Genomic DNA, 288,358 nt, shown 5'->3' on the forward strand with positions numbered 1-288,358 from the left:
TGGCCAGTACAAAGAGGAGTGGATGTCCCTTGACCTTCTATTAGTATTTCACTGGTACACTGCAGCAGACTGTGAACTGAAATGTCAGTGTGGGAGTAAGGTGGAGAATTAAAATGGCAGATGGCTGGAAGTTCAGACTCATGCTTGCTGACAGAGATGTTCTGCCAAGTGGTCACCCAGTCTGTTTTAGCCCATGTGGTGATTGGTGAATACTAAACTTGTGTGAGCAGATCAATTACTGACAGTGGGTGATGGGGGTATCTGAGTGAAAGGTTTAAGTAAACGACTGAATCAGTGAACGCGTATGAATCAATGAGCAAATGGAATTAAAGACAATTATTCTTTCGAAATTGTTCTGCACTCTACTTTGCTGAGTATCCTACAAACAAAGCAATAACTACGGTACACAGATTTAACCCTTTCAGTGCTACTGCTGATGAAAGTGTGCAGGCACCAGCGATTCTAAACGTGTGGAGAGTATGTGTGGGAGCAACCATCAGGAACTCTTGCCCGACCAGGGCACAGCCCCGCCCCTGGGCCGGAATGATGGCAAGCTCGCCGGCAGACTCACCGATTGGCCGGGGCTGCCTGTCACTCGAAGGAGCTGATGTATGTCAGTGAGGAGGACGAGAGATTTATTCACAAAAAGCCACATGTACGTGTGAGCGCAGGCAGCGTTAGGGCTGCTCAGTCATTGCAAAAACACTTGCAGACAGATACACTCAACACAAGGGAAGGGCGATAGCAGCAGCTTCAATATTCCTGCAACTAGAGGGAGAGAGCCGGCTTCCTGCAGCATCGTGAAAGCAGTGGATTCCCTTTCAGCACTGGAAATCGACTGGCAACACAGCGACTAAAAGCGGCTCCAGGAGCCCAGCACAGAGTCTGTGGAAAGCAGCTGGAAGTCCAGCTTTCAGCCGGGGCTTTCGCTACCAATGTACCTGTTAACACCAGCCGAGCCCCTGGCCAGTCGCAGCGCGCCCCCGAAACTCGCTGTATTGTGAACCCAGTCTTTTATTTATTATTGAATTATTCGCACCCACACTCCATCGAAAACTTTTCATCAGGTGCTCCAACTAAAAGGGACAGTTTCTTCCGTTAATATTGAAAAAGCAACAAGGGGAAAAAAGCAAAATGCAGGTTTTGGAGGATGCAATGGACCCTTTACTATCTGGGGGGTCCTTTTGCAGAAAAGTGCTTGCAGTTTTTCAACTTCTCATATTGATGGGACTTCGCCACAAGGCACGTTAGACTTGTCCTTTTATGTCATCCTGAGTGTATAAATTGGAATGTGAATATGTGAAACAGGTCGTATTGCAATTTTGCAATTCTGGTACAAATTCATTGCAGTATTTCTGTGCATATTTATTGTTCCTTGCTTCTGTCTTTTAGAATGACTTTGCTGGTGAAGCCATTCACGTTGCAACTGCTGCTGCACGAGCTGGAGGTGAGAAGCCAGTCCATCATCATCTGTCAGCGCTTGGGTGGCTGGACCTGGGTGATAACAGCGGTGAGTGTTATGAGTTTGAGCGTGATAAAGGATGTCACTGCTGCCGCCACCATGCCAATTTTCGAGCATATTGCGTACAGGTTTACGTGGCGAAACAAAATCATAGCTTGTCATTATAATCAAGCTCCACGTTTAAAAATACAGCGAGAAACGCCAGAGGGTGCTCCAACACACAACTTGAGCAGTAAGGAGCTGTAGTCACTGAGCATTGAATTGAGAAAGGTATTTCGGGTACTCAGCTGGAACTCCTCGGCCCTGGCATTAGGCATTATGGCTGAACCACTATAATTACTTGTAAATATTGAACCAGTACTAATTGTGATTTTTGCAGAAAGTTCTGTGCAATGAAATCAATTGTTTAAGAGTCAACTCAGATAAGAAAAAGCAACATGCAAGAGATGGTAGCTCTCCGAGATAAAAACTGACTCAGATTGTTTGCAACTTAGTGCCTGATTTCACCCCAATGTGAGTTTTCATCACATTGTGGTGTCAAGTAGATCTCTTGGCCTTGCCTCAGACCTTCTGTTAAAAATCCTCATCCATACCTTTGTTACCTCTAAACTTACTTATTCTGACTAAAAACCAAAAGAAGTGCGGATGCTGTGAATCAGGAATAAAAACAAAGTTGCTGGAAAAGCTCAGCAGGTCTGGCAGCATCTGTGAAGGAGAAAACAGAGTTAATGTTTCGGTTCTGGTGACTCTTCCTCAGAACCGATGGTGGCTGGGAAAACATCAGTTTATATGCAAAAAATAGGGAGGTGGGTAGGGTAGGGAGTAAACGATAAGATAGAGCCCAAAGAGAGAAAAAGACAGTTGGACAGAAAAAGGAGCTGCTCACAATCAGGCTGGGAGGGTGAATAGTTATTAATGGGCGCTGTTAGTGACTAATGGGGGAGTTGGGAGAAAGGGGGGCGTTGTGAGTCCCCCTTAGCAGTCTTAGGCAGCAGTTTATTCCACGCATGAAAGAAGTACTATTCACTAAATCTGACTGTATAGTTGATATTAAACTCATACTGTAGAGTGTGATCTATTTTAGCTGAACACCTCTGGTTTCAATGCATCCTCAAACTGTGAACATCAGTTGATTGAACCAATTCATGCTGCATATAAAGGGCATTGAAAATGCTAATAATGCCATGGAAATTTCTTTTGCATTAAAATATGCCAACACATATTTCCCGTGTAAAAACAACGTGGTCTTTTACATGGCTGAATGCCTTAGGGGAATATTGAGTTTATTTTTAAACTTCCATGTCTCCCCATACTCTTGTGGACGTGCTTTAAATAGAATGTCATGTGTTGTTTTTAAAGGTACTGGTAATGATTTCTCGAAAGTCCCAGATAAGTTTATGTTTTTAAGTAGAATGTATGATGCAGCACTTAAAATGTGAAACAACTGTGTAGCATGGTGGCTGATTAACTTGTAGCCATTGTAATGTTAAAGTGAAGAAGGGTTGGAATGCTAAACCCTCAGGTTTGAAATGCTGTACAAATGCTCTGGAAATGAACTCACTTTGTTAGGTTTCAAGAATTTGGTTGTTCAAGTGTCATGTACATCACTAAATGCATGCTTAATTCATGAAGTAATCCTTCATAGTGTGTATGTTCAGCATCATTACATAGAATAATGAATGGGATTATTTTCCTCCATAATTATTCATTAAGTAGATTATGTATCCTTGGAAACATGAGTTTTGATTTACATGTGAGCTAAATTACACAATAAAAGCACAATCACAAATCAAACATGTTATGGCACTAGCCCTGGTTTTTGAACTGATTGTCCAACTCATAATGAGAACAGTAGGCACTACGTTCCTGTTGAAAAATCACCAAAGAACACCTACACTCTTGTTCATGCAACCCAACATCTGCTTTCTTTCTCAAATATTTACACGTTTTAGCATGGCTGATACTAATCAGTCGGTCATTTTTAATGTTTTGCTTACATAATTTAGAGGAGACTCATATGAATACCGTCGTTGCTGAAAATACTTTCTTGATTAAGCTATAACCTCAATTTTCCCATTTTATATAAAATAATCTGATAGCTGGATGCCATTGCCTTACCTGCTGTATTTATGAAGAAACAATTAATCATTAATAAAAAGACATGAAATTGCTAGTTCATATCATTTGATGTAATAAATCCTGCTTTCTGTATCTTGTTTCGGCTATAAATTTACTGATCACCTGGAGAGGCAAGGAATTTGGATAACTTTCTGCAAATGCTCACTATTCCATCATTTCAATATATGTTCTGTCAAGATTAAAACTTAAATTCTGCTCATGCCTACAACATTTATGTTGTAACTTTAGTAGAGTAAAGGCACTTATAGGGGTGTGGTCAGATGAACTGCGATCTAAGCTATTTCAGCTGTTTCAGACCTAGGCACGAAACACTTATGTATTAGTACATTTAGAATTCCAGAATTTGGCACTTGGTATTGTGTTGAGCTGAACAGATTGAAACCTCCAGGTTTAATTATCTTATTTGTACTAAGCGACCTGATATGTTTTGAAGCAACAAATTGAAGTGTTATTGGTACACTGAGGTGTGAAAGGATGAAACTTGCAATTTATATGCTCCTGCCTGTTGTCCAGTGAACCTGTTAAGAATTGCATTTCTGAGGACTGGAATGTGCTTGGCTGTGATACCACTCTTAGTTAGTAATACTTCATGTCTGTACTTCCAAAAGAAGAGTGACCACTTGGTTAGGAACTGATGTTTCAAGTAGAGTAAGTAGTTCCAAGATTTTGGGAAGAAGACAATAACAAGTTATACCAAAATGACTGTTACACAATTATAGAGTCATAGGGTCATACAGCATGGAAAAGGACCCTTCGGTCCAACCAGTCCATGCCGACCATTATCCCAAACTAAACTAGGTCCACCTGCCTGCACTTAGCCCATATCCCTCTAAATGTTCCTTTTTCATGTATTTATCCAAACGTGTTTTAAACATTCTAACTATACCTGCAGGCACCTCTTCCTCCAGAGTTTATTCCACCCATGAACCACTGTCTATGTTTAAAAAAAAGCTTCCCCTCACCTTTAAAACGTGTCCCCTCGTCTTGAAATCTCCATCTTATGGATAAGACACCTGCCATTTACCTTGCCTATGCCTCTCATGATTTTGTAAACTTCTACAAGGTCACCCTTCAACCCCCTACACTCCAATGAAAAAGTCCCAGCCTGTCCAGCCTTTCCTTAGAACAAGATAATCAAATGTGAGGCTGGATGAACACAGCAGGCCCAGCAGCATCTCAGGAGCACAAAAGCTGATGTTTCGGGCCTAGACCCTACAACAGAGAGGGGGATACGGTGAGGGTTCTGGAATAAATAGGGAGAGAGGGGGAGGCGGACCGAAGATGGAGAGAAAAGAAGATAGGTGGAGAGGAGAGTATAGGTGGGGAGGTAGGGAGGGGATAGGTCAGTCCAGGGAAGACGGACAGGTCAAGGAGGTGGGATGAGGTTAGTAGGTAGGAGATGGAGGTGCGGCTTGGGGTGGGAGGAAGGGATGGGTGAGAGGAAGAACAGGTTAGGGAAGCAGAGACAGGTTGGACTGGTTTTGGAATGCAGTGGGTGGAGGTGAAGAGCTGGGCTGGTTGTGTGGTGCAGTGGGGGGAGGGGATGAACTGGGCTGGTTTTGGGATGCGGTGGGGGAAGGGGAGATTTTGAAGCTGGTGAAATCCACATTGATACCATTGGGCTGCAGGGTTCCCAAGCGGAATATGAGTTGCTGTTCCTGCAACCTTCGGGTGGCATCATTGTGGCAGTGCAGGAGGCCCATGATGGGCATGTCATCTAAAGAATGGGAGGGGGAGTGGAAATGGTTTGCGACTGGGAGGTGCAGTTGTTTATTGCGAACCGAGCGGAGGTGTTCTGCAAAGCGGTCCCCAAGCCTCTGCTTGGTTTCCCCAGTGTAGAGAAGCCACACCGGGCACAATGGATGCAGTATACCACATTGGCAGATGTGCAGGTGAACCTTTGCTTAATATGGAAAGTCGTCTTGGGGCCTGGGATAAGGGTGAGGGAGGAGGTGTGGGGGCAAGTGTAGCATTTCCTGCGGTTGCAGGGGAAGGTGCCGGATGGCGGAAGTGTCGGAGGATGATGCGTTGTATCTGGAGGTTGGTGGGGTGGTGTGTGAGAACGAGGGGGATCCTGTTTGGGTGGTTGTGGCGGGGGCGGGGTGTGAGGGATGTGTTGCGGCAAATGCGGGAGATGCGGTCAAGGGCGTTCTCAACCACTGTGGGGGGAAAGTTGCGGTCCTTGAAGAGCCTGGACCTCTCAGTCTCCATCTCAGGCAACCAGCTTGTAACTGATGTCCATTTCAAGCCCACCGACTCCCACAGCTACCTAGAATACGCCTCCTCCCACCCACCCTCCTGCAAAACTTCCATCCCCTATTCCCAATTCCTCCGCCTCCGCCACATCTGCTCCCACGATGAGGCATTCCACTCCCACACATCCCAGATGTCCAAGTTCTTCAAGGACTGCAAATTTCCCCCCACAGTAGTCGAGAACGCCCTTGACCGCGTCTCCCACATTTCCCGCAACACATCCCTCACACCCCGCCCCCGCCACAACCGCCCAAAGAGGATCCCCCTTGTTCTCACACACAACCCCACCAACCTACGGATACAATGCATCATCCTCCGACACTTCCGCCATCTACAATCCAACCCCACCACCCAAGACATTTTTCCATCCCCAGCCTGGTCTGCCTTCCGGAGAGACCACTCTCTCCGTGACTCCCTTGTTCGCTCCACACTGCCCTCCAACCCCACCACACCCGGCACCTTCCCCTGCAACCGCAGGAAATGCTACACTTGCCCCCACACCTCCTCCCTCACCCCTATCCCAGGCCCCAAGATGACTTTCCACATTAAGCAAAGGTTCACCTGCACATCTGCCAATGTGGTATACTGCATCCATTGTACCCGGTGTGGCCTCCTCTACATTGGGGAAACCAAGCAGAAGCTTGGGGACCGCTTTGCAGAACACCTCCGTTCGGTTCGCAATAAACAACTGCACCTCCCAGTCGCAAACCATTTCCACTCCCCCTCCCATTCTTTAGATGACATGCCCATCATGGGCCTCCTGCACTGCCACAATGATGCCACCCGAAGGTTGCAGGAACAGCAACTCATATTCCGCTTGGGAACCCTGCAGCCCAATGGTATCAATGTGGACTTCACCAGCTTCAAAATCTCCCCTTCCCCCACCGCATCCCAAAACCAGCCCAGTTCATCCCCTCCCCCCACTGCACCACACAACCAGCCCAGCTCTTCCCCTCCACCCACTGCATCCTAAAACCAGTCCAACCTGTCTCTGCTTCCCTAACCTGTTCTTCCTCTCACCCATCCCTTCCTCCCACCCCAAGCCGCATCTCCATCTCCTCCCTACTAACCTCATCCCACCTCCTTGACCTGTCCGTCTTCCCTGGACTGACCTATCCCCTCCCTACCTCCCCACCTATACTCTCCTCTCCACCTATCTTCTTTTCTCTCCATCTTTGGTCCGCCTCCCCCTCTCTCCCTATTTATTCCAGAACCCTCACCCCATCCCCCTCTCTGGTGAAGGGTCTAGGCCCGAAACGTCAGCTTTTGTGCTCCTGAGATGCTGCTGGGCCTGCTGTGTTCATCCAGCCACACATTTTATTATCTTGGATTCTCCAGCATCTGCAGTTCCCATTATCACTTTCCTTATAACTCTCCATTTCTGATGATGTATTAGTTAATCTCTTCTGCTTCTGTATAGGATGAAACATTGATTGAAATGAATCATAAAAGATTAGTAAGCTATGGATCAGAAAGGTAAAACACATGCACCTTACAGAAGTATTAGTTTCAATTATTTTTAATGATTTGTGCTACAATGTTTACTTGAATGGTTTTTGTGTTTCTTGACAGTTCGCTTTGTATGAGAGTTATTTTTCCATGAGTGACTTAAACTAAAGAGTTGCATTAAAGGAAAGCCAATGACCTTTCATTGTTCATTCCACACCAAAAGCATTGTCTGACTCTGTTGTAACTCGTTTTAAATAACTGAGCCATGGAAATTCAGGATACAGCTTCATGGTTTTGATTTTCTCAAATGGAAAGTTTGCATTTCAGTTGACCCCAGAAGCACTTGCTAAGCAGCATTGACAGATGCACCCTTCAGGAAAGAAAAACTGAAATTAAGGTTCCCTACCCCCACCATGCCTTTCACTCCACATACAAAGCTCTTAGAATTAGAAAGCCTAAGACAGGTTGTCAGCAGTCATGATTTTGGAATATTGTGTGAACAGGATGAGAAAGGGCAATAGGTCAAGTAGGTGAGAAATTCTGCCTAATTTCTCAGTTACTAATTGGTTTCCTGAAATACCAAAACGTGTGAGTTCTATGTTCATGGTCCCTTAAGGGCTTCACGTGACCTTCAACTTACAATTTGGCTTGCATGTTTCAGTAGGTGCATGAACCCTTCTGCACCAGGTACCAGTAGCTATGGTGCATATTGACTTTTGAATAATTCACTATCAATTTTTGATAGGTACCTGTCCCAATAAGCATACAGCCATACATTTAGCTTTATTATGGAATTTATTTTGGTCCTTGGTCTCATTTCACCATGTCAGATTCTTTTTGTAATTCGTCTGGACTGGTGTGGCAGAAGATGTCTGCTCATGCTGCATGCATTTCTTTGTTTATAATGTTTTGATTATAACTATTTTCAAAGTTTTGACTCTTTTTATTGCAAATGTGCATTGGTTTTCATATTTTTCAATTTGTGATATTTAAAAATGTGTTTAGTTCTGGGAATGATCAAATATGGACAGTTACTTATAACATTATTAATAAAAATTAATGAAGTATTCAGTAACATCAAGCTTGAAGGGATTTTAGGGAGTGTATTAAAGCCCAAATCTTACAAGAAGTATTAAAAAATGATTTTGACTGATTACAAAGAAAAGAATTGAATCATAGAGAACATTTTTGTTAGGTGCTGTTGGGTTAGCTTTCAGACCAACACATTAACAGATATGGTTTTATTTTTGCAGAATATGAAATTGTGACTCCATATGAAGCTGACAGCAGTGGTGATTATGTCTCTCTCTCAGTAATCCATCAACAGAGAAAGAAGCGATCCGTTCATAATGTTGATGATGAATCCCTCTACTTCAAACTCAATGGGTTTGGTCAGGACTTTCATTTGGAGCTAAGAACTTCTGAGGGCTTCATGCCCCCTGGATTTACAGTTCAGACTTTAGGAAAACAAGGCTTAAAATCTGTAGAGCATTATCGTCCAGAGGAGCTGTGCTTCTATCAAGGTGCTTTAATATCACATAACAAATCTTCAGTGGCACTTTCTACATGCAAAGGCTTGGTGAGTGAAACAAGCTACTGTAAAGCTACTAAGTAATCGTTTTAGCCAGGGATTTTAGGAAGGCAAGAAGTTAAGCTTTCTTCCAAAGGGAGACTGTTTTGCAAACTGCTGTTTTTTCAAATATAGGACAAGTTGTGTGACAGCAGGAACAAAAACAGAAGTTGCTGGAAAAGCTCAGGTCTGGCAGGATCTGTGAAGTAAAATCTGTTAACGTTTCAGGTCTGGTGACCCTGCCTCGGAATGCAGGAACAAGAACGGAAGACCCTTCTAAGGAAGTGTCACTGGACCCGAAACATTAACTGATACTTTTCTTCACAGATGCTGCCAGACCTGCTAAGCTTTTACAGCAACTTCTGTTTTTTTGTTTCTGATTTACAACATCTACAGTTCTTTTTGTTTTTATTTTGTATGACAGCAGGCCCATTATTTATTATAGCACAGTATTTATCAAAATGCTTTTAAAAACCTTACAGATAGAAAATTTATTCTGGCAAAATCTATTCAATAATTCCGAATGTTGAATTGCTGAAGTCAATGAAATCTTTGACTGAATTGGCAAATTATTTACTAAATTGAGTGATTTAGTGATGTGATAGACTTCTTAATATTTTGGTACTACCCTTTGCCCAAACGGATAGCACATATTGTTAGTCAGTTTTACTCTATGCTTTGAAATAATGGCTGATGAAATGAATTGGTTATGTTTAATAACAATTACAAGTTTCACTTGAAAATTCAAGATTCCTAACCTGCTGTATTCACTATTTTCTCTCTGCGGACATTCATTCTCTGTATCAGTGTGGAGCTCACTCCAAAAAAGATGATTTTCTGACAGTTACCTTCAGTGTTCAAGGACAAATGACAGTCATGATGATAATTGCACAAATAGATCTATTTATTTTTTCAAAATGAGTGGAAACCATCTTATCCTGTTACTTAGGACCAAATATAATTTCTAGTAGGATACCAGCAGGAATAGGCTGTGTTCCTACTGGGGAGCCAAAGTCATTTTTTGTTTAGATTTGGTGTCCTGACAAATTTTATTATATTTGACAACTTTTTCAACATTACCATATGCACTTATTCCTCATCTGCTGATTTATAAACCAGACTCCATCATTTTATTTCCCATTGTCCTCAGTAAACTGATTGCTTGGCCCTTCATAGAACGTAGGAGAGGTATTTGAGATTTTTTCATTACTTGCTTGAAGTCTGTGCCCCGACCCTTGTGGATAATGAGGACAGAGTGAAATACTTCAGAATGTAAACATTCCAGTGCATTTCACAGAAGTGTCATAACACAAAATTTGGCACTAAATTACAAAGGAGACTTTCGGACATGTGACCAAGAGATTAGTCAGAGGAACAAAAACAGAAATTGCTGGAAAAGCTCAGCAACTCTGGCAACATCAGATCAGGAAGGGTCACTCAGCCTGAGCCATTAACTGTCATTTCTTCGCATGATGCTGCCAGACCTGCTGAGCTTTTCCAGCAATTTCTGTTTTTGTTTCCGATTTACACCATCCACAGTTCTTTTAATTTTTAATTAGTCAACGAGATAGGTTTTATGGGATGACTTGAAAGGAGAGAAAGACAGAAGGGTTTCAGGAGGCAATTTTGTAGCTTAGGAACAATATAACTGAACACGGAAATCAGTGGTGGAACAGTGAAAATTGAGATGTGCCAGAGGTGTGAATTAAAGGAGCAGAGATATTTAAGAGCATTTTAGGACTCGTAGATGTTACAGAGATTTGGATGAAATAGGACAAAGAATTATTTCAAAACAAGAATGAGAATTTTATAAATTGAGTATTTGCAGGACTGAAAATTAACACAGGTCAGCAAACAGAAGGTCGATAGGTAATCTGGACTTGGTATAATGTAAGATACAGATGTAAGAGTTGTGAATTGTTTGTCCTTCTGAAGCTTATGTGACCAGTGCTTATCACCAGAAGAATAAAGTTATGACATGGTGAGCTATAATTACTATTTCCCTGCAGAGAGTTTCAATTGAAATACTCATTAGTCTTGTTTCTGTTTTTCCAGTACTCTTCCTGAGTACTGCTCAGGAGAACCTTCCCCAGACAAACTATTGAGAAGCATTATCCAATCAAGCCATAAAAATGACATGAAACCAATAGCATAAATGATTTGGTTGTGGTAGCCTTGAAATGAATCATAAATGTGTATGCAGCCTTATTCATATCGGCAGCATGTAAGAATACAGCCAAAGCTTTACTTTGTGATCTCTTGGATGTTGTTCTGTTCGTAAGTGGAAATCATATGATCCCAGCTGATTATACTTTAGAAGAAGTCAGATCCCTAGGTGAAAACTGGCTTGTTTGATTTTTGTTAAAATTTAGTTAGTGTATGTGGTACAGAGACATGTTCACATGTGGAAATGGCTTTTCTTTTACAATGAAATAATAGTTTATTGCACAAAGTTTTTTTTTAAATTGAACTATAGAATATAGTGAACATAAAACATAACAAAACAAAGTTTCAACTTGTTTTGTGAAATTAACTATTCCAGTAATGCAAGTTCAGAGAAATTGCACATCAATCTCTGCTCTTAATTTTTGACATAATTCACACCTTGCTGTTTCTTTGCTGTGAACATTGAACAAAAAACTGAAAGAACTGAGGTTATTGGAAATCAGAAACAAACCTGGAAATTGGTAAAAAAAAAACTCGGTGGGTCTGGCTGCACCTGTGGAAAGAAAGCTGAGTTAATGTTTCGGGTTCAGTTCTGAAGAAGTGTCACTGGACCTGAAACTTTAATTCTGCTTTCTCTACACAGATGCTGCTCGACCTGCTGAGCTTTCCCAGCAATTTTTGTCTTTTGTTGCCAATGAAAATTGGAATTCATAAATTACTGTTTGAAGAAGACTGGCAAAGTTTTCCCAGTGTCCTGTTGTCTGTTGCTAAATGCCCTTAAGAAGTTGGTTTAGCTGTTTTTTGGATCTGCTGCTGTCCATTTGCACAGATGTGCTGAGCTCCCCCTTCATTGAGGATGGACCCTCCTACTCCAATGAGTATTCATTGCCATTGATAATTGGATGTGGTAAGTCTGCAAAGCTTAGATCTGATCTGTTTGTTGTGGAATTGCTCAGTCCTCACTATTTGCGATAGTGTTGGGGTTAGGGTTAGGGCCAGGGTAAATTGCTACTTATGCTGCTTGCAGTGCATGTAGTCCTACTGTGTAGCTTCACCACAATAATGCCTTATTTTTAGCCTGCTGATACTCTGGTTTTGCTCCCCTGCATTCTTCATTAAACCCTGACTTGATGGTAATGTTAGAGTAGGGCGTATGCAGAGCCATGAGGCGAGAGACTATGTTGAATTACAGTTCTGCTACTGCTGATGGCCCACAACATCTCATGAATACTTGTTAATGAGTTGATAGATCTATTCAAAGTTACCTTATCTTTTACGTGGTATTGCCACAGAATGTAGAGAGTTTCTCATAACTCCATTACCACAAGGACTATGCAGTGTGCACTCTTGCCGATACTATCATGGAGAGATGCATCTGTCATTGGCAGTTTGCCGAAGATGAGGAGAAGAACGTTTTTCCCTATTGTCTGTTCTTTCATCACCTGCCACAGACCCAGTCTTGCAGCTCTGTCATTTAGGACTCAAGCAGTTCAGTATGTAGTGGTTCAGCTGAGCTACTCTTAGTGAGGACATTAATGGTCCCCACCCAGAGTACATTCTGCGACCATGTCACTCTCAGTGTTTCCTCCAAGATGTTCAATGTAAAGGAGCACTGATTAATCAGCCAAAGGAGGATGGTATATGATAGCCCACAGGAGGTTTCCTTGTCCATGTTTGACCTATATTGCACTTCTTGGAGTTTTGCTATATATAGAATAAGTTCCACATTCATTGCTGCAGTAACTATAATTCAAAGGAAGTACTTTGGGATGTCCTGAAGCCTAGAAGATACGCCTATGCAAGTCTGTCTTTCTTTAACATGCTATGGTGTTAATTCTATATGATTGTATTCTGTCCTTGCCTGTAAATTACAATCTAGTGAAAAGGGTGACAACAACATACCAAATTCTACTCTTCACATTAATTCTCCCATTTCCATACAGCATATCCCCCAACTTGGGACATCTGTGTTACTTCGTTGCCCTGAACTCTGCTGGAAGATGTAGTGAAATCTACTTTCATACAGCCCTGGTAATAGTCTAACTAAGTCTCAGCAGTACTGAAAATATTGGAAAAGAAAACCTCCAGAAGTATGTTAGATAACAAGGTGTAGAACTGGATGAACACAGAAGGCCAAGCAGCATCATAGGAGCAGGAGAGCTGACGTTTCGGGCCTAGACCCTTCTTCAAAACACCTGAACACAACAGTAACTACAGATTTAGAGATAATGGGAACTGCAGATGCTGGAGAATTCCAAGATAATAAAATGTGAGGCTGGATGAACACAGCAGGCCAAGCAGCATCTCAGGAGCACAAAAGCTAGGTTCTGTTAATCTAAGAATTGTTGAGATCTCACCCAGAAAAAATTAGCATCAGTTTGCTGTTTGATGGTGCTCCAAAATGTTCAGTACAACAATTGAAATCGAATGGGCGGAGGGAACAAGGCATATGTCACCTGAGGAATGCAGTGGAAGAAATGTTAAAAAATGGGATATAAAGTAAATGAGACTGGGTGAAATGTGACTGCAGTAAAATTAGATTTATAAGTAAGTAATGAAGCATGAAAGCTGGTAATCATGAGTCCACTGAAGTTAATTTTGCCAGCACCATCCATACCTTTCAGCTACCTTGAAGGATGAAGGCATTAGATACACCGGCACACTACTGCTTGCAACTTTCCCTCCAAGGCTCATATCATTCTGACTTGGAAATATATCTCTGCTCCTTCACCCTTGGAGGATCAAAAACCTAGAACTCCCTTCCTAATGCCTTGTGTCTACTTGGCTGCAGTTCTTAAATACCTGACTGCTGAGTTTCTGAGCTCATCGAGAACCAACAAGAAGACTAGCATCACCCCCACCACCTACACTTCACCAATGACAACAACAAGGAGCTCAATTAGCTGCTGGCAGGAACCATCATAGCCTTGGATTGGTTCTTTTTACCATTCATTCATGGGGTGAGGGTGATGCCAGCTAAACCAGTATTTATTTCCTATCCCTAATTGCCCAGAAGGCATTTAAGAGTCAATCACATTGCTTTGAGTTTGAGTTTGAGTGAACCAAAGTAGGTAAGGACAGCAGTATTTTCCCTGAAGAGCATTAATGAGCCAGATTTTTTTTGTTTCTGACAGTCGGCAATGGATTCATGGTCATCATTAGATTCGTAATTTCAGATTTTTTTTATTGTGGCTTCAGCTTACACCATTTGCCATGGCAGGATTTGAACCTGGATCCGCAGAATATTACCTGGGTCTCTGGATTAACAGCCCATTGATAATACCACTAGGTTATTGCCTCCTGTTCAACATCTTGGCTGTGCTGCTGCTCAAGACAACAAACAAAGTTTACACCTAAGGGAAAAAGTGGGAAAAATTTAAAGATGCATTGTCAAAAAATTTTTTAAAGAAAACCCTACCATCCAATAAATGCCTCAGAGCACAATTTCATCATTCACCCACTCTTCGATTTCTCGACTGAGTCCTCTTGTTGTATGGAGTGTTGGAACTGCCTAATTCTCCATGTAATCCCTTGAGGCTTGCTAGAAAGGTGGTAACATGGGCCTCTTTACCTGACGGCATAACTGCCCCCTCCCCATCTTGCTAAAACACCCCCATCATTGCATCCCTGGGTCTCAGGACAACACTGTCCTGCTTTATCCAATTTCTCCCTCAACCTCGATTCTGAACCCCTCCCTGATTCTAGGTAGTACATCCTCTCCGTACCTTTGTACTCACAGGCACTGGGCAGTGCTGGGACTCATCTAATCAATATGGTGGCTGGTGGTTAACACTGCTGCTTCATGGGACTGGGGACTCATGTTCAATTCCAGCCTCAGATGACAGTCGGTGTGGAGTTTGCACATTCTTTCTTTGTCTGTGTGGGTTTTCTCTGGGTGTTCTGGTTCTATCCCATCGGGCAAAAGGTGGTTTGGCCATGTTAAATTGCCCATAGCATCCAGAGATATGCAGTCTAGGTGGATTAGCCATGAGAAATGCAGGGTTACAGGGTATGGGGGGGTGGGGGATGAGCTTTGGCGAGATGCTCTTCAGAGGGAGTTGATGGGCCAGAAACCCTACTTCCACACTGTTTGGATTCCATGATCTGCAACAGGACTGGGACACTCTTTTCGTTTCCCCCTACATCGTTTTGGACTTCCTAAACCCACTTATCTGCTGTCAAATGGGAACCTCAACAGGTCACAGGTCATGGAGAAGGCAGGAAAAAACTTTCATAGTAACTTCCATATTTTGCTGTCCCTTAACCGTAACTAAAATATGAAGAAAGTGAGAGAAGGGACGGGGCTGAGGGGGGAGTCAGGCAAGAAAGAAAGGGAGCATCTGGGAGTAATGAGTGGGCAGAGGTGGAAAGAGAGGAGTTATAATAATATAGAACATAGTAATATTATAATATTTTAGCAAATAACTAATTATAATAATTATAATAACTTGTACAACTACACTGTAATGATGTTAATATGGTATGGAGTTAGAGGAACACAGCAGGCCAGGCAGCCTCAGAGGAGCAGGAAAGCTGATGTTTCGGGTCTGGGCCCTTCTTCAGGAATGGCGGGGGAGAAGGGGTCTCTGAAGTAAATGGAGGGGGGTCGCGGTGATAGAAAGTGGATATTGGAGCAGTTGGGTGGAAGAGAAGACGGACACGTCAAGGAGGTGGGGATGAAACCAGTAAAGTTGAGTGTAGGTAGCAAGTTAGGATGGGGATTGGTCAGTGAGGAGGGAGGGGTGGATAGGTGGGAGGGAAGACGGACAGGTCAAGGAGGCGGGGATGAAGCTAGTAAAGACCTCCTCCTCAATGAGAACGAATGGTCAGTTCTCATTAAAGGACTCACCTTTATCCCTTTCCACCCAAACATCAATGAATACTGTTCACATCGAACAGTTTTTCCACTGTTTCTTTAATTGTGAACACTCTTCTACAGACTCCTTCTCCCGCCTCCAACAGACACCATCCTCCTGGACAACACCCCAAGGCCTCCTACCCTCCCTCAACCTCATCATCTCTAATTGCTGTTGTGACATCGATCCCCTCACCCTCTCACCCCTAAACTCACTCCACCCTCTTCCCCACAGAACGTGCAGCCCTCTGCTCCAACCCTAACCTCACCCTTGACCACCAAAACATCATCTCCCAGACCATCTATAACCTCATCACCTCAGGTGACCTCCCACCCACAGCCTTCAATTCCACCTCTTTAACCTGTCTGTCTTCCCTCCCACCGCCGACCCTTCTCACTGACCAACCCCCATCCCAACTTCCTACCTACACTCTGCTTGACTTGCTTCATCCCCACCTCTTTGACCTGTCCGTCTTCTCTCCCACCTATCTGCTCCACTATCCACCTTGTATCACTGCCCCCACCATTTATTTCAGAGCCCCCTTCCCGTCCCCATTTCTGAAGAAGGGTCCAGACCCAAAACATCAGCTTTCCTGGTCTCCTGATGCTGCCTGGTCTGCTGTGTTTCTCCAGTTCCACACCTTGTTATCTCAGACTCCAGCATTGTCAGTTCCTACTACCTCTAAACTATAACGATCACTGTAATGAAATGTACCATCACATACTTCATGCACTGCAACGGGGACTGGGTTAAATTCCCAATACTTTGTGATCTCCAGGTTATACTTTGATCACTTATCATTTCAGGATTATTGATTTCAGTGGATCCTCTTCGATGTCAAATAATGCCTGAATGAAAACTTTGGAGCACAGCTTATTGCAGTTGAGTGCAAACAGATGCTGATGAGCGCAGAATGAGTTCAGTTTTCTCTGGTTAGGGATATGTCACTCGGCTATTGCTGGTTAATTGGAGGTTTTGGTCTTAGAGTCTGAAATGGTGAGTTCATATAGCATTGGATTTGTCTGTGAAATGATCTATATTTGAATTACTTAAACAGTTCAACATATGGTTATTATTGAAAACTGTTCAGGATTTGAATTTGGTTGTTATACAATGCAGCCTTCTTTGAGTCAGTTAAATTCTGCTCCCTATTTATAGCATTTTATAGTTCGGCACCCTGTATTGTAGTAGTCTTTATTGTTCAGTCTAGTGTACCCTTTATTACTGGACTTCTGCATAATTAAAAAAAGCCCTGAAACTATGCTGATCTCTCTTTTTCATCATATTGTTTGACAAATGCTTTGATTACTCTGAGATTCAAGAATAACCTATTCCATAATGGATCGCATGAGAAATGGAGCAATTATAGTTAAAGTGAAGTAAGAAGGTTAAATAACTGTTGTAAATGTGAATTTTGCAACTCATGTATTTTAAACAAAAATTACATCACTTTCATTGGGGTATTACAGATGTGCATATTCTTTTTATACTTGAATTAAATCATCTTATCATCAGTTCACAAGGATATCAACTATATAATCCCTGTTGATCACAATATTCGATGTCAGACCTCAGAAGGGAACTTAGCTTGAGAGTGCATTTGTTTTATTTTTCTTTCTGTTTACCATTAATCCCATCACTGGGTAAAATTATGACACTACCAATGTACTTCTGATGAAAATGTGTGAAAGTTTATTACACAAAAACTTTTTACTTTATATTATTGGAACAGTTTTAATGCAAACATCAGAAAGAAGATTTCGACCTTTTTACTGAGCATGAACCTGCTTTTGCCTCAATCGAGATAACAAGGTTTGGACTTCCTACAGTGTGGAAACAGGCCATTCGGCCCAACAAGTCCACATTGCCCCTTGAAACATCCCACCCAGACCCATTCCCCCTATAACCCACACACCCCTGTACACTACGGGGCAATTTAGCATGGCCGATCCACCTAACCTGCACATCTTTGGACTGTGGGAGGAAACCGGAGCACCCGGAGGAAACCCACGCGGACACAGGGAGAATGTGCAATCTCCACACAGACAGTCGCCCAAGGCGGGAATTGAACCCGGGTCCCTGGCGCTGTGAGGCTGCTGTGCTAACCACTGAGCCACCGTGCCGCCCTTGTGGAGCTGAATGAACTCAGCAGGCCAGGCGGCATCAGAGGATCAGAAAAGCTGATGTTTTGGGTCTGGACCCTTCCTCTGATGCTGCCTGGCCTGCCGTGTTCATCCAGCGCTACACCTTAATATCTCAACAAACACTTTAGTAGTTAACTTCCTGGTTATTTAACAAAAATCCCATGACTTCTTGGAAATGCTGTTTTGAACTTTCAGCTCAAAATTATTTTCAAACCTTCACAGAACTGAAAGCTAAAACTATTTTTTTTCTCTTTTGGAACCCATGTTCTCAAAAATATGATATTATCAATATTAATTATACAATATTTAACAGCATGTTAAAATTTCTTTCTTATTTTCTCCTCCCTGCAGTGCATTTCTCGCCACCAAAGCTATTGACTTCACTTTTAGGTGTGGGCTCATTATTGCCAGTTGGCATTTAGTATCATTAGTGGAATATTTTACCTTGGAGAGTTTTGAGCTGAGTTACTGCGTTGATCTTGGGATTTCTAATGTTTTTGCTTCTTGCTATTTATATGATTTGAACATATGTGCAAAATGTATTACATTAATGTTTTGTGACAGCACAGATATAGAATGTATTGCAAGCTCCGAGGAAAACTGGAAGATACCATATCTGGCCTTAGCCATATTCATATGTACAGATGCAGTTTCGTGTCAGGAAAGATGGAATAGTATGTAGGCAGAAATAATGACTGTCATAATAATTAAAAGTCATTGACACATAGGATTGTAGGTATTGCATAAGGTTGGATATTAAAACTTGAAATAAGCATAAAAAGCAACCGTAATTCTGGTTCTTGTTTTTATATTAAACATCAAAAATGTAAGAAAGACGTCATATTATACGGAAAATACCTTTATATGGCTGTTGACTGTATTTGGGAAATGGATGTTTGAAGTGTTTGTTTTTTGGGTCCCTCGATGAATGGCAGCAGTTTCAAATTATGATTTCCACAAGGGTAGAGTATTATTTGGTTGGAGGACAGTTTGTGCTGGCTAATTAATGGCTGTAGCGCCAGGACTGCCATGGCAACCGTCGCTATGATTAGCATTCCAGAGGATGGATTAAACATGGAGCAACAGAGAAAGGAGCCTGGAACCTGTTGATGTTGACCTGCAGGTGATCCTCAGGGCAGTGAGAGAGATGAGGAAAGTCCTTTTCCTGGAGGGTAGCGGCAAGATGCCACTCTCGCAGATCCACTTGGTTTGGGTTGAAGCCACCGAGACAGCGAGCCTCTTGACCAGCGCAGTGCTGGAGGTCATTGATTATTTGCTTTCGAAAGGTGAATGCAACGCTGAATTCTTATGACAAGCTTTAGAGCATAGCACCTTCAGCAGATCTTTCAACAGAGGTGCTGGGGGAACATGATGCCCTGAATATGGGAGTAACATGTGCCCAGGGCGCTTACTGACACCCTGTCCTCAGAGCTGTTGTGTGGCTGAGGGCCTGCTACTGCTCCTACATGCAGCTTCTTAATCCAATAAACCAGTTGTATTATTCAGCTGCACAGTTGATTTACAATGCTGAGTGGCAGCAACAGTGCAGGTTCAATTCCAGTACTGACAAAGGTCACCATGAAGGCCCTGTCTTTCCAACCTTGCCTGTCACTTGAGGCATGATGATTCTCAGGTTAAACCACTTTCAGTTATCTGTCTGTCTCACTCTGTCTTTTAATGAGAGAGCAGCCCACTGGCCCTCTAGCACTATGGTGACTCTACATTTACAGGCCAGTAGAGCCTTTTATCTCTGTTTTTAATTTTGTTCAATTGGGAGAAATGAGAACATAATGCCTGCCAGATGCCTCAGAGAGGCAGAGGAAGGAGGCAGATCACAATGTAAGGGAGGCGTCACAGAGATTGCACTGTCACTGATGGAGTGCGACTTTGGGAAAGCAAACACAGGAACAAAAACAAAGTTGTTGGAAAAGCCCAGCAGGTCTGGCAGCATCTGTGAAGGAAAAATCAGAGTTAACATTCCTGCCCGGTGACCCTTCCTCAGAACTGTCCCAGGATCTACTAAGCTATGGCCTGCTTGCCTCCTTGTTGCTGCTGCCTATTAGCAAGTCTTTCCCGCTTTGTATATATTGACATTTATCAATTAAAAAGAGAAGCTTGGCCTTGACTCCTGCCAACTTCTTACAAAGATACAAAGAAACCTACAGCACAGGAACAGGCCCTTCGGCCCTCCAAGCCTGCGCCAATCAAGATCCTCTGCCTAACCTGTCATCTATTTTCTAATGGTTTGTGTCCATTTGCTCCCTGCCCATCCATGTACCTGTCCAAATATATCTTAAACGACGCTGACATGTCTGCGTCTACCACCTCCGCTGGCAACGCGTTCCAGGCGCCCACCACCCTCTGTGTAAAGAACTTTCCACGCATATCTCCCATAAACCTTCCTCCTGTCACTTTGAATTCATGACCCCTAGTAATTGAGTCCCCCACTCTGGGAAAAAGCTTTTTGCTATCCACCCTGTCTATACCCCTCATGATTTTGTAGACCTCAATCAGGCCCCCCCTCAATCTCCATCTTTCTAATGAAAATAATCCTAATCTACTCAACCTCTCTTCATAGCTAGCACCCTCCATACCAGGCAACATCCTGGTGAACCTCCTCTGCACCCTCTCCAAAGCATCCACATGCTTTTGATAATGTGGCGATCAGAACTGTACATAGTACTCCAAGTGTGGCCGAACCAAAGTCCTATACAACTGCAACATGACCTAACACCTCTTGTACTCAATACCCCACCCAATGAAGGAAAGCATGCCATATGCCTTCTTGACCACCCTATTGACCTTCAAAATGGTCCCTGGTGCACATTACTCTTCCCTTTTCCGGCTTTGTCTGCTTCTGGCCTTCTTCATATGTTTAAAAAAAATCTGTACTGAGATCTGCCCATCGAGTCAAGTGCAATCTCTGGCCCGTTGAAAGGTTCAAAGGAATGCAAATTTGATAAAATGGTTAAACTCAGGCAGAAATTTTAAAAAAAGATATTTGAATTAAGTAACTAAAAATCATTGAAATATATTGCGCAAATGGTTTCAAGAAAAGATTAGATGCCTTGTTAGAGAGCAGTAATTTTGGATCTGGTGAAAAGATGTAAAGGCACAGCTAATCTAAACAAAATGAACCATCTGTTTGGGCCAGGTGTCTTTGCTATATCAAAAAATTCTTATCCCTAGCTTGGCACTTAGTAGTTCATGATCGTCTGCTGTTTTCCTATTGGATGTTGACAGCCTCAGGAAGATTAATGCAGCAGCATGGGTGTCAGGGGTAATGGGAGAGGTTTAAATTTCATTTGTTTTTTTCAGTATGGATGTCATTTTTAAGGTGAAAATCTGTGGGTGGAGACTGCCTGCTACAGTGCTACAATAAATCAACAAGACTGTGTATAGGAAAATCCAAATAATTATATTTCACATTTATCTTAGCTAGTGCACTTCAGCATGGATTGAATTATCATTGAAGTGTTATCTAAATGAGGTAACATTTAGGACAATGGGGCATTTAGCTTATGACTGTAAATCGTTTCAATTATGATTAAGAAAGTTCATAAAAAGCCAAACTGGAATGTTTACCCTTTAGTAAGAGGTACCGTATTGATATTTCAATACTTGTGCTCTTGGCAGTCATTAGTACCATTGAATGTTCAGAGGGTTAACTTAATGGGGTCACTCACCATGTTGCTGAAATGCCAGTTTCCAGATGGAACATTTGTTCTTTGAAGTGCTGTAATTGAACTTCAACTTCCTCCTGCTTTTTAGGATCAGTCTTGAAACGCCTGGCGTGTTTTCAAGTGTACTTGAACCTAATCCAGCTGCTTCCAGCTTCACACAATATGTGGACAGTGGTCATGCTTTGTGCTACCGAGGGTTTTATAGCTGTTGGTTGTATTTTATGGTATGTTGTTTGTATTTTAGTAACGCTTTTCCAACATCTTGAGAAGATATCGTTTTCACTCTCGGTTAAGCCAAGATCTCCCCGATAAATCACTGACATCAGAATTGTAAATTACATTAGATTTAGTAATGCAGTTGTTTTGTGTAAGATTATGCTTCAGTTGGTTGGATAGTAACAAGAGGTGTTTCAATGAACACTTTATGCCAACTTTGATCAGAAATGCAGGTTCTCAGTTCATGACTATAAATCTGGGCTTTGTTCTTCTGTATTATATCGTATTACAGGAACTAAAAACTTCAAAATATTTTCCTGTCTTTCTCCATATAAAAACAGTGGTATTTTCTTACTAATCATTTATATTTGCCAATAAACAACTTTCAACACAAACTATCAATTACATTGCTCCTAGAAGTTAATCCTAATTGTGAACATCAGGCAGTGACAAAATTCTAACATCACAACCCTGACTTGGATCCTGAATGGCAAAATGTTCCTTCAGAATCATGCTGTTAGTATTCAAGATGCATATGGTTAGAATCGTGGGATAACTTGGCATTTCCTAAGGGTTTTTCTCTAAAGCATTTGCACGGCATTGCAATATACACAGAAAATATTTTCTTTTTGCTTGTCTGTCCCCCTACCCCATCACCAAACCAAATAAAATTGAATACTCCAACATCATGTCAATAAGCCAAAGTTCTTGGTAATTCAGAGTTCTACCCAAATTTCACTCTGCCACGACCTGTACAGCTAAAGTTCCATGTGAGAGGTGTGGGAATTCATGAATTTATTTTTTCCTTTCCTGCTAATTTCTTCATCTACTGTTTATTATAATATAGAATTGTGCATTGATATGTCTTTACCACCTCACTGATGAGTTAAGATAGTGAAAACCTCTGATCACATTGCTGAAGGCATCATGATTGATATCCTGCTCTTGCCCAGTCTGTGAGCAGAAGCAGGACCTTTTGTCAGTTCTATTTGTCCAGCTCACATCCAGCCAATTGAAGCAGAATCTCGTACACTCCATGGCAGTTCTCCTGCAGTTGATACCCACAGAGCCTGCACAGATGAATCTGTGGTTAGAGAGAACGCACTTGATCAGCTCCACTCTGGCATAACCATTAGCTCTTTGGGAAAGCAGAATGTCTTTTTTTCTGTTGCTGTATCTGGTTCCAATATCTGTTGCCAAATCTATTATCAGTGGCATTTTCTGCCCAATTCTTAGAGTTACCACAGACTGTAATACGTGATCTGACTTTCATTTTCTGAAAAATTCATGTTGCTAGGAATGCTTTTTTGTTTCATTATGTAGTTGCCTTTCATCAGAGTTGGACTCTACAAAGTGTATTGTTAATCATGGTTCCAGTGCTGTGCTTGAATTGTCTAGATGACACTACTGGCACTACTTCCTGGCAGTGAGTAGCGTTGTTTATGTAGGCAAGTGCAGTTACTTTAACAGTCTGATTTGAACTCATTTTGGAACTATTCCAGCCACCTGTAAGCGCGGCAACATTTTTTCAGGGCTGGAACTGCTCCAGAGTAAACTTTGTTCTTCATGCAGTGCATATGCTGGTAATGAGACACTGTAAATGTGTGAGTATTGCAATGTGATGCCCGTACAGGTGTCTCTTCTGGTTTGAATAGTTGATATAGACTTAACAAGATACTCTAGCACATATCTTTTATTTGTGGTGCTTTGATTCTGAAAATGATTCATATTAACTCTGCACCATAACATTTGGATGAAACAATTTAACATTGTCGCATTTTGGAAATGGAGACAGATTTGAGGAAGAGGGATAATAGGAACTGCAAATGCTGGAGAATCCAAGATAACTAGGTGTAGAGCTGGATGAACACAGCAGGCGAAGCTGACATTCCCTGCTCCTATGATGCTGCTTGGCCTGCTGTGTTCGTCCAGCTCTACACCTTGTTATCTCAGATTTGAAGAACGTTCTTTTATTATTTATGCTTGAATAGCTCTGTATTTCAAGAGATTAGGTTTTTTTTTGAAGAGTATATTTTCAGTTTTCTGACAGTTGATAACCAAATTAAAGGTCAGATCTGTGCTGAGTGGCAGGATTAGAGCAGCCATCATCTTGATCGTGACACAATACCTAGCATAAATACCTAACATATAACGTATACCTAACGTAAATGCTGTACTGTTTTTTGGGTGTTTTAGTTTCTGTATCATAGCTTCCAGTGTGAAGGATGCTTGACACGGAACCACGTGATTTTCAGTAGTATATCTTGGCTTTCTAATTAGTGTCAAATCCAGAAATCAGATATGGCAAGTCTGTCATATCTCAACCAGTGTTCCTTTTGAGTGCCATTCTACTCCAGGAGCTAATGGAATCAGAGAAACTTAGAAACACGAGTAGATCATTTAGACACTCAAGTCCATTCTGTAATGCATTGAGATCATTTGCTGATGTATGAGTAAACGCGATACACCTGCCTAATTCTGTATTCCTTGATATTGCTGGAAAAAAGCATACATTTGGTCTGAACTTGTCACCATGTACTTATCAGGACAATTTTTAAGAATACCAGTTCAGGTTCTCTACTATCAAAATACTAGCTTTTAATATCTTTAGTTAATATAAATTTCACATTTAAAATTTACAATTAATCCTGCATCAGAGTGATTTCCAGAAGACCTGTCTGCTAGAATTAGAGTTCTCAGGCAGTGGAACTGCTCTTGATAAACCCGGTCTCTTAATTTCCTGAAAACTTTAATCAAGGAATCCCTTCATATTATTTAAAATTCCCAAGAATTCAACTTTAATTGTAGAAATCCCACTTCACAACTTAACCCTTTAAGACAGTTATGATTCTGGTGAACTGACCGCTGTATTACTCCAAAGCCAATATATCCTTGCTAAGGTGTGATGCTCCAGCTGTAATCTAAGCTGAACTTGACTTTTTCTTTAATCCTTAGTAGGATGTGGGTATCACTGACAACTTTAGAATTTGTTATCCATCCTTGATTACCTTTGAACTAAATGGCTTGCTAGTCCACTAGGGGTGGGGAACACAGTAAAGAGCCAACTATACTGCAGTTGGACGTGTTATCACATGTAGACCAGACTATTTAAGGATAGTAAAGTAGTGAATCAGATGGGCTTTTACAACACTTGATGGTAACTGTAGTGGTCTCCAATCCTGAGGCTAGCTTCATATTCATGATTTCTATAACTGCAACATAGCTTTTACCCTCTCATCCTCTTGGCTAGTATTCCATTAGCTTTTCACTATTTTCTGTATCAGGTTCCAACATTCCATGGATATGTATACATATGGACCTCCATTGATTTTAAGTTTTTCGGCCCTTAGAATGTACTCTGTTCTATCCTTTTAAGGTCTAAAGTGGATGCCTGTCACATTTTCCTACATTGGAATCCATTTACTACCATTTTGCATATTCATGTGATTTGTTTTATGCTTGTATCTTTACTGTTTATCCTTATATAGGATCAATCATCTGACCTGCAAGTGATCTTTGAGCAATTGTACACTTTTAAGTTTAATACTTCCCTGGACTTCTTTAGTTAACCACAGATGGTGAGGTCCTCTATTTATAATTTTTCTTCAGGGATAAGTATAAACATTACAAAATATTCCCGTAAACGTCTGCCGTTGCTTCTCTGTTCATCTAACTCCTACTGTAGTATCCCAGTTCACTTCAGCTAGCTCAGCTATCAAGTCCACATTGCTGCACATTTTTATGTTTAAAATACTATTCTTAGATCCACTATTCTCACGTTCAAACTAGATATAAAATTTAATCATATTATTGTTACTGATCCCTAGGGTGACCTTTGCTCTGAGGTCTAGAATTAATCCTGTCACGTTACACAATACCAAGCCAAGTATAACATGTTCTCTGGTCATATCTGGAATGTGCTCCTCTAAGAACTATCTCGAAACCAGTCTATGAACTCCCAAATCAAGCAATACTACCATCTTGATATATTTGTACCTAAAATATTTGAAGTCACTAATGCTTATTGCCTTTATTGCCACCACACAGCATTTTGTCTTGTATGCTTTGTCCAGCATTGTGGTTACTCTTAGAAGGCCTGTGGGCCACACCTACTGTCAACTTGTTTCCCCTTCTATATCTTAACTTCTACCCATACCAATTTTGCATCTGATCTCCTGAAACAAGTTCATTCTAACTAATAATACTGCTGTTGATGAACAGGACTGCCCCTGCACCTTTACTGAATTTTCTATTCTTGTTAAGCATACACAATCCTTGACATCCTGCAGTCATATCTTATATATAATGATCGAATTATTTTTATTTACTTCAATGTGTGTTATCATTTTGTGTATTTCTTATATGAATGTTATTTGCATTCAAACAGACTTTAGTTTTAATTTTGTTTGTTTGATATCTTAACAATAATTAGTCTTGTGTGTTGGTGGATTCCTTTGTTTATCTCTCTGTTCCTTACTGCCATTCTCTGCTCTTTAATTTATGATTCTTCACTTCTCTTACTTCATCTCAACTCTTTCATGTGCCAAGTTGTTCCATATTTGATTGCTTGCCCTCACTATAGAGTTTAAAACCATCTCTACTTGTCTAATTTTGCAAGAATCTGGTCCTAGCATAGTTCCAAGTATAAACTCCCCGAACGGTTGAGTCCTCACTTCCCCTAATGCTGGTGTCAGTGTCATATAAACTCCGTCAGAGAAAACAAATGCTGAACAATTAGCCCGATCTTCTCAAAAAAGTTAAGACCTTTTGCCAGACATTTCCTCCTCCTTTGCCTGTGGAATTGAATCCAAAAATAAATGACCTGTATTTATGGAGTGGCTTTTCCAATTTCAGGGCATCTCTTTAAAGGTAATGAGGTAGTTTTGAAGGTTAGTCAGTATCACAGTATATGAAGATATTGTAACATGTAGTCAAACCTGCATTGCAGAGGTTCCAAACAGTTTCTATCTAAAATGACATTGAAGCTTTTCATGGTGTTTGGATTTCTATGTTAAAAGAGACCAAATTGCTTCAAACGAATACTCAAAAAAGAGATCCTTTGAAGTAGAGGGGAAATGGAGTGGCCGTGATGCCTGTGTTAATGAGGCAATAAAGGTATTGACCCCGTCTTAAGACCATTATTACCCTGTTAACACAAGGTGAAGGGAGTGTAAATTGACCCAGTGCGTGACATATAAACTGAAAACCTAACATTTTTGTAAACACTCAGGCTTCATATTTACATTAATATCTTATCTTGCAGAGTTAAGTTTCAAAATAAGCTACTTCAGCTGTATGAGGAACAAATCTAGGTTGAACAATGGGAATTTAATGCATAAGTAGCATAATTATTGAAGAACACGTGAATGAAATTTAGTGAGTTAGTAGATAGTCCAAAATAATGCACATAAATTGGAAACAGTTAAAGGAAGCTTGAATTCCCTTTCCACAGAAGAACAGTGAATGTGTGCAACATTTCTTGACTGTATGAACAGAGTATGTTGGCAATACAGATCAAAGTACATATTGGTCAGGTTAAGTATGGGTGATAAGTAAAGTCTGCTTGAATAGATCTTGTTTTAGTTGCAAAGTGTGCTAACATGCTACAAGTGGAAAAACAACATACTCAGGGATCATTCCTGTGAAGTTGTCAGCAACAGTGATTGGGATATATAGGAAGGATATTATTACACTGGGGAGGTTTCAGAAAAGATTTACTAGGGTGTGTCTGGGAATGGAGAATTTGAGATATAAAAGTAGACTGGGACTTCTTTGACTGGAGCGCAGGAGGTTGAGGGGTGACCTTACTGAGGTTCATAAAATCATGAGAGGCATAGATAAGGTAAATGACAAGAGTCTTTTCTTTTATGATGAGGGAGTTCAAAACTAGGGGCATATTTTTAAGCTGAGAGGTGAACGATTTAAAAAGTACATGGGCAACTTTTTTATACAGAGAAAGGATCACGTGGAATGAACTGCTGGAGAAAGTGGCCGATGTGGGTACAGTTACATGGGGGGCAAACTTTTCAGTTGCCTAAGAGTGGAATAGCACCCACGTCCTAGCACTGTGAAACAGTAGTGCGAACTACTGAGCCAACAAGCTGCTCCATTTGCCCTAAAGAAAGCTGTCTTCTTGAACTGCTGCATTCTTGAAGTTTTGGGGAAATCTCAGGGCGGTTGGGAAGAGATTTCCAGAACTTTGCAAAGCTACAACAATAATCCCTTTCAATAATAGCTGCTAGTTCCATACTTTGCCTTTGCCTAGCTTATTTGCTTTTATCACCTCCCTACTGAGTTTTCCAGGTTGTACCCGGCTCTCACTTGTGTTATCAACCTGGCATGTGCAGTCTTCTCTGCTTTATCTTACTCTCTATCTTTTTTGTCGTCTGGGAAGTTCTGGCTCTGTGATCCAAGAAGTCATATTGGAATTGAAATCTTAACTTTATTTCTCTCTTCACAGTTTGCTCGACTGTTTCTGCCCTCATTCAAGGAAGTGTAACTGACTGTAACTAAACTGCCTCCACTTTAGACACCTGCTGCATTTCCTTTTTTGAGACTGGTTTTGTGACTGAACACTTTTTGCTAACAGAGGAGCAAAGATATTCTGTTACAACAATCCGTTGAAGATTTATCTTAGTTTTGATCAAATGTGTTTGATAATTTCATCTGGTTATGATATTCTGATATATGGATTCACAATACAATATCAAGCATCATTGTCATTATGGTCCGCTAATGATTTAAGCCCAATGCTATGGCTGGGGTCCAAAAAACTACAAAAATAACTGTAAAACTGCACCTTAAGAATGCTGGAATGATTTATAGGATAATGATTTCACTGAAGTTGCAATTATAAAACAAGGTAGTGACGCATATACTGGATTTTATGATGTAAATGTAATTTAAAATTTCTTTCTGATAGGTTTATAACATAAAACCTTATTGAGTGTGGCCAAACATTTCTAACTGTTATGGCCATGACTGTGTTCTCAAGTAGACCTGGCTTCAATGATTTTATTATGTGCAAAGCACAAGATTGTATGAGATCCTAATAAAAATGGAAGTGAAACACGATTTTAATAATGAGAACATTATTAGTTCCTACTTTTGGGTTCAGTAGCTGCCCCTTTTGAACTATATTTTCCCTTGTTTGCTAATTTTAACTAGAAAGTAGATATTAATATTCAAGAGACAATTTATTTCTTGTTCCTAGTCACATTCCTTAGTCCTTTTTTAGGTGAAAGTTTCATAAAAGGCAAGTCATCAGAAACAAAGTTTGCAGTTTTTTTTCTCTTAAATAATATGATCAACAGTATTAAGTAATTATTTGTACCAAAGTTGTTTTTTCCACTTTTGCTATCTTCCTTTCACTATCACAGACCAAAGCTGGGTTAACTGATCAGTTGTTATATGGTTCAGGATGCTCCATTACTTCATATAAGTAAATGGGAAGACATTATTACATAAAAAATAGGACAGTATAGCACAGGAACAAGCCCTTCAGTGCTAACCATGATGCTAATCCCATCTGCATGCTCATGACCGAATCCCTCTAGTTTCTGCCCGTTCTTGTGCTTGTTTAAATGCCTCTTGTACTTTGCTATCATATCTTCCTCTGCCACCTTGCCCTGGTAGAAGGTCTTACAGGGTCTTGCAGAGATATAAAAGTAGACTGGGACTTCTTTGACTGGAGCGCAGGAGGTTGAGGGGTGACCTTACTGAGGTTCATAAAATCATGAGAGGCATAGATAAGGTAAATGACAAGAGTCTTTTCTTTTATGATGAGGGAGTTCAAAACTAGGGGCATATTTTTAAGCTGAGAGGTGAACGATTTAAAAAGTACATGGGCAACTTTCTGCAAATGTGTTGGTGCCCATCCAGTTTTGGTACAATCTGTCCTTCTTGTACAGGTCCCACCTGCATGGGAAGAGATCCCAATGATCCATATATATGTAGTCTTGAATGTGCAAAATGAATATACTATCATCATGTTTAATATTGATGATGCAAAATTAAGTAGAAACAGAAATAGTCAGGCTGTGACCAAGGGTCTATTCTATAGAATAGTTTTGGTCTCTTTATTTGAGGAAAACTGTATTGGCTTTGGAGGTAGTCCAAATAAGATTCTTTAGGCTGATCGTGAGTGTAGAGGGAATGTCTTATAAGGAGAGGTTAGACTGTAATCATTCAAGGTTAGAACCATGAGAGGTGACCTTGTTGAAATATATAAAATACTTAACAGACTTGGCAAGGTAGATACTGGAGTTTGCTTCTCCTTGTGGGAGATTGAGCGAGAGTGATAATCTCAAATAAAGGGGTCACCCATTTGAGATGGTGATGAGGATAATGTATTCTCTGAGAGTAATGAAAGCATGGAAGCCTTTTGAGGCTGAGTCATTAATTGAATTCAATGCTGGGATGGGCAGATTTTTAATCAGGGGAATCCAGGATTATGGGAAAAAGAGAAGAGAAGGGCAGTGAGTAAATTGTCAAGTGAGACATCACCTCATTGAATGGCAGGGTATAATTAATGGGCTGAATGGTCATCTTCTTATATCATACAGTACATTTTGTGGTAAACCTGGAATTCATTCAAGTTTTCTGCTGAATATTTATGTACAACAATCTGAAAAATGCTAAAAGTGGGAAGTAGAACACACCTTTTATCTTTGAAAAGGAAGGAGACATTTTTAACTCCAGCAGGAAGATGGAAATGGAAGTGATCTTTACCTTCTATTCAATTTGTGACTTTTACATTTTAGCAGAGAATGACATTTGGTACAGATCTGACGTTAAAACTGCATATGAGAGATAATGGGAACTGCACGTGCTGGAGAATCCAAGATACCAAAGTGTGAAGCTGGATGAACGCAGCAGGCCAAGCAGCATCTTAGGAGCACAAAAGCTGATGTTTCGGGGCCCAGACCCTTCACCAGAAGCTTTTCATGAAGGGTCTGGGCCTGAAACATCAGCTTTTGTGCCCCTAAGATGCTGCTTAACCTGCTGTGTTCATCCAGCTCCACACTTTGGTATCTTTAAAACTGCATATGTTCGGTTGTGGAAAGCCACCTTTTCAGTAGGCACTACAAATATAATCAGCAAATGAGCAATGGTAGATAACATTCATGGAAGTAATTTTATGTAAGTTCTGAAAAGAACAATGTTATTTCAGTTTTAGAACTCTTGACAACTCTCAAGTTCGGATTTTGTATCTTAGCTTTAATAGAATTCTTTATTATCTGAGCATAACAATATGCTACAGTTCGTGAGCTGAATTTCACCATCTATTCCCTCAGAACTGACTACAGAAGGGTAAGCAGGATAGACGAGTGTTGAAGTCAGGGCCTGCTAGCTGTTTTATGTAACTTGGATTGGAATATATTTACATATATAGAAGAGCTGAAAATTCACTGTTCTTCTTGTGTAAGTCTTCTGTAAGTAACATGTCCTTGTAATTTAATCATTAGATTTGAGGAAGATATCTTTAAACTGAAGGACAACTAACATAACTCCTTTAGTTAAGAGGGAAGAATACAGAAAACCGGAAACTACAGGCCAGTTAGCTTAACATTCATCATAGGGAAAATGTTGGCAACTATTATTAAAGATGTTAAAGCACAGCACTTTGATATGTTCAAGGTAATCAGGCAGATTGAGCATGGTCTTTTCAAAATGGAAGTCATGTTTAACTAATTCATTAGAGTACTTTAAAGAAATAACTTGTGATGTGGATGAATGAGAACCAGGAGTGTGTCAAGTACTTAGATTTCCAGAAGACATTTGATAAGTTGCCTCATTAAAGAAATGCAGGTATTAAAAGCTTATGGTGTCGGAGTATTATATTTGTGTGGGTAGAAAATTAGTCTGTTAACAGGAGGCAGGGAATAGGAATAAATGGGTCTTTTGCCGATTGACATGATGTCATGAAGTGTGCTAAGGTCTCAACTTTTTATAGTTCACTTATATGATTTGCTTGAAGAGACCAAAAGTATGGTAACTGAATTTGCTGATGACACAACGATGGATAGCAAGCGATTTGTAAGGAGGACTTGAGGACCCTGCAAAGGGACATAGATCAGTTAAGTCAGTAAACAAAGACCTAGCAAATGAAGTATAATGTGGGAAAATGTGGAATTGTCCATTTTGGCAGAAAGAATAAATAGAGGAGAAATTGACCAGGTTGGGATTGTTTTTGCTGGAGTTCAAATGAATGAGAGGTGGAATGCCATAAAGACTTGTAAAATTCTAACAGGGCTGCCCAGGGTAGGTATAGGTGGGTGTGCCCAGAACCAGGGGTTATAGTATGAGGATTCAAAATAGATGATTTAGCATGGAAATGAGGAGACATTTCTTCACACAGAGTGGTGAGCCTGCAGAATTCATTATACTTGGAAGTGGTTGATGCCAAAACATTAAATGTATTCAAGAGGCAACTAGATATAGCACTTGGGGGTGAATTGGTTCAAAGGTTTTGGGGAGAAAGCAGGATTAGGCTATTGAGTTAGATGATCAGCCACGATCATGATGCATGGCAGAGCAGGCTCGCAGGGCCAAATGACCTCCTCCTGCTCTTATCTTCTGTGTTTCTGTGTTTAAGGAGCAAGTTATTTAAATGGTGAGAGGATGCATAGAGATCTAAGAGTCTTAGTGCATGAATTACAGAAGGTTAATATGAAGTTAATGAGGAAAGCCAGTAGAAAATTACATTTTAATGTCCAGGGAATTAAGTACAAGAGTTGGGAGGTTATGCTTTTGTTATAAAGAGCGTTGGTGAGACCATATCTGGAGCACATTGCACTGTACTGGTCATCATACTTATGAAAGGATTTTATTGTGTTTGAAGCAGTTATGGGAACATTTACTAGACTAGTGCCTGGAATGAATGGTTGCCTAATGAGGAAGAGCTAGACAGGCTAGGGCTGTAATCCACTGGAGTTCAGAAGAGTCAGCATTGACCTAACTGAAACAACAGATCCTAAGGGGCCTTGATTGGGTAGGTGTGAAGCAATGATTCCTGTTGTGGCAACTTGGGCTCATAGTTAAAAAGAAGAATTTGGCATTTAAGGTGAGAATGAGGAAAATTAGTTTGAGGGTTGACAGTCCTTAGAATTTCCTTCCTCAAAAGGTAGTGGATGCAAAATTTTAGAATATTTTTAAGACAGAGGCAGATAGATAGATTCTTAATTACCAAAGGGATGAATTATTCTTGGGAGCATGGAGGATCATAAGAGTTAAGTTTAAAGTCAGATCAACCATGATCTTATTGAATGACATAGAAGGCTTGAAGGGCCGAATGGCCAACTCTTGTTCCTTGTTCATTTGTTTGTAAACTTGTAATCATCAGTGTATACATGTCTGCCTTAACTTTTAGAGGTTATCTAATTGTGTTTGAGAGAATGCAGTAACTGTTCAGGGATTAGCTGATGCTATAAGTGCCATTTTTTCTTGGTCTGCTTTGAAGCCTATTCGGTTGCCCTAGTTGTCCAATTGTATCACCATTCCAGGCCAGGGGATAGGGATGCTTTAATGGGAGGTTCTAGCTGTTTTATATCCAAGCTTTAATTCCGATTTGATGATCCGTGCTGATTTTCCAGAAATTGTTGTAAACTTACAGCTTCTGATAGGTCAACTTGGCAAGAGCTTCTCAATTCTCAAAGCACCTATCCTGATGGTCTTTCCAGCTATTTTTTTGTCAATTTGTACAAAGTTGTACGTAGCTTTAAAGCATCAGGTTGGAATAAATTCCCGGAGTTCTTAAAACCCATTTTGTAAACAGCTGTTATAAATGTAGCCTCTAAATACTCAAACGTAGTCATAGAGCTCCGCAGCACAGAAGCAGACCCTTCGGACTAACTTGTCCGCGCAGACCAGATATCATAAATTAATCTAGTCCCATTTGCCAGCATTTGGCCCATATCCCACCAAACCTCTCCCATTCATATACCCATCCAGATGCCTTTTAAATGCTGCAATTGTACTAGCATCCACCACTTCCTCTGGCAGCTCATTTCATACATGCACCACCATCTGTGTGAAAATGTTGCTCCTTAGGCCCCTTTTAAATCTTTCCCCTCTTGTCTTAAACCTATGCCTTGTAGTTTTTGACATCCCCCATTCTGGGAAAAAGACCTTGTCTATCTACCCTATTCATGCTTCAGCCCATTCAGCCTCTCCCTTGTAGCTCAAACCCTCCAGCCCTTGCACTATCATTGTGAGTCTTTTCTGAACCCTTTCAAGTTTCACAACATCCTTCCTATAGCAGGGAGACCAGAACTGCACACAGTATTGCAAAAGTGACCTCACTAGTATCCTGCAGAGCCGCAACATTACCTCCCAACCCCTATAATCAATGCAGTGACTAATAAAGGCAAGCATAGCAAATGCCTTCTTCACTGTCTATGACTCCACTTTCGAGGAACAATGAACCTGCACTCCAAGGTCTCTTTGTTCCGCAACACTCCCCAGGACCTTAGCATTAAGTGTCTAAGTCCTTCTGTGATTTTGCCTTTCCAAAATGCGGCACCTCATATTTATCTAAATTAAACTCTATCTGCCACTCCTCGGCCCATTGGCCCATCTGGTCAAGATCCAAATGTACTCTGCAGGTGATGTTCTTCAATGTCTACTGCACCTCCAATTTTGGTGTCATCTGTAAACTTACTAATCAACCCACCTATGTTTACATTCAAATCATTTATATAAATGAGGAAAAGCAATGGACCCAGCAGTGTGCCTTGTGGCACACCATTGGCTACAGGCCTCCAGTCTGAAAAACAACCCTCCACCACCATCTACGTCTTCTACCTTCAAGCCAGTTCTGTATCCAAATGGCTAATTCTTCCTATATTCCATGTGATCTAACCTTGCTAACCAGTCTGTCAGGAGGAACCTTGTCAAACGCTTGACTGAAGTCCATTAGGATCACATCCACCGCTCTGTTTGTTACTTCTTCAAAAAACTCAGTCGAGGGTTGTCTGAGGTGTGTGGGCATGCTTCCTACATCAAGTTAGCTGAATGCCACCTTGTTAAGAGTGCTTGCAGGTGTGCACCTAACAATTCCAGGCAGCAGACTGAGCTTGCAGATTACGACATTGATCATTGTGCTGTGCCAGCATGGCCAATTTTGAAACGTATGCTCCAGCCTGTCCACTGTCTTGGTAGTTTGCAGGGAATGATCTGGCTAGTACTTCAGTAATTTTTGGTTGTTTTTAAAATTTTGTGAAGGCACTGGTAGTCTGATGAAACTTATACTTGGAATGGAGGATGAGACGGAAAATCAGGGAGGCTATAGAGAGCAGGCCAAACTGCTGAAAAAGTGAGGAGATGGGGGAATGGTGCTGGTGTCAACTGGATGCAATATCCATCAAGGATCTGTAGGGAGCAATTGCCTTGGAAATATAAAAGCATAAGAATTAAGAGGAGGCCATTTAGCCCCTTGAGACCATTCCTATATTCATTAAGGTTGTTGCTGATTTTTGACCTAACTCTATATGCTGAACATATTCCCCATGACCAGTCATGTGTTAAAATAAAATTCAATCTCAGATATACAATTAACAGTTAATCTAGTATCAAATGTCATTTGTAGAAGATAGTTCCAAACTTATATCACCCATTGTGTGTAGGAATGTTTCCTAGTTTTCCCTTAGACTTATCTGGCCTACTTTTTGGACTGTGCTTCCTAGTCCCTGACTCCTAAAACAAGCACAACTAACTTTTCTGAAACTACCTTCCTTGAATATTTTGCCAACTTCAATCAAATCACTGCATAACATTTCAAATTCCAATGAATTCAAACCCATTTTGTATATTTTCTTATACCTTAACTTAGAGTCAAGTATCATTATGGTTCACTGCACTCCTGCAAAGGTCAGTATGTCCTTCATGTGGCGCTGTGCCCAGAATTGTTCATAGTACTCCTAATGTTGTCTAACTAGGCCATTGTATAAGTGTAGCATGACATCCACCACCTTGAATTCTATTCCTTTAGATACAAAGCCTACCATTATGTTAATTTTTTTGATTACTTTCCTTACCTATTGATGTGATTTTAATGATCTGTATAAGCAGATCTCTAAGTTGCTTGTATATCCATTGTTTCTAACTTGCATAGTTCAGAAAGTATCCAGTTCTGTGCCTGATTCAAAGTTAGTGACCTCCACAAAATGCTATTTTCCACAATTCTGTCCATTTACTAATCCATCAGTATCTCTGTAAGTTTTTGCCTCCATCTACATTGCTCATGATGACCCTTGTCAGAGTATTGGCAAATTTGGAAATGTGACAACATCATTTATGTCATTCGTACCTGTGGTAGATAGCTGAGACTCCAACATCCATTCTCACTGGACTCCACGAGTCACATCCTGTCAATTCAAAAACCTGACTATGATTGCTACTCTTTCTCTCCTGACAAGCTGTTAATTTCTGAACTAAAACAACAATTTGCCTTCAATTCCATGAACTTCAACTAAAAACCTGTTACCAGTCACTTGATCAGAAATGTACAGAAGTAACATGCAAAGAAAATTCCATGCCACTGTATTAGTCATTTGTTTAAAAACAAAAGCACTTGGCACCACCAATCAGCCACTAACCTTTCTTAAGCAGTGAGGTATGTTCAGCTTTTCATTTTAAAGGGATAATTGTTGAATTAGGAGAACTTCAGAAAATTTATGGTTCTGGCATCTGCAATGTTCTCACCTACTTCCATTAAAACATTGGGATTGAAACTATTTGCTCTTGAGGATTTGTCACCTCCCTGTTCTTGCCAGAACTTCAACAAAAGACAGTTACTTGAGACATGTTGGCTCCATTAAATAGTGTGTGGTTGAAATCACCAACTGCCGCAGCACAACTGCAACCTTCAAGAAGGGCGAGGACAACATGAGGGTCATGTTGTGAATAGCAAAGGTCTTTTACCTGGGGTGGGAGAGACGCAAACTAGAGAGCAAAAGTTTAAGGTGAGAGGGAAAAGATATAAAAAGGACCTGAACGGTAACATTTTCACATGGAGGATTGTGTGTATGGAACGAGTTGCCAGAGGAAGTGGTGGACATTACAACATTTGGAAGACATCTGGGTGAATGTATGAATAGCAAGGGTTTAGAGGGATATAGGCCAAAGCACGTGGGATTAGATAAGACTGGGATGTCTGGTTGCCCTGGAGTTGGACCAAAGGATCTATTTCCATGGTGTATGATTGACTGTATGACAGCAGTGCCTTTGGCTGTGAAGTTGTGCACGGCTTTTAAATTTTATGCAGCTGCCTTGTTCCACTTCCACTGCTGGAAGATATAATCGTATTTTGCAGTTTTCAGTGCATTCCAGCTCTCGATACACAAAGAGATGGTCTTAGTTCACTAGCTGTTACCAGAGATGAGTAAGCAGCAAGAGTACAAGAATATGATTGGATTGCAGATTTCCACTTGGTGCAGTGTGCTATGAACTACATGTATATACTTCATCTGAACTGATCCAAATGCGAAAACTTAAAAGGGATTCCATTCCTTTCAAGTGCAGCTGGTTTGCTCCTTTATTTTGACAGCAGTCCTGACTACTTTGTTCTGCATCAATCCCTTGGCCACCTGTATTTCAACTACTGTTGTAAGTCTAAGGCTATCAATTGGGTGATAAAGGTAGCTATTTCTGACAATGACCATCTCAAACAAGAGAAAATCTAACCATCTCCCTTTGGCATTTACAGGTATTTCCAATGTTGAATCAACCACAATCAACTTTCGATGTTATCAATGACCAGGAACTGGACTGCAGTAGTTATATAAATACTGTGGATGTATAGGTTGGCATAGAGGGACCATGGGAAGGACAGACAGACCTAGATTGGCAAAGAAGGTATGAGGGCTGTAGGACCTAGTAGGAGGTGTTAAGTAGTTATTGAGTGAATTAGCAGCTGTAGGAGATAACAAAGGGACATTGGTTGGCATGGAGGATATGAAGGCCATAGGCTTGGATAGAGTGGAATAAGTTGGCATGGAGTATGGTGGCCATGGGGTGGGGCACATGGTATCATGTGAGTTTGGGAAGTGAATAGAGGTGAGAGATTGTGAATGGTAAAGATTCAGAGGGCTGTTTTGTTATACTGTCAGCATCATAACTGGAGCGTAGTAGTAGGCCTATTAAACAGCTTGCTTCTGCACTTAGCTACCCTGTTTCTGGGAGTGACAGTTTGTAAATGCTTCACATCCTTCAAACAAAAGTCCAACCATTTGGCATATTTGTTCTGTTTGCAAAGTTTGAAATGTCTGGAAATTTCCTGATTTATTGTATTCAGTGAAATTTGGGGGTTTTGTGTGTAAAATACCTACTTTTGCCAAGTGCTTTACCTCACAGTACCCTTAAAGGAGTAGATGCATCAGGACAGGATGTGGGTTAAAACATCAGGATTTTACAGAATTGAATTATAAATCTCTAAGTTCTGATGTCTGCAAAACAATCAAGGATCTCTAATTTCCAAGCCCTCACACTGACTTTTGGTGTATTGTAATTGTTTCTGAAGGGAAGTAAAAAGAAATTGATTGATCAGTGTGTCACAGCTCTAGAGGAAAGTGCAACCGTACTGAAATCCCTCTCTCACATAGACCGTCACAAAGTCATTTTCTAATTGCCCGTAGCTTAAAGTGGCAATGCATATAGCAGTAATCGAAGTTACGTTCCATGCCAGACTTGATAACATGAAAGTCGAGTGTTAACAAGGATTAGTTCAGGATTTTGGCTTTCATTTTGGCTTTGGGTTTTCAGCCCAAAGACTAAAATGAGTTAATACAGCTGTGCTAATTTTAAGCACTGTTTGCTTCTGAGTCAGTTGGGGCTTTGAAGAAATGGGAAGATCTGGAAATGTCATTGAGACTAGCATTTTTAAGAAATTTGAATTAACTTTGAAGTGAAAAGGCACTTTTTAATGTCTTTTTTTAAATTCACTTGTGGGACATGGGCAATGCTGGCTAGGTTAGCATTTTACTGTGCATCCGTAGTTGCCCTTGAAAAAGTGACATTAAGTTGCCACCTTGGACTGGGGCAGTCCATGTCCTGTAGATAGACCCACAATGCTGTTAGGTAGAGAATAAGAAATAATGATAGTCTGCTGGAATAAATCTATTTGCAACATTTTAAGATTTAACTTTGCCACTTGTGTTGCATCTGAAGTACTAAGATCAATATTGAAGGCACCTTTGTAGTATACTGGTTGGATTTTTTTCAAGTAGCGGGATCTGGGGTTTTAAGGAAGTGCTCCATGTCATCATAGGCTTGGTCTTCCATAGTCTTAAAACCAAGTCAAAACAATGTGATTGAAATCGTCTGTTTCCTCTTTATTCCTTTAAATAGATCTAAAATAAGATTGTTGTATACAACCCTTTCATGGAATCTAAACTGTCGTTTCAGTTTTGGGCAAATGCAGTCTTTTTAGAAGATGTAGTCTTTCAGATGAGACACAAATTCAAGTCTCTGCCTGCCCAAAGGGAATTAAAAGATTGCATGGCACTACTTTTAGAGCAGAAATTCTCTCCATGAACACCAGCAAAGAACAAAGTAACTCATTTTCATTTAATGAAACCTTTTTCAGCACAAACTGTGCATCACTTTTTTCTGACAGTGACTCCACTTGGGGGTAGAAGAAACCTCCTTTTTGCAAGTACTTGTGCAATTCCCTATTGAACTACAAACAATTGTCGCTGAAAATTTACATCCAATTGCATTTGGGAAAGCTGTAAAATCAAATTTATGATGATGGGACCCCCAGCAGGAAAGACTTATCAGACTGGGATTCTTTATAGACTGCAAAAGGTTGGCATGGTGGCTCAGTGGTTAGCACTGCTGCCTCACAGCATCAGGGACCCGAGTTCAATTCCACCCTTGGGTGACTATCTGTGTGGAGTTCTCATGTTCTCCCTGTGTCTGTGTGGGTTTCCTCTGGGTGCTCTGGTTTCCTCCTACAGTCCAAACATGTGCAGGCTAGATGGATTGGTCATGCTAAATTGTCTGTTGTGTTCAGGGATGTGCAGATTGAACAGATTGTGCAGGTTGTGGGGAATGGGGATGCTCTGAGGGAGTTGACTTGTTGGGCTGAAGGGCCTGTTTCCACACTGTTGGGATTCAGTGATCTACCATTGCAGAGAACCTAATCTCAGTGTTCTGGTCATTGGTTATCCTTCAATTAATAGACCAAATAAACTGATTATTAACACTTCTTCTAATGAACATTTTCAGCAGTGTTATTGCATGGAGCAGGTTGGGCACGCTTGAACCCATTACCGCTGTGCCACATTCTCGTGTGCTTGTTTGATTTGATTTATTTTAGTTGTGTACCTAAGTACAGCGAAAAGCTTTGTTTGCAAGCAGTACAAGCAAGTCATAGTAAGCAAGGCCATACAAATCATAGGGTGTTTAGACAGAGTGAGGCATACAGGTTACACTGCATGGGAGATGTGCAAAGCAAGATCAACATTAGCAGGATCAACTTCTTTGAAGTTAGACAGTCCATTCATCAGTCTAACAATCGCAGGGAAGAAGCTTTCCTCAAACTGTTGGTGTGTGTTTTTAAGCTTCTATATCTTCTGCCTGATGGAAGAATTTGTAGAAGAGCATTACTGGGGTGGGAGGGGTCTTTGATGATGTTGGCAGCCTTTCTGCAACAATGAGAAGTGTAAATGGAGTCCATGGATGGAAGGTTGGCACACAGCTTTCTGTAGTTTGTTATGGTCCTCTCAGACCAGTTGCCATACCTGACCGTTATGCACTTGAATAGTATGCTTTCATTGGTGCATCTGTAAAAGTTAGTGAAGATTGTTATGAACATGACGAATTTCCTAACCGCCACAGGAAGAAGAGACATTGTTATACCTTCTTGACTATCACATCAATATGGGAAGTGGGCTTCATGGGCTGGGCCAGCATTTGTTGCCCATCTCTCTTTGTCCTTAAGAAGGTGATGGTGAGCTGCCTTCTTGAACTACAATAGCCTGGTGTGAGTACATCCATTACTCTCTAAGCGAGTTCCAGGATTTTGATCCAGTGACACTGATGTAACGGTGATATATTTCCAAGTCAGAGTGGTGAAGGGGATCCTGCAGGACGTTCCCATGTATCTGCTGCTCCTGTCTTCCTAGATGGTAGTGACTGGAAATTTTTAATAGTGTTGTCTCTGGAGCTTTGCTGAATTTATGCAATGCCTCTAGTAGATGGTACACACTGCTGCTACTGAGCATTGGTGGCGAAGGGACTGAACATATGAGGATGTGGTGCCAATCAAACGAGTTGCTTTGCCCAGGATGGTGTCAGGCTTCTTGAATGTTGTTGGAGCTGTGACTGGTATTGCATCCCCTAATGTGTATGGAAAGGTGCAGGAGGCAAAGGTGGCATCTTTCAGGGCAATGGAAGAATTGATCAGGATGTTGTGTTAGGAGTGGTTCCTTGGGAATTCTGAAAGGGAGGCCAGGAAAGATATGTTTGGTTACGGCATCATGTGGGAGCTGAAGAAGGTGGCAAGGTTGAACTGTTGAATATGGTGATAAGGTGAGGTGAAAGGTGAGAATGAGAGGAACCCCATCATTGGGGAAGGGCTGAACGCTAAAGATTGTGAAATTAATCACATACAGTGGAAGGACTTGGCAACCATGCTGGCTGGAAATTCTCCATTGGGAATAAGGAAGACCAATCAAAAGTGAGAGATGTTTCACTATCAGAATAGATGTGACAGGAGAGAAGAAGCTGTGTTTGCTTGTATTACGATGGAGGTGGCAAAAATGGCTGAATATGATCCATTGCTTCTGGTGCATGATGGAATGGAAGATGAAGATAAGTGTAACCTTGTATAATTTCTGAGGGAGAAGTAAGGGGTTGAGGGTAAAATGTGGGGGGAAAAGATATACATGGACAAGATTCCTTTTAACCATTGTATAAGGAAGTCATTGGCTGAGGAAGATGATGTTCAAAATTGCTGGCATGCAAGGTTGCATCACCCAGAGTTGAGGCATCAAAGTTTGAGACACTGAGAATTTAACAGTGTTGTTACAAAAAGGAGGAGGCGAGAAGAGGTAGAGATGCTAGCTGTGGAAGTCTGTTGATTTGTAGTGAATCTCAGTTGATCACTAGTTTTTTGCAACAGAGCCTGAAAAGCCTAAGAGGGGAAGGGAACAGTCAGAAATAGATCTGGTGAAGGAGGGGAGGAATTTGAAGCAAAACCATTGAAATTTTCCAGTTCAAGATCAGTGGAGGAGGGGGGGTCTGATACAATCTTCAGTGAATTGCAAAAAGAGATGGAGGAAAGGGCTGACTAGAATTGGAATAAGGAATATTTTGCATGTTTCACAAAAAGGTAAGTATAACAAGGACGCACACCATGATCGTGCTGAGACTATGACTACTTAAAAAATATATGAATTCTTATATGAATGTGGTTCATGGTCACCAGTACTCCTATTTTGTTTCAATACAGCAGACAATTTATCAAATATTTAAAGTGCAGGAAATTAAATTCCTTCTCAGTTTTAAAGCTCTGATAGGCTTACACACTTTTTGTACATATCTGTGTCTACTTGTAAAAACCCTGTAAGGCACATTACTTCTCCCAAACTGGCCTTCCAAAATTATCATGTCCTATATACAAAAAGGCGTCATGTTTCTCCAAAATGATACCCCACCCCTTCAAAAATCTCTGTTAAGTTTAGCCCTCCTGATGAGCATTTGTCTTTATTTCCTAAGCGTTTTTAGGATTGAAAAGATTCACCCTTCCCCTCCCCACAGCAAGTATCCATTATTATATAGGTGCCTTGCTCTGCCACACATAATACTGACAGTGAAGAAGTACATATTTCTGCCATTTAAGCACTGCTAATAATGGACTGAGGGACTGGTGATGGCATTGATACTGGACAATAACCGGTAATCTTGAGCTTGATTCCTGGTGGTTTGTGAAACAGGATTCGAATACATCTGATAAACTGTGGGCAAGTGCCAGAAATATGGAAATAAGAAATGACCATGCAAATAATTGCTTTGTTGTAAAAGCCTAGCTTGTCTACTAATGTCTTTGATGTATAGGAATCTGTCGCTGGTGCCAACAATTTGTGATTTGAGTTCCATACCATATGGCTGGCTATTAATGTCCTCAGCATAACCAGTGATAGACAATAAATCCTGCCTTGCTACTGTTACATCTATCCCGAGAACAAATTGAAAAGCAGAAATTACTCAATTTTGATACCTCATGACTGATCTCTGAACTATTGATCCTTGATAATCAATTGCTGGATCTTACAGATAACTAATTAATGATTCAAATTCATTTCTTATGGCAAGGCCAATTTGTTGCCAACCCCTAAAGACGTTTGAACTGAGTTGATTGCTGAGCCATTTCAGAAGGAAGTTAAAAGGCAACCACATTACCATGGATCTGAAGTCACGTATAGGCCAGACTAGTAATGAAATTAAATTTCCTTCCCTAAAAGACACAAGTTGACCAGATGTGTCACCATCACTAGGTATGTAGCTTCAGATGTTATTAATCGAATTTAAATTCTACCAGCTGCTTTGGTAGGATTATGAACCTGTATCCTCGGATTGTTAGTTTAGTTCGCTATATTAAAAGCCCAGTGACAATATCACTGCACCACAGTCTCCCTCAGGTTTGTTTGAAGTTTCTCAGTTTAAATATAAGATTAGAATTTAAAAGGCAAAGTTTTTGGCCCTGAATTTCGAAGTGGGTTCAGTCATGTGAGAGAGAGATTGTGGCCTGCTGAAGCATCAGTGCAAACTTAATGCTTTTTTTTAAGAGTTTCTCGCGATCTTCGAAAATGTTCAGAACTTGTTAGCTAACTATTTTAGGGGTTTATTGTTCTGTTCTCATTCTACCAGCACACCCCCAACTGTACCCCCATCACAGTAATTGAATGCATCAAGTGTAAGTGTGTGTACGCAACATTCATTGCTAATGCCTTTCTTTTGTTCTCATGCCTAATTCTTTGAATCTGTTTAAAAGTGGTTTTGATTTTTCACATTTGTTTTATTTTAAAGGATTCTTCAATGTTTTAGTTTCATTTCATTTGAACTTGAGAACAATTGGAACAATTTGAATACACTGCCAAAAGTAACTGGAAGGGATAGCGCCTTAGCATTGAGTTGAATTTCTACTTGGCAGCCATCTATTTTTACCGTTGACCTGCTTCTGATTTTTCTTGTGTGTGATGGTAGTGATCAACATAGGAAAGTGCCATTGAAAGACTCAATATTTGTCTGTAAATTGGCAAGGCTTCCATATCTTTCTTGCTATAACCCACATTTCTTTGCTTTATTGTTTAAATAAAGATTGTGGGCCAAATCTTTGGGTTAGCTTTGCAATTTCCCAGCTTTGTGCAAGGTGTGACTTTGCCCTCCACTTTATCACAGGGGTTGGATTCACAGTGTATGTGGTGAGCTGTGCACAGAATGTGGATGTGGAGGTGCTGGTTGAAAGGCCTGCATCAGTTCTCAAAAACAGCAACCAAGCTCTCAACATTGTTCAAACACAGTCTTCACCTCATTATTTACCTCCTTCAACCCTTCACCCAACACATACCATTTAAGCATCTCCATAATTGCTTTGTGCATCCATGTATTCCACATGCTTACACAGAACCCATGGCACCTTTATGCCCTCCCACCTCCCCAATTAATCTTCCAATACCACTCACCTAGCACTTAAATGTAGAAGCAATGGGAATGATCGTGAAAACTGTTGGGGAAAAGAAAAATTAAATCTCTATTAGTCAAAGGAAACCCTGAAGGTAAATATACAATCCTTTGTTTAAAAACAAACAAAGGAAGCCAACATTTATTATTTTTTGAGTGTCTATTAAACAACCACAGAGCCACATCAAGTACATGCACTGTTATTACAGTACAGAAATTTACTATTGCTTCAAGAATACCTGCTGAACTGAAGCTTTTCAAACTCAGCCAAACATTCATAACTGAGCAAATTCATTAAAAAAGGGGAAGTATGTTGCGAAAATGTTTCATTAATGGAGTTTCATGAAGGCTTCTCTCTGTCCCAGCAAATATTCTTATATTTATATTATCAATTTATAATTGAATGGTCCATAGGTAATAGCACATGTGGGCCTGTGGAATTCATTGCCACGGAGCGCAGTGGAGGCCAGGACATTAAACATCTTCAAGGCAGAGGTTGATAAATTCCTGATCTCACAGGGAATTAAGGGCTACGGGGAGAGTACGGGTAAGTGGAGTTGAAATGCCCATCAGACATGATTAAATGGCGGAGTGGACCCGATGGGCCAGATGGCCTTACTTCCACTCCTATGTCTTATGGTCTTATGTTACTTGATCATGTGATCACCAGCAGTGGAAGTACTTGCCACTGAGATTGACTCTGGCATCATACTTAAAGCCCAGCTGTGTATGAGGCCAAGTGTTGTCAGTCAGAAACTGCTTTTCTCAGAGTATGCTCTTCATAGGTAACAAAACAAACAGATTCTGAGAGGGCGCAGGTAGAAGGTGACTATTCATGCAAATACAAACTCTCATTGTACTTTGTGATCAGAGATAATGGGAACTGCAGATGCTGGAGAATCCAAGATAATAAAATGTGAGGCTGGATGAACACAGCAGGCCCAGCAGCATCTCAGGAGCACAAAAGCTGACGTTTCGGGCCTAGACCCTTCATCAGAGAGGGGGATGGGGTGAAGGTTCTGGAATAAATAGGGAGAGAGGGGGAGGCGGACCGAAGATGGAGAGAAAAGAAGATAGGTGGAGAGGAGAGTATAGGTGGGGAGGTAGGGAGGGGATAGGTCAGTCCAGGGAAGACGGACAGGTCAAGGAGGTGGGATGAGGTTAGTAGGTAGGAGATGGAGGTGCGGCTTGGGGTGGGAGGAAGGGATGGGTGAGAGGAAGAACAGGTTAGGGAGGCAGAGACAGGTTGGACTGGTTTTGGGATGCAGTGGGTGGAGGGGAAGAGCTGGGCTGGTTGTGTGGTGCAGTGGGGGGAGGGGACGAACTGGGCTATCCCCCCACTGCACCACACAACCAGCCCAGCTCTTCCCCTCCACCCACTGCATCCCAAAACCAGTCCAACCTGTCTCTGCTTCCCTAACCTGTTCTTGCTCTCACCCATCCCTTCCTCCCACCCGAAGCCGCACCTCCATCTCCTACCTACTAATCTCATCCCACCTCCTTGACCTGTCCCCTCCCTACCTCCCCACCTATACTCTCTCCACCTATCTTCTTTTCTCTCCATCTTCGGTCCGCCTCCCCCTCTCTCCCTATTTATTCCAGAACCCTCACCCCATCCCCCTCTCTGATGAAGGGTCTAGGCCCGAAACGTCAGCTTTTGTGCTCCTGAGATGCTGCTGGGCCTGCTGTGTTCATCCAGCCTCACATTTGATTATCTCATTGTACTTTAGTACTTTATTTATCACCTATCCGATCAACAGTCGTTGATTCTTGTAGTTGAGGTTACAATCTACATAGTCTACTCAGCCTTAATTTTGTACCATGTAAGAAACCTGTGTAAGGGAGTGCTGCATTATCTTTTAATATCCAGCATAACATATCTGCTGTTTGCTCACTGTGGGGAAAAGCCTTCAAACATTGAGAATGTAACCTTTATTGGATAAAAGCAAAGAAAAAAAAGACAAATGCAGAGGACTACAGTTATTTCTGGAAACAAACAGAGACAACAAATTTACAGTCAGTGAATGGCCACTACAGCCAAGTCCCATTCACTGGAACCATTTGTCAGTTATGCCTTGTCAGGACTATTGTACCTAACGCTGCAACAATTGATCATGCTGACAGTGATGTTCTTGCAGCTCAATGTCCTGATTTATGTCTTTGAAAAAATTCTGTCATGCTCCAAGCTCTGCAGCTTCTGTCACACTCCTTCTCACCTGCTTCAGTTGTGTAGGGCAAGGCATACTAGGATTATGTCTTACACTCTGTTTGAAGTGTTTTGAAAGGCTGCCCCAAACCAGTCTAAGCATTAGAACCTCATCTTCAGGAGGCTTAGCACCTGCATTACCGCTGCCCTGGTAGAAGACTGGCACCAATGTATCTACATTTGGTCTTCAGCGAGATTTACATCACACAGTCCTCCACCATGGTGCCTCTTGTCTCCAATGGTTATCCTGGTAAGGCGTCAGGACTTTGAATTACAGTGGGAAGAGGGGATTTCTCAAGAATAAAGGTCTCATGGCAACTCCTATATTATTTGGCGCAGACCTCTAAGAAATTGGACTGATGATGAAAGATGACATGGAAATTGGTGGATTGGGAGCCTTTTCAGTTTACAGAGTGTGTTACATTGTGACATGGTACTCTCAACACAATGTGCGTATAGTCTATATCACCTTATACTTGAGGATAACCAGCAATATTCCCTCCAAGCAGCACAACTACCACTCTAAGGCTCTGCATGCCTTGGAAGAAATGACATCAAGGACATTGGACTACGTGCATCCTGTCCCTCCTCCATGACCCAAGGGAACCTTCATCAGCATCAACTTCATGTGGTTCAGCGCCCATTGGAGGCTAGTGTGACTCTTAGACTTGCCCATCTGGATGTTCACAGCCATTTTCCTTTGGGCATTTATGATTCAGCTGAAGACAGAAGGCAACACGTTGCCCTTGGCAGAGTGAGTCGCAGGCTTAGGCTGATAATCAAGGCCTCCAGCCTGTCATGATCCTTTCTTTCTTGCATGTTATGTTGACTGTATCAGTTTAGAGTTTCCACACATTTCCACACCACCTTTTCATTTAAGTCTTCATCTTCCCATGATACACAGAGACCTGGACGTACAGCTTAGCCAGGCCCATAATCATGCTGCACTGTTTGTGGCCCCTTCCATCACAACCATGGTAGTTGTGATTCAGTTGTTTACCATCCTCCTGCAGTAACCTGTGCACTCCAATGCATTATTGTCTCCCATTTCTTTGTGTTGAGGTGCTTCCCTTCACAATCATAGCCTCTCTGTTCCTCAGCGTGCTGACTCCACTCTTCATGATTTATTTCCCAAGCTTCTGTGGCCCCTGATAACTGATTTGACTTTCAATGAACAGATCCCACTGCACTCCCACCCTGAATACCTTGAAAGATAACAGCACTTGATACTTGGTAACGCCATTACCTGCATGTTCCCTTCTGAACCACTCAACATTCTGACTTAGAAATATATCACTGTTTCTTCAATATTGCCTAACAGTATATGGGCATATCTACCCACATTAACTGCAGTGGTTCAAGATGGCAGCTCATTTACCACTTTCTTCAGGGTAGTTAGATATAAGCAATAAATAGTGACCTAACCCCCAATACCTATTAAAAACATGTTTGTTCTTGAAATATTCAAAAGTAGGCAGAGACTTGTTGATTATATTGTAATAATATGTATCTTTATATTATGCTTTAAAGATGAATATCAAAAAATGGATTTCTTAACACAATCTCTGTAATGTGAAGCCCTGAAATGCTTACATGATTATCTAGTAGCTCTAACAACCTTTGTTGTTTTTTGTACTTGCTGTGCAACTTATGTGGCAAACTGTACTGTAGAGTATTTTAACCAATTACAATGTGAAGTGAAATGTCTAATAGTTTTTAAGTTCATGAAAATTATTATACTTCCTTTGAAAAGAAAATCATATAACAAAGTAGTTCATCATGTCAAAGCCTGTTGAGATGCAAAGGAGGGTGAGTATGGATTGTGGTCACACTTACAGAGAACACCTTTTGTGAATTTAATTGGAACGTTTTTGTTGCGATGGAAGGAGCAGAACTCCTCTTGGAGACAATAAATAGGACATTGAGAAAATGTGCATGAATCCTTCAGGAGACATTTACTTACTTCAGAATGCTTTGTGGTCTGGCAGGTTCTAGGGGTGCTGAAAGCCTTTTACTGCCACCATATGTAAGCATTTGTAAATTAGTTAAATCACTATCAATGTCCACTCACTCATCACTTTCAATTCTAACACTTGTACAGAGTTTAATCTAAAAAGCAATAATCTACATATATTTTGCACTGGTTATGCTGTAGACTAGCTTGAACCCTTAAATGCCATGATCCATCCTGCTCAAGGTTCATGTCTTCATTTGGACAATAGAGAACCGTAAAGGGATTAACCCCAGTGCAGGAGATCTGAATTATAAAGTAAGATCAGAGGAAATCCGAGATGGGATATTCCATCAAGGGTGGGATTGCTGCTAGAAGTAGGCCATGTGGGACGTCATTTCGCTGGTCCAAGTCCAAACCAGTGTCATTGTGTCCGTGAACTTTTGACTGATATAAAGATTTGGTTAAACTTGTATCTAATGTTGTACATTTACCATAGAAAGTAATGTTAAATTGTTTCAACTTGACCATAATACTCATCTTTATAAGCAGACTGCTGTTATAGTTTTCACTCACTTTGACTTTCTGAATGTAATAATCCAATTTGTCGTACTTCATCAAAGAAGATGGCTGCATCTTATTTTTGTCAGGCTGTAAATATTCTGTGCATTTTATAATCTAATGTTTCCCTCTTTCTTTCCAGTCAGGTTTGATAAGAACAGAAGAAGCCGATTACATTTTGACACCTCTACCTCAGCACCTTGCACTTAAACACAATTACACAGCACCTAAAGGGCACCATCCACATATCCTGTATAAGAGATCTGCAGAGCCAAAAGTGCACCTTCAAAGTAATGAGGTAACCTTAACCCAGAGGTCTGTGGGAATTGGATATTATGATCACAAGTATCGTCACCAACACCGACGTCGTAATGACTACAAACATGGACAGCTTCAAAAGCAGCATTACTGTGGAAGACGCAAGAAATGTATGTAAGGGAAGTATTTTGTTTCCTTGATCAAATTTTAGGTCTTTTTATTGCATTGAATAATTGATAAAGTAATAGCAATACAGTAATTTTGTTGAAAAATGCACAAAATTTCACAAACTGAGAAGTAAATGTTGAAAGTTTGCGGTCGTCAGCTGAACTCAAGAGCAGTGTCATACAGTGGCTGCTAGAATCAAGTTTAATGTTGGTGGTGGGGGCCTTGACACATCATTAGATTGCATTAATTGCTCACTTAATGGAATCAGTTAGTGAATAGATGGGAAGACTATTCGTGAATCTGGCCACCCCAGACTTTATTAGTAGAAAGACATCAGGTGTCCAATTCCTTTCTGTCTCATATGTTAAATGGTCCAGCTTCCAAATCCACAGCTAGGTGGCTATCACTCCTAATTTTAAAATAAACCATCATCCAAGTTAACTTCTGAAATCAGCTATTTTTGATTAAAATTTTTCTTTGCTGGTTTGTGCTTAATACTAAATAGTTAATACTTATGACTCCAACTGGAGGAGGAGGAACAAAGCTTTTCTTTTATAAGATGCAAAAAATGCCAGGAGAGTGAAGGTGCAAGCAGTTGATCATGTAAAAGCAGTTGAATGCCAATAACGCTTAAAATTGACGGCCTGCTTTCTTTTGTTTAGCTTAACAAAACCAGAAAGTCACTGCAGTGCGGTCCTTGCTACTTTTTCTTTGTTCAAGTGGGTGTTAATGGGAAGGATAGCATTTCTTGCCCATACCTAGTTTGCCCAAGGGTAATTCAACTACACTGTTGTGGGTCTGCGGCCGTGTGTTGGCTAGACCATGTAAGGTTATTGTTTAATTTCCCTAAAAGAATGATATTCAACAGTTGTTATATGGTCACCATTAGACTAACTTTTTCTCCAAATTTTCATTGAATTCAAATTCAACCATCTGATTTGTGGGATTCAGTTCCATGTCTTCAGAACATTAGTGGGGTCCTGGATTGCTAGAGCAATGACATTATCGCTATGTCAAAGACACCCACTTAACTAGGTGACTTTTCAATTCTAGTTTCAAAAAGCGTAATAATTTCAGCAAAGAGAAAGCAACAAAATAATTATTTATTGGCATATTAAAATCTTCAAAAATTGTACTTCAGTAGGATTTGTAAATCAGTGTTCAAATGCAACTGAAAAGTTATCAGTTTTATAGAATTAGGTTAATACAGATTTTCTTTAAAAAATGTTGCACAGGGTGCTGTCCTAATATAATCAACAGTTTTGGAAAATTAATGGAAAACAGTTTGGGTAACTAATTTGGGAGAGAAAATTGACATTAGGTGTGATACCAGAAGTTATTGTGTTTCTCACTTCTACAGTAACGTTGATTTTCTTCATTCACCAGAATTAATTTGCTACCGTTCTTCCACCTACTACCTGAAAGTATCATGAAACAAGAAGGTTTAACTAAAGTTTTTCCACTCCAGATTGAAGATTGTGAGGTAGAAAGCCATTATAACTTAGGCCAAATTTTTTGCTCCTGGATCAGGAGTGCAGAGACCGGATGTTTCATGTCTTCACAAACCTGACTGGGAGAGAGCCTGGGGCAAATGCTTCTGACAGTTTTGACAGCTGATTTTGACAGGTCCATTGACTTTTCCAATGAGCTTGAAAGCTAACTAGTTTATGCACTTTTAATATTTATGTATGCTTTTTTTAAACAATTTTTAAGGGCACCTTGAACAATGTCAGTTTCAGCTTCAGTTCCATTTTTTACAAAGTTTTGGAAAGAAACAGATAAGGCAATGACTTTGTAAAATGCTTTTGTTTCGGTATAAACCCTAAACTATGTCAAAACATTTTCCTTTTGTGCAACCTTGGTTAAGAGCAACCAAACAAATTGTTGGTATTGCCAAAAAGGTCTGGAATGTCCTTTAAGCTGTTGTCATTCAGCATACTAACTTAGGATAATTACAGTGAAAATATATTTTTGATACCGTTACAAATATTCATTCCCTCAGTCAGCTACTTGAACCTGATTTAGTTTGTGGCAGTTGAGTATCAAAAGTAGCTGATAGAAGAATGGGAATCATCAGGGAATCTTCACCATACATTACCACTATTGATAATTTAATTGTTTTCCAAATACGCATTTATGAAGTGAAGTTATTTATGTTTAGTTGTCTGTTGACAAAATAGACAGTGCCTCTGGACTCAGGACATTTTAGATTCATGAATAATTGTAGGCACAAGGGTGCAGAGATTGATAGATTGTGCACCCGAATTCTGTGTGTGTATCATCACTGGACAATCAACTTCAAGCATTAATTTTCATGTTCGCTGTCATCACAAAAGTGTGTGAGCTGACAATTTGCTAATTCCAGGGGCACATACATGAAGTAGAAAAAGTTAGTCTAATGGTGACCATATAACAACTGTTGTGCTGATCTGGGATCTAATATTTGTTTCAGAGTCCCCATCCCATATTAGACAAAGCTAAACTGAATATGCAGTGCATATGCTTTATCCGCTTATTCCAGGACTTCAATAGCCAAAGAAATGGTCCTGTTGAATCTAAACGAGCTAAATTTTCCTTACTTGTTTAACTGAATTTGGTACAAAGAACAAAGGGCATGAACCTTCTGGTCCCATTACACTCTGCTTGCTAACCATCTTAATATCCTGCCATTAGCCGTAAGAATGAAGAACTAGATCAGTTAAGACTATTCACTGGAGTTTAAAAAGATAAGAGAGTATCTCAAAGAAACATACAAAATTCTAACAGGACTAGACTGGGTAAATGTAAGAAGAATGTTCCTTATTACTGGGGAATCCAGAACAAGAGATCACATCTAAAGAGCCAGGGTAGGCCATTGAGGACAGAAATGAGCAGAACTTTTTTCACCTAGAGACTGGAGAGACTGTGGACTTCTCTGCCACAGAAACTGGTTGAAACCAAAACATTGAATGTCTTCAAGAAAGAGTTAGATGCAGTTCTAGGGATTAAAGGGATCAAAGTGTGTCGGGAGAAGGCGGGAACAGGTTACAGATTTGGATGATCATATTGAATGGCAGAGTAGGCTCTGAAGGCTGATGGCCTACTCCTGTGCCTATTTTCTGTCTATAGCTCCTCTCCTTCCATCTTCGTTATATCTGATTGCAGCTAAAGATCCCGGACTGCAGATCCTCAGTTAAATACAGATGAGAGTCCTGAAAAAGCTGGCATGATGCCTCAACTGACCAGCTATCTGCTGTGAGAATAGGTCCAATTTCCAGCTCAGAGAGTTTGTGCTACTTCATTCCAGATTCCATCCTTTAATGTTACTTTAATGTTGGATTGTTATATCTGCTGGCTCACAATCACGTTTGCTACAGTTTAAACTAGAACTTTTACATTGATGCCAAGAAGACTATTGCTCAACAGTATTGCATTCATTTGGAGATTTCACACAAAATACAACTCTAGATTCCCAAAACATTTTTCGTACCTACACACTATTCCTCTGGGGTACTGTTGCTTCCTGATCATTTCATAAGCAGGCATGAGATGTTAGTGTTGTTGGCTAGCCTTAAGAAGATGGTGATGAGCTGCCTTCTTGAACCACTGCAGCATTTTGTGTTGTTCCAGATGAGTTTAGAAGGTGCTGTTGTGGGGAATTTTTGCAAAACATCTTGTAGATAATACCCACTGCTGTCGCTATGTGGTATGGAGGAAGTGAATGTTTGTGGATGTGCCATTCAGGTGGATTGCTTTGTCTGGACGGTGTTGAGATTTTTGTGTTGTTGGAGCTATACTTATCAGGCAAGTGTTTCATCATGCTTCTGACTTGTGCGTTGTAGATGATGACAGCATTTGAGTAGTCAGGAGTTGAGTTACTCCCCACAGACTTTCTTGCCTCTGCCCTGCTGTTGTGGCCACAGTATTTACTGGTTCACTTCAGCTTCTGCTCAGTGGTAACTCCCAGATAGTTGGGTGGGGGGGGCGGGTGGTGGTGGATGCTGTGATGGTAATGCCATTGAATGTTAAAGGGCAATGGTTACATTTTTTTTTCTTGTTGGTGATGGCCTGACACTTGAGTAGGGCAAATATTACTTGTTATTTATTATCCAAAACCTGGATATTGTCCAGATTTTGCTGTATTTCGACATGGACTGCTTCAGCATCTGATGAGCCATGAAGGGTGCTCAACATTATGCAATCATCATCAAATATCCCCTTTTCTGACCTTTCGATGGGAGGAAATGGCTAATGAAGACAGTCTTGTAGGACACTGACATGAAGAACTCCTGCAGTGATACCCTGGAGCAGCAATGAATTACTCCGTAATGGCCACAACAATTTATCTTTCTGCTTTGCATGACTACAACTAGTGGAAACTTGCTCGCCTCGTTGTCATTTGAATGTAGCTTTTCATGACAGGGACAGTTACTCTCACCTCACCTCTGGCATTCATCTCTTTGTTCATGTGTGAAACAAGGCTGTGGTGAGTGGCAGCTGAGTGGCCCTGGTCGAACTGAAATTGTGATCTTCTAGCAGCTGCAACATTGTTGTTGGAAGTCTGGTGACTTTGAATGAAAGAAATGGAAGATGGCCTTGGAAATGCCAAAGAATAGCTCTAGGCTGAGACCCCAGCTTTGGGCTACAGTACCTTGGCACGAGTGGCAGCATCTGAACTGGCTGACTGAGAAGCAAAGGTATTGTTGGAATGGCAGTAGTGGAAGCACAGATGCTGTCATGCTGAGAGGACATTAGGTTGTTCAGCACCGTGCAGTCTTAGAGTGGTGCCTCAACTATTCTCATTGCTGGAGGGCAAATTGCCAGTTTGTTGCGAGAGCCAGTATTCCTGTTTCAGCAATGACGTGTTGGTAGTAGACCAAGCCTGTCTCCTAGCAGCTAAGAATCTCATAACCTCAGTCTGAACTTCCAGTGCAGCACTAATGCATTGGCAGTCCTCAATTGGTACTGCAGTGAAGCTGAGACAGTACATTCAGACCCTGCCGGAGCAAAATGAAGCAGATGATTCAGTTGGCACTGATTGATGAGGGGCTTCGGGTGGCACAGCAACATGCCTCACCCAGTACTGAGGAAGGCTGAGACAGTGGCATGTATGGATTTGGTGTGTAGTTTTGTCAGGGAAGTGTCCACTCTTTCCTCAGTCAGAAGGATGGGCCAACATCTGCACGATTCCCGATGCACAGCTGGAACCAGCCTTACATGTTCCTAACTAGTGAAGGGATGCTGACTGCCAATTCTGCCACTGCATGAAGCATCTTGATGTACATTGTCAACAATGTTCTTTAATAGTCTGCTCCCCAGCAAGGTCCTTATCTGAGCCATTAAAACAGAAGTGGACTGAGATTTTGTCCACCGGAGAGTTTACACAGTAGCTATCTCATCCCCCTGTCCTGCAGCTCACTGAGTGACAGACAACGCACAACTCCTAATTCTAAGCCTAGCCTCTAAGGAGTGGTGTACACAATGCCAGCATGTAAGGGTGTTTTCTCTTTATGAGAGTTTTTCTCCTCCTATTGCCTTTCCACATGAAACTTCTCTGGTTAAGCAACCAGTAGTCTTTGACTATCTGAAAGGACAACCGCATCTAGTTGGGAGAGGGTAAGAACAGGTGGGTGAGAAGGATTAAACTCTTCCAGTTTCCATTTTATTGCTTCCTTCAGGCCTAGGGTAAGGTTTGAATGGACAAAGCTCATGGAATAGCAAGTTACCATCATCCTGGATAACCTTCAGCAATAGTAGTTACCAATGCGTTAGCGACAATATTGTCTCCAATGCTGTGAACGTTTTCTCAAAAAAGTGGAAGGGATAATGTAGATCTCTTCTGTTGACACTGAAGGAGAAGGAAGAGTGTCATTGTTGTTGGGCAATATGCTGAATGGTTGTAGGTTTGCGGAAGCAGGTGGAGTTGTGTGTGCAGTTTGCTTGATTTTTAGATACAGTCTGAGAATGTTCATGGTGACCCCTGTGTGTCAGGGTAACTCGTAGGACTATGCTTTAATGAGCAGTGAGAGGTAGACATTGTGGGGCTGTGAGTTATGAAGCTGCAGGCACTTAGCTTGAGTCAAGTTATTAGACCTTTCCTGCCAATGTTGTATGAGCTGCACTCATGCCTTTAATCACAATTATCACATCCTTCTATTCCTACAAAGACTAGGTCTCGAGGGCATCCTAATCTTGACAGAGACAAGATTTCATTTCTGGCTTCCATCTCTGTGATAAATATGTTTAGGGCAGCATAACTGAAATTGTATGTTTGGTTTACTGCTCTTGTCCTCCTCCTTCAGCGCCGAAATCAGATTACCCAGGAATCTGCACTATATTGCTGCAATTTTCCTTATGTAAGGACTTCATCTGTGGAAAGGGATGGTTGCCTGCACCACATAGTCTCTTTGCAATGTTACTTGGTCCTCTGTGGTGTGCCGAGTTTACTGCTAGCTCAGTAGAATCCAGGTTAGCTGCTACTCATTACTATGCTGTAAACAAGCTGATGCATTAATTTTATATGCCGTCCACCCTATTTCCAGCAAGCATGGCAAAAATCAGGGAGAAATAATTTCTAGTTCCATATGTCTGTACTGGCGTAAATCACTAACTCACCAAGAACTGGGGCACAAACTTTTTTGATGTCTTGTAACTCAGCATCACATTGTTATACCCCACTATTTGTTATTTAATTACGTTGTTTCATCCATATTCACTGCAGTGAAACAACATTTCAAAGCACAGGAAGTTGGGGAGACATAGTCTTGAGGTTTCCTTGATATTTATATTGATTTGATTTTCTTTCTGAGAATTCCAGCAGATCTCCCATGCAACCTCAGTAGGCTGAAAGAAATTCCCTGGGCATTCAGGAGTTAACTTACGCATCCCATTTTCAAGAGGAATGCTGGATTAGCAGCTGTAAATGACCAGGAGTGGATATTAGTTAATTTTTGACTGGTGCATTTATGATATTTCAAACAGGACTCATAGAAAAAAAAATTAACAGGTACAAAATTCTGAGAATTTGATTCAAAACCTCTCCAATATCATTGTTTCAGTTTTTAGACCTGCGTAACTTTTATTTTAGCTAGGTGGGGTGAATTATTGCAACTTCTTATTTAATTGGAGAGAGCAGTTACAGTATATGTTTTCTGCACAAAAAGTATTCTTTCAAAAGCACTGCATGATTTATTAATTGTTCTTTTTCTGCAGATATGCCAAAACCCCCAGAAACAGATCTGTATATTCTGCCAGATGAGTATCGATTCTTACCCAGAAATAAGCGTTCCTTGTTCAAGATGCGGAAGAATGAAAAGCTTAATGTGGAAACATTAGTTGTGGTGGACAAGAAGATGATTGAAAAGCATGGCAGCGAGAACATAACTACTTATGTATTAACTATACTAAATATGGTAAGGCTGCAAAGATAAATATATTTCATTCCAATCAACCACCTGTTTATAGGCAAAAATACCGTGCAACATTGGGTGGAAGGCGCAATCTGACAGTGTGAGAATAGCATGCTTTAATACTGGTGTTCTCCATTCACCTGTGTTTGTCGCACATATCGATTGATACAGAGAGGTGGTGATTTGGGGTTGTTCATTTTGCTATGACCAAGTTCTGACGGGCAACTGTATTCCTCTCTTTTGATTCTTAAAAGTTGTTCATAATAGTGTTGAATATTTCTTAATTTCATGTTTTCTCAATTTTCTATGTACTTGATCATGTATAAAACTATTTGAAGAAATAAGGCAGACAGATCTTGAGTTGCTGCAGTTAAGGAGTTTGTTTTTATTGTAAACTTGCACACACACACACACACACACACACACACACACACACACACACACACACACACACACACACACACACACACACACACACAGGATGGGGAGGTGGAGTTTTTAAAATGCATACGTAAACAAACTTTACATTGTGGCTTCATTTGGTGGTTTTAAAGGCCGGTGATGATGTGGCCAATGTTAGCTGTTCTTCTGGAAACTACTTTACAAAGAGACTATCTGTTCTTTTCCAAAGTGGATGCAATGGCACCAGAAGTTCTGTTTATGTTTAAATTCTTCATCCCTGTGATATACTCCAATTTGTAACACAATTAATGCCCAAGCTTGAAAAGCAAGTTTAAAGAGAGTCGGTGTTAGCATTCCATCCTGCAGGCATTCTTGATGTTATTCCCTTCTGTTACCAGCAAACAAGCTTGCAATTATATCTTCTCACAAGGGGGAGTTTTAGTCATGTAATAACTGACTAGCATAACACAATATTGGCATTCTGTGCTAATGAAGTGTTTCAGTCTCCCGTTGTCAAAACTATCAGAATGCCATTGAAACAGATAAGGGGATTTTTGGCATCCTTTTACGTAATGAGCTTCGGTAGGTTTCCTTTTCATTCTGCTCATTACTGCATGTCTGTTACTAATGAACAATTTCAGGTAAACTAATGAGTATTAGTACTTGAGCAGTGTTTTGTAATCATCTATTTTGTAATTCTGTGACTAAAGGCATGCAACCTAAAGAATTTGGCTTTGTAGTTCAGCTGATAGTTATCAGTTTTCACAAAATATTTGAGGTGCATAAGTTATAGCCAACATCGTAGGGACAATTTAAGTAAACTGAGCATGTGCAGCATCACTCAAACGTATTCAGCCTTCATATTCAAAGATCTTTGAGAACAAACTATTGATAGGAGTACAGTGTTATTGGTATAAAGGGAACATTGCAGGATTTGTCATGACTCACAAATCTATGAAATATCTGGCATTACAATGTTTTTAAGAATGGTGGGCCAAAGGATAAACAAAGAAAAAGCCTGAATGCAGAAGCCACGGAGATCTGTCTATTCTTTCCCCTCCCTGAGTCTCTCATAGACAGTTGACTTGTAACTTCAAGTAACTTTCCTTTTCATTCTGCTCATTTCTGCATGTCTGTTACTAATAATCAATTTCAGGTATGCTAATGAGTATTAGTACTGGAGCAGTGTTTTGTAATCATCTATTTTGTAATTCTGTGACTAAAGGCATGCAACCTTGGTAAAAATTAGTACAGCTTTTGAGACTTTCAGTCTTCAATGAAATAGTGGCTGGTCTGCGCGTGGTCCGAAGTCTGCTTTGTTATATTCCATTCATATCTTTTGATTCCCATGTTTATCAAAACAAATCTAGTTGTGCTTTGAATAAATTCAGTGATCCAATCTTCCCCATTCTCTAGGGAGGAGAATTCCAGAGACTAGCAACCCTCAGAGAGATAAAAATTCTGCTGTTCTCCATTTTAGGTGGGAGACTATTTTTATTCTTAAACTAATCTCATATCCCTCCATCATGAAGAAGCATCACCCTGTACACACGCTATCCAGTCCCTTCAGGATCTTGTATGTTTCAATGCGATCGCTAATAACTAATACCACAATCTTGTTACTTCATAATATAAGCTCTTCATCCCAGGAAAGAGTTGAGTGAGCTTTCTTTGAACTGTTTCTACTGCAATTGTATTGTTTTCCAAATAAGGAGAACAGAAACATGCACAGTATTCCAGGCGTGGCCTAACTGAACAGCTGCATTAAAATTTATCTGCTTTATATTTCATTGCTCTTGTAATAAACGCTAACCATCATTTGCCTTTCTAATGGCTTGTTGTATTTGCATGCCAACTTTTTGTGATTCACACAAAGAACATTCAGAACTCTCTGTACTAATTATTTTTGAAAGCTCTTCTCATTTCAATAATATAGAGGTTTCCTGTTTTCTGTGGGCTAGTTTATAATTTCCCATAATGCAGTTCATTTGCAACTTTTTAATGTAGTCTCTTGGCACATCTCTATCCCCTTGCAGACTCTCTACCTCCTCTTGAGGCAGAGAAAATGGAGCAGAATCCTTATAGGAAGCCGATGATGAGGCAGCTCAGTCAAGGTATCTGTGAGGGTCTCAGTTTATGGAGAACATTCATTGATAAGTATTCTTAGAAATGGAGACAAGAAAATTCAAGGACCTGGCTTCTCTATAAGAATATTTCTGCAATCAGATAGCTGTCCGGCAGATCATTAAATTTTAGGAGTTGAAATGTCCTCATTTGAGTATATAAACAGTTTGAATTATTATTTGAATTTTTTTTGAGTTTTTGACTTTGTACTTAAGTAGATCTTGTGTGATCCGATGAGTCCCTGCAGAATACTTCAGTGATTTGAGCCAAAACATTTCAACACTTTAAATATCAGAGATTCAAAATAGCATGATGTCTGCAATTGTGACATTAACTGCAGTATTGGTAGGTCTTCTGTAATTGAAGCTATTGATGTACTGAAAGTCCTTTTGTGGAGGAACAAGAAACATCAAACGATTCACTTCTTGCATCTGATGTGGTGTAGAAATCTGTGATGCTGTAAATAAAAACCCAAACATTCCATATGTTTAAGTGCAGTTTTTTTTTGGAATGCTTGTATTAGCATTCACGTATTGACAAATGATCTCCCCAATGTGATATAGAGCTGACGACCAGTTTTTAAGGAGACCTCTTGACTTCTGTTTTAAACTTAATGTATGTTTTTAAGTGTTGACTTGATATCTTCTAAAATGTTTTGAACAGTGAGTGGGTGTAAGAGTTATTTTTCAGATGTACAACTTGTAACCAGTCGGGTTCCACATGGATCAGTGCTAGGACCACAACTGTTTACAATATACATTAATGACTTTGAGGAAGGAAGTAAATGTACTGTAGACAAATCTGCAGATGACACAAAAATAAATGGAAAAGCAAGTTGTGAGAGAGGTACAAACCGTTCATAGAGTGATATTGATATGTTAAGTAAGTGGGCAAAAAGTTGACAAATGGACTACAATGTGGGACAATGTGATGTTCATTTTGGAAGGGAGAACAAAATATTACTTAAATGGAAAATAACTGCAGAAATCTGCAACTCAAAAGGATTTGAGAGTACTTGTGCACGAAACACAGAATGCTAGCACACAAGTGCAGCAATAAACTAGGAATGCTAATAGAATGTTGGCCCTTATTTCAAGGGGTTTGTGTATAAGAGTAGAGCAGTCTTCCTGCAACTGTAGAAGGAGCTGGTGAGACCACATCTGGTGTACTGTGAGCAGTTTTTGTCTACTTATTTGGTCTACTTATTGGTGATGCTGTAAATAAAAACCCAAACATTCTGTATGTTTAAGTGCAGTTTTTTTTTGGAATGCTTGTATTAGCTTTCACGTATTGACAAATGATCTCCCCAATGTGATAATGAGCTGACGACCAGTTTTTAAGGAGACCTCTTGACTTCTGTTTTAAACTTATTGTATGTTTTTAAGTGTTGACTTGATATCTTCTAAAATGTTTTGAACAGTGAGTGGGTGTAAGAGTTATTTTTCAGATGTACAACTTGTAACCAGTCAGGTTCCACATAGATCAGTGCAGTTCAGAGAATGTTCACCGGGATGATCCTTGGTATGGAGTCATTGTCTTATGATCAAAGGCTAAGCAGTTTAGAGCTCTACTCACTGAAGTATCGAAGAATGAAATGTGATCTCATTGAAACATATGGAACAGAACAGAGAACATTATAGCACATTATAGCCTTTTGGCCCTTGATGTTCCGCTGACCTGTGAAACCTAACTAAAGCCCATCTAACCTACACTATTCCATTATCATCCATATGTACATCCAATGTACAAGGCCATCCAAAGGCCATTTAAACGCTGAGAAGATGTTTCTCATCATGGGCGAGTCTAGGACCAGAAGGTATATTTTCAGTAAAGGAGCACCAGTTTTAGACTGAGGTGGATCAATTCTTGATCAGTAAGACAATCAGGGGTTATGGAGAAAACATGGAAAACTGGATGTGAGAAGTGTAGGTTTAGCCATGGTTCCATTAAATGGCGGAGCAGGCTCAAGGGGCCTAATCCCATTCCTATTTCTTTGGGGCTTATGTTTCTTGAGCATTGTGCAGTGTGATTTTCACTCATTTAGCTTTCAATCAAAACTTTAAAAAAGGCATTATTTTGTTCTTGTGCTTGTAGCCTTCTGTCAGTAAAATATATATTTGTGATAGTCATAAATCTGCAATTCTTTTTGCTTCCTTCAAGGTGTCCACTTTGTTTAAGGATGGTACGATAGGAGGAAACATAAATATTGTAATTGTTGGGATTGTCCTGCTGGAGGAAGATCAGGTATGAATTTCAAATTAAATTAGATAATCACTGATGTGCTGACCTTCTGTAATGTGTATATATTCAGTCAAATTGTACAAATTATTTTCTCTAAATTATCAGTAATGCTAGTTTCCAACTGTGTAACAATGCTGAACCTTTACATTTTTTTTTGTTAATCTTCTGCTGAGGCCTACGTTTCATGTCTTTTTTTTTTGCTTCTGGGCTTGACCATTCTAATACCTGAACTCTCAGTCCTAATTTTCAGCTGTTCACCCATCAACCCATGTGTACTGACATACATTGGCTCCTGCTCAGGGAATGCTTTGATTTTAAAATCCCCATCTTTGCTTTTGCATCCTTCTTGATCTCACCTCTCACACTCTTCAAAATTTACTCCATCCCCACAGCACTCTTGAGATGTCTGTGCTCACCTAATTCTGGTGTCTTAAGCATCTCTGGTTTTAATTGTTCCATCATTGGTGGCCATGCCATCAGTTTCCTGTAGCAACTAACCTCTGGATTATTCTCTGCTAACCTTTCTGTCCCTTTACCTCACTTCTCTCATTTGCAACACCGTTTGTCACCTCCCTCTTTGACAAAGCTGTCAGTCGTCTGGCAATATATCTCCTTTTGTGGCTAATGTCATATTACGTAATGCTCCTGCAATCTTCAATGGGATGTCTTTTTGTATTAAAGATGCAATACAAATCTAAGTTATTATTGTTGAAGTTATGTTCATGTTTCCATTTTGTTAGAGCGTAGTGACAGTGCTCTTCATAAAAGGTTTAGAATCTGTATTCCTCAAGTTTATTTCCTTTTGACTTCTCCAGCATAATGTTAAAAATGTGTCCACAGTCTTGAAGACATTGCCTGCTGGTATCTGATTTGACTTTGCCTTAACCTGTTATCTTTGCAATTGCCATTAGGAATTTCATGTAAAGATATGTAAGCATTTATAAGAGTTTACAAATTCCAACATTGGTCTTAAAATCGCAACATTGTCAACACATTCATCCTTTCATGAAGCACTGAACTACCTAATGTACCATAGAAACTGTCTGAGCAGCTTGTTGCCTACCATCCTTGCTTATTTGATCTTTCACAATAATTTCACTAAATAAAGCAAAATGGAAGGGCCAATTTATGACATCCTTTGAACTTATTTCTTTTTCCTTTGCCTTTTTATTTGACAGCCAGGTCTTTTAATAAACCACCATGCAGATCGTACTTTGAACAGCTTCTGTCAGTGGCAGTCGGGATTGGTGGGCAAGGATGGTAATCGCCATGATCATGCCATTCTGCTGACAGGCCTTGACATTTGTTCTTGGAAGAACGAGCCTTGTGATACTTTAGGTGAACTCATTAAATGGTTTTGAAGTTATGAAAAATATTTTTCATGCTAAGTATGAAGCAATTATCTCTTTAGCACATTATAGAGAGAGGTGAAATTATTTATTATTCTAAATCCCTCCAGAATTCAGTGTTCTGCAAGCTGTTGCATCACATTACATGGCAACACCAATTTTCACAGTTGTCTTACCTTCAATGGGTTTGGCAAAGATGTAAGAAAGGCAAAACACCAATGAGAATAGCAGGTAGTGAAAGAAAGTACAAGTCCATGACAGGTGATTAAATAGTAACCAAAAGTCCTCCTTTCATTCAGATGATTCATGAAATAGCTCAAACTTCACTCCGGTCAATCATGGTGTCTTTCGGTTGTGTTACTTTCTTACATTCCACTTCTACCCTATCCAGTTTTGTTTTATGAAAATATGTGTCCTTATCATTTGATATGTGTGACTGATATTTTTGTATTCTCATTGATGTAACTACATATCAATAAAAGGAAATAATTCTGATCAGAAGCTCTTGGTTAAACCCAGCTTGGCAAAGATTCTCTGCCACAGTATTGTCATTGCTAATGGCAGAGAGCAACTTGATAAACATTCCCAATATTCTGGATGGCCTCTGAAATCATTGTTCCTGTGTCTCAAATCCTCTTCAGAAAACAAAAAAAAACTTTTCTTCCAGTTAAATGACATCAATATTACAAATAATGTTAAGAAAATTAAATTGATATCCCTGTGTTACACCTGCCAAGCGTTTTAATCACCTTCTGTGGGAGGTACTGATGAATTTTGAGCCCTGTGCAGTAGAAGAGTTTAGTTCGGCTTCATCACCCTCCATCAGTCCATGCACTCGTAATCTTTAAAGGTAGAACACAAGTCTTGCATCAAGTTCCATTTTTCACCACACCTCACCACCCACCCCCACCTGACTTGTTGACCCACACTGACCCTTGGTTAAACAATACCTTGACTTTTAAAACTTTTATCTTATATTCAGATCCCTCCATGACCTTGCCGTTCACAACCTCCGTCAGCCCATCTTGAGATATATGTGCTCATATAATTCTGGCTTTGGATATCCTTGATTTTTATAGGGTCTTGTGGTATAGTGATAATGCCCCTATTGTGGGCGAGGCAGTACAGTTTTAAGCCATTTGTGGTAGGGGTGGATGCAGGTCATAACATTTCGGAATGGGTTGATTAAAATAATTATACATACAAGGTGTTATTAATAATATACTTAAGATCCTTCTGCTTGGCTATTATTAATTCCTCAATGATGTTTTACTTGTGCTTGTTGAAACTGAAATTCGATTTTGTTCTTCTAATAAATGGCATAAAGGAATGCAGTTGAAAGGAGCAGATAGCTCTCCATTCTGAACCTGAATTTCAAGCATGATATCATAACATTATTTACAGCATAGAAGGAGATTGCTTAGCTCATTGAGTTGATGTTGATGCTGTGCAGAGAAATCTGGTCTGTCCTATTCTCTCTCTTTAACATGAAAGCCGTACAAGTTTATTTCCTTCAAATATCTATCCAGTTTCCCTTTTGAAATTATTTATCTTCACCTGCTTTCACCACCCTTCCAGTGGGGGGACCGAGGGCAGCCATTTCCAAAATCCAATCTGATTAAAGTATCGCACGAGTGAAATCAACAAAGGTCACTTGAATGTTGAGAAAGATGTAAAAACCATATATGTACTGTGTTTAGAATATGAATTGCATTTTTCTTTGGTTGTTGCAAGTAATAAGACATTGGCACAAACTTGGAGAAAAAGATCTTTATGCTCTGTTTCCCAACAAAAAAGATATCCCATGTGATTGTTAAAACCATCTCCATCTTTGCCATATTAAATATCTTACTTCTTTCTCATCTTGGACCTCAAATTTAGTTGTGTACAAAGTTTCCATATAAATGCGCTAGTTATTCTTTTAATGTAGATATAGATTCTAACATTTGTCTACGCTCGTTGTTGTATCCGGAATGAACAGGTGTAATGTATATTCATGTACAGATTAGTCTTATTTTGTTTTCCTAGGTTAGAGATTGTAAGGTTTGTTTAAAGCTGTTCCCAAAAATATTTCCATTGTAGTTTCAAAGGAGAAAGACATATAGAAGGGTTACTGTTAAGGGATGACTGTATTCTGTGTGATCACCAAAACACCCTGTGAATTCCTGGCTGTGGTGTTGCAGGAAACTGCTGGTGGCCCTAATGATTGGTCCCTCAACACCACGTCATCAGTACCCAGGGCATGTACAAGACTGCTAGTCATGTGTGAAACTATACAGTGTAGATGTTCCTCTCCTCTGTGCCTTTGATTTGGCATTTAGCAGATATATAGAAATTGGAAAGGGTGGAAATCAGGTACTTCCCCATTGCATTGCTTCAGACTTCCTTGGATTTGCTGCAAACAGACACAAACCTGTACACAGAGCAGACACTGATGCAGCATTTTTTTTTAATGAGACCAGAGGGGCCTTTCATTGACTCCCACCTCATTTAATGTTGGGTCTGACAGAAGTACCTATCAGAAGCTTGAACAAGTGATTGGTCCAATCACCAAATCAGATAATGTGCAAGAATCGTGCTGCCAGGTTGACAACAAGAGGGGAGCTGTAGCATTTATTTTGAAACAGACCCAAAATAATTTCAGGCACTTGGATCTTCCTGCAGGTGTCCTTTGCTCTAATGACTAAAACAAAAATGTAGTTGCAGAAACCTGTACCCGAGAAGGCAGAGCAGTTGTATTAAACAATTTCATGATGTATTCAGATTTCACAGTGTCTGAATTCCCTGCACCTGATGATTAACTCATCTGCTATTCTTATAGAATGATTAAGTTGGACATTTTTGTAAAATGTTGATTTTCAAGAAGAATACGTGAGCATTGGCATGGTCATAGCTTGAAATATTGTCTTTCCTGGAATGTATTTTTACCTTTGTTCCATGAATAGCATTCTGGCAGAGTGATTGAAATCAATGAGCTGAATATGGGTCTGATTCAATAATTAGTGAGCAAATGACTTAATAAGATGATTGTCCATTAAGTAAAGACTAGATCCCACTATTGCTTAGGTCTGCTCAGCTAGGGAACAGCAAAAATGTATATCTAATGGCTTAATTGTACCAAGTACCTTCTCAAAAGTTTAATCAGACTGAGCCAAGGCAGGAGATGCTAAAACAATAGTAAAAGAGCTGTGTTTCAGGGAATGCTTTAAAAGAAAAGGGTAAAATAGAAAGGGCTGTGGATAAGAAAAGGAATTTTCAGGTACCGGGTGTAGACAATAAAACACAGGCGAAGTCAACCATTCAGCCTATTGAGTTTGCTCCACTAATCAATGAGATCACAGCTGATCTGATAATCCTTAAATTCATTTCTCTGTCTTTCCCCCGTAATCCCTCATTCCCTTGCTGAATAAAAATGTCTATCTCAGCTTTGAATATGCTAAATGACCCATCATTTTCAGTCCCCTGCGACAAATAATTCCACAGACTCACTAACCTCAAAGAGAAGAAATTCTTCCAAATCTCTGTCTCAGATAAGTGACCACTTACTTTGAGATTATGCCCTCTCGTCCCAGACTGTCTCACAGGAGGAAGCAGCCACTGCCATGCCCCACTCTGTGTCTGTCCTGTCAAACCTCCTAAGAATCTTTTCCAATAAGGTTACTTCTAAGTGCAGTCTCAACATACTTAACCTTTCTTAATAAAACAAACCCTTCATAGCATTTGCCAAAGAACCTCCTCTGGACTGCCTCCAATGCCAAGATACCCTCCCCCCTCTTTTTCATAAGGGGACTGAAACTGTTCCCAATATTCCATGTGTGGTCTGACTAGCACCTTGCATAATTATAGTGCAATTTTGTTATTTTTATACTCCATTCCTTTTGAAATAAAGGCCAAGATTCTGTGGCCTTGCCTATGATCTGCTAATCTTATGTGTAAGGGCCTTAAAATCCGTCTGAGCTGCAGTTTTCTTCATTGCAATTATATATGTACCCTTTATTTTCCTATCGACATGAATGTCATGTTGCCACATTATATTGCATCTTTCAAGTTTATGCTTGACCTGTCTATACTCCTCTGTAAACTCTTTGGATCATAATCAGCACTTGCCTCTCCATCCATTTTTGGCATCTGAAAAATTGGCAATAGTACATTGACTTTCCTCATCTATGTAATTAAAATATATTATAAATGATTGTGACCTAACCACTAATCCCTGTGGCATTCCACCAATTGCAGGTTGCCATCCCAAAAACTTTGCCCCAGCTCTGTCTTCTAATTGTTGCCAATCGTCCACTCATGGTGATATTACTATCTCCAACACCACAGGTTCTTATCTTAATAAGTAACTTTATGTGCAGTACCTTATCAAATGTCTTTTAAAAAGCCAAAAACTGCTTTTCTTTCATATATCCTGATTGTTACCTACTCAAAGAATTCTAATAAATTTGGTCAAATATAAAGCCATTTTGACTGTGCTTGATTATGTTCTGTGTTTCTAAATGCTCTGCTATTACATCCTTTATAATAGACTGTAACATTTTCCCAATAGCTAACAGATCTTAAGATAACTGGCCGATAGTCACCTGATTTCCCTCCATTTCTGAAAAAGGGTGTTATATTGGCAGTTTTCCAGTTGCCTGGGACTTGCCCCAAATCTCAAGATTCTTGGAAGATTACCACCAATGCATCCACCATCTCTGTTGCTACTTCCTTACATATCCTCGATTGCGCCCCATCAGGCGCAAAGCACCTTTCAGCTTTTGGCGTCATTAATTTCTGAAGTGCTTTTTCTCTGGGGATAGTTATTGTGTTTATTTCCTCCTCTGCCAACCTTAAGCCCCTTGATTATTTGTATTATTGAAATGCAATTGGCATCTTCTACCTTGAAGGCTGATGCAGAGTGTTTATTCAGTTCCTGTACGATATCCTGGTTCCTCATTAATATTTTTCTACTCTCAGCCATGAGGGGCCTTGGGTTCAATTTGGCCGTCAATTCCTTTTAATATATTTAAAGAAGCTGTTGCAATCCTTTTACTACACTAGACAAGGCATAGCAGCTGAATATTGGCAAAGGTATTTCAGGATGCACAAGAGGCAAGAGTTGGCAATGCATAAAGTTATCAGATATTTTAATATGCAATCTTTCCAACTAAAAGTCAACTTGAAAGAAAGATATTGCCAAAATAATTTTGTAAAAGAGAAGATGATGGAAAAGTATGGTTTATTTTGTTTCCTTCTTTTGGGGTAAAATGGGTTGAGTGCAGTGGAAATTGCCTTGAACTTTACATTCTTTGCTCACTTGATGTCTGAAAAGTGAGTCATCTCATCTCATCTCCCCAAGTGTTTCTCAGAATGCCCATGGAACATGTATGTGAGAACATGCAAAATGAATAATTTTCATTTCAGATCACAAAGGGCTTCTAGTGTTAGACCAATTTATCCCCAACCTGATTTTCCCTGCTCCTCTGAATGCCTTTCTAAACAAGAAGTGTCTGAATAACTGAATAATTTTACATAATTGTATACGTTAGAGTGCTTGGAAACATGGAATCAGAATACTGTCGCACAAAAATTATTAATAGATTTATGATCATATAATATACCTGTACAACATTAGCCTTAATAAATTCTCACGTAAGACCTAAATGTTATGCTGTTGTAAAAGCTGAGTGCTTCAGTTACTGAAGCAGTATTTTCAATCATATATGAATATGAAATTTTGACATTTTATGAATTGGACATTTTCTCTGTTTGAGTTTGGATAAACATTGTGCTGTACAGGACATTAAGGCATTCTGAAACATAGCACAGATCCTTACTAGTTGAAAAGGATTTAGGCATCTGCTACAGCAATTTAGGTAATTCAGTAAATGCTGAGAAAGCAAGTGTAATTAATAAAATCAGACTTAAAAGAAAGCCAGCTGGGAATTTTTGCAAAAATACTACTGACTTCAACATTGGCTTTCCTGATAAGTCCTACACTCTCTTTCGTTTCTGATTTCAGCAAGTAAAAGAATGAGATTAATACAAGTGAATACTGAAATACTCATTCCAAATTGTATTTTGTTTTATTCCCTAGGATTTGCACCCATCAGTGGGATGTGTAGCAAATATCGCAGCTGTACTATAAATGAAGACACAGGATTAGGCCTGGCCTTCACCATCGCTCATGAGTCTGGACACAAGTAAGATCACCTGTTGACTATTCAATCTGTCATATTTTGAGAGTATAGTGATCTTAAATCAGCACTGATATCCAGGATATTAGTAGGCACCTCAGTTTCTGAAGCACATCTGTTTTGAAGAGCAACAATTTTCAGTTGTCTGTTTAATATTTTGTTGGAGTAAAGTTTTACATTCCTTTTAATGGAATTTGTAGGAACGTAGCCTTGCAGTTTGATGATGTGGGATTTTTCATAGTGGGAAAAATAGTCTGGGATTCCCTGTTCTTCACATCAAGAGGAGCTTAATTCATGTTTCATTGTTTAGCCTCTTTTTTCCATATGCCCCATTATAGAAAAAGTTCATAATCATGTGACTTCCTACAGGTACGAGAGCATACTCTAGTGATAAACCTATGCATGACATCCATCATGTTACACCAATAATGAACAGAATCATAGAACAGAACAGAACAGAAGGTCATTCAAATAGCTGAGTTTTCGCCAACTCCTTCTAACTGCAGTCCAGATAGTCCCAATTTGTAATTGTTTCCCCATATCATTTTGTATTTTTTTCTTTTGTTTGAAATTATTTATCCAGTTTTCTTTTGAAAGCTGCTATTTAATCTGTTTCCATCATCCTATCAGGGCATTCTAAATCTGAAGCACTATTATGTGAAATGATTTACTTCATATCACCTTTGGTTATTTTGCCAGTCACCTTAAATCTATGTCTTTTGCTTACTGACCCTTCATCCATCAAAACACTTCAAGTTTATCTGTTTATCAGCCCTGGAGCAACTATGGAATCATCAGCCTGGATTTTACTTGGAGCGTTAATTTGCTGTTTCAGCTTTGCAACAGGTGCAACAGAAAAATTGGGCTAGGTCATAAGTCACCATATTTGAAGACAATGGGGTTTCACAAAGTAACAGTTAAATGTAGTTGTCTTTTCCCTAGGATGGAGAATTTCAAGACTAAGGGCACATTTATAAGATGAGAGGAGAGAGATTTAAAAAAGATGTGAGGGGCAAATTTTTTACACAGAGTAGTCCTTGTGTGGAATGAACTTCCTGAGAAAGTGGTGGATGTGGTACAATTACAACATTTAAAAGACATTTGGATAAGTAGAAGCAAGGGAAAAGTTTGGAGTGATATGGGCCAGGAGCAGGCAAGTGCGACCAGTTTAGTTTGGGATTATGTTCGGCATGGACTGTTTCGACTGAAGGGTCTGTTCCCATGCTGTCTGACTCTATGGTGTTCCCACCACCTGCCTTTTCACCCCAGCCTATCACCCATATTGCATTGGGCTGGGAAAGGTGTTAGATAGCCCATTTACCTTTAGCCAATCAAAGCTACTTAAGAGCTCCTATTCCTACTTTGCTCATGGCTAAGGAAGGTACGGGCAAGGTAAGAACTGAGTAGCACAGGCTACTGTCACTCAATGAGTGGTTATCTCCTTTATGGTTTTCCTGTCCACAAAGGTATACACCCTATGCACCTTGCATTTTTTCCCCTCTAATCAGGGCTTTCGCCCACCATCCAGAAGGGAGTAGAAGTATTATTCAGACTCAATTAAGTTAAAATCCTCCTGCCTTCTGATGGGTTATTGGGGTTTTTGCTGGAGTGTGAGAGTGGCTCTGACGCAATGTCAAGTGCTACTTTTTCAAAAACATAATTTTCCTACAATAATTGCAACTTTACAATTTCTAGTCACATATTTAATCAGCATGCAGTGTCACTGGTTAATTCCATGTCCAGGATCAGATGGTGGTAAACAACAATAGTTATAACACGTGCCTCTCTAGAATCTGAGATAGCAGGACCTGCAGATGCTGGAGAATCTGAGATAACAAAGTGTAGAGCTGGATGAACACAACAGGCCAAGCAGCATCAGAGGAGCAGGAAGGCTGACATTTCAGGCCTAGACCCTTCTTCAGAAATGGAACTTTTCTGAAGAAGGGTCTAGGCCCGAAATGTCAGCCTTCCTGCTCCTCTGATGCTTCTTGGCCTGTTGTGTTCATCCAGCTCTACACCTTGTTCTCTCTGGAATCTACTGATTTTGCAGAGCTGTTGAATAACACAAAAGTATGCACTTACTTAAAGACAAGTTCTTATATTTTGAACACAGTTGTTTGCAGAATCTTTGCCAAGAGGTTCAGCTATTTTGAGGATCGTGTTTGATTTGAGTAATTCTGGCAAACCATGTTGGTGCTCACTGACAATTCATAGGTCCAGGATGAAGCATGTAGGCTTCTCCAGCCAGCTGGTTTAGGGACATGAAATTCTCCTGATCTCACAGGGTATGTGATTAAGCGTGTGCTCTCTCCTGAGCCCGTATAAGAACTGCTGATTATACTGTGTAACATAAACTGGTAGTAATCCAAGCAAGTATCTTGCACCGGCTGCCCATTTGGAACTTCAGAATTACACTCACATCCTGTGTCTGTTATATTGTAAATCAGTTCCCATCTATACTGCCTTTGTGAAGACCCTAACAAAAATAGCTGTTGACAGAGTAGTGGTGGCTCAAGGCACTGTAGGTCCTTCAATGTGATGAATAAAATCTTCTACTCCATTTCTATTGAGTGGATGTCTTTCACATGAGGACTTATAATTCTCATCATCATAGAAGCAATCTAACAGTAAAACTGATCTGGAACTAAATAATTGAGTTCGTGGCACTGTGGTAATGTCACTGGACTACTAACCCAGGACCCTAGGTTAATGTTCTGGGAACAAGGGTTTGAATGTCATCATGCCAGACAATAAAATTTGGATTCAGTGAAACGAAATCCAGAATTAAAAGTTAGCTTAATGGTGACCATGTAACTATTGTCCATTGTTGTAAAAACTCATTTAGTTCTTTTTAGGGAAAGAAATCTGCTGTCCTTTCCTGTGACCCCAGATCCACAGCAATGGGGTTGATTCTTAAATCTGCCTGCATGCCAACTAAAGATGAGTAACAAATGCTGGTCTTGACAGTGACACCCATATCTCATGAACAAATAAAAAAGTTCCATTTTTAGCCATTTGATAATGATGATGTGTTTGTGTCCCTCTTTTTGACAAAAAGGAACCTTAAAAAAGAAACGAAACAAACCAGATCAAATGTTTACTTTACATACATTGCAGAATTATTTAACGGAAAGTAGAATTAGCCCAGACAGTACTATGTCTGATATAAAGAAGTCAATAGAGGATATTTAATTTTTTGGCACATTGTCTCTAGTTTTCCGTGGGTTGAAGGGTTAGACAAAATGTTATTAATGCTCCTGATCTAAAATCCCATCTCACTGATATTCCTTCATGCTTCCCCCACCTCTTAAGATTGGTTGGGATAGAGTGTTTGTGGAAAAGTTTTTGGAAGGTTATTAAAAATTGCAATCCAGAGAGCACGACACAAAACTATTTAAGACATTTGGCCGGGTTCTAAACTTTTCTTTTGCTGATTTTCTTTGTGCTTTTTGGAGGGCTTTTCACTGCAAGACAAAGTTCCATTCAGCCCCATCTTACCATGTGCCATTCCAGGAAGAACTCACCACTTGCGGATTTCCACTGAAAGTCCCTGATGCCTGTGCACTTAGTCACACATTGGCCTTCTGAGGCTGCCCTGCTTGATAATGGCCATCCAGTTTGAAGATGCTGGAGTAATGGAAAATGGCGCTGCGATTCTCCAGTGGGGTCTACAGTTCTGAGAAAGTGTCGCCGTAACTGAAACGTTAACTCTTATTTTTTATTGACATGCTACCAGACCTGTTGAGCTTTTCTAGCAAATTCTGTGTTTGTGTAGGGTCTTAGAGGTTATGGGGGTCCCATGCAGAGGAAGGGCCAACCTGTATCTAAGGGACCAGTAGAGGAATCCACAACACCAGACCCTGGCAGCCTGGTCTGACCTCAGCATCCAATCAGTGCGGTCCCCACGGTCCTGTGGAATAGCAAATAGAATGACAAAAAGGTCAATGACTCTGTCATGCCAAGTGCCGCACATTTCTGTCCAGCTACTTCACACTCATTCTGTGTCTGTTTTTGCACTCACCTCCAATCAAGGTTCTTGTTCTTCTGTTCTCACTATTGCCTTCAACACTTCCCCTCACATGCAATTTCCCTCCCCAGCTCCCCAGGCCACTGTTCCTGAATTACCTCTGCACTGCCTACTCACTTGCCCAGGATATCTCAATGCCATTAGGTAACATGCACCAGCACCAAAGGCTGTGAAACCAACTATTTTGTTACTCAGCCCCTCTCTTTCTCTTATACCAGGAGAAGGTAGCCCACAATAGGAAAGAAAGGGGTCATATGCAGGCAGGTGTTGACCTAACAGTATTACCACTGGGCCATTAATCCAAGGATCTAGGTAATGTTCGGGGGACCTGATTTTGAGTCCTGTCACAGCAGATGATGGAATTTGAATTCAACTTTAAAAACTTAATTAAAAGTCTAACAATGACCGCAAAAATTCGTTGTCAATTGTCAGAAAAACCCATCTGGTTCACTAATATCCTTTAGGAAAGGAAACTGCCATCCTTATCTGGTCTGGTCTTCATGTGACTCCAGACCCACAGCAGTGTGGTTGACTCTCAGTTGCCCCCTTTGAGTATTAGGGCTGGGCAGTCAATGCTGACCTGGCCAGTGATGCCCTCATCCGTGAATGAATTATTAAAGAAAGGGCTGTCTGACGTCGGGTTCCTTTTGTGGAGAGAATCCTGGCCCTCTCAGAAGACTGGGAGTGTGGTTGTGCTGATGCCAAGACATGCCACCAGCTGAGAAAGTGCCCCTCCTCATTCCATTGCATCTGTCACATCTCTACTATCAGTGTCAATCAGTGCACACCACAGGCCATGATGCCTTGTATTCCTTGTTTTACATATAACCTGCAGGATGTCCATAATCTTGGTGAAGAAACAGGCTACCCTGGAAGAGGCCACAGCCTTGACCTCCAAGGAAGTGAGCACTGAGACGTAAGAGGAAGCATTGACAAGGTTACCTCCTGCACACACACCGCTCCCCCACCATGCCTCTTCATCTCACCAGCTCCATTGCTGACATCTTGGTGGGAATGTCTTGCCTTAAAAGTTTGGGAGCACAAGCTGGTGAGCATCTCACTGTGACACATGCACCTGACCAAGGAACGTTTGGTATTTGGGAGAAAGCAGGAACCAGGAACCTGCTCAGTGCCACACAGAAGAGGACCCTGTGGTGTCAGTAATCAGGGACTTTGTCCACATGCATAGTGAAGAACAGGAAGGGTAGACATGTCTGTGGGAGGCAACAGTTCTCAATGTCCAGAGGCTACAGAACTGCAGCTAGACTGTGGGAGCCAGCTGCCTCATGAGTGCAGCTACCTGTCTGCCTCTCTGGACAGGTTGGCAGCTGCCATGGACAGCCAGGTCCAACGTCCCTCTGGGTTTGCTGGATCTGTGCACAAACCTGCATTCTGCTGTTTCAGCTATTCGCCCTTGGAACCAAAAGCATTGTAAGTACACGGAACCTCGCAGCAGCCTAGCTGCCCCTTTTCACAAAGAGACGGAGTGCTGACCAGGATGCACTCAACCACAGCAGGAATCAGATGTAGGCCCCTCAGAGGTTGTCATTCGGGACACTCCAGAGATGGCCGGGCCATCCGTTGACATTGAAGAAATCTCAACTTCGCTCTGGCAAGAAGACCCTTAGGATGTTGGCATAGTTCAGACATAATCACACCCCCAGGAGGTCCAACTAAACTACCAAAGCTAGCATGGTCCACTATGAAGCGGACTCCCTCCAAGCCAACTCCAGAGCTGAGACAATACTGGGATATAGTGAGAGGGAAAGAGAAAAACACTTTTGAAGGCAATTTGGCACAAGTGACAGCACATGCTACACAAAATGTTATCTTCGGATAAATTTGGTTCATTTTGCACTGCATCCATTTGTTGAACTCCAGTTGAAAATGTGCCAGCACAATGCCTAACTTCCTGTCCATGTAGGATACAACTAAGCATCAATGTCTGTGTTGAAAGCCTGCTACAGCATGTGGAAGCAAGCTCAACAAGGTGAATATAGGGGAATGGTTCTGGCCGAACACACATCCCTCTGAGTCAAACATCCCTATTCTTTCCCTGGCCTCTGTTTCCAAAATTGTTGATGTGAATGAAGTGGTCAGCGATGTCTGGGTCAGGGTGCTGTGCAGTACACAGGAAACCAATGCCTTAGCATTTCCACTGTCCTGCACACTGTAATGATCTAAGCATAATGTTGTCCTGTAAATGACCTCACAATGCTGGGTTGTGTGTACCTTCCCTCACAGGTTGCGATTCTTACCCCACCCACTTTGGAGTGGTTGAAGCCATTTTCTTTCCCAGGTTACGAAGTTCGGTAGAGTATTTGCGGATTGGAAGGCAGGATGTTATATTGTTGTTTATAAAATGATAGGGGAAAGGCAGTATACGCTGCCTATATTATTATGTACTAAAAGTATTATGTATTCTTTCTAGGCTTGGAGATTAAAAAAGGCCTGTGGGCAGCTCGTGGGTTTGCAGGTGCACAAGAGTACCTGAATTGCGACATTTGTATCAAAGGGCTAGAAGATTAGCAGGCCAAGCCACAGAATTATTTTGTTATCAAGGCAAGAAGTTTGAATTTAGCCCATTAATTTAAACTTAAATTTTAGATGCTAAAAACCAATTAAATTTACATCTGATAGTTTTGACAACATTGGACCAATCCTGTTGTACGAAATTGATATTTGAAAGATGGGAACAGTTACACAATCGACAGAGAGCGAACTGCCATCTGCTAAGAGATCAGCTCTCTCAGCTCTTAGAAAAAGTATCAAATAAATAAAGGTACTGCGGTGCTCTGAGTTATTCCTGACATAAGATCACTGGAGAAGACACAGAACAATCTGGGAGATGTAATCTGGCTGTAGTTTTGAGAGATGAATTTCTCTTATTTGGTAAATTAGCTTATATAAATGGGATTGATATTTACTGGAACAGAATGCCATTAGAATTTTGTTTTATTCAGGAATAGTTAATAGCTAGAGGGGGATTATTTGGTTTGTTAGTGGTCCAGTTAATTTGCTTACTGTTAGAATTAAATACGAAAATTTTTGATTATAGAGTGAGTGTCAGAAGTTTATTTCATTTAACCATTTCTTTTTAACAGATTGGGGGTGAGAGGTGGGTCATTCACTTCTCATGCAATAACAGATTATAGGCTAAGGTGAGCCTCTGGGTGTTTCAGTTTTAGCTATCGGGGTGGGGTGGGGGGGGGGGGGTGACCTCCACTTTATAACATCTTGGGAACTTGGGTCTGGGATCTGGCTAGCTTGAGTCCAGGACAGATCGGGTCAGGGATTTGGATGGATTTGGATGTGCCTGGACAGATTTAGAGTATGAAAGGTCCCAGCAGATTTAAACAGACTTGAGGATTAGTGTCCTTGATCTTTAAATAACACTTAAGTGAGAAGTAGAAAATCTGTTTGATTTGGTTACTTGTTGGTTCAATCAAAAGTGGAGAAATGGCTCTTGACATTGCTGAAGACATTCTGGGTGTTGAAGATGCTTCCCAAATTTGCCAAGAAAATTTAGAAAGACAGAAAAAGGAGACACTTTTAGAATTAGCAGACAGGCTAGAATCGCATTTAACTAGGGATAAGAGGAAAACTGAAATTATAAAAGAGTTAGTCAAGCACTTAGATATACCAGAGAAACAGACAAGCGCAGTGGAGTTAGAAAAAATTAAATTGCAAATGAGACTATTGGAGTTAGAATAAAGGGCAAGAATATTTGAGTTGGAAGAGATGAAGCAGTTTGAACATGGCAAAAAAAAAGAGAGTTTGAACTTAAAGAGTTGACAGTTATGCAGGAAAGTCCATTTAAAAGGATTGAGATAAAAGTAGAACATAGTTTTAGTCAGGACGACAGTGATGAAGAGCAAACCTCATCATAGCCAAAGACCTGGTAGGGATATGTACAAATATGTCAAAACATTACCGCAGTTTGAAGAAAAAAGATGTAGAAGCCTTTTCCTTGGATAAATTGACAAAACAGATAAACTGGCCAGGGTTTATGTGGGTAATGTCAATTCAGACCATGTTGGTAGGCAGGGCTTGTGAGGTGTTTACAACACTGCCCAAAGAGGTGTCACGAGAATATAAGGAGTAAAACAGACTATTGTGAGTACCTATGAATTGGTACCAGAAGCATATAGACAACGGTTCAGAAATGTAAGAAAGGAACCAAGTCAGACTTATATTGAGCTTGAAAGAATTAAACAACAATTTCGCTAGATGGTTGAGAGCGTTAATGATAGAAAAGACATATGACAAACTTAGAGATGTAATTCTGCTGGAGGAGTTTAAAAACTCACTTGCAGAAGTGATAAGAACTCATGCTGAGGAACAGAAATTTAAAACAATGAGAAGAGCTGCAGAGATGGTGGGCGAATACACAGTAGTGCATAAATCGAAATATAGCTTCAACGGCAATTTCATTCCATGATGGATGGAAAATGAGAAAGAGTGAGATCATTCAGTGGGAAACAGAAAGTTACCACACGTGAAAAAAAAACCTAAATAGGTGGAAAAGAGGTGGAAGACCTCAGGTGTTTTCACTGCAATAAAGTGGGACACACAAAGTCACAGTTCTGGTGGTTTAAGAGAAGCACTGGAAAAAAGAATGCGGTAAAAGAGGCTAAACCAGAGGGATTAGTCGAGGTAGTGAAGGAAACCCCAAGAGAAGTCGAGGAGCTGCAGGAGTGTGCAGAGTCTAGTAAGGGGCTAGAAAGAAACATAGTGCCAGCTCTTTGCAAAGACTTCACCTGCGTGGGTAAGGTTTACTCAGATAGAACGGGAGATTAGGTAAAGAAGTTAACATATTTAGAGATATAGGAGCTGATCAGTCTCTAATATTAACAGATGAAAATATTTGCACTCCTTCTGAATTGTGGATTGGAAGGCCAATCGGTTATTTTTCAAAGAAGCTCAGTATCTACCAAAAAAAAATCACCCATTGAAAATGAGTTATTGAGTTTGGTACTAGCCTTACAATATTTTAAAATTGATGTGGCAAATAATGCATCAGAGACGGTTGTGTATAATGGTCATAGTCTTTTGACATTTCTGGCAAGATTAAAGGACAAGAACACCAGATTACTTCATTGGAAGTCTTATTTTACAAGTTTTTTAAATTTATAGATTGTACATGTTGCTGGTCGTAAAAAAAACTCCCAGCAGATGTGTTATCGCAGGTTTAAAAGAAAAATGTGTGTATAAGATAGGAACGGTAGAGTTCAATGTTATATGTATATAGAATTAGTACAATATGTGTAACTAGATTAATGAACTATGGATATAACAATATAATGATGCTAAGGTTTAGAAAAAAAGAGAAGCCATCTTTTCATCGTGATGACACTTTTTTTCTTAATTGCGGAGGTGTTGCAAAGTTCAGCAGAGTACTTGTGGATTGGATGGCAGGACCTTCATATTTGATGTTTGTAAAATATGGATGTTCATAAAATGATGGAGGGAAAGCAGTATATGGCCCCTTAAAAAGATGGTGTGCTTTTTGGATGCTTTGGTGATTTAAAAAGAAAGGTCTGGACATCTTGTGTGTTTGCGGGTGCACCGAGTGTCTGAATAGTAACATTTATATCAAAAGGCTAGATGGTTAGTAGGGCAATCTGCAGTTTTGTTTTGTTATCAAAAGAAATTTGAATTTAGCCAATTAATTTAAATCAAACACTCAGATACTAAAAACCATTTAAATTTAAATCTGATAGCTTTGACAACATGGGACAAATCCTGTTGCAAGAAATTGATATGTCATCAAGGGTATAAAAGATGGGGACAGTTCCAAAATCGATGGAGAGTGAACTGCCACTGCAAAGAGATCAGCTCCATCAGCTCTTAGAGAAAGTATCATCTGAATAAATGTACTGCGGTACTCTTAGTATTCCTGACCAGAAGATCAATGGAGAAGACACAGACCATTCCAGATGATGTAACCTCGCTGTACTTTTGAGAGACTAAGCTTTTTTTTGGTTCGTAGAAGTGGGATGAGTATTTTTTGGAACAACATACCATTCGCATTTTGTTTTATTCAGAAACAATTAGTAGTTAGAGGGGAATTGTTTGATATGCTAATAGTTGGAGATAGATAAATAAATTGCTGCTTGTTGATTATAGAGTGAGTGTAGGAGTTTACTTCAGTTAACCATTACTTCATAACAGGTTGGGGATGAGAGGCAGGTTATACCACTTTTCACACTTCTTTTAACAGATTATAGGGTGAGGCGAGGCTCTGTGGGTGTTTCAGTTTTAATTATCAGAGGGGGTTCAACCTCCACTTTATAACACCTATTACGCGCTTTCAACTCCCAGCACATTGGAAGGCGATAGAGAATGCTCATTTGGACAGTGATTTCCAGCATCTGCCTCCATGTGTTCCTGATGGCCCATACGTCCAGGATCTACCCTTTCCATCTACATGAGCCAGCACCAGCCCACTTCTCCCCCAGCACCCCTGGCATATGAGGTGACCATGTGAGCAATGGTCATTTGCTGCTTGTCCCCGAAATCAGAGTGTTCCTAACTGTGGACAAAATCCCCCTTTTTATGTGATCATCCATGCTGTACCGCATCACCCCTCACCCTCCTTACAAGTATAGTGCACAATTGTCTTTAATACCCTGCCACCACCAAACCTCGCAAATATTTTTCCAATTGTCCTTCCTGCAGCAGCTGTCCACATTCTCGCCCCTCTGACACCGAACATGCTTTCCCTTTAGTTTCCCTATCCGGATCTGACAGACTGACCGTGACCATTGAGTGACCGACCCAGGCTGCTTCACACAAAGGTGCCCAGACACCGGACTGATCCCTGGATATGTCCATAGGCACATTGGCCCTGTCGTAGGAGTGGCCACTATGGAGCTGCAGGACTGACTGTGACTCACTCCCTAGCATGGATCCCAATGACTGAGATCCTGACCTTTGACCATGGCCAATTCCCTGGGCTGGTATGGCAGCCTGCCTTTGATTTACTGTGCCAGGACCCTCTGATTGATGGGGGATTGCCTCCATGAGCTTTTGTGAGAATAGCTGCTCTAAGACTCTGAGACACGGCTGCTTGCTTGCAGCGCATGCAGTGTATTTGCCACATGAGCTGCTGGCACATTGTGCAGGTTATGAAATTGAGATAGCATTATGTCCAGCAGGATGTACAGCACATTGTCTGCCATCTTGGCATTCTCTTTAAGCTATGTGGCTCTACAGCCCCTCTGACATTCTTCTGAGGCTTTGTACATGCCACTTGGCATAATGGGTGTGCCAACACATTGATTGCTGTGTTTGGATGTCACTAATGCACATGGACCTTGGAGCTCTACACTTAAAAAAACAGATTGTGCCCATCTGATTGAGGAGTGCAATGAGGCAAGCTGCCACGTTGTATGACAGCATGAACTGGCAAGGCAGGAATGCTGTGAGCCCGGACAATACGTGCTGTGTGAGTGAGTGACCATTCCTGAAATGCAGTCAATCAGTGCGGTCCATGACCTGGCTGACTGTCTCTCTTCACCAAATGTCTGTGTAGCAAGTTTTCAGTGTTAGTCGCTGGCGCAGCTGCAATCTGATTCTGTGCTTTCAGAAGGGCTGGCAAATGGATTAAAGTTGTGCCATGAGGGCCTTAAGGGGTTGTCAGTTATCAGATGCCAATGTCCTTGAATGAGGAGTGCGTGCAGCTGACACCCAGAGATCATGCCCTGAGATGTTGTTGTATGGTGAGGAACATGGATGCGCCTCGCAGTTAGCAGTGAGCTGAACTCCGCAGGTACCTGCATTTTCATATTAAATATTCTCAACAACTAGTTTGCTTGTGGCCATTGGTAGGAAAGGTAACTCCATATTAAGTTGTGCAATGTGCAGTAGATGAGGTTGTTAAAAAGTGATTATTCCCTTTAATAGGAGACTTACTGCCTCATATTGTGAATCTTACCTTGACCCCCGGAACTTGGAACATGCCACAAGTTTCCGACATTGAGAGATGCCTTTCAGGATATCGTATGCTGTTCTGCCACATTTCTCCCTACAGCCCATGTTGCTCCTGTAAGAGCCCACCCGTTGAATCAAATAATTCAAATGATTTCAGCAAAACACACCTTGTGCAACTCTGTGTGACAAATGCTTCAATAAAAAGAATTTGACATATACACTTGCATAATCATGATTTCAGGATGTCCTGAAGTACATTACAAATGATTGAACACTTTTAAGCGCATTGACTGTTGTAATATGGGCAACAGGGCAACCAATTTGTACACAAGGCCCCAAGAATAGTATTGTGATTATGGCCAGATTTTGTGTGTTAGTACACTTGATCAAGAATTAAAGTTTGGTCCAGGTACCAAGGAGCAGTCTGGGAGAACACCATGGGATTTCCTGCATCTACCTTAAGTCATCTTACCTTAAGGCAATACCTCAGTCATCCAAAAAGACACCATTTTCAATCATGCAGCACTCCCTTGGGCCTGCATTGCTTATTACTGCGAGATAGTAGGAAATGCAGATGCTGGAGTCTGAGATAACAAGGCGTGGAGCTGGAACACAGTAGGCCAGGCAGCATCAGAGGAGCAGGAAAGCTAACATTTTGGGTCTGGACCCTTCTTCAGAAATGGGGGAGGAGAAAGGGGCTCTGAAATTAATATAGAGAGGGGAAGGCGATGATAGAAGGTGGATAGAGGAACAGATAACTGGAGGGAAGACGGTCAGATCAAGGAGGCGGAGATGAGGCTAGTAGTTAGGAAGTTGGGGTAGGGGTAGGTCAGTGAAGTGGGAGGAACGGATAGGTGGGAGAAAAGATGGACAAGTCAAGGAGGCAGGCTGGAGGGTCTGGTCTTGGGATGAGTTTGGGAGATTTTGAATCTTGTAAATTCCACATTGAGACTGTTGAGTTGCAGCGTTCCCAGGCGGAATATGAGGTGCTGTTCCTCCAGCCTTCAGGTGGCACCTTTGTGGGACTGGAGGAGGCCCAGGATGGACATGTTCTCCAAGGAGTGGAAGGGGGAGTTGAAGTGGTTTGTGACTGGGAGGTACTGTCGTTTGTCACGAACCAAGTGTAGGTGCTCCACAAAGCGGCCTCCAAGCCTCCACTTGGTTTCCCTGATGTAGGGGAGGCCGCATCAGAAACAACAGATACAATATACCACATTAACAGATGTGCAGGTGAACATCTGTTTAATGTGGAAGGTTTTCTTGGGGCCTGGGATGGAGATGAGAGGAGAGGTGTATGGGCAGGTGTAGCATATCCTGCGGTTGCAGGGAAAAGTGCTGGGGGTGGTGGGGCTAGTGGGGAGTGTGGAGCGGACGAGGGAATCGTGGAGAGAGGAGTTCCTCCAGAAGGCAGATAAGGGTGGGAAGGAAATATATCTTTGGTAATGGGGTCAGATTGCAAGTGTTGGAAGTGGTGGAGAATGATGCATTGAATCCAGAGGTTGAAGGGGAATTCTGTCTTTGTCGTTATTGCGGGGAGGGGCTGTGAGGGCTGAGGTGTGGGAAACGCAAGCGATGCAGTCGAGGCCATTTTCAACTACTGTGGAGGGGAAATTGCAGTCCTTTAGAAACGAGTACATCTGAGATGTCCAGGATTAGAACACTTCATCTTGGGAGCAGATGCGGCAGAGGTGAAGGAATTGGGAATAGAGGGTAGCATTCTTGCAGGAATGTAGGTGAGAGGAGGTGTATGCTGGGTAGCTGTGGGAGTTGGTGGGCTTGAAATAGATATCAGTACCCAGGTCGTTACCAGAAATGGAGATGGTGAGGTCCAAAAAGGAGAGAGAGGTATCAGAGATGGTCCAGGTTAACTTAAGGTTAGGGTGGAAGGTGTTAATAAAGTGGATGACTGTTCGAGCTCCTCGTGGGAGCATGAGGTGATGCCAATACAGTCATCGATGTAACAGAGGAAGAGGTGGGGGATGGTGCTAGTGTAGCTTCCATTTATCCTACAAAGAATCAGGCATAGCTTGGACCCATGCAGGTACCCATGGCCACCCCCTTTGTCTGTAGGAATTAGGAGGAATTGAAGGAGAAGTTGTTAAGGGTTGGGATGAGTTTGGTTAGGTGGATAAGGGTGTCACTGGAGGGGGACTGGTTGGGCCTGCAGGACAGGAAGAAGCAGAGGCCGTTTAGGCCATCTGCTTTGGGAATGCAGGTTTATAGGGACGGGACGTCCATGGTGAAGATGAGGTTTTGAGGGCCAGGGAATCGGAAGTTTTGGAGGAGGTGGAGGACATGGGTGGTGTCACTGACATAGGTGGGGAGCTCCTGGACCGGAGGGAGAAAATGGAGTTGAAAATGGAGATAGGTTCAGTGCGGCAGGAGCAGGCAGAGACAATGGGTCCACCAGGGCAGTTGGGTTTATGGACTTTAGGAAGGAGCAGCGCGGGGTTGGGGAACGATGAGATTGGAGGCTATGGGTGGGAGGTCACCTGAGGTAATGAAGTTGTGGATGGTCTGGGACTTATTACTGCATTGCATTCATGTCTCTGGAGTGATGTTTGAACCCATTGATTCAGAGGTGGAGTGGAGCTACTGCAGCACCAAAAAAAAGGATACAAATTTTACTTGTGCAAATTAGTGTATACTTGATAGCTAAATCATAAACAAGTTAAGACCATAAGACCATAAGACATAGGTGTGGAAGTAAGGCCATTCGGCCCATCAAGCCCACTCTGCCATTTAAATCATGGCTGATGGGAATTTCAACTCCACTTCCCTGCACTCTCCCCATAGCCCTTGATTCCTTGTGAGATCAAGAATTTGTCGACCTCTGCCTTGAAGGCATCCAACGTCCCGGCCTCCACTGCACTCAGTGGCAATGAATTCCACAAGACCACCACTCTTTGGCTAAAGAAATGTCGTCTCATTTAAGTTTTAAATTTACCCCCTCTAATTTTAAAGCTGTGCCCATGGGTCCTAGTCTCCCCACCTAACAGAAACAACTTCCTAGCGTCCTCCCCTTCTAAGCCATACATTATCTTGTAAGTTTCTATTAGATCTCCCCTCAACCTTCTAAACTCTAATGAGTACAATCCCAGCATCCTTAGCCGTTCATCATATGTTAAACCTACCATTCCAGGGATCATCCATGTGAATCTCTGAGTTGCTTTCTGCATTGTTGTTAAACTATGATGAAACATTCACCTATGTGTTGATAGTTGTAATTTCTGACCTCCACCCAGTCCTTTGCCTTTAGTTCATTTCAATGCAAGTTGCAAGATCACTAAGGATGAAAATATTTTTAGCATGAACAATTCTGTAAATATGATATAAAACTCTCGAGTGAGAACCATTACTATACTGGTCATGCTTGTGTACTTGTCTTAGTTACAGTGACATGGGGATGCGTTTGACAGTGCAAAGATTAGAAGTATGACATTTCTTTGTGAAGTTGCACTTGTGAAGTTAATAGTTAACCATAGAATTGTAGTATGTATACCACACAACAAAAGTGAAGAATACTAACAGGCATTTTTTTCAAACAAGCTTCAAATAAAATCTTTGTCCTTCAGGAAATATATTTTAGAAATATTAGAACATTTAATAAATGAATTCAATGAGATAAATATAATGACATCTGAATTAACAGTTCAGAAGATAATTTCACTCACTTAACCAGTGATTATGGTCCTAGACCTAACTGGTTGGTGCTTATTGTTGGTCTGAGATCTTCGGCTGTCTAATATATGTCACTTTGTTTTGTGGGTTACAAGAAAAGTCGAAAGAACAAAACATCCTAAACAAGAGAGATACATGTTATTGATGATCTGTTTGTAATTTCACATAATGCGCTAAAGTCCAGGCATAAGTTACACACAATATAAGTTTGGATTTTAATCCTGCTGAGAGTTAGGTTGTTGAATGAGTTCAATTAATTTCACATCTGAATTTCTGATGTGCACTCTTGACTGCCCAGAATCCCTTCCAAACGCCAAAGTCAAAATATCACTTGATGCATACAAAGTGATTGGAGACAGGTTGACATAAGTAGTGACTACATAAATGTAAATCTTGGATAAAGCCCCACATTTTTTTTGAAGCAAAACGTTTATTTTGTGTGAAGAAGTCTTTGTTGATAAGTACAGTTCACTGTTCATTTGAACCTGTATTGTACATTTGGACCCAGAACATTTATTTTAATTGGTATTTTCACTGAAATAAACTATCCAGATAATCATTTGATTTAAATGTAAGTAATGCGCTCCATTATTTTCAACTCACTACACATATTTGGATGTCTATCTTCTGTGCCAATGAGTTTGCATTTGGATTTTAGTATGAAGGAACAAATTAAAATTGGGTACTTTGCAAAATACTCAAGCATAATGCCCATTAGTTCATTTCAATGCTTGTATACTTGTCTTAGTTACAGTGACATGGGAATGCATTTGACAGTGTAAAAATCAGGGTATGATATTTCCTTGTGAAGGTGCTGTTGTGAAGTTAATATTTAACCATGGAATTGTCTCAAATTGAGTTAAACTTGATCTTGGACGGAGCAATTTTATTTCCTAATTGGTATAATTTTCTTTTTTACAGAAAAGTAGTTCCTTTGTTCAATGGAAAACAAGTTGGTTTTATGAGATTTATCTAACCATCTTTGAATATGTAACAGATAAGAATACAAATGGATGTGTGAATGTCAGAGGTTTTGGAAAAAGGCCACTTTTTATTTTAACCTGAACTTCCCATTTCCCTCCAGCTTTGGTATGATTCATGATGGAGAAGGAAATGTATGCAAGAAATCCGAGGGTAATATCATGTCACCAACACTTGCAGGACATAATGGGGTCTTCTCGTGGTCAGCCTGCAGCCGGCAATATCTATACAAGTTTCTGAGGTACAGGATTGACTAATTGCATCTCTTGTTGCATTTAAACAATATGTCTAGACCCTTATATTCTACAAGGAATTGCATAAGTTAAACAATTTCATAGGTAGGAAATACAGTAATTGATGAGGTAACAGTATGTTTCTTATTTGTCATAGGAAACCCTGACACTTAGGGGCATGTAGTAGAATTTTGGAGACTGTTGCATGATTTCAATTAATTTCACACCTGCATTTCTGATGTACAGTTTTGTCCTGACTGCCAAAAATCCCCTCTGAGAATCAAAGTTAGACTGTAACCTGTTATGTATGAAGTGATTGAAGACATACCAACATGAATGGTCACTATATAATTCTTGGATGCAAGCGCACATTACTTCTGGAGTAATATTTTTACTTTGTATGAACAAGGAAGTGCTCTGTGTTAGAATGAACAATTATTACTCTGAAGGCTTGATAAACAGTTACCAACTCAAGTCTCCTAATATCTCTGGAAGTTGTATAACATATGCTCATGGCCTGTTTATACCATTGTTGAAACAAAACACTGTCTTCCTTTGTGCTTTGCACCTGTACATATTGAGTACAACTGTATCATTTTGTGTGTGCATGAGTGTGTGCTTTGTGAAGAATGTAGATGTCTGTGCCTCAATACCGGTATGAATGTTAGTCAGATGCAAATGTTTTTAAAGAAATTGAAACTGTATCTTTATAATATAGAATAAAACAGAAGATGCTGTAAATATTCAGTCATTCAGTCACCATCCCTGCCTCCCCACTGGGCCGTAAAGTTCCTCGCATTGACTCTGACTCTGTTTCTCATTCCACAGATGTAACCTGCCCTGCTAAATATTTCCAGCGGGCCCTGTATTTAATTCCAATTTCCAGTAGCACTTTGATTTTGTCTTTAGAATATAGTTTCCTCATATGACTTCCTAATTGTTTCTATATGCTGACATCTAAATATAGGGTTGAAATTATGCCGCATTGTTTTTTTTACTAATCAGGGCATTAAATACTTTGGTATTACGTTATTATGCCTCTAAATTATGTGATTTACAATGGGTCATGGCCCAGCAATTAATTTGATGTTTATGTGATTACATAAATGAAACAGGGTAGGTGATGACCTAGTGGTATTATCACAAGACAATTAATCCAGAAACTCAGTTAATGTTCTGGGAACCCAGGTTCGAATCCCACCTCGGCAGATTGTGGAATTTGAATTCAATATTTAAGCCTGGAATTAAGAATCTACTTATCACCGATTATTGGAAGAACTCATCTGATTCACTAATGCCCTTCAGGGAAGGAAATCTGACTCCCTTACGTTGCCTGGCCCACATGTGACTCCAGACCCACAGGAATAGAGGTGACTCTCAACTGCCCTCTGAAATATCTGAGCAAGCCACTCAGTTGTACCAATTGCTATAAAGTCTCAAAGAAATGAAACTGGCTGGATCATCTGGCTTTGACCTAGGCACCGGAAAAGACAATGGCAGAAACAGTCCTGTCGACCCTGCAAAGTCCTCCTCGCTAACATCTAGGGTTTAATGTCAAAGTTGGGAGATCTGTCTCACAGACTAGTTAAGCAATAGCCTGACATAGTCATACTCACAGAATCATACCTTACAGACAATGTCCCAGACACCGCCATCACCATTCCTTGGATAAGTCCTGTCCCACCAGCAGGACAGACTCAGTGGACGTGGCAGTACAGTAGTAGAGGGAGTTGCTCCTGGAGTCCTCAACATCGACTGTGGACCCCACAAAGTCTCATGACTTCAGGTTAAACATGGGCAAGGAAACCTCCTGCTGATTACCATATACCATTCTCCTGATGTATCAGTACTTCTCCATGTTAAACAACACTTGGAGGAAGCACTGAAGATGGCAAGAGCACAAAATGTACTCTGGATAGGGGATTTCAATGTCCACTACCAACAGTGCTTCAACAGCAGTACTACTGATTGTGCTGGTCGGTTCCTAAAGGATACAGCTGCTAGACTGGATCTGCAGCTGGTGGTGAGGGAACCAGCAAGAGGGAAAAATATACTTGGCCTCATCCTTAATAATCTGCCAGTTGCAGCTGGATCTATCCATGACAGTATCGGTAAGAGTTACCATTGCGCAGTCCTTTTGGAGACGAAGTCCCACCTTCACATTGAGAATAACTTCCTTGTGTTGTGTGGCACTATCACCGTGCTAAATAGGACATACTTCTCACAGATTTTGTAACTCAAGACCTGGACACCCATGAAGTGCTGTGCGCCATCAACAACAGCAGAATTGTACTCCAGCACAATCTGTAACCTCACGGCCCTGCATATACCCCCACTCAATCATTACCATCAAGCCTGGGGATCAACCCTGGTTCATTGGGGTGTGCAGGACGGCATGCCAGGAGCAGCACCAAGCATACCTGAAGATGAGGCATTGCACAACAAACAGCAAAAGCAGCAAGTGACAGAAAGAATTAAGTGATCCCACAACCAACGGATCAGATCTAATCTCTGTGGTCCTGCCACATCCAGTTGTGAATGGATCTGGACAATTAATAACTCAGGGAAGAAGGTAGATCCACAAATATCCCCATCTTCAATGATGGAAGAGCCCAGCACATCAGTTCAAAAGATAAGGCTGAAGCATTCGCGTCAGTATTCAGCCAGAAGTGCCAAGTGGATGATCCATCTAGGCCTCCTCCAGTGGTCCCCAGCATAACAGATACCAGTCTTCAGCAAATTTCATTCACTGTATGTGATCTCAAGAAGCTGTTGGAGACACTGGATACTGCAAAGGCCACGGGCCCTGACAACATTCTGCCATAGTACTGAAAACATGTGCTCCAAAACTTGCCGCTCCCCAAGCCAAGCTGTTCCAGTATAGTGGCAACAGTGGTATCTACTCGACAATGTGGAAGATTGTCCAAGTGTGTCCTGTAAACAAAAAGCAGGACAAATCCAACTCAGCCAATTACCGCCCATGTCTACTCTCAATCATCAGTAAAGCGATGGAATGTGTCATCATCAGTGCTATCAAGTAGCACCTGCTCAGAAATAACCTGCTCAGTGACACCCAGTTTGGGTTCTACCAGGGCCACACAGCTGCTGATCTCATTACAGCCTTGGTTTAAACATAGACTAAAGAGCTGAATTCCAGAGGTGAGGTGAGAGTGACAGCCCTTGATATCAAGGCCGCATTCAACCGAGTGTGGCATCAAGGAGCCCGAGCAAAACTGGAATCAGTGGGTATCAGGGAACAAACACTACAGTCGTCGAAGTCATACCTGACACATAAGAAGATGGTCGTAGTTGTTGGAGGTCAATCATCTCAGCTCCAGGACATCTCTGCAGGAGTTCCTCTGGGTAGTGTCCCCAGCTCAACTATCGCCAGCTGCTTTATCAACGACCTTCCCTCCATCGTAAGGTCAGAAGTGGGGATGCTTGCCAATGACTGCACAATGTTCAGCACCACTTGTAACTCCTTAAATACTGAAGCAGTCCGTGTTCAAATGCAATAAGATCTAGACAATATCCAGTCTTGGGCTGACAAGTGGCAAGTGACATTTGTGCCACACAAATGGCAGGCTATGAACATCACTAATAAGAGACAATCTAACCACCATTCCTTGACATTCAATGGTGTTACCATCACTGAATCCCTACTATCGACATCCTAGGGGTTATCATTGACCAGAAACTGAACTGGACTCACCACATAAACACAATGGCTACAAGAGCAGACCAGAAGCTAGGAATACTGCAGCAGGTAACTCACCTCCTGACTCCTCAAAGCCTATCTACCATGTACAAGGCACAAGTTAGGAGTGTGATGGAATACTTCTGACTTGCCTGGATGAATGCAGCTCCAACAACGCTCAAGAAGCTTGACACCATCCAGGTCAAAGCAGCCCGCTTGATTGGCACTACATCCACAAGCATCCACTCCACCACCACCAACGCCTTGTAGTACACACTGCTTCTACCTACAAGATGCACTGCAGAAATTCACCACAGATCCTCACACAGCACCTTTCAAATCCACAACCACTTCCAGAAGGACAAAATCAGCAGAGCTGTGGAACACCACCACCTCCAGGTTCCCCTCCAAGCCACTCACCATCCTGCCTTGGAAATATATTGCCGATCATTCACTGGGTCAAAATCCTGGCATTCCCTCCCTAATAGCATTGTGGGTCAACCCATAGCAGGAGAACTATAGCGGTTCAAGAAGGTAGCTTTTCACAGCCTTCTCAAGGGCAAATAGGGATGGCCAAGAAATGCTGGTCAGCCAGCAATGCCCACATCCCACAAATGAATAGAGGGAAAAAAATGAAACACTGTAATTGATGTATTTTAATAATTCAGAATTTTATGTTCACCAGTCATAAATTAAGCAATTTGTCCTGTATATTGAAAAAGGGCTCAGGATTAACTCAATAAAGTTTCCAAAGAGCCAAGGATCTCCACTGGACTTCAAACCCTTGTCTGTGGTTATCTAATTTCCATGCACAATTTCTCAAGGAAAGATAGCATAGATGTCAAGAATTTTAGTTCAAAACCTTGTTAATTCAAATAATCTTTGAGACTTATTTGCCAGATGGAACGTCTCAGTGTGAGTGAAGAACCTATTTCAGCAGCTAAATATTGTATTAATCTTATTTGGTTTTGAATTACAAATTGAGCGACTATAGTAGGTAAAGACCATGTTTTCTTGAATAATTTTTTAAGCTGGGTTTTAAAATTTGTTCTACTGCCAAGTGCTAACTGTAGAACACCGTTCGTAATTTTTTTTAAAAAGTGACAATAAGTATACATGGACGTTAAACTCAGAAATCTATAAAAGGTTGGAACACTTGCCCTTGTGTATACATATGCTTAAACATAAGACTTGTCTATCATTAGTTAAATATGATTGCAGATGCTTGCATTGAAGTGTTGTTAGGTGAAGGTGTCTTAACATTGTTTTCATGCTTTTATGTAAGAAAATCTGTGTTGGAGAAAATTGGAAAGTTTGGCAACATCTGTGGAAGAGAAACAGTTAATATTATGAGTTTGATATAACTCTTCAGAATTCAAAACTTGTTCAGAACTGAAGCAGGCAAAGGTGGGTTGTAAAGATTACATGCCAGGGGTTGGCATTGGGCAACCCATTATCTGTGAGCCAGTTGAGCAAATCAGTGATCAATTTGTGGTCACACAGGGGTCTCCTCCCACTGATGCCAATACAGTGCCAGCAATGCCAGGCATCTACACAGGCATTGTAAAGTGTAAACTACAGAATCATTACCATCAGCTGAATCTAAAAAAGTGGGAACAACAGCAATGAACTCAGTTGTGAACAAGTTCTGAGATCTGAGCAGTCATATCAGACTCAAAACACTTTAATTTTGTTTCTCTCTCCACAGATGCTGCCAGACCTGCTGAGTTTCTCCAGCACTTTCTGTTCTTTCTTCAGATTTCCAGCATCCCCATGTAGTTTGCTTTTAATAGACTTTCTTGTGGGGGTTGTCTTTAGCTGTACTATCTTATCATATCTTTTACACAATTTTAAAAAAAATGTTGCATGTAGTTTGGGTGCTTTTAAAATTGAGGTAAAATTGATTGTTTGTTAACGTTTAACTTTACTTTTTTTGAGTTATATGAGAATCCAATTACAGTTGAATTTAATCTAAATTTATGTAGAAGATACTAATGGCACACATTTCTATTCTTGAATCTTATAGTAAGTTCATATATTCTGCACAATTTAGCATTTGGGGAGTTTGAAAAAGAACTATAGAAATTGTTGTCAGTTTGAGCTTTTTAAATATTAATTCGGTGTTTCACAAAAGCCTGATGATCTAGTGTCCAGTTATATAGTTTATTGCAAAAACAGTGTCACTTTGATATGTTTTCTACTTTTGTAAATATTGTAGGCACTACAGCGTTTAATCTTTATAAATCACATGTACGCAGCACTTCCCAGGCAACTTGTCTTGTTGATGATCCAAAGCCAGCAAAGGAGTACAGATACCCAGACAAGCTGCCAGGAGAACTCTATGACGCTGATACACAGTGCAAGTGGCAGTTTGGGGTGAAGGCCAAACTCTGCAGGCTAGATTTTAAAAAGGCAAGAAATGTTCTTGAATTTTAAGTAAATTGTTGGCATTGGTCAGAAGTGTACCATGTTGATTTTGTTAACTACCCACTGGATGATCAAGATTAAGTATGTAAACCAAATTAATCAGTTAAGGTTTTTAATATTTAAATGAAAAAAATATTCAAAGATATCTTGCAAACCTGAAATATTGTTATGGCGCACTTAATTTCACATTCTTTCTGTCACTCTTTGTTTTCTTTATGAACTGATGGCTCCCTCAGTCACCAGAACTTATTATGGATCACAACAGGTATTTCTTTAAAATACAAGGTCTCCTTGAAATACTTAAATTGTTAAAATATTACATCTAACTTATATTCCTTGCTTGTCACATTTCATAGTACTACATTTCTGTCATTATGTTTCCATTGCAATGCTTTTACTAGTTGATTCAAAATAAAGCTGCAAATTAGATTTGATGAGATAAAGAACAATAAATAAAATGTAAGACAAACAGTTGGAAAACTGCTGGGAATATATCACAAAAGACTTCTAAAGTGACCAGCAAAATATACAAACAATATTAAATCGGTAGAGAACATTGATTTAATTGACTCGTTTTGTTTTAAATTGGCAACAAAATGCTTTTTGGCATAAAGTTCTGTAATGCCACAGCAGTGACTTCTCAGTTTATAGGTAGTGCAAGTGTTAAATGATGCAGGAACAGCTAAAGACTTCTCAGCTCATGACCAGTTTTGATGAGGGCATCTAAAGCAAGCAGCCCCTTTTCAGTGGATGCTAGGGATGCCCAAAAATCTGATTTATTGATCAATTAACAGTCAGAAATGTTTTAAATCACATGTACAGATTGGACATGACTCTTCAGTATTATATTTGTCAACTATTATGCTTGTTCTGTGTGAAAGAAATTGCTGGAGTACATTTTGATTTCCGATCCTTGGACTCTCTAAATTTCAGAGGTATAGCATTAATAACCTCCATTTTAGGTTACGTAAGCATTGGTTAAAGTTATGTATTCGTCAGTTAAGGGTCAGAAACACTTTAAACTTAAACATATTTGCCTCATTCAATTATGACCCCTCCCAGTCAAGATCTAAAGGTCACTTAATGCCAATTTAGAAGCTGGCATTTGCAAGAAAAGAGTTGGTGGTGGTGAATCTTCAATTGTAGATTCTTCCTCCTCTTTCATTCCTATGGCCAGTGATCCATGGACTTCATCAGGATCCGGAAAGAGAGAATAGAAAAAATGGTTAGTAACTGGAAGCAATAGTATAGTGTAGCAAAATGATAGTTTCATGTTGAAGTGCTGTATATTGAGGGGGCAAGTTAAATTTGAAAGAAATTTATGTTTTTGTTATTAATATCCTGTGAAATGCTTTCTTGTGCACTACTCTGTATAGAATTTCTCGTTCTCCTTACTCATGGAAGTGTTTTCAGCAGTTGATAGTACATGAAATGAAGCAGTCTCTTATCCTGTACCGGGTTCACCCTAGATTATGTGTTGATCTGTCTTAAAAGGGTAATGTTGCTTATGTCGCTATGTGGTTTACTGAAGATATCAAGTGATCTGTTTGTAAATGTAAGAACTTGGTTTTATGGAAAAACATTAGTAATGAGCAGGTAAAATCATTATTTATGGAAGCGCTGGCAGAGTTTGGAAACAGCAATAGGAGGAGAGTCAATGAAGACTCTGAATGATTGGATAAGAAAAATGAGAAGTGAATAATGCCAATATTTTTATTGAAACTGTTAAGAGTAAACAGGACATTTGTATTGTGAAAGAGTCTTGGACATCTGTGTCAGATAATTTGATTTCTCCTTACACTACCCTTTGGGTTAGAGATTCACAACATCTGACGTACACATTCCACTTCCTGAGACCATCTTTCTGACAGGGCTGTATTGGAGATTCTGGTGTTCTTCAAGCCAGCATGTTTTACTATTATCGTAAACATTCAGATTTCATATATGTTCCACAAAAAGCAATGCATCATCCATTTCCAGCCCAGAACCCTTTCTCTCCACCACTATTTGAGATGTCCAGTTGGTGGTCTGAGTCATGCTGACAGCTCATCAATCAAACAATAATTGGACAAGGAATGCTATTGGCATATCCACTGTGTGTCCATTTTTAAAAATTCTGTGTTAAAAAACAGTCATTAACATTCTAAATCTTGATGGTGCTATGACATTATGTTATCTGACTTAAGTACAATAGAGCTCCGAACACATTATATGATAGCATTGCTAAATTCCAAATCAAAACACAAGATTAAAATGATGTTTGAAGAAGTGGAAATGGTCTGTATACGCTCTGTCAATATCCATTTTGATTTAGAAGTCTTCTGCATCTCCTGTTACATTCTGTGCTCTGTTCTGATGTGAAGGATATCATTTAAAAATCAGACCTTTTGTGAAACGATCATTCAGGGTGACAAAGCAGTCATATCTATTGTATATGCAGTATTATGGAAAGGGCAGCAATATTGTAAGGTAAATGCATTTCAGTTATTTATTATCCTTTTTCTTATTTAGTATTGTTTCGTCTTGCTTGTATTTGGGATGCTTCAAGCCTTTTAATCAATTGTCCTTTGTGGTTCATACAAAATTAACTCTAAATAGTTTTTCTAATGAGAATCACCTTTGTATAACATATCACAGAATGATTTTGGTGCAGCTTATTGCATTTGTACTGGCTCTCCAACAAGCATATTTGGAACGAGACAAAATAACTGATCAGGCTTTTCAGACTGCAAAAGGTATGCCCTGTGTCATTCTGCTGTTATCTGCATGGATGCCTTTGCAGACAGAAATATAGGCTGTAACTAGTGCAGGTCAGGTTTGTGCTCGAAATGCAGCTGACTGCAGATGTGACAACAACATTAAGATCTAGTTTTCAGTGATATTTGTAAAAATAGCTATGACATGATGATCAGCTGCCATTGTCCTCTAACTAGATGTACTTTCCAAAGTAACACCAAGCAGGTAATGACTAGCCAACTGTCCACAGAAGATCTGGTTCAGCACTCAACTGGATACATCAACATGCCATCTGCTACAAAGACTTCTGTAGTTATTGTGTATGACTGGGAGCACTTAGGTGAGAATTGACAGTTATAAGGGTCAAGTCATAGCCTAGTGAGGATGACCACCATTCTTGGATCTCTTGTAGTACCATCAACTAAATCTCAGCAGCTGTCAAGATAGGCACAAGATTGCAGCTAAGAGTAGCCTGGAGAAATGGACTTCTTTTACTTTTGCTCTTCTTATTCCCTAGATTTAGTAAAAGCTAATAATAGGTAAAGATACATCTTCAGCAAAAAGACTTGCAGCATTTTTCATTAAATATTATTGTGGCACATCAATTTTAATGCTTTAAGTTTTATTTTAATTTCATCTTTTTAAATGCAACTGTGTTCCCAGCAGCCATCTTGGACTGTCCCAATAGAGATACCTTGAAAATTTAGATGCAAGTATTCTATTTTATCATTTGTATATGCCTGTAACTAAACATCAGCTGTTTAACCTAAGGGTGGAAGTAAATCTATTCTGACAACTTCAAGACAATGTTAAAGACAAATAAAATCTGAAAGAACTGTGGATGCTGTGAATCAAGCAAAAACAGAAGTTGCTGAAAAAACTCAGCAGGTCTGGAAGCAACTGTGAAGAAAAAAATCAGAGTTAACGTTTTGGGTCCGGTGGCTCTTCCTCAAACAGTCCTGAAAACGTGTCACCAGGCGTGAAATGTTCACTGATATTTTTTCTACACAGATGCTGCCAAATCTACTGAGCATTTCCAGCAACTTCAGTTTTTGTTCATGACTGAAGATACTGTGCGCTATAGGGAAAGCACATGGAAGGGTAATAGTAAAATTACACTAGAAGAGTGCCAGTATCGGCTTGTCTAGCCAAAGAACCTCTTTCTATTTTGTAACCATTCGCTGATTACATATCACATGGGAGTTTGAGACATGTCTGTATTGAAGTGATTGTCCGAAATCATGATGAACAAAAACAAAGTTGCTAGAAAAGGTCAGCAGGTCCAGCAGCATCTGTGAAGGATAAAAACAGAAGTAATGTTTCAAGTCCTCAGTTCTGAGGAAGAGTCACCGGACCCAAAACGGTAACTCTGTTTTTTCCTTCACAGATGCTGTTAGACCTGCCTAACTTTTCCAGCAACTTTATTTTTGTTCCTGATTTACAGCATCTTTCGGTTTTTATTAGATGTTGGATAGTTCTGGTTGATTCAGCAACTCGCCACCACCTTCTGGAGGGCAGTTGGGGATGAAAATACATGCAGCCCACGTAAATGCATAGAGGTTTAAAAAAAAGTGGCCTTAATTGGATCAAAAATACTTGCGTTGTTTCTTTAGATTGACAGCAATGTGTATTTGTTACTCCTCAGCAACAAGTCAATAACAGTGATTGTTCTCATGGAAAACATTGCAATTGAGTTGATTTTCTGCCCCTTAGGATATCTGTAAAGCACTTTGGTGCCATAGAGTTGGCCGAAGATGTGAAACAAAGTTTATGCCAGCTGCAGAGGGCACTGTTTGTGGGCTCAGCCGGGTAAGGTAACCCTTTGCTGTATTCAATTGATAAATAATTTTTTTAAGTATACCTTTTAAAATGTACTTGTCCATTAATTTGTCATATGGTTTACAAGAAACCTGGTAAGTTTATATTCTTTTGAATATGTGTAGATATACAAATAATTAAAATAGTTGTGATTTTGGAAATCATGAAGTGGTTAGGGCAGCATGGTGGCTCAATGGTTAGCACTGCTGCCTCACAGCACCAGGGACCCGGGTTTAATCCAACCCTTTGGTGATTGTGTGAAGTTTGCACATTTCCCCATATCTGCGTTGGTTTCCTCTAGGTGCTCAGGTTTCCTTCCACAGTTCAAAGATGTGCAAATTAAGTGGATTAGCCATGCTAAATTGCCCGTAGTCTTCAGGGATGTGTAAATTAGGTGGGTTATAGGGGGATGGGTTTGGGTGGGATGCTCTGAGGGTTGGTGTGGTCTTGTTGGGCCAAAGGGCCTGCTTCCACACTGTCGGGGATTCTATGAAATTTTATGATTTTATATCCAGCCATCTGAACAAAGCTGGTTATAGAATTGAACATTCATTTCTGATCAATTGCGAGATGGTGCAAAAGAAAATTCTGACAGAACAATATTCACTCCCAAGCAGGTTAAACAGAGTTAGTTAGGAACATAGAAGCAGAAGTAGGCTATTTACCCCTCAAGCCTGCTCTGCCATTCAGTAAGGTCTTGGCTGATCTGTTGCCTAACTCCATATGCCTACCTTTGGCCTAGATTCCTTGTTACTCTTGCTTAATAAAAATGTGTATATCTCAGATTTAAATTTAACAATTGTATTAGCATCGACCACCATCCGAGGAAGAGGGTTCCAAAACTGCACTACTCTTTGTGAAACACAAACTGAAATTGTTTGTAAAGCCTAGATAACAAAGTGTGAAGCTGGATGAACACAGCAGACCAAGCAGCATCTCAGGAGCACAAAAGCTGACGTTTCGGGCCTAGACCCTTCATTATAGAATGTGCTCCTGAGATGCTGCCTTGGCCTGCTGTGTTCATGCAGCTTCACACTTTGTTATCTTAGATTCTCCAGCATCTGCAGTTCCCATTATCTCTTGTTTGTAAAGCCTAACAGGTCTGGTAAAATTTTTGAAGAGAAATCAGAGTTATCATTTCGCGATCAGGGACCCATACTTAGAATCCCTCTTTGCTTGATTTCTGACCGTAATTCTTTGACTACACCCCCTGTTCTGGAATCTTCAACCAATGGGAATGATTTATCTTTATCTACCTTGTCTTTCCCTGTTAATATCCTGAAAACTTCAGTTAGATCAACCCTTAAATTGCTAAATTCTTGAGAATAAAAGTCTGATTTGTTTAGTCTGTCCTCGTAACTTAACCCCTGAACTCCAGGTAGCATCCTTGTAAATCTACTTTGAACTCCCCCAAGTCCAAAACATCCATTCTAAGATGTGATGCCCAAATTTGCTTGCAGTCCTCTAAGTGAGATCTAACTAGGGTTTTGTATGACTATAGCATAATGTCTGTATCCCCATGCTGTAGTCCTTTATGTATGAAGGCCATAATTCAAGTAACTTTCTTGACTATTTTATGCACATGTTCATGGCATTTTAAAGAGGTATGCACCTGAACCCCCAATCTCATTGGACGTCCACTGTATTTAACTTTGTGCCTTCTAAACAAAAATCCTGATCTATCCACTTTTTGCTCCAAAATGCATAACCTCACACTTGCTTACATTAAAATCCATCTGCCACAGCCTTAGCCATTCACCTAATCTATCAGTATCCTATTGTAATTTTATGTTGTTGTCAACACTGTCTACAGTGCTGCCCAATTTTGTGTCATCAGCAAATGTGAATGTTTAATGTTTTATGCTGTCATCAAAATCATTAATGAATATTGTGAATAATTGAGGCCCAACATACATCCCTATGGGACATGACCAATCATGTCCCGTCAATTTGAGAACTTAAACGTTATTCATAGAATGATCGAATCCATACAGTGTGAAAGCAGCCCATGCAGCCCATTGAGTCTGCGCTGCTTCCAAAGAATAACCTACCAAGAGCCAATCCCATACCTTATCTCCATGACCTTGCATTCCCCACAACTAATCCACCTAGCCATTATTCTAACTCTGTTTCCTGCCACTCTTCCAATTTCCTATCCACGTCAGTAATTTTCCGTCAATTCCATGGGCTTCCACCCTAGCTGACAGTGTCTTGTATAGGACTTCATCAAAAGCCTTCTGGAAGTCAATATAAACAATATCCATTGACTTACCTCTATCCGCCACCTTTGTCATCTCTTCTAAAAACTCTGAGGTTTGTCTCAACGTATAAAGTGAGTTTTATCTCAGTAGTTTAGGGTTGATCTGATCAGGCATGAACAGAGCTTTCTAATGATAGAAAAGAGCCTAGGCATTCTACGCTGGCTGAGGCATATACCAGAATCTATATTTCCATTCCACTGAGGTGAGAGGATGTTGTGTTAATATAGCATAAGAGCTGAATGTACGTGAAGACAAAGTTCATAATGCAGAGAATAATGGACAGGAGAGTGGATTGCAATGTGTGGTCTGGAAAGGAGACTCGCTGCTTGGAGTGGTACCTTGCAAAATTTAGTTCCTCATTTCACGAGTCTAATTCAAGAACGCTGATGAAAACCCTGCCACAATTTTATAGGTATGGATGTATTCAGCTACTTTCTTTTTATTCTTAACAATCTCTGTAGACCTGATGACAATAAAAAATCAACTTAAGTTTTTATATCACATTGTATAATGGGTGACAAACCCACTCCCGTTATTTTGAAGGGTGTGCTAAAATTTACTGTTATTTATCTGTCTGCTGAAAAATGGGAAGCATTTTTTAAAGACCATTCTAAACAGCTCTGACTAACTGATTTTAACTTACTTCAACCGAACTCCTACTGTTGGCTTTTTACAAGCCAAGCTTAGACATCCTTGCATTGTCCAATGGTAGTCTGATGAGAGGTATTAATTGACAAACCTAAAGAAATCTTGGAACATTTTTTTGAGTTTATTCGCAACTCCACACGCACTTCTATGGGAGCTGAAAAGCTGAACTGTTTATCACGCAGAGAACATACTTGGTTTTAAAAATATTGATCATACAGATAATCACAATTTTCTGTTCTTTATCTACTGATCACCCAAAGAATTGGTGGTAATTACATATTAATCTACTGGTTGCAGGTGTCACTGTAACTAGTCAATGTCAGTGTGCTATCATTGTTTCTTTGTACTGATCAAAAGTTCAGTTGTCATTTTTCAATAGTTATATCATTTGTTTCATAGAAACATCAAAACACAGACAATACGAGTAGTGTGAACCATTAAGCCTTTTGAGCATGGTGTGCCATTCAATATGATCATGGCTGATCATTCAACCCAGTACCCTGTTCCTGCTTTCTCTCCATGCCCCTTGATCACTTTAGCCTTAAGAGCTATATCTGATTCCTCCTTGAAAACATTTTTCCCTCAACCACTTTTTGTGGCAGAGAATTCCACAGGTTCACCACTGTCTGGTTGAAGAAATTTCTCCTCATTTCAGTCCTAAATGGCCTACCCCATGTTCTTCAACTGTGACCCCCCCTGGTTCTGGATTCCCCAGTCATCAGGAACATCCTCATGCATTTACCCTGTCTAGTTCTGTTAGAATTTTCCAGGTTTCTATCAAATTCCCCCCACCATCCCACCACCTCGATCCCTTTAAACTTCAGTGAATATAGTTTTAACCAATCCAGCCTGTCTTCATATACCAGTCTTACCAACTCAGAATCAGTCTGGTAACCTTTTGTTGCCTTCTCTCCATAGCCACAACATCCTTCCTCTGATAAGGAGACCAAAATTTTGGGTGCAGCCTCACCAATGCCCTGTATAATTGCAGCAAGACATCCATGTTCCTGCACTTGAATCCTCTTGCTATGAAGACCAACATTCCATTTACTTTTTTCACTGTCTGCTCGATCTGCATACTTCAAGCAATTGGTGTACAAGGACAGCCAGGCCTCAAAGCACCTCCCCTCTTCTCAATCCATTGCCACTCAGACAATAATCTGTCTCCAGACTTTTCTACCAATGTGGATAATCTCACAATTTATCCAAATAATGCATCATCTACCACGCATTTGTCCATTCGCTCAGCTTGTCCAAATCACACTGTGGCACCTTTGCATCATCCTCACTATAAACCCTCCTAATTAGGTTTGCATTGTCTGCAGACTTATGTGAATCCCTCATGTGAATCATTGATAGATGGGGGTTCTGCTATAATGTTGTGTTCCATTGCACTATAAATTGCACTATATAAATAATGGGGCCTGTGGGAAAGGTGGAGTTGCAGACACAAAGTACACATCATAATTATATTTTCCAAAATTCTTTCTCACCTGTGTAGCTTCATTCTTACAGCTGCAGTTATAATGACCATTTATCAGACAGGTAATGCTGCAAAGAGGCAGTACGTTTACAAATCTGACCTTGTATTTGCAATGAAGTGACAGCTGGGCTTTGAACAGAGCTATGCCACTGGAATTCCCAGCAATGGTGAGAACTGCATGATAGTGTGAACAGCATCCAAAAGAGGTGAGCAGTGCAAAATTGTGTAAGATATGTAGCCAGCAACCCTCCATGAAACTCTCCCAAAATTGACACTTTCGCAATTTCAGATGTAATCTTTAAACCTGCCTGAAATAAGTGGAAAACCATCGGAGAAAGAGGTCAGCAGTGCAAAGTTATGTGAGAGTGATCTCACAGCCAGCAACTTTCCATGAAACTCATCTGAAATTGGCAAAACGGTATTATTTAGTAACATTTCTTCCTCTATTTAAATGCTAATCTGACCTGACATTCCATCAGTTCAGACTTCTGGATGGATTTAAAGATAAGTAAAGCAGAGGAATCTGTAACCCATTGGCTTCAAAGTTAACTGTAGAATTAAAATGGGTTCAAACCTGAGTAACATTGTATTCAAAATAGTGATAGAAAAGAGCACATTGTAACACAGACAACTTTTGCTATGAATGGTTTACATAAGCAAGTTCAAAAATTCTTACATATTAAATGTATGACAAAATCTCGGCAAAATACTACACACAAAGGTACATGTTTTAACAGCACTTGTATTATTTTCAACGATCCTTCATCTCTTACTTATACCCTCAATTTAGCATTGGAGTCCATTCTTCTACTTAAATGAGCTACCTTTCAAAAAAATGCTGAATCGCATTATAGCCAACACAAGTTTGCACATTAGAAATAGTGTTCCCCTATTCGTCAAACACATTATAGCCAAATTGTGTTGCTGGAACAAATGTTATCAGAGAACTCCCTGTATATTGTGAACAACTGGGGTCCATGTACTGATCTGTGTGGTACCCAACTAGTCATTGATTGCTGCTTAGAAATTGCCCATTTATTCCTACTCCTTGCATCTTGTCCTTCAATTGATTCTGTATCGATATTAGTACACTACTATGAATCTTGTACTTTAATTTTACAAGCAAATCTCATGTCGGACCTTTATTGAAAACCTTCTGAACATCCAAGTAAACTACGTCCACTGGCTTGCCATTTCAAAATCTAAAGTCAGTAGATATTAAGACAGAGACGAGGCATTTTTAGTAGACACTTTTATTGACTTGAGTGCAACCGACATATATCTGACTGAGGATTTTTTAATGATGGATCAATACTTTGATTAGTCTAGAAATTAATCGCTAAAACAAACAGGAACCAATAATAATGTATTCTGGTATATTTATCTAAGTTCTCCTGAGAGGGTCTGTTTAAAAGTGGATGATATGCTCAAGTTTAATGCCTTGCCAAAACATCAAAGTGGGAGTTGCTGTACTTGTACTACTTATATGAATTGTAGCAAAGAGCAACACGATTATAATTTTTAACTGACAGGTTAATTGTATGCAAAAGCTGCAATGATTTTCCTTGGCATGAAATGAAAGTCAAATGAGCTAAATGGATATATAATTAATAAGCCATCTATGCCAGGTTTAAATTATACGCACTTTTTAGAGCCAAGTTCTTGTTGGCTGTTTATCAAAATATGATGTATGTCTGTAGTCCCAGGTTTATTGGAAATGTTTCACTTTCTACAAATACAGAAGTAATTTTTTTTTCCCCTGGTTACAGTACTAGGTGAGCAGAAATTTCCTTCAATTAAAAGTTGAAAAGACTAAAGCCATTGTTTTCATTCTGAGTCCAAATCCTGTTTCCCAGCTACCACATCCATCCCTCTGCTTGGGACTGAAGCAGGTTGTTTGCAACCTTGGTGCTATATTTGACCTTGAAATGGGATCCCACCCACACATTCCTGCTGACTGGTTCTATCTTTGTAGCTGCCGAAACCCTCATTCATGCCTTTTCTCTCACATTCTTCCCTCCATTTACCTCAGGCAATCTAAAATCTTACTGTCAATGTTCTGACTCTCACCAAATCTTGTTCGTCTGTCTCCCAGGTGCTCGTTGACCTGTGTTGCTCACGGTCAAGCGGTGACTAGATTTTAATGTCATCCTTGTTTTCAAACACCTCCAAGGCCTCATCCTTCCTAACTTCTAGTTCTGCATTATATCTGTCAGACAGGAGGCTGCTAACTAAGGGAAGAGACATTGTTTAAGAGACAATGTATAGGCATGGATAGAGGATAAGATGACTAGCAGAGGGCAGAGAGTGGAGATAAAGTGGCTTTTTGTCAGGATGGCACTAGTAATTAGTGGAGTTAAGAAGGGGTCTGTGTTTGGACCACAATTATTTGTATTATACTTGAAAAATCTGGACGAAGGAACTGAGGGCATTGTTGCTAAGTTCACAGATGACACAAAGATAGGTGGAGGGAAAGGTAGTATTGAGGAAGCATTGAGGCTACAGAAAGACTTGAATGGGCTAAGACAGTTGGCAAAGAGGTGACAGATGGAATACAATGTGAGAAAGTGTGAGGCTATGCACTTTGCTAAGAAGAATAGAGGTGCAGAGTATTTTTCAAGTGGGGAAAGGCTTCAGAAATCTCAAGCACAAAGGGACTTGGGAGTCTGAGTTCAGGGTTCTCTGAAGGTTAACACGCAGGTTAAGGATCAATTTGGCAGTTAGAAACACAAATGAAACGTTACTATTCATTTCAAGTATGCTTGTATACAAGAGTGGAGCTGTACTGCTGAGGCTGTATGAAGTTCTGGTCAGACCGCATTTGGAATATTTTGAGCAGTTTTGGGCCCTTATCGAAGGAACGATATGCTAGTGTTGGCGGGGTTCTTAGGAGGTTTACAAGAATGATCCTGGGATAAAGGGCTTGAGATGCGAGGAGCAGCTGAGGACTTTGGGTGTGTACCTAATGGAGTTTAGAAGGATGAAAGGGGATCTAATTGAAACTTGCGGAATACTGAGAATCCTGGATACAGCGGAGAATTTGTTTCCATTAGTATGAGAGATTAGGACTTGAAGACGCAGCCTCAAAGTGAAGGGTCAACCTTTTAGAACTGAGATGAGGAGTAATTTCTTCAGCCAGAAGGTGGTTATTCTGTGGAAAGCATTGACATAGAATGCTGTAGGGGCTATTTATTGTGTGTATTTAAGACAAAGATAACTTATTAATTAGGAAGGGGATTCAGGGTTACAGGGAGAAGGCAGGAAAATGGGATTTAGAAAGATATCAGCCATGATTGAATTGCAGAGCGCACTCAATTGGTCAAGTGGTCTAAAGCTGCTCCTGTGTCTTTTGGTTTTTTGGACATACCTGCATTAGTTTAATTTTGGCCTCTTGTGCTTGCCTGATTTTAACCAAACTACCATTAGTGGCCAAGCCTTTGGTGCTTGGACCTTGTAGCAAGATCAGGACTACACCTAGGTGAGTGGATGTTAGTAGGCTTAAATGAACACAACTATTTATAAGGAATGGCAGGAATGGGCACCTCTGGAACCCTAGCAGGGCCAATTTCCATTTGATCAGACAGTGTTATGGCATAGGTGCTGATGTACCTAATAGCTATCTTAAGAGTTGAGATATAGTCAGCTCTTTAATCCACATCTCCCACAATATTGTATCCCTTTTAAACATTCAGATTGTATCACTAGCCAGCACCCCCCGCCCCCTGCTTTCTCTGTCTTTCCCTGGGCATTAACCTCCAACAGTGTTCTTTATCCTTTCAAGGATGTGCAGAATGTGAAACAGGAATATAGAATCTCTACAGAGTTAAAGTTGGCAGTTCGGCCCATCAAACCCATACCAACTCTCTGAAGAGTATTTCACCTAGACCCACCCTCCTACCCTATCCCCGCTCTTCCCCTGGACGCTGTTGGCAATTTAACATGACTTGTCTTCCTATCCTGCACGACCTTGGACTTTGGGAGGAAACTGAGCGCCCAAAGGAAACCCATGCAGACATGGGGAGAATGTGCAAACTCCATTTAGACAGTCATCTGAGAGTGGAATCGAAACCTGTTCACTAGCACTGTGAAGCAGCAGTGCTAACCATTGAACGACCGCGCTGCCCCATTTGTGCTTCTTTAGCATTGTTTTGGAAGGTGATCTGATTGGTGGGATAGGATGGCAATGTCTCATGGTACCTGGCTTGTTGGCTTTATCGCAGCAAAGACTAATAGAGGAAAAGCTGATTGAAGAGGTAGTCCTCCAGTACTTGAACTGTCATACTCCCTTGAAGAGTAAGGTGATGAACTGGCATTCTCCCTTTTCTGAGTGTGTGTGGTGCATTCTGAGCTGAGAAGAGTGATTCCAGATGCACTGAGTCAACCTCTGTCTTCTGTGGCTGCTACACAAAGAATACTCAAAGCCACACAAACATCTTGACTTAATAAAGAAAAGTAATGATTAGGAATGATTTACAAGACTTCTATGATCTCTCTTCCATCATAGCAAAGTGTAAGATGTGTCTGCCATCTCATTCTGACATAAGTAAACCTACATCCCATGTTTGAAAGGAGGATGATCTGTAGATTTCCAAACTCGGCTAAGGTATAGCACACAAAAGAATAGACGTTGTCCCCGTATCGAATTTAAAATTTGGTTTCAGTGTCGCTACCCATGATATCTGCGTGGTTAATAATGTTTTATGGATCATCAAAATTAGAGGGGCTGAAACCCTGCAGTTGGCCTGTCATATCTCTCAATAAATATTTGTCCGCTCCTTAGTGATCTTTAATGCTCAGATATTTATAGGAGTTTGTCATCCATCAACACAGTTCTGAAGATTTCCCTCTTGGTACTCAATGTTTGTTTATTACTGGACAGAACTCCTGTTGGAGTCTGTTAACGCTGTCGACTATGCCTTGTTTTATCATGCACTTTCTGCTGGCAGACTGAGTTTTTTTTCCATCTCTGTAAGGCCTCAAACTCACAGTAATGTATTACTCCATGTGGCTCATGGATTTTATTGCAGCTTGCATATTCCCTACTATGGACATTTCCCATGCTTTGCCTGTGTTGAGAAGACTTTCCCTCTCCACAGTCTCGATCTCCTTCACCTACCACTACAGGTAGCCATGGGGCTGCACTTCTTGTTTTACCTCATTTCTGGGATCAGATAACTGATCTGGCCTCCTCCTTCACCTGTGGCATTGTATTTTAATTTGTGTGCTCCTTACTGCTTTGCTCTGGTTCCATGAGGTTGGTAATCGTTGCCATGATGTGGCAAGATCAAATCTGTACTCAGGTGAGTGAACATTGATGTGCTTTATTGAACAGAACTGTTTGCAAGGGATGGCAAGAAAGGATATCTCTAGATCCCTGAAGGTTGTTGGTCACTAGTTCCAAGTCATCTGATTTCACTATGACAGCTCCTTCTGCACATGCTCAGTTGCAATTCTTGAAGCAGAGATATAGGTAAACCTTTATTCGATATGCATTAGCATTGGAATTTCCATTCTGAATTGTCTTTGCCTCTTTATTCCATTTCCTTTTTAAGACATTCTTTAAGACAAAATAAATCTTTGGTCACATAACCTAATGCACTAAATCTTACTAAGATAACAAAGTGAGGAGCTGGATGAACACAGCAGGCCAAGCAGCAACTCAGGAGCACAAAAGCTGATGTTTTGGGCCTAGACCCTTCATCAGAGAGGGGGATGGGGAGAGGGAACTGGAATAAATAGGGAGAGACGGGGAGGCGGACTGAAGAGGGAGAGAAAATAAGATAGGTAGAGAGGAGAGTATAGGTGAGGAGGTAGGGAGGGGTAGGTAAGCCCAGGGAAGATGGACAGGTCAAGGAGGTGGGATGAGGTGGTAGGTAGGAAATGGAGGTGTGGCTTGAGGTGGGAGGAAGGGATAGGTGAGAGAAAGAACAGGTTAGGGAAGCAGAGACAGGCTGGGCTGGTTTTGGGATGCAGTGGGGGGAGGGGACGAGCTGGGCTGGTTTTGTGATGCAGTGGGCGGATGGGAAGAACTGGGGCTGGTTTTGGGATGCAGTGGGGGAAGCGGAGATTTTGAAGCTTGTGAAGTCCACATTGATGCCATTGGGCTGCAGGGTTCCCAAGCGGAATATGAGTTGCTGTTCCTGCAACCTTCGGGTGGCATCATTGTGGCACTGCAGGAGGCCCATGATGGACATGTTGTCTGAGGAATGGGAGGGGGAGTTGAAATGGTTCACAACTGGGAGGTGCAGTTGTTTGTTGCAAACCGAGCGGAGGCTCTGCTTGGGAACCCTGCAGCCCAATGGTATCAATGTGGACTTCACAAGCTTCAAAATCTCCCCTTCCCCCACTGCATCCCAAAACCAGCCCAGTTCTTCCCCTCCCCCCACTGCATCCCAAAACCAGCCCAGCCTGTCTCTGCTTCCCTAACCTGTTCTTCCTCTCACCCATCCCTTCCTCCCACCTCAAGCCGCACCTCCATTTCCTACCTACCACCTCATCCCGCCTCCTTGACCTGTCCATCTTCCTTGGACTTACCTATCCCCTCCCTACCTCCTCACCTATACTCACCTCTCCCTATCTTGTTTTCTCTCCATCTTTGGTCCGCCTCCCCCTCTCTTCCTATTTATTCCAGTTCCCTCTCCCCATCCCCCTCTCTGATGAAGGGCCTAGGCCCGAAACGTCAGCTTTTGTGCTCCTGAGATGCTGCTTGGCCTGCTGTGTTCATCCAGTTCCACACTTTGTTATCTTGGATTCTCCAGCATCTGCAGTTCCCATTAGTACTAAATCTTACTGTTGCCTTTGTTAAGTTTAAGTTCTGTCAGGTTTTGTGAGTGATTCTTGCCACAAGCCTAACACCTTTTCTCACCATATCTTAACAAACCCTGCATTAATTGGCATTTGAGACATCACAGTGTCTACTTTGCTTCCCAACATACCCAGCGCAAGCAATTATCCAGAATAATGTGATTTCCAAGAAAGAACTTGTTAAAAACAAGTTCCACTGTCTTTTCATTGACTTTCCTTTCAATAAAAAATCCAGTTATCTTCCCAATTCTTCAAATTTAAGCCCATAAAACCTATTAAGTATGAAGCCAAAGTGACATTTGTCCTAGTCTTAATCTTGAATGGCCAACACTTTATTCTGACATTGTGAACCTATGTTCTAGATTTCCCTGTGTTCTAGGGGAAACACACTTATTGTACCTACCCTATCAAGTCTTCTAAGAATTTTATGCTTCAATTCGATAATTTCTCAATCTTCTAAATTTCAGAACATATAGACCTAGTCTACTCAATCCCTCCTTGCAGGACATTCCCTCTCATCCAAGGAATCAGTCAACTGAGCAGTATTGCACTGTTTTCAATTTTTTATGATTTATTTTTCAAAAAAGAACTCGATGTGGAGCCAACACAGCTCACTGGGTTGAATTGCCACCTCTTGTGCTGTAGGAAATTTACATTATTCTGTGACGTATTAATATGTTTTTTTTTACATTGTATTAACTTGGAAATTTTACAACTTAGCTTTCAACAAAACCAAGTATGAAGTGATATCAGTGCAGCTGATGTATAATGTATTCTAACCTGTGGCTGCATGAAGAGTCTGCTAAATCTGAAGGTTTTTGTTTCTTAACTTGTTTTCTCCATGTTAACTTTAAGGCAACATGGGAGGTGATATCTTCATGTATGTGGTAGAAAAGAAATAAATATTAGTTTTGACTTACATTTTTATTCCAGTTTGAAGTGGGCTTGTGGTTTTCCTACCTTCTACTTGCCATCCCTAAAATATAAATACTTTTATTAGTTTCCAAGTGTGACAAAGCAAGTTTCAGTGAAAATTCAAACTTGTAAAATAATTGATAGATATGCTAGCTTCTTTGCAGAAATAAAACTAAATAAATGTTAAGTACAATGCATAAATGAACAATTAAAGCACAGGATTTAGTGCTGGTGATAGAGATCTCCTTCACAAGCAGGAGAGTCAACATCTTGCTTCTGTAGAGAAAGCCCAATCAGACTTAAGTGCTATCAGGCACTGAAGTTGCCAATGATGTGCCTTCCACTCATCTCAGTCCCATTGGAGTGAAAATTTGGTTCCCAAGATCTGGTGGCCAATCTGAGGCTGGCAGCACCATCAGTAGTTATGGAGTCTATTGGTAATGCTCCAAGGCCAGCTTGTGGATGGCCTTGGACGTGGGTATGTGGGGCAGGATGGATGTCATGAGGGGTTGGTGACCAGAGGAATGAAGCGAGATGTTGGGAGGCAAGGGCCGGGGATGGCTTTCGGCAGACCCTCTTTCCTTAGTCCTTACCTAATTCAGAATGCCTGTCAATGAGGCACCCTACCAAGAAGCATGGGCAAATCTGACATCATTTCCTGAGTGAACTTAAGGATGCACAAGAGAGTGTTGTGAGCCCCATTACATTTTTGAGCCAATGCTCAACTGTGATGGGCATGAAGTTAATTATTTTCCTCCCATATCAACACCCAGTGTAGCAAGGGAGTCACCTTGTTTTCAGGGGTCTTAATCAGCCAGTGCCCTCAATCTGTGTATCCTTAATGTTAGGAATACATTCAGTATATCACTAAGAGACTGTCACAAGGCTACAGTGTCTGACCATCCGTTAATGTGAAAATAGCTTGCTGGCATGGTTGAATGTCTGAACAAGGACAGGTTGTGATTCACATGTGATTCACAGACTCCTTTCTGAAATATCATGTGCTAGCCCTTGAGACTTTTAGATGTCATGCATCTAGCATATCCTAGGCGATAATGGGACAGATGATTTAACTATTCCTGGGGGCATACATAACTAGCCAGTTGCAGTCTCAGGTGGATTCACCTAAAAGTAAAACAAGTGGTCTTGCTCTGGAGAATGTATGTCTAAACTCTCTGACACCCTCAAGAAACCAGAGTTTTTGCTCATTTCTCAATGGATCAGAGAAGCAACGGAATAACCCTGACCAACTTCTAATCCAGCCTGGTTTGTAAGAATATCTCAGAGAGGACGATATCCTGTGGGACATTGTTGCTTTTGAGAGGAATGATGGTAAAGATGAAATCTGTGATGATGCCAGTTATAGTGACACAAAAAAATCCAGAGGCTGTAGAGGAACTGTACAAACTATTTGAGGACGATAATTCAATCAGTCTTTCATATTCTTAAAACTTGCTAGTAACTGCTTGACCATTGCTATCAAAAATTAATGTTATTAAGTTGCAAAAGAAATGTTTTAAGACCATAAGACATAGGAGTGGAAGTAAGGCCATTCGGCCTATCAAGTCCACTCCGCCATTTAAATCACGGCTGATGGGCATTTCAACTCCACTTCCCTGCACTCTCCCCGTAGCCCTTGATTCCTTGTGAGATCAAGAATTTGTCGACCTCTGCCTTGAAGGCATCCAACGTCCCGGCCTCCATTGCACTCCGTGGCAATGAATTCCACAAGCCCATCACTCTCTGGCTGAAGAAATGTCTCCTCATTTCAGTTTCAAATTTACCCCCTCTAATTTTAAAGCTGTGCCCATGGGTCCTAGTCTCCCCTCCTAACGGAAACAACTTCCTAGCGTCCACCCTTTCTAAGCCATACATTATCTTGTAAGTTTCTATTAGATCTCCCCTCAACCTTCTAAACTCTAGTGAGTACAATCCCAGGATCCTTAGCCGTTCATCATACGTTAAACGTACCATTCCAGCGATCATCCGTGTGAACCTCCGCTGGACACGCTCCAGGGCTGTGGCTAGTATGTCCTTCCTTAGGTGTGGGGCCCAAAATTGGACACAGTATTCATATGGGGCCTACTAGAGCTTTATAAAGGCTCAGAAGCACATCGCTGCTTTTATATTCCAACCCTCTTCAGATAAACGACAACATTACATTCGCTGTCTTAATCACGGACTCTAGCTGCAAGTTAACCTTTAGAGAATCCTGAACCAACACTCCCAGATCCCTTTGTACTTCTGCTTTACGAATTTTCTCACCATTTAGAAAATAGTCCATGCCTATATTCTTTTTTCCAAAGTGCAAAACCTTACATTTACTCACGTTGAATTTCATCAGCCATTTCCTGGACCACTCTCCTAAACTATCTAAATCTTTCTGCAGCTTCCCCACCTCCTCAGTACTAACTGCCTGTCCACCTACCTTCGTATCATCGGCAAACTTTGCCAGAATGCTCCCAGTCCCTTCATCCAGATCATTAATATACAAGGTAAACAGCTGCGGCCCCAACACCGAACCCTGCGGGACACCACTCGTCACCGGTTGCCATTCTGAAAAAGAGCCTTTTATCCCAACTCTTTGCCTTCTGTCAGACAGCCAATCCTCAATCCAAGCCAGCAGCTCACCTCGAACACCATGGGCCCTCACCTTGCTCAGCAGCCTCTCGTGAGGCACCGTATCAAAGGCCTTTTGAAAGTCTAGATAAATAACATCTACTGAGTTTCCCTGGTCTAACATACTTGTTACCTCTTCAAAGAATCCTAACAAGTTTGTCAGGCACGACCTCCCCTTACTAAATCCATGCTGACTTGTTCTAATCTGACCCTGCACTTCCAGGAATTTAGAAATCTCATCCTTGACAATGGATTCAAGAATTTTACCAACTACCGAGGTTAGGCTAATTGGCCTATAACTTTCCATCTTTTGCCTTGATCCTTTCTTAAACAAGGGGGTTACAACAGCAATTTTCCAATCATCTGGGACTTTCCCTGACTCCAGTGACTTTTGAAAGGCCACAACCAAAGCCTCCGCTATTTCCTCAGCCACCTCCCTCAGAACTCTAGGATGTAGCCCATCGGGGCCAGGAGATTTATCAGTTTTTAGACTTTTTAGCTATTCTAGCACTTTCTCTTTTGTAATGCCTACCATACTCAACTCTGCCCCCGACTCTCCCTAATTGTTGGCATACTACTCATGTCTTCCACTCTGAAGACTGACACCAAGTGGGTTTCCTTCGGGTGCTCCGGTTTCCTCCCACAGACCAAAGATGTGCAGGCGAGGTAGTTCGGCCATGCTAAATTGCCCGTAGTGTTCAGGGGTGTGTGGGTTATAGGGGGATGGGTTGGGTGGGATGCTTCAAAGGGCGGTGTGGACTTGTTGGGCCGAACGGCCTGTTTCCACACTGTAGGGAATCTAAAATAAAAGAAAAAAAAGTACTTACTAAGTTCTTCAGCTATTTCCTTATCTCCCATCACTAGCCTTCCAGCATCAATTTGGAGCAGCCCAATATCTACTTTTGCCTCTCGTTTGTTTCTTATGTATTGAAAGAAGCTTTTACTATCATTTCTAATACTACTCACTAGCCTACCTTCATATTTCATCCTCTCCTTCCTTATTGCTCTCTTTGTTATCCTCTGTTTGTTTTTGTTGCCTTCCCAATCTTCTGATTTCCCAGTGCTCTTGGCCACTTTATAGGCTGTCTCTTTCTCTTTGATATATTTCCTGAGTTCCTTTGTTGGCCATGGCTGTCTAATCCCACCCCGTATAATCTTTCTTTTCTTTGGGATGAACCTCTGTACTGTGTCCTCAATTACACACAGAAACTCCTGCCATTGTTGGTCTACTGTCTTCCCTGCTAGGCTCTGCTTCCAGTCGGTTTTCGTCAATTCCTCTCTCATGCCCCTGTAATTACCTTTATTTAACTGTAACACCATTACATCCGATTTTGCCTTCTCTCTTTCAAACTGCAGACTGAACTCTACCATATTATGATCGCTGCCTCCTAAGTGTTCTCTTACTTTAAGGTCTTTTATAAAGTCTGGCTCATTACATAGAACTAAGTCCAGAATAGCCTGCTCCCTTGTGGGCTCCATCACAAGCTGTTCCAAAAAGCCATCCTGCAAACATTCCATGAATTCCCTTTCATTGGATCCACCGGCAACATTATTCACCCAATCCACCTGCATATTGAAGTCCCCCATGATCACTGTGACCTTGCCTTTCTAACATGCCCTATCTATTTCTCGGTGCATCTTGCGCCCCTGGTCCTGATCACTGTTAGGATGTCTGAACATAGCTTTCATTGTAGTTTTTTTGCCTTTGTGGTTTCTCAACTCCACCCACACAGACTCCACATCCTCTAACCCTATGTGATTCAATTGACAATTTTGATTTGTTACTATGCATGAAATTCACCAAAACTTGTAGATCAAAGAAAAAGTTGCATTTATACCTGCAAAATTAAGGGAGCTTTTAACAGGCGACATAGGAGGGAATAATTAAAGCTAGCTGAAGCAATTTCAGAGAGAATTCTGCTGTGTGAAGGTGTAAAGTCTGAAGCTTCACCATGATTGATGGTGTAAATGGGGAAGGCCCAACATTGCAGGTCACATTCCTTTAAAAGCAATGAATGAGGCACAGGGCAGGCAGACTTTGGTAAAGGCATGATAAATAAAGTTGTGCACTACCTGATTGAACCCGAGAAGAACCAAGAATAGACGTGGAAATAAAAACAAAGAAATAGAGCCTCTTGTGGGATCTGAACTGGATGCCTCTTTAAAAGACCAAAAATTGGAAAGCCAGTACTGTAGGTGTGGAAGTCAGTACAGGTGAGAATGGGCCGCTTCTATGAAATGTGTAGTGACAATAAGTGATTGAGAACTTCAGGATAATCTATACATAGTTTATTTGAAACTAGCTAAATGAATTTTAAAAATGACAGCAATTTTGAACCACCAAGAGACTGGTCCTTGGAGGTTTCAAACTTTCGCAAAGATCAGTGAATTTGACAGTGGAAGGGAGGGACAGAAGGATAGCAAGAGTCTTAAAATTTAAAACAAAGTGTGAGTATGAAAATGAGGATGAAACCATTTTAAGCGCATACTTGTCTTAAGGACTTGACTAATGAAAGAGCATAATGTTCACTGCAGCCTCTGAAAATTGTGAAAAAGCTGAGGAATTGGAAGTTGTGAAGTTCCACCTAGTGGTAAAAGCATACAGCTGCAGGTGTAACTCGGAGACGGTTTTTTAAAGTGAAAACATTACCAAGATCAACTGGACGTGAGAAAATAGTTATATCCAAATAAACTGTGACAAATGATAAATTTTGACAGAATATAGGTACGTGAAAACCTGTGTGCCTTCACGTGCCTGCCCTCAGGATGCTTTGAAATGTTTACAGCACAGTGTATTATCTTCCTTTACTACTCTGTTTCATACCCTTGAAATGCATTTCCAAATTTTGACCTTTAATTACCAATGTAATCTTACACAGCCTTTCTGATGTAATGAAGTTAATAAACCACTTTTTTTAAACAAAAAAGGGCATTTTTATTTTTGACATTGTACAGATTTTACGTGGAGTTTAAAAGTAGCTTCATCCAGCTGTATCAATAAGTGAAAACCAGTTTGCATTTGTTCAGAAATGATTGGGTCCAAAAAGTTGTTTTTATTCTACTATGAGATGTGAGTGTCACTAGAAAGGCCAGCGTTTAATGCCCAACACTAATTGTCTCTGAACCCAGTGGCTTGTGAAGCCATTTCAGAGGACAACAAAAAGAGTCAACCACATTTCTGAGAATCTGGAGTTGCGAGTGGGGCAGACTAGGAAATTAGTCTAGATTACTCTTGCAGTGACATTACCTATTGCATTATCAACCCCACTCACTTGCTTTGACAAATTGTATCATTTTAAATATTAATCCCTGCAGTTGAACAGACAAGTTACAATTTTTGAAATGGAAAAGTAGAGGAGATGGTAATGCACTGACCGAACTTTGGCTCACAAGACTTAGAATCTGTCACTCTACCATGTTGATGTTGAGTTCAAAAAACATTGATTTAATGTGAAAAATTCCCTGTGGCATAAATTTCTGCTGAGATTTTTAGGCTGCAAAATTGGATTCTGTAGTCATGCTATTGCGATTGGTATGGAACCTAGTGAGATATAAAATGATATGAGCACATTATTGAGAGCTTCCAGCATGCTACTCATGCTGAGTAGGGTGTATTTATGGGCATCCCATGTTAGCTTTCTGGCTGATTTGACTCCTGTGTTATTCACTCTGAGTTGAACATGCTGAGCAAGGAGCTTCCAACAATGCTACTTAAAGAGACAGACAGATTAAGTTTTTTTGCTCCAGACTTTTGATGTAGCATACTGTGGTTGGAAGTCTGATGATGTGCTTGTAAATCAGTTCAGGGAGGGCAAAGGATTTTGCTATCTATACATTCCACGAGGCCTAGGATGAGGCCATACAGAGAGGGAAGCAGCCTGAAGACCAGGAAGAGGAGGATTCTCTGCGCAAGGACTTACCTACTGCATGTTTTACAGACAGCACTCATGCATACCTCTATCTGAACCTGGAGCAAGCCCTGATGCTCCCTGGCTACACCAAGAAATTTGTCACAGAACTATGCTACCTCCATTAAGTACATCAGTAACGTTAAGTTATTGACATGACTGGGTCATTCCATATGGGTGTGGACAGCATCTTCCAGTAAGTATATAGTCCATCGCTGAATTTGGTAAGTCACCTGTCTTGCTTTAAGAAAGGAGAAGTGAGATGAACAAGCTCATGGATTGTCAGGATAAAGAGATTTCTAGTCCAACAGGAGATTATTGAGTGCCCATGCGTGGATCTGTGGGTCTCCCATCTCAATGGGCAGTAGTAAGGAACATCACCTGCCATCATTCTACCAGCACCTATTTCTTGTATCAGAATGCTCTGTTTGTAATGCACACCATTCTCTGAGCAGCCAAGATGCCTTTACTTGAAGCTGTCCATGAGTCACCCCTATCTTTGTCCCCAAAAATACCCCTCCCACCGCCCCCACCAACATATGTGCATGGTGCTACTCTTCTGTCACCTGAGCATGAGAGAACTTTGCAAGTGTTATGAAAGCCATGGAGGCACCAGGAGTATCATGATACAGACCACCAGATCTGCTGAAGCAATGTTCTGATCCCTGACCTGCTTTGGGTGAGCCCTCCAGTATACACAAGACAATGTAGACATCTGCTCCTGTATCCACACCATATCACCAAAATGCCACTGGAGATTTGGAGGCCACCTCAGGAGGAAGGAGAAATGACACTGGAAAACAGTTGGTTCCGTGGGCTATCTTAGACTGCTTTCTCAGACTGTGCTTCCCACAGGTTGGTTTACCTTTATCACTATGGCTTCATTGTTACACCTGTTCAAGGTGCTCAATTCTAATGTCATGTTGGCCAAGACATTTCAATAAAAGCCAGCAATATAAGCCTTTCCATAACATCTGCACAAAAATATGTTGAGCTACATGAATCAAAATGAACCATTCACCCTTGTGCACTCGTTTAAGTGTCTTTCTTCAATGTGCCTTTGCCTTTCTGATGCCCTTAAGCAATATTAGCACTGCAGCTACAGCATGGCTCGTGGAAGGTAGTTGATTTTGACTGGGTGGGGGATGAGGTGGTGGTTGCAGGTGGTCTTGCAGAATGACTGAGCAGCTCTGGGCCAAGTGGGCCTGTTTTCACATCACACTGCATTGACTGGCTCACTAGTAGAACTGCAACACTAAGGATGCTAGATAATAAAGTGGTATCAATGTGGACTTCACCAGCTTCAAAATCTCCCCTTCCCCCACCGCATCCCAAAACCAGCCCAGTTCATCCCCACCCCCCACTGCATCACACAAACAGCCCAGCTCATCCCCTCCCCCCACTGCATCCCAAAACCAGCCCAGCCTGTCTCTGCCCCCCTAACCTGTTCTTCCTCTCACCCATCCCTTCCTCCCACCCCAAGCCGCACCTCCATTTCCTACCTACTAACCTCATCCCACCTCCATCTTCCCTGGACTGACCTATCCCCTCCCTACCTCCCTAGCTATACTCTCCTCTCCACCTATCTTCTTTTCTCTCCATCTTCGGTCCACCTCCCCCCCCTCTCCCTATTTATTCCAGAACCCTCACCCCATCCCCCTGTCTGATGAAGGGTCTAGGCCCGAAACGTCAGCTTTTGTGTTCCTGAGATGCTGCTTGGCCTGCTGTGTTCATCCAGCTTCACATTTTATTATCTTGGATTCTCCAGCATCTGCAGTTCCCATTATCTCTAACACCAAGGATGCTGGTGAGTTACAGTGGTTGGGAGAATTAGTTTTTTCCATTCTGAGAGGGCCGTTGCTTTGTGCCACTACCCCTTTCAAGCATCAGAGTCTCAGCAATCGTGGTAATCTGTTAGAGCACAGATTTTGGCCTCCTCTTAAGAGCCAGCATGTCTCTTTGAGCATAATCATGTGCAGCAATACTAGTAGGTGTTTGAGCATGCATGGCAGCAAGTTAATATCTCATGACCTTTGTCTGAACCCTCACTGCACCATTAAGCCATCTGGTGGATTCTGCTCATGCTGTTGTGGAAACTGAAACATAAGATGCTGAGTCACAGCTGGATCTTCCCATGTATTTATGGAGCTAGGCATGATCTCCAATCAGTGAGCTTCAAGCTATGTATGAGCGTCTCTGCCAAGTTGGAGGCATCCTCCTCCCTGATCATCAACAGCAGGCTCTCTGGCAGGTTTGCCAATGCATTCAGCGTTTTAGTGCACATACCCATTTGCCTTTTGTTCTGTCTGCCACCCTATGTATTCCCATCTGAAACCACTGCAGTAGAACTCGTCTATGACCTTGCCCTCTGGTAAGTTGGCATACAAACCGCCACTTTCATTTGGCTCAGCTGCAGCCCATTGTGACCTCTAACTCATCATGTGTAGATCTCAGCAAATTTTTACTCATCTCTAAGATACTTTTAGTATTGGTAGCTGGGGGACCTGGGTTCAAGTCCCATCCGCTCCTGAGGTGTATAACAACAACTTGCACTAGCTTGCTTAAAGAATATTCCAAGTTGATGGTTGCAAGTGTAATCTGATAATGTTTCTTCAGTAACAGGTTGTTACTCTTTCTCATCCTCATGTGCCTGGGAAGCTGACGGATTGCAGCTTTCTGAAAACAAAAAAATCAGAAAGGGAACATTGGCGTTAAGGAATGGCTGGGCTGTTGATCAAGAGCTTCACGATTGCACCCTCTGCAGCTTTCACTTCATACCAAAAAGTAGGGTGAAGGTTAGGTGTAAGTTGAGAAGGAACATAGCTGCTGTAATGTACATTCATCCTGTCTGGTCTTGGCAATGCCAAATGCTGTGGCCTCTGTTATAGCTGAGCACATGATGTGCAGCACAATCTCTTCAGACATGCTGAGATGACTCTAAGCACACTGTCACTGATTTGGTTCTGCTCCCTTTTAATTTGCTCATTCTTTCTGTGCAAGGGAGAGGGCAGAATGTCATGAGTTGTGTATCACTGAATTTGTGTGAGGTGTCTGTCATAGCTAAATAGTTTGAAACGCCAGGAAGCAGTGAGAGTTGAGTGTGAGGTTGGCAACACTGGATGTTTTGTATGCAGTTGGAAGAGTTTCTGTATGCTTAGCAAGAATCTTGAGTGGCAGCGGATGTCCCTAGGTGACTGATGGGGATGTGGCGCATTGAATTGTGTAAGAGATTAAAAGGTACTGTGTATAAGTACTAGGGATAAGATGCTCTTTCACAATGAATTCACTGATTTTGACCATCTGCATGGGATGATTGAACATCTTGTTGTACTTGAACTCTGGACCAGACCCTGGGGCATTTGCCAATTGCTTCAATCTCTTTCGGAAATCAGTCTTTGATCACTTTCTGGCCTCACACAGAAACGTGGGATTTCACCACTATGACCAACCTTCCAGAGCTGCCTGTGTAAAGCATAGAACTTACTGCCCTGGTGCAGTATTCCCATACTCTCCATTTGCAGCAGTGTCTGTCAGCATCAGCAAGAAGCATGCAGCCTCCCCTTTAGGAGGGACTGACCGCCTTTAAGAGCTGAAGTTTAATATGAATGTTTCTGAACATTGTTCAACCTTCTATCGAACATGTTGTCAGCCAGCAACATGGGTCAAGCTGAGCTGAATGCTAAATTCATGCAGTTAGCACAAAATGTGCACACTGTGTGCATCAGTAGGAACAAGCACAGGCAAAACTGTAACATACTAGCCCTGGAGCGTGTCCAGCAGAGATTCACATGGATGATCCCTGGAATGGTAGGTTTAACGTATGATGAACGGCTAAGGATCCTGGGATTGTACTCATTAGAGTTTAGAAGGTTGAGGGGAGATCTAATAGAAACTTACAAGATAATGTATGCTTTAGAAGGGGTGGACGCTAGGAAGTTGTTTCTATTAGGCGGGGAGACTAGGACCCGTGGGCACAGCCTTAAAATTAGAGGGGGTAAATTTAAAACTGAAATGAGACAACATTTCTTCAACCGGAGAGTGGTGGGCTTGTGGAATTCATTGCCGCAGAGTGCAGTGGAGGCCAGGACGTTGGATGCCTTCAAGGCAGAGATCGACAAATTCTTGATCTCAAAAGGAATCAAGGGCTACGGGGAGAATGCAGGGAAGTGGAGTTGAAATTCCCATCAGCCATGATTTAAATGGCGGAGTGGACTTGATCGGCCGAATGGCCTTACTTCCACTCCTATGTCTTATGGTCTTATTCCTGCCTGAAAAATGACTTATTTTAGCTTTTTAGTTCCAGTCAGGGATTCAACTCTAGAATTGTCAGAAAATCAGGTCCAGCAAAACTTCCAAACTTGATGGAGGCATATGGGAGGAGGAGGCTTAAACTGATGATATCGGATTGGTAGATAGTTATACATCCAGCTTGATTTTCCTTCTCTCGACTTGCCAAAGTTGAAAGTTCTGCCCCCTCTCTAAATAGTTTGTTAATTAGTGGAGTCAGGAATGATCTGAAGAGCAGGAGACGGGGTAGTAAACAGTAAATGAAGGACAAACTAGATTAATGTCTTGAACCTAAACTGGAATGAATGGAGCTTCATTTAGAGAATAGATGGAGAGTTAACACATGCACTGTTTGGGTAAATTAATGTGAGGGTGATAAGTAAGCAGCCAGAGTGGAAGAACACAGTGAAGAAGAAGGATCATGACGGGAGGCATCCAGATGTTGAGATGGGCTAAAGCGGAGAAGGTCAGGTTCAGAGCCATGAAAAGCAAGAGACATTCAGCCACTGCTTTAGAGACCGGAAAATGATGCAAGAGATTGGGAAATTGTGGTACCTTGTTGATGGGAAAATATCTAATGCAAGGGTGGTATAAATGTGAAAGAAGGTGGTAGTAAATCAGTTAAAGGAGGTGCATAATTCAGTACAACTTTGGTACTAGTACAGAGAACGCATAGCCTCGAATTTGAATTTCAACCAAACTGAGACACGATTGCAGTGCAGCACATGCTGCAAGCTGATGAGTGAGGCAGATAGCAGGCCCACTGCAAATGTTTTCATGAGACTATTGCTGACTTTGAGCAGTAGTCAGTAACCCTGAGTCAGGTCTGTGGAACCTTGGAGGTGTGTAGATCAATATGCTTAGCTGTCAGGCAGCACCTATAAAATTGAAAGGAGGCGAGGCAGTTGGAAGAGAAACAGATAGTTCTTGCTCCTCAATAGATAAGGTAGTTTTCTTAAAAGCATTCAAACATCAAATCATTTTCTTCCCAACATTTTTAAGAACTACTGATATAACTGTCCAAGTGTCCAAGGAGTAAAGTAAGGGTTAAGCCACCAGTGTCCTACCAGACCTTGGGGATGCTCTTCTCATTAGGGAGATGATTGATGATGGTTTAACCTGACATTCACCACGCCTCGGGCGAGGAAACTGGTTGAGAAGTAAAGTCCTTTATGGTAACCTCACCTGATGTGGGAATTGAACCTCTGAATCACAAACCAGCCATCCACCCAACAAAACTAACTGACCCCCATGTCTGAGGAATGTTATCACTGCATATAAACACATGCTGTGGTTACATGCGAAGGAGATCATGATCACCCGTTAAGCCTTTGCATGTGCAAAAACAGAGCTGCTGCCTGCTTTAGGCATGCAGCCAGGAAACATACAGAGGAGCTCTAATCATTACTGTGGACATGGGATTTCCTGCCATCATATTAGACTGTTAAGTGCCCATTTTACACTTATAAACTGAACACAAGCTGCAATTTCGAAGCCTTATCTTTTGCCTCACGTGAGGAATGTTGCAAGGAATTTAATGTTCATTAAATAACTGTTTGGTAAGAGCCTAACCTTGAAAATTGCCTGGAACAATGCTGCAGTTTAATTATTAATTGGTAGAGTTTTGGCAAATATCTGTAGCTTGGGTTGAGGGTGAGGTTGTTGACTTGCTTACTGAGCATGCTTGTTTTCGTTCAGATGTTTCCTCACCATGCTAGGTAACATCATCAGTGGAGCAATGTTATTCTTCACCGCTTGAAATTTATACTGTCTGGTCTGTTATGGTGAATATTGTCATTTCCAGTTTTGACCTGTATGGGTCTGTATGGTTACCTCATCCCAGTTAAACTGGTGGCCTTCGTTGTCTGAGTGTACCGATATTAAGGAGAGTTTGTTGTGCCGTTTTGCTGCTAGCTGATGGTCGTGTATTTTGATGGCCAGCTTCCTTCCTGTCTGTCCTATTGAAATGTTTGTGGCAGTCGTTGCATGGTATTTTGTAAACAACGTTGGTTCTGATTATTGTGGGAACGGGATCTTTAATCCTTTTAAGTGTTTGTCATAGAGTAGCTGTGGGCTCGTGGGCCACCATTATTCCTAGTGGTCTTAGGAGTCTTGTCAGTTCTGATATTTTCTTGATATATGTCAGTGTGGCCAGTGTATTAGGATGCACTGTGTCCTCCTGTTGTCTGCCTATCAGGCATCTGCAGATGAAGTTGCAGGAATATCCGTTTACAGCAAGGATTTTGTATAAGTGCTTTCCTCCAGAGTTCTGGAGTGTTGCAGTGTGTCCTGGTCCATTTAAGTGGTGTCCTAATGCAGCTTTGTTTGTGGACATTGGGATGGTTGCTGTGGAAGTTGAGGACTTGGTCAGTATGTGTTGCTTTTCTGTATACTGAGGTTTGGAAATCCCCATTGCACATACATTCAACTCTAACATCCAGAAACGGAAGTTGATTGTTGTTTTCTTTTTCCCATTTGAATTTAGTCCCCGCGAGTATGCTGTTGATGAGGTGGTGGGTCTCTTCTAATTTGTTATGTTTAATAATGACAAATGTGTCGTCTACATACCAGATCCACAGTTTAGGTTGAATGCAGGGGAGGGTGGCATGCTTTGGTCTTTGCATGACTGCTCCTGCAATGACCCCATTGGTGCACCGTTGATTTGTTTGTATACTTGACTATTAAAGACGAAGTGTGTGGTGAGGCAGAGGTCTGGTAATTTAAGTATAATCATTGCTGATTGAACTGCTGGTCTGTGTTACTGCTTCCTCTAGTGGGGTCACTGTTTCTTTTGGCTAGTGGGATGTTGATTGATGTGAATAAAGCTATGCCATCAAAGGATATCATAATCTCGTTGTCACTGATTTTTATGTTCTTAAGAGTATTAAGGAAATCTTGGGTTGAGTGTATAGAATGGGGTGATTCATTGACTAGGTGTTTCAATCTCTGTTGTAGGTCCTTGTCCAGTTTGTGTGAAGGTGTGCCTGGTAGGGTCTGAGGGGGATGCCTGGTTTATGTACTTTAGGATACAGGACACATAACCAGAACGGGCTACATGAGAATGAAACCAGAAAGCACAAACACCCCTAACTTCTATGGACACCCTCCCTCATCTGAATGAAAACAAGTCGGCACGATGAGCAAGTGAACAACCTCATTAACTGGGAGAACAAAATACATGATTAAATATGTTAATGATGCAATTACTTAGCCAGTTTTCCATTTTTTTTCTGTTTATTGTAACCCAGTGGTGTCGCCGTGGACAATGTGTGAAACACGGAGATTCAGGCCCAAAACCTATAAACGGTCGTTGGTCCAACTGGTCAATGTGGTCACCTTGTTCAAGGACCTGTGGAGGAGGAGTAACAAACCGAGAACGTCAGTGTACAAACCCAAGGTAAAGCACCACATATATAAATGGGCAATGTGTCTCTTCATGGCTGCTTGGCAACTTTGTGGTCTGAAAATCCCAACTGGGTTCCCCAGTTTTCCACTACAAGCTCAGCAGCAACTTCTGGAAATCTGATTTGAATGGGTGAAGGTGAAGTCGTGGCAGTTAGTTGGGAGAACTCAGTAATGCTGTTTTACAAAGATTACTGAGAAGTGAAGCATTTGCAGCTAGAATACTGCTTCCAGTTATTCGCTATCATTCACTTCTATAAACTATTTTCAGGTTTTTGACGTATTATTTAACAATGTAATAAAGATCTTAAGCTCTGGCAGGATGATGAGATCAGTGAGCATTTAAAATACCTTGGCATTTAAAAAAGATACCAGAAAAATAGTTTCCCTAGCACCAAACATTTTATTGTCCTTTTTTTCAGATGTTGCAGTTGAAAAGTCTTTCCCTAGTTATTTTAGGCAAGATAATGAGGTTTAATCTGTATGGACTTGATATCTGGGTGTGAGCACAAATGGTTCAAACGTACTGAGGAATGCTGATGTTTGACATGAGGATGAAATCCTAAAAGCTTTTATATACTTATGTCTGAACTCAACAGTTAAAATCTGCAGTGTAACCTAAGCCAGTCTGCGGAATGTGAAGTTAAATACTCTTAAGATTGCTCAGTGGCTTTGCTGTTTACCTAGAGTAATCAAATCTCAGTGTGTTTAGTAGCATTCAAAAAAGATTATTGCGGTAATTAGTGTAGACGATACTGGTGTTCTATTAGCAAATGATTCAGTAAGTTAAAAGGTAATTTCATACACTATAAATTTGCTGTAATATTGATTTAAACTCGCACATCTCCTGACATGTAATTAAAGTTCAGAATGTCTTTTGTTACGATCAAGAAAGGAGGGGTCATAGCTCCCCTCTCTTTTTAAATCCCTCTCAGTCAGTCACAGTTACGTTTTAAAAATGTTTCCTTCAGTTAGTGCATAGCTGTCACACTTCTATTAAACTTAATTAACCAGATAAAAAATGGGGAGCCATTTCTAAAATTTCTTAAGTGAAAAAGAGTGGGATTTATTCTCTACTACCCCCAAAATAAATGTAACAACAATACGCAAATAAATACAAGCAATAAAACTAGTGGACTGGGAGGGTTGTCTGGCATAGACACAAAGAGAAAGCAAATGCATATATTGATCTGAAGAGTCTGTTGGGTTATGAGAATGACAAGACACTCTGCTGTTTCTTTAGCTGTTCTTCGGTGTCTTCTTGATGAAGTTTGTAGATCTTGAATTGTGTGTCAATTTTTTCAAGTTGTTTTTCCGCTGGTTCTGTAATTAAGAAAGAGAGAGGGAGAAGAGCTTCCAATAGTCATGATGTTGTCAGTCCCCGTTGTTTTTTCTCTCCTTTTCCTCAGAGGCTGTTGTTGATGTACCATTTCATGAAAAATTCTGATGTCTGCATCATTGTTTCATTGCAAGTTGGATAGTTGCAAAAAAACTTCCATCACACAGTAATACACAGTAGTCATGCAAGAGTGACTAAAACAAGAAATACAAATTTGTTGATGCCTCATTGAATTTCGGTGTCTCTTGGTTAAAGTGGTAATTCTGAGACAAACAATTTTGTATATCCCCCATGGGTTGCATGGGCCTGTCTGGTGATCACTGCAGTGGTGTCCTTTTTAAAACCATTTGAAGTTCACAAATGCCTCCAATATTAAAATCAAATTTTGAAAGTTGAACATTTTCACGAGGAATGTCACACCTGTTTAAATTTTATCTTTTGTTGACATGTCCTGGAAGTTGAGAATTAGACCCAAAGATTTTAATTTGCCTTGATTAGAGAGCTAGGTTTGTTCACAGCCATGCTTTTAGAAGTACATGTCTGTAGTCAAGATTTGAGTAAAACTGCTGAGGCACCATTCACAGCTGATGCATACATTGTGAGACAGGCAATTAAAGCCTCTGAGGAGTAGCAATGCTCCTTTTTCTAATGGAAGAACAGAGCTCCACATTTTTGGACAGGATACCTGACGGCAGAGTCCTCCTTCATAGCACAAGATCATTAGAAGAAGCCAAGCACTCCCTGCTTCCTGGTAAGTCTTCATTCACTGTCAAGCTTTAAGGTTTTTAAACAGCTTTTCAATGTGAAGATGAATGGATGACAGAGTGATAGGATGCCAGCTTGATGTGATAGATGGGTATGATGATAGCATTGTGCAGCAGGTCATTGGGACTTGCAGTCTGAGGGTCAGGGAAATCCTGGAGGGGAGTTGGAGGATTATGGGAGGGTGGTTGGCTAGGGGTGTCAGTTGCATAGTTACTTAGCAGTTTGACTAAGTATTAATCTGTCTAACATTTCATGATTAACTATCCTGGTCAATGAGGAACTGGCTAAGTCTCTGATTCTACCTCAAAGTCACAGATCTTTCTCATAGAATCATCATAGAATCCCTACAGTATGGAAGCAGGTCACCTGGCCATTCAACTTAGCGTGCTGGTTCATAGTTCCTTGAAGTTGCAGATAGACAGGATAGTGAAGAAGGCATTTGGTATGCTTGCCTGTATTGGTCAGTGCACTGAGTACAGGAGTTGGGAGGTCATGGTGCAGCTGTACAGGACGTTACTAAGGCCACTTTGGAATACTATGTTCACTCCCTACAATAGGAATGATGTTGTGAAATTTGAAAGGGTTCAGAAAAGATTTACAAGGATGTTGCCAGGGTTGGACAGTTTGAGCCATAAGGTGAGCCTGAATAGGCTGGGCTATTTTCCCTGAAGCGTTGAAGGCTGAAGGGTGATGTTATTGAAGTTTATAAAATTATGAGGGGCATGGATAGGCTGAATAACCAAGGTCTTTTCCCCAGAGTAGGGGAGTTCAAAACTGGAGGGCAAAGGTTTATGGTGAGAGGGGCCTATGGAACAGCATTTCCACACACGTGGTATATGTATGGAACAAGAAGGTGGTGGAGGCTGGTACAGTTGCAGTATTTAAAAGGCATCTGGATGGTTACATGAATAAGAAGGGTTTAGAGGAATATGGGCCAAATGCTGGCAAATGGGACCAGATTAATTTAGGATACCTGGTCAGCTTGGACAAGTTGGACTGAGGGGTCTGTTTCCATGTTGTACAACTCTGACTTAGAATCTACAATGACCCTCCAAAAACCATCTCACCCACACACCTACCATATGCCTGTAACCCCACATTTACTATGGCCAATCCACCTAACCTGCACATCTTTGGATGTGAGAGGAAACCAGAGCACCTGAAGGAAACCCACACGGACACGGGAACAATGTGCAAACTCCACATAGACAATCGCCTGAGGGTGGAATCTAGCCTGGGTTTCTGACACTGTGATGCACGATTGCAAACCACTGAGCAACTGTGCCACCCACAAGGAAGGTTGATTTGGGACTCTGCAAGTCTCAACACACGTCTCTGGACCAAGTGGAGAGCAGAAGACTATGACCGATGTTTGAAAATCCATGCGAGAACATGTACATTCTTTCCAGTATTAGGCAGGAATTTGCTGAATCTCAGCGTTACGTAGGTCAGCTTGAAGCTGAGTGATAGGTTCAAAGCAAAATATTGTGACCTTCAAGCAATATTTTCCCTGGCTTTACTGCATTCATACACACTGTTTAACACTGCCCCCAGTCCAGCACCACGCGTAACTCCAACTGATACCAACGCTCAAGACGAATGTGGTGTGGCTCCGAAATTTTCTCACTAATATCTGTCCAGGACCATTACAGCATGGTGAATACTACAAATAACACTTCAAACTTCTAATGGAGTTTTTTGACATCTTTCCTTCTGCTATGTGAAATATTTGACAGTATAAACTGGTTTGGTTATGTTTGCCACTGTCGTATCTCCTTTGATTCAGGCATTTATAGAAACAGAGCAACATAGAAAATAGGAAAAGGAGTAATTCAATTGGCCCTTTGAGTCTGTTCCACCATTCAACTTCATCATCCTACTCGGCACCCTGTTCCTGGTTTTGTCCATATTCTTCGAACCCTTTAGCCCTAAGAACTATGTCTGTCTCTTTCTTCAAAATGTTCAATGTATTCGGCTTCACTGCCACAAAAAGCAGTTAATCCACAGGCTCACCAATTTTTAGGCAAAGCAATTTCTTCTCATCTCGGTCCAAAATGGCCTCCCTGATATCTTTAGACTGTGACCCCTGGTTCTAGACTTCCCAGTCATCGGGAACATTCGTTCCACTTTTAATGTTTTGTCCTGTTAGAATTGTATAGGTTTCTGTAAGATCTCCCCTTAAACATCTAAACTCCGGTGTATATAATCCAGTGTCTCTTCATGCGTCATTCCATCTTGCCCATCTTTATATGTTTGGTAAAGCTTAACTTTGATAGAAAGTAAACTAATGGCATAATGCTTCTGCCCAAAGCAGTTGCCAGGGTAAAGGTGGTGTTGATTCACCTGAAGCCAGCAGGTTTTACTTTGACCAACTGAAGGAGTACCTCCCCTTTTAGTTGCGAGAACAGATAAAATTTTCAGGGACTCCATCACTCCTGTGTTCTCATCCACGCTTTTATTGAGTAGATCACTTTGAATTGTGCCTTGTCTACAAATCTTGGACCTGGAACATGCTTTTACAGCCAGAAATATATCACATCTCACTTGGAACAGTCCCTCTTCCGCACCTACACAGGCCCCAAACCCCACCTCTTCCTCCGGTACATTGATGACTGTATCGGCGCCGCCTCTTGCTCCCCAGAGGAGCTCAAACAGTTCATCCACTTCACCAACACCTTCCACCCCAACCTTCAGTTCACCTGGGCCATCTCCAGCACATCCCTCACCTTCCTGGACCTCTCAGTCTCCATCTCAGGCAACCAGCTTGTAACTGATGTCCATTTCAAGCCCACCGACTCCCACAGCTACCTAGAATACACCTCCTCCCACTCACCCTCCTGCAAAAATTCCACCCCCTATTCCCAATTCCTCCGCCTCCACCGCATCTGCTCCCACGATAAGACATTCCACTCCCGCACATCCCAGATGTCCAAGTTCTTTAAGGACCGCAACTTTCCCCCCATGGTGATCGAGAACGCCCTTGACCGCGTCTCCCGCATTTCCCGCGACACATCCCTCACACCCCGCCCCCGCCACAACCGCCCCAAGAGGATCCCCCTCGTTCTCACACACCACCCTACCAACCTGCGGATACAACGCATTATCCTCCGACACTTCCGCCATTTACAATCCGACCCCACCTCCCAAGACATTTTTCCATCCCCTCCCCTGTCTGCTTTCCGGAGAGACCACTCTCTCCGTGACTCCCTTGTTCGCTCCACACTGCCCTCCAACCCCACCACACCCGGCACCTTCCCCTGCAACCGCAGGAAATGCTACACTTGTCCCCACACCTCCTCCCTCACCCCCATCCCAGGCCCCAAGATGACATTCCACATTAAGCAGACGTTCACCTGCACATCTGCCAATGTGGTATACTGCATCCACTGTACCCGGTGCGGCTTCCTCTACATTGGGGAAACCAAGCGGAGGCTTGGGGACCGCTTTGCAGAACACCTCCGCTCAGTTCGCAACAAACAATTGCACCTCCCAGTCGCAAACCATTTCCACTCCCCCTCCCATTCTCTTGATGACATGTCCATCATGGGCCTCCTGCACTGCCACAATGATGCCACCTGAAGGTTGCAGGAACAGCAACTCATATTCTGCCTGGGAACCCTGCAGCCATATGGTATCAATGTGGACTTCACCAGTTTCAAAATCTCCCCTTCCCCCACTGCATCCCTAAACCAGCCCAGTTCATCCCCTCCCCCCCCCCCCCCACTGCACCACACAACCAGCCCAGCTCTTCCCCCCACCCACTGCATCCCAAAACCAGTCCAACCTGTCTCTGCCTCCCTAACCGGTTCTTCCTCTCACCCATCCCTTCCTCCCACCCCAAGCCGCACCCCCATCTACCTACTAACCTCATCCCACCTCCTTGACCTGTCCGTCTTCCCTGGACTGACCTATCCCCTCCCTACCTCCCCACCTACACTTTCTCCACCTATCTTCTTTACTCTCCATCTTCGGTCCGCCTCCCCCTCTCTCCCTATTTATTCCAGTTCCCTCCCCCCATCCCCCTCTCTGATGAAGGGTCTAGGCCCGAAACGTCAGCTTTTGTGCTCCTGAGATGCTGCTTGGCCTGCTGTGTTCATCCAGCCTCACACCTTATTATCTTGGAATCAATCTCATCCCTGTTATGAACTTGTTATATCTGTTTGAATTTTTGGGACTCATTATGTTTAAGATGTTATTTGCAGCACAATTGTAAACTATTGTAGAAACTGGAATTGAAAGATTACTTTAAATGTAACAGAAATAAATGTATGCAGCCACTTTTGTTAAAGATAATCTCAAAAATTGAAAGCCCTGGGCTTGGCAAGGCAATCATGTTACAAAATATTATTTCAGTGAGCTGGAGTTATAACTTTACTCTCGACAGTGAAAATTCAATATTTTGAAGATGCAGATAAAATAATTTGGATATAACTATATAGAATTTACAACATAGAAAACATGCAATTTGGTCCAGTGGATCTATGCCTACTTAGTCCGACCCCGTCAGTATATCCTTCTATTTGTTTCTCTCTAATATCTGCCTAGACTATCTCTGGCTAAATGTAAAATATGAATTTCTGTGCAGCACTTTTTTACTGAGTAGATTGTATCTCTGAGTGAGTTGCAGCGCCAGTTGGATATATTGGCCAGGAGAGACTAAACTAAAGAATTTTAAATGTAAGGTGTATAACCCTCCAGCCTTGAGTGAACATTATGATCAGTGACCTTTGATCAATGAACAGTGACTCATTCATAAACAAACCATTAGGTAAATACAAATAGTTACGGTCTGATCTGAGCTCAAGAATCCAGAAATTCTGTGGAGGTTTGGATGAGAGATGATTGAATTTCATTGAATTTATAAAAAAAAGGAGAACATTGCCCTGTGTCCTGAGGCACCTTTAATCTTTTCGAACCTTTCTGACAAGTTTTTTGACTGAGGATTAGATTGTCAAATCGTAGTTAGTAATTGAACTGTCGGTTCGCCATAAATTGCTTCCAATTAATCTTGTTCTGTGCTCGTATTCTTAACCTAATAGATCACTCAATGATATTTAATATTATACATTTAATCTGCAACTGCTTGGAATCCAATAACAGTTTTACAAACTTCTCATGCTTCAAAACCTAAAATAGTGTTTCGTTTCTATTTTGACAGCAAAGAACAGAATGCTAATTGCTTCAGTTTTTCATGTTTTGAGTTAGTTCTAGAGAAAACTGTTAGCCTCACTGAAAGATAGCTGGCCAATCTAGACATTCCGACAACAATAATCATTTGGTGTCTCAAGTGCCATAAGAGCTAATAGGAGAAGTAATAGTGTTCTAGACCATTGGAAACTGAAGGAAATTAGTGCACCCTTACTCATTGATGTGGCCATGTTAAAGATTGAAACACTGATCAAATATAGATCCATCATCAGGATGCTCAATTTAATAATCTTTGGAATTAGAAAGAAAAATATTTGCTTTGCATAATTAGCAAGATCAGTCCTCGTTTACAAATGTAATTATTGTTTTAAATGTCTGTTGCTAAAGACATTTCTTCTTCTCTATCAAGAATGCAATTCACGGTTAAGGATCAAAGTTTCTGCGAGGTTCAACACGCTCCATTCAGTGTGCCAACACCTTGGCTTCCACTTCCGGAAGTCACTATGGCCCATAGACCTTGGAGGTTTTTCTATTTATTCACTAGTGGGATGTGGGCATTGCTGGCTCGCCAGCGTTTATCGCTCATCACTAGTTGCCTTTGAGAAGGTGGTGATGAGCTGCCTTCTTGAACTGTTGCAGTCCGCATGCTGTAGGTTGACCTACAATGCCCTTAGGGTGGTAAGTCCAGGTCCATAGAGCAGAAAAGAAAATTAGAGGGACTGTTATTAAAGAGTACATCAACACTTTTCACCTATTTAAGATACCCGATCCTAGCACTTTGTTAGCATTCCACCAACAAATCATTCAGTTTACACCTTTGTAAAGTTGCCTAACTAATGGTTACCTGTATAATCCACTGTGTTTTCAAAACGCTTGATAGCCTTGTCTCTCCCTATCTTGGTAACCACATCCAACCCTACAACTTTCCAAGAAATCTTGAGGCATTTAAATAACATTATTGACCTTTTAACAGGCTCTAAAACATGTTTGGCATTAAGTGCTTGATGGATGAGGGTAATTAGGCCTGCTGTATCTTTAGTGTAAGGAAAACAATTAAAATGTTGAATTTGACTGACCAGTTGTTAATCATTATGAAATGAAAATCATCCAAGTGGAACCAGGTCAAATGTATCCCCTACCATATGTAAAGTTGAAGTGTTCTAAATGGGGAGTTGAAATCAAAGTAAGGTTTGACTTAGTTAGAGCAACACAGAGTAGCAATACTAAATGTTATTTTGGATAAGAATCAATAACGTTGTGTGTGATGCTGGCACCAGTAGTTCAATGTTTTCTTTACACACAGGCATATAATTTTGTATCTGTGGTAGCAACTAAAGACGGAGCATTTATGCCCTCTAGCAGTTTTGCTTATTTCAGTGAGGGCTGGCAAACTGAACCAAGCTGGAGTTGCCCAGTGCCAGAAATATTTTTCCAGTTCAAATATGCATTTGTGGCCAGTCAGTAATGTGGTGTCTCAGCGCCAGGCAATTTCTGAGAAGCTTCCAGGCTAACCTGTAATAATGAGCCCTATTGAAACAGGCAGAACCAAAAAAAAATTGAACCCCTCTCATGACTGATATCAAACAGGGCTGCACAGAGAGGGATAGCTGAAATCTTAATTCTCATTAAAATTTCAGGTCCAGCATTATTTCAATATTGGAATAGATGCGTATGTATCCTTATATATATTCCAGATGGAGGTGAGGAGATTACTTTACTTTATACAAAAACTTCACTGTGGATTTTCCTTTTCCTTTAAATTATAATCAGAGAGGAACTGCAGTTGCTTTCAGGCACACACCTATGAGTTAATAGTTTTCACTTCCCTGTTGACTGGATAACAGCTCAAGTATTGGATGGGTGTTATTCTCACAACATCTCTAGCAAGAAGTTTCTTCCCAGGACAATTTAGCAAGCCAACAAGAATCATGGTGAGAGCCAGTTGAAAGAAATCTTCAAAAGAATTAGGCTGAAACTCAATATCCTAACATGATCCCTGAAATTTCTATGAAGTTCATTATTTCTGGAAGAGCACTACTTCTGTAAGCTATGATGAACTTTTCCTGAGTACCTCATAGTAGTTTCCCCATAGAAATATAATTAGTTTATAAAAGTCATAAAGCTGTGATGCTTACCTGTACAGAGTGTAAGAAATTTGCTGGTAGAAACTTTGATTCTTTATGTAATAATATATTTTACCAGAAGTGTTAAAATTAATCCAGTTTACCTGTATAATTTTGTGTTAATCAGTGGATCTGCTAGTGCATTTTTGATTTTGTTGCAAAAATGAAACTTATTGTTTGCATGTTCCATTGACCAGCCCTCTGAATCATTTCATAGAATTTCAGAACTGAGAAAACCACAAATTGATGATATGCTGGTATCTTGCAGTCAGTGATGTTAATTGGGCTTTTATTTCCATCATGATGCAGCTTACAAATATATGTTTCATAACATGTTTAAAATATCCGCTGGTAATCATCACTGCTTATCCATTACGGATAAGTGTAAAGTAATGCATTTGGGCAGGACAAACAAGGCAAGGGAATATCTGATGAGCAGTAGGAACTGGGGAGCATCAAGGATCAGAGGGTCCATGATGTGCATGTTTCATAAGGTGGCGGGACAGGTAGATAAGGTGGTTACGAAGACATATGGACACTTGCCTTCATTAGCCAAGTTTAAGAGCAGAAAGGTTACGCAGGAACTGTGAGTAAAGTCGACATAGTCCTAGAGGACCACAGGAAAGGTACGATTGCTGGTGATTTAACCTGAGGGGCACCACACTTGAGGACTTGTCAGAGTAGATGTGCATGAAGTGCAGACATTCTGACCTGTATCCCAAACTTACTTATCAAAATAAATTCCATCTAATCTGCATTTCTAATGATTTCATCAGGTTTATGGAGTTCAACATTAATGGATTTGAGTAGCAAAATTGGCACAAAAATGTCACAAAGACAACTCAAAAGTAAAACTTCAAAATCTCTAGGATTAACTAACTGTAGAATTGGCTAAATGAATTCTCCTATTCCACTGTTACAAGTTTGTCATTAAAATTAAAGGCATGTCGTTTAGTGTCTAGATTTGCATTCTAAATGTAAATTCATAATAAGACATTAAGACATAGGGGCAGATGCAGGCCATTCAGCTCATCATGTCTGTTAATTCAGTGAGATTGTGGTTTACCTGATAATTTTCAATTTTGTCACCACCAGTTAAAATTTCACCCTTCACAAGTCTGTTGCTCCTTTCCTGGTTCAACAGATGGGCTTCACTTCAGGTACTTAAATTCCATCCTTGATAGCGTTGTTATAACATGAATTAGCAACCCTAAGGGTATTGACATTAGTGGGAGGAGACAGTGGAAATGAACTGGAGTTAGCAGTGGGGGTGTGAATGGGTTTGAGTCGGCAGAGATAGCATGACAGGGAAGGATTAGTAATCATGAAAGCAGAGAGATGCCTTGTTTTCAGTTATCACTGCATGTGGTATTCCGGTTGCATAGTTAGCAGCCATCTTCCCTCCTCTGTGCTGAATCCAGGGCCTATCTTACATTATAACTAGAAGACAGACTAGCTGGGAGTTTAAAACAAAGAGGCACTTGTCTTGATAACAACCTATTTTCAATTGTATGATAGCAATTGGTAAGTTTAAATTATACCAGGTAAAATTACTAAGCATTCCTGGCAGCTGTATAGGATACATCAGCTGCCTTTGTGTACTCAAGTAGAACGGAACTGTCTTCATGCAAAAATTGTGTAACATCATCTAGTTGGGCGAAGTTCAATTTAACAGGAGCATTAACTCCTTCAGCGCCATTACTCTCCATGGTGTGGGTGGTGTTTACTGGTTTGAGGTTATTTCGTTGAGCCAAGAGGAAGCACTCTCACTGTTCCTGGCTCACAAGTCACTTCCCTGAATGATCTAGCCCTTCATATCTTCTGATACCCTGGCTTCCCTTCTTAAATGATTTGACAACTGACTCACCTTCTGAAAGTTGATTGACCTCTCCCTCTACCTCATCCTTGGGTGTCACTGTGTAGATCAGAGGATGCTGTATGACTCAGGAACAGCTCATGATCCCCACTGTCAAAAGACATGTGTGTCTTCACGCCATCTCCCAATTTCAGAGATAACAAGGTGTGGAGCTGGATGAACACAGCAGACCAAGGAACATCTTAGGAGAGCCTCTACATCGATGAGGCCAGATGAAAAATTCAAGCCATCACAATTTCAGAGTTTTTATGCACCCTCTTTAATTATTGCGTCTCCTCATTCTTTGCACTAAAATTAAACACATCACATTGTGTTAATTTCCGTCTATTGTATGTTTACTGACTTCTGTCGCTGTCGCCCTGGAATCCATTATGATCCTCTTCATTGTTTACTACAGTGACACTATTTTGCATCAAAAGAGAAGCTTTCTGATGCACTGAATTGATTCACTGCATGTAATCATAAAAGGATGGAATTTCTACTCTGGTTAACCTAAGAAAGAGAGAGGCTTCGCTGCATTGAACTGCACAGAGCTCGATGAGTTCCAATTGAGGAATGCTGTTAACTGCAGGGCAACTACACATTGGTGTTACTAGTTCTCAGGAGGGGACAGCAGCAAAATTTAGCCCTATAGCTGTTGATGGCCAGTGTAGATGATTTGATTAGATTACATTAGATTTATTATTGTCACATGTCTGTAAGTAGTGAAAAGTTTTGTTTTGTGTGCAGTACAGGCATATCATACCATACAAAGTGCATTAGGATAATAGAACAGAGCAAAGAATACAATGTTGCAGCAGCAGCGAAGGTGCACAGAGAGGGAGATCAATATTAAATTTATAATTTGAAAGATCCATTTCGAAGTATAGTAACAGCAGGGAAGAAGCTGTTCTTGAAACTATTCATACATGTATACAAACTTTTATATTCTCAGCCAGACAGAAGAGGCTCGAAGAGAGTATAACCAGGGTGGGAGGGGGCTTTGATTATGTTAGTTGCTTTCTCAAGGCAACGGGAAGTATAGACGGAGTCAATGAATGAAAGGCTGGTTTGCATGATGGACCGGGCTGTGTTCACCACTCTGTGCAGTTTCTTGTGCTCTTGGGAAAAGCTATATTGCATCCAGTTAGAATGCTTTCTATGGTGCATCAAAAAGATTGATAAGAGTCCTTGTAGATGTGTGAATTATGTTGATCCTCTTTTCAGGAGCAAAAGGAGGGAGGATATTGGAGAGAATGAAGGTCAGAGATTAATCATTGATAATATAAAGAAAGGCACTGTAGTCTTAGAAAAAATGACTTTTTTTAAAGAAAATCACACTTTGTTATTAAAGTTACATGGGGAAAATAATTTTATATCAATCGTTAGAACTTAGGACCAATAGTAGACCTATCAACCATTGAGCCTTCTCCACCATTGAAGTAGACCATGATTCGTCTAGCTATGTTCTCACTTCCACTTTCCTGTTTACACCCTAAATCCTTGCCTCTCTTGTCAGTCAAACATCCATCTAAATCCAGCTTAAATATATTTGAAGACCTGGCGTCCTGAGAAAGAATGTTCCACATTCCAACCTATTTTTTCAATCAACGTGTTCAGAAATGTTCTTACACACCTATGTCGTAGGTGGGACTTGAACTCAAATCTGTGGGTCCAGGATAGGGACACTATCACTGTACCACAGGGAAGTCCTACACAATCCAGCAAGCCTCCAAAGCATTTTCATGATACAAATCTTTTTCGTTCATTTGTGAAATCAATTGTTTGTGATAGGTTATGGATTTGAAGCTGAGTAGGGCCACTTGTAAAGCAAAGTCACCGTAGATGGTAAATAGATTGACAGACCTAGTTGTTGTTCACCATGGCTTATATCAGTGACTCAGAACGAATGTACCTGTCCAAACCTTTACAGCCATGTTTTGAAATAATGGTGTTTCGTCAAATATCATTGGGGCAGGAGCACATTCTGTAGTATTCCTACAGCAAAATGTAAAATAACATTCTGAAGTCTTTTGACTGGTTTGATATTTTACAAAAATGTCAAATAAGGAATATAGCACAATGTAATTAAATCACTGATTTAAGGCTGTTGGTTTGCTTCCTTGTGATCTTGGACTTTCATTTCTATCTCCTTAAAAAAGTTAGACGCACTGAAATCCATTAATGTATGTCAACAACTCATAAATCAATTGCTGTCTCAAAAAAATCTGGATCTACTGGTTTGAAATGTTATTTCTACTCCAGATTTCAGGAGAAAAAAATAATTTTCACAGTGACTGCTGTTAGGTTTCTACATTCCTGCCAAATCCTGAAGAGCCAGTGCCTATTTGATGCAAGTATTTCACGCACTCTCTAGGCATAAGTTGTGGGCCCATAAAATTGATTATTATTGCTGTTGCTTTCTGCCTGGAAAGTAAATGCAATGTAGACCAATTTGTAACTCATTTCATTCAGTATTAGTTAACGTTGCATCATCACTCATCTGTGGATTTCATTGACGTGATGGTATTGTCACTGGACTAGTAAGTCAGAACTTCCTGGCTAATGTGTGGAGACATGAGTTAGAATCTCAAATTTGAAATCAATAAGATTGGAAATGAATTAAAATCTATTCTAACAGAGACCATGTCAATTGTCACAAAAAAATGATCTTGTTCACTAATGTTCTATAGGGAAGGAAATCTGCTGTTCTTATCTAGTCTGGTCTACATGTGACTGCAAACCCATAGCTAATTGATTAGCTCTTAGCTGCTTCCTGAAATGGTCTAAACCCACTCAATTGTTTCTATCCAGCCTAAAAAAAAATAAATTGGACACATGATTTGGCAGCAGAAACAACAATAGCAAGCACAGCTCTGTCAACCCTGCAAAGTCTTCCTTACCAATATCTGGGGCTTGTGCCAACATTGGGAAAGCTATCCCACAGACTAGTTGAGCTTTCATCTGATATCATCATACTCATGGAATCATACTATACAGACATTACCGTAACTGTTCTCGGTATATCCACAGTAGAACAGACTCAACAGAGGTGGCATCACAGGGATATGCAGTCAGGAGTAAGTTGCTGGGAGTCCTCAACATTGATTGCAGGTCCACGGTGTCTTTAATTCTTCTTCCACTGCATGGAGCTCCAAAGCCCATGTGTGGCTGCCAAATGCAGAAGTCAGTGTGTCGGTAAACTGACCAGCATACGCACGATCTCCGAGCTTACAGAGCTTGCACAGCTTACAGAGAAATTTGGTCCAGACCCCATAAAATAATATGGTATCAGGTCAAAGCTGGGCAACGGAATCTCCTACTGATTACCACCTATCTGTTGCCCCCTCCCTTGGCTGATGAATCAGTGCTGTTCTGTGTTGAACACCAGTTGGAGGAAGGACTGAAGTGACAGTGGCACAGAATGCACTCTGGACACTCTCAATGTCCATTACCAAGGGTGGATCAGCAACTCCACTAGTGATCAAGATGGTCGAGGCCAGAAGGACATAACGCCTGGACTAGCTCTGTGACAGCTGGTGAGGGAACCAACAAGAGGGAAAGATCCATTTGGCCTTTGGCTCTACCTGCCATGGATGTGTTCGTTCAGGTCAGTTCTATAGGAGTGATTATCACACAGACCCTTGTGGAATCTAAATCCTACATTTACATGGAGGAAACCCTCCATCGTGGTGTGTGCACCACCACAGTACTAAATGGGACAAACTTAGACAGACTTAGCAGCTCAAACTGGCCATCCTTAGCACCCATTGACAGCATCAACAGCAGCAGAATTGTTTTTAACCAAAGTCTGTAACCTAATAGCCTAGTATATTCCTCATTGATGCTGCAAAGGCTGTGGGTCCTGACAATATTCCAATAACAGTTCTGAGAACATGGTCTTCAGAATTTGCTACATCCCCTAGGCAATTCGTTCCAGTATAGCTGCAACACTGGCATTTACTCAACAGTGAGGAAAACTGTCCACTTTTGCCATGTGCATAAGAAACAGGACATATCCAACCTGCCCAGTTACCACCCTACCAGTCTACTCTCCAGCATTCCAGTGATGGAAAGGGTGGTTGTAGTGCTATTCAGCTGCATTTGCAAAAGAGTAACCTTCTCACTGAGGTGCAGTTTTGCATTGGTACACATGTGGACAGAAGCAGCTGAAATCCAGAGGTAAGGTGAGCTTGATCATCGTTTACATTAATACAACATTTGACTGAGAGTGGCATCAAGACCCTACCAAAACTGAAGTCTGTAGGAATGGGGAGGAATATCAACACTTTAGGTTCATACCTAACATAAATGAAGATGGTTGTGGTTGTTGGGGGCCCATTATCTCTGCAGAAATTCTTTAGAGTAGTATCCTAGGCCCAATCATCTTCAGTTTCTTCAATACCCTTCCCTCTGTTGTAACTTCGGAAGTCAGATGTTCACTGCGCAATGATCAGCATTATTCATGATACCTCAAATTCTGGGACAGCCTGTTTCTCTATGACCAAGATCTGAACAGTCATTCAGGCTTAGACTGACCAGTGGTAAATTATATTCATGCCACGGAACTGCCAGGCAATGATCTCCAATAAAAGACCATTTAACCATCTTCCCTTGACGTCCAATGGCAATACCATCACTAAACCTTCACTATCAATTTCTTGAGGTTATCATTGACCAGATTGATCATCGTGTAAATATAGTGGCGACAAGAGCAGGTTAGAAATCAGGAATCCTGCAGCAAATAATTCAGCTTCTGTCTTCCCAAAGTTTGTTTGCCATCTACAAAACAAAAGTCAGGAGTTTGATAGAATACTCTCCATTTGCCTGAACGAGTGCAGTTCCAACAACAGTCAAGAAACTTGACATCATCCAGGACAAGCAGCCTACTTGATTGGCATCCCATCTATCGCCTACAACATTCACACCCTCCACCAATGACATGGTCTGTACTGTCCAAAAGATACACTGCAGTAACTTACCAAGGCTCCTCTGGCATCACCTTCAAAACCTGCATCCTCTGCCATTTAGAAGGACGGTGGCAGCTGATGCATGGGAACACTGCCAACTGAAAGGCTCCTTCAAGTCAAATGCCACCCAGACTTGGAACTGTATCACTGTTACCTCACTGTCACTCAGTTGAAATCCTAGAGCTCCCTTCTAACAGCATTGTAGGTGTACCTGCACTCTGATATCGGCAGTGGTTCAAGAAAACAGCTCAACACTACCTTCCCCAGGGCAATCAGGGATAAGCAATAGATGATGGTCTAGCCAGCAATGCCCATATCACATGAACAATTTTTTAAAGTGAATAATCTACTTAGTCTCTGCTTCCAATTTTTATCAAATTTCAATTTGACATTGTAATAGATTCGCCTAATGTTTATTGTAATTTTACACAGTACGTTTCATTAATAAAGTGTGTTTTCAAGGTACTAAAGAATGCTGAACTTGACACAAGCACTCCATGACTCAATTTCTGGGAGACATCACAGAAAGCAGCCGCGTCACAAAGAAATAATAAAGCAGAGAAAAGGAATTGAGTGATCAGTTTGCCTCTAGCAGGATGTTTTACCCGATATGGCAATACTTATGTTAGCATTTGCATTATGAGAAACTGTGTATAGTTATTGTGATATTTGACGAATTCAGCAGAAGTTTATTGCAGCTAACTATTGTACATGCGCACTACATTCCTCAAACATCTAAGTTTCTGGATTAATATTGAACTAATAGTTTACAACAGATGAACATGCTTTCAGTAGGGAGTCCTACTTCAAGTGATCTGAGGTAAGATGGAGTATGAGATCTTTATGCCCTTAGGTCACATGCTGTGATGCAAGTTTGATATCACGAGCATATCTGTTAGAAGTTTACTTGCCTGCTGTCTCATAGTGGTATACTGTCATACTGACAGTGAACAGTAGTGCATAAAAGGTAGTGCATAAAAGGAGATGACAGATTAAGTCATTGGAGGAAAATACTTTCAACACTGTTGATTGCCACAGCAACGTACACTTACATTTTACCTTTGATGCAAAATAAAAAATTCCCGAGCATTTGACAAAGATAAAAGACAAAGGTAACAACAGCAAAACAAAAGCCATCTAGTCATACACAGCCAGATGGGTAGGTGCAATCCCAAAGGGGTGTAGTTATCATGTATGATGTCCTGTTACAGCTGTATGTGGAATACAATGCTCTATTAGGGCAAAGATAGCCATGCACTTAGAGCCAGTGAAGAAAGGGGAACTCAGCAGATCCCTAGTTTAAATGCCCAACATATGTGGAGTGTTTCAAGGACTTGGAACTCTCTTACCCTGAAGCAGAAAAACTCAGGAAAGTATTTTCCAAACTTTCCTCACTTTGTTACTATAGCTTAATTAAAGGTGTGGCAAAAATTACATCTGCATGTAGTGAAGTTGTGACAATAAATGCTATTTCTGGGTCATTCTTCAAACATAATCAGTGTTCGTGAGGGATGAAATGATTTCGATTTTAATAAGTTAAGGATGTCACGAACTATAGAGGGACACAAGCTCCAAATTGGAAGAGGGAAAGTTCACAGAATAGACAAACTTTAAGTATTTTATAAAGAAGGTTGTATGTGAAATGGACTACCCAGAGTGCTAGTGGTTATGCAGGTTAATTTATGGGAAAATTGGTGGATATTTGGGAGGGACAGGTGACGTATCCAACTTCCGAATACAGTTGGTAATTCTTTACAGAGGACTTTTCTAGTTCAGTATTTTCCAAAGTTCTAAACATATGTGCACGTTACAATTTACTTGCGTATTAATGTTATTGAACCAACATCATCAAACCATTTAATGTTTCATGTAGTAAACTGGTGTCTCTCCTTAAAGAATTTCCTTCTCCAGTGCTGAACTGAATTTTCTTTAGTGGTTCCTTGTAGTTTATCCTCTTCACACGGGAATCAGCTGTGCCGCTGTTCTCTGTGCCCTTTCTAAAAGAAGTAATATGATGACTGAAAATGAACAGAGTATGATAAAGTTTATGACCTAGAAATGTGATTACCCAACGCATTTTTTAAAAATGGAAAACAGGTGCTACACTTCCCAAGTGTGACGCACACATGTTGAATCCAAAAGGAAAAATTCCCTTCATCCTACATTTGTTAGGATGCTGTGCAGTTGCCTTGGCTATCCATCTGAAACAGTCATTAGGCCACAATATCATGAAGCCTTTTTGTGGTTTGTTCCCAACTGTAGCTTCCTTGGAGATATTGATGCATATGTTCCTCAGTAGTCTGACCAAATTATTAGAACAAATTCTATAGCCTTGGGAGATATTTGTGAATATATTACAGCTAATTTTTAACATTAATTTCGTTATAATATTAGTTAATGCTTTGTGACTCATTACATTGGTGAAAAATACATGTTCTCTTCCTCAATAGGCCACAGTATGGAGGAAAGTTCTGTGATGGTACTCATCGTACATACAAGCTTTGCAATAATCAGAAATGCCCTAAAAATAGCATTGACTTTAGATCACAACAGTGTGCTGAATACAATAGCAAGCCATTCCGAGGGTGGTACTACAACTGGAAGCCATATATTCACGTTGAGGGTAAATATCCTTTTTGGGCTTCAAGTTATTGCTTTGCAAATCATAAGTGATATTATGTTTCCTGTATTGTCAAATGTGAATATTATTTTGTTTTGTTAGTATAAAAGTAATTTTTGATTTCAAAATGAGCTTGCAATAATAACAGTAATCTGCATTTGTATCGAATCTTTACATTATAAAATGTCTCAAGCAGCTTCTTGTATGTGAGGATAGACTGAATATTAGTAGGAGACTCAAAAGGCAAAAACAATTATCAAAATTATGTTGGAGGATGCTTTTAAAGTCAGGAAAATGCAGGAGAAAAGAGGTTGAGGGATAAGGTTTCTAAAGGTTAGACTTGGATAGATAACACATCCAGAGTAAAGAATATCATTTCTGCACATAAGTAGGGGATGACAGAAATGTGATTAGGGCAGAGTTGAAAAACTGTAGGAATGGGCTGAGATTAAAGGCTGAAACATTTACAAACTCAGGTTGTTGAAAGACCAAGGTATGATTTGTATATCAGTACAAACATTTTGAAATGATGCCTTGGGAGATGGAAAGGATCTGAAGGTTATTAATTGGATCGTGGATATAGGCAATCAGGACATATGTGGTAAAAAGAGCAGACAGCAGAATTTTGAACAAGTTGCAGTTTGTGTAGAGAGATGCTTAGGAAGTATTTGAGGAGCTTTTTCAAGAAAATCAGTGTTGACATTACAAAAGTGTAGCTGTTAAGTGGCATGTAAGTGAGCTAGAATAGAGTTCGGTAATGTTACCTAGGTCTCAGTATAAAGACTTAAAAAGTGGATTGGATTCCCCTGATGACAGCCATAAAAATGGATGCTGAAAGGTGTTATATGGTGGGTTGCTGGCACATAGTTCTTCCTTGACAAAAGTGCAGTGGTTGCCATGTGTGAAATACTTCTCCAAACTGTCCTGGGACCCGTGCCTGAAATAGCTCCTTACATATGTAAAATCTGTTGTATTCATACAACAGTCGGTTTCTTCAGGCATATGAAGGACAAGCCAGCAGACCATGAAGGAACCAGTGAAGGCTCTTGAAAGGGAGCATTTGAGTCACCAAATTTTGCAATCAAAATGAGCACTTGGTTTTGTCTGGGTACAGTGCAGTCCCTACAGGTGGCTGAGAGAAATTTCAAAAGTGCTCAGTTGGACATTGGAAAGATTTATAAAGTTAACAGAGAATTTCTTTTTCACATTGGAAGGAAATACTCCCACGACCAAACTCATACGTTTACGTTTAACTAGCTGGGATCAGAAAGCTCACTCCGTACAATCAAATCAGATTCAGACTGTCCTTCCTGGGAGGGGAAGAGCAACTTGCAGGAAGCTACAGCCTGCAAGAAGACTCAGCCCTGCCAGCAGCACCTCACATTACACAGAAAGCAGTATCTATCAGTTAATGTCAGGTTACTGTGCATTGTTAGGAAGAAGTGCGGATGTCGCATTTTCAGCTTTAATCCCGCACTGATCCTGTGCCATTGTCTTTAGGCAGCATTATAACTATTTTTAATGGATTAAACCAAACTTCTATGCAAAAACATTGTAGTAAAGCAAAATACTGAAGTTGCTGGAAATTTGAATTAAAATCAGAATGCCCTGGAAATCTTCACCAGGTCAAGTAAAAAGAGAGAGAGTATCAGAGTGGCATTTCCAATCACGGACCATACATCACTATTAGTTACAGATTGAAGAATCTTGGAATTCCTACAGTGCAGAAAGAGGCCATTTGGCCCATTGAGTCCGCACCAACCCTCCAAAGAACATCCCACCCTGACCCAGCCCCACCAACCTGTCCCAATAACCCCACATTTACCTTGACTCATCCACCTACCCTGCGCATCCCTGGACAGCACAGGGGCAATTTAGTATCGTTCATCCACATAACCCGCACATCTTTGGACTGTAGAGGAAACTGGAGCACCTGATGGAAACGTATGCAGGCACATGGAGAACGTGCAGACTTGAAGCAGATAGTTACGCAGGGCTGGAATTGAATCCGGGTCTCTGATGCTGTAAGGCAGCAGTGCTAACCACCATGCCGCTGTGTCACCGTGAAACAGTTAAATTCTTCTCTGTCAACTGATACTGCCTGACCTGCAGAACGTTGGTTGCAGGTTCTTTAGCAGTTTTTAAAAGGCTTTAAATTAATCTTCAAACTGTTCTGCAAGATTTAAAAATTAAGTTTTAGTGAGTTTCTGTGCTCATCAATATGAGGGCTGTCGGACTTGGGAGGTTTTTTTTATTTTTGTCACCCATTGTCACCATCTTACATTTTTCTTCTTGACGGATTTGGGCAAAAAAAATTAACAGCCTGTTTTAACTGTTTCTCTGATGACAGCAGTCTTGCTGCAGCCCTATTTCTGGGAGGTTGGGATGCTCTGTTGCACACCCCTCTTCCTGCCTCAAATGCACGCAGCTGTCCCCTTATATGGTTTTGGGGCCAGAACTAACAGGGAGGCTCTTGTATGCCCTCACACAAATATTGAGAGCTGCTGCTGTTTCACCAGTTTAGTCTCACTGCTTTCCCTTGTTGGACTTACCTGTGACTTACCTGTGACTGCAGCCAGTATTCCTTGCTGCCAAATTTGACAAGTTGGCTTGAGATGCCTGTTTACTATCTGTAGATCATTTAGAAAAATTGAAATGAGGCCCAGACCTGAAAATCTCAGCAAACTGTCAGCTGTGGAAATGGACAAGCTAACTTGAAGTCAGCATCAACCCAGTGGGTGTTGAACAGCAATTTATAACCTGTTAGTAATCATTGTATGACACTACCTACTGCAATGGGCGCTGGTTTCAACTTCCTATATGACCGTCCTTATAAATGAGCATGTCAATTTGTGGGCAGTTTTGCCAACTGAAATCTTTACTGAGACATCTATGATTGTTTTGCATGAATCTGTGTCAAAAAAAAGGAACCAATTATCTCATCAGTCTGTGCTCAATTCAAAACCAAATCTAAGACCAAAAAGAACAGCATGACTGCCAAATGCAATTATACGTGCAGCAATCTAAACTTTAGAATTTACAGCAGCTGTCTGTGGTGCAAGCCTTTAATTAAATTTATTCTGACTACTTCAGGATTTAATGAACAGATTGGTATGTATCGCTTGTTATAGTTCAACAAAAGAACTATTCTTTCTCCAAAAGATAAATAGCATATTATGCTTTGGAAAATCTAAACCCATGCTTATATTGCATTTAAGACTTATCCTTCTTAGAGTTTGTTTGTATCTTCTTTTGTGCTCAGTATATTTATTTCCAAATTGGTAATAAATCTAATATATCCATTTATCGTTTACAGACCATGATCTTTGCAAACTCTATTGTGCAGCAGAAGATTTTGACTTCTTTTTTGCTCTTTCAAGTAAAGTCAAAGATGGAACACCGTGCTCTGAGGAAAGAGCTGACATATGCATAGATGGTGTATGTGAGGTAAAGCAGATCGATTGTGATTATTCCCATACTCATATATCCAGCCTGCCACAGACTCTATTGATACAAAATCTGTGCAACAGTACAGCGAAAACTATACAATATAAGTGGATTAGTTTTAATATCCTCCCTTTCAAAGTGCAGGAAGTCAACATAAGACATATGTTATGTCATTTTAATAAAAGAAGCAAAATTGAATTTCTTATGCTACTGGCACCCCAGTATGAAATAACTGAAAGATAAATCAGCCTATTTAGGGGAGTTTTAACCCCCAAGGATGGGTAGCTAAGGGCAGGTGAAAGGGTAAACGATATGGTCATGAGGTCAGTTCAAATGTTCAAAAATGCCTCAAACCTACCAACTCTTTAATTAAACTGAAGCAGATTGAGAATTGGGTAATTTACTGCAGTGGTAGGTATCTTACTGAAATCTTTTAATTGTAACCCATGGATGCCTGGTTTCCCAAGGCAGGAGACTTGGGGCAGAAAACCAGTTGGAAGTGACCAGACTCATGTCATTGACAACAAAATGTGAGGCTGGATGAACACAGCAGGCCAAGCAGCATCTCAGGAGCACAAAAGCTGACGTTTCGGAAGGGTCTAGGCCCGAAACGTCAGCTTTTGTGCTCCTGAGATGCTGCTTGGCCTGCTGTGTTCATCCAGCCTCACATTTTGTTGGCTTGGATTCTCCAGCATCTGCAGTTCTCATTATCTCTGAGACTCATGTCATTAGTGCATTTAAACCACTGCTTGTAGGTCAAGGAAAGCAGTACTCCTTCATCTAGGACCAAAAAGCTTTCAATCCTTTTCTTTTGCCCTCCACACATGCTGGCTGTCCTGCTATGTATTTCTGGCATTTTCTGCTATCTAAGATTACAAGCTTACCCCTTAACAGATCCCTCACAACACCCCGAATCTCCATCACCAGGAGGGTACATGCCCAATGCTCACCCCAATCTCAGACTGTACTCCCACAATATCCCGCTTACCTAACAGTGCACCCTGACTTTGTTCCTACATAAGAGGTGTGTCAATTAGGTTGTTGCATCAAGAACTCCATTCACGTTATTTTAAAGACATTTCTGGTTGAGGAATCCAAACGCTACCCTCTTCTCAGCCCCAAGCAAGTATTGAGAGCACTCTTGATATCATAGTGATGTGAGCGTATCAAAGGACTGGAAGTTAGGCTTTGGACTGACAATGACGGTTCGTATTCCCTCATAACAGGATGTTGATGTCTTCATTTTTTTAAGTTGAGCGAGGCAGGAGGAGGGACCCCCAACAGTAGAAGTAATCACATCTTCATAGTTTGGAGGAGCCTCACACTCTAAGAGCAATTTCTCCAGCCATCGAAATGACAGCCTACCTGTGAATCTAGCCTGGGATGTCACTTAGGTACTGAGCAATACAGCCTGTTTAGAAAGAAATGCTGCCGAAGAAGAGTTGTTTTTTTTTCTTTTCTGAGGGATGAAGGTCTCTTCAATTTATTTCTTTTTCAACCAATGTTTCTAGAATTTATAACCTTTTTGGCATTTGGGTGCACATACCAGCTACACCCCTCGTGATGTCAGCACCAGCCTGTGTTGACATAAACACAGGTTTCTGTAAGTCTAGATACGGTCATGAGGTCAATTCAAATGCTCTGTCTGAGCACATCCTGAACTTTACTCAGGAGTCAGTTCCACGTGGAGTTTTCGCTGGATGATTCTTCATTCTGAAGCAAGCAAGTCCTAATAAAATACCAAGGCCAGACTGACATCAATAGATGATTTGCGCTTGTTTCAAAAAATTATTCTAATTCATTATGAAATGCTTAACTCAAACCATATATCAGTGTATTGCAAAAATCTGCAGTCTCCATAAAACGTGCCGAATCAGAAATAGCCTTCCAGAGGTAACTACCTAACTAAGAAATGGAATTACAAAATGCTGTTTTTCTGCACGTATATAATCCAGCAAGTGTTGTTTAATTATTATCTTATGGGGAACCTGCAACTAATTTGTTGAAATCCCACTGGAAATTGTTTTGTTTCTTTTGGCAAGAACTTTTTTTGTGGTCGCTCCTGATTTCAGTTGGGATAGCAGAGGAAAAAGAAGCAATGTAGGGTGGCCAGTCTTGTACACTGCAATCCTCAAATACCCCCAGCTCGAAGCCAGCCACCGCGCTTGCCAAACAAACAAGTGGCTCCTCTTACAACAGCCCCCTCCCACCCCCCAGACCACCACCAACGATGCTTGATGCGATCACTGCATGTAATTTCCAACAGAGGTTGCTCCATTTCCCACCTGTCTATCCTGCTCATCACCGGTCTGGCTAAAAATAGCTTTAGACGTAAGCTAGCAGCAGTAATGGCCCTGATCTCTCTAACTGGAGGGCATTGGTCCAGCAGAGGTTTATTCTCATTCCAATTCAGGCCTTACACCTTCAGAGCTGTATTGATTCTTTAATGTCCCTCAATACCTGATTGGGTACTGTAATACTAGTCCAACCATAAATCTTCCGAACTTTCCTTGTTGAAATTAGCAGCCTTCCTTTTAGCAATGTGAATTTTGTCAAAAGTCCACCTTCCATGCTAAGGAGCTGCTGTATATAATACTTTCTATATCCCTATTGCCCAGAAAGATAATCTGTTTATTCCTGATGCAATCACATGAATGTTATAATTTCATTAGTTCAATTTATTTTAAAATTAATCATTCATTCAAGAATATTTGCCATATTCAAGCACTGATAGAGTTGTTTACCTGAACCAGTCAGTTTGCCTAAAATAAAACAGTCAAAACCGCACTGATAATAAAGAAGTAAGCTTCTTGTTGCCCAGTGTAGCCTTACAAAACCCTCCTGGAACATTTACTGTCAAATTGCTCCATTAGTGATTCAGACTGAGTGGAGATTGATTACTCAATTAGAGTGCTCCAGCAGTAAAGGAGACATTCCACTGTTACTAAGGCCCCTGAGTAATATGTTGAATAAGAATGGTGCCCTTTGTGAGGAATAATTCTGATTGAATATAGTCTTATAATGGTTTCTAACAACTTTAAAATAGATATATGTGAATTGTGTTCCCAATAAGGTACAGAACCAGAGACACCCTGCCATTTTCAGTCATTCAGTCAAAATCACGTAAATTGTATAGCATAATACCTAATTGATGTGCGTTTATCTCTTTTCATTGCTCACAGGCAGTTGGATGTGACCGTGTACTGGGTTCTAATGCTGTGCCTGATGCATGTGGGGTTTGCAAAGGAAACAACGCAACCTGTAAAATCTATAAGGGTCAATACAGCAAACAGCACTATGTCAACCGTATGTTTGATCTGTGTAATGTATTGAGTCTTTCGTCTATTACTCGTTTAAGTAGTTGCCTTTCTGATGTAGAATCCAAAGTTTCGTACCTCATAAGTTTTTTGGACAATTAACGTATAAAATTTAAATCAGTACTCACGTTCATTTGCTTAATTCTTAACTTATAATTACCAACATATCTAGGCCTTCTAATTTAGGATTTGGCTGCGTGGTTGGCAAGAACCCCATATAACATAATCTGCAAACCATAAGGCCTACAAAATTAACAGGAAAACTCAATGAGAGTAAAAAACATTTCAGCACAATAAAGTTAATTTGACTGGAAGTCAGGCCAATTGACAGGCCTCAAATGGCCCAAAGGCCATAATTTTACATCTACACTGTAGAGACATTTAGAATGATAAGTATTTTATATAGTTGGGCTGACTATACAAGAAATTTTCTTCTCTTCGCATGAATATTCTGCTTCATATTTGGCACAACTTCATGGCAGCCCCAATTTATTCAACAAGTGGAATTCATTTCTATGAAATCCAAAACAGTGTGGATTTATCAGGTCGACCCCCTTCCCAAATTTGCATTCCCGTCAAGCAAGATTCATAATAGGACAGACATGCCACAATGTATACCACCTACCTTCTTTGGTTCGATATTGCTCTGGAAGAATATGTTTAAGTCTGACCACACATCTTGCTACTTTATTTTGTATCTTTTGACATAGAGCCCAAAATGTTTTGTGTTTGCATGCTAAGAGTGTATAAACTGAAACAAATTTTCATTTCTCTCCAACAGAATACTACACGGTAGTTGTTATTCCTGCAGGAGCACGTAGCGTTCGTGTATATGAAGTAAATATCTCCAACGCTTACATTGCTGTTAGAAACCAGCAACAAAAGTACTATCTCAATGGCCACTGGACATTGGATTGGCCTGGTTGGCACAGATTTTCTGGCACAATATTTGATTATAAAAGGCCCTTCAATCGCCAGGAAAGCCTTTCTGCCATGGGCCCTACGAATGAAACATTAGTAATAGAGGTATGTTGGTGCATTCTTTCAGGAAAACAAGCCACAGTTATTGATGTGGTAACATCATCATTCAAGCATTGATAACAACCAATGCACTGTTGCATCAGTCTTTCTGACTCATTTTTTGTGTGAATGTTGCACTGTAATGACACAATAAGTGATTGCAATTTTGTCTTCTGAAGTGAAATCACTAGTTGAGAAATATATGGCCCTCTGTTTCATCTCCTATCAACTGTAAGATTTTTTCACTATTCATTCGTGGGTTGGGGATGTCGCTAGCGAGGCAGCATTTGTTGCCCAACCCAATTGCTTAGAGGGCAGTTAAGAGTCAACCACATTGCTGTGGATCTGGAGTAACAAATAGGCCAGACCAGGTAAAGATGATTGTTTCCTTCCCTAAAGGACATTACTGAACCAGATGGGTTTTTCTGACAATCGACAATGGATTCATGGCCATCATTCGATTCTTAATTATAGTTATTTATTGAATTCAAATTCCACCATCTGCCGTGGCAGGAGATACATGTGACTATCATCATTGAAAATGAGAGGTAAAAAACTAAGAACTAGGAACAGGAGTAAGCACTGCAGTTCTTCAGCCTGCTTCACCATTTATTATGATCATGGCTAATTTCATCTCAGTCCCAACTCCACTTCCCTGGTCATTTCCTATAACCCTTTAATTGTCACTAACTGAAAAATCTCCTTATATCCTCCTCAAATTTACTGAATATCCTAGAATCTGCTACGCTTTGGGGAATGAATTCCACAAGTAACTTCTCTTCATCTCTGCTTTAAATCTGCCACTGCTGAACCTAAAATGATGACTTCTCATTCTAATCTGTCTAGAATCTAGAGTGGGCAGAAATGATATTTGGACTTGATATTCATTATATAGTTACTGAATGATTGTTATTGTGGGTCAACCCACAGCAGGAGGACTTCAGCTGTTCAAGAAGGCAGCTCACCACCAGCTTCTCAAGGGGAACTAGCGATGGGCAATAAGTGCTGCCAGCCAGGACTACCCACATCCCACAAATGAACAAAATAAATTGCTACCAATTCTCATGACCACATCAGTAGAATCCTAAAAGTGGCAAGAATTAAGAATTAATACAAGTTTCTTAAAAAGCCTCTTGTTTTTGAGTGTTTCAGTTTTAAATTTCAGCTACTCGGTTTTATGCTTAAGCAAGACAAAAGCAAATTCATCACAAAAGTACTACTGCAGTTATTAAAATAAAAGTGGTGAACTTATTATCTACAAATACAGATACGAAAGACCTGAAGTGGATAAGGACAGAAGTTGATTATAGAGACAAAATTTAGATCAGTCTGTAAGATCATTGCATACCTGTTGCTTGCTTTACGATTCTATTTCCATAGTGGGGGAATTAAAAGCTTAGTCAGATTTCAGCAGTTGGGATGGCTTCTGTAGCTGAATAATTGGAGACTGCTTCCACAGGTGGAGTGAGCAGAACAGGTCCTAGGACATGGTGAAAGCTCCTGTGTTTCAGTGTTTCAGTGCAGCAGGTTGTTGCTCACGATAACCTTGGGTAAGTACAACAGGCCTGGACTCCTTCCTCTGTCTCCCACATTGAGAAACAGTGACTTTTTGTGACATTTCTCTCATGATCTGTAAGCGAAATGTTTGCTTACAGATAGACTCTTTTATATAGATCAAAACTCAAAATTGTTGCTATCCCAAAATTGTTGCAGCATGCTCCCATTTCAGGCATTGGATCTGAAACCAGACGCAGTCATTGGCCTTCTCTCAAGGATATTAACATTCTTAATATCTCCCTATTAGCTCAGATGGCTCTCATCCTGTCAGTTTATTAGCGAGACAGGAAAACAATTTGAATCTCCAGAAGTGCCGTTGTCAAGGAGTTTCTATTTACCTTTGAAAATGCTCATTGAATTTCAGAATGTCTCCTGTGATGTCTTCCTCAGATACTTACTGTCTGGTCGCTGTACCAGAGGCAGTAAGAGGTCCATGATGTATGAGTCCAGGCAGATTATTGGATACATAGTGTAGACCTGCAATATTTGGCTATTGTTGTTACAAATTATTTGAACCTTGAGGAAGTGGAATCCTTTTCTGTTGACAAAGATTGCTTGTAGTTGACAGGTTGCTCTTAGAGGGAAAATCCAGTTTTAAAAAAAGTTAATATTTTGAAATGAACATACTGATCATAATGAAGCACATCAGTATGCATCATTCACAAAGTTGTAATGGGTGTTTCTTCTGGGAACCGGTTGTACGCTGCACCTACAAGAAGCCAGTCAAGACTGAGAATTGTAATGCCCTCACTTCATGTCTGACCCGATCAGAGAGAAACAATATGACAGGTGGGTTCTGGGTGAAGATAGGATCTTTGATATCCCAGATGTGGTTATGAGGAGAGCACTGAAATGCCATAGAGTGCTCCAGTTGATCCCTGAAACACTCAAAAACATTAAGCACGACTATAACCTTCAGAACTACCGGGATGTAAGTGATAAGAAGGAATTTCAGTTGTTCCGTAACAACCTTAACCCTGGTATAGACCACATCTATAGCCACGGAAATATCTGTCTGTTCCCGAATTAACAAATCCACAAGTACAACTGCTTTTCCCTTCTTCTTACCCTGTAAAACTGAGCTGCCTATAGGTCAATGACCTTGGTTCTGACTACAATGCCCTCACAGGATCCAAAACTGATTAGTGAGCTGACCTTTGCAGTACCTGTATAAACCGAAAGAACTACAGATGCTATAAATCAGGAACAAAAACAGAAGACTCTGCTGCATACGTAGTCTTCTAGGCTGGCATGGCAACTCAGTGGTTAGCACTGCAACCTCACAGTGCCAGGGACCCGGGTTCAATTCCAGCCTCGAGCAACTGTCTGTGTCGAGTTTGCACCTTCGCCCCGTGTCTGCGTGGGTTTCCTCCAGGTGCTCTGGTTTCCTCCCACAGTCCAAAGACGTGCAGGCTAGGTGGATTGGCCATTCTGAATTGCCTGTAGTGGTCAGGGGTGTGTGGGTTGTAGGGGGGTGGGACTGCGTGGGATGCTGCAAGGGGCGGTGTGGACTTGTTGGACCAAAGGGCCTGTTTCCACACTGTAGGGAATAGAACATAGACATAGAACAGTACAGCACAGAACAGGCCCTTCAGCCCACAATGTTGTGCCGACCATTGATCCTCATGTATGCACCCTCAAATTTCTGTGACCATATGCATGTCCAGCAGTCTCTTAAATGACCCCAATGACCTTGCTTCCACAACTGCTGCTGGCAACGCATTCCATGCTCTCACAACTCTCTGCGTAAAGAACCTGCCTCTGACATCCCCTCTATACTTTCCACCAACCAGCTTAAAACTATGACCCCTCGTGCTAGCCATTTCAGCCCTGGGAAATAGTCTCTGGCTATCAACTCTATCTATGCCTCTCATTATCTTGTATACCTCAATTAGGTCCCCTCTCCTCCTCCTTTTCTCCAATGAAAAGAGACCGAGCTCAGTCAACCTCTCTTCATAAGATAAGCCCTCCAGTCCAGGCAGCATCCTGGTAAACCTCCTCTGAACCCTCTCCAAAGCATCCACATCTTTCCTATAATAGGGCGCCCAGAACTGGACGCAGTATTCCAAGTGCGGTCTAACCAAAGTTTTATAGAGCTGCAACAAGATCTCACGACTCTTAAACTCAATCCCCCTGTTAATGAAAGCCAAAACACCATATGCTTTCTTAACAACCCTGTCCACTTGGGTGGCCATTTTAAGGGATCTATGTATCTGCACACCAAGATCCCTCTGTTCCTCCACGCTGCCAAGAATCCTATCCTTAATCCTGTACTCAGCTTTCAAATTCGACCTTCCAAAATGCATCACCTCGCATTTATCCAGGTTGAACTCCATCTGCCACCTCTCAGCCCATCTCTGCATCCTGTCAATGTCCCGCTGCAGCCTACAACAGCCCTCTACACTAATCTAATCTAGATCAGCATTAAGATCCATGATGGTCCATGTATTACATGGATATGTGTTCCATATGACCACAATGCTCTGCTGCTTTTAACATTAGCAATGTAAAGTCATTTCACTTTACTTTGCTGATGTTTTCTTCATTTTATTTGCTGTTGACCTAATAAATCTTACGACTATTGATAAACCATACCAGTACTGGTAATTCTGATCAAAACAGAAAATGCTAACAAAACTCGGCTAGTCTGGTAGCATCTGTGAAGGGAAAGCAGGATAAATGTTTTGGGTCCAGTGACCCTTCTTCAGAACTGATAGTAACTAGGAAAAAGTGGTATTTATGCTAAAGACAAGGGGTTAGAGGGAAGGGTGGAAAAGGAATGAGCAGATGGACACAGATGAAGCCAAGAGAGAGGGAATGACAATTAGGGAGACAAAAGGACAAAGGAGAGTGTGCTCAGAAGTATGAAAAGGTGGTAATAGGGACTGCAAGTAGGTGAAAATGGGTTGGTTATGTCAAAAGCAGCCTATGTTATGACAGGGCCTAGGCTGTGAGAGTGAATAAAGGACATGGAAGAAGGTGTTCAGGTTCTAAAATTATTGAACTTAGTATTGAGTCCTGAAGGCTGCAGAGTCATTGAATGATATGAAGAACCCCTACAGTGCAGAAAGGGGCCATTGAACCCATCAAATCAGCACCAATCCTCCAAAGAGCATACCAACCTCAGCCCTCCAACCTCCCCTATAACCCTGCATTTCCCATGGCTAATCCACCTAGCCTGCAAATTACGGGCAATTTATCATGGCCAATCCATCTAACCTGCACATCTTTGGACTGGAGGAGGAAACTAGTGCACCTGGCAGAAATCCCCATGTGGAAAATGACATGCTGTTTTTTTCAGCTTGCACTGAGCCTCACTGTAGCGCTGTAGCAGGCCTGAGACAGAGATATTGGCCAGGGAACACCATGGTGTGTAAAAGTAGGAAACAACAGGAAGCCTAGGGTCATTTTTGCAAACATAAAGTATGTTTCCACAAAGCAGTCACCTGTCTGTCAACTGCCGGTACTGGTCACTTCCATGTTTAACAAGGCAACCAGACATCCTTGAAATTTGTGAACTCTTAAGTCAGAGCCTGATCCTCAATCTTAAACTTGGAAAACACATGCCAGAATTTACCAAATAAACCCGATTTTCTAATCACACGGGTCTACGTCTCACACAATCATTGTTGCCTGACCATGTGCCCAACATTCCCTCTAATGTTCATTTCTTCCGTGCATTGACTCTATGGGCTGTGCACGACAGTGACTTCTGGAACCAGAATTCAGGGCCACAGTCGATGCCAGTCACCATGCAGAGATAGTAGGAACGGTGCATGTGTCCATTATTGACCATCCTTCTTTGGCATGATTTTTAACTCGCCACCTCAGGAGGCAACGCATAATTGCAATAATTTTCCCTTACCCAATTAAGTCATCATGCACACAATTATCCTCGCCACCTCAGGAAAGGGGAAAATTGTTAAAGGACGCAATGCTTCTGCTAGCTTGAGATATTTCTCCCAGTTCCACTTGAGTCATGTGTTCATGAGGATTTTCTCAAATCTGAACAGGCAGTGAACAGGCAGTGTTATAAATTGTTTGATTCAAATCTTATTTGATACTTCTGTAAGTGCACAGCTTAAAGAAGAGAATTACCTAATTTTGCTTTTTAAATGCTTTTCTTGCCGTTAGCGCACCAAGTAATATAAGTTTCTTCAGGATGGATGGGTGTAACTGAAGTATGATTTAATGTAATAGCATTTGGAACACCTTAACTCGGTATAGAACTGGAAGATTATAATCAAGATAATTTTGTATTTGATTGGAAAAATGTCATGCATATAAGTCTCCTGAGAATGGGAAGTAATGGTAAACTGCCAAGAACTGTCATAATGCAATATTCTGATGAAACCCATAATGTGCTTAGTAGCTGGCACATTAGAAAAAGGGTTTATGAGACACATGGGATTATTATGTTATGACGATAATTTGGCACCAACAACATTTTGTATGATTGTTGTCATAAGATGGAACATCGAATGTCACCATCAACCCATAATTGTGTGATATATTTTAGGGATCCTAAGATACCAAATCCACATTTCAACTTCCAATTTTAAAATGTCACAGTAAAAATAAAATGTAGCCTTCTGTAAAAGTTCTCCTAATCTTACATTTTGTGGAGGAGCTGCAAAATCCGAGAAAAGCAGTGTGTAAAACATCGCAGCAAGACTTCTAAGGTTTTTACAAAGAAGTCCAATGAAGGATTGCCTCCACAGTAAATCTGTGGAAAGAAATGGAACATTAGAGCCAAGTGTATTTATTGCTGGCATGATAGTTTTGTTCAGATTGCTGCTTTATATATTGAGCTGTCTGTTAGTCTGAAAGGCAACATTGAAATCAGTGGGAATGGGATTAGTTTAGCCACTTATTGATGTCCAAAGGCAAGTTGATGCAATACCTGGGATAACTGTGTGAAGCCTGCATTTTTTACGAAGGTTGCAGTCATAAACCAATTGTTGGACACTGTGTAACACCCACTGACAGACGGATAAAGCTTATACCAAGCAAGTTGCTCTCGCTTCTTCCTTTTTCCGAGGCAGTCCCTCATGATCAGTGATGCCTTTCTGAAGTGTGCGTCTTGAGGTGACGAAACAATTCAATACTTGATCCACAACCCTTACCACAAGTGAGGTGGTGGAGAAGGGTGAGGGTAGATCAGATGGTTAGGTGTGATGTTTGGATTTTTGCACACTGCTTCTGCTGTCTGCATGTAGCATCCACCTGGCTCTGTTGAAGTTGTTTGAAATGGTTGGCCGCTTTGCTGATGATCCTTCACCTTAGGTTATCTCAGGTTCCACATTCTGATGAGTCAGTGGGAATGTTGTGTTCTTTCAGGGTGCTTTGAGGACATCCTTGAAATGTTTCCTGTGCCCTTGTGATAACCACTTACCATAACAAAGCCCATAATAGAGAAGATTTTTTGCCATGCCTGTATCAGGCATGAGGATGATGTGACCCACCCAGCGTAAGAGACTGACTGTAATCAATGCCTCATTGCGGGGGATTTAAGGTATGTTCTGTGCATTTTTCCAAAGCACACAGAAGGGCATGTAACACTGCTGCCCTATAGACTTTGAGTTTAATGTTGGTTTTGAGATCTTTGATGGCCAAACACTGCTCCATCACCCGGGAGACCGTTGGGCTGCAGGGTTCCCAAGTGGAATATGAGTTGCTGTTCCTGCAACCTTTGGGTGGCATCATTGTGGCACTGCAGGAGGCCCATGTTGGACATGTCATCTAAAGAATGGGAGGGGGAGTGGAAATGGTTCACGACGGTATCCAACAGTATCGATGTGGACTTCACCAGCTTCAAAATCTCCCCTTCCCCCACCGCACTCCAAAACAAGCCCAGTTCGTCCCCTCCCCCCACTGCACCACACAACCAGCCCAGCTCTTACCCTCCACCCACTGCATCCCAAAACCAGTCCAGCCTGTCTCTGCCTCCCTAACCTGTTCTTCCTCTCACCCATCCCTTCCTCTCACCCCAAGCCACACCTCCATCTCCTACCTACTAACCTCATCCCACCTCCTTGACCTGCCCGTCTTCCCTGGACTGACCTATCCCCTCCCTACCTCCCTAGCTATACTCTCCTCTCCACCTATCTTCTTTTCTCTCCATCTTCGGTCCGCCTCCCCCCTCTCTCTATTTATTCCAGAACCCTCACCGCATCCCCCTCTCTGATGAAGGGTCTAGGCCCGAAACGTCTGCTTTTGTGCTCCTGAGATGCTGCTGGGCCTGCTGTGTTCATCCAGCCTCACATTTTATTATCTTGGATTCTCTAGCGTCTGCAGTTCCCATTATCACTTATCAGAGAAGATCTTGGTCTTCCAGATGCTTAGCCTTCAGCCCATTTTCTCATACGCCCCTGTGAATGCATTAGCAATAGTTTGGAGCTCAGCCTTTGAGTGTGTAAACATATAAGCAGCATCTACATACTGCAATTCTCCTTGTGAATGGTCTTAGTTCTGGACTGGAACTCAGTTGAGCAGATTCCTATTAAGAAGCTTCACTCCAGCAAAAAGCTTCATGGATATGCGCTGGAGTGTTTAGTTAAAAGGAAAGCGGACAAGAGTGTTAATGCGATGACTCAGTTTTGCTTGATACCTGTTTGCACATACATTGGTGTGGAACATATCTGGCGTGTCGTCCTGCAGCAAATTTGATGAAGAGAAATTTCTGCAGGAAGCTATTTTGAGGAGCATGTTCCACAACCCAAATTAATAGAATATGATGTTTTATGAGGTCAAAGAAGACAATGCTGCTGCTGGTTTCTGCATTTTTCTTCGATTTGATAGGAAGACATGAAACCAGCTTGGTAACTTCGGGAGGGACTCTTCACCTACTTGTAGGAGTCTTCTCAGTCTTCTCTTCAGTTTTGAAGATAGTTTCACTAATAGTTTCTCAGATCTTCTGGCATGCTCTCCCCCCAAATGAGGGATGTGTGGTCATGTATTTGTGCCAAATGTGTTTCTCTGCCATCTTTCAGCAGGGGTCCATTTGTCTTGTTGGTCTTATTGGTTCTCTGCTGTCAGATGACCTTTTCAAATTCCTGCCAGGCTTGGGTTGTGCTGAAATGGATCCAGGTAACATGCAATGGGATGTAGTTGAGGGCACTCATGTTAAGGCCTGAAGTTCTGTTGAGGCTATCCTCAAACTGTACCTTCCAGTGGGTGCTGGCTGCCACTCCAAGAACTTAAGTGCTCTAACATTCTCTTCATCACTCCCAACTCCTCACTGCTCTCCCCTGACTCTAACTGAACAGCTCCATTTCTCTCCTCACTGCACATCCATGTCCCTCTGTTTTAACAGGCTAACTTACTGCTGCCAACCGGCACTTACTTGTAGTAGTTAACCAGTAGCCTGCCTACCAGTCCTTAAAGGGTTTGCTGGAATCCAGGCAAAAAACAGCTTTAATTTTTTTCACTTAAATAACAGGAATGCCGATCCTGTTGCCATCAAAATGTTTAGGGACAGTGCCAACGTATCTTTTCACAAGCACTTGCTTCTTGGAGATATGTGTGAAACTGGGTGTTGGAGCCAGCCAGAATGTATCATATACTGGAAAGCAACTCACGATTAGCGCACTGTGACTGGCAGAAGGTGCAATCCTGATTTGCCTTTCTAAAATGCAGCACCTCATATTTATCTACATTAAACTCCATCTTCTGCCCCCATTAACCCATTTGATCAAGGTCCTGTTGTAATCTGAGGTAACCTTCTTCACTGTCCACTACACCGCCAATTTTGGTGTCACCTGCAAACTTAGTAATCATACCTCCTGAGTTCACATTCAAATCATTTACATAAATGACAAAAAGCAGTGGACGCAGCACTGATCCTTGTGGCACGCCACTGGTCACAGGCCTCCAGTCCGAAAAGCAAACCACAACTAGTATCCTCTGTCTCCTACCTTTGAGCCAGTTCTGTATCCATTTGGCTAGTTTTCCCTGTTTTCCCTGTGATCCAACCTTGCTAACCAGTCTACCATGCGGAACCTTGTTGAATGCCTTAATGAAGTCCATATAGGTCACATCCATCACTCTGCCTTCATCAAACTTTTTCGTTACTTCTTCAAGAAAATCAATCAAGTTAATGAGACACAATTTCCCATGCACAAAGCCATGTCGACAACCCCTAATCAGCTCATGCCTTTCCAAATGCATTTAAATCCTGACCCTCAGAATCCCTTCCAACAACTTAACCACCGCTAATGTAAGGCTCAGCAGTCTCTAGTTCACTGACTTTTCCTTATAGCCTTTCTTAAATAATTGGAACATTAGCCAACCTCCAGTCTTCTAGCACCTCACCTGTGGCTGTCAGTGATACAAATATCTCAGCAAGGCACCCAGCAATCACTTTCCTAGCCTCCCACAAAGTTCTGGGAAATACCTGATCAAGTCCCAGGGATTTATCTACCTTTATGTGTTTAAAACCTCCAGCATTTCCTCTTCAGTAATATGGACACTTCTCAAGACATTATATTTTATTCCCCCAAGTTCCCTAGCATTTCAAGATGTGCTGCATGGCAGAGATAACTTGTTTGATAGTGCCATTATCCCTATTATTTACCATAGTTTATTCAGTTGTTGGCATACAAAAAGAAATTGAGTAGCCAGCAGAATATGGATTAATTCAGCTGTCATCATGGCACTTTACATGTGTCCCGATTTACTAATTCCTTCAAAGTGTGTACAGTTCCCTAGAATTATGAACAGAGAACATCATTCTTCCGTATTGCAAACCTAATCCATTAAAGAGCCTGCTGTTGCAAATGCCTGAGCCAAAGATCTTCAGACTACAGTTGAAGATGCATCAAACTATGCTAGTAGAAATTCATATAGGTTTAAATCGTGAGTCAAAGAAAAGAAATTGTAAACCATAGACATCTTGTCACATTAAATCATTGTCGTTCATCATTCGTCTACCAAAACAACAGCTGTTTCAGTGAGGTGTAAAACTAATTGAACGTTTTTATAATCACACGCACTCTGAGAAAATGAGGTCCGTGAAATGTGTGTGTAAATTCACATCAATTTTAATCAAAGGGAATGTTGTCATTTTGCAACAAAAGTAAACCATGAAAGGTGTTGGGCACGTAAAAAAACAAGACAGTGTTTGAAATATTAGTAGTAGATGAGACAACATCTGTGAAGCGGGAAACAGTTAACATTGTGACAAGAGGCAATTGACCTAATGTCGACAAGTGACTCGATGAGTAATACTGTAGGCTCAGAGTGAGAAGATTGTGAGTTCAAGCTTCTCTCTAGGTTTTGAACATAAAAATCAAGTCTGACACTCCAGCACAATACAGAGGAAGTGTTGTACTAACAGAGATGGAGTCGTTAGACAACACCTTAAACACATATTCAGTCTCTCCTTTTGGGTAGAGATAAAGATACCCTGGTACTATTCTAAAGAAGTACAGGGACTTATCCTCAGTATCTGAGCCAATATTTATCCCTCAATTACTATCAGAAAAACAGATTATCTAGTCACAATCACAGAGTCATTGTGGGAACTTATAGTGACAGCTTGTTATTTCTTTATTCTATGGGTGATACGGATGTGAATGCCACTGGCCATGCCAGCCACATGCCTAATTTCCCTTGAAAAGGTGGTGATCAGTGACAATGAAGCAACAGTGATTCAGTTTCAAGCCAGGATGGTGTAGGCCTGGATGGGGACTTGCAATTGGTAGTGTTCATATGTGTCTTCTGTCCTTGCCCTTTTTAGTGACAGAGATTGCAGATTTGGTAGCTGCTATTGAAGGAGCCTTGGTTTTGCAGCAGTACATCTTGTAAATGGTACACATTGCTGTCACTGTGTTTCAATGGTAGAGAGAATGAGTTCTGAAGGTGATCAGTGATCAACCTGGCTTTTTGTTTGTTGTGAATGATGTCAAGTTTCCTCAATGTTGTTGAACCCGTACTAATACAAATCAAGTGGAAAATACTTCATGCTCGCATCATGTTTGTGCCTTGTAAATGGCGGGCAAGCTTTGGCCAGTCAGGAGGTAATTCCAGACTCTGACTTGTAGTTATAGTCAAAGTATTTATGTTGCTGATCCAGTAGAGCTTCTAGTCAGTAGTAGCATCTAAGTTGTTGATAGTGGGAGAATCGGCAATGATAATATCATTGACTGTCAAGGGGGAAGACTGTATTCTCTTGTTGGAGGTGGTTATTGCTTGGCAATTGTATGTTGCACATTTACATGGCACCCACCAACCCCAGCCTGGATGTCATCCAGATTTTGCTGTATATGGACTGCCTCATTTGATGGATAGTGAATATTGCTGTGGTATTTTCTACGTTCAAACAGTGACATTATTTTGGTGTTGTTTAATGGAATGCAAGCTACAAGTGAATGTCTAGCAATTGCGAAAGAGACTTTGTGAATGAAGTATTTTGTCTTTTTTACTCGGTAGATATTGTCAGATTTTAAGTATTTCCTGAATTTCTTTTATTTATTACACATCATGTGAGTTGTGCCTCTAAGACTGCTTTTCAAAAAAATGTGAAACTTCTAAACTTGAGAAAATTCACAGACCTTAGGCTGGAGACCCAATGTTGAATAGTCGGTGTCTCATACAATAAGAAATACAAGGCAATGGCGCATCAACAGGAACTCAAATGTTTTCTGTCATGTCTAATAAGGATATCATACTCCTTACTTTCAAGATATAGAGTCAATTCAATCTGGATTCTTCAAAAATTAGTTTGAAAAGCAGACTATACATACTGAAGGTGGCTGCCAAAGGCCAAGTGACCTTCTGTGATTCCTACACAGCGATGGAATTACCTAACTCATGTCTGAACACTCTTCTGGAAAGTCATTTAAATATAAATGTCCTGGGTGGAAGTCAACACTTGAAAAAACATTCAAAAAATGAAACCACTGGTAAATTGAATTTACAACCCCATTGTCTGGGTATAAGTCAAAATAATGAGTGTAGACCCCCACCTCCAGACTCTGTGATTTGATAGTCTACAAAGAATGCTGAAGAGAAACAAGTTTACCACAAGCAGTGTTGCACAGTCACCATTCATCTTCTAACTTTGAATCGTTAGCGTGAACAATAGAAGTATTGAACATGTGGTGACATGTTCAAGACTAACTGCAGATAACAAATTTTATTCTTCCAAAAATCAGCCAGAAACATGTCAGTCCGGAAACCAACAGGACAGGAGGGATATTGCTCCAGGAAGGCGAATGGAACCCTGCATGAGCAACCAGTAAACCCAGATAGTGCAAGAAAAGGAATAACTTTGACTCTTCAGAAGGTTGGCCATAACTTCATTTAGAAACCCAGCAGCTCTCCAGAATCCATTCATCCAAAAAGACAGGAAAGAGAACCCATCCAGACATGCATCTTAACTTGAAGCTTGACCATATGATTTACTTATTGCATTTCTGCTGATAGCCTTAATGTTTGCTTTGTCTCTGGAATTTATCGTGTGCCTGTGTGTTTGTGTGTCTCCCTCTGCGCAGGTGATTGAGTGTGTTGCATTTACATCATTCTGTGTTGTGTGAATAAACATTACTTTTCCTCCTGAGTTTAACTGAAAGCTTGCTTCCTTTTCGTTGCCAAAAATGACAGCAACCAAAAGTTTTAAAAACATTCCGTCTCAACATTTTTGTTGTGGGCAGTCAAGAGGTGAGGAAAAGGGGAGAAGTCATTCCACCATCTCTCTCCCATCGCTAAGATTATTGTTACAAATGAGCTAAATTCATCAAAAAAAGTTAAAAAAAAACAAATCACTGTCTTCATACTAAAATGGACATTTGTTTAAAATATCCAAGTTCTGTGAGCTGCTGAAACAGAGAGAAGCTTCACATCAGGTAAGAGAACTACTATAATAAATACATGCCTGATGTTGTATGTTTTAATCTCTACTGAGATGATATGATCCCTAGTAGTTTTCAGGTGAAGTTCTGACCTGTTTCTTCCCTGTGATTCCGCAGCTGAGACATGACCTTATGGAATACAGGATGGCCAGAGTAGCAACTGTCTTAGGTTAAACCATATTATATATGGTTATTTATGGTTATTATTTAAATTATAAAAGTAACAAATACACTTCCAGTTCTCTTGAAAGGGGCGCTGCTGCTTTGAATGGTGCGCTAAGCACTAAACTTCTAACACCTTACCAATTGAGGCCTGACACACTTCTAATTAAAAGAAGTCCTTAGTGGAATGGAATAAAAGGAATGGAACTGCTTTAAAGTTTAGTTTAGGTTTCCTTTTAGCCTTGAAATACGGGTACAGGGAAAGTTCACATTAATCCGATCATCTTTAGTTAGTATAACAAGAAGGATTCTTTTAGAACACAAACTGAAACGTGTAGAATTTCTTGCTACTTTTTAGAAAACAAAAATTAAACACTTTTACTGAGTTATAAAAGTACTGTGTTAACTGATATTGGTAAAGGCTTTGTTGTAGTTTGCTGCCTTCAGATATGCTTTATTGTAATAAAGAACTGCTGCTTTGAGACAAACTGCACAACATTGATAGATGGAAAAAGTTAGTTTGGCGACTGTTTAATAAGGTCATTTGTTTGATTCAACTTTACAGGGATCATTTTTAACATGATAGAAGATGAAGTGATGAAAACATTGTTTCCAAACTTTATTTTATTTATCCAGATACTACTTCAGGGCAAAAATCCAGGGATTGGATGGGAATATTCCTTGCCAAAATCATCGACTGAGAATAAAACAGCTCCAAAACATAATTACACTTGGGCCATTGTTCGCTCTGAATGCTCAGCTTCTTGTGGAGGAGGTAATGTTTCCTTGTGCAATCACTTAACATGAATTTACAAAGTTCTGAGGTAGACCTTTCACATTACCAGTTAATGGAAGATGTGACTTATACATCTTGCTGTTTAAAATAAGCAATTGTTCATCTATTACTGTCAGAATAAGTGGGATTAACTATTGGCTTCATGTCTGCACAGATGAATAGGAAGAAGGCTGAATAAACAGGGTGTGCTTTCTGTATATAAGTAGGTAACCCTAAGAACAATGGACACATGTTTCGGCTGATTCAACAATATCCTTCCAATTTTCCCTTGTTACTTTGGGTGTTTCATTTACTGCTTCCTTCCCTTGGTAATAAGTATATTTTGATTTTTTTATTGAATTTTGGAAGGATATGCTGATTGGATTGAAAGGTAGAGGCAGTTGGTTTGGAGTTTCGGTGCTTGGTCAGTTCAGTTGAATGGCCAGTTTCTATAATTGAATTGTCCTTTTTGTCAACATATCTGGAAAGTATTAACATACAAAGGCTACACTCTATTGTGAAGTTAATTAATACAATATACCTATTTTGCTTTAAAATGTTTTTTCAATATTGTGATATCAATCTGTTTATCAAACTAGTAGTTTCCTGTGGCACACATAATTCCAATTATATTTTAAGCATACAACTTCAGTTGCCTTTTATGAGAGGAACACAATTCCTTGACCCCCATGAGCAAAGGTTTTCTTGGTGTATTTTGCGAAGGGTGCTTCTCTCTAACCCTATTCTCTCAGTACGTAGATTAATTAAGGAAGAGATGCACGACACTTAATTTCATTTTAGTTAATCATTTTAATTGATGTTGTTTTTTTGAATCCCAATGGGTCATTTAGAAATGTATTATTCTGGGGATAGGTTACAACTAAGAAAGGAAATTTACACAGGTAATACAGACCAAAAATATACATAATTATTAGTTATAACACCTAAAGGAAGTTACAAAAACCAAATCTAGATTGCAGAGTTCACAAGGCATTCCAGCACTGTTATTCCCTGGAATATTTGGAGAAGCCACATAAATACTGATGTTACAGCATGTAATCGGGTAATTCCTGACAGGGTAAAGAACAAATTACCTTCTCTGAAAATGATTTATAGAAGGAATTCTTTGAGATTTGCTGAGTAACAGTCATAAGCAATTAAGCATTTTTTTGAGTCTGTGCAAGAGCCGTTTCGCTAGCTCCACCTGCCCATCCATGCTATGAAGCTATGCAAGGTTTAATTTTCAGATGCTTATCCAATTCTCTTTGAAACCTAGGATTGAATCTGCCTTCACCCTCTTTTCAGGCAGTATATTAACAGAATATGATTATTCACTACATGTCATATTAGTTCTTTTGCCTGTCATCTGAAATCAGTGTCTTCTGGTTCTCAGCCCTTAAAATAGGAACAGTTTCTTTCCAGCTACTTTGTCTGGCTCACTTATGATTTTTAGCACTTTCATCAAACCTCCTCACAACTTTCCCAAAGGGAAATGAGCACCATTGTCCAATCTACCTTAACTGATATCCCTGAACTCTGGGACAAGCCTTATTAGTTTTCTCTGAATCTCTCTGGAGTCTTCACAAGCTTCCTATAATTACAGTGGCTAATGTAAAACGCACTATTTCAGTTAAAGCTGAACCAGTATTTTATAAAGGGTCATTATAACTTACTTTCTTCTGTAGTTTCTGACTCAGTTTGAAAGCTTAGTCTCCTGATTGTTTTGTTAATCACGTTCCCAAACTGTGCTATAACCTTCAATGATTTAGGCACATAATTTCACGTCACTCTGTTTCTGCAACTTTCCCCATTCTAGCTACGAGAAAATAATCAATTCACTTTTCTGCTCATGAAGTTTCATCTGATATGTGTCTACCCATTTCACCAGCCTGGCTGTATCTTTTTGGAATGTTTCTTCACAGTTTACATTCTGTTAGTTAGGTATAGATTATGAAACTGTACCCTGGACGCTGTAATCTGTGTCACAAATATATATCAAGGAAAGCAGTGGAACCTATAACAACTCATGGAAAAACTCACCTTGCTGCCATCCAAATCATCGCTTTGTTTTGTGTCATAGCCTACTTCATTTCAATATTGGCAGTATCATTTATTGCATGAGCATCATTTTTACTGGGAATCCAGTTTGTGTGGCACTTCAATCAGGCAGCACCGTGGCTCAGTAGTTAGCATTGCTGCCTCACAGTGCCAGGGACCTGGATTCGATTCTGCCCTCTGTTAAATGTCTGTGTGGAGTTTACATGTTTTCCATCAGGTTCCCACTGCTGGCACCAGATTCCTCCCACCGTTCAAAAATGTGTAAATTAGGTGGATTGGCCATGCTAAATTTATTGCCTGTAGTGTTCAGGGATGTGTAAATTACGTATATTAGTTATGGGAAATGCAAGTTTGTGGGGATGTGTCTGAGTGAGATACTCTTCAGAGGGCCAGTGTGGACTTGTTGAGCCAAATAGCCTGTTTCCACACTGTGAGGTTCTATGATATATCAAAAATCTTCTGGGAAACCATTTTGATGACAACAGCGACATTACCTTTACCAATTCTATTACTTCATCAAACAAATCTATCAAGTTCATTAAACACTTTCCATTCGGGCTTTGTTTACTTTGTCTAAACTTTACAATTGACTATAAGTTTCGTCTCAAATTAGCTCTGACGTTAAACTGTGTGGCCTGTAATTTCAGGATTTATCTATAAAGCCTTTTCTAAATATGAGTATAACATTTGCAGTTCTCCAGCTCTTTGATATCATCACCATAGTTAAGGAGGAGTGAAGTATTATTGACAATACCTCCACAATTTCCACCTTTATTTCTCTCAGTATCCTTGGATTCTGTTGAGTTATAACTTTAAATTCTACAATGTCTCCTTTTCATCTATTTTTTGGATTCTTATTCTTCCTGCCTTCACACACTTTAAAAGTTTATATTTCTGCAGAAGTCTTTTCTATTTTCTTTTAGTATTTGCTGTCAACCTGTTTTCATATTGCTGTTTGCTCTTCCAATTCTCTTATTTCCTTCCTAATCTCCATTCTGAATTTTCTATTTTCAATCTGATTCTTATTTGTATTTTTAACCTGACATTTGTCTTACACAACTTTTTGACTTTTATCTTATTCTCTTTCTCTTTCTAGGTATTGCTTACCCTGCCTTTCCCTCTAGTGGGAATGTACCTTGACTGTACCCAAGTTATCTCCTTGTTTAAAACAGCTCATTGCACCACAATTCTCTGTCAGCCAATCTTTTACTCAGATTTACAATGAATAAATTGATTCCCACCACACTGAAATTGACCCTCCCCTAATTAGGTATTCTTCCTGTGGATTGTTCCTCGTCCTCTTTCCTTCTCCTTTGCTTTGCTAAACTGTACAATACAATTCTATGATTAGTCTGCCCTAAATCTTCTGCTATTGATGCTTGATCTGCCTGATCCCTCTTATTCTCCAGAACCAGATTCAGCTATGCCTAAAATAAAACAAAGAGCTGTGGATTCTGATAATCTGGGGAAAAAAAGCAGAAATTGCTGGAGAAACTTACCATCTGTGGGGAGAAAGCAGAGTCAACATTTTGGTCCACTGATTTTACATCAGGAGTTCTGATGAAGGGACACTGAACCCAAAAGGCTAACTCTGCTTTCTCTCCACAGATGCTGCCAGAACTATTGAATTTCTCTAGCAATATGTTTTTGTTTCAGCTATGTGTCCTTCCTCATTGGACTGGAAATCTGCTGCTCAATTAAACTCTCTTGAACATAGTTCTGAGCCTTTTTTCCAGTCACATAGTAACATTACCTTCTGTGTATTCATTTATGTATGAGGTAATTGGACTTACACAGAAGCAGAATTAGGAGAATTAGTTAATTTTAATAGTGATCAATGCTACATTAAGTTAAAGCCGCAGGCATGCTCAAGAAATGTAAATTCAATAGATACCGCAGTGTTAAATCTGGCACAACCAGCAGACATAAGTTAGAACCAAAAGTTTTTTTTCCCCAAAATAACTCTCATGCTCTTCTACACACAAAAACCTTCACCTTAAACACAGCTTTTAGATTGGTGAGATAACAAAGTGTGAAACTGGATGCCAAGCAGCAGGCCAAGCAGCATCTCAGGGTTTTGTGCTCCTGAGTTGCTGCTTGCCCTGCTGTGTTCATCTAGCTTCACACTTTGTTATCTTGGACTCTCCAGCATCTGCAGTTCCCATTATCTCTGATCACAATTTTAGATTGGTGAGGTTCACAAGGCTGGCTTATGTAACTAACTTTTTAATGCATCACAGGTCTCAATCTCAGATCTAATTTTAGCAGTCAACATGCAGTGTTCATTACCATAGAACTTCTACATGTTTCCCCAACAACAGCTTCTGAACATTGCACAGTGTTATTCTAGATACCACATTCATTTGCAAATATTTCATTACCTCATTGATTTATGGTTATCCTGTCTCCCCATTAGCTGAATATTCTTTTGTTGACAGGTGTGAAACTATTCTCTGGTCTCCACCCTTGTAGTCTCGCTGACTTACTCATATCCCTTGTAGCTTCATTTTCTTTCTTATTGCAACTACATCTCCTCTTTTCACCCACTTTGCAATCTCCTTGCTTCCCTGTCTCTTGACATCTGCCTTGTGGCCTCCCAGTCCTCTTCAGACCCACTGCCCAATCCTTTGCACCTTCCTCATTTTCCTAAGGCAGGCAGCCACCTCTGCCAAAAGATGGCTTGCCTCAGTAAAATGTCTGCTGACTCTCAGAATCCACCCCAACAATTCTTCTTGCTCCTGGAACCCTGTGGATATTTCCCCCTGTGACTCCTTCACTGCCAGCATATATAATCCTGCTCGCCACTACTCTAAGCATTTGTTGCAAGCGTTGGAGCAATCCAGACTATGCTTGAAAGAGGAGTTCCTTCTATTCTAATACCATAGACATAGAACATTACAGCACAGTACAGGCCCTTCGGCCCTCGATGTTGTGCCGACCTGTCATACCGATCTCAAGCCCATCTAACCTACACTATTCCATGTACATCCATATGCTTGTCCAATGATGACTTAAATGTACCTAAAGTTGGCAAATCTACTACCGTTGCAGGCAAAGCTTTCCATTCCCTTACTACTCTCTGAGTAAAGAAACTACCTCTGACGTCTGTCCTATATCTTTCACCCCTCAGTTTAAAGCTATGCCCCCTTGTGCTCGCCGTCACCGTCCTAGGAAAAAGGCTCTCCCTATCCACCCTATCTAACCCTCTGATTATTTTATATGTTTCAATTAAGTCACCTCTCAACCTTCTTCTCTCTAATGAAAACAGCCTCAAGTCCCTCAGCCTTTCCTCGTTAAGACCTCCCCTCCATACCAGGCAACATCCTAGTAAATCTCCTCTGCACCCTTTCCAAAGCTTCCACATCAATACTCCAAGTGCGGCCGCACCAGAGTTTTGTACAGCTTCACCACAACCTCTTGGTTCCGGAACTCGATCCCTCTATTAATAAAAGCTAAAACACTGTATGCCTTCTTAACAGGCCTGTCAACCTGGGCGGCAACTTTCAAGGATCTGTGTACATGGACACCGAGATCTCTCTGCTCATCTACACTGCTAAGAATCTTACCATTTGCCCTGTACTTTGCCTTCCGGTTACTCCTACCAAAGTGCATCACCTCACACTTGTCTGCATTAAACTCCATTTGCCGCCTCTCAGCCCAGCTCTGCAGCTTATCTATGTATCACCAGGGGTGAATTTTCTCTGGTTACTCCTCTGAGTGGACTTTGCAGGAGAAAGTAGACTTTTAGGGGCAGATTTGCCCACAAAGCCCATGTGTTTTGAGCACTGACTTTAATTGTACTTATTCTGTGGTTGTCCTCTCAAGGACCTCCTCTCCTACAGCCCTGTGATAGTATCCTCAATCAATATTCTCACCTCTCTTTCCTTTGCTTCACTGGCTAGGTCAACATTTATTCTCCATTCCTAATTCCCTTTGTGAAGGTGGTGATGATAAGCTGCCTTCTTGATTTGCTGCAGGTAGTGAGGGGTAAACACATAAGGTGCTGCTAAGAAGGGATGTCCAGGATTTTGACTCAGCAGCAATAACGGAATAGTGATAGGATTCCAAGCCAGGTGGTGACATGCTTCAACTGCATCGCTGTCTTTCCTGGTGGTTGGTGTTGCAGGTTTGCACGGTGCTGTACATAAGCCTTGGCGAGCTGCCCACTTGGAAACACAGACCTGCCCTTTTGAGCCAGGTCTGTATTATTGCCAGAACAGTATGGATAACTCGAGTTCACCAACTTTATTCATCATGCTTTGTGCATTCACATACATGCACCACATTCACACTTCCTATACCCAACTATTTCAACTGCGTCAACAATGTTTTTCCCTCCATTATAAGGTCAGAAGTAGGGATATTCACTGATTGCACAATGTTCATCACTATTTGCAACAGTCCATGTCCAAATTCAACAAAACTTGGGCAATATCTAGGCTCAGGCTGAAAAGTTGCAAATAAAATTCACGCTACACAAGAGCAAGAGCATCTCCAATAAGCAACAGCAACCAAACACCCTTTGACATTCAATGGCATTACCATCACTGAATGCCCCACAACAACATCCTGATGCTCACCATTGTCTTGAAACTTAACTGGACTAACCACAAAATTACAGTCACGACAAGACCAGGTCAGAGGTTAGGAATATTGTGGCAAGTGACTCGCTGTCTACATGAAACAAGTCAGGAATGTAATGAAATATTCCCTACTTGCTTGGATGAGTGCAACAAACCTCCAGATTCTATCCAGGACAAAAGAGTCTACTAGATTGGCACCACACTTACAACATCTGTTCCGTCCACCACCAGTGCTCAGTAGCAGCAGTGCGTACTGTCAACAAGATGCACAGCAGAAATTCACCAAAGATCCTCAGAAAGCACCTTCCAAATGCCCACCGCTCACCCCTCCCCCTGACCATTTCCATCTAAAAGGGAGAAGGCAGCAGATTCATGGGAACACCTCCACTTGCAAGCTCCCCTCCAAGTACGTCACCATCCTGACTTGGAAATATATCCCCATTCCTTCAGTGTTGCTAAGTCAAAATCCTGGAATTCCCTCCCCATGGGCATTGGGGTCTATCTACAGCACATGGACTGCAGCACTTGAAGAGGCAGCTCATCACCACCTTCTCAGGGCCATCGACGGACGGGCAATAAATGATGGCCCAGTCAGCTACATCATCCCCTGTGAGTGAATAAAAAATCCTTATTGTGTATCCTTTTAGTCTGACCGCACACAATACCTTGTTTTTTCTGATTCTACGAACTGTCTATCTCCATAATAAGTGTGCCTTATTTTGCATTATTGAAACCATATCTTGGCACCATCCTCTACCAAGTCAGTTTAAAGTAAACACTTACCAATGGCATGAGCAACCTGCCTCAAAGAGCATTGGTCACATCCCTGTTGAGTAATGTTTAATTAGGGAAAATTATTTTATTACCTAGAATAAGATTTAACTGATTATAATTAACTTTAATCTCCGGGGTAGGTTGTTGATGATACAGGAATCGATTTTCATAGGACTTTGTGCACAGTAAGGTATAAATGCTGACTAAGGTCGGATTTTATTTCCAAGCTCAAAAGAAGGGATTTGTGTGATCGGTGGTAATAAAACTTGTCGATGTGATGGCTTTAGTCAATTTTTTGCTGGATCATTTCACATCTCATATGATTTAAAACAGCTGTTTGCATTTGTGATCTCAGAAAATAAGTGAGATTTAATAGGAGATGTTATATAGGAATTTATTATTGGAGAGGAAGGAGAGGATTATACTTCACTTTTGTATCAGTGAGAAAAACGACAGATTTCATAATAACTGAGATCATAAAACATTACTCTCAGCATGACCAAGCATGACATTGGCTTACACTCTAATTTTGAGAATTGTTCTTTTGATAAGTAGTCCACATAGATAGCTAGAAGATGAATGCAGTACTGAATACAAAGTTCTTGAATCTTGTCCAACACAACATGTCTTAGAGTCATGGAGTCATACAGCTTAGAAACAGACCCTTTGGTTTACCCTGTCTAAGCTGACCAACAGACACCAAACAACAATAATCCTACCTACCTGCACTTGGTCCATAGCACACATTTTAAGTATTCATGCAGATGCCTTTTAAATGTTGCAAGAGTATCTGTTGCCATTACCATCCTCTTGGCAGCACATTCCATGTATCTACCAGCCCCTGGGTGAAAAAAGATCTCTCATATCTCTTCTAAACTGCTTGCTCCTCACCGAGAGGAAGGGACTGTACCACTATGACACATGTGTCCCCCAAAGTATTTGTGTTATCCCGGAGATTTTTTTTAAAATCACAATTTAAACCACTTGCCTTCAGTGTAGTTAACTTAGGAGGCAGACCTTAGCTACAGCCAATTACGGTTTCATTCAATGAAGAATGAAGTGGGTACAGATGAAGGAAGAGAGGGAAAAAAACTAAATGTTTCCTTTCCTTTGTTTTGTAGGTTACTTCAGTTTAATTTAAACTGTTCGATTCACCTTTCAAGGATGTTCTTCAGCACTTGAATAGAGATCCTTTCATTGATAAAGAAAACATTGTGTTCAAGTTCTTTGGTGAATTTTTTACCACTTTTATTTGTCAATCCTTGCTGTTAAAATCATGGCCCTGTTGGGCAGGATTGGGAAGAAGAAAACATCAGTCTGATCTATCCATATCAATTCATATGGATGTTGGAAAGATCATGTCACTGTTGTCAAATTTGAGGCCATTTCTCATTCTTTCCAATGCAAGGTTAAGTGCCATCTGCCACTGGTCGTCCATCTGACCAGTCTGTCTATAACCTTCCTGTAACCCACAACCATCATCTTCCTTATTAATTGCTCTGCCAATCTTGGTGCTATCTGCAATTTGCTTAACATTGCCCTCATATTTGCAGTCATGGAATATGAAGAAATGACAACACATTCATAACCGGAGAAACAAGTTGGTAACCCAGGAGCCAGTGTGTCTTTGAAGTAGCTAACCAAGCTACTCCTCTCCTGGAGAAGAATCCTGTTCCCCAGCTGGTGTAAATAACGTGTTTGATGTCTTTTTTTATATCTTTCCTGACCTTGGCTGATGAGATACAAGAGTTTTAATTGAGTTATCTGATTAGGTTACCTCCATGCAGTCGTAACTAGATCTCAGCATGAGTTGTCCCCGGAATATTCCAACAATGGAAATGACTTTTGTAACCCAGTAAAGTGGAAAGAAATCATTCACATGTGCCCGAGCAGTTTGAATTGGGCTAGACCAGCTGCTAAAGATGAGTCTGAGATGAATCTCCAACTCAGGGATAGGTGTTGACAAAAGTCTTGTCTGTGTTTTATAGGTGTGCATGTGCACATTAGTTAAAACCACCCTTGTTGCCCCAAATAGTAATATCTTCAATCAAAATCCTTCCTTTGTAGCTCTATGTTCCACTACCACTAGACAGACTTTCGCCACAGAACTTCCTCATAGATTTTACACTTGACAGTTTGATTTTCAAAAATAATTGATACTGTAATCATAGTTTGAGTAATTACATACATGACTACATAGAGAATATGTGTACCCACATCTCTTAAAGTTTACTCTACCTTACTGGAAAACCATAGTAAGACCAAGGTCCATTTGCAAACAATCAGCCCTCTCCTATCATGGATGCACATATGTTGGTTCTCTTCTTGAAATTATATTCTTATCAATCGTCCTGATAAGTGCAAGATGAAATGTGTTTTGATGAAATGTGTCTTTTCTGGCAGTGCTTCCCGTAATTTCTCTTGCCTTAGCCTTTAGATTAAGCATTCCCTAATTCCTTATTTTGCATACATGTAGTAACTGTTACAATCTGGTGCCAGTTTTCTCTCATTTTATTTTCTTTGTCTTGACCAATTTTTTGGTCACCCTTTCCTGATTTTTTTAAAATACTCCATATTATTTGACTTGCTACGTGGCAAAATTATAAACTTCTTATTTTCAATCTGAAGTGAGACTGTTGTATCTAAATAAAAGAAATTGGCTGAGGGAGACTGGGGAAATGTATCAAAATGCTTGGCTGTATAAAGGCAATAGATAGTTCTTCAAAACTAATTTTATGTCGTGCAGCAACTACACAATTCTTAATGGTACAAAAAACTGAAAAAAGTCAGAATTGTGTAAGAGTTATAAAACAGGATCGATAAAGTTGCTAGAAATAGCAGTAAATCTGAAGATTGGGAATTTTTAGAACGTAGCAAAGGAGGACAAACAAACTGAAAAGGAAAAGGAAAATAGAACGTGAATGCAATCTAACAAAAAGCACCAAAAATGGGCTGTGAAAGCTGCTTTAATTATGTAAAAAGGAAATGTTTGGTCAAAATGAATGTAGGCCCATTACATGTAGTGTAAGGGGAATGCGTAATTGACAATAGAAAAATAGTAGAAAGGCTAAATGACTACTTTTAGTATATGATGTGGAGGTGCTGGTGTTGGACTAGGGTAGACAAAGACAGAAGTCACACAACACCATAAACCTATTGGGCTAGAATCATAGAACCCTTACAGTGTGGGAGCAGGCCAGTTGGCCCATCAAGCCCACACCAACCCCCCTGCCAAGAGCATCCAACCCAGACCCACCCCCTGCCCTATCTCTGCATTTTCCACCCTATGGACAATATAGCATTACCAGTCCACCTAACTTGAACATCTTTGGACTGTGGGAGGACACCGGAGCACCGGGAGGAAATCCACGCAGACATGCGGAGAATGTGCATACTCCACACAGACAGTCACACAAGGATGCAATCAAACCCAGGTCCCTGGCAGTGCTAACCACTGAACTGCCGTGCCGCCCTCGACTATAATCTGGTGCCGTGTGACTTCTGACTTTGCCTACTTTCAGAATAGAGTAACCTTTTTGCCATGTGCACTCAAATGAGTGCAGTGCAGAATTTGTAATGTCACCTCTCAGCACCATCTCAGGTACAGCGTACCTGGGTACAATACTTTTAAGTGTTGTTACAGAATTCACAAAAAAAGGTTAGCATGCAAACAAAGTTTTAAAAGTATAAAATGATAGTACAAGTGACTGTAAGTGCTTAAGTTCCAGTGCCTCTCCAACATGAATCCATGCCGACTGACCCCAAACATCCAAAATTGTGCAGGTTAGATGGATTGGCCATGCTGAATTGCCCATAGTGTTCAGGGATGTGTACATTGGGTGGTTTACGAAGGATGGGTCAGGGTGGGATGCTCTGTGGGACAGTATGGACTTGTTGGGCTGAAGGGCCTGTTTCCACACTGTAGGGATTCTATGATCTATGATGCCATGCTGCCTGTACATTCCGGCCTCCTTCCAGGACTCGCTCAGCCATTGCTCCAGGACTCAGTCCGCTTGCTCTGTCACCACTGTGGGACTCATCCCACAAATTGGCCTGCTCGCTGTACCACGGGAATCAGCCTATCTTCACACCATGGCCGCTGTGGAACTCAACCCATTCTCACTCTGCTATAGGAGCTCTGACTAGAGCATCCTGCTGTGCCGCCATTTTGCGATCAGTCGTTGCTTTGTGTCTGTTTCACTTGGAAGACACAAAAATCTCCCAGAACTAGAGATCTGATTATTACTTGCGTGCAAGGAATTAAAGGAAAAATGCTATCACTCGGAAGATTGTACTGGAGAAATTAATAGGGCTGAAAGTTGATAAATCCACATGACCTGATAACCTCCAACCCAGAGTATTGAGGAGATAGTTTAGAGATTGTCAATGCATTGGTAATGATCTTCCAAAACTCTATAGATTTTGAAAACGTCCCACAAATTGAAAAGCAACAAATGTTGCCCCTCTACATAAGAAGAGTGAGAGAGTAAATGGACAGTTACAGACCATTACCTAACCAGCAACATTCCTCCTAATCTGCACTGATCACCAATATCAACACAGCATGGACCTGGAGGAACACGGCAGGTCAGGCAGCATCAGGTGAGCAGGAAAATTGACGTTTCAGGCCGGGACCTGTGGCTGGGAAATAAATAGAGGGAGGGGGGTGGGGCTGGAGAAGCTAAGTGGGATGGGTGAGTGCAGGTAGGGAGTGGTGGGGATTGGTCATTGAGGTGGGAGGGGCAGATAGTTGGGAGAGAAGATAGACAGGCTGTGTTAGGTCAAGGAAGCAGGGATGACAGGGAGGTTTGGATGTGGAATGCGGCCAGGGGATGGGTAGATTTTAAAACTGGTCAATTTCATGTTTAGGCCACCGGGCTGTAGGTTCCCGAGGTGGAATGTGAGATGCTGCTCCTCCAGTTTGTGTGAGGCATCATAGTAGTACTGGAAGTGGCCCAAGATAGATATGTCATCAAGGGAGTGGGAGGGAGGGTTAAAATGGTTAGCAACTGGAAGGTGTTGTCAATTATTGTATATAGAGCACAGATGCTCCATGAAACGGCCCCGGAGTCTCTGCTTGGTTTCACCGATGTAGAGGAGGCCACATCGGGAGCACCAAGTATCCCCACCACCCCCTTCCTGCCTCCACCTATCATCATTCCACCTACCTTCCCCCAGCCCCACCACCCCTCCCTTTCTTTATTTCCCAGCTCCCTTCCCCCTCACCAGTTCTGAAGAAGGGTCCCAAACCAAAACATCAACTTGCCTGTTCCTCTGATGCTGCCTGACCTCGTGCGTTCCTCCAGCTCCACACTGTGTTGACTCTGACTCCAGCATCTGCAGTTCTTGCTATGTCCTGATCACTGGTATACTTATCTTTTTTCAGAAAGCTTTTAATCAAATCCCCTAAAGGAGACTGGTTAGAAAAAAATATAGCCCACATGTGATAGGAGGTAATGTTGTGGCTTCAGTTAATGTTGGATTAGCGTACAGGGAACAGAAAGTAGAAATAAATGGGTCAGCCTCAGGTTGGCAAACTGTGACTAAAGTGATAACACGAGGATACTAGGACCCCAGCTGTGCACAACATTTATCAATGATTTGGCATTGGGGGTCCAAAAGTAATATTTTCCAAATATGCAGATGTTACAAAGATGTGTAGGATGTATGCTCTGAAGAAGATTTGGACAGGTTTACTGAATAGGTGAGAAGATGGCATATGGAATTACAGTCTGGACGAAGGTGAGGTAATCAATTTTTCTGAAGGAAATGCAGAATATTTCTTAAATGGTAAGAGTTTGAATAGTGTAGATGTATAAAGAGACCAAGGAGTCTTCATCAGTAATTCAATGAAAGCTAGGTGCAACAAGCTATTAGGAAGACTGGAATGTTTGTCTGTATTACAAGAGGATTTGTGTACAGCAGTGATGAAATCTTGCTTCACTTGCATTGGAGTTTGGACTGGACTTGGAGCACTGTGTACTTTGGTCTCCTTATCTCAGTTAAGATATTATTGACATAGAGGAAGTGGAACAGAGGTTCACTGGACTTACATCCAGGATTGGGGGATTAGCCTAGAGAGAGAGATTGGGAAAATTGGATCTGTATTCTCTAGAATTTTGAAGAGTGAGAGGTGATTTCATTGAAATCTACAAAACACTTGAAGGGATGGATACAGTAGATACAGGTAAGATGTTTCTCCTAGTTGTAGAATCTAGAACAAGGCAGCAAATTTAAAATAACAAGGAAGTCACTTAAGTCCCAGAACAGAACAAAATCTTTTGCTTAGAGTTGTGAATCTTTGGAATTCTCAACCATAGAAGGCTGTGAAAACTCAGTCTTTGAGTATGTTTAAGGTAGAAGTTGACCTTTCTGATTTCCATTGGCACAGTGGTTTACAGCTCTTACACTAAATAAAAACCAAAAGAACTGCAGGTGCTGAGGGTCACCTCAACCATAGAAGGCTGTGAAAGCTCAGTCTTTGAGTATGTTTAAGGTAGAAGTTGACCTTTCTGATTTCCATTGGCACAGTGCTTTACAGCTCTTACACTAAATAAAAACCAAAAGAACTGCAGGTGCTGAGGGTCACCGCACCCAAAATGTTAACTCTGATTTTTCTTCACAGATGCTGCCGGACCTGCTGAACTTTTGCAGCAGCTTCTTTTTTTATAGCTGTTATGCTTGTTCATTTCGCTATCATTCAGTCTCATTGGCACAGATGAATATGATTCGTTCTCCCAAATGCTCAGTTTACCCTACTGCAATATTTTCAGAGTACATTTTTTGGCAAATACCACACAAAACATTTGAAAACCTAAACTCCTTAGGTAAAGTCTAATCAATGACAAACGTTGCTAGGTACATTGCCACAGTAAATATTTTGGCCTGTGCATCTTTAAGTGTGTCCTGTGTTCAAGACCTCACTTCCTGGTGGTCTGCTTTACCACACTCATTATTGTTTTTTCTTTATTGATTGCTGTCTTTGTCACTGTACTGCATCCCCATCACCTCCCCCACCACCATCCACACCTGAAACTGTTTGATTCCCTGCTCAAACAACATATAGAGCCATTATTCTTCTTGCAGTTGGAAGAGCAGAGAAATTAATGTAGACCCTCATATATTTCACTGCAGAGTGCTGTTTTAAACAAGCACAATCTTGTGTCTCTCCTATACAGAATGGTAGATTGCTGCAAATCAAATTGAAGCCTGTCAGTTAAATGATTCACTAATGATGCTACGGTAAGAAATGATTTCCGGCATTCTTGTCAAACCTTGCAAAAGATCAGTCTTCCAAAGTTTTACATGTGAATGATGCCCTTTATTAAGAAATGTCCAGTTCGTCTTGAATGTTTAATGAAGTGAACAAACACACTGGCTATATTATTTTCACAATGGATACATTCATTCAAAATGTCAAATATAATTTCATCAGTTAGCATGCTGACCACTGCATATTATCAAATGGAAACAAAACATTTTATACTGTTTTCCTGATTAATTCTTTTATTTGAGTACAAGATTTTGATGCTGTTTTGGTTCAGTTCACCATTGTAGATCCTTCTGTGATGAAATGCTGCAAGTCTTGTATGTATTTACTAATTTCCCTTTCTCCCTACCTTTACCTCCCTTACTACATTTCTGTAAGTAATGTAGCATCTATGAGGTTTGTCCTATTTGAAATGGGAATGAGAACTAGACCTAGGTTTTATGGAATCTTAATAATGAATTTGTGGGTGGTGCATGAATTCATTCAGCCTGAGATTTTGCCCTTGCCCTCTATTTGACCATAAGAATAATCTATTGAATCTAGTTTAATTTTAACTAAATATTTTAAGATTACAATGGCATAAATATTTGTTTAACTAGAAGAAAAATCTCAAAAATAATTTTGAAAGAATTGTTTTTAATCAATGTTTAGCGTAATTTAGTTTTTTTTGAATCTAATATGAACAAGGATGGAACTTACTTTTGTTGCTAAATTAGAACTAAATTATTCATACAAATTCCCTGTTTTTTCAATGAACTTGCCATAGATTTTTTTAAAATGTTGCTATGTGACAGCTTACTGAATTATGCTGTTTGAAGTTAAAAAAACTAAAATGGTTTGCCAACACTAAGTAAAATACTTGCATTGAAAATAATTGATTAACACAAATACATGAATAAGCAATGATTTGTGCCTCAAAACTTAAGTTATTCAGAGTATTCTGAAATCAAGGCTTTGTAGTCTATAAATTCTGTTTTGCTTGCTTCTTTTCCCAAAATAATGGATGGACTTAATTTATGTTCTCTGGTGAAGCAAGTGGGGAAAGAAACGTACCTATCGTCATTCAGAAGCACAGCAAATCAGTATCGTGTGCAGTAACAGCAAAATGAAAGCTAAAGTTTTGTCAATCTCTTTTTGTAAGAACATTTCGACTGTTTTGAAAGCTGATGTCCTTTGATGACATTCTCATTTGAAATTCCTATTCTTCCAACATTTTCCTTTTGCCTGAAGTCCTATCTTCCCTGCCAATGATCTCTTCTCAGGCTCCTCACGGCAACAATTTGTGTTTGTATAGTTGTGTTAACATAATTCTTTCTGCATTTCCCTACTTTGGCACCTACCCCCACCCCCCCCAAAAGAAACCCTTTTGGTCATTGTGCCTGTCTTCCACTGTCACGATCTGGATTTTACCTCATTGTCTTGCATGTAGTGTCTGTGAACTTTTATTCCCTTAATCCTGTCATCTGTCCTCTCCTCTTTGTTTTCCATGGTGCTGCTTGGCTTTTACATATATACCTCGTCTTTGATGTCTGTGCTCTGGCTGGCTCTTGTTATTGAATCCCTGGGTTACCTACTTGCTTTTACAATTTGAAAAAGAAAACAACATTATGATCACTGCAGGCTGTTATGAGTATCTCGATCATGGTGCGTATGTTTTAGAATCTAACTGTTTCTTTGTCAGTTAACTGTACAATTTATAACTGTAGTTCATCAAAGCTTGGAGTTTATTACACTGCAAAAAGTGAGGCTATACTGACTTAGGGGAGGTGATGGTGCAGTGCTATTATTGCCGGACCATTAGTTGAGAGACTAAGACAACTTTCTGGGCACCTGGGTTCAAATCCTGCCATGGCAGATGGTAGAATTTTAATTCAATAAAATATTTGGAATTAAGAGTCAAATGATGACCCTGAAGCCATTGCCGATTGTCAGAAAAACCCATCTGGCTCACCAATGTCTTTTAGGGCAGGCAACTGCCATCCTTACCTGGTCTGGCCTATATGTGACTCTTAACTGCCCTCTGGGCAATGAGGAATGGGCAATAAATGCTGCCTAGCTAGCAACGGCCTCATCCTGTGAATGAATAAAGACTGATAAGTTAAGATAATATAATAGATGGGTTTACTTGCTTGAAGAACTGGAGACATGATTCCAATTATTTCAGTAAAGCGTAAGTTAATTAATGCGATTCCCAAAATTAAGGTAAGTTTTGGAAATAAAAGGTAGCTAATCTGCATTTCTACCTGACAACAAGCTGTATGTATCACAATGCCATGGAGATATTGGAGCTTTGTGAGATATTTTGTTTTAAGTTATCTCTGTGAATTTAATTGGAACATAGACAACCGGCACGATTGGTTAATGTTTGGAAAGAGATTGTGTTGGCTTTAGGACTGTTGTTGTTTGTTGCATCTTGAGAGTCAAGAGATAAAACCGAATTTGCGGCTGAAATAGAGAAAATGCTAAATCTGTTACCTTTGCTGCAGCTTGGGAGCTGGTATTCTGTATAAGATATAGTTATCAAAGAGAAAAACAACTAGAAGATTTGTTTAGCTGGAAACTTCATGAAGAATTCCTCAGTGAAATGCAGTAGTGAAATCAGTGAAGCTTATTGTAGTTGGAGTTCTGGAAATAATCAGCTTTATTGCAGACTGAAACTGTGTTGTTGCCTGAGGGATGACCTTATAAAGACTTATAAAATCATGAGGGGCATGGATAGGGTAAATAAGCAAGGTATTGGTGGGTGAGTGGGGGTAGGTGAGTCCAGAATAGACAGCATAGGTTTAAGGTGAGAGGGGAAAGGGATAAAAGGAACCTCAGGGCCAGCTTTTTCACACAGAGGGTAGTGTGTGTATGGAATGAGTTGCCAGAGGATGTGGTGCAGGCTGGTATAATTACAATTCAACAGGCACCTGGGAGGATATGTGAATAGGAATGGTTTAGAGGGATATGGGCCAAATGTTGGCAAATGGGACTGTATTTATATCGGATATCTGGTCAACATGGACATGTTGGACCAAAGGGTCTGTTTCCATGCTGTACATCTCTATGACTCTATGACACTCAGCACGACACTACAAAAGCAAAAGCAGTTCACTGATAAAACCAGACAAGCTTGATCAGCACTCTATCAGATGCTCTCTTCCATTCCCTCTGACAGTGGAAACCATCTGTCTATAATATAATTGTAGATTTAACTATTTAACTATATCATTCTGTGCACCAATGAAACGTTGCTAAAACAACTTGCAAATGCGTAACTTAAAATCTCAATAAACGCATTGATTCTTTTGGTGAAGTGCATAAAAATGTGCTTTTGTTCACTGTAGGTCGGATGGCAACAAAAGTAGCATGTTACCGTGATCTTCGTGCTCAAGTAAACCTCTCTTTCTGCAATCCAAGGAGTCGACCAGCCACTGGAGTCATCTCCTGCAATGTACAGGCATGCCCTGCAAGGTGAGAACTCAGCATACCAAAGTAATTTATTCATTTCTTAAAATGATTTTTGCATTTTCATTCAAAGCAATTTAAAGAACAGATATTGTATCCTGAAAATTTTAAATCGCAAGTTGCAGTTAAGCCTCTGGCAAATTTGCTGCTATAATATTCCTACATTTCAGTGTCTGTTGCTGCATGTAATTGAGTTGTTTGATGACAGTAGGCATTACAAAATGTGACATTTCTATGATTAAAGTTGTGAACTTTCCTAATAATTCAGTGAATGACATTAGATAACTATCACCGCTAAAATATGCTTTTGAAATATTATTACTTGGTATTGTTGGCTTTCTTATCAAATAGGGTGAAAAGAATTCTGACGTGAAAGATTGGAATGTGAAAATGTTTAACTTTACAGGAACGACATGAATGAACTTGGATGGTATGCGGTATCATAATAACCTTATGTTAGCATTTGGAATATTAGATGGGGTAGTGGTGGGTTAATGGAAGTACCATTGAAATTTTAATTAAATGTTGTAATATTTCTACAGTCAAAACTGTAAAAAAACGTATACTGTAAAAAAATGTAATAACCTTTATTGCACTTTCAAATACATACTCATGCATATGTACAGGGCATTTTTTGACAATCTCACAAAAAAGGTTTGCTACTGATTTGTAACTTTTGCACTAGTTACTTCTGATTTTTGTCATAGAGTTATGCAGTGTAGAAGCAGACCTTTCAGTCCATGTGATCGGGCCAACCAGTTATCCTAAACCAATCTAGTCCTATTTGCTAGCATTTGGCCCATTTCCCTCTAAACCTTTCCTATTCATGTACCCATCCAAATGACTTTTAAATGTTGCAATTGTACCAACCTCCACCACGTCCTCTGCCAGCTCGTTCCATTCACACACTACCCTCTGCATGAAAAGGTTGCCCCTCAGGTCCTTTTCAAATCTTCCCTTCTCACTTTAAATCTATGCCCTCTAGTTTTTAGACTCCCCTGTACTGGGTAAATGATCTTAATGTTCACCTTATCCAAGCCCCTTATGATTTTATAAACCTCTGTAAGGTCACCCCTCAGCCTCTGATTTTCCAGGGATAAAAATGTTTAGCCTATTGAGCCTGTCCCTACAGCCTAAACCCTCCAATCCGGAAAACATCCTTCGAAATCTTTTCTGAACCCCTCCAAGTTTAACGGCATCTTTCCTATAGCAGGGAGGCCAGAATTGAATGTAGTATTCTAAAAGTGAACTCACCAACCGCCTCAACCTCTCCATCCCTCTCACCCACTCCAACCTTTCCCCTTCAGAATTGGCTGCCCTCCACTCCCTCCGCTCCAACCCCAACCTCACCATCAAACCCGCAGACAAGGGTGGCGCAGTGGTAGTATGGCGCACTGACCTCTACATCGCCGAGGCCACACGACAACTCTCTGACAACTCCTCCGACCGCACCCTTGATCATGACCCCACCCCGGAGCACCAAACCATCATCTCCAATACCATTCATGACCTCATCACCTCAGGGGACCTCCCACCCACAGCCTCCAACCTTATTATTCCCCAACCCCGCACGGCCCGTTTCTATCTCCTTCCCAAAATCCACAAACTTGCCTGCCCTGGTCGACCCATTGTCTCAGCCTGTTCCTGCCCCACCGAACTCATCTCCACCTATCTGGACTCCATTTTCTCCCCTTTGTTCCAGGAACTCCCTACCTACGTCGGTGACACCACCCACGCCCTCCACATCCTCCAGAACTTCCAATTCCCTGGCCCCCAACACCTCATTTTCACCATGGACGTCCAGTCCCTTTACACCTGTGTTCCGGATGCAGATGGCCTCAAAGCCCTCCGCTTCTTCCTGTCCCGCAGGCCCGACCAGTCCCCCTCCACCGACACCCTCATCCGCCTAGCCGAACTCATCCTGACCCTCAACAACTTCTCTTTCGATTCCTCCCACTTCCTACAGACAAAGGGGGTGGCCATGGGCACCTGCATGGGCCCGAGCTTGCCTGCCTCTTCGTAGGTTACGTGGAACAGTCCCTCTACCGCACCTACACAGGCCCCAAACTCCACCTCTTCCTCTGTGACATTGATGACGGTATCGGTGCCGCCTCTTGCTCCCCAGAGGAGCTCAAACAGTTCATCCACTTCACCAACACCTTCAGCCCCAACCTCAAGTTCGTCTGGGCCATCTTCAACACATCCCTCACCTTCCTGGACCTCTCAGTCTCCATCTCAGGCAACCAGCTTGTAACTGATGTCCATTTCAAGCCCACCGACTCCCACAGCTACCTAGAATACACCTCCTCCCACCCACCCTCCTGCAAAAATTCCATCCCCTATTCCCAATTCCTCCGCCTCTGCCGCATCTGCTCCCAGGATGAGGCATTCCACTCCGGCACAGTCCAGATGTCCAAGTTCTTCACGGACCGCAACCTCCCCCCCGACAGTGGTCGAGAACGCCCTTGACCGCGTCTCCCGCATTTCCCGCAACACATCCCTCACACCCCGCCCCCGCCACAACCGCCCAAAGAGGATCCCCCTCGTTCTCACACACCACCCCACCAACCTCCGGATACAACGCATCATCCTCCGACACTTCCGCCATCTACAATCCGACCCCACCACCCAAGACATTTTTCCATCCCCACCCTTGTCTGCTTTCCAGAGAGACCACTCTCTCCATGACTCCCTTGTTCGCTCCACACTGCCCTCCAACCCCACCACACGCGGCACCTTCCCCTGCAACCGCAGGAAGTGCTACACTTGCCCCCACACCTCCTCCCTCACCCCTATCCCAGGCCCCAAGATGACTTTCCATATTAAGCAGAGGTTCACCCGCACATCTGCCAATGTGGTATACTGCATCCATTGTACCTGGTGTGGCTTCCTCTATATTGGGGAAACCAAGTGGAGGCTTGGGGACCGCTTTGCAGAACATCTCCGCTCGGTTCGCAATAAACAACTGCACCTCCCAGTCGCGAACCATTTCAACTCCCCCTCCCATTCTTTAGATGACATGTCCATCATTGGCCTCCTGCAGTGCCACAGTGATGCCTCCCGAAGGTTGCAGGAACAGCAACTCATATTCCGCTTGGGAACCCTGCAGCCCAATGGTATCAATGTGGACTTCAAAATCTCCCCTTCCCCCACCGCATCCTAAAACCAGCCCAGTTCATCCCCTCCCCCCACTGCATCCCAAAACAAGCCCAGCCTGTCTCTGCCTCCTTAACCTGTTCTTCCTCTCACCCAGCCCTTCCTCCCACCCCAAGCTGCACCTCCATTTCCTACCTACTAACCTCATCCTACCTCCTTGACCTGTCCGTCTTCCCTGGACTGACCTATCCCCTTCCTACCTCCCCACCTATACTCTCCTCTCCACCTATCTTCTTTTCTCTCCATCTTTGATCCGCCTCCCCCTCTCTCCCTATTTATTCCAGAACCCTCTCCCTATCCCCCTCTCTGATGAAGAGTCTAGGCCCGAAACGTCAGCTTTTGTGCTCCTGAGATGCTGCTGGACCTGCTGTGTTCATCCAGCTTCACACTTTATTATCTTGGATTCTCCAGCATCTGCAATTCCCATTATGTCTCACCAATGTCCTGTGCAGCCACAACATGACATCCCAACTCCTATACTCAATGCATTGACCAATGAAGGCAAACGTGCCAAACATCTTCTTCACCACTCTGTCTTTCAAGAACTATGCACCGCCAGCCCAAGGTCTCTTTGTCAGCAACGCTCTCTATGGCCGTACCACTAACTGTATAAGTCCTGCCCTGGTTTGGCTTACAAAATGCAGCACGCCACACTATTTAAATTAAACTCCGTCTGCCAATCCTTGGCCTGTTAGCCCATCTGATCAAGGTTTGTTATACTGCTAGACAACCTTCATCACTGTCCACTACAACATCAATTTTGGTGTCATCTGCAAGCTTACTAACCATACCACCTATATTCGTATCTAAATAATTTATCTAAGTGTCATGTACTACTAGTTTGAATCATTCCCTGATTAGGTATAGAAAGTCAATGCTACTTACTGTCCTCCTCCCAAAAACACTGCATTGTTCCTTTTCACAACGAGTCCTATGAATCAGTGGTTGTGAGGGAGTAGAAGTGGTGTTTTCGTCCACATTCTTTTTACAGCAAAATGAGTCTAACTGGCATTTCTGACTTACAGTCGGTTGGGGGCGCTGCAGAGAAGACTAGCCTGGGTTATCAGCCTGCAGTTGCTAATGGGAACACAAGAGGTTCCAATGGGTTGGAATCTCTAGACCCCATTGGTAGAGTCAAATCTTGGTTGGGAGAGTTCAGAGGGTATTTTTTATGGAAAGGAGTCCCATTCAAGAGAAGGGATCAGGAAGTAAGCTTGGATTGATAAGGAAAATGCTGCTATAGCGGCACTTAACTTCTCTGTGAATCCTAATCTCCCTTCTGACACTGAGTTTGATGAGACCTGGAAGACTCAGCATCTATGCTTAAATTTGTATGGGTTCAGTCGACAGCCCTTGCTGGTTGCATTCCTGCTTGTTTCTGTTAAACTGTTAAAGAAGTGGGCTGGTAAAGGTCAGATTTGCCATCAAACATAACTCTGAAGTACTTGGGGAATTAAAATCCATTCCCAAGTCCCATGCCACCTATGTTCCCTCAATAGCTTTTCTTCTTGTTTCCTTCCCACTAAGTGTACTGTGAAGACCTCTTCATGGCTGGTTTTGATTGATCTAGTACACAGGTAGGTGCTGGTGTCTTCTTTTTTCCTGGAAAAATGTATTTTTATCTTTTCCATCACTAACACTGAACTGATTCCAAACACATGTTCTATGATTCCTTTATTTATATAGGATTATATTTGTTGCTGTCCATCCTTCAAGTACTTTTGTCATTTGTAATGAAATATATTCCTGGCCTTTGCAACCTCTCCCCACACCACATAGAATGTGAGAACTAGATGCAAGAGTAGGCTATTCAGGCCCTAAAACCTGCTCCATCTTTTGATACAATAATGGCTGATCTCATTTTGGCATTGACTCCATTTTCTTGCCTGCTACCCATAACCCTTCAACCCATTACTAATTAAAAATCTGACTATCTCCTCCATAAATTTAGTCAATATCCTGGCATCCATAGACAGTACTGTGGGTTAGTGAATTCCACAGATTCACAAACTTTTGAATAAATAATTCCTCCTCAACTGCATTTTAAATCTGCTAACCCTCGTCCTCAAACTATGGCCTCTCATTCTCTTTTGCTCCACTGGAGGAAATACTCTCTCTAAGCCCATCTTATTACTATTTTTGCATAAGAAATAGGAACAGGAGTAGGCCATTTGGCCACTCCAGGGCTGCTCCACAATTCAACAGGATCATGGCTTATTTGACATTCCTCATGTCCAGTTTCCAAATGATACACCTCAATTAGATCAACCTCATGTAGAGGCCTAAACTGGACAATCTCTCTCCAGAAGTCAACTTCTCACCTCTGAAATGAAACTCCTCTGAACTGCCTCCAATGCAATGATATCCTTTCTCAAGTAAAGGAACCAAAACTGTACACAATCCCCATGTGTGGTCTGATATGCATAATGCAGTTTATCTCTCTGGGGTATGCACCCTCTAAACATTTGATTATTTATCAATGACCATCTTCCTTTTCCGGTTTAAATAGTATTATAGTCAGAATCTTACAATTTACAAAATCATAAGGGGCATGAATAGGGTAAATAGACAAGGCCTTTTGCCCAGGGTGGGGAGTCCAAAACTAGAGGGTATTGGTTTAAGGTGAGAGGGGAAATATTTAAAAGAAACCTAAAGGACATCTTTTTCACACAGAGTTTGGTGCACTTATGGCCAAAACGTTGACTTTCCTGTTTTTCTGATGCTGTCTAACCTGCTGTGCTTTTCCAGCCTTACACCTATAAGCTCAGGCTTCTGGCATCTGCAGTCCTTACTGTCTCCTCCCTGGAACATACTGAGGCTAAGAAACTACTTACCATTTCACTGCCATGACCTTTGAGTTTGAAGGGTGTCCCTTCATGATCTTACCTCAACCTTAATTTTTTATTTCATAATTTATGTCTATAATACTTAACTGTTTGTCTTGTATTCCTACTTAATATAATTTTGTACTTTATCTTCCTTCATTTTCTTCCCTAACATTTTCATATTCCCTCTTCCTATGTTGTCTGTGTACTTATGTTTGTTTCTTCAGTTGTGATATTGCCTTCCCTAGTTGGGCTTTTTATTTCTTGTATAAGGTTAAAAGACTGCACATGTAACATGAAAAACACTTCGCTCCATCGATCTCACTGCATCCCATTCTCATTTGATTTTGGGTTAAGTAAAATTTCCCATCATTATTAACTTGTGGCCTTCACTCATTTCACATTTTGACTTATTCATCCTCCACACCCACCCTCAATAATTTTATCTTTTTGTTTACTTTGTAATTATAACTTTGTAACTATTTATTTCCTACACATTTATGCTATTTTCTTTTTTTTTTGCTTTGGTACTTTACTGTTCACATCTATTTCCATTACCTTTAGATCAATTTGTTTTCCCAAGACGCCTTCCCTTTAACTCATTAAGTTAAAGTCCTTTGAACACACGCCATATTTATTCATTACTTTTGAATGGTCAAAATCGGAAATCTATTTCCACATCCCCACCTTCAGCAGTACTATTGGTGTAACTTCACCACATGAGCTGCAGTGGTTCACAAAGGCAGCTAACATCCTGACAAGAGCAGTTGACGATGGGCGCAAATGATGGCCTAGTCTGCAAAACCCACATCCGGCAAATGAATTTTTAAAAAGTGTTAATATAAATAGACAAGTATATGAAATCACTGCCTCGAAGGTCCACAGTGAGATGGAAATATTACATATGTGCAGTGACCAAAAGTAAACATTGAACAAATTCTTCAAGTGCTGGTATATGTTTTTTGACAAATCAGTTTTTAATGGTGAGCTCTGTGGCGAGTCAAGCTTTCGTGGTTACTTTTGACTGGTACATTGTGGCAATAACACAGCTGTCTGGATCTGTGGGTGTAAGGCTCTGGAAATTTAAAGCAGTTCGTGTGTCAGATTACTCTCAAAATTTAAAGCAGTTAGACTAACCAAATCCTCTGGGCTCCAAAACGCTGCAGGGTGTTGAAGTGCTGTAGATCCAGGAGTTCCAGAAGTGTGAACATAGTTAAAAATGTATCATCAGCTGATATGAATAGCATTTCATTGCCAGTTTTGCTAACTGGCGGCAGCCATTCTGGCTTGTGAAGGATGATGGCTGTTAGCCAGCAAGTATCTACCTTTCTCCGTCCGATTACCTCATTAAGGTTGATCTTAATAACCAGACTAGACAAGTTGTAATGTTCTGGTCATCAGACTGGAATGTCCGTGTCAGTGTCAAGTGTCAAATTTCAGCCTTAAGCACGCCAGCATCACAAAGTCAGAAGATTGAGTGGTTCCATTTATTTTAACTACTAGATACAATGCTTCTTATTATAGGCTCTTAAAATCATGCTTTATCACAACTTTTTTGCCATCTTAAAGTTGCAATAATATTTTCTGTGCACATTCCAATAATTTTTTTACAAAATACAAATCATTTAACTAACTCTTTAGGTACTTTTGTCCTTTTGGCTGCCTCACTACCCACATAAAGTAGGAAATTCATGTCTAGGCTTCTACTAATCTTGCTTTGTAACTGACTGCTCAATGTAAGAAAGTATTCTCTTAATTTCTACTTAACCACTCAATGGAATAATACCTCACCTGAGAAATTCAGCTAAAGTGCTGAACTCCTGATGGAGATTGAGTTCCCTCATGAAATATCTCTCCTCATGCTCAAAGTGAGTCACTGCCACCACCTCAACCCAGTGTAAGGATATAGAGAAGGCCATTTAGGACTGAGGTCAGGAGAAATTTCTTCATCCAGAGAATGGAGAGCCTATGGAATGCTCTGCCACACAAAACAGTTGAGTCCAAAACATTAAGTGCACTTAAGAGAAGTTGGATGTAATTCTTAGGGCTAAATGGCATGGGTAGAAAGCAGAGGTTCTGAGTTGAATGATCAGCCATAATCATATTGCAGGTTGGAGCAGACAAGGATGGGCTACTCCTGCTCCTATTTTCTGTGTTTCTATGTGAGTCCGCCTTCCTTGGATAGGTTCACTATCTAAGCAGGACAGGCTCCTGCTGCCAAGGCGGGGCTGTCACTGCTGAACAGGATAGAGGAAATTTCAGATGTGCTGTTATGAAATCACCACCGCACTGACAGACGGTACCAGACCAAATTGAAGGATGTGTAAATACACCATATTGTTGGAAGCTAGAACAGGTAAGTTTGAAGTTACAGAAAAGAAGACAATGTGCACACTACTACAAGAACAATTGCCTTCATAGATGGGAGAGGCTTGGTCAGAGATCCTTGTTGTTGCTTTTATGCAGCTGGGTGGTAAAAGGGAGGCAAGTGATTTCCTGCATTAAAGGGGAATGAAAAGGCCACAGATGTCAAACTTGCTTTTATATTTTCCATGGGAACTGGACCCACATGAGAATAAGCTATTGCACACAGGCAGGAAGGGGAAAGGAAATTAGGGCATTTTCTAGGCCTTAAAAGAGCCTATGGAAACCCTATGATTGAACTTTCTCATGGGAACCCAGGGTTTTTACTTTGTCAATTTCTGTTGAATTTTGGCAAGTTTTTAAAATCCATTTTGTTTCAGCCAGAAGCTGTAAATTTTGGTCTTCAGATTTATTTTTCATGCTCCATCCTGTGTGAATGTATTTGCATTGCTAAGCCGCTTCTGCCCTCTGCTTTGTGCAAAGGTTGGATACTGGGGAGACTGTAAAAGGGCAGCATTGTGGTGTGAAGCTGTAGGTGGAATAAAAGGGAAAACAAGTGTGAAGATTGATGGCGTGGGAGTGGGAAGTGGGATACTGGTGTGATTCTAAGACTTTTTTTTATTCATGGTAGGATAAGTGCTCTGTGTAATTTTCCTATCTCTCCAGGAAGTTTAACTGGATCTGGCATTCCTGCTCCATAGCAGATTTATGGCAGATACATTTGTGTGTCTTATTCTGCAATAAGCACTTGCTTTGATTCCTTTATTCTGATTGTTACCCTAATGATATTAGAAAGGAAAGTCAGCCCACTGAACTTCAGACTTCATAGGGCAGGATTTTCCTTCTGATTCTGACTCTTTGAATAGTGTTAACAATGTGGTATTGTGGAGGGGAGAGGAATGATACAATGACTTACTCCTTACCTCTCAGGTCACTACAATAATGTAACCAGTTGTCTATCACTGTTCTTTGGAGAAGAAGAGAAACCGGATGTCTCAGGATTTCCAGACAAAGTTATGGCCGATGAGAAGAAACGTTTTCAGGTGAAAGCAGCTTAGGCCTCCTCACACTGCCCGGCTTGAACGTTGTTAGACATAGGTCCCTTTTTATTGGCTGGAGAAAATATCCCTTTTGCCCCGTTGATCCCAGACTGACTTGTCTGTGCTGGTTCTTGAAGTAAAAAGATTCATTGGCTGAGGTCCACGATCAATACTTATGTCGTCCACAGAAATCTTTCAAAGTTGGCGGCTACTATGCAATGGGGAATGAAGTGGTGACTTTTCACATAAAGTTGCAATCAAGTGATTTCCCTGAAGCCCTCCTGTTGAATGTCAACCTTGCAAACACTACTTCTCAACGCTTACAGACACAAACAATGGGGCTGTAAATTGTGCAAGAAATTTCTCATTTGAATGTCTTTTCAGGGATGACACTGTGCTATGATTATTTACATAGTAAAAGCATTGCAGAAGCTTGAATTGTTTCATTCTCAGTGCACAAATTGTTAACGTTAGTCATCTTACTCTGAGTAGCCATTTTAGCAACATTTTGTCCACTTCAAAAATTGAAATTTAAACAATATTAAAATTCACTAAAAATTGAAAAAGATACCTATCTCGGAAGTTATGTGCATAGTAATTTCCTGGGAACAACAATAGGCAGCTGAGGAAAACCAAAAAGAATTCTGCTGCTATTGAACTACCTGGAATGGAGGGAAGGTCTTAGGAGGAAAGTTTGAGAGCTCTAGGGCTTTCCTGTTTAGAATGACAAAGGATGAGAGGTGACTTGACAGAGGTGAACTAAATGATCAGAGGTATGGATAGAGTGGACAGCCAGAGACTTTTTTCCTTGGGTGGAGGTAGCTATTACGAGGGGGCATAGTTTTAAATTGAGTGGAGGTAGATATAGGGGAGACGGCACAGGTAGGTTCTTAGTGGTTGGGGCATGGAATGCATTGCCAGAGAGAACATAACATAAGAACCAGGAGCAGGAGTAGGCCGTCTGGCCCCTCGAGCCTGCTCTGCCATTTAATAAGATCATGGCTGATCTTTTTGAGACTCAGCTCCACTTACCCGCCCACGCACCATAACCCTTAATTCCTCTACTGTTCAAAGATTTTTCTAGCCTTGCCCAAAAAACATTCAGCGAGATAGCTTCAACCGCTTCACTGGGCAGGGAATTCCACAAATTCACAAGCCTTTGGGTGAAGAAGTTCCTCCTGACCTCAGTCCTACATCGGCTTCCATTTATTTTGAGGCGATGCCCTCTAGTCCTAGATTCACTTGCTAGCGGAAACAACCTCCCTGCCTCCACTTTATCTACTCCCTTCATAATCTTACATGTTTCTATAAGATCTTGCCTCATTCTTCTGAATTCCAGTGAGTGTAATCCCAGTCTACTCAGTCTCTCCTCATAATCCAACCCTTTCAACTCTGAAATCAACCAAATCTTCTCTGCACCCCCTCCGGTGCGAGTATATCCCTTCTCAAATAAGGAGACCAAAACTGCACACAGTACTCCAGGTGTGGCCTCACCAGGACCTGATACAGCTGCAGCATAGCCTCCCTGTTTTTAAACTCCATCCCTCTAGCAATGGTAGACAAAATTCCATTTGCCTTTTTAATTACCTGCTGCACCTGAAATCCAACTTTGAGTGATTCATGCACAAGGACACTCAAGTCCCTCTGCACAGCAGCATGCTGAAATTTTTTTACCATTTAAAACTTGGTCTATTTTTCTGTTATTCCTACCAGAATGCATGACCTCACACTTAACAACTTTGCACTCCTTCTGCCAGACCTTTGCCCACTCACTTAGACTATCTGTATCCCTCTGCAGACTTTCAATGTCTTCTGCACTCTTTGCTCTACCACTCACCTTATGTCATCTGCAAAATTTGACACATCACACTTAGTCCGCAACTCCAAATCATCTCTGTAAATTGTAAACAATTGTGGTCCCAACACTGATCCCTGAGGCAGACCAAAAACGACTGACCGCCAACCAGAAAAACACCCATTTACCCCTACACTTTGCTTTCTACTAGTCAATCAATCCTCTATCCATGCCAATACATTACCTGTAATACCGTGCAACTTTATCTTATGTAGCAGCCTTTGGTGTGGCACCTTGTCAAATGCCTTCTGGAAATCTAGAACCACCATGTTCACAGGTTCCCCATTGTCCACCATGCAAGTAATGCCCTCAAAGAATTCCACCAAATTAGTTAAACATGACCTACCCCATGCTGGGTGTTCCCAATGGGACAATTTATATCCGGATGTCTTGCAATTTCTTCCTTGATGATAGATTCAAGCAATTTCCCCACTACCGAAGTTAAGCTAACTGGCCTATAATTACCTGCTTTTTGTCTATTTCCTTTTTTAAACAGTGGCGTCATATTGACTGTTTTCCAATCTGTGGGAACCAACCTTGAGTCCAGTGAATTTTGGTAAATAATTACTGGTGCATTTGCTATTTCCCCCACCACTTCTTTTAGTACCCTGGGATGCATTTCATCAGGGCCAGGATACTTGTCTACCTTTAGCCCCATGAGGTTGCCCAGCACTGCCGCCCTAGTGACAATGATAGTTTCTAAGTCCTCACCTGCTATAACCTTCTTGCCATTTGTTTTTGGCATGTTATTTGTGTCTTCCACTGTGAAGACCGACATGAAATAACTGTTTAATGTCTCAGCTATTTTCACACTCTCAGTTATTAAATGGGCTTTCTCATCCTCTAAAGGACCATTGTTTACCTTCGGCACTTCTTTACGATTTACATATTTATGGAAACTTTTGCTGCATGTTTTTATATTCTGAGCTAGTTTACTCTCATAATCTATCGTACTTTTCTTTATAACTTTTTGTGGCTTTCTGTTGGCCTTTAAAGATTTCCCAGTCTACTAGTTTCCCACTACTGTTTGCTTTTTTGTATATGTTTCTTTTTCAACCTGATACTTTCCTTCATTTCCTTGAACATCCATGGTTGGCTCTCTTTTCCTACAGTTCTTCCTTATCACTGGAATATACTTCTGCTGAGTACTGTGAAAAATTGTTCTGAAAATCCTCCACTGTTCCTCAATTGACCCACCGCAAAGTTTTTGCTCCCATTCTACCTTAGCTAACTCCTTTGTTGCAGAGTCTCCTTTGTTGAAGCATAGGACATAGGTACTGGATTTAACCTTCTCACACTCCATCTATATTTTAAATTCGACCATACTGTGATTGCTCCTTCCGAGAGGATCCTTAACTGTGAGATCATTAATTATTCCTGCCTCATTACACAGGACTAGATCTAGGATAGTTTGCTCCCTCGTAGGTTCCATTCAAGGAGATTATCACGAATGCATTCAATGAATCCCTCCTCAAGGCTGCCATGACCGATCTGGTTTGACCAATCGATATGTAGATTAAAATCCGCCATGAAATTTGCTGTACCATTTTTACAAGCATTAGCTGTTTCTATGTTTATTGCCTGCCCCACCACTATGTCATTATTTGGTGGCCTATAGACCACACCTATCAGTTCTTTCTACTCCCTGCTATTCCTAATTTCCACCCAAATGGATTCAACGTTTTGCTCAGTAGAACATAAATCATCTTTCACTACCGCCCTGATATCATCCTTAAAAATCAGAGCAACAGCACCTCCCTTACCTTCCTGTCTGTCCTTCTGAACAGTTTGACGCCCCTGGATATTTAACTCGCAGTTATGACCATTCTGTAACCATGTCTCTGAAATGGCCACTAATTCATACCCATTTGTCATGATTTGCACCATCAATTCATCTACCTTGTTTCGGATGCTCTGAGCATTCAAATAAATTGTCCTTATGCCAGTTTTTGCACCTTCTTTTTGGGTCCTATTACCTACATTACTAACAGCTCTTCAGCTCTCCTTCCCTTTAACCTTTTTTCCTAATTTTCAATGGAGTTGAAGCTTCGTTGTCACCTGCTGACCTGCTGCTTTGCCTTACATTAATTGTTCTTCTCCCTCTACGCTCATTTCTCCTTTCCCGCCCCCCCCCCCCCCGACTTACTAGTTTAGAGTCCAATTAACCACCCTATTTACCTATTTACCCTTTTCACCAGAACACCAGACCCGGCCCTGTTCAGGTGGAGTCCATCCCAGCGATATAGATCCCTCCTGTCCCAGAACTGATGCCAGTACCCCATGAAAAAGAAGCCCCCTTTCCAACACCACTCTTTTAGCCACGTGTTTACTTCCCTGATCCTCGCCTCCCTATGCCAATTTGCACATGGCTCAAGCAGCAATCCAGAGATAATGACCCTTGAAGACCTGTTTTTTAATTTTGTTCCTAGCTTTTCAAAATCCCGAAACAAGTCTTTTTCCCTAGTCCTGCCTAAGTTGTTGGTACCTATGTGGACCACAACAACTGGATCCTCCCCCTCCTCTCTAGTATCCTCTCAAGCCGGTCAGAGATGCCTTGCACCCTGGTACTGGGCAGGCAACACACCATACGGGATTCTCTATCCTGCTCGCAATGGATACTGTCTATCCCCCGATGATAGAATCCCTTACAACTACAATATGTCTTTTTGCTCCTCCCTCTTGAATGGTCTCCTGGACCATGGTGCTATGATCAGTTGGCTCATCCTTCCTGCAGCCCTGTTCTTCATTCACGCAGGGAGCAGGTGCCTCATATCTGTGGGACAATTTCAAGAGCTGCGGCTCCTGTGTTCCTGTCTGCAGGGTCCCTTTACCTGCCTCACTCGTAGTCATACACTGCTGTCCCTGCCCGCCAATCGAATTAACATTAGTTAATCTACCAGGGGTGGGTGCCTTCTGGAACACAGCATCCAGGTATTTCTCCCCCTCCCGGAAGTGCCGCAGTGTTTGGAGTTCAGATTCCAGCTCATCAATTTTGTGCTAGAGCTCCTCAAGCAGCCAACACTTGCTGCAGATATGGTCACTGCCATTCTCAATGGGATCAGCTAGCTCCCACATCACACAGCCACAATGCATCACCTGGCCTGCCATCTCTACTTATTTAAATTTTTTTTTTTACTTTCACAGCATTCTCTGCACCAGTAAGTTTATTCCGTTATATACTGAAACAGATTTCGGCTTTGCCATCCAACCCGCTCCCAAAGGATTTGGTGTCCTGGTGACCACCCCGAAAGGTAGCAAAGTGATGAGAAAAAAATGCAAATCGCTTACCTGCTCATCACATTTGTCTTACTGTTAGGTTAAAGAAGGTGGAAGGGTAGGAGACACTACGTATGTAGTGTCTCGGGTATTAGTTAACTTGCAAATTTATTGGGTGGGAACTTACCTTCCCAGGCTGCCCTCGCGCTTTCTCTCGGATTCCCGCCACTGAAACAAACTGAGAGGGTAGTGGAGTCGGCCTCATAAGGGACATTTAAGCGGCTATTAGATAGGCATATGGATGATAGTATAGAGTAGGGGTGGAGCTTAGGTAGACCTTAGGATTAAGGTAAAAGTTCAGCACACCGTCGTGGGCCGAAGGGCCTGTACTGTGCTATACTGTTCTATGTTCTATGTTTACACCACATTGTCTGGCACAGTACTCCAGATTTGAATAACTAAACTGTGTAATTTGATTTTCCTCACACTGTTCCTAGTGCTTTTGCAATAACATCTGGTATCAACTCTTCCTTGATTGGAAACAGTTTCAAATTATTTGCGATACACCTTTCATCACATTAAACAAGCCTGTGTAATCTCTTGACATTCTCTGCTCTAGGGATGATAAAATCCTTCTCCAATCTACCTACCCAAGTATCATCTCTTATGCCTGGAACCATATCAGTAAATCTTGACTATAGTCTCGCCCAACAACCCCCACCCCCACCCCTAATTTCACATCCAAACTAAAGAGTGATACCCATCATTGATCACAATATTCCACCTGGTGGCAGGCTGGTGTTTCATGGGGTTATCATGGTTTGGTTTAGCTTTTGAGTTTTGTATTCTCTGCTTGAAAGTCCAGGATCCCAGGTTTATGAGCAAAAGAGCTAGGAGCAGGAGTAGGCAATTCAGCCCCTCAAACCTGCTCTGCAAACATAGCTGATTTCATCTCTCTAAACTTCATTTTCCTGCCCAGTCTCCACAACCTTTTGTCAGCATCCCGATTTCCAGAGCACTGTGGTAGTGAATTCTACAGATTCACAACCTTTTGGGAGTAGCCACATCTAGTCTTAAATATGCTATCCATTACCTTAGAACTATTCAAAAAAACCAAATAACTGTGAATGTTAGAAATCAGAAACAAGAACAGAAATTGCTGAAAAATCTCAACAGGTCTGGCAGCATCTGTGTAGAGAAAGCTGAGTTAACATTTCGGGTCCAATGACCCTTCTTTAGAACTGAGTTCTGAATAGCCCATTGTTTCTAAGAGCATTCCCATTACTGTCACTGAACTGACTCACCAATAATTGCCAGAATTCTCCTGCCCTTCAACACCACCTCTTTATTACTAAAAGGACTGGCAAATTGAACAAATTTTGACAGCTATTTCCTTTCTTTTCTCAACAGTTGTGTTCATGCCTATTATTACCCACATACTCAAATGAACCAGCTTAATTTTTAAGAGTTTCCTTAGAGTCCCAAGAAAGGGGAAAAGTTAATCAAAATGTCCAACATTGGTGAATTCCTGTTGTGGGCGCGGTCACTTTTTTGGGCAGGACCAATTTCTAGCACCTTGTTTTTAAAACTAAGAAAATGACCAGGGAAACTGAATTTGCACTGAACACAGTTTGTGTTCAAAAATTCCATGATTGTTTATCGGACTGAGAGCCACTGTAACAGTGGCAAGTATATCCTAGTATATGTAGTATTTGAGGTTGTAGACTTGCTCGCTGAACCAGTGGGTTTGATGTTCCATCACCTTGCTAGGTAACATTGTCAGTGCACCTTTGGTGAAGCATTGGTGTTCTGAACTACTTGTTATTTATATACCTCGGTTTGCTGGGGTGGTTAGCATTACTTCCAGTTCTGTTGTTCAGTGGTTTGTGTACCAGGTTCAGTTCAATGTGTTTGTTGATGTAGTTCTGTTGTTCAGTGGTTTGTGTACCAGGTTCAGTTCAGTATGTTTGTTGATGGAGTTCTGTTGAAATGCCAGGCCTCCAGGAATTCCCTATCATGTTTATGTTTGGCTTATGCTATTATGGATGTGTTGTCCCAGTCGAACTTGTGTCCTTCTTTGTCCATGTATACTGAAGCCAGTGAGATCTGGACTTGTCTGTTGGTGGCTAGTTAGTGTTCGTGTATCCTTCTTGTCAGCTTTCTTCCAGTTTGGCCTATGTAATACTTTTCACAGTCCCTTGCTTGGTATTTTGCATATTACATTAGTTTTATTGGTTGTGGGTGTGAAATTCTTTACATTTGTCAGTAGCTGTCACAGGCCACAGCATCGTTGTTGGCCTGTGGGGCTACCTTGATGCCTAGGGGCCTGAGTGGTCTTGTGGTCATTTCTGTTATGTCCCTGATGTGCAATAGGGTAACTAGTGTGTCTGGCTGTGTTATGTCTTCTTGTTGTAGTGTGTCGCGGAGGTAATGACGGACTGTGCTTTTTGGGTATCCATTCCTTTTAAAATCTTAGCATAAGTGCTCCTGTTCTGCTTTGTGCAGTTCAGGATTGCTGCAGTGTGTTGTGGCCTATTTGAATAATGTCCTAATGCAGTTCTGTTTACGGGTGTTGGGGTGGTTGCTGGAGTAATTAAGTATTTGGTCCATATGTATGATCTTCCTGTATACACTGTATGTGAAGGTCCCCGTTGTTCTTATGTTCCGCCATTGCGTCTAGGAAGGGTAGTCTGTTATCATTCTCTTCTTTTGTGAATTCACAAAATTCAAGTCTATAAGCTCATTCACAACCTGATCTTCAACTCTCCTCAGAAACTTTAATACTTAGTATTTCCTCGAGGTCAATGAAATAAAATGACTTTGATATTGGAACTGAAACAGCTGGGACTCCTCAGCAGGATAGTCAACCCTGAAAAAGAAGCAACCTAATGCTTTGAGTGGGAACCTTGATTGGAACTGTTTTGGAATTGCATCAGAACTGCCACGTGTAGTGTACACAACTTTCAGCAATGCTAACTCCAGTATTGCTGCTCAGACTTGTATATGTGTGGAATTTGAAGAGCCAGCCGAGTTTGGTACCAGCTACATCTTGGATGTGTTTGGCACCAACTACGCAGTATGACAGGTGCTGCATTGCACCCAGGAGCAGTTTGCTGCGACACAGCTGTTAATTAAATTCCTGTTGAAAAATGTGACGCATAATTCTTCACCTCCTATGTAAACATGTCAAGTTTAACTTCCCCTGGTTGGAAGTCAAATTTTATCATTGGAAGCATCTAATAAAGCGGTGTCTTCAAGAATTAATTTGCATCTCCATCATTCAGCAAATGACAGTAACTTTGTTGGTTCACATGAATTTTACTTTTGTGCTTGAATTTTCCAAATCCCCTTTGCCCCTTCTCGTGCCCAATTATGAGCAGTATTAAAAAGTTCTAAATAGACATCAAATAAGGGATAGGATTGCAGTGTGAATTCTTTAGTATAAAATTGGTTGCCCATATCGTAGCTTCTTTGTCTCGCAAAACTGTATATTCTAAAGAAAATCAAATTCAGAGAGCACTGATTCAAGCACGGTTTAAACCAGATGGTTTGAGTTATAGAGGAAAGAACTGATTCAGACCATGACCTGCTACATACTGGAACTTACTGCAGATTCTTCAACATTTCTCTCTCAGTGTGAAAGTGATACGTTAAAGCAACGGCAGCAATTCAACCAAAGTGCAATTTTACATTCCCTGCGTTTAATGAGGCAGCAAATTTCCCATCACAGTGAACCTTAACACCTAATGTTTAAACCTGTTGTTACATTTTACTGCCCATTATTTTACAGGATGATGTACATGCTATCTATCTTTATTACATATACATTTACGTGTAGCACTGTGACTGTCTGCAGCATGGTTCAAAGCAAAGATAATTCATTGTAGGCTTAAACCTTGTTGCAGCCCTCAGAGCTTAAAATGCAACCCTGGATTTTCTGCCCTCCTGCTGTTATGGGTGAGTAAGCCATGATGTGGAATTGCCAGTGTTGGTCTGGAGTGGACGAAGTCAAAACTCACATCACACCAAATTATAGTCCAACAGGTTTATTTGAAATCATAAGCTTTCAGAGCACAGCCCCATCTTCAGGTGCAGCAAGAGGTGCAGCACACACACTCAGAGTTTATAGGCAGAGAGATGAAGGGCAGAGAGATCAAAGGATCATACAACCGGTATTAGTAGAGTTAACACTTAAAATGGCTGGCTGACTGCCTCCTGTTGAACCTTTAATCATGCGTACATTCCTGCATTTTAGAAATTGCAGAAGCAGGATATGGAGAACTCTGTCTGAAAGGAGACGCAGGTTTCGATTGATAAAGATGCAAATTCAGATTCTGTTTCAAGTCACTGCACCACAATAATTAAAGGTTTTGTCAAAGTCTGCCTAATTTTCCAAACTTCAAATAGGCAGATCAATAGGAATATACACAAGGTGACATCTCAGGCCAGACACTCAGTTGTAGGTGGGAGGCCTTGTCCAGAATCTGTCTTAAGTTTTAACTTGGGAATCAGGCTGGTTTTATTCCAAAAGCAGGAATTTATCAGATGTCACGCTGACTGACTGACTACAACTTGTGTGTTTTTTGAACAAAATAGCATGTATATGCAAATAAACAAACATCTTGGATGAAGTGATTCATTCCATAGGTTTGTGTGTGTGTGTGTGTGTGTATTGTATACAGTATCTGTCAAATCTTGCTTACTGTCCAATTTTGACAGCATCACCTTGATACATTGTTATAATCTCTCTTTTTCAATTAGTTTGTACAGCTTTTGATTACTTATTACATACATTCTCACACACGTACACATACACACACACTCTCACACACACATATACACACACACAAACATATAACACTGTCTCTCACAGACATTTACTTTCTCAAGCACACAGACATACCCATACACACACTCCCTCTCACACACATACACATATAAACCTATGGGGTGAACATTTTCATCCAAGATGTTTGTTTACTTGCAGATACATTCTATTTTGTTCAAATTGTGTGTTTCTTGCAGTCACACTCAGTGTGGCATCTTATTAATTCTTACTTCTGGAATAAAACCAGCCTGATTCCAGGTTAAAACTCTGAGACAGATTCTGGACAAGGTCTCCAACCTACAATGCAGTATGTGACCTGATATGTCACCTTTTTCATATTCCTAAAGCTCTGTCTGTTTGAAATTTGGAAAGTTTGGTAGACACTGATGAACCTTTTAATTATCTCAGGGCAGTGACTTGAAACAGATTCTGGAATTCGCATCTTAATCAAAACTTGCGTCCCGTTTCTAACTGAGTTCTCCATCAACCATTTTATGTTCGCTCACTCCACTCACACCAGTTGTATGACCCATTGATCTCTCTGCCCTTCATCTCTCTGTCTATAAGCTCTGTGTCTGTGTGCTTTCCTGTCACTGCACCTGACAAAGGGGCTGCACCTTGAAAGCTTGTGATTTCAAATAAACCTTTTGGACTATAACCTGTGTCATGTGATTTTTGACTATGAGTGATTCAAGTGAAGAGAATTACTCTGGAACAGCATTCCGACAGTAAAGAACAGGCTTGGTCTTTTCTCTCAGCTTCTGTCCTGGCTTCTGCTGTTGTTTTCAAAGTCCTGTCTCCTGCTGTTACTGTCTGTCCTACTAATTGTGAATTCCCAGTAAAATTTTCTACTACTCACTGCCAGCTCTAATAGCTCTCTCTCTCTTCAGTACTTTATTTCTCTGCTTTATACAAGCCCTCAATACTTGGTCTATTTCATTTTTCACTTCCTTGTTCTCTGGCAAGTATTAACTCAAGCTGCTCAGTCTATCTCTTCTAAAATAAGAGCCAGCTTGCATTGCTCAGATTCTGTTCCTCCTCCTGTCTCCATGTCTGTTCCCCGCCATATTTACAAGTGCAAGGTCTCACTACTCAGACGAAGCACAAAACTGGCATCCCAAATTCATTGGGTAATAGGGAAACACATGGACCACTGGCATTTATTTCAAAGAGAATAGACTATAAAAATAGGAAAGTCTTGTTAAAGGTATACAAGATTGTAGCCAGACCATATTTAGGACACTGAACAGTTTTGTCCTTATTATCTAAGGAAAGGGTGTAAATATATCTTTTCGGATTTTAGCGGGTTTGACAGGGTGGATGTGGAAAAGTTGTTTCCTCTGTGGGAGAGTCTAGGACCGGAGGGCATAATGTCAGAGTAAAGCATCTCCCATTTAAGACAGAGTTGAGGAATTAATTCTCTACAGGAAGTGAATGTGTGAAATTCTTTACCGCAGAGAGCTGTTGAGGCTAGATTTTTAACTATATTTGAAGCTGAGATAAACATTTTTAATTAGTCAGGAAACCAATTATTATGGGTAACAAGAAGATGGAGTTGTGCATTATTAGATCAGCCATGATCTCATTGAATGGCACATCAGATTGATGGGCTGAATGACCTGCTTTTTCTCATATGTCTTATGGTCTTATGGTCAGCTGTATAGAGGAGATTTTCCATTAAACGTGTCAGAAGCACTTTTGCAACTTGGCACTTGGGTACAGACTTCTTCTCAGTTTTCTTGCCATAACCAAAATCCTGGATATTGGACTTTGTATGGATTTTACTATTTGGAACGGTAACATTTTATGAGATCTAATAGAGGTACAGAAATTATAATTGAAAGTAAATCTAAAATATTAGTTTAAATTAAATGTTTTATTTCAGACAAGGGAACTTGGGTTCATTCTAGTAAAGAGTAAAAGGTATATTGATAAATTCAAGGAAAGGGAGTTAATACTTAGAATGCTTTGAGTGTTGAAGCTCTCCATCAGCTTGCTGATGCCCAAGCCTCCTACCATAGTGCTATATTAGTCTATTTTTAAAAATAACATCTGCCTATTCCTATATCACATAATAGATCTGCCTGCAATCTCGCTATCTTAGCGATAGTTTTTACAGTCTACAATATCTATGTACTACCCGTGAGCTTGCAGGCAGTTTCCCCAATGCTTTGACAATGAGGAAGATGGTGAAATCCACTGTTCCAAACACCACTTGCCAACAACTTCTACAAGTGGTCACTTTGAACAGAGACGTACATAACTGTTAATGATTATTTTCTGTCGATGAAAATGCAACAACTTTCTTCTTTAACCCAATTCCATGGGAACCAAGCTTATTTTGTCATCTCTTTTAGAAGCAATTTGTCACAGCCTGTTTTTTTTAAAAAAATCAAGATACGTGGCATCAGCTGAACATCTCAAAACCTGTTATGTGATATAGGAACAGCATATTGTGAGACAGGTCCTTCTTTTCCAGGGCCACGTTGGGACTTCTGAATGACCACCTTTCACGGTTATGACATTACCTGTCCCCAGTTTTCTCATCTGACACCTTCCCTGTAGCAAAGTCAACTAATGAGTCATGAATTTCCAGGGTTCGACGTGAATGATTGTGACCAACTTGTCAACTTTTCTGTCGACACCACAAGTGATATTCAAAGAGTTGTTGCCTTTTAACTGTTTCTGATTCAGCAGACTTCATACCCCCAACTTACTGTGATGTAGTCTAAAATTTATGGGTGAGCATTCTCTGTGCCTATTTATATTAGAAACAGAGTCTTCTGCCTGAAAATGAGCTGCCAGGACAGTTGAACCCTTGCAGCGGGCTAGCCAAACTTCACTTTTACTATCAGCAAATCAGGAATATTGTGCACATTGGGTTCTCAAGAGGTTCTCCTTCATTGCTTTATTTTATTATGCAATGCACATCATTCTCTTTCTGACACACCATCACTGAGTCGTTTCGACAGTTTAAAGTGGGCTGGAACAGTCGAGTCCCTGTCTCCATTTAGAAACAAACACCGACAGTCTAAATCAGAAAAGCTGGGTAAATATTCCCATTGACTGTATGCATTGCCAAATAAACACTGTTTATAGCTGTGGCATGATTTTTTTGGGGGGCAGGATTTATTTTGATGATTTGTATATCATTATAGTACTATGCTGTAATGCGGTCAATCAAGGGAACATTAATATTGGTAATGAACTTTTTGTGTTGTCTCCATGTTTACATTGTCTCCTTCTGTGTTGTACACATAATAATTCTTCTCTTTTCAGAGCTATGGAGATTTTTGTGTACTCTTGCATGAGAGCAGAGCAGACATCAGCAGACAGTCTAACTGCAATGTCGGTAAACAGTGCAGATATAAAAGGGAGATATCTTTATAGGAGGTGACATCACTCTCAAGCTTTGCCTTATTAGTGATGTGCATTGGCATTAAAACATTGCTTACACTGTCCAGTAAATGCCATTTACTGCAACTGATAGCTTTGACCGTTAATCTGTGTAGTTGGTGAACTTTGACTATGAGCCAGATCTTATATATTAAGTCAGCAAAAAAGAACATTTGCTTCCGAAGCTATGATTCTTATATTTAACTCCGTAATAAAGATAATGTTTACGTCGTGAAGGGGAAATGCTGAAAGTGTTTTAGTGACGAGGTTATAACATTTTCAAGTTAATGAGCACTATTTATAATTGTGAGAGAATAGATCTACTTAATAACTGTGAAGGTAATGTGCTCAAGTGCTGACAGATGTTTTTCTGGCTGTCTCAGTAATGGTTTGAGTTACAGTCTATGAGTTCTTTACTTCCATTCTCTGTTGAGTTGTGAGCCAGCCAGCTGTCAGCAGCTTACTGGTTGCACTACCACGAGATGGATAGTGGATATAGAATGACAGAATGGAACCTACCAATGTCCATTGGAGGCCCAAAGCAAGTTCATTCATTTGCATTACACACATTTCTGCAAACATTGCTACAAAGTACAAATGGAAGAGATTATCAGGTATGAAGCAGCACTTTGATGAAATCTCAGTTCCTCAGCACAACACACTTCTTCAGTTCATATAAATAAGAACTCTTAGTGCTGCAAGTGTATTTTTTTTTAAATGTTTTTTACTTAACAAGTGTGATTCAGTCAGTCTGTGTGAAATACTCTTATGGAACCTCATCACTCCCAAAACAACTACAGGTGATCAATTTTGATAGGTTATTCTAGTACTTAGGAAACTTTGACATAGTTATTGTTATAACTATAGTTAAAATACCACCCTGGTTTAGCTTTCCTAAATATCACAAACAGTGGTAGTGGAGTGTCAGTCATACTTGAGAACACCTGGGCTATTCCGCTTGGGAACCCTGCAGCCCAATGGTATCAATGTGGACTTCACCAGCTTCAAAATCTCCCCTTCCCCCACTGCATCCCAAAACAAGCCCAGTTCATCCCCTCCCCCGACTGCACCACGCAACCAGCCCAGCTCTTCCCCTCCACCTGCTGCATCCCAAAACCAGTCCAACCTGTCTCTGCTTCCCTAACCTGTTCTTCCTCTCACCCATCCCTTCCTCCCACCCCAAGCTGCACCTCCATCTCCTGAAGGGTCTAGGCCCGAAACATCAGCTTTTGTGCTCCTGGGATGCTGCTGGGCCTGCTGTGTTCACGCAGCCTCACATTTTATTATCTTGGATTCTCCAGCATCTGCAGTTCCCATTATCACTGCCTTTGGTGATACCAGGTCTTTAATCATACAAGAGTGAAAATGAACAGAAAAGACCTCTTGTAGGTTAGAAAGCATGAGATGATAAATGAATGAAGAGTGAGTGGTGCTAGGGCAAAGGAAGTGTTAAATAAACAAATTTTGAAAGAAGTACGACATGTAGAATCATGAATGCAGAGATCCAAAAACACAAACATGAAAAAGAGAGAAACAGTTGGTGAAATAAAAGGAAACAATTTTGGGATAGAGAATACAATGTGTAACTATCGAACCCACTGTATTGAATAAAGAAGATCGTAGTAGGACACCCCGTTGAAAATATAATTGGTGTAGGTACTGTTGTCTGCAGTCCAGAGCATGAATCCTGAAGACTGTGTTGTCTCCCCTGCAAGCAATAAGGATATCTATTGGCAGCTAGAGAGAAACTTCGATTGGAGTGGAGTTTTTGTGATCTACTTAGGTATGAATGACATAAGTAAAATCAAGAAAGAGGATCTGCTAAATAAGTATGAGCAGCCAGGAGTAAGGTTTACAAAGAAGGACTGCAGAGGTAATAATCTCTAGATTACTACCTAAGGTGCAAGTAGTTTGGCTGCAAGATGATGGAATGTAGGTCAGAATGCAAACCCACATCCCATCAGTGAACAGCCGGTTTTGGGCCTCAATAGCAGTCATCAGTCTCTGAGTGAAGGAATGTACACCTTCTGAAGCATCCACCTCTTCTCCAAATGCCGGAAGCCTGCTCTATTTCAACTCCAACAGTTGGGCTTGTCTCTCCATAGATGTGGAGCCCTTAGAACTGACATGTGCATACCTGTATCTGTATTAGTGTGAACTGGAGAGCAAGGGTGTGATGCTTTACCCTCTGAACCTACTCAGAGGTTATTGCGGACTCTCAGAGCAAGTGGCTGCAGCTAATGATGTTTTTATGGGAAGCAATCAAGAAAAATATTTGAGATGAGTTCAGAGACACACATCTTAAAAACACACACAGGTATCATTGGGAGACGGTAATCAGGGTTTGGACCTTGCACCTTTCAACATTGAGACACACATTCATCCTTGACCTCCGCAAGCCCTTAAAATCAAAGGCAGCAATCTACCTTCTCTCCAGCTTCCAAAGTTTCTTAACACCAATACTCATGAGCACCCTGCTACTTCACTGTTTGTGGGAGAGAGCTATGTGGTCCTGGAATGTCACCCCTTACACCTTCCTCCAACATTGCCAAGTGCTGCTATTCTATTGGTTTTCAATGAGTCCCTGCACCATCACCCCTATTATGGGTAGAAATGGTCATGTTGGGTTGATCACCTCTGGACTTGGCTTTCTTTCGAGCGGTGTATACTTCTTCTCGCGCATGTAAAAAGTGTCACTGTAGTGTACATACCGTCTAGTAAATACAGTTATGTACCAAATACGCCCTTTGTTGGCAATTAACATTTCTCAAAGATCCTTCCCAATTCGTAAGTGTTGCATTCATAAGCTTCCCCATGCTCAGTGATTTTTGGGGTGACATCTCTGCTTCATGCCAACTTGGGCAAGACACTAAGCAATCCTACCTCACATCTTTGCACCGTTGCACGTTGTTCCATCTCCAAAATGATTGAACACTTATCCTGGCACATTATAAGAATTCATTGAGCCTCTTATGGTACTGTATCCAGGTTGTCTGGATAATCCCACAATGGATGACACCTCTGAGACCTCCATTCAGCCTGCTTTTTTTTCTGGTCTCCTATTCCCATTGTAGGACCTGTTACTGATTACTCTCAGTCTGGAGGACTCACAGAATCATCGTAAAAATGTGGGGTCATCCATGTTCAATGCCCCAGCTTTGGCTGTATATGTCTCGTCCAAATGTAGAGCAACAAAGATAGCTAAAGAGTACAGTTTGAGCCTTTTCCTGAACACTTAATGTTCATGAAGAAACATCACACTGGTATATTCAAATATTCTTACCTCCCTGACAGGGGTATTGAATGATTCACTGAATCATTCAGCATAAGTTTTTAATCTTCATCCTTCATTCTCCAGGGCATCCACTTTGCTGCCACAGACTCATGCCAGCAATGCTTAAACAAATGGGCATGACTAACCTTCAGTATACAGCCTGCTCCCCCCACCACGTTCCTAGATGTCCCACCTTCCTGCCCCTCTGCCCACCCTTACTGTCTGCTGGTGGCCAGGTACCCCACAGGCTGTCAGATGCTCAATCAGGCATCTTCAGAAGGCAAGAGTAGAAGTTGGTGACCCACATACTTCCGTGTTGGGCTCCTCCCTCCTGCGAATATAATGCATGTCCATGTTAATTGTGTCTATTTCTGTTTTTTTTGCTGCAAATGTATTGGTTGTAAATTTACAACTAAAGTGGCTGCTTGAGCTACCAATCCAGATGGTACTGATGCCTTCAAGGAGTTAACAGAGAAATGTTTATTACGCTTACTGTTAGAATTAACCTGATTATTTGCAATTACCATCGGCTAGGCTCAGACATTACCATGGAGTAGCTAGAGTGTGACCCAGTCCATAGGCTGTACCTATGGCAGTGCTGTATAAGAAGGTGAATTTCTACCTTCCAGTGGCTGATTATTGCCCGGAGTGCCGTGCACAGCGATTTTCCATCCCTTAGAATTTAACATGGTAAATTTTCATCTCCACTGAGGGAACAAGGTGGGTTAGATGGCGACGTGGTGTGGTATTATGAGTATAGTCTGGGTATATGGATGTGAACATGGAAATATAGTGTGGAAACACACCAACATGCACTCAAGATGTGTAACAAGTGTGTGAAATAAAGACCCCATCAAATTTCACTGCTCAGTTTTTCAATAGGTATGTGAAACACTTACGCAATAGATCTCTGAAGTTTTATTTTCACAGATCCTGCTTCTACTTGATGTCTATATTAAGATAAATGTATGTTTAAGATACTAATTATTGAACTGCAAGGTTTTGAAATTACATTGTTACTATAATTTTTGCTAAATCCTACATCATTGACATATTGTAGTAACACCATAGAATCAGTAAGAAATGAGAGAGATTATCTAACCAAATAAATCGAAGATCAATGTCCTTGTACTTCCACTCACCAACACCATGTCCAAGCACTCAGTGGGTTAAGACAAAGTTTATACAAAAATGACCATTCATTGGCTTTAAAAAGCGAGTATTGGCTTTATAAACCTCCATTATGGCACTTGGAAATATATACAGGAACATTAGTTTCTGCCAAGATAAATGGTCTTATCCAGTCCTCATTTAGATCACACAGCAGGCCATGGGGTATCTAATTCATGGTGCAAACATTGATGGGGTTAGAGGCCAAATAGTATGTCTGAGCCTGTGGCTTACCACTGTCAATATTATTGTTTCAGATGACATGTGATAGATTGATTCTGCAGCCACTATTTCAACTAAGGTAAAGGTAAAGTTGCCTTAGTTGCAGAGGACCATATGACTGCTCCCTCATTGTAGAGAGAGAGAGACGACTGGTGGTGATTTTAGGGTGAGAGGCAAGGTTGAGACAACAACTGTTCTTTTTTTTATTACACAAACAAGTCCAACTTCCTATTAAATGCATTATCAAGTTTTGACTTCCTGTAGCCAACTATCACTATATGTCATAAAAGAACAAATTACTTCTTTTACAATTTAATGCTTTTGAGGTATATCTTCATGAAAATACTTTCAGTCACAATGTTTAGTTTTAGAACATTGGAGGCACATGTCACATTCAAATAAATTCAGCGAGCAGTGTCATAAATTGGGGATTTATATAGTCAATTGACTCTAGAATATTACATACAGATGATTGCAGTAGGTTGTTGCTGGCTTGATTTATGAGTGGTGTTGTACAAATTTAGTTTTAAATGGGGCTGGTAGGAACGCTTATCAAGATAATCCATCGATTCTGTCTTGAATATTCCTAATTAAACTTCAACGACCAGATTGTGTGCCCATACGATTGATGTTAGAACGATTAGATTAAATACTAGACTGGTCCTGGTTAGTTCAGTGGGCTGGAATCTGGCGTGTGGCTCAGAATATCATCAACTTTGTGGGTTCAGCTTCTATTTTGATTGAGGTAGATTTGGACCTTTTTTGCTCATCCTGTCCTGAGAATGAATGGCAGTGTTAAACTGCCACTGAAATCTCTAGAAAAACAATTGAGAATGAGGTACTGACCAACCATGAACCAGCTGAGCACGTCTGACAATGATGAAAAAAATGAAGTCATCCTCCCAACGTTTCTTGTCTGCTGTGGTAGGGTTCCTGTGTCTGAGCCAGGGATGACCTGAGCTCAGGTCCCAACTGCACCAGAGGTGTGTAATAACATCGCTGAACAGGTTATTTAAAAAATCTGAATTAGTGCTGCCACCAGGAGCAAAGTAGTGTTGAGATCTGAAGCCTTGGGGGCGTGCGGTGATACAGTGTTAGATTAAAGTTGCACCTGCTCCAGAGCTACATCACAGTATCTCTAAACAGGTTGATTAGAAAATATCTAAAAGACATTACGTAAAGCATTATATTAACTCTTGTCGAGTTTTTGAACAGAAGGAAGGAACAGTATGGCAGGGCTTAAGAATTAGATAAATTAACTGGTTATTGAAAATAAAATGCTGCAAGTCTATTCTCCCAATGCCCAGAGCAATAAGTCCCATTCTCCATCCAAGTGTTGAACGGCAAGACAAGGATCTCACCAGTAACTGGCAACAATTGTTTCAAGAAGGGGCGGCACAGTGGCTCAGTGGTTAGCACTGTAGCGTCACAGCACCAGGGACCCGGGTTCAATTCCAGCCTCGGGCAACTGTCTGTGCGGAAGTTTGCACATTCTCCCCGTGTCTGCATGGGTTTCCTCCGGGTGCTCCGTTTTCCTCCCACAGTCCAAAAATGTGCAGGCTAGGTGGATTGGCCATACTAAATTGCCCATAATATTCAGGGGTGTGTGGGTTATAGGGGGATGGGTCTGGGTGGGATATATCAAGGGGCGGTGTGGACCTGTTGGGGCGAAGGTCCTGTTTACACACTGTAGGGAATCTAATCCTGACCCCAACCACTCCAAGTAGCCAACTGACTGTGTAAAGCCACTGGATTGACATCAGATGCTGCCCTTGACTAACTATCAGAATGCCATGGGGTACTTATTGTTAATTAACTCTTGCTATAATTATGAAATTATTCATATAAATTTTAACAAAATCCACATGAGCTGACCTATCTTTCCAACTGGTAGAAAGCAGAATCTTTAAATACAGTAAGCTGTTTATTATTCCAGCATCTCTGGGACCAGGAGAGTGTCGATTCATCAAATATTCCAGATAATCAAGAGGTCCACGTAATCAATTAAAAACACACTCTCATTAATGGAAACATAATACACATCTCTGTTATACTTTATTTACAGCCTAAATCACTTAAATAATAATACAACTTTGCCTTAAAACCTGTTATCAAAGAGCCTTCGCACTCGTGCCCTCAATGGACAACTAGGACATTGCAGTATTTGAGGAGAAATTGACTTGAAATTGAATCAACTGTTGATTATTTGTATAATAAGCTAGAGGATGTGCACCGTATGTTATTTCAATTGAACAACAAGTATATTTACATTGAGGCACATAAAAAGCTATAATAATTGGACAAGGTATTACAGTAAACTTTACAGTATTTGAGGTATATAATTTTTGCCAATTTATCAAGAGGGCCAGTTCAAATTGTTATTTTCTACTCAACCTGTTCAGAGATGTTATTACACAAAGGTGGGTTTTGATCCAAAGTCTACTGGCTCATCAGAGGGGCACGATTGGTGTGCCACAGTGGCCCTCATTTATTGCATTGCACTATTGTAAGGTCTATTTGCAGTCTGTCTGTAATCTTCCTGGCACTTGAACTTTAAGAAAAAACTGGCATGAATGCTGATTTCTTTTTGATAGGCAAGTAGATTGAAGAAAGATAAAATCTTGATTCTATGTTGAGTTTAGACTATTGCATCCAACAAAGGCCAGCTGACTCTAAAGTGTGTTTGAAAAACAAGCCATTCAGATTTAATTTTGTTTAATTTATTCTGTCTTATGACGTTCATCCTGTTCATAAACAGCATTATGTGGGATCTGGTAATGTTCGGAACAGACATGTCCTTGCATTCCAGGTTTCTGGTAACTGTCAGGTTTAATCCTCCACTTTAATATGAGCATGTAAATTGTTTTGATATTTCCACAGCTGGGCTGTTGGTGACTGGGGAGAATGTAGCCTAACGTGTGGAAGAGGTGAACAGCTAAGACAAATCCGTTGCACCCGAAGAATCGCTTACAACAAGCGAGAGGATGTACACCATGCGTTGTGCCCATTTCCAATGCCAATCCAAAAGCAAGCGTGCAATATTCATAATTGTCCACCGGCATGGAGTGTGGGAGCTTGGTCTGAGGTACACATCAAATTTGTTGTAGGAATTATAATTATCTACTAACTGTTTCAACTATGGCAACACTTAGCTGAGAGTCTTAAGAGACCCATGACCATGTTTAAACCTAAAACCTATCCAATAACAGATTGGAATCAAATGGAGATTAATAGCTTTTATCATTTAATAGGAGGATTGGTCGACTGCTGATGTACAGCAAATGTATAGCAAATAAGCCTGGTGATGCCTGTTGGTCATATGCATCCTGATATTCTGAATTAAACTATACCTGTATCCCTTCCTTTTAATGCTGTTTATTCTATGTTTGACAGTATTTTATTTCATTATCTTTTTTCAGTTCAACAGACTAGGATCCCTGGTCTTGTAACACATCAGCTTAAAATCTGAGTTAGAAAATAAGTAATGGAACATCAATCATTGCACCTCACACCATACTTGTACGATGATCTACTATACTAATACTCAGTTAATGCAGAGGATATAGATTTGTTTCTGTCATCCAAAGCATGTCTCTCAACTCATTGCTTTTAGATAAAAACCCACATTTTTGAATAAATTTCAGCACTTTTAGCATGGAATGCTGTGGCAATCTGTTCCAAACGAGGGCGAACAAGACAAGCCAGCCCAGTGTTTCTGGACTGAAAACATCGGGAAAACAGTGACAAGGACCTACTGACCTCTAGTGGCCAAATATCTGATTTTTCTCCATCATAGAATAATACAAGACATGGATAGGTCACTCAGGCAATTGTGTATATGTTAGCTCTTTTGGTAGAGCTATTTAATTAACTGCCACCTTTTGCTCAAAACTATATCCTTTCAGCTGGTTATCCATTTCTCTTTTGAATGTTCAGAGATAGTAAGAACTGGAGTCAGAGGTAACACAGTGTAGAGCTGGCGGAACACATCAAGCCAGGCAGCATCAGAGGAGCAGGAAAGTTGACGTTTCAGGTCAGAACCCTTCTCCAGAAATGGGGAGGGGGAAGAGAGCTGGGAAATAAATAGAAAGAGGAGGAGTGGGGTTGGGGAAGATAGATGGGATGGTGATAGGTCATTGCAGGTAGAGAGTGGTGGTGATTGGTCAGTGAGGTAGGAGGAACAGATAGGTGGGAGAGAAGATGGACAGGTTGTCTCAAGTCAAGGAGGTGGGGATGAGAGGGAGGGTTGGTTATGGGATGAGGCTGGAGGTGGGGAGACTTTGACACTTGTAAAGTCCATATTTAGGCCATTGGGCTAGAGGCTCCCAAGGCAAAATATGAGGAGCTTGAACAGTTCATCAACTTTACTAACAACTTTCACCCCAACCTCAAATTTACCTGGACCATCTCCAATACCTCCTTCTTGTTCCTGGACCTCTCTGTCTCCATCTCTGGTGATCACCTTGAAACCAGCATCTACTTCAAGCCCACAAAATCCCACAGCTACCCAAAATCCACCCCCCTTACCCACCTTCCCACAAGAATGCAATCCCCTACTCCCAATTCCTTCGCCTCTGCCATGTCTGCTCCCAAGTTGGGGCATTTTAGTCCTGCAGATTCAAAATGTCCTTCTATTTAAGAATTGCAACTTCTCCACTTTGGTGGTTGAAAATGCTCTCAACTGCATCTCTGGCGTTTCCTGCCCCTTTGTCCTCACATCCCCTCCTCCCAACAAAAACAAAGACAGAATCCCCCCGTCCTCACATATTGTCTCACCAACCTCCGTATCCAACGTATCATTCTCCACCACTTCCACCACCTGCAATCTGACCCCACAACCAAAGATATATTTCAGTCTCCATCCCTATCTGCCTTCCGAGGGACTGCTCTCTCCGCAATTCCCTTGTCTACTCCACATTCCCCACTGGCCCCACCACCTCTGGCACCTTTCCCTGCAACCACAGGAAGTGCTACACCTGCCCCTACACCTCTCCCCTCACCTCCATTCAAGGCACAAAACAAACCTTCCACATTAGGTAGAGGTTCACCTGCACATCCATCAACGCGGTCTATTGTATCTGCTGATCCTGATGTGGCCTCCTCTACACTGGTGAGACCAAGCAGAGGCTCGGAGATCGCTTTGTAGAGCACCTATGCTCTGTTCACAACAAATGACAACACCTTCCAGTCGTGAACTATTTTAACTCCCCCTCCCAATCCTTGGGTGACATGCCCATCCTGGGCCTCCTCCAAAGTAACAATGACACCACCCATAAACTGGAGAAGCAACACCACATAATCCACCTCGGGATCCTACAGCCCTATGCCCTAAAGTGGATTTCAGCAGTTTCAAGATCTCCCCATCCCCAGCCTCATCCCATAACCAACCCTCCCTTTCATCCCTGCCTCCTTGACCTGAGAGAACCTGTCCATCTTCTCTCCCACCTATCCACCCCTCCTACCTCACTGACCATTCCCCACCACTCTCTACCTGCGTTCACCTATCGCCATCACACCTACCTTCCCCAGCCCCACCCCTCTGCTCTATTTATTTCCCAACTTCCTTGCCAATCCCCATTTCTGGAAAAAGGGTCCCGACCCAAAACATCAACTTCCCTGTTCCTCTGATGCTGCTTGGCCTGCTGTATTCCTCTTTTGAATGATGCTATTGATTGCTTCCACTGCACCTGGTCCACTGCAGGTCACAAGTACATTAAAGTGTTTCACTGGAAACAACTTTTCCTCCATCTCCTACCGTGACTGAAGAGTTTCTCTTTAATTACTCTAAGAACGCCTCTGAACTTGCTCTGCCACAAGAATGACTTGATTTAGATAACTGAAGTCCCCCATGTCTCATTCCATTCTTGTAAATCTCTTCTGCACTTTCTCCAAGTTCTTCACAATTTTCCAGGTTTTATAGTCAGAGTTGAGAAAAGCACTCCAGGAAAGCCTTGGCTATTGTTTTGTAGGGATTTAGCATGATGACCATGCTTCTGTAATCTCACCTGTATTAATAAAGCCAAGAATACAACATACTTTATAGAAACAAGTTTCTCAATATGTCGCCCTCAAAAATATGTGCATAAACACCCCCAAACCTCCATCTTTCTGGACCCTTTCAAAAATTATACTTACCATTCTTCTGACAAAAAAGATCAAGTATCACCCCAGTCTGAAAAACAACCATTTTCAACCATTCTTCACTTTCTGTCACTGTGCCAGTTTTTGATCCAGGCTGCTGCTCTTTTTATCCCCTGGCCTTCAGTTTGTAGACATTTTTTATGTGGCACCTCATCAAATGCCTTATGAATGTCTGTATGCACAGTTGTCATCCACACCATCATTTCATCAAATAATTCAATCCAGTTAGTTAAAAATGATTTACTTCTAAGAAATTCTAACCAAATAGAATCTGACTTTGATTAATATTGCTACTCCTCTTTCCCCCTATATTTTCTAAATACTTTGTAGTCAGGAATGTTAAAGATCTAATCCTCTCCTCTTTGAGCCAGATTGTTGCCACTCCATCATACTCCCATGTGACAATTAAACATGTAGCTCACCTGCATTAATTCTGTGCTTCATGCGCTTATGCATAATTATTCATGTTCCACTTCTGCATTCCAAACTATTCTTTATTCCTGTTTGTTTTTTTTTGACTCCTTTGTACCCTTTCTGCCTTCTCACCAATGTTTCATTCTGGCCTCCTTCCATCTCCAAATTTAGCTTACATTCTCCTGCACAATATTAATTTACTTCCCTCCAAAGACATTGGTCACAGTTCTCTTCAAGTACGAGCTGTTCGCCTTGAACAGGCCCCTTAAGCCCAGAACTGATATCCGTGTTTCATGGTCCGAAGCCCATCCTCCTGCACCAATTCTGCAGCTGTCAAACCAGACACTTCATCCAGTAGTCTAGCACATGGTTCTGGGAATAATCCTGATACAGATATTACTAACTGAAATCCTATTTTTTAACTTTCTCCTACATCTTGAAACTCAGTTCAGGGCTACAACCCTATCGCAAAATGATTTTTGTTTACCTCACAATGTCCATGACTTCTTGCTGTTCCCTTTCGTCTTCAAAATATTTACTAACTTTTCAGTGATATAGTTTATCCTGAAACTGGGAAAGCAGTACACCAAGCTGAACTATCCCAATTAATGAAATACCCATCCAGTGCCTTCCAGAATCAAATTCCCTGTGGTAACTGTGTTACTATACTATGCAGTGCACAACCCTGCGCAGTAATTTTCTCCACTGTATTTGTGGATATGCTCCATCCTGTGGCCCCTCCAAGCCTCATCCTCAATGGCATTCAACACTGAAAACCATGTTGCGATCATCAAGCTCACACACACAGACACACACACACACAGACACACACACACACACACACACACACACACACACACACACCCCGGAGACGGAAGAAGCATCCTGCTGTTCGCATGGCACTGGAATTGATGGCAATAAATTATTTATATTTACAGTTGACTTTAGCTTAAATTATTGATCAGCTCCTTCCCACTCAGTCCAAATTCTCTTTTCCACTCTCCTTAAATGCCAAATAGTTTGTTAAATCAATATGTTCCTTTAGTATATATACCCTGATGAACTCCATAGCTGGACCTAGTCAGGCCCAACAGTTAATACCCCAAGTCAGACACCCAGATACAGCTCGCTGACTATTAACTCTTGATTGCCACAGACTTTGAACTTAATGGAGTTTTAAAGTAAAAAGAGTTTGATGAATGTCAAATTTGGTTTATGGGCATTAATTTGAGCCATTCTTTGAATGCAGCATCTACACTTCATAGAATAAATAAGTAACTTGCTTCAGTTATTCTCATGTCATTGCTTAGATAGCAGTCATCAAGTGCTAACTTTACTGGGAAGGTTAGTCTTACAAAACACAATTAAGCTGCAGAGATAATGGGAACTGCAGATGCTGGAGATTCCAAGATAATAAAATGTGAGGCTGGATGAACACAGCAGGCCAAGCAGCATCTCAGGAGCACAAAAGCTGACGTTTCGGGCCTAGACCCTTCATCACCCTCTGATGAAGGGTCTAGGCCCGAAACGTCAGCTTTTGTGCTCCTGAGATGCTGCTTGGCCTGCTGTGTTCATCCAGCCTCACATTTTATTACAATTAAGCTGCAATTCACTTGAGATGTGAAGAGTGGCGTTGTGAATTAATGTGATTGTATGTTTCTTTTGCCTCTGTTATTGGAAGCTTTGACATTGTGATCGGCTTACTTATTAATTTAAACTTGAACCAGCTTTCACTCAATGTTTTGCCCACAAGCATCACCAGTATAACCATTGGGTTCATGCTCCATATAGTTTCTGTTTATCTCTGCTGTCTCATTCCCAGAAAACAATGATCAAGATTTGCAGCGAATATTTTAAACTAAACCAATGCAAATTGTTGGATATATAATTGATGTTAAAGAATAGACTTTGTTATTGTGTCAAGAACACATTCACAGAACCAACCTATGAAATTCATGATGAAGTTGAATTGTTTTTACAATAGCGACGATTGAAGTAACTGCCAACTTTTTTTAGTCATACACTGATCAAGTTGATAATACAGGTTAATTGTGGAAAAAAACTAAATTTAAGCCAAATCGTATATTTGTAAGCTGAAATAACCAGTCATTGTTCATTGTTGTTTCTCTGTAGTGTTCCCGAACATGTGGAAAAGGATGGAAAAAGAGGACTGTTGTTTGCAAGAGCACAAATCCTACGCCCAGGTCTCAGATCCTGCATGGGAATGCTTGCAAGGCCAAAGCAAAACCTAAAACCCAAGAAACCTGCTTGCTGAAACGCTGTCATAAACATCGCAAAATGCAGTGGTTTATATCTACATGGGCCGAGGTACAGTAGCCAGGTTACATTTAAAAGTCAACTGTAATTTATGGATTAAATAATAACAGGAAATGATTGGTGGCTCACTGGTTAGCACTGCTGCCTCACAGCTCCAGGGACCCAGTCTGATTCCACCCTCCGGCGACTGTCTGTGTGGAGTTTGTCTGTTCTCCCCATGTCTGCGTGGGCTGCCTCTGGGTGCTCTGGTTTCCTCCCACAGTCCAAAGATGTGTAAGTTAGGTTGATTGGCCATACTAAAATTGCCCGTAATTTTTCAGGGATATACAAGCTAAGTAGATCAGCCATAGAAGATGTAGGGTTACACAGATAAGATAGGGTAACAGGATGGGCCTGGATGGGATGCTCTTCAGAGGGTTGGTGTGAAATCAAGGGTCCAAATGGCCTGCTTCCATACTGTAGGGATTCAATGGATTCTATTGGATGGAATGGACAATCAACAATTCTACAACATTATGAATAGTGCATGTACAGTCTCCAATGAATGGAATCTCTAGTTGAATCTGTAATGTTGACAGGCCTTCCAACACCTGCAAGAGCTCACATATTAGAAAATGATAGACATTACGCAACAATAATTCAGTATAAATTAGCTGTGCATGGCCCTGCTGATGAGTCAGGACCTCAAATTCTTTTTATGGTGATGAAAACCAACCCATAATTTCATTGAAGTCAATGAATAGGAAAAAAGGATGTTTAAGGATCTCATTTGCAGACTTGTCTTCACTTTCATTGCAAGCTCATTTCAATAAATCCATGCATACAGACTGGCCTTACATTAGGCCACCCTCACCCACTGGGCAGCATCAGTTCCCTTGGGGAAAGGCTTGACAGAATCAAATGTTCTTCAGGCCGCCATCAGGTCTTGCTGACGACCGAGGGGTCCAGTGGCAGAAGTCCACCTGATGAGAGCTGCCATTCAAACACCAGGAGCTCCTCATCTGGCCAGCTGGAGCGTGGCATCTGGCACCATTGCACTCACACGAGACCCAGGTTATGAAAGGGACTGCAGACTTCAGGGCACTGAGGGTGGGATGGGGATGTTGCAAGATTAAGTGGGGTGGGGTGCAGAATGGAGGGCAGTGGATTGATAAAACCACACTTTCCCCTTGTCAACAGCAGATTACTAGATTGGATACAGATCAGATGATAGGAAGGAGGGTCTTTCCACCTATCAAGCTCTTACGTCGCAGGTCTGCCTGGGCAAGCTTTCAAGAATATGGGAGGTCCTTGAATTGAATTGTGATGAGTTCGGGGATAATGAGTGTCAACAGCAATATCGCACTGACAGGAATCATACAACAACCCCTTCGACCCAGCAACGTAATTTGGGGATTTTTTTTTCCCAGCACCAGAAGAATAATTTCCTTGAGACCAGCGACCATAATTCCTATCATGATTGGCTGCATAAAACCAGCATAAAGAACAAATCTGAAAAGAAATTGCATTGCATCAGGAATACTTGTTAATCATGAATCTGATGATGAAACGAAGAAATTAAAAGCTTCAAAATAGGGATGGGCTATGAGATGCCCAGTAAATCAAATGTACTTGTCCATTTTCCCAACAAATGTTCTGGATTTGGGGCTTAGAAAACACAGAAATGCTGAAAATTAGCAAAACAAATTTTAACAAATCTGAAGTTCTGAAAAAGAGCCTTATCTGCCAGAGGCATACATATAAATTACAGCACACATTCCCATAGATTTCTGTCTGTTTGGATTTATATTTTGAATGAGTAAAGTTTAAAATGTTATGTTGGAAGATCCTCACTAAATTAGTATACTTTTTTTTTACTTTTGTAGAATCTGATAGACCTTGTCTGCATTTACAGTATTTTCCATTTTTAATATGTAGAAAACAATGGGGGGTAAAGTACAAATTTGAGGGAGCACATTATGAACAATAGTTGATCAGTTTCCCATTATACACCTTGTTTTATTTTCCTTTGTACTGAACTTTATTGAAAATGGACGAGGCAGAGTGTGTTACAGGCAGCTCTTTCACATCTGTTTACATTCCTGCCAAAGTTGAATGTTGCTTCAGTGACATGATTCAGTCTCAAATTTGTAAATTTACCATATCTGACCTCAGAGTTTCAATGATGCAACAGAATAATTGAATACTTTAAGCAGAGAAGGACCCATTTCAGCCGTCAAGCTTCCCGCAAGAGCAGTTTAGCTTATGGCACCTATAAGTTTCCCGTAAGCCTGCAGTTTTATTCTCTTTAAGTACTTACCGATTCTATTTTCAAAGCCACAATTTGAATCATCTTCCACCACACTCTGGTAGTGCCTTACAGATTTGAGCACATGTTTCCTCATGTTGCCCGTGGAAGTTTTGTCAATCAAAATCTGTGCCGTCTGGTTCTTAACCCTTCTGCCATTGTGAATTGTTTCTCCTCATCACGAACCCTTGTGATTACAGCAGCTCCATCACATCTCTTCTTTACTTCCTGCAAGAAAAACAGCCCTGGCCTCTCCAAAGTATCTACAAAAATTAGGTCCCTCATCCTTGGAATCATTCCTATAAAACTTCTCTACAACTTCTCTACAGACTTTAAATCCTTCCTAAGGTGAGGCATCCAGAATTGGATGCAAACTAGAACTCTGCAAGTCTCCAGTTGAGGCTAATCCAGTGGTTTATGAAGACTTGTTATAAATTCCTTGCTTATGTACTCTATGCTTCTACTTGTAAAGCTAAAGTTTGTTTGCCTCTTAAACTGCTTGTTCAACCTGCCCTGCCACCTTCATTGATTTGTGCAAATATTCCCCGATTCTTTCTGTTCCTGTGCCTTCTTTGGAATTGTACCTTCACAAGTACGACTTCACACTTCTCACCATCAAGCTTGATCTGCTATTTGTCCAACTATCCTACCAGCTTGCATTACCCTCTTGAAATGTATCACTATTCTCCTCACAGTTCTCAAAACTTTCATGTTTTCTAGAATCTGTACATTTCGAAATTGAGTCCTGTACACATAAGTCCATACAACATATATTAAAAATGCAATGATCTTAGTATGACTCCAAGGAAGCTCCATTATATATTTTGCTGATTCTTGAAAAATCACATCAGTCACATAATGCACTGTGCTCATTAATTGCTTCTGTTGTGTCAAAATAAGCAATGTCTTTTTACTATTTTCGCAATGTTTTCCAGTGTTCTGTGACTTGTGGTAAAGGGATTCAAAAGAGATACTTAAAATGTGCAAACAAAGACAATTCTGGAAAGTACAAAGAATTTGCTTACAAAAGATGTAATCACTTGCCAAGACCTAACCTGGAGCTAGAAAGAACATGCATTCTTAGTGCATGTCCAAAACCACCAAATGAAAGGGCCTTCAGCAATGCACTAGCAAACTGGTATGCCTCACCTTGGTCACAGGTAAGATGATATTGCAGTTACTGTCTTTTGCATGGATGTTCAGGGATGCCTTCAGTATTTGTTCAATACTTTCCAAAAAGGAAGTGGAAGGATTGTAGCTTCTGTCAATCATTTCAATGCCATTATTCAGATTTCACTTTCATAATAGAGTACAACGATCGGCAACTAAAACCCAAATAGAAGAAAGAATCGTAGCAACACTAACACATCTGAACCTTGAGGTATATGTAATTAGGGTTGACATTAGGTTGTAATCACACTGAACAAAAAGGACAAAGTATCCATTTCTACCCAAAGGTCCATTGTTTATATGTCATGCTGTATTTGGAGTTATCAAATTCAGGGGGAAGTTCCATTTCTTGATCTGGAAGGCCCACTGGCTTAATATATTCAAAAATGTTGGGTATAATTCCAAATTGCTGAAGGACCTGTGAAACACTTCATAAATCATGCCTCCGTAGTATCTAATCCCAAATATTAAAAAGTTGTTTCTTCCTGTAATGTTGCACTATCCCCTTGCAAATACCCTGCTGTAAAACTAAGATTAAATTAGGAATGTACTCTAGGACTGCAATTTTTATGTTGGCTCAGACAAACCTCCTCTGCGCATTCTTCTACCTACCAAAATGCACACCAACTTTGCCTCCAATTTTTGACTTTTCACAGAGAAGGTGGCATCACAGTACACTTTCCAAGGCTTATTGGAGAGCCTGAGGAGCATAGGTGCAGATACAAATTGAAGGCTGGCCTTCATTCTCCAACACAGCAGCCTAGTTCCAAACAATATTCAAAGACTCATTAAACCACTCATTCTCCACATACTGCTATGCCATCTTCATGCTCTCCAAGTATGATCTGGGAATGTTCTTGTGAGCCATCCAATAGCAATGATAATTATTGTAAAATTATTGGAAAAAATAAATCTCTAACAGTGTAATAAAACTCTGATTTCAAAAAACATCATCATTGATGCTGGAAAGAATGAAGAAAAACTGTACTGTCAGAAGAATCCTTTAGGTGACTTATCGATTTGCAGACAAAGAAAATGTCACCGCCGTAGGCATATTCTATTATTATAGCCTCTTAAAAGTGTCACTCATTCTTGAATCAATTCACCTCTTGAGTTGAAGCCATCATAAGCTTTAAAATCCAGCCATACATTCATAATGTTTGCAATTGCTGTAATGCAAACTTAGAACTACATTACCTGAAACTGATAGAGAAAAATTGTGTTCCACTTCTCTTTCAAAGCAAAGCACCTGCCAATGTACAGTGAAGAAGATTTGACTACCAGGGGACCTTGATCAGATAGATCAACAGGCTGACGAGTGACAGATAGAGCTTAATTTAGATAAATGTGCAGTGTTGCATTTTGGTAAGGCAAACCAGACCAGGACTTGTACAGTTAATGGTAGGACCCGGGGGAGAATTGGCAAACAAAGAGGCTTAGAGTGCAGCTTCTAATTCCTTGGAAGTGGACTCACAAGTAGACAGGGTGGTTTCGCAGGACTGCCTTCAATGGTCAGTGCATTGGGTATAAGAGTTGGGACGCATGTTGTGGTTGTAAAGGACATTGAGGCCATTTCAGAATTTTGCGTACAATTTTGGTCTCCTTGCTGATGGAAGGATGTTGTTAAACTTGTGATGGTGCAGAAAAGATCGACAACAATGTTGCTAAGATTGGAGGGTTTGAGTTGTTAGGAGAGGCTGAATAGGCTGGGGCTTTTTTCCCTGGAGCAGCGAAGGCTGAGTGATGACCTTATAGAGATTTATAAAATCATGAGGGATATGGATAGGGTGAATAACAAGGTCTTTTTCCTAGGATAGGAGAGTCCAAAACTAGAGGGCATAGGTTAAAGGTGAGAGGGGAAAGATTTAAAAAGCACCTGAGGGGCAATTTGATTCCATACAGAGGGTGGTGCATGAAAGGAATGAGCTGCCAGAGGGAAGTGGTGGAAGTGAGCAACATTTAAGAGGCATCTGGGTGGCTATATGAATAGGAACAGTTTAGAGAGATATGGGCCAAGTGCTGGCATATGGGACTGGAACAGATTACGATGTCTGGTCAGCATGGACAAGTTGGACCAAAGAGTCTGTTCCCATGCTGTATAATTCCATATGTGGAGAGAAGTAGTGGATGAGCATTTCTTGATTTCAATTTTCAAAAGTAAAGCTTTTCTTTAACAGCCAATTTAAATCATAGCACATATATGACAATGTATTTTAATGCATTTTGACACTCATGACAAATGGAAAAGTACTTTAATGCACAACAATACATTTATACAATGCTGGTCAACGTAGTGATGAACCTACGTTTATACGTCAGATCGCTTCATGAGGCATTGCATTAAAAACAGTTCAACATTACAACATAGCCTCTAATAGTGACCTTAAAATTTGTCAAAACATTTTACTTTTTTTCTGAAACAATATTCCTCAGTCCTCCAGACATGCCCCTATTGTCATGATGAGTCAAAAGAGTATTTTTTTGAGCATCCAGAAGCCCGCTTTTTCACAAGTAATTGTGAGTGGAAATAGTTTCCCCTGTAGTTATTATGTTGGGAACACTAACATCGGAACAGATGTGTGCATTTTACACTATGCATTCATGACCCATGGAAAGGCCACATGAAAATGATAAAAGATCAGGAAGTGGTTGTTACAGGTACAGTTACAAAGTTTAAAAGACTTTTGAATAAGAAATGTATGGAGGGATATGGGCCAAGTATATACAAGTGGGACTAGTTAGACCAAAGGGTCTGTTTCTATGCTGTATGACTCTATAACTCTGCGAAGAAAATTGCTCCTCTGAGAGAAGTGCGGCATGTTGCGCCCTGATTCTAGCCCCTGTTGGAGGTTAACATCTGGCACCAGGCTTGCTTTATATGGATTTTATGGATCCTTATATGATTTGAAGATTTTAAATATGAATGGTCAATGTCAATTGCATCAGGGAAAAGAGTTTAGAAGTATACTGGATTTAACAGTGATATTGACCTGAATTTAATGTTAACATGTCCAATCAGTAACCGAAGAACATTGATTGTACTTGGCATCTACAACCTGACAAAATTGAGATTAATAAAGGCTGTTTGCCTAATTACGTGCTGCCAGTCTTAAGAGTTTGCATCATGTGAGAACACTTTGGAATCCAAGGAATTTCTATAAATAGAAGAAAATTATAGGGAGAGTACCTACAATTTCCCAACACCAGCATTGTTTGAACAAACAATGGATTTTAAAAAATCAAGCTATCATCCAGTTATGTATTCTATCCCATGCAAGTAATCTGCCTGAAAAGCAGCTAACTGAAGCTTCATAATTACTTGTCCATTTCTATAAATTTGTTATTTAGTCCTAGTTTGCATTTCCCTTAATCCCAATAGCACACCAGTCAATAAGAGCAGAATCTTCTCAGCTGCTCAGAGGGGATTTTGGAGATATTGGCAGGGCAGTGTTTCAAGAAAGTTGTACATCAGGTCATCTATTCAAAGCAAATCTGCCTCCAAACAGTCTTGCAGGAATGAGTTTGTGAACTGCCTTGAAATGACAAGAAATTAAGTGGCCAATTTGGGGCAAATTGATAATAGCAGACAGCCCTCCTGCTGAAGACAAAATGCAGCAAAATCAGTCATGGTCCTGCACCTACATCAGCATCACCCTCTCCTGTTGGAGCCGCTGGCAACCTTCGGTGCTTTGATTGGGCCTTGTCCCTGCGTAGCCCAGCCACTACATTTATAATGCTGAAATCCCACTTATGATCTATTAATTGGCCACCAGACATGGTCCACATTATAGCAAGAAATAGCCAGAGGCACTGGATACTGTAAAGACAACAGACGCTGACAACATTCATAGTGTTATAGTGTCATATAGCATGGAAACAGACCCTTCGGTCTAACTAATCCCACTTGTATTCACTTGGCCTCTATCCCTCCATACATTTCCTATTCAAAAGCCTTTTAAACTTTGTAACTGTACCGTATCCACCACTTCCTCTGGAAGTTCATTCCACACACGACCCGCTCTCTGTATAAAAAGGTTGCCCCTCATGTCTTTATTTTTCCAATCTTGCTCCTTTCACTTTGAAAATACGCCCCAGTCTTGAAATCCCCCACCTTAGGGAAAAGACACCTGCCATGCACCTTTTCAATGTCCCTAATGATTTTATAAATCACTATTCCTGAAATTGTACTGAAGAAGTGAATCCAGAAAATGCTACTGCAATAGCAAACTGTTCTAGTACAGCTACAAAATGGCTTTTACCCAACAATGTGGAAAATTGCCCAAATACGTTCTGCACACAGAAAACAGGACAAATCCAACCCAGCAATTTAGTCTACTCCCAATTATCAGTAAAATGATGTAACTTGGCATCAATAGTGCTATCAATCAGCACTTCCTTAACCAGAACCCGCTCACTGATGTTCAGTTTGGCTCTGACAGGGCTACTCAGCTCCTGACCTCATTACTGCCTTGGTTCAGCTGTGAGCAAAAGAGCCAAACTCCAGAGGTGAGGGGAAAGAGTCTGGCCTTGAAGTAAAGGTTGCATTTGACTGAACATGTCATTAGGAAGTCCTAACAAAGTAAGTGCCACTGGAAGTCAAGGGGGTTAGAGTGGTGTTTCAGAGAGGAGTGGAGAGCTCTCTACTTGTTGTTATTCCTAGCACAGAGGAAGATGGTGGTGGCTGTTAGAGGTGAGTCATTCTCAACCCTAGCACATGACTGCAGAGGTTGCCCTTGTCCTAAGCCCAAACTCTTTCAGCTGCTTCATCATGAATGACTGTCCCTCCATCATAAAGTCAAGAGTGGGGTTGTTTACTAATGATAGCATGATGTTCAATAATATTCATGCGTCCTCAGATACAAAGCAGTTTTGTAGGACTCCAAATGCAACAAGACATGGACAAAATCCAGGTGTGGGCTGAAAAAATGGCAAACAACATCTTTGCTACACAAGTGCAAGGCAATAAACATTTCCAAGAAGTGAGATTCTAACTCTCGCCCTTGACATTCAATTCTATTACTATATCTGAATCCCCCAATATCCTAGCAGTTACCATTGACCAGAAACTGAACCAGACTAACCATATATATCGTGTGGCTACAAGAGCACAACATAGTATAGGATATTGCAAAGAGCAACTCACCTTATGACTCCCCAAAGTCTGTTCACCATCTACAAGGCACAATTAAGCAGTATGATGGAATACTCCCACTTACCTGGTTAGGTGCAACTCCAACAATATTTAAGAAGACTGACACCATCCCAGACAAAACACCTCACTTTTTAGGCAACACCTCCACAAAAATCCAATCTCTCAACCTCCGACACTCAGTAGCAACCTCTGTATTATCTACAAGATGCACTACAGAAATTCACCAAAAACCCTTACACAGCATCTTCCCAACCCATTTACCAGTACCCTTGAGAAGGACAAAGGCAGCAGATATATGGGAACACCACCAATTTTCAATTTTCCCTCTATGCTGCTTACTATCCTGACTTGGAAATATATCACTATTCCTTTGTTGTCACTGGATGAAACTCATGAAACTGTCTTCCCCAATTACATTGTGGTCTACCTACACCAAATGGACTGCAGAAACTCAAAAGGGTAGCTCACACTCACCTCAAGGGCAGCGAGGGTGAGCAATAAATACTGGCCAAGCTAATGATGCTCACATCCCAAGAATGAATAAAATTAAGTAAACCCTTGGAGAGAAGTGAAGTGCACAGAGGAATGAAAGTGAAATATAGAACCAGATTAAAGAATACTTTAGTCATAGCAGGGATCTCATGGGAAAATTTGAAGCACACAAGGATTAGCTTGCACTGCTTTGTTGTGTTAATGCATGTAGCATGGTAAATATGGTTGAAGAATTTCAGGTACAAGTTACCACATGGAGCAATATTATAATACCGAAGACCTATTTCTAAATTGTAGGCCACAAGATTTAGTATTCAGGACTGTAAGGTATTTAGAGAAGAGAAAAGGAAAAACAAAGTTGCAATATTACTGAAAAACTATTCTACTACTGTTGAAAAATGCTATAATTAAGGTCATAAATGATAACATTTATAACTTTCCCAATGCCAATCTACCCATCACCCATGGCTCCTCCTATCACCATGCCACACCATACTCATCTCCCCATTCCCATAGTCCGTCATACACCCTTTTGTCGCAGTCATGCACTGGGCTTTTGTAGCTGCTATGCCAACTATGAACACTCAGTACCTTGAACCCTTTTCCCCTGCTCCATCATCAAATCATCTAATATTTACGGTGGCCAAACCACAGGAAGCGTGAGCCCAGAAAATAGTGTTATTTCTCTCTTAATGATGTCGTTAATGGAAAAAAAGACTTACATCAATACAAAATATATTCTACATATTTTCTGTATGTTATAGTTTGAAGGATTTTCAATCATTTTCATTCTATAGACCGTTAGAAGTGTCTACCAAAATGTTCACTTGATAGACATCCTGTTATGGAAATGTTTGGGAAATCAGTCATGCTTCATAAATCCTGCAACAGGACATATCGTTTTTATTGCATTGAAATACTGTTTTTTCATTCACTACACATTCTGTTGGTTAGTTCTTTGACAGCTTTTGAGTGTTTGTTGACAGTTATAGCAGTCCCAATCATTATTAAATGGACAAAAGAGCAAAATCCAAAGGTGAAATGGGAATGACTTCCCTTAATTTGAAGGCAGCATTTGACTGAGTGTCGCATCAAGCATCCTTAGCAAAGAAGGAATCAATGTGAATCGGTGGGGTGGGGGGTAGGAAACTCTTTACTGGTTTGAGTCATACCTTGCACAAAAGGAAAATAGCTCTGATTGTCGGTCAATCATCTCACTTCCAAGGCATCATTCTAGGATTTCCTCTGGGTAGTTTCTTTCACTCAATCATTTTCAGTTGCTACATCAGTGACAACCTTTCCTTCATAAAGTTAGATGTGGGATGTTTCTGATTAATGCATAATGCTCAGCATTCTTCAGAAACTGAAGCAGCCAAGGCCATGAACAGCAAAACTTGGGCATGATCCAAGCTTGGGCTGGCAAGTGGCAAATACTATTTGCCAGGCACTGCTCAACTTCAACAAGAGAAAGTCCAACTGTTGCCATTAACACAGAATGGCTAAATCATTCCCAAATTCCCAACTATCAAAATCCTGCAGGTCGCCATTGACCAGAAGCTGAGCTAGAAGGGTCAGAAGTAAGGATTTCTGTAAGTAACTCAATTCCTGTCTTCCCAGTTCTTGTCTGCATCTGTAATGCACAAGTCAGGGATATGATAGAATCTCCACTTACCTAGTTGGGTGCAACAACAACACCACTAAAAAAGGCTTGATACCATCTGGCACAAAGCACTCTGTTTGATTGACACTGCATTTGCTTTCTTCACCATTTGTTCCCTTCACCACTGACGCACACTGGCGGCTGTATGTACCATCAATATGATACACTTAAAATAAATCACCACTGCTCCTACAACAGCACCTTCCCGATCTGTGACATCTACCACTGAGAAGTACAAGAGCAGCCACTGTGTGGGAGCACCACCATCTACCAATTCTTCTCCACCCCCTACCAATTCTCCTGCAAGCCATATACCATCTTAATTTAAGGTACATTGCACTGTTGATGGGTGAAAATTCTGGTACTCCCTTCCTAACAGCACTGTGGGTGTACTGATACACCAAGAACCAAAAAAGATTCAAGAGTGCAGTTCACTGCCAGTTTCCTTCAGCAGTTAGGAATGGATAATAAATGCTGGCCTAACCAATCATGCCCACATTCTGTGACCAAACTACAGAAATGTGTTAATGCGCTTTTAATGCACAAGAATTACTTCTCACAATACCAAAGGTTGCATCATATGCCACCAAGGGGTACCGGATCCAAAGAGAAATCTTACCTGGTCTAGTTTCCACACCCTGGATTCCACATTCTAGGGACTCCAAAATCTGTTTTAATGGAGGCTGTGTTTTGCATGCATGAATTACACATGAACCCCAGACTTAATATTCAAGCTGTAAGCAGGCTGGTCCTGTTTACTAAAAACCGAAAGAAGTGTGGATGCTATAAAACAGGACCAGAAACAGAAGTTGCTGAAAAAGCTCAGCCCATCTCACAGCATCTGTGAAGAAAAAAATCAGAGTTAACATTTCAGGTTCTGAAGAAGGGCCACCAGACCCAAAACATTAACTCTGATTTTTTCTTCACAGACGTTGCCAGACCTGCTGAGCTTTTCCAGAAACTTCTGTTTTTAATCCTGTTTATTGTCTGTCAATTGATAGACAAAATTCCAGATTCGTAGGTTTTAACGTGAGCAGGCAGATTCAGTTTTGCTTAATAACTGTTGAAAGTTAGTTTATTAATGAAGTCTTTATTCAGAAGTGAGGACAAGTTGTTTTTATATAAGAGATTCATTTGCATCCTCCAGTTACATTTGTATGGAGATTCATCAATAGCTCCAGATTCCATTCTCTTTATTTGTAGATGTGCTGCACTTGGATAAATATTTTGAATGTAGTTATGATTTTTTTTTTGAATGGCCATGGTTTGTTGACAGGGATTGAGCATAATAAATTGAAGATTAACTCTGCTTATAATTAGCTATTTTCCTTGCTGCTCATTTAATGCTACGTGATTGCTTTAAGCAGTAGCTTTCCCTGTGGCATTGGATTTTCGGTGGATTATGTCAAACGCTGTTGTGAATAAGCTCCACTCTTCAGGCTTAAGGCCAGTTGTATTCAGTGAATGATTTTTCATATTTTGCCTTCTAGTGCTCTGTTAGCTGTGGGGGAGGGGTGCGAGCCCGTGCAGTTCAGTGTCTTGCATACGGTAGACCTACCTCAGGTTGTCTACTACACCATAAACCCCTCGCTACAGAAGCATGCAATACCAATTTCTGTCCTCTGCCTGAAAAAAAAGGTAAGAACTTGAAGTAATTTCCGGCACTATAAGCATTTTAACATCTGTTTCTTCTGGAGACGATGGTACAATTTTATCCACTAACATTTTGGATGTATTCTTTAAATACATTATTCTAAAAGTCCACTATATCAGCCTTTCAGTGTTATAGGGAATGATGACTGCCAAGGTGATACTATAGGTTGGGTTTTCCATCCACCACTTCTACTTGTGTGTTTGACTGTTGCAGGAGTGGGCATTCAAGAAATCCAAACAGGCATTTTGCCCATTACCTAACAGTCTGTCCTAGCTTCCAGCATCATAATATCAGTGGCAGGTTGGTATCAGGTCACCAGCAGCCAGCTGAAGCCCTTGAATGCACAATCATTTCCCATGTAAATGCCTCATCCAGGAAGAAGTCCAATGAAAGCATTCAGTCTGGCAGGTTTCTTGTAGTAGGTCAGTGACACAGTAGACTAAATGGCCTCCTTTCACACTGTAGCAATTCTATGATTAACACCACCCTGCCCCCACTCTTCTCCCACTGCCAATTGACCTTTTGAACTCCAAAACCCCTTGCCGAGGCCTCTCGACCTCATCAGCTTTCCTGCTCCTCTGATGCTGCTTGGCCTGCTGTGTTCATCCAACTTCACACCGTTTTATCTCAGGACCTCAATTACCTGAACCCCAACCTACTACTGAATGCATTAATCCCAAAGTGCTGAATGACCACAGACCTCTGCCTCTGAGGGGCAGAAATCCAACCTCCAGTCTATCAGCAAACAGTTGACCATTGAGATATCACTGGGGCAGCCAATATTATCCTCAGCAAGACTTTGCCCCTAACATTTTAGTAGGCCAGGGAATCTGGCACCATGCAAAATTCAGCCCCATTCTTCCTGAAGGTAGCAGTCCCGATAACTTATGCTGAATTACAGTCAGATTTTGAATACAGATATTCTGATGGTCAGTCAGTCATTGATCAAGTATTTGCAGTATGTTCATAATACTTCCAAGCTAACCTGTTTACGTTTAATGGGATCATTGGTTATTCACGTAAGGTTCTATGGCAGTTTCCTCGGCCGGCTGCATCATCTGTCTTTTGTCCATCTCTCTGCATCTGACTGTCAAGTATCTGAAAAATACTTTCAATGGAAATTATGTATTGAATTCTTGGGCTATTTCAACCTGCATGAATTCTTGAAATACGACAAATTGAGCAGAACCTAACACCCGTGTCATACTGCTATCTGTTGTATGTGGGTTCTCAGAATATATTGCCACAGTGACTAAACAGCAGTCAGCACCAGATCAACATGATTCAGACAATTGTGGTCTCCATTTAGCCTAACTGTGATAAGTCTTAAAGGCGCCAATGGAGGCCATGACCAAAAGTGTATATGTTCATAATATGCTTCCTTGAAAGTTGATTCAGGAGATGTAGGACAGTTTTTTCTTCCTGACTGCACTTTTAAAACAAGTGGTGTAATTGTCCACTGCTCACCTCCCTTCTAAATTGCTTCCCATCACTCACTCAGTATCATTACCCCTTTTTCTCAGTCAACACAGCCTTTCCCCCTTCCTGATTGCTACCTGCCGTCTGGTAGGTCTTCTATTGAACAATGAATTTGACAAGGAGATTTGTAAGAGTAAAATAATACGAACATATTTTTGACGAAGGGGAATGGGGATATATAATAGTGTGTGGTGTACAATCACTGAAATGATTCTAGCTTTAGCTGTCTTGGTAGTAAATCTTCAATGCATTTTAGTTTCCTTACAAATGAGATGTACTGTGAGAGAAAATGGGAGAATTCAAGGACGTAACAACAAATGATGTAAATCTTCTGTTTTTCTTTTCCTTGGCTGTACCCTCCCATGAACAAATATGAAGATGTCTTTTGCAAAGATTATTTCAACTGGTGCTACCTGGTACCCCAGCATGGTGTTTGTGGTCACAGGTTCTACGGCCAGCAGTGTTGCAAATCATGCTCCAAGTCAAATGTATAAAAAAACCATTAAATGAACAAAGTACATTAATTTCGCTTTAAGGGAAGCTGCACATTGTAATTTTGGTTGCATCTGATGATTGAAGAGGGAAAGACTAATCAGGTTCTGACTTGTACGTGAAACCTAGCAGCATTCCACCTGTCAATCAATGTGGTAAAAGAGAGCTTTTCTTACATATATTACTGTCACCAGATCAGCAAAATCTTTGCAGCAATGCCCATATTTGAATCCTTCGATTTGCAAGCAACAATGAACAATGTCTGTACGATATCATGTACTTAAGCGCAAGATTGAAAAATATACCAGTTTTTCAAAGTAAGTGTTATATGTTATTGACCTACATTATCTGGCTATGTGAAATGAACTAAGCAAAGATTTTGAAAACCAGAAGGCATTCACAATACTGTGTAAACAAAAGTGGGGGTGGGGAAAAGGGGAGGAATCTAAAGTGAACGTTCTCAATCTATTTATTTACCTCATTTAAATAAAATGATGACATTAAATAAAACACACTGTGCTATATTAAAACTACTGTAGCTATTTTGGCATTGTAGTGAGCCCTTCGACCCACCGTTTTCAAGTAACATTAGCCTATAAGTGATTCAATGGTGCTTTTGACTCACCATGCAAGGGCGTGTAACTGTTAATTATTAAATTATGCTCTCGAAACATATATTCAAGACTGCAGAAGCAAATACAAATGAACTATTTTGAAAAAGGAGATAATAATTACGTCAGTATGTAACAAAATTTGAAGGTGCTTTATTTATTTATCAAACTGGAAGGTCTTTTTAGCACAGGCAACCATCCTTCCTGAAAATGAAGATCCCATTCTGTGCACTACACTAATTGTCTCTATCTTCTTAATGGTATACACATTATTTGGTGTCATTTTTAAACTATCATTCAATGTAATATTTTCACTTTATTATTGTTGAGCTTCATGGTACCACTAAATTAACAATGGTGCTTTCAAATACAACCATATTAGAATTTTTTTAAGGAAGACATTCTAATTTATTTACAATTATCTTACAAATTTGTTCAAATGTTTGCCTTTTGCAAAAAAAATGCACAGTTTAAAATAATCAGAATTGTTGAAGTATCTTGGTTGCTTTAAACTTTATGCAATTCTGTGCAGTAATACTGTAAACAATTTTCACCCAGCTGTGAGAAAGTATTTATGTTTTTATGGAGTTTTGTAATAAAATTTCTTTGGAAATATCGTAATATCAGTTCTTTATTTATTTTATGCCTTAGAAATTCTGGCCTATAACACAAGATGATTTTGATATTCTTTTCATGACTGTCATTATGGAAGTTCCAGGATTTATGAATATCCAGCTTATGAAAGCTCATAGTCACAAATGCAATCATCCAAATTGTTGCTACAGACTGATCAACTGGGGACCAAACACTGCTCCTAATGGTGCCACATTGGTCACAGACTTCCTACTTCATAATGAGCCATTTATTCCCACTCATAGAATACCTACAGCATGGTTACAGTCCATTCAGCGCATCAAGTTACCACTGACGTTCCAAAGAGCATTCAACCCAGACTCACCTTATCCCTGTAACCCTGCATTTCCCATGGCTAATTCTTGAACACTATGGGCAATTTAGGATGGCTAATCCATCCAACTTGCACATCTTTGAACTGTGGGAGGAAACCTGAATGCCCGGAGGTAAAACATGTAGACATAGGGAGAATGTGCATACTCCACACAGACAGTCACCTGAAGCTAGAGTCGAATACAGTTCCTACCTGAGGCAGCAGTGCCGGCCACTGAGTGACCATACCATCTCAGTCATAGTAAATTTGGAACTATTTGAATGGAAGTATCCTAGGCTGCTGACATTCTGGGACCATCACACTCTGCACTCAATACTCTGTCCTGAACCTGCATTGTTGTGGAGCAATCATCAAACACCCTAAACCTCAGTGGCCTGAGATTATGAGGCTGTGATAACAAAGTGTAGAGCTGGATGAATACAGCAGGCCAAGCAGCATCTTAGGAACTCAAAAGCTGATATTTCAGGCTGAGACCCTTCATCGGAAATGGGGGAGAGGGAGAGGGGTAGGCGGATCAAAGATGGATAGAGGAGAAGATAGGTGGAGAGGAGACAGACAAGTTAAAGAGGCGAGGATGGAGCTAGTAGAGGTAAGGGTAGGTAGGGAGGGTATAGGTCAGTCCGGGGAGGATGGACAGGTCAAGGGAGCGGGATGAGGTTAGTAGGAAGGAAATGGGGGTGCAGCCTGACGTAGGAGGAGGGGAGGGATAAGAGGAAGAACAGGTTAGGGAGGCGAGGATGAGCTGGACTAGTTTTGGGATGAAGTAAGGGAAGGGGAGATTTTGAAACTTGTGAAATCCACATTGATAGCATTAGGCTGCAAGGTTCCCAGGCAGAATATGAGTTGCTGTTCCTGCAACCTTCAGGTAGCAATGTTGTGGGACTGCTGGAGGCCCAGGATAGACATGTCGTTTAAGGAATGGGAGGGGAAGTTGAAACGGTTTGCAACTGGGAGGTGCAGTTGTTTATTGTGAACCAAGTGTAGGTGTTCTGCAAAGTGGTCCCCAATCCTCCGCTTGGTTTCCCCAATATAGAGGAGGCCACAATAGGTACAGCAGATACAGTATACCACATTGGCAGATGAGCAGGTGAACTTCTGCTTGATGTGGAAAGTCTTCTTGGGGCCTGGGATAGGGGTCAGGGAGGAGGGATGGGGGGAGGTGCAGCACTTCCTGCAGTTGCTGGGGAAAGTGCCGGGTGTGGTGGGGTTGGAGGGGAGTGTAGAGTGGACCAGGGAGTCACGGAGAGAGTGGCCCCTCCGGAGAGCAGACAAGGGTGGGGAGGAAAAAGTGTCTTTGGTGGTGGGGTCGGATTGCAGATGGCGGAAGTGACAGAGGATGATGCGTTGGATCTGGAGGTTGGTGGGGTGGTGCGTGAGGACGAGAGGGATTCTCCTTTGGTGGTTATTGCGGGAGCGGGGTGTGAGAGATGAGTTGCAAGAAATGTGGGAGACACGGTCAAGGGCGTTTTTGACCACTGCGGGGGGTGGGGGGGGATGCGTGGTTATGGTCCTTGAAAAATGAGGACATCTGAGATGTAGGGGGGGCGGAATGCCTCATCCTGGGAGCAGATGTGGTGGAGGCAAAGGAATTGGGAATAGGGGATGGCATTTTTTAAGGAAGTTGGGTGGGAGGTGGTATATTCTACGAAGGTGTGGGAGTTAGTGGGCATAAAATGGATATCGATTTCTAGGTGGTTGCCTGAGATGGAGACAGAGAGGTCCAGGAAGGTGAGGGAGGTGTCAGAGATAGTCTGGGTGAACTTGAAGTTGGGGTGGAAGGGATGAGCATGAGGCGGCGCCGATACAGTCATCAATGTAACAGAAGAAGAGGTGGGGTTTAGAACCAGTGTAGGTACGGAGGAGGGATTATTCCATGTAATCTATAAAGAGGCAGACATAGCTTGAGCCTATGCGGGTACCCAGGGCCACCCTCTTTGTCGGTAGGAAGTGGGAGGAATTGTAAGAGAAGTTGTTGAGGGTGAGGACGAGTTCGGCTAGGCAGATGAGGGTGTCACTGGAGAGGGACTGGTCGGGCCTGTGGCACAGGAAGAAGCGGAGGGCCTTTCAGCCATCTGCATGGGGAATGCAGGTATATAGAGACTGGTGATCCATGGTAAAGATGAGGTGCTGGGGACCAGGGAATTGAAAGTTTTGGAGGGGGTGGAAGGTGTGGGTGGTGTCACAGACGTAGGTAGGGTGTTCCTGGACCAAGGGGGAGAAAAAGGAGTCGAGATAAGTGGAGATAAATTCGGTGGGGCAGGAGCAGGCGGAGATAATGAGTCAACCAGGGCAGTCGGCTTTGTGGATTTTGGGGAGGAGATCGAAGCGGGCGGTGCGGGGTTGGGGAATGATGAGGTGAGAGGCTGTGGGTGGGAGGTCACCTACTGCTCTGCAGCACTGATTTCATCATGGGGAAATGAGATGAAGTGGCATGATCTGACACAAATTTCATTGGCTAACAACCATTATATATTTGTGGGATGAAGTTTTTTGAGATACCCAGTGAATCCTCAGAAGCAGCAGGTTGCAGCGTGGTTTAGTGCACTTGTCACCTTGATAGCTGTTGGGTTGGGATAGCTGCCCACCCCTTCAGGTTACAATTTTTGCTGCAGTAATCAGTATAGTTCTGTGATAGTGACCCGTGACAGTCTCAGTTTGCAGCAACACTGTGCTTCACTCATCTTGGGGAAATGTCATTTAGGCCAATAGACTCTATGTCTGTTGCACATGCTGCACTTCTGAAAGGGACATTCAGCTGGAACTTCTGCATGTGGAGAGTGATTAGTAGCCATTAGATGTTGCTGCTGGTCTCATGAATGCTCACGCATTAATTCTTCAACATCTCTCCACCTTCATTGTGTCACAGCAGTAGCAATGGTGACGCCTGCTGTTGTTGAATCCATTGGTCAATGTTCTAAAGAGCCTGTATGAGGAATATCAGAAACAGAGCAGACCCTTAGTCGTGTGAGCAGTCAGTATTACTTCACTCACAAATGATAATTTAACATAGTCCTGCATACTGTGAGACGTAGAGGTCTCCAACAAGGAGGACGATGTGATACCTATACATGGACCTTTGACAAAAGGGCTTTATCCCAATGAATGCATCACCAAGCCAATGTTGCCTAAGTACAGCTGGAGATTGCAAGTGCTGTATGTTTACTAAACCTTATTCCCCCGTATCACCCAAGAAAGACAACGTCACATGTTGGCAATTAATTACAGCTCAAGATGAGAGAGATTCAGCTCCATGCTCCTTGTACAGCCTATGAGGTCATGAATTTTCTTTGTAATTTTAAAGTTGCTTATCATTACTTCTGCTTCACAGAGATGGCAATGTTTGACCTGTAATGACCAGGCATATGGTCAAGATTGCTTGTGATCATTATTTGTATCCCACACAGATGGGCATTGGAAACTTGACACGTACAGGCTAGTACGATTACGGATATTTTCAACCTGCACTTTAAGAATGCCTGATTACTATATTGCTCCTTGAAGGTTCACACATCATTTACAAGTTGAACTTGTGCATTCACATGGAATAATAACTATTTATTCTGGGTGTATTCACAGCCACTTTTCAATTCCAGTACACATTCGTAATTTCCATGAAGATGGAAGGTAACACAGGTCATGCTCGGCATTGTGAGTTACATGTCAGTCTGGTTATCAAGGAGCCTGCTTGAACTTCAGTGTTACTGTCTTCATTGCACTCCCTGTTATGCTCATCAGTGCTGAACTTTCAAGTGCTCCCATACACCTCTTTGAATTCTGACTTCAGATCCAAACATTACCTCCTGATTGCTGTCCCAACTGCTTAGTCATGTCAACAATTATGTTACACTGTTGTCCAAATCAAAGCCAGGGTGTTTGAGACTCTCACTAACTCCCATCTTGTAATAACGTCTGTCCTCCAAGACTTACTGTCTCACTATTGAATTTCCTCCTTCACCATTATTGGTCCCTCTACATCTCAGCATGCTCCCTCCAATCCTCAAAACTGACTTCCCCAATATCCCTGCCACAAAACTGGCTCCTGAAAGCTTCCCTTGACTTACATTGAGCTGACCCCAGGATTGAATATGACTCACTCCCTTGTCCAGCTTAGAAAAACACCCCTGATTTATGAGTAATTGGAACTCCCAACAGATTTCTAAAGAGCTCATCAACTGATTCATCATCACTCCCTGGACTAGTTGCACTGGCCCTGCGAGATTGATTGTGGCTCATTCTTCGGTCGGTGGTGATTTGGACCCCCAACCCTGGATTCACCAAGCTGCTGATTGATCATGTGCAATACCTTGGATTGAAAGCAGGCAATGCCCTAGATTTATCGTGCCAGGACCATCCCTTGCTGAGTACTGCTCCCCTTGGACTTTGAGACTCGGACATTATAATAAAGACCATGTAGTGTGTTCGCCACATACACTGCTGGCACATGATGCATGGTAGCATTGACTCACTGCAATATGTCCACTTCCTTCACTGATAACTGCTGACAAGCATGAAAACTTGTGTCACCAATGAAAGGCATGTCACGACAGAAATACTGTAAGCCCTTAAGCTCTGGTTGAGGAGACCAAACACAAAAAGACAAGGCAAGGCAAAGTAGAGATATTATGAGCATCCAGATAGCTGTTAAGTGAAAAAGGGTTAAGAGAGCAAGCAAGGACCCTGAAAGGCACTCTGGTCAAATCAATAAGATGTATGTCTGTCCCAGAGCACAAAATATCCAGCAACAGCTTTCTAATGAAAGTTCCTGTGCGTTCAAAAGTGTAGCATTGAAGTGCAGAACTATATTGTAAGATGGGTCTGGGTGGAATGCTGCTGAGAGAATCAGTGTGGACCTGTTGGATCAAATATCCTGTTTCCACACTGTGGGGATTCTACGGAAATTCTATGGAAAGTGTGTTTTTGATGTGCTGTAAGCTTGCAGCGAGGCTGGTAAGTGTCCAGTGCCAGCATCCATGGGTGGGGTTGGGGGTATACAGATGGTCACTGCCGGTAGAAATTTCCTTGAGATGTTAGTGACTGAGATGGAGGCTTATTGGAGCAAGTAGTGAACGGGAATTGGCACATACCCACTCTGGCTTTCATGTCAGGAATTGTTACCATCTGGTTTCTATCCAGCATGTGTGAGAATAAGAAAATGCATATCAATGAGGTGAGATTAAATAATAATGGAATGCTAATGCATAAAACTAGGCCTTTTGCCATGCACAATTGAGAAATTCATCTCGCTGTTAAAAGTCTGGTTGTAGAGCTGAAATTCCTTTCTGGCACATGAAAAATTCAATTCTACCGAATGCATCATATTTTTCTAACTGACTCATCACTTACCCACAGCATTCAGGGTCTGGGAAGATTCTACCAATCAGCTGAAAATGCAGAGGCAGAATAACATTTGATTTCCATTCTTTATGGTTGCCCATACTGGTGACTGATTGTCAAATCTGGTGTCATGCAGTTTCCAAATGCACATATACATTGCAGATGTGAGACGGTGTATTTGCCTCTGTTTTTAGTAATCTAGCTAATGAGTAGTTTTTTTGCACTCCCTATCTTGCCAACGCAGTATCCAGCTCCATATGACTTAACACTGTCTATTATATTTGTATTAAAATATAAAATGAAAAAGAAAAAGTGCATTTATTAGTGCAAACCAAGTTTTTTTGTTGTTTTATGGTTCTCCATCAAGAAAGATGGATGCTTAATTGGATTAGATTTTGACCTTTCACCTTCTGGACTTGAGGGTCAAATTCAGCCCAGATTAATGACATGAAGGTTGTCTCTGACTGTTAGCCAATTCAATTCTATTCCCAATTCCCTATTCCCATGGCCACCCCCTTTGTCTGTAGGGAGTGGGAGGAATCAAAAGAGAAGTTATTGAGGGTGAGGACGAGTTCAGTTAGGTGGATAATGGTGTCAGTGGAGGGGGATTGGTCGAGCCTGTGGGGCAGGAAGAAGTGGAGGTCCTTTAGGCCATTTGCATAGGGAATGCAGGTGTATAGGGGCTGGACGTACATACTAAAAATGAGGTGTTGGGGACCACGGAATTGGAAGCTCTGGAAGAGGTGGAGGGCATGGATGGTGTCACAGACGTAGGTAGGAAATTCCTGGATCAAGGGGGAGAAAATGGAGTCCAGATAGGTGGAGGTGAGTTCATTGGAGTGGAGGAAGTGGAGGGCTGCACGTTCTGAGGGGGAGAGGTTGGAGTGGGTGAGAGAGGTGGAGAGGTTGAGGCAATTGATATCTTGACGACAGTTGGAGATGAAGAGGTTGAGGGAGGGTAGGAGGCCTTGGGGTGGTGCCCAGGACAAGCACTTGTGTTGGAGGCAGTCTCTAACACTTTCCTCACCTTCCTAGACTATCTCTAACACCTCTCTCACCTTCTTGGACCTCTCTGTCTCCATCTCAGGCAACCACCTAGAAACCGATGTCCATTTCAAGCCCACCGACTCCCACACCTACCCAGAATACACCTCCTCCCACCCACCTTCCTGCAAAAATGTCATCCCCTATTCCTAATTTCTTCACCTCCGCCGCATCTGCTCCCAGGATGAGGCATTCCACTCCCGCACATCTCAAATGTCCTCATTTTTCATGGACCGCAACTTCCCCCCTCAGTAGTTGAGAACACCCTCAACCGTGTCTCCCGCATTTCCCGCATTTCCCACAACTCATCCCTCACACCCCGTCCCCACAATAATCACCAAAGGAGAATCGCCCTCATCCTCACGTACCACCACACCAAATTTCGGATCCAACGCATCATCCCCTGACACATCTGCCATCTGCAATCCGACCCTACCACCAAAGACATTTTTCCCTCTCCACCCTTGCCTGCTTTCCAGAGGGACCACTCTCTCAGTGACTCCCTTGTCCGCTCCACAGTCCCCTCCAACCCCACCACACACGGCACTTTCCCCTGCAACCGCAGGAAGTGCTGCACCTGCCCCTACACCTCCTCCCTCATCCCCATCCCAGACCTCAAGAAGACTTTTCACATCAAGCAGATGTTCACCTTCACATCTGCCAATGTGGTATACTGTATCCGCTGTACCCGTTGTGGCCTCCTCTATATCAGGGAAACCAAGCAGAGGCTTGGGGACCGCTGTGCAGAATACCTACACTCGGTTCGCAATAAACAACTGCACCTCCCAGTCGCGAACCACTTCAACTCCCCCTCCCATTCCTTAGACGACATGTCCATCCTCGGCCTCCTGCAATGCCACAACGATGTCACCCGAAGGTTGCAGGAACAGCAACTCATATTCTGCTTGGGAACCCTGCAGCCCAATGCTATCAATGTGGATTTCACAAGCTTCAAAATCTCCCCTCTCCCACTGCATCCCAAAACCTGTCCAGCTCGTCCCCGCCTCCCTAACCTGTTCTTCCTCTCACCTATCCCCTCCTCCCACCACAAACCGCACTCCCATTTCCTTTCTACTAACCTCATCCCGCCCCCTTGACCTATCCATCCTTCCCGGACTGACCTAGCCCCTCCCTACCTCCCCACCTACACTCACCTTTACTGGCTCCATCCCCACCTCCTTAACTTGTCTGTCTCCTCTCCAGCTTTCTTCTGCTCTACCTATCTTTGTTCCGCCTCCCCCCTCTCCCTATTTATTTCAGCACCCTCTCCCCCTCTCCCATTTCTGATGAAGGGGCTCAGCCCGAAACATCAGCTTCTGTGCTCCTAAGATGCTGCTTAGTCTGCTGTGTTCATCCAGTTCTACACTTTGTTATCTTGAATTCTCCAGCATCTGCAGTTTCTATTATTTCTATTAATGAGACTGTGGCTCTCTTCACCAGCTGCTTGATTAAAATTGATCGCTCTTAGTGCATTGTTGTTGGCAAAGCTAGAAGTTTGCAGTTGGCGAAACCCTGCTTTGATTCTACTACATTCAAGCAAGGGCACGCATGGCTCAGTTAATTGGAAGAGTCAAAAATCTAGAGGAATTAGGGAAGAGTTTTGGCCGATAATTAGGGGTGCACATGTTATTTATCCTACTGTAATGCTGCAAATATTCTAAAACCAGCATAGAGATTAACTACATGATCTTTTTGAACTTGTAACACTTTCAAGAATTCACTATTGGCATCTTTGTTGTTGGCCCTGTTCACTCATGGGATATAAAGCAATTTCCCATTATATGTGTTCAGTTTTAGAACATGAGCTTTTCTTGACAAAAACAGAATTTATTTCTCATTCCCTTGTGGGGCATCAGAAAGTGCCTACTTAAATTACTGCAGTCCTCGTTGAGAAATTATTCCCACAATTTATAAATTAGAGAATGGTGACAAATGACCAAGTCCGAATGGTTTTGACTTGGAAACTGAAGAATACATTGAGCCAAATGTCAGAGTTTCAAATCAGAGATAATGCGAATCTGAAGTAGTGAAGTTCACTTGTGTTTGTTGCTGTTGTCCTTGTGGTGATGAAGGAGTGGACTTGAGAGGCACTATTGATGAAACGCATAGTCAATACACTTTGCCTCTAATAACTATTTAAAATACATTTATTGTTAGAATGATCAAGGATTTACAAGGTCCTTCGTGTGAAACTTCTTCCACTTTTCAAACCTGTTTGGCTTTCAAACTAGAGATGTAAAATAGTGGTACTTCTTGATTTTTTTCGGAGCTGATTTTATGCATAAGGAAATATTTGCTTTGTTAAAATTTTACAACTTGGCAAATGCTGAGTTAGTATGCAGTGGTGCAGCTGCCTAACATATTACTCTTCTCCCAACTGTCTCAGGAGATTTGGAATCTGATCAAGCCAAGAGTTGGAAATTTAAGTTCTTGTTTTGCTGACAACGGTTAGGAATAACAGTGAGTTGATTTGTAGAAATCTCAATATAGTCCCTAGCGGACAGAAGTATATGTTGTATTTTGGCTTTGATTCAATGTCTCTTTAGACTATCGTGCTTCAGAGATCCAATACATGGAAAGTGTAGAAGACCACATCACTTTTTGTATTATATATGTCTTATTTCTTTTCTCTAAAGCCCAGCATTGTCAGTAGCATCATTCTACTGTCAGCCATTTTTGAAAACTAAATTAAGGTATGTCATGCCAGATATGTCTTACTACTGTGTGTAGTTACATGAAAGACATAAATAATAATAGATGAAAGAATTCCTTATAGCACTTGTTAGAACACTGCATTGAAATATAATCTGCGAGGTGCCTGTAACTCAGCTGCTTTGAATTGTTTTTGTATTGCCTGAATGGAGATGACAGATGCAAGGAACGATGTTTAAAATACATAGTAAAGCTTACTGTTCAATAAAGCCTTAATGCTGCGGCTAATTACACCAAATCAAAGAACAGCAACAACCACAGCACAGGTTAACCTGGGACATTGCAGTTGGCTTCTTGTTTTGCTATTTGCAAAAGAAAACCTATTTCTCATGAGTAAATGGCTGCTATTTCATTCAATAAGCAGAAATCCACAATTATGTTTATGATAGTGAGTTCTCCAATTCCAGTCTCTTTCATGCCTGGTGATTTGTTGGGAATCACTCAAGAAATCTGAGTTGCTGTGGCAATGTGCACTTTTACTTGCTTGTTGTCGCCTGGAGCTATGGATAGTAATGATAGATACTGTAACTTTCTACTCCCTCTTACTGCCCAAAAATTACATATTGGAAAAATCTGCAGTTTTATATTCAACATGTTTGTCCATGCAATGAATGCATTTTCCTTGCTTTGACTATTTAGAGAATAATATAACTGAGTTCTATTTTGCCAAGACATATGGCACAAAACTACTTACACAGAGGCAATCTGTTGTGATCTTGAAAAGATAAAGGCCGGATAGGCTGGGATTGTTTTCCTTGGAGTGTAGGAAGCTGAAGGATGACCTTCATAGAGGTTTATAAAATCATGAGGGGCATAGATCAGGTGAATAGTCAAGGTCTTTTCCTCAGGGTGGGACAGTCCATGTCTAGAGGGCATAGGTTTAAGGTTAGAGGGGAAAGATTTAAAAGTGAACTGAAGAGCAACTTTTTTCACACCAAGGGTTTTGCATGGATGGAACAAGCTGCCAGACGAAGTGGTAGAGAAAAGTAAAGTTGCAATATTTAAAAGACGTTTGGACAGGAAAGGTTTAGCAGGATATGGGCCAAACACAGGCAAATGAGATTAATTTAATTTAGGAAACCTGGTCAGCAAAGACAAATTGGGCGAAAAGCTCTGTTTCCATGTTGTATGACTCCATAACTCTGTCTGTCATGCACTGTGGCTATTGGATTAACATGGTACGACAAATGCAGCAAGGACAGAAAAGAGCCCATTAAATATTCCTGTATTTGATAGCCTGAGAAAGATAATGCCTCAGGAGCCTTTTATATGAATTTCGATGGTGAATTTTGGCAGACAGCAGGAGGCTTTACAACTAAGAATGAACTTAACATTACCCAATGTCTGCACACATACATTGTCTATCAGGGATCGGAAGCAGGAAAATCTAGCTCAATAATCTGTTCCATTTCTCCAGACGGTAATGAAGGGGATTAATAGCCTTTATGCTCATTTTTAGCATGTGTCATCAGTAAGATCAGATGATGTCAGATTGTATGTAACTGGAACCTGAGGAAAGAATTTTCTAATGCAGTCCTGTGGGGAGAAGAGATATGCCCTGATGTCAGGGTAACTAAGGCTTTCCATACTTTTTTCTCAAGCTTGCACCTAACAAACACATTCATGATTTGTAGTTTACTTTGACACAACATAGGAAGCAACATTTACTGATTGCAAACTCCGACTCAGTTGAGCACGAGCACCAGAAATTACTTCTGATGGTGTGACAGATCATTGCATCTCATTGAATAACTAGCTGGGCCACCAGAATAAGTTTGCTGCTATTCCATCATGACTTGCTTGCTTCAATGTGTAGTCTGAGCGGAGTCGGTCATCCCACCACAGGCAGGTCCTAATCTATGTGCGGGCAAGGAAAACACAACACAGGATGTCAGTCTTCATGCATTCTTTACTGACAACCTCCTCCAAATTGATGCTGCAATAAAGGCAGCTATGATTGGCAAAGAACTCAATGTGGACATTACTGTGATGCAGGTAACTAGTTTCACTTGGATTGGGTCCCTTAAAAAGAAACTCTGCCCATTCTGATTGAGTGGAAAACCCAAGATGAACACATGAGCATAGAATGGGTTTCACAGTAAAAACACACTACCCAAAATGTCATCTTCTTTACACTGACAAATCTTTTAGTTCTCTCTGGACTGTGACTTAAAAGGAATTCAGGGATTTACATATTCATATTAATCAATTAAAGCCTTCTAACTGATTAAAGATTTAACAGCATTTGAGGTTTTTGTTAATATATCCTCATCAATGGTGTGAACTTTTGATCTTTTACTTATAAATTCTGTGTCCGATATTACCTCTCTCACTAACACCTGACGAATAACTGAGGCTCCGAAAGCTTATGTTTTCAAATAAATCTGTTGGACCATAACCTGGTGTTGTGTGATTTCTGACTTTGTCCACCCCAGCCCAACACTGGCACGTCCACCTTATGCTCCAACACACTGAAACTGCCTCAGTTCAATTTCTAGTACAAAAGGCCTGTACCTTCCAATTTACTTGAGCATAAAGTTCAACAACTGTACACTTTGGTCAATATGTGCAAGCTGAATGAAAGTGGACCAAGGTTCCTGTGCTCTTACCATGGATTTTGCAATGCAAAGCCACTTCCCAACTAAGCCATGCCATGAAATGTGCTCTGATCTGAGATCATGTCACTGACATCAGCTCCACACCAGAAAGAGTTCTCATCACTTCCTGGTGTGCAGCAAGGTCATGGTCAAATCAGAAGGAAACTATATCACTCCAAGAAGAAAGCTGATCCTTGAATAAATTCTTACCTTCACAGTGGGTCCAGGAGTTCCTCAGCATGCTCAATGACAGTCTCTTCGACAACAATTGCCCAGGGCCAGAAACTGGTATCAATGTGGGATCATCTGTATAATGCTATCTCTCATGCTGCACTCTCTCTGTGAATGGGGAATGAGATCAGACAAACACGATGGTTTGAGAAAGATTGGACTGAAGTTGTGCAAGCCCCTGCAACAAGGGTGAAAGACAATCATATCTGGGAGAAACTCTACAAAAGCAGCTAAATCCAGGGATGCTAGAAGAATGTATGAAGAATACAAGAAAGTAAGAGACCCTGTTGAAGACAAAGACAGGGGTGATCATTAGTGAGGCTAACAAGCAGATGGAAAGGTGGGTGGAAGAATTATTGTAAATTCCATGCAAGCGTTGTACTGCAAAAGGTTCTCAAACATTCCAGACTTTCCTGTTAAAGATGAGTTGAGCAGAAAGCCCACCACAATCGAGCTCAACAAAGTAATTAACAAGTGGAAAATCCCTAGGAAACTGAAATGCTGAAACATGGAAACCCAGCCCTGCTGAAGCATCTTCATGCAATTCTGCTGGATGGCAAGGTTTATGCCTCAAGGCAGGCAGGATGTAAACAAAGGGATCATGTTGACTGCAATGAGGGTTTATACTGAGTCAAAACTAGGGGAAATTATAGATGTTGAACCTTTACAGTGCATCTGCCTTCTGAACAAACATGGTAACTGAAATAAACAGTACCTGCATTTAGCTTACCAGTCTTGCTATGAGTTTGGTAAAATTTGTGTTAAGCAAGCAAAAAAACCACTTACTGTGATAGCCCAAGTTCACCTCTGAATGGTCAATATGAACCAATCTTCTTTCATACTGTCAGGCTATCCCTGATCATATACCATTCTTGACATCTGCCGAACAGAAGCAGCTACAATTGCAAATATTCACCATGGCGCTGGCCGAAGTGTAACAGATCAATACTGAGAGTGTTGCAGGTCCTCTTTATCCTGTGGGGTTGGGATTTATTCAACATTCTCAATCTTAACTGGAATCGATAGACTCCACGGGTTGAATAATTGAACCCAAGGAAGTTTATCTGACTGATATTGTCCTGATAGGCTGTGTTGTTTAAAATTAATCCTTGGTATCATGCTGTTGCCAGTAGTAAGTGAAAGTTGTGGTCATGTTCTGCTTTCTGCATGACCGCAATATTTTAGCAATTCAAACACAACCAGGTATGTTTTCAATAATCCAACCGAAGCTGGTATCTGCCTTGACTAACTGAGAGCTGAAATGTTGGATAAAACAGAAACATAAGCTCTCAGGATCCCCTGTTAAATGGACAGGCTAATATTTCTACTTCTGGCTTAGGAAAGAGTGTTGTTCCAGATAATCTTTGATCTAGTTCTTCCATGATTGATATTTTGTTTGTGGACATCTTTTAAATGAAAGGTTAAGGAGCCTTAGATCTGAGCATACTCTTATGGTGCCACCTTTCTTTAAAATACAGGTGATAGAGCTGCACCAGTCTGTATTTTGGTCCACTTTCTGAATAATACCATTTTGCTCCATTTTATTCAGCTTGCCCGAAGATTCTCTTGAATGTCAAAGTTGCATTTCACTGGAAGATTAATAATGGGGTTGCATTATATTGAAGTGCAATATTTCATCACCTTTAAAATCTCTGAAGGCATCAAATCCATTTGCATACAAGTGTTTGAGATTAGTGACACACTCGATTATGTCTCGCCTGGCCTGTTGCGAAGCTAGGCGTCAATTGAATCTCATGAATTTTGACTATACTGAGTCCTGCTCATACTGTAGTCCTGCCACTGGTGGACTGGTGGTTTCTACCTAGGGAGAAGGTATTGGTACTGTGGTGTAATTCTGCTAATACACAAAATTAGCGATATTTTATACAGTCTCTCATAGATATACCAAGAACCACATGTCTTTCAGGACACGTAGCGGTAATGAGCTGACACTAGTTCCTATGTTGATTTTAGTTTGTAATGTAGATCGTCCTGCCTTCTTGGGGCAAACAATATTGATGGTTGTAAAATTTTCTCATCCCCTTACACCATTAACGTGGTGTCTGAGATTGATAACATAGAAAGCTTGGTCAACTCCTAAGGTTCATCTTTTGCTTATTTGAATCTGAACTTTATTAATGTATTTTCATTTGTGTATTTCTTAATATTCTCCTTGCAGCTAATGTTGTGGTGCTGTAGCATCTTTTGGTCTTTTAGTCTGGCATCCGGTTTGACCTTTAGAATCAAATTTCCCATGCATACATGCTAAATGACCCTGGGTGCTACATTCTTCACAATTATTAAGAAAAGGTTTGACAGCTTTGGGTCAAGCAACAAATTTTATGGACCTTTTATAGACTTTGCTAGCTTTCTGTGCTTTGCTGATCATAGCAATGGTGTTAGCTGCAGCTGAAGCATGTAACTATTATTGTCTTGCCACAGTGACTTCATACTGGTGTCAAGTAATGTGCCAATGACATGATTCTTTTCCTTCCTAAAATCTTTAATTAGTGTAGAAGCAACAGCTAATTCAAAGAGCTGCTCTGATAATTGCTCTTTGAATTAGTTACGCTCATGCACTTTGCTGTGACAAGCTAGTTAATAGGCTCTTGGGGGTTGTTATCTCTATTACTCAAGTTGATGTCTGTAAATGCTGAAATCAATTCTCAACCTGAGTTGGCCTTTGAGATTCTACCAGATCTTTTCTGGGTATTTCTGATCATCGATTGCTTGATCTGTAAAATGAAACTACAAGTGTTATTTTAACAGTTGTAATTCAATAAAGGTATCCCTGGATTGTCCATCCATTATAAGGTTTCTGTTGTCTATGATTCTGCCTTAAAAACATTGGACTGTGCCACCTTAAGTCATGTTTTCCAACTTTATTTCAGTGTAGATTAAAACCATGTTTTCTTTAAAAACAAAGACTTTGCAGCTGCTGTTCTGAGAAACTGTTACTTACATTTTGACTGAAAGGAACAAATGCTTTCTAATCTCAATCACTGGTTTTGTGTTCCAGCTCAAAACATTTTACCATAGCCTTTTTTAAATTTTTTATTTTCCTTTACTTTTAATTGAGGCAATCTTAGTCATTTACTTTATCTTGAATCAATTTTGATTTCTAGTCAAGAACAAATTAGTCTGTTTTCTTGGTGATTATTGTCACATCTGCAGATCTCTGAAGCTATGTCTGCTCACAGAAGTTGATGCTGCAAATGGGTGACAAACTTTCCCTATGTCTGAATTATCTGTTTTCCAAAGCTGTTGTCCAGTTTCCTCAATTAGTTTTTCAAACATCACCATGAAGATGTTGGAGGTATTACCGTCCCATGGTGTGAGTTTGCCTCCAACACGGTGTTTTACATTATGTGATAATGTTTGCATTACCTCTTGTAATAGAAGAAACTGGGCATGGACATTGAAGTATTGAAAAGTCAAGAAACATTTATTTCAACTAACTATTCTATACATACATTATTCTCCTCAGGCTCCGGAATGTCTGGGTTAGAATTAAGCTATTATTTTACCACAGAGCAATATGCTTTCAGCCAAAGAGAAGGCTTCAAGTGAGCTGAGGTCAGATGGAGTATGAGATCTTTAAGTCCTCAGGTCACATGTTATGACAGAATGATGATATAATGAGCAAGTTTCTCAGGACTATACTGGCATAATGACTGTGAGACATGATACAGTTAGTATCTGTGGAGACAGAAACACAAAATATGTTCCAGGTTCTAAACTTCTGTCAAACGAAAGCTGACATATGGGGTGGAATTTAATGTCCTCCCATGAGGTGAAATGGATGGTGTTAGGAGCATATAAATGTGTGGGAGGATAGTGATGGTCTCTGTCTTCCTGCCTCAGTATTAATGTGGTATATGGCAGGAGAACTTGTGGATGACCTTCTCACACTACATCCAGTTGAGGCCTTTAACTGGGCATTGTTCAGAGATTCCACTGCTATTAAGGCAACTGCAGACAGGGGCACAGCACTCAGGAAGCTTGCAAAGTGAACCTTGCGTTGGCATTTTCAATAAATGAGACTTATACTACATTCAATTAGCTGAATTTAACAAACTTCAGCATTTGTTTAAGGGTGTTGAGGACATTTAATTATCTGGCAGTGACCCTGCCATCTTCTCACCTGCGCAGTATATCGTTTACAGTTAATGTCCACTTGAAGGCCTTGTACAAGCCGCCAGCAAGGGTGGCCAGAGCCTGTGAAGAGGAAAATCCTTCGCATCCTTTCAACCAAACTGTCCCATTTAGCCTACAAACCTCTCCCTATGACCCCCACCCTGCCCTTACTCACCAAGATTTCTTGAGCTACTAGATGTTTAGTGAATACCTTACTAAAAGCTTCCACTGCCCCCCAGTGGTATATTTCTAATGGAGGCCAGTCAACCTTCCCCAACAGAGACTATAGGGGTCTCTTGAAAGCAAGACCCCGTCTGAATTTAACTCCATCTTATTCATTGATAAAGTATAAAGTTCACCACCAGATATGCTGACCTCTGCAGAAGGTGGTCTGATTTGCTTTACCGTTGTTCAAGACTCCATGAAAACTCAACCAATAAAGTGACTGCAAGCTATGAACGTTATTGGACAACCAGATGAACCCAGCTAATGATCCTTCACCTATCGACTTTTGAGTATAAACAGAAACTTAACTTACAGAACAAATATTAATTTTGTATATGGAACGGATATCGAATCTAAGGCAGACTTAATTGTCAGGCAGTGATAGTGTGGTGGTCATGTCACTAGGTGAGCAATTTGGAGTCCCAGATGAATGTTCTCGGAGCTTAGGTTTGAATCTCCCCATAGCAGATGGTGAAATGTTAATTTTTAAAGAAATCTGGAATTAAAATCTGGTCATATGACATCGATGCAACCATTTCACTTGTCACAAATGCCCAGTTAGTTCACTAATTTCCTTCAGTAAATGAAATTCTTCCTCATCATCTGCATGTACATGTAAATTACATGTAATTCCAGATCAGCAGCAATGTGGTTAACTCTTAACTGTCCTCTAAAATAACCTACAAACTATTCAGTTCCAGGGCAATTAGGGACAGGCAATAAATGCCGGCCACCTTCCGCGAACAAATGAAAAAAAAGTAATGGAAATACTAATTCAGAAGAAAACTGCAGCATTAAAAAGAAAAAAATTAAGAACTTGCAACATATGTTTAATAATAAGACTATATGTTTTTCCATGATGTTTTACAAGGAATTCATGGCGTAGTCACAGTCCAACCTACAGAGGTCACATAAAGGCTTAGGATAGATAAGCTGCACACAGACTAAAAAAAGAGTAAAAGATGTCAACTGATTCATGACTATGACAAAGGGGTTGAGGTTTGATGGTTGAAAAATAAAATGGAGAATGCATTAAAATAATTCCAGCCAACTTGATTTCAAACTGTATAATTTCGGTTGATGGGCAACATTGATATTAAACAAACAAACAGCAGTATCGAGTGTCTTTAACATGCAGAGTATCCGGTAATGCAGTCAGATATTCAAGATTAAGGAAACAATTTTCAAATAGCTTAAGACTGAACTCAAATGTATGTAACATGACAAAAAAGTGAAGGATATTACAAAATAATGAAATTGATATGAAGAATATGATGTGTAGAAAATTGCTTTTCATTGCAACAAACCAAAGGTTAGACGTGTTATCTAATATCTGAATCATTATCTTACAAATTCCATCCCAATCTTATTGTATTGATCGCTCAAAACTCCTGCCCCATCCTGCCCCAAGTGACTAGTTTTCTGAACATTTTAGTCATAATATTAACTATATTTTCCTTGACCACCAGGTCAGTTATTTCTTCAAAAAGCTGTCAGAGATTGGTTAAAGTTAACTATAATATATGCTGACTCTGTTTGACAATTTTCTTCTTCTACTTCTCTTCCAGATCTTTAAAACATATTAAACATTTCTCCAACAATGGAACTTATCATTTGGCCATAGTCTGCACTCACACAGTTGTATAATAAAGGCACATTTGAACTTAAATTAACCTTAAATCAAAGAAAAGAACATCATTCATTTTAAATTAGGGACTTGTGTGAATTTCCTCCCATTCACCTTTTTGTTCCATCTGTCTTTTTCCTCTTTTAAGTTGATCATTAAAACTTGTTTGTTTGAGAAAGCCTTTGGTCATCTGTCCTAATATTTCCTCATGTAGTCTGGTGCAACATTTCGTTTTATAACATGTATATAAAGCATCTTGGAAAATTTTGTTATGTGAAAGCAACTATTTGAATCTAAGTAACTGTTATTGTTCTCAACTCATCCTGATCCTGGTGAGAATGTGAAGTTTGTTTTTGACAAATTGATCTGCCTGCTGTCATGCTTTCAGCCTTCCTTCAAGTCTTATGGATTTCTTGAGAATTTAGTGAACTCTGAAAAATATCACTTAAAGATTGACCCATTTCAATTCCCATCTTTTATATCACCCATTAGTGCATTTTGTATGAACCAGGATAACAAGCTGTATTGAAAGTTTCATTGATGCACATTTTAAATGGATAGAGCCCAGTAATGAGCATCTTTTTCTCTCCTTAGACCTCAATTAATCACTTATTAATTGTTAGTTTAGTCCGAGTCCTTATTTAAAGCTGCTGGCACATTTTTGGGGCATTCTGTTCCCAGGTTTTCTCTATTTCTGGTGCAAGGGCTTTGGGCTGATCCCGTCGTAGCAGTCTTTTTCTCTCTCTGCTTTTTGTCTTTTCTCTTCCTCTTTTCTTCATCTTCCTGACGTAGCCGGAAGGGTGGAGCAGTGTCGGTGGTGAGTCCTGGCTTGTAGTCCCGATGCACGGACCCCTGCAATGGCACAGGTATGGGCTGCAGCGATGGCGGATCAGGGTCTCTTGGCTAAAGTTTTCCTGGAGCGTTGACTCTTCTGGTGGTGGTGGGTCGTCAACTGTGGTGCTGACGGTGCCCAGAGCCGTTGCAGAAGTCCTGAAGCCATGCTTGGGACCCTAGCCAATGAAGATGAACTCTATTTAAGTACTTTCTTTTTAATCCTTTGTACCTCAAAATGGCACCAGATTGTGGCAAACAGTAGACTTTTCTCTGTATCTCCCTATACATATGTGACAATAAATTATTCATTAGAGCTGTGGTTTTACCACACATTTTCTTACTCAAAGAATGAACCCTGCCTCTCACTGTTGCGTATCGTGCCAAGATCCCACACAATATAATTGTGTCCAAGTCCACCCACAGCATCTAGTTGCTCTTGAATTTAGTCAATGAATAGATCATAATCATGAAGCTAGTTTTAGAAATAGTTTCAATCCGTTATCTTCAGTTGTCATAAAAATAAACAATTGGATCACTAAGATAACAAAGTGTGGAGCTAGATGAACGCAGCAGGCCAAGCAGCATCTTAGGCACACAAAAGCTGATGTTTCGGGCCTAGACCCTTCATCAGATGAAGGGTCTAGGCCCGAAACGTCAGCTTTTGTGCTCCTGAGATGCTGCTTGGCCTGCTGTGTTCATCCAGCTCTACACTTTGTTATCTTGGATTCTGCAGCATCTGCAGTTCCCATTATCACTGATACAATTGGATCACTAATGTCCTTTTGGGATGAAAATCAATTTGTCCTTAACTAGTCCGGCCTCCATGAGAATCCACACCCATGTGTAACCGCCTCCTGGCTACTGAAACACAGACAAATTGCTAACTTGGCCAATCAGCAAGGAATGCTGGGTGCATTGGCCAAGTAACTTCTGAAATCACAAAACTCACACACTGTGACACACTGCAAACACAGCAACCAGGTACTAATAATACCAGCATAATGTAAAAGGCAACACTTATTCTGGACAGACATACTCCTAACAACTTATCCAATAAACAAGGTAGAGTCCAGACAGAGAGGCACCAGGTCCTGCTACAAAAGGAAACTAACAGTAGCGTGCCTTCTAAATGATTGACTCTTGTTTCAAACTATTAAGCGTATCTCCCTGATTGTTCAGAACTATAGAAAGCTCCAGAAAGCCATCTAAAAGGTATAAAAACAGGGTTCACCTGCAAACATTGCTCTTAGAATCATATGATGCCTTCTGAGAAGTTCAACATGGCGAGAGGCAGAAACCAGGTGACCATCCAAAGAGAGAAAGGAAGAAAGCAGCTTCTCGGACCCAGGGACAGAGCCAGAGAGAGAGCAACTGTGTAAACTTACAAGAGACTTGGGAAGAATTGTAAGCTTAAGGGGCCAAATAGAATGGATGTAGTATGTTTACTATTAAAGTTTATTGTAACTTTGTTCCTAATAAAATTCAGACTGTTTTGCTTTGGTACTGGCTTGTGTTCATGATGATTTGACCACTTCAGTATTATGGGACACCTGGGCAAGTTCATCTATAATATTCTGGTTGGAGTTGCGTATAATTTATTTAAAGAGGAACCAGACAACACATAGCAATGTGGTTGACCCTTAACTGCTCTTTGAAACAACTGACCAATGTGTTCAGTTCAAGGAGAGGTGGACAACAAATGGTGGCCTTGCTATCAGTGCCTCCAGCCCAAGGGATAATTTTTATAAAAAACATAACTTCAGAATTCAGCTTTCAGACCAAACAACGATTTTAGTTAGTATTGATCCATCTCTAAGATTTTTTTTGTTGAAGTGGGAGACATAAATTTTATCTTCACACACTTTACGCAGTTTCCGTGCGATTAAATGTCAAAGAAAATAGAAATGTCTGTTAAAATACTGTAACAATATTATCAATTAACACTGTTCTAATTGCCTTATCCTTTGCTTACATCTAGTGCATGAATGAAACAATTAAATTTTTAGGTTAAAGTGAACCATTTCCAGTAATTCAATGTACATCCATGTCAATTCCACTTTATAGCCCTTGCAACGTTGTTCAGGAAACAGCTTCTCTGATAATTATTCAGTAACCTCTGCTGTGTATTACCTTGTGCTTAGTTCGTATTCACTGTCGACACCCTCCCCCACCAACTGTTTCAGTACCAGATTTTGGGTCAACAAAGAAAGAAAAAGGCCACATATTTCCAACTGTTAGTTCTGATGACTTATTGATTGGCACTATACATCAGAATCCTGAAATGAATTAGCTGCTCTATATTTCTCTGTGAACTCCTTTCAATGACATTCCCCTGAGTTTCTAAAGCATTTCAGTGTGACATATCTTTGAGAAGGAGTCACATTCTTCAAACAATGGGAGAAGTATTGTGTCAGCATAAGCAGGTAGATTTGTGAAAAGGTGAAATGAGGCCTTTGAAAGTTGAATAATTTCAAAGGTTTAATTATTTATTTCCATCTGCTGAACTAGGATTTATAAGAAACTTGGTATTTCAAGAGAGAAAAGTCACAGTGTATTCAACATATTCAACTCTGTCTGATGTCAGCCAATAAATCAAATGCCATCTGGAAACAATAACTGTGTCTGAAGCAGATTATAGCTTTTGAGTCAGACATGTTTTGCTGAGGCAATGTGTACAACTGCCTACTGAGTGCTCAATCTATGCATAAAGACTGTGCAATTGTGCTATTATGATGTTAAATTTGTACAGAAAGGTTTGCTCACTGTTAACAAGAAAACCATTATTTATGATCTGTGTAGGAGTTTTCAATGCAAATATATTCACAGAACTGCTGCTCAGAATCTTGAGGAAGTGACCAGGGTCCTAGCATTCAGGCAAGGAGCTGGTGAGAGCCCTGCATCACCTCTTTTTTTCGAAGTTCTCCCATGCCTTGTTCAGCCCAGGCACTTAGCAACTTGAGGCAGGCATGTCACCCAGATTAAGGGGCCAGGGTGAGCGCCACTTGTCCATACTTGTAGATCCTGGCAGCTCTTTTAACTACAGTGCGACTGGGATGCCAGCATGACACGTACCTCAGTCTGGAATTAAGTGATGCTAGGACGAGGGTCACAGGGGAAGGGTAGTCACCAGTATGGCCAGGGACATAACTCTATAACAGTGTCCATTTTTGGTGCTGGGTGTCTCAACCTGACACTGAGTGCCTTTCAGTAGGGGACCATGTGCGACCAAATGGGTTTAGTTGTGATGTTGCTTGCATGGCACCCATCCAACAGTGGATTAATAACAGAGACAGCGGGATGAAGTCCTTAACTGGGGTTTAATGGCCGATACACAGAGAATGCTGGAGGAACTCAGCACGTCTGGCAGCACTTGTGGGGTAGAAAAACAGGGTTAATGTTTCAAGTCTAGTATGAATTTTCTTCAGAACAATGAGGCGTTTTAACAGAGAAAGAGGCCTATGTAAAAGACAAAGTGGTTGTTAATGGTGGTGAAGGAAAAAATGAGATGTAAATTAAGGTGCAAACAGGAGAGAGTGAGTTCTCCATGCTGAAAGCAGAGTAAACAAGACAAAAGCAAGACAAAGACATGGGAGGAAGGGGGAGAGAATGAAAATGGAGGGCAGAAATAACATGGCCATTTCCTGAAGTTATTTGATTTGATTTTGAGGCCTTGAAGCTGTAAATGCCTAAGCAGAAAATGAAATGCTGTTCCTCAAAGTGGATGGTACTTTGTTGGTGCAATGCAACAGGCTTAGGTCACAAAAGCAACAGCCAGCAACTGAGAGGTCAGGTCATTTTTACAGATGGAACAGATGTTTTCCATAAAGCAGTCATCCTGTCTGCATTGGTCACACCAATGTAAACGTGATCACAATATGAGCAGTGAATACAGTAGACTAGATTGAAAGAAGTATAAGTGAAATGCTGGTTCATCTGGAAGGTTTGTTTGGGACCTTGGACAGTGAGGGGGAAAGATGAATGGGCAAGTGTTACATCTTCTGATTTTGCATGGGGAGGGTGTCATGGGGGAGTGAAGAAGCATTTGGAGTGATGGAAGAATGGGCCAGGTTGTCACAAGGGGTAAGATCCCTGCAGAATGCTGACAGTGGAGGGTGGGGAAAGTGTGTTGAGGGATGGTCGTATCCTGTCGGCTGAAATGGCAGAAGATGATGCTTTTGATGTGTCATCGTGGGTCACAAGTACTCTAGTCACTGGGGGAATCATGAAGGCAATCTTCTGGTTTTCCTGCCATGGACTTGATTGTGATGGAAGTGGGGAAGGTGAAAGGATTGCATCCACCACCTTCATGATTGAGTAGATTTCATCCACCATCAAAACCTGACAGGGAGTAGAGACCAAGATACGGACTGTGGTGTGAGATTTCAGGTGAACAGTATGAAATATTCTATCAGGGATTTGTAACAACCCTGTAATATTAACAATTTATCCTGGCTTTGCAAAAACTACTATCCTTACATGACTGGGAGTTTTAAAACCAGTGCTTTCATTGGACTTTGATTCCACGCGTTCAAGCTGAACCTGATGCAGCACAAATTCCATGAAATTCCAACTGAAGTGAATATGCTTTTGAGCTGGATAGGTTACAAAACCCTAAATAATTTTCTAACTGCACTGATCCAAACGCACTGATCCCAATCGTCACAAAAATGCAAAGTGAATTTGTTTGCCAGAATCCCTTTGGTTGTAGTTCCGTCGAATTAATAACTTGGCCAGTAATTTTGCTGTCACTTCATTTGAGAAATTTGTAAGTGGGTGGAGTTGAGGCTAAACTGTCAGCATTCAATGTTAATATTCTGTGAAACTGACCACAACTTTAGAATGTAATGCAAGTTCAGATTCATGCAGAGCTCCAGAAGTCTGTCACTTGCTGCTCTGCTGTCCTCTGTACCGAAGAAAACCACTGGAGGCAAAATCAGTGAAATTAGTTAATGCAGCAAGAATGTCCTCCTTTTCAACTCTCGCATCACTGTTAGGAATCTCATAAAAACATTTCACCTTTTTCAGTTATGGGACGGGTTGCGGCTGTTAGGCTCTGGAAACTGGAAATTTGATGGCAGTTTTTCCACTGAGCTGCAACATTAGCATCCCATTTTCCAGCTTTCCAAACAATGAGATGGATGTAGAAACATAACCAACATCTGACTTTTGAGGTTTCACTATTTAACTGGGTTCCATGCGATCAGAATGGGAGAACTCTGCAGTTGTCTGGAGAGAGCTCACTATCTCAATGATGAAGTCTCTACAGAAGAAGATTGCTCCACACCTCCTGGATACTTTCCTGGACATCACACTGAAGACTGCAAGAGCCTGCTGAAATATTTTGGCCAGAACTGAACTATTGGTGGCAGGCCTTGTAGACAAGGAGGAGCTAACTTAGGAGTTTGGTTTGGGGTGATCATTCACGAATCACTGGACTCAGGAAGGGTCCCAGAGGACTGAGAAATGGCCAAAGTAACACCCCATTAAAAGAAGGGAGGGAGGCATAAAATAGGAAAAAATAGACTACTTAGTCAGACCTCAGTCATTGCTAAGATTCTTGAGTCCATTATTAAGGATGAGATTGTGGGCTGCTTGCAAGTTCATGGTAAAATCTTACTCTGTATCTGCTCAAAGAATTCTAACAGATCATTTAGGCATAACCTCCCCTTGACAAAGCTGTGCTGACTCAGTACGATTCTCTGTTTATATTGGAATAGAGAATTTATGTCTTTGTATAGGAGAAATCAGATTTTTTACATTAATACTTCAATGCATTTCAAGAGGGCTAGAATACAAGTGCAGAGCTGTACCAGTGAGTTTATATAAGGAGCTGATCAGATCACATTTGGAACTTCATGAGCAGTTTTGGGCCTCTATCTAAGGAAGGATGTGTTGGCATTGGATGGAGTCCAGAGGTGGTTTACAACAATTATCCAAGAGATGAAGGGCTTGTTGTATGAGGAACAGCTATGGACTCTGGATCTGTTCTTGATGGAGTTTAGAAAGATGAGATATTTCTCATTGAAACTTACAAAAAACTAAAGCCTAGATTGAGTGAATGTAAAGAAGACGTTTCCACTAGTTGGAAAGACTCGGATCCAGGACACAGCCAGGGAGTGAAGAGACTACATGTTAGAACTGAGATGAGGAGGAACTTCTTCAGCCACATATGGTTAATCTGTGGAATGTATTGCTGCAGAAGGCTATGGATGTATTTGTCATTGAGTTTATTTAAGACAGAGATTGATAGGTTCATAATCTGTTCGGGAATCAAGGATTATGGGGAGAAGGCAGAAGAGTGGGGTTGAGAAACCTATCAGCCACGATCAAAGGACAGAAAAATGTCTAATGAGGCGAATAGCCTAACTCTGCTCCTATATGCCATTGTCCTATTTTATGGTAAGACTGACATGTGGCCCACTGTTTATAGTTGATTGTTGAGAATACCATTAAATACATATTTCAACAGGTCAAAAGGATGGGAAGTAAACAGGTCTTATCATGCCTTGAAATATTAATGTACAAATCTGATTTCTCCTGTACAAAGACTTAAATTCTCTATTCCAATATAAACAGAGAATTGACCTCACAGAATTGGTCTACCTTACAATTCCATCGACAGTCATCACATTGTTGCTACAGGATGCTTCCATAGATTCTTGAATTGATAGTATGGCACGAATTGCTTACCATTAAATGGTTTAATTAATATAACCAACAGTGGAAAGAACGTTTTGTCAATGAATTACCAATTACGACAAATTGATAAATGTAATAAATTTCAGAATACTAAGAATCACCATATTAGAAACCTAGAGTAAAAGTAGTAATTTCTGATCATGCGGAGAAAATACATTTTAGTTAGACCATGTCCAAAGTTATGCTAAGCTGATAACAAAAAAGAACCCAGCCCACAAAATTCAGAGAAAGTAACATGCACCTCCATCACTCTCAATGACAGTTTGCAGGTGCATCAGTTATCCTTTATGGTTAAGCTGTTTAGAAGCACATTGGTGTTATTGAAGGTTGATGACTTTTGAGTGGGAAGATCATACATTGAAAAGCAGCGTTGTGTTGTCAGTTTTGGCATGGTGAAGACATTGAATCATGAAACCAGGAATGCTGATGGGTCATAGTCTGGTCAAAATTGTGATGTTTTGTCTGGACCTGTCTGAAAACAATGTGAAATGAAGCAGATCAATGTTATATGGACCTCACTCACTCACTTACCCACCTCGTCAACTGGTGCTGTTGTAATTCTTGAATGCTCTTTAATCAAACCGAATGCAACAAAAGTGATGAATGTCCCATTCCCACAAAGAATCGCTATTGTCATCATCCACTTTGATTAACGTGGAATTGAAACTCTCCTCAAATACTTATATCATTTTGAAGCTATCAGCAGTTTTTGTTAGGGTAGCTGCATTGCGATATGTATTATTCCCATGATTATTCAGTAGTTGAAATCCTACTTTCAAAAATCTCATTATTTCTGAGAAAAGTTAGATAAATGGGTCTGGGGTGTCATCTAGATGGATTGTTCATTGCTAATGTTACATAGCATCCCATTTTTCTTCCTCTTGTTAGCTCCTGTTTTCTTTTGCAAAAGAAAAGCTTTTTTGATAATATTATGGATTTTCTGTGATTTTAAGTGCAAGTATAGAGGTTGTCCTTAAATCTTTGCATGTTATCGCTTAGCAAACATATGCATTTTTACCATATTCACATAAATTATGCATTAAACAAAAATACAACAGATCCAGCCATTTTGTTAGATGGATGAAAACGTGAACATAGTATAACTTTATTACGTAACACACATACATGACAGACATACTTTCTATAATTCTAGACCAAAACTAATCAAGTAATAATTTATAAAGTTGAAACTCCCTGAGGTGAAGTATATCACATTCCTATGAATGAACTGAAGTCGGTTTTCCAGGTATGGGTCAAAAGTAAGTTGCAAAGTTCTGTCCCCTATTTAATACCAAGTACAGTGTTGAGAATCTAGGAAGGAACATTGGAACAGGAATAGATCTTTCAGCAATTGAACCTGTTTCATCATTCAATTAAATCGTGGGTGTTTAGATTGGGTAGTTCATCACCTTCATGGTGGTCATAGACATCCTTAATATGGCGTTGTTTTTCAATCAAGTCATCAGTTACTCCTAATCGTACCGACGAGTGATGGTTGGCGAGGTTTAGACACATTTGTCTGCCGAGTAGAAATGTTGCATGGATTCTGCATTGTGATCGATGTATGTGCAGATTGCTTATACAAACTCAGCTCAAGCAGCGTTGTGTAGCCTGTTGGCTGATGATCTGTGTTGCAGAGTTAGGTTGTTTTCTTTCAGTGTATACACAGGATTTCCAAAACTGCTTGTAGTCAGTGGCTCCCATCATTGTCTTTACAATACCATGGGTGTTGAACAAGGGGAAATTATTTTATTGCAGTAGGTGTATAATCCCTGGACCTGTGGTGTCTGTGATATAAAATATCTAGGGCAACCAGGGTGAGTTTTCAAAGCAACACCTGAGTGTAATGCATCCCACGGTTGGAATCTCCAAATCTATGTTTGGCAATTGTTGGTCAAATCATCACTTGCCATTTCTGTGGGCACATGGATTTCAAAATATGACATATGAAGATGTGTGTATCTACATTAGTGTTCTGTTTTGCATAAAGGTATTCCTGACCCTTATTTTGTGAACATATAATCTGGATAGTGGGAATGGCTTCTGTTGGAAACACTGTGCCAATACGTTCTTTGATGTTCATGGTACTGAATGTCAGATCACTTTGTGTGACAACATCTTCTAGCTTGGCATATTTTGTGCATATTGTCTTTGGTTGGTCAGAATACTGTGTCTCTCTGTCCTCTGGTTATGGTCTCCCCATGACGTCAATCCACCTCCTCTGGCCTTTGCTTTTTGCATTAACATTTCCAATATCTTCTAGTGAGAGGTGAATTGCATACAGCACTAAAAACAGGGCATTTTTTGAGCATGTATGAGGGCATTCTACATTGTGTTGCATTGTTTACCTGCAATAGCACCAATGGTGAAAAATTGCACATAGCCTGCACTCCATCTATTCATTGGTATGGCATAGTATGTGTGTTGGCTTTGTCCTTCCACTGTTTAACCTCTGGTTGTAACAAGATTTCTTTTTGAAAGCCTTCCTTTGGGGAGACAATACCACAAACTTGATTGTTCCATCTAGTGGCTTTGCACCATTAATTTGCAATCACGGCGCTTTTCTCTGCATCTGCTTATGTTTCGGGTGATGAAGTCGTTGTGTAAAGAACATGAATTCCAGGCAAACTATTCTGAAGGTGAACTTCACTCACTATTGACTTTCAAGCGTCGACATTATTTTGGGACAGATCTGATGATATCAGTCTTCATTGCCATAGCAATTTTATTTTAATGGATTGGTTGTCTTATTTGGACATACTGAGGTACAGAAAACACAGATTGATACATTGTCAGAGCAAAGTAAACACAGAGTTTCCATTGCATTCATATTAAGTGTTAGAAATTATATGATCATTTTGCAGGACTTTTTGATGTTACTTACAGCTTGTGATGAAGTATGTATTTTGTCCTGTGTAAAATAGCAATCTATGAATATTGTAAGATTTGGGGAATAGGGAGATCCAATGGTTGCTAAATGTGAGTTCCAGTGATCAGAGTATTTAGTTCTGCATAGCATTGGGGCAGAGCTCTTTGTGAGGTTTTCAAAAGGACATTCAGAGCAGTTCAAGAAACACTGCAGGAGTTTAAGGGTTACAGTCAGTTGGAGACAGTGAGAGGTGGAGAGCTAGAAGCAGGCTGTATGAAGAAAAGTGCTGTTGTTAAACTGCATTATTGAGAAGGCTGCTACCTCTGGGCTGTGGCAAATGGAGAAGTTCCAAGAGCAGCTGGAAAACTCCATGTAGTTCGGATTCAGAGGAAGTCCGAAGAGCCGATAGTTGCATCTAGGTGTTTGTGTTAGGGATGAGGAAAGGCCTGAAAGCTTAGAGGGGTTTAGGTGAAATACGCAAGCAATTAAGATATAAGTGAGGTTTGAAAAGCTGATGGGCAGTGCCTGTTTGGTGCAACAGAACAAGACTAGGGACATTATCTTGTTTTTTTTTGCTAAATGTCAGTTTCTGAAGATTTCTCTCCATGAGGCCTCACTCGATCTCTGGCTGTCTCATGTTGTACAGTGGCCTTCTCCACTCAGCTATAGCGTCAAAATCTTCTCTCCGATACTTCACACCTTCTGCCTCTGCTAATGCACCCACCTTCCATAAAAGTTTATTCTTTATCAATCTCATTATTTCATGCAATGTTACCACTCGTTCACTCTCATTTCCCCTAAATCTTCCACAACACTAACCCTACATGCCCTCTGTGACACCTACTCATTTGCCTGGGCACTTTGGCACCTTTCCTCCACCTGTATCAGAATAACAGCCATGTCACTCTCACTTAAGCTGTTACTTTCTCTCATTGGAGGAGAAAAATGCCCATGAGAGGGCAAAGTGAGCCCAGAGAGTTGGTGGGATGTCTGACATCAGGCTCCTCACCTATAATGAGGAAGAGAGCCCCAGCCCTGGCAGGGAAAGAGAGGGACCACTCCTACAGGACTGCTGAAACATCCATGTCCAGTCAACCAAGTACTCTTTATTCCTTTATAACTTTCACATTAGCTCCACTGGCAGTCTTATTCATTGCATGTGACTTGTAAACTTACTAGGCAGTGTCAGAGGGGGAGACTGGTCCAAAGAGAGATATCCAGGGAAGACATTGACAAAGAATAGCTCTGGCAAAAACAATGTATTAAGAGGACAAATGCAAACTACCCTCAGATATCAGAAATATGATGCCAGATGCACCTGAAGACATCTTGGGAAACGGTCACCAAGATATTTCGGACTGCTCACCAAGACAAGCAGCTGGATGAATTTGGTGGGAACCCCATGTAAGTCGCTCTCAAAACTTACAGCAGCACTCAATTTCTATCCAGTGGTGACTTCCAACAATCAATGGATAACATTTGCTTTTCACTCAAAGATTCATACAGGACATATCAATAGCTTGCTTAATCATATCAATGACTTTATTCACTTCACACATGAAGCCAGCCAAGCTGCAAGATCAGCCATTGTTGATATCAAAACAGTTAAAATCCTCAACTGTACTCATGAGCTATAAAACCTACCTGAAAACAGCCAGTCGTATTATTTATAAATTGGAAAGAAAGTACAACTCGTGTGTACCACAAGAGAAGAATGATGCAGGCCCATTCTCACTTCCCAGGGAGTTGTCCCACACATACACCTTTCTTCTTAATTCGGGGGATGTAGGCATTGCTGGTTCAGTCAGCAATTATTGCCTGACTCAAATGGTCCTGCAGAAGATAGTAGTGAGCTGGCTTCTTGAATCACTGCAGTTCATTTGTTTAGGATCACCCTCAGTGTTATTAGGGAGAGAGTTAAAAGACTTTTACTCAGCAACACTGAAGGAATGGCAATATAGTTCCAAGTCAGGATGGTGAGCAGCTTAGAAGGGAACCACTGGGGCTAGTGTTCCCATGTGTCTGCTGCCCTTGTCATTCTAGATGCCAGTGGTTGTGGGTTTGGAAGATGCTGTCTGAGGATCTTGATGATTTTCTGCAGTGCACCTTGTACATAATATTACTGTGCTACCTTTGCTACTGTGTGCTGCTGGTAGAGTGAGTGGGTGCTTGTAGATGTCGTGCCAATCAAGTGGGCTGCTTTGTCCTGGATGGTGTCAAGCTTCTTGAGTGTTGTTGTTAGGGCTGCACTCATCCAGGCAAGTGGGGAGTATGCTATCACATTCCTGATCTGTGCCTTGGAGCTGGTGGACAGACTTTGGGGAGTCAAGAGATCAGTTTCAGGATTCCTAGCCTTTGACCTGCTTTTGTAGCTATGGTATATGCCTGGTCCATTTTAAGTTCTAGGCAATGGTAATCCCTGGGATGTTGATGGTAATGCAATTGAATTTCAAGCGGCAATGGTTAGATTCTCTCTTGTTATAGCTGGTCATTGCCTGACACTTCTGAGATTTCAGTATTATTTTTGACTGGGATTTTATCCATTTCTTGCTACTTTTGGATTTGGAGTACTTCAGTATCTGAGGTGTCATGAACAGATAAAATATTTTACAATCATCAGTGAACATCCCCATTTCTGACCCTATAATAGAACATAGAACATAGAGGGAAGGTCATTTCTGAAACAGCTGGAAGTGGTTGGGCCTAGGAAACATGAAACTTGCTGAGTTTAGAGATGCCTGGTTAGAGTGGACTTGGAGAAGGTGTTTCCACTAGCAACAGAGATTAGGACACGACAGCATAGCCTCAGAGTAAAGGGACAACCTTTTAGAACTGCAATGAGGAGGAATTTCAGCATGTGGTGACTCTGTGGAGCTTATTTCTGTAGGAGGCTGTGGAGACCACATCATTGTGTGTATTTAAGACAGAGATAGATGTGTGTCAGAGATAGTAGGAACCACCGATGCTGGAGAATCTGAGATAACAAGGTGTAGAGCTGCATGAACACAGCAGGCCAAATGGGATCAGAGGAGCAGGAAAGCTGACATTTTGGGCCTAAACCCTATTTTTCCATTTTCTGAAGAAGGGTCTAGGTCTGAAATGTCAGCTTTCCTGCTTCTCTGATGCTGCTTGGCCTGTCGCGTTCATCCAGCTCTATCAGAGATAGATATGTTCTGGATTAATAAGGGGTTCAAGGCATATGGGGAGCAGGCAGGAGAATGGTGTGAAGAAATATATCAGCCATGATCGAATGGTGGGTCAGACTTGATGGGCCAAATTATCTAATGCAGTTCCTAGATCTTATCTTGTCTTAGCTCTGAGGAAGACCTGCGGAAATGTTCTGGAACTGAAGTGACTCCATCTAATGTAATTCATGACTTCCAGCAATTTTTTGAAGACCCAACCCCAGTTTTTCAATGAATCCTCGGTGACTCCCAGGGCCAACCTCCACATACACAATGAAGCAGAAGAACACTACAATGAAATATATGTATCCAGTGGAGCTATCTTCGAACACACCATTGGCCTTCATAAAGCATACTCCATTGCTTCAACTGATCTGGAGGATCTCTGAAGTGTTGTAAGTAGCCTGGTGATACAATGTGGATAAATGTTGCAAGGACAAGAGCACAAGGAGAGTCTGCCCCCTACAGGGGAGGAAAATTTCTCAGAAAGTAAGAAACCCAAATAATTCAAATGAATCTTTAATGGGTGCTAATGCTATGGAGAGCTATATAAGAGTTGCCAGGGACAATCTGATCTTTTCAAGGTTTCAAACACCAATGGTGCTTCTGCATGGTCGTCATTCAATTGCCTGGCGTAGACTCAGCCCTGCCATCTTCCTTTGCTGAGCTACCTCTAAACCAACATTCTCTACCACTGGAATAGAATGGGAATTAGAGTTTTGTTACACACATTCACAACTTAGTGCAGTTAACAAGAGTATCTAAGGAGTGGTTGTACATCTATATGCATAGATACGGCATCATTTTGCACAAAATGATCATCACAGTAGTAAAAATTCATACAAGCATTCAATAAGGAATGCGCAGAAACATATTTACTCAGGGTTACCGTCCTCTTTTACCATCATACCGTGAAAAATGTGGGACATGCCCTGATCATTGTAACTGATATCATGACACGTCTCAATAATCACAAAGAACTTCAGGAAATGAATGATATCATGTATATAGTTAATGGTCTAAAATATATGGAAAAGTACCAATACTGCTTTTTTGCTCATTATTCATTTTGTGTTATTTTGCTTTTGCTTTATCTCAGTACTAAATGTTGTTTAAGGGCTTTGGAACCTGAAGCAACTTTGTAATGATGCCACAGAGTTTCTCCTCAATGGGAATAAGTAGTAAACAGGGGACGGAGTTAGCAAAGTTGTTTCTGAGTGCATGAGAGAGAGAGAAAGAAAAGTATTTGGAGAGCTAGGCAGAAGTCTGAATTCTATTCACAAGGATGTTAAAAACAAAAGCAGAGAAGCATGTGGAGTGGATTGACTAACATTAGCCGGTAGAGATTATAGAATAGTCTTTCATCAACATAATAGTAAGATTAGAGTACGGTATATCTCTGAAATAATTTATTGTGGCATTCAATCTCAACACATAATACGTAGTTTTATTAAGAAGTCCAATTCTGAAAACAGTTCTCGACCTTGATTTCTCTCCTGCCAGTCTGCCTTAAGCCCAAACACATGGATGTAGGCATAAAATGGTGTCAGTGATAGGGTCTACAGCTTAGAAAATCATGGCAACCGTGAAGATCAAGAAACAGATCTGAAGTTGTTGAGAAAAGACAAGAATTCAAAAAACACACTTTTAAGAAATTACTGGTACATTTTTAAGACCAAGTGACAGCTCAAAAAGCATGGACTTAAACAATTGCTGTGAAGAAAACGGAAAAAAAAACTCCTCAGTGAAACAGCCAAAGATAACTTTTAAGTCTGGACAAAAGCATTTCATAGCCAGTAATAGGGGAAGCAGCTTTTAAACAAAAACATTGAAAACAATGAAAGCCCATTAGCAGCCAAACGGATAAACTCAGATCAAGCAAATGTGAAAAGGGGCAAATTATTGTACAACCAAAGCAGATTTAATCCGTTGGAGGAAAGAAGAAAAAGAGTTTTGCTTCCACCCAAAAGAGTAGACTGTGAAAAAAAGTCAAGACTTCAAATGGTGATTTAATAATTTCTAAACTATTTACTCAATGACAAGGTTAACAGAAAGGAAGTTAAGAGGAATCTTCAGAACTAGGCTTAAAATAAATGAACTGAAGAAGGATGGGATGAAAAATCATGTGTTGGAATTCAAAAGTTCAGAACCCCTAACAGTGAAAAGAGTTAAAATTTTGACACTTTGATGGTTTGCATGAGAAATGCATGTTTTATTCAGCAACTAAGAACTTCTATCGATTTTAATCAGTAAGAAAGAAAACAAATTTTAGATAAAGAAAAGCATCAGTCTGCTCATGTGGTGTCAAATACAGCTCAGAAATATCTTGAAAGCAGAAAATAAAAATGGTGTGAATGATTTCATGGCAGTCTTCTTTGTCAAAACATTACTGAGCCTTATTAAATAATGACATTTTGAGCACATTTCTATCTTTCAGCTATCATTGAAAGGGAAAATGTTCATGTGCCTATATGAAGATCCATTTTGGTGAAGAAAAAGTGAACTTTACATTGAGCATGTAAAACAGCAGAAATGCTAACAGCTTTCGGTTTTCAATTTACAACAACCTTTACATAACTAAAACATCAAAAATAACTTTACTTAACTAAAAATGCACAAGGCCAATGGGTGTAATGCAAGGAGATCAAAGTCTTAACAATGATCATTTAGATCAAGAAAATAATTGACTTCACTGCCTATCAGTTCATCTATACCAACTTCTCCATTGGAAACAAAAAGCTTTCAAATTAAATTTAAAGGTCAGCAAATTGGCAAATGTGGAAGGTAACATTTATAAGATGTTGAAGAGGTTCAAAATTAGATAACAAATCAATTACAAAACAGATTAGTGCACTTCTGTACTATTTGGAGAGAATATCAGATTGTATACTACCTAGAAAAGGGATTGATGAGAAACAAGTTTTATTTGACAACTTCATAACAGCTTTGATCAATATTTCACTTCAAGAACAAATCAGACACTGGCAAGATCACATTTCAATAGCAGATACCACCTCCCGGGATGGCTTTGGTAATGAACTGTATATACCATTTGAATAATGCAATCTTGAAAATTTAAAAGAGCTCATTTGCAATAGAGATAAAAAGGTGTAGAGCTGGATGAACACAGCAGTCCAAGCAACATCAGAGGAGCACTTCAGGCCTAGACCCTTCTTCTTGCAATAGAGTTGGTTTTATTCTACTACATAAATCAGTTAATTAAAGAGCATCTAACTCCAGAGAGTGCACGCCAAATAATAGTGAATAGAAACTCTTAAAAAATGTTTAAAAGCGTTACGTAGACAAAGTTCTATTTAATATAAAGCATTCTACAGGCTAATGTTTATTTAAAGCACAATCAAGCATTATCCATAGCAGAGGAGATTGACCTCTCATCTGAAAACTATACCATACATGTTAGTATCAATATGAAATCCTGCTCACTCACATGTTACAGTATCCATAGAATCCGTACAATGTGGAAACAGGCCCTTTGGCCCAACAAGTCCACACCGACCCTTAGAACATCCCACCCAGACCCACCCCCCTATACCCACCTAATCTACACATCCCTGAACACTATGGGCAATTTAGCCTAGCCAATCCACCTAGCCTGCACATCTTTGGACTGTGGGAGGAAACCAGAACACCCAGATGAAACCCACACAGGCACATGGGGAGAATGTGCAAACTCCACACAGACAGTTGCCTGAGACGGAATCAAACTCAGGCCCCTGGTGCAGTGAGGTAGCAGAGCTAACCATTGGGCTACCGTGCTGCCCAGAATCCTGTCATCAGTGTGGTTCCAAAACCCCACACCAGCAGAGACAAATCTGTTCGACTTTATCTCAACAATGTTGTTAAACAGGTCATTTTTCAAAGACCTGCTACAGTCTAAAGTACATAACAAACAACAAACTAAATTGGTTAAAACCCTATATATTCATGTGTGTTCATGTCCTGGAACAGAACCTTGAAGAACAGGTCAACACTTCAATGGAACGGCTTTCTTTTTTAAGAGGAGCAACTGCGTTTGGAAAACAGATGTCTCCCTCCCCTAACAGACATTAACAATTACCTTGTCTTATTGTTCCAGCCGACCCATCTACCATTCTCACTGCAGGGATCACCTGCTCATTTGGAACTAAATTAGGCACCATGAAATGCCGAGATAACAAGGAGTAGAGCTAAATGAACACAGCAGGCCAAGCAGCATCAGAGGAGCAGAAAGGTTGATGTTTCAGGCCTAGACCCTTCTTCAGAAATGAGGGAGGGGAAGTGGGTTCTGAAATAAATAGGGAGAGAGGGGGAGGTGGATAGAAGATGGATAGAGGAGGAGATAGGTGGAGAGCAGACAGACTGGTCAAAGAGGCAGGGATGGAGCCAGTGAAGGTGAGTGTAGGTGGGGAGGTTGGGAGGAGATAAGTCAGTCCAGGGAGGACAGATAGGTCAAGGGGGTAGGATGAGGTTAGTAGGTATGAGATGGGAGTGGGGCTTGAGGTGGGAGGAGGAGATAGGTGGGAGGAAGGATAAGTTAGGGAGGGGGGGGAAGAGCTGGGCTGCTTTTGGTATACGGTGGGGGGAGGGGAGATTTTGAAGCTTGTGAAGTCCACATTGATACCATGGGCTGCAGGGTTCTCAACCAGAATATAAGTCGCTGTTCCTGCCACCTTTGGGTGGCATCATTGTGGCACTGCAGGAGGCCTAGGATGGACATGTCGTCTGAGGAATGGGAGGGCAAGTTGAAATGGTTCTGACTGGGAGATGCAATTGTTTAGTGCGAACTGAGCATAGGTCTTCTGCAAAGTGGTCCCCAAGCCTCCGTTTGGTTTCCCCAATGTAGAGGAGGCCACAATGGGAATAGAGGTTGCAGTACACCACAGTAGCAGACGTGCAAGTGTACATCTGCTTGATGTGGAAAGTCTTGTTGGGGTCTGGGATGGGGCTGAGGGGGAAGGTGTGTGGCAGGTGTAGCACTTTCTACGGTTGCAGGGAAAAGTGCCAGGCATGGTGGGGCTGGAGGGCAGTGTGGAGCAGACAAGGGAGCCATGGAGAGACTGGCCCCCCTTGAAAGCAGATAAGGGTGGGGAGGGAAAAATGTCTTTGGCGGTGGGATCGGATTGAAGATGGCAGAAGTGTCAGAGGATGATGCGTTGGATCCGGAGGTTGGTACGTGAGGACGAGGGGGATTCTGTTTTGGTTGTTATTGTGGGGAGGGGGTGTGAGGGATGAGTTGTGGAAAATGCAGGAGACACGGTTGAGGGTGTTCTCGACCACTGAAGAAGGGACTTTGCAATCCTTGAAAAATGAGGACATCTGAGATGTACAGGAGTGGAATGCTTCATCCTGGGAGCAGATACGATAGAGGCGAAGGAATTGGGAACAGGAGATGGCATTTTTGCAAGGTGGTGGGTGGGAGGAGTTGTATTCTCGGTGAAATGCCGCTGCCTTTGACTGATCCCTTTGTCTGTATTACCATTCAGGGTGTGAGGTCTGGCCAACAGATTGACTAAATCACTGATCTAATAGAAGACAGCAGAAAAAAAGGAAACATCATCAACTTTACATCAAGACTTTCTATACCTTGCCTTTGGTTTTCCTGACTCATCTTCTGACACAAATGAATGACTATGGGAAATGTGGGAGATATAAGGAAAATAAAACAACCAATGCCATAAAAAGATGTCATCTAAAGAATTGCTTGGATCATCTCTCTAAGTGTTAACAGACTCTGCAGCCAACTTGCAATGATGTCATAGAGATGATCTTGACTGGACATAAATAGTAAATGGGCAGAGTGAAGAAGGAAGTCTGAAACACAAGGAAAGCTAGACAGAAACCTGGAGTCCAGCCACAAGAATGTAGAAACATGAACAGGAAGCATGTGAAGTCGATCGACTGGTATTAGGTGTGGAGTTTGTCGAATAGCCTTTCAATAAAATAACAGTATGATTAGAACCTAGTGTATACTGTGTGGTATTTTGTCTTAATATGCAATGAACAGCCCAAGCCTAATGACATCTCTACAGTTTCCTGTCCCATTGCCCTAATTCTCTGGGAACATGCTGCATTCAGGGCTCCAGCCGATTGAGGATATCCTATATTAGTGCCAGGTCATCGCCTTGGCCTCACCTTCTGGAGCTGTTGGGGTCAATAATGGAGGGGATGAAGATGTGGGTGGTCAAAGCAGAAGGTCTGACAGCAATTGTAATGTGCTTCTCCTCTATCTGATGGACAGGGTCTCCTGGTGAAAGATTCAGATGCCTCATCTCCTTCTGGCCTAGTGAGTATGGCTAGAACAATGGAATGCAGGTCAGAATACTTAATGAATCAAATGCTCAATTTAACTGTCTATGGAGGTCACTATTTTCTCACTGGATGATGGAAAGGACTGTGTCTTCTACGGAGATACAGGTTTGAATATCTGGGATATGGCAGGAGGCATGATATGTACAGTGTGACAGCAGTATGGCTTTAAGAGGTCTATTTTGTTCAGGTTTTTTTTAAAGAATGGTTTTAAGACAAAGGTATTGAGATGTCTATTGAAAACTCATAAAGTAAACAGCATGTGGCCTTGGGTTCTTTTCTAAAAGTTGGAACTAGAAGCAGTCTAAATGGGCACTGTCTAGCTCTGACAGAACAAGGATTTTTAGTTTCTCAGTTTTTCAGTAGCAGTTGTTTCAGGGTCTGTTGCTGCAGTGCATCGCTCCCTGCTACTCTCTTTCAAAGTTCCCTTCATTTTTGCCTCCTGGGCTGCTGGAGTTGCATGTGAGACAATCTGCTTTCTGAATTTGCCTTTTGCCAAGGGTATGCTTATGGGATGTCTTTATATAGGAACAGTTACTGTGTCTATTAATTTGTTAAGCATTTTAATAGAGTGACGGCTAAGGCAATTCTATTTTTATTTTTGTTGTACTTTAACAGTTATATATGAAATAATTTGGCTGTCAGATTTAGTTATAACACAGAAGTGCATGGTGTTGACAAATTCCTAACCGTTCAGTCTGATGGTGGCGATTCCGTCATTAAGATGATGTGCTTAATCATAATCACATTGAAGATAAACATTGTTTGAGCAAATATTTTTCTCATGTATTCACAAAGGTGAACTTAACTATTCCTATTAAATATCTTCAGATGAACAAATTATTTGGATAGTTCCAATGAAGCTGCCTGCACAATTAGCCTTGGGTAATCAAAAGCAGCAAGAATTGCAGACCTAAATAATGTACAGCAAATCACTCCAGTAACATGACAGCAATCGAACTTATAAAAATAATTTGATTAAGTGATGAATATCATCCAGGATATTGGGCATAACATCTTTACTCTTAATCAAATTAGCAGCATAGCATATTTTATGATCATGCGGTAGGTAGATGGGGCCTAAGTTCAATGACTCAGCTGAAAGACTGTACTTCCAACGGTGCAGTGCTCTCTCAGTGCAGCAATTTTATGATCTTGAGAGAGCCATTAACTTTTAAGAAGCAATTCAAGCTCCCAGAATCTAACTCAAAGAATCCTAACAAAATATTTCACATTTTAAGCAGAAGTCCTTATTGTAAAAGAGTTAAATAAAGCATGTGCCACTAACCTTGTTTGATATATTTTGTAAGCACATAATATTGATGCAAAAACTATCTTTCCCTCAGTGAAAATGGCACAGAACCTTCATTCTAGAAACCCAGCCAAAAATCTGACAGCTAAGATAGGGAAGCTCAAGGACATATTGCAGTTTCCAAATCTATAATTCTGTTAGGTCAAAATTTCATTGGTAGAATGTCCAAAACATGACTTTACACTTTTCAAGCAAAAGTTCAAAATTAGTTGGAGATCTTTGAATATGTGATGTACCTGCTTTGAATAGATGCAAAGATGCCCTTGAGAGAGGTGGAGGCCTACTTGCTTGTTGAGATGTTCAAAGTAGATTGAGTGTGTGTGTAAATTTGATACCTCATTGTAACTGTCAAGCAGTCAAAGTATTTAAATCCACACAGAACTGTAACTCTATTGAAGTATTTAAACCTCCTAGTCTTTAAATGTGAAAAAACACTGCCTGCAATTTTATATCTAAAAATAAATTAGTGCTTGTTATTTCATTCTGTCTATTGACATATGCCTGAAGTCTATCATGCTACAAGTTACATCACATGACTGATTGTATAACCTATCATTATCACAGAGGGAAGCCTGTCAACTTCTTGTAATCATTAAATCATTGATGTGGAAATATAAAAACAAATGCCTTTTTTGTAAGAAAGTAAGTAGCTGATAGAAGTTGAATATAGTTATTGTGTTTAGTTAATAAGAGAATAATTTTATAAAGAAGTCAGACATTTTAATGCTGAGATCACCTTTCTTTGGATAAGCTCAAGTTGTGTCTTATTGTTTTTGGAGGGATTCTCCTAGAAATTTCTCTCCACGTCTTACCATACACACTTCACTAACCAGCTACCCTGTACCTAGAGTATCTCTCACATCTGTTTAAATCTCCATATCACTGGGTGCCATTCCCAGAACAAATCACTTCTCAGCAGTGAGAACTAGCATCCCTAGCTATATTTATAAGGCTGCTGAGCCTTATAAATTGTGGCTCCATGAGGGAATGCATATGTGAGGGCAACTGAGGCAGTGAGGGCTGAAAACAGATGACCTTTTTGTGCAGGAGGGACAAGCAGTGATTCCAGACTTCCATACAGCCCTCCATGGAAGCTTTTGCATTGTTTCTAGGAGTGGCAGACCCAACTCTGAACCACAATTACCATCTAGGTCCAAGCCAAATTTATAGAGTGAGGAATTTTCCTGACAATGCTGTGTTTCCCTGCAAGGGTTTCACTGCTTATGCTCTACTAGGTTAATCTGAGATTCTGATTCGTCGTGAATTGGGACTTCTCCTTCTGCACATGCTCCCACCTGTAACTCCAACTTAGTGACCCCAAAGCAGGAGCACCCTGCTTCCTTAATAGCTTCTATGCTTCTTTTTCTGACTAGCTGTAGATATTTTTCTCCCCAATCCATTCACAAAGTTGGTGTCCGTGCTTAGCGACCCACCAGAGTTCTATGAGGGCTCTTAGTCAAAAACAATGCTGTGGATCTGGAGTCATATGTAGGCTAGACCATAGTTTACTGCCCGAAAGGACATGAGTAAATCAGTTGGATTTACCTAACAATCCACAATACTTTTGGTGAGATTTGAACCTAGGTCTCCAGAACATAATGTGGTTTCTAGATTTAATAGTCTATTGATAAATCCCCCAAGCCATCGCCTTCCCACAGTTGCGTAACTGTCTTCTTGTGCAAAAGAGTACCTCAAGGCTAACTATCCCCATATGAATGGAGTACACCTGCAATGTCCCAAATGGTGTTTCAATGAGTAAATTACAACGCCAAAACTTGTCCTTTGATCCGAAAATTGTATGAATCCTTTAAGAACTTTCTTGATTAGTAGTTGCTTTACAACCTCTCTTTGATCTGTAGAATGAAACAAATAACTTAAATCACTCATAAATATAACTGCCAAAATCTCACCTCTATCATAACCAGGACATGAGCTATTAATTGTTTAATGCTTTCTCACTTTTAACAGTGACCCCACAGAGTAAATACAGGTCACCCTTTGAATTGCATTCATTGTGGGTTTATTTATCAATCTCTCAAGCTCAAGTGTTTTCCCATTTACCTTCCATTTAAAATTCAATTACTAACTTGTATATCATACATCTTACATCCTCTTCAACATATACTTTCCTACCTATAAAAAGAAAAAAAATTATGGATGCCGGAAGTCTTGAAACGGAAATATAAAAACCTTAAACCCAATAGGTTTGGCAAATTCTGTGGAGAGAGAAACAGAGTTAACATTTTGAGGCTGATATGACTTCTCAGAACATAGTTTGCTACTTTCCTATCTGATGGAACCTTTCTAGAATCTAAAAACTTTACAAAATTAATAAGTACTTCCACAGCAATCTCTTTTAAGAATCTAGGATGAAATCCTTCAGAACTAAGGGATTTTTTAGCCTGTATTTGCATCAGTGTGCTCAATTCTTCTTCCCCAGTGATTACAATTTCACCAAGTTCCTCTCTTTTCTATCTCCTGATTTACAGCTATTACTGGAATTTTCTTTTGTATCCTGTATAGTGAATACAAAAATGCTTGCACATTTACTCCCCAGATTCCTTACTATCTGCTGTAAACACCCCACTCACACCGCGCCCCCCCACCCCCACCAGAGGACCAACACTCACTTTAGTAATTCTACTTTTTAATGTACCTGTAAAACATTTTGCTGTCTGTTTTTACATTTCTTGTTTGATTCCTCTCACTAAATGCTTATAATGTATTTAGCTTTCACTCATTTTCTGCTATTTTTAATGTTCTGTTCAATCATTTGACCAGCCAGTCATCTTTGCACAATTACACACGTTTTCCTAAGCTTGTTGCTTTCCTTAATTTCTTTAGTTAACTCAGGACAATGGGTCATCTCTTTGAATTTTTCTGTATAATATGAATATACATATTCTTAGTACTCTGAAATATCCCCTAAATGTCTCCTGTTGTTTCTCTATCTATTGACATCCTGTAGCCTGTTGTCCCGGTTCATTGCAGCTTAACTTTTGTGCCAACATCAGTGCCCTTACTTAAGTTTAAATGCCAGCCTTCAACCCATTCTTCTTATTCATTCTTAATTATTCCTGCCATATTACATAATAGCAAGACTAGTTGCCTGGTGATTCCAGAATGTGCTGCTCTAAGAAACTATATAGAAAGTATTCTATGAACTCCTTAACCAAGCTATCATTACCAATTTGACTTTTCCAGTTTATATATTTGGTTAAAATCACCCGTCATCGTTTGATTCTTTTACCACAAGCACCCAATATTTCTTCCTGTATACTTTGTCCTACATTGTAGTTACTGTTAGGGGGTCTGTAAACTGCTCCCACTAGTAAACTCTATCTTCCTCACCTGTACCCAGACCAGTTCTGCATGCTGTACTTCAGAATGGTGAACTGCACTACGGAATTAAACTGGCTTCTGCAGCTTACTGGTTTTATTCAGCCAAGCTTTGGTGTTTAATTTCCAGCAAACTCAGTTATGTGTTAACAATGACAATTTTATGTTGGGTGCTAATACAACTCCAGATTTTCAGTGACTGAAATAGATTCGTATTTTAATTGCTAACACAAATTGTTTTCTTAATATTGCATCAAGAAATTCAATTACTCTGAGTTGGGCCCCAGCTATGCCTGCCTCTTTGTAGGTTACGTGGAACAGTCCCTCTTCCGGACCTACACAGGCCCCAAACCCCACCTCTTCCTCTGTTACATTGATGACTGTATCGGCGCCGCCTCTTGCTCCCCAGAGGAGCTCGAACAGTTCATCCACTTCACCAACACCTTCCACCCCAACCTTTAGTTCACCTGGGCCATCTCCAGCACATCCCTCACCTTCCTGGACCTCTCAGTCTCCATCTCAGGCAACCAGCTTGTAACTGATTTCCATTTCAAGCCCACCGACTCCCACAGCTACCTAGAATACACCTCCTCCCACCCACCCTCCTGGAAAAATTCCATCCCCTATTCCCAATTCCTCCGCCTCCGCCGCATCTGCTCCCACAATGAGGCATTCCACTCCCGCACATCTCAGATGTCCAAGTTCTTCAAGGACCGCAACATTTCCCCCACAGTGTTCGAGAATGCCCTTGACCGCGTCTCCCGCATTTCCTGCAACACATCCCTCACACCCCGCCCCCGCCACAACCGCCCAAAGAGGATCCCCCTTGTTCTCACACACCACCCCACCAACCTCCGGATACAACGCATCATCCTCCGACACTTCCGCCATCTACAATCCGACCCCACCACCCAAGACATTTTTCCATCCCCACCCCTGTCTGCTTTCCGGAGAGACCACTCTCTCCGTGACTCCCTTGTTCGCTCCACACTGCCCTCCAACCCCACCACACCCGGCACCTTCCCCTGCAACCGCAGGAAATGCTACACTTGCCCCCACACGTCCTCCCTTACCCCTATCCCAGGCCCCAAGATGACTTTCCACATTAAGCAGAGGTTCACCTGCACATCTGCCAATGTGGTATACTGCATCCACTGTGCCCGGTGTGGCTTCCTCTACATTGGGGAAACCGAGCAGAGGCTTGGGGACCGCTTTGCAGAACACCTCCGCTCGGTTCGCAATAGACAACTGCACCTCCCAGTCGCAAACCATTTCCACTCCCCCTCCCATTCTTTAGATGACATGTCCATCACGGGCCTCCTGCAGTGCCACAATGATGCCACCCGAAGGTTGCAGGAACAGCAACTCATATTCCGCTTGGGAACCCTGCAGCCCAATGGTATCGATGCGGACTTCACCAGCTTTAAAATCTCCCCTTCCCCCACCGCATCCCAAAACCAGCCCAGTTCGTCCCCTCCCCGCACTGCACCACACAACCAGCCCAGCTCTTCCCCTCCACCCACTGCATCCCAAAACCAGTCCAACCTGTCTCTGCCTCCCTAACCTGTTCTTCCTCTCACCCATCCCTTCCTCCCACCCCAAGCCGCACCTCCATCTCCTACCTACTAACCTCATCCCACCTCCTTGACCTGTCTGTCTTCCCTGGACTGACCTATCCCCTCCCTACCTCCCCACCTATACTCTCCTCTCCACCTATCTTCTTTTCTCTCCATCTTCGGTCCGCCTCCCCCTCTCTCCCTATTTATTCCAGAACCCTCACCCTATCCCCCTCTCTGATGAAGAGTCTAGGCCTGAAACGTCAGCTTTTGTGCTTCTGAGATGCTGCTGGGCCTGCTGTGTTCATCCAGCCTCACATTTTATTATCTTGGATTCTCCAGCATCTGCAGTTCCCATTATCACTGATACTCTGAGATGTGCACAGTTTAAGAGCATTTTTAAGTGTTGGAATTAAAATGGTGCTGAGTCTGAGAAAACCTACATTTTTAGCCAAAGATAAAAAGTAGAGCTTTCTGTAACATAGGGTCTGCCATTAGTTGGAGTTCCCACTGTACTTTTCAGCTGTAAAGACACTTGACCAGAATGCAGTTTAATGTGTAAGCTGATAACATCACATGGAGAGAATACCATCTGGGACCTGAACGAATAAGACAAACTAACAAGCTATCCCCTTAACCACAAGAATTAAGGGTTGGAAAACACATGCAGGAATGAAGGAGAATTAAAAGGAGTAAAATTCTCTGTCAAATCAGGTTCAGAATAAATAAAGGCAGGGAGCAAAAGATAAAATTTGGAGGGACAAAAAAAAACAGAAAAATAGGATTCTAAATTCAAAATTACAGTCTGGAGGAATTAAATATCACTCGGCTGTCGCCTTCCTATAGATGCGCAGCTGTCTTCTTATGCAAAAGGGTACCTCAAACACCTTGCTTCTGATAATTTTTTTTTGGTGTTGAAGACGTTAATTCATATTAGAATTTACAATGGTGATTAAGGGATATTTAGGCTTTGAATGACACATCTTAACATTCTGTAGTAAGTTAGTGAGCAAAGTTTGGACATGTGCAACAAGTTCACAAAGAATGGAGGTGAAGGTTGAGTTACATTTTTGCAATGCTAACAACGGAGCAGTGCAACTTAGATAGCAATGTTTGGATTTTTATCTTTAAGCATGCATCGGCTTCTCATTTGAAAATACTGCACCAATTAGCAAAAAGTAATAGCACATGTCATCTGCCGAGCCATTACTTTAACATTAAATGCTGACACATGAAAATCATTTTGTTTATGAATATTTTTATTCAATATGCCTTTTTTCATTCAGTGAACCTTGTATTCAACAAGGCTCTGCTCACTTTTTCCTTCTAAAATTTCAACCTTGTAAATCACATGGAATTTTACTTTTTCTTTGTATTAAATTTCTACACACTACCATGCACAAATTAAAACTATTACTGCCTAATCCTGTTGACTGATTCTATAGTTGGCGCATATCATTTATACCCTACAAAATTCTTCCAGGAACCTGGACTGATTAAGAACTGATTGAACTTAGGATCAGGGAAGTGTGAAAGCTAAACCCAGTAGCTCATAACTGGGTGCATGAGGTCATCATTCCATAAGGTCTGGGTGAGTAAGTGACATTTCATTTTGAGACCTGTCACAGAGATTTAGCATCATTGCTGAGTTCTCTCAGTTGGCTGTTGGCAAACCTTGTATAGATTTTTCTCCAATGTGCTATTCTCTAATTTGGATGTTGAGTTAAGCAAGTGAAGTTGCTGTTTGAGAATGAGTGAGATAACAAAAGAGAAACTGGATTTAAGACTTAAATACAAATCATTATTTCAAATGATTCCAGAACTCGTTTGACAAATTGCTCCATTTGCTGGACAAAACGAAAAGTGTAGAAGCACGCTAGTGCAATAGAATTGTCACATGTGACAATCTGTCACCATAAGCTACACTAACGTCACTTACATCACTACTTTCAACCGAGTGGAATACTTAACAGCTTTACACTGAGGTGAAAGATGTTTCTAAAAATACTCAAAGACAACAACCCATGTATAGCCTTTCTTAATGCCCTTTGCAGGCCAAGTGCAAGGTTGCTGACCAGCACATATAGATTGCAAAGTTCTGTGTCACACACAACTAAGATGCAACTTTGTGCATAATACAAAATACTTATCAACTGCAACACTGAAAATGCTGAAATGCACAGCATGTTTGCATGCATCTGGCAGAAAAGATCATTTCATTCTTCGTCTGAATAATTTGATTTCGTATAACATTTTTGAGATTCCCAAATTTTTATCCTTCACTGGAATTCTTAGCTTTTTAACAAGAGGAATCTTTTTCACCAGACATTGCGACTTTAAAACAACTATCCAGTGTAGAGCTAGTTCCTGACTTAAGAAATTATATAATTGTACGAGAAGTTGTTGAGAGAAAATTCATGGAGTAGCTATCTGAAGAAAATTTGGAAGTCACACAAAAGCTGATTATTATCCAGCATGATTTATTTGAAATCACAAACGTTTGGAGCGTTCTCCTTCGTCAGGTGAAGACTTCACTTGTGATTTCTTGTGATTTCAAATGAAAATGTTGGACTGTACCTGGTGTCATGTGACTTCTAACTTTGTCCACCCCAGTCCAACACTGGTAACTTCACGGCATGAAGAAAGGCTGAGTACATGGGAAATATATTTCTGGAGTTTAGAAAAAATGGAAAATTGAGGGGGTATTTGACTAGGTGGATGTTTCCCCTTGTAGAAGAGTCTTGAAAAAAGAGGAAACTGTTTTTTTAAAATAAATAGTTGTTTCCCATTGGGGAATGTGATGGAGAGAATGTTCTTTCTCTCCCTGGATTGTTAGTTTGTGGGATTCTCTTCCTATGAGAACAGTGGACACAGGGACATTGATTATATTCAGGGCTGAGTTAGATTTTGATTGAAAATGGTAACCTTGAGCTATGGTGGGCCATGCCAGCAAGTGGAGTTCAGGCTGCAATCAGACTGCCATGGTCCTATCAAATTCCAGAAATGGCTTGAGACGCCAATGGACATTCTGGTGTTTTTAATTTTTATTTTATAGAGTCATAGAGCCATACAGCATGGAAACTGACCCTTCTGTCCAAAGAATCCATGTAGAAAATAATCTCAAGCTAAACTAATTCTACCTGCCTGCTCTTGGCCTATATCCCTCAAAATCTTTCCTATTCATGTGCTTATCCAACTGTCTTTTAAGCATTGTAATTGTTCCTACATCTACCACTTCCTCAGGAAATTCGTTCCACATGCAAACCACTCTCTGTGTAAAAAAATTTCCTCTAACGCCTTTTTAAAATCTCTTTCCTTTCACCCCTACTCTTGAAATCTCCCATCCTGGGAAAGGATAATTACCATTCACCCTAACTATACTCCCCATTACTTTATAAACTTCTTTAAAGTCACCTCTCAAACTCCTATGCTCCAATAAGAAAAGTCCCAATCTATCCAACCTTTCTTTATAGCTCAAAATTTCCATAGCCAGCAACACCTTGGTAAATTTCATTTGAACCCTCTGCAGTTTAATATTCTTGTGTGTCACTATTACTAGCATGCTGTCCTACTGTTACATTGCATAAGATTGCATAGGGAATATGACACAGAATGAGGATATTTCACTCCCAGAAGGCCCAAGACATCAGGTCAAGCATGGATAATGAAGCCTCCTTACAGTTACAAACTCCTACTCCCATTACCACCGCCACCTTCCCTCCCCATACTTGACTGATGAATCAATGCTACTTCAAGCCAAACAGTGCTTGAAGGGAACATTGAGTGTGGCAAGTGCTCAGAATAAGTTCTGGATGTGGGACTCTGATCTTAATGTAAGACCATAAATGGCTGACTTTGCTGACCCTAAAGAACAAAGTTGCTAGATATTTTCTGTGGCCAGTGGCAATGGAACTAATGAGTGAAAAACTTTCACGTCATCCTCCCCAGTTTTCTGTCTGTGTGTGACCACTATCCAGTCTGTGTGGAGTCGAAACTCCTTCTTTACTAGTATGTTGCCTAGAATGGAGGGAAGGTCTTACGAGGAAAGGTTGAGAGAGCTAGGGCTTTTCTCTTTAGAATGTCAAAGGATGAGAGGTGACTTGATAGAGGTGTGCAAAATGATCAGACATATAGATTGAGTGGACAGCTAGAAACTTTTTCCTAGGGTGGAGGTAGCTATTATGAGGGGGCATAGTTTTAAAGTGAATGGAGGTGGATATAGGGAAGACATCAGAGACAGGTGCTTTACTGAGAGAATGGCAGAGGCATGGAATGCATTGCTAGAGAGGGTAGTGGAGATGGCTTCATTAGGGCATTTAGCGACTATCAGATAGGCATATGGATGATAGTATAGGGTAGGGGTGGAGGTTAGATAGACCTTAGGTTTAGGATAGAAGTTCAGCACAACATTGTGGGCCAAAGGGCCTTTACTGTGCTGTACTGTTCTATATTCTTTGTTCTTCACAATGAAGATACTCTTCATTCTGTTGTTGGGCACTGCAACCATCGTAAATGAGAAAAGCTTTGACCAGATCTAGGAACTCAAAACTGGGCATCCATAGGACATCCCGGGCAAAAGACTTGTACTTAAACATAATCTTCACCCTCATGGCCCAGCATATCCCCCAAACTACCATTAACATTAAGCAAAGGGATCAACCCTGGTTCAATGATGAGTGCAGAAAGGCAGGTCAGGAGAAGCACCAAGCTTACCTGAAAATGAGGCATCAACACTCAACTTACTGCATGCTAAACTATGAAAACTGCATGCAATAGAGTGGACTGAGCCGTTCCACACCACAGATCTGATTCAAGCTCTTTAGCCCTGTCACATCAGTTGTGGATGATGGTGGGCAGTTAAACAACTAACAACAGGAGGAGAAGACTCTGCAAATATTCTCATTCTCAATGATGGGGGATGTAAAATATCAAGCCTAAAGGCAAGGTCAAAATATTTGCATTTGCCTTCTGCTAAAAATATGTGATGGATGACGTATCTCAGCTCCTACAGAGGTCTCCAGCATTACAGATGCTAGTCTTCAGCCAATTCAATTAACATCATGTTCTACCAAAAATGGCTGAAGGCACTGAATACTGCAAAGGTTATACACCTTGACAACATCTAACAATCGACCTGAACACTTGTGTCCCAGAATTAACCTTGTTGCTTGCTAAGCTGTTCTAGTTAAAATGCTGGCTTCTTCCTGACAGTTTGGAAAATTTCTCAACTACATCCAGTACACAAAAAGCAGGACAAATCCAGCCAAGCCATTTTTCATCCCATCAGTCTAGACTCAATCATCAGGAAAGTGGAAGAGTCATCAATAGAACTGTCAAGCAGCAGTTGCTCAGTATTGTGTTCAATAATGACTGAGATCAGTGAGTGGCAAAAACAGTCTCTTTATTGAGCATCTGCAGTGGCACAGTTCAAGCTGGAAATGGAATCCAAAGTACAGTTTTACAGCAGCCTCTTTTAAACGCTGTTTTTACATGCGGTAAAATTTTAGCATAATAGCATCACATAGTTGTATCTATTCTACACAAGTTTGTGTGATGTGTCCTAGAGAAGCAGAAGATGGGTTAAGCACTTGCTAAATGTTGGCTGTTACTCCTGATGGGATTAGAATGTCTGTCTGGTCTGAACTTGCATAATTAAGAGGTGTTAGTCTGTTGTCTTTAAGTTTAGTAATGTCAGTGAAAATACTAGGCCTATGTGATCTGAATAAATGACAAATTATATGTGTACTAAATAAAAGTGTAGAGGATATTAAACTGATCTCCCACAGCTGGGTCGTGAGATTTCATTCACTATTGCCCGTTTTGATAGTTCTTCCATATTCACTGATGCAGGTTCATGGAAGTGCGTCTTTGATAATAAGTTTCTTAAAGGGGGGGTAGGAGACATTTATTATGTATCTAAAAAGTGCATACTAGTGGAGAAAACTATTTGATGTTTTGAAACCTATCCAGGTCCCAAGAGATTGCTGCTAAGGGTTAATTATTATTATAATCTTCACATAGTTTCCAGTGAGTTATGGAAACATGATGATGAGAATGTCATTGTTCTAAGTAGGTTATGGTATTAACACTTATTCAGGGAAAGCCTTTGATACAGAAACAGATCTAAATGCTGCTTGCAGTATGGGGTCAATAAGAATTTAAAGGTGTGGTTAGTTAATTTAGTTTAATTTAGTAATTAGGTAATTTAGTTTAACTTGGTTTTATGAATGAGTGATAGAAATGCAGTATAGTAAACATAGCGCTTGTGAGTGAATTAGTAAAGATTTATGAATGCATGAATGGAAATGCGATTTCAGCTGTGAGTGAGTTGGTAAAGAGAATCATAACACAATATCTCATAATATTATTCTTCTCAGTGGGTTTCAGTTTGTGTTCCACTAGGGCCACTCAACTCCTGACCCTAATAAGAGTATTTGACCACATATAGACAAAACAGCTGAACTCCAGAAGTGGGACAAGAGTGACTCCCTGCAGGCTTTTATTCTCACTTTCCACGATATGTCAAATTTACCTTGATTATCAATAACCTATGGCTAGTCTATCAATGGAAATATCCAATTTTCTTTATAAAAGAAAAATACATGCCAGAAAAAAACTACAAAATCTTATCCATTCAATACTTAGATTTGCAACTGAACCTCATTACATAGGATTATCTGAAGATCAAACCAGAATAGATGATCAGCTGCTCCTTCTCAACTTCCAGCCATTGATCAGTCAGCTCTTCTGTCCCAAGCTAGCTAATTGTGTTGTGAGGCATGGGATTTTTTATTCTCTTTTCATAAAAAAGAAATGGTGTGTTCAAAGTTTTGACACTGTCCAGTCTCCAGAAAATGATCAGTTTTACCATTGATGAATATCACAAATGGTCATGTTTTCCACATTGGTTTGATCTATTAGCTCATTAGAACTTGTTTGCATTTTCATGGAAAGTTCACCATTTTTACATCATCTAATCATTGTACGATATTTACACAAAACAATTCTACCACAATCACAAATTCAGCTGATAAGACATCTACTTCACTGTTACAGAGGTAGTAGGAACTGCCGGTGCTGGTGAATCTGAGATAAATATTTCTGAAGAAGGGTCTCGACCCAAAATGTCAAACTTTCCTGCTCCTCTGATGCTGCTTGGATTGCTGTGTTCATTCAGCTTCACACCGTATTATCTCTGCTTCACTGTGTTTGTTTTAAACAAAATTTTGGCTTTTCTAGAGTTACTGAGACAGTTTAATCCATTACTGTTGATTTACAATATTTGATGTAAGCAAGCACATTTCTTCAGCAAAACACAAAAGCATTTCAAAGCTAGTGACCTTTCTAATTATTAGGTCATCACCAGGCTTCATATGTGTTCTCCTTCTCATTTCATTTAATTTCATTTAGCCTCATTTCATCTAATGCAGCAAATTTTAGTTTGTATCTGCAGTCCTTGATATCAGAGCTGAATTTGGCTGAGTGTGCCATCAGGGAGTCCCAGCAAACTAAAGTCAATGGAAACTGGAGGAAGTCCTCTAATGGTTAGAGTCAAAACTGGCACAAACAAGAAGAGTTCTGCTGTTTGGTGGACAACTATCACAGTCCAAAAAAAAATATGTATTGCCTTGTCTTGTCATCGCTAAACTGTAGTAATTTATTTAATTTCTAGCCATTCCCTCCTCTTCACATTATTAGTCTTATTAACAGCCCTCATTACGACTTCCAGGATAGATTTTCAACCCCAGCCTGGCACTGGTCCAATATAGTTGGTTCCCTGCTTCCCCAATTCTAGTGCCAGTCTCTCATGAAGCGGATCCCCTCTGACCCAAGTAAATCCTTTAGCCACATCTCAAATTTCGATTCACATCATTTGCAGTATTTTGCTTCTATGTTAATCCTCCTAATCTGTTAGTCATTGTGCCAATTTTTCCACAGCTTGAGTAATAATAAGTAAGGTATTATTCAACAGACAACATGTAATTTGGCCTCTGACCACAATATACTATCCAGAAAGAGGTGAACAACAAGACACAGACCAATTAGAGGTAAAAGCTTTCTGTCTTCCTCCTGAAACTGAACTATTCAGATCCTAATTAAAGCTACTAGACACCTAACTCTTGTATAAGTGACTTCCAGTCCAAATAAGAAAAATGCCAAGCCTTGAAGGAATTCAGTAAATCAGTAATCAGAGTGTGATGTAATTTTTCACAGTTCAGTTGTTCTTTGGAAATAAAGGGCATCCTAATATCCAACCTAGATTTACCCAGTTTGCTTGTAAGAGTACCCAAGGCACTCTCTTAGCTGTGTAGTTGAAACAAGTTGTCTGAGCAGATATTATCTAATTCTTATGTCATCTCATAAACATTGATTAAATGACCCTGAATCTGCTCTTCTTTAAAATGAAGAAACTCAGCTCTTCAAGCCTACCTGATTAACTTGGCTGTTTTAGACATGAAATAAATCTTGCAAGCTTTAGAGTCTGGAATACCCAGATATTTTTCCTTCATTTTGGACTTACTTATTTTTTCACACCGAATGGTATTTGGACTTCAGCAAATGGCCTGAATACAGGGACAATAATGCACTTTTAAAATGAATTGTCATGGACCCATTTGCTGAGTGTGTTAACGTGAAGAGAACACTCCGGACAGGAAACCATCAGAGTACAATCTACAAGTGAGGAAAGGTTAACTGACAGGCGCACTAAAATAATATCACTAAGAATGCAGACTGCAAAGTCATAAATACTTGAAACGGACTGCGGTAAAATAATGACTTAACACACTTGGGAATTGGAAGGTTAACCTTCCAGCTCAGCGAGCAAACTCACATCCAGAACCTCAAACTGAGCTACAAATCTTCTCAAAACTCGCTAACACTTGGGAATGCTTATTTTATATTGCAGCATACAAACATGCCTTTTACTTAATTATTCAAGTGCATGGGAAGCAATGATCATGTAACCGGATATATATCAATAAGGTTACTATAAATAAACCAGGGGAATGGGTCTGTGAAAATTATAAACACATTGTCCTCTGTTTTTAGAACATAGAACATAGAACATAGAACAGTACAGCACAGAACAGGCCCTTCAGCCCACAATGTTGTGCTGACCATTGATCCTCATGTATGCACCCTCAAATTTCTGTGACCATATGCATGTCCAGCAGTCTCTTAAATGACCCCAATGACCTTGCTTCCACAACTGCTGCTGGCAACGCATTCCATGCTCTCACAACTCTCTGTGTAAAGAACCCGCCTCTGACATCCCCTCTATACTTTCCTCCAACCAGCTTAAAACTATGACCCCTCGTGCTAGCCATTTCTGCCCTGGGAAATAGTCTCTGGCTATCAACTCTATCTATGCCTCTTATTAGCTTGTATACCTCAATTAGGTCTCCTCTCCTCCTCCTTTTCTCCAATGAAAAGAGACCGAGCTCAGTCAACCTCTCTTCATAAGATAAGCCCTCCAGTCCAGGCAGCATCCTGGTAAACCTCCTCTGAACCCTCTCCAAAGCATCCACATCTTTCCTATAATACGGCGACCAGAACTGGACACAGTATTCCAAGTGCGGTCTAACCAAAGTTTTATAGAGCTGCAACAAGATCTCACGACTCTTAAACTCAATCCCCCTGTTAATGAAAGCCAAAACACCATATGCTTTCTTAACAACCCTGTCCACTTGGGTGGCCATTTTAAGGGATCTATGTATCTGCACACCAAGATCCCTCTGTTCCTCCACACTGCCAAGAATCCTATCCTTAATCCTGTACTCAGCTTTCAAATTCGACCTTCCAAAATGCA

The 288,358-nt window shown here is 41.0% G+C and overlaps 1 protein-coding gene across 1 annotated transcript; it reads left to right on the forward strand.

The window, feature by feature from the left end:
* Nucleotides 1–665: 665 nt before the first annotated feature.
* LOC125460264 (A disintegrin and metalloproteinase with thrombospondin motifs 16-like) lies at nt 666–234,150 on the forward strand. Its single transcript, XM_048547520.2, has 23 exons — nt 666–1,242; nt 1,393–1,510; nt 8,557–8,882; nt 49,485–49,770; nt 56,960–57,159; nt 61,843–61,926; nt 63,102–63,261; nt 69,352–69,457; nt 86,179–86,316; nt 92,264–92,417; nt 96,882–96,977; nt 123,160–123,308; nt 141,964–142,136; nt 145,450–145,580; nt 148,763–148,886; nt 149,679–149,923; nt 164,125–164,263; nt 182,278–182,404; nt 212,625–212,829; nt 218,433–218,627; nt 221,799–222,023; nt 230,828–230,975; nt 232,849–234,150. Exons 1-23 carry the CDS (start codon nt 1,135–1,137, stop codon nt 232,962–232,964), a joined length of 3,753 nt encoding a protein of 1,250 aa, XP_048403477.2. The 5' UTR covers nt 666–1,134; the 3' UTR covers nt 232,965–234,150.
* The last annotated feature ends 54,208 nt before the right edge of the window (nt 234,151–288,358 follow it).

Source organism: Stegostoma tigrinum, chromosome 2 (genome assembly GCF_030684315.1).
Source record: "Stegostoma tigrinum isolate sSteTig4 chromosome 2, sSteTig4.hap1, whole genome shotgun sequence".
Lineage (NCBI taxonomy): Eukaryota > Metazoa > Chordata > Chondrichthyes > Orectolobiformes > Stegostomatidae > Stegostoma > Stegostoma tigrinum.

Excerpts from the sequence above, each read along its gene's own strand:
- LOC125460264 (XM_048547520.2), top strand. The coding sequence starts at position 1,135 with ATGCAGGTTTTGGAGGATGCAATGGACCCTTTACTATCTGGGGGGTCC. Across the intron at positions 69,458-86,178 it reads GCTCATGAGTCTGGACACAA|CTTTGGTATGATTCATGATG; the intron begins GTAAGATCACCT and ends ATTTCCCTCCAG. Across the intron at positions 145,581-148,762 it reads GCATAGATGGTGTATGTGAG|GCAGTTGGATGTGACCGTGT; the intron begins GTAAAGCAGATC and ends CATTGCTCACAG.